General features: G+C 44.6%; 12 protein-coding genes across 13 annotated transcripts in view; 5 read left to right on the forward strand and 7 right to left on the reverse strand.

Moving 5' to 3' along the window:
• The first annotated feature begins 5,935 nt into the window (after positions 1–5,935).
• LOC130485882 (T-box-containing protein TBX6L-like) lies at positions 5,936–18,010 on the forward strand. The gene is made up of 9 exons (XM_056859030.1): positions 5,936–5,966; positions 7,039–7,150; positions 9,169–9,271; positions 10,845–11,009; positions 11,954–12,100; positions 14,592–14,662; positions 15,082–15,167; positions 16,743–16,941; positions 17,580–18,010. The coding sequence occupies exons 1-9, from the start codon at positions 5,936–5,938 to the stop codon at positions 18,004–18,006; spliced, it is 1,341 nt and encodes a 446-aa protein (XP_056715008.1). The 3' UTR covers positions 18,007–18,010.
• A 4,927-nt stretch (positions 18,011–22,937) lies between these two features.
• CRKL (CRK like proto-oncogene, adaptor protein) lies at positions 22,938–33,811 on the reverse strand. Its single transcript, XM_056859838.1, has 3 exons — positions 33,455–33,811; positions 29,512–29,968; positions 22,938–23,336 (listed from the first exon to the last, which is right to left on the reverse strand). The coding sequence occupies exons 1-3, from the start codon at positions 33,766–33,768 to the stop codon at positions 23,202–23,204; spliced, it is 906 nt and encodes a 301-aa protein (XP_056715816.1). The 5' UTR covers positions 33,769–33,811; the 3' UTR covers positions 22,938–23,201.
• A 6,777-nt stretch (positions 33,812–40,588) lies between these two features.
• Positions 40,589–48,942, reverse strand: KLHL22 (kelch like family member 22). Its single transcript, XM_056859837.1, has 6 exons — positions 48,716–48,942; positions 47,126–47,291; positions 44,707–45,425; positions 43,683–43,875; positions 41,813–42,046; positions 40,589–41,019 (listed from the first exon to the last, which is right to left on the reverse strand). The coding sequence occupies exons 1-6, from the start codon at positions 48,940–48,942 to the stop codon at positions 40,642–40,644; spliced, it is 1,917 nt and encodes a 638-aa protein (XP_056715815.1). The 3' UTR covers positions 40,589–40,641.
• Positions 48,943–54,427: 5,485 nt separating this feature from the next.
• Positions 54,428–92,003, forward strand: MED15 (mediator complex subunit 15). Its single transcript, XM_056859839.1, has 18 exons — positions 54,428–54,575; positions 56,218–56,305; positions 63,005–63,056; positions 64,095–64,118; positions 64,941–65,159; positions 66,569–66,825; positions 74,369–74,737; positions 76,928–77,026; positions 81,467–81,577; positions 86,007–86,149; positions 86,261–86,382; positions 86,901–87,035; positions 87,428–87,491; positions 88,163–88,229; positions 88,799–88,959; positions 90,118–90,284; positions 90,545–90,643; positions 91,686–92,003. Exons 1-18 carry the CDS (start codon positions 54,520–54,522, stop codon positions 91,820–91,822), a joined length of 2,370 nt encoding a protein of 789 aa, XP_056715817.1. The 5' UTR covers positions 54,428–54,519; the 3' UTR covers positions 91,823–92,003.
• A 1,027-nt stretch (positions 92,004–93,030) lies between these two features.
• Positions 93,031–99,801, reverse strand: LOC130486370 (coiled-coil domain-containing protein 74B-like). The gene is made up of 8 exons (XM_056859633.1): positions 99,627–99,801; positions 99,481–99,525; positions 98,190–98,273; positions 97,937–98,087; positions 95,895–96,105; positions 95,727–95,809; positions 93,997–94,047; positions 93,031–93,215 (listed from the first exon to the last, which is right to left on the reverse strand). Exons 1-8 carry the CDS (start codon positions 99,778–99,780, stop codon positions 93,077–93,079), a joined length of 918 nt encoding a protein of 305 aa, XP_056715611.1. The 5' UTR covers positions 99,781–99,801; the 3' UTR covers positions 93,031–93,076.
• A 4,989-nt stretch (positions 99,802–104,790) lies between these two features.
• Positions 104,791–128,368, reverse strand: SMPD4 (sphingomyelin phosphodiesterase 4). 2 transcript variants are annotated; one of them, XM_056859554.1, is made up of 19 exons: positions 128,247–128,368; positions 128,010–128,096; positions 127,322–127,464; positions 127,151–127,226; positions 125,063–125,171; positions 124,083–124,135; positions 122,587–122,735; positions 121,635–121,767; positions 120,636–120,707; positions 117,406–117,495; positions 114,422–114,567; positions 113,564–113,654; positions 110,940–111,040; positions 110,196–110,359; positions 109,486–109,691; positions 108,330–108,563; positions 107,612–107,743; positions 107,056–107,184; positions 104,791–105,117 (listed from the first exon to the last, which is right to left on the reverse strand). In XM_056859554.1, exons 1-19 carry the CDS (start codon positions 128,319–128,321, stop codon positions 104,791–104,793), a joined length of 2,517 nt encoding a protein of 838 aa, XP_056715532.1. In that variant the 5' UTR covers positions 128,322–128,368. The 2 variants fall into 2 exon arrangements, with proteins under 2 accessions (XP_056715532.1, XP_056715534.1); XM_056859556.1 differs by lacking the exon at positions 117,406–117,495 and having other exon boundaries at positions 128,247–128,356.
• A 29,179-nt stretch (positions 128,369–157,547) lies between these two features.
• On the forward strand, positions 157,548–193,569 carry GGT5 (gamma-glutamyltransferase 5). Its single transcript, XM_056859528.1, has 12 exons — positions 157,548–157,717; positions 177,957–178,087; positions 179,285–179,374; positions 180,741–180,936; positions 182,269–182,426; positions 184,740–184,886; positions 188,341–188,477; positions 188,561–188,751; positions 190,381–190,478; positions 190,890–191,002; positions 191,618–191,728; positions 193,414–193,569. Exons 1-12 carry the CDS (start codon positions 157,548–157,550, stop codon positions 193,558–193,560), a joined length of 1,689 nt encoding a protein of 562 aa, XP_056715506.1. The 3' UTR covers positions 193,561–193,569.
• Positions 193,570–198,260: 4,691 nt separating this feature from the next.
• GGT1 (gamma-glutamyltransferase 1) lies at positions 198,261–221,369 on the reverse strand. Its single transcript, XM_056859464.1, has 14 exons — positions 221,194–221,369; positions 220,236–220,363; positions 217,313–217,402; positions 216,005–216,197; positions 213,931–214,088; positions 211,124–211,273; positions 209,119–209,255; positions 207,812–207,999; positions 205,038–205,165; positions 202,943–202,998; positions 201,409–201,424; positions 200,009–200,028; positions 199,710–199,823; positions 198,261–198,404 (listed from the first exon to the last, which is right to left on the reverse strand). Exons 1-14 carry the CDS (start codon positions 221,367–221,369, stop codon positions 198,261–198,263), a joined length of 1,698 nt encoding a protein of 565 aa, XP_056715442.1.
• A 30,426-nt stretch (positions 221,370–251,795) lies between these two features.
• Positions 251,796–258,211, forward strand: LRRC75B (leucine rich repeat containing 75B). Its single transcript, XM_056859031.1, has 4 exons — positions 251,796–252,452; positions 253,877–254,005; positions 255,750–255,862; positions 257,650–258,211. The coding sequence occupies exons 1-4, from the start codon at positions 251,796–251,798 to the stop codon at positions 258,209–258,211; spliced, it is 1,461 nt and encodes a 486-aa protein (XP_056715009.1).
• Positions 258,212–260,939: 2,728 nt separating this feature from the next.
• Positions 260,940–263,390, reverse strand: SNRPD3 (small nuclear ribonucleoprotein D3 polypeptide). Its single transcript, XM_056859601.1, has 4 exons — positions 263,334–263,390; positions 262,309–262,461; positions 261,444–261,636; positions 260,940–261,085 (listed from the first exon to the last, which is right to left on the reverse strand). The coding sequence occupies exons 2-4, from the start codon at positions 262,432–262,434 to the stop codon at positions 261,024–261,026; spliced, it is 381 nt and encodes a 126-aa protein (XP_056715579.1). The 5' UTR covers positions 262,435–262,461; positions 263,334–263,390; the 3' UTR covers positions 260,940–261,023.
• A 1,268-nt stretch (positions 263,391–264,658) lies between these two features.
• GUCD1 (guanylyl cyclase domain containing 1) lies at positions 264,659–276,489 on the forward strand. The gene is made up of 6 exons (XM_056859400.1): positions 264,659–264,761; positions 268,324–268,408; positions 270,025–270,190; positions 271,184–271,275; positions 274,756–274,997; positions 275,892–276,489. The coding sequence occupies exons 1-6, from the start codon at positions 264,725–264,727 to the stop codon at positions 275,981–275,983; spliced, it is 714 nt and encodes a 237-aa protein (XP_056715378.1). The 5' UTR covers positions 264,659–264,724; the 3' UTR covers positions 275,984–276,489.
• Positions 276,490–279,819: 3,330 nt separating this feature from the next.
• UPB1 (beta-ureidopropionase 1) overlaps positions 279,820–285,998 on the reverse strand; it is a 25,181-nt gene continuing 19,002 nt past the window's right edge. Inside the window, exons 7-10 of the mRNA XM_056859607.1 lie at positions 285,316–285,397; positions 284,015–284,057; positions 283,277–283,431; positions 279,820–280,032 (exon numbers count right to left, since the gene is read on the reverse strand). Coding sequence (XP_056715585.1) covers positions 279,949–280,032; positions 283,277–283,431; positions 284,015–284,057; positions 285,316–285,397 — 364 coding nt within the window. The 3' untranslated portion in view covers positions 279,820–279,948. The remainder of the gene's footprint in view (positions 280,033–283,276; positions 283,432–284,014; positions 284,058–285,315; positions 285,398–285,998) is intronic.

Below are 285,998 nucleotides of genomic sequence, written 5' to 3' on the forward strand. Positions count from 1 at the left end.
ACTCAGTCCTGGGTCATATGAAGGCAGGGATGCTGGGAGCCCCCCAAATATTCCCTCTAGGGTAGGCCCCTCTCATACCACCAGGACCCAGGCCAAACATCATATGGAACGAAATCACATTACTCCAAGCCCCTCCCATTATTGTTCCCCAATAAGGTTGCCAACCTCCAGGTGGTGGCTGGAGATCTCCCACTATTACAACTGATCTGCAGGTGACAGATCAGTTCACCTGGAGAAGAAGAAGAGTTGGTTTTTATATGCCGACTCTACCACTTAAGGGAGACTCAAACTGGCTTACAATCTCCTTCCCCTCCCCACAACAGACACCCTGTGAGGTAGGTGGGGCTGAGAGAATGTGACTTGCCCAAGCTCACACAGCTGGCTTCATGGGTAGGAGTGGGGAAACAAACCCAGTTCACCAGATTAGCCTCCGCCGCTCATGAGGAGGAGTGGGGAATCAAACCCGGTTCTCCAGATCAGACCCCATGGCTCCAAACCACCGCTCTTAACCACTACACCACACTGGCCACATTGAAAGGTGAACTCTATGGCATTATACCCCACTGAAGTCCCTCCCTTCCCCAAACCCTGCCCTCTTCAGGCTCCGCTCCCCCCCCAAAAAATCCAAGTATTTGCCAACCTAGAGCTGGCAACCCTATCCCTCAAGTCTTCCCTCTCAAAAAACGGATAAGGCCACAGAGCATAACCTCCTCTCACCACTGAATGAGAAAGAAAAGGCAAAGCACCTGGAGCAGGTCCTTAACCACTGGCTTTTATATTGATAAGAGAGACTGTTTTGGCTCTCACCTTTTTCCCCAGAAGGCCATGGGTGCCTGAAACAAATGCAGCCCAGCATCCCTACACAGCAGGACTCTCCAACCAGGAGCAGACAAGGGGCCTCTCAAGAGTGTTGGTCTGAAGCTTGCACACACCCCTTTTAAATGTCCTGCCTAATGAAGAGTTTTACAGAACTCGAAAGCTCACACACTATTTTCTGTCATTTCTCTGGTCTTAATGAAAGGCATCACATGGGGGGTTTTAGAGCTGAGGGACAGCCAGCCCCTGGCGTCAGAGTCAGGGGGTCCCTTGACAGAAGGGGGAGGGAGAGTTCTGTAGTTTGCATTTACCTTCACTAGACCTTCCCAGGGGTGTCAAGCGGCTGTTAAGTGTTTCCTGTCTTGTCTCAATACTGCTAACTAGCCAGGAAGGGAGGGCAGCAAACCCTCCTTCCCTTCATTTGCAAGGGCCCCTCAGACTGTCCCACAGCTAAAGCAGAGACAGGCTTTCCTGGAGGCTGACAACCCCCATCCCCCATGACCCCAGGTACTGCCACTGGCACCAGGGATGACTTCCAGTTTCTTCCTCTGATCTGTTCCTGGTCTCTGAGCTACTACCTACTTGACAAGGCCCCCAAAGGCTACCTCAGACAGTGTGCCTTGCTGTCTTGCCTCAAAAGGCCACTTAGGGTTGCCAACCTTCAGGTACTAGCTGGAGATCTCTTGCTATTACAACTGATCTCCAGCCAATAGAGATCTGTTCACTTGGAGAAAAGGGCCGTTTTGGCATTTGGAGTCTATGGTATTGAAGTCCCTCCCCTCCCCAAACGCCACCCTCCTCAGGCTCCACCCCAAAAATCTTCAGGTATTCCCCAACCTGGAGCTGGCAACCCTAAAGGCCACTTGAGCCGAGCTAGGCCAGCAGCAGCTGGCAGTGGTTGCGTTTGTCTGGGTCAGATAAAAGTTTTACTCTACACCCAACAGAAAGGCAGGCAACACTTTGGGCAACTTCATTTTTCTTCTTTAAAGTATTTCTATATTGTTGCTACACACACACACACACACACACACACACACTTACACTTCAAAGTGGTTCACCAAACCCACCTCCAGTACTGGAGAGCTGAAAATGCTAGATCCCAGCTCAGTTTGAGTGGGGAGGGATTTGTATAAATCCCTGCACTGAACCAGGATTTTTGATTTTTAAATCACTATAACTGTGATTGTTGTAACAAAACCAGGGACTCCTCTATCGGCTGGAGATCAGTTGTAATAGTGGGAGATGTCCAGCTAGTACCTGGAGGTTATGCAACCGAAACTAGGACTAGTGCCCCAAAAGTGGCTATTGGAATTCTTAGGCACTTATGGCAAAGAATGCAAACATAAGAAATTTTTGCTGCTACCAAAATATATTGTACTAGGAGCACAACACAAACCAACAAACTCAGACAACAACTCTATACAATAGATGCACTACCATGCTCATACATGTATAAACTTCATCTGAAGAGGCATCAAATGTCCGTATAACTTTTAGTCCTTGATGGTAAGCAGTGGAAAAAATGCTGAAAGTCCTTGAAGCCGTGTAGTGGAAGCCAAAATAAGTCTCCGGCAAGGTCCTTATTTCGCAACTGCTTCTTCTTACCATCAAGGACTAAAAGTTATACGGACATTTGATGCCTCTTCAGATGAAGTTTATACACGTATGAGCATGGTAGTGCATCTATTGTATAGAGTTGTTGTCTGAGTTTGTTGGTTTGTATTGTGCTCCTAGTACAATATATTTTGGTAGCAGCAAAAGTTTCTTATGTTTGCATTCTTTGCCATAAGTGCCTGAGAATTCCAATAGTACCTGGAGGTTGGCAACCCTATGGGTTACCCAGAGGAAATTGCTCAGTCTCCCATAGATACAAGGAAGTTGGAGATGAGGACAAAACCCCATAAGGTGGGGAGGGTGGTGTTACCCTGCTAACCTGCAGAGCTGACAACTGTTTGTTGTTCTGTGGACCCTAACAATGTATTTGACCATGGGCAGTTATGTGGAGCAGTGGAAGCTATTTTGTCGTTATAGGAAACTGTCTTTAGAAAACACCACCTTCCAAAGTATGGCAGAGTCTCTAAGGGTAGAAAAAACATTCACAACAAGGAGATACAAGTTGCAGGAAAGATGGCATCCCTATTAACAAAATCCAAAAGTGAAAGGTGGTGGGAGGAGAGAGGAGACCTTTTTTTGTCTCCCTGGTCACAATATTGCCTTTGAGGTCCCCCTTCATCTAGCAACAGTGTTGGTCTTTTATTTGTTTAAAAGTGCATTAGCAGTAAATCAAGGTACATTTATTTCCCCTCTGGGGTTTCCTGTATGTCAAAGCCATGTTAATTCTTTTTGAGCCCCCCCACCCCTCAGCATTGCTGGCTGCAGATCCTTCCTCTCTTTGTCCCTTTTGGACATCAAAAGACTGCAAGGGGGGCAGGCTTGGCTGGGGAGAAGCTCCTCCCTGCTTGTGAGCCTTCATAAACCAGAAACTCACCTTGGGTCTAAGCTGAGTTGTGTTGAGACCCATCCCAAAGCTCCGGATGTCTGTGGGAAACCAGCAAGATTCCTTCTGCCCTTGTGTGTGGTGTGGGATGGTTGTTCCTCCCTTGTACTGAGGGTTGTGGTGGATCTCTCATTGTGGGAAAATGCAAGCTGTACCTGGTAGGTAGCTTTTCTTCTTCTTAACTCCCTGATGATGCAAAAGGATGCTGTGTCTCCCCTTTCTGGAGGATGGGCAGTTGGTTTACAGAGGGCTCAATTCCAGTGGGAAGTTCTGTGCAAGAACCCCCACTACAATGTATGGAAATCAATGTGGATTGGCTGTGGGTTCAAATGTACTTTCTGCCATTAAATTTGCCGGGTGCCCTGTTGGTCGAGTTACAGTTTCTCAGTTTTGAGGATGAAAATGGGAAGAGAGAGATCCATGTGTGCCGCCCTGGCCTTCTTGAAGGAAAGGATGATAAAAATGTAATAAATAGATGGATCCCTGTAAGAACATTCCTGTTTCAGTAAGGGACCTTTCACTGGTTGGGGGGGGGGGGCTTCCTGCTGGAGTAGAAGAGCAGGAGGGCGATGTGCGGATATCCGTGTCTGCAGGCAGTTTGCATAGTACTGACCGGGAGATGCTTTACAAGGCCAGCAGGCAGGTGATGGGCTCGCATGCCAAAAGGGCCCAGCTATAGCTCAGCAGTCATCAACGTTTTCAGCTAGAAGTAAAACAAGGTGGCCGTGGGGAAGCTTCCTAAAGGCCATGTCCTTTGTCTCACATTCCACAATTGCACATACCGGAGGGTGCAGGAAAGTGAGAGCCTTTTTCCTGAAACAACTAGCAGATGTATTTTTAATATATTGTGTTAAATTTCATATCAAAGAAAACTGAGCATATGGAAAGAGCCTTTGAATGCCATCCTTCCATCCTCCGTACCCATAACTCATTTGTTGGAGACCCTCGTGGCTTCTTTGCTCACAGTTATACAAGCCCAGTGTAGGATGTTTCTTCCATCTTTTTTTATACAGGGAACTATTAGTCTCCCCCACCCCACTGCGTGATTGAACAAGTGTCCCAAACATATATTGCTAAGTGTCCGGGAGGTCATTTGTGAAGAGCGACTCCATCTGACACTCTCTCGCACACACACACCCATATCAGTAACTTTTAAACTGTGGATTGTCCCCTTGGTGGTAGGGTGCTCCCCTTCTGCACTCCACTTTCCATAACTTCTGCAGGATTCCCTTTTAAAAATATTTCCTACAAGGCCTTGTGCTCCTCCACTGTGCAAGAGTTCCGCAGGGCTTGCAAAATGGAGCTATACCGTCAGGCCTACGAGGGCAGCTGCTAGCTATTCTAAGTTATCCATCATACTGGCCTCCTCATCCCTTTCCCCCCACTTGTCATCTGTAGGGGAGATTCTGCTGTCCGGTTTACTGCAGTTAGTATTATTTTAATGCCATCTTGTTTTAAATTGCTATGCTTGCTGTGTTTTAATTATTGATTTTAATGTGTTCTGGTTTTGTTGATTTTAAAGGTTGTAACCCGCCCTGAGCCGGGTTGGACTGGGAATGAGGGTGGGCTATAAATGCAAAAATAAATAAATAAATAAAGCGGCAACTTTTTTTTTTAAAGGCAGGAACAGCAGGATTGCTTTTCTCCCCCTGTACACACAGAAAGGCTGTATCCTCCCAGCGAGCCTCATTCCCCACCCCACCACATATCCAGACCACTGGGACTTGGGAGTTTCATACATGGGATTCTCTGGAAAGGCCAGTGGCTCACCCAACCCCTTCTGGCCACTTACGAAGAATGTGGGATTAGAAGGATGCGAGGGTGATCTGGCCAGGAAATATATTCCCGAGGTTCTTATGCAAGGGCAAAACTCAGGATCATGTGGTCCAGAGTGGTAAGGCATTAACTGTTCTGCGATCTAGAGCTGGCATTGTGAATCCACAAAAGCCAACCAAATAGGGACCAAATATATATATATATATCAAAAAAAGACAAAGGTAGGCAAGCAAGGCTGATGTTAGCTTATCCAGACCACCCCCATGATCAAAGTGAAAAAATTACACCCCCTCCATTTAAGAGCCCCCCTTGTTTTGCTGTCTGAACAAGCCTCCTGATTTTCCTTCCAATGTCAGAATAATGTAAGAACACTTTGGGTCCCCACTGGAGATAAAAGCAGAGTATCAATGAAGTAAATAAAAATGTTAAAAGATAATTTTCTGAACCACATTGGCTCCTGTCCCAAGGCAGTAACTGCTCTAAAAACTAAGAAGTCAAGAGGTGCTTCAACATTTGGTTCCAACTGCTTTCCAAATAATCCAGATGGGTAGCCAGCCATATTTGTCTATAGCAGCAAAATAAAACACCTGTCCAATGGCACCTTAAAGACCAGAATATGTTTTGTTAGTTGTTAACTTGCCACTCGACTGCTGTTATTTTGCTTTAAAGATATGTTTAAATTCAGTTAAACATATGAATTGATAGGAACTAAAGTTTTGTGTTGCATTAACAAAAGGCTGATACATACTGGGCTGGTTAGTGCCCCCCCCCCCCCCCGCCGCCCTTTTGTTCCTTTTTTTTTTTCAAAGGCCCACATTCTTTTAAAATGTTGCATCTACTTTTACCATGGTGAACTTCACCAAAGTGTCACCCCAACGTATGACTGCTCTGTGCTTTCAAGTCCTTGCTAGAGGTTATGAAGCCAGGTCTAGTAAGGAGATGTTAATATAGCCTTATCTAGCACACTTGGGTGTCACTTCTGACGTAGTTCATGTATACTGACTCAAAGCAGATCTTAGTGCAAAGTCACAGAATGACCTATGTCTCCTAATCCTGTGGAAACAGACTTCTTAGTGTATGTTGAATCAGTGAGCATCCCACAGGAGACTTTTTTTTGGGGGGAGGGGGATGGCTTTTGCTATTTATAATTCACAAGAGAAACTTGCAAATTCTCTTCTGTTATTAGTAACATTAATCTGATAAGGTAAGCAAAAAAACAAAACAAAACCCTATTGTTAAATGTATGGTCACAGAGGACCCCAACAATTTTGCTTTCTGTGAAGCGGAACGATTATTGTTCTGCTGCTCTAAATGGTTGCTGCAGTCTTCCTTGCTGGCCATGCATCTTTTTAAATTTCAGTTTGCACCCCTGACTTTAAACAAGAGTGGCTTCTCTTGATTGCTTATCTGAACAGAATCTGAAACAGAAACACGGGGCAAAATGTAAGGCGCAGGAACCACTGCTGTTAAGGAATCAGAATGCATCTCCCTCCAGGGCTCTAAGACCTGTTAAGGAGAGCTGTCCTCAACAGGAACCAGATCTCAGAGGGTGCTTTCAGACCTGCCAAATAATGCACTTTCAGTCAATTTCAATGCCCTTTAATGATTATTAGCAAGTGGATGTTGCCATTTTACACAGTAAAATACAGCTGCAAAGTGCATTGAAAGTGGATTGAAATTGCATTATTTGGCAGGTCTGAAAGCGCCCAGAGTGGTTGAAGTGTGACCCCCAAAAAAGATTTATTCTGCTTTAAAGACTTTCACAACTGTGCTGGAGGAGGGGGAGGGAACATGTAGGGGGGACTTGCTTCTGCTTCTGCTTGGCCCCATCTCCGTTGCCAGACCATTTGGCAAGTTTTGCAATAATAGATTCTCAATGCCTACTAGTATCCTTCGTTTTCTTCCATTAGAAACAAAAGCGGCCCCTCACCTGGGGGTTCCTCCTTCAGCTGTGGACACGTCCCCTCATCACAGCTCTGTTGTGGTCACTCTTGAGGATCGGGACCTCTGGAACAAGTTTCACAAAGTGGGAACTGAGATGATTATCACAAAGTCTGGACGGTGAGTCAACTCTTGACAAGGTTAGAAAGCTGTAAAACCGAGATGACAATGCTCTTCTCGGTCCATCCTAAGCCAAATGGTCCTTGTTGGGGAGCAGCATTATCCTCTGGTCATTTCTTAATATTAATTGCCTTCTATTATATACACTCGATTATGAATTGAGAATGTCAGGTTCTACTTAATGTCATTTTTACATTGTATTTTGTTTATATGCATAAAGATACAAAGCCTAACCAAATGCCAGAAAAAATGTAATGTATTTTAAAAGTATTATTAAAATCCAGACATAAGTCCCTCTGAGTGGAAAAGCACAATTAAAACAATAAAGAAAATCCCAGTACAATAACAAACAACAAACAATCCAAAGAAAGGAAAAACTAAATCATCCCCAAATAGCACTGATTAAGGAGAGTCCTCAACCCTGTAATCATTGTAATAAAAGTAAATGTTTATACTATTAAAAAATGGTGGGAAATCCTCAGGAGTCTGAAAACAAAAATCTTTCGTTAGGACCAATTAAAACAACTCAACACAGGGTGCATACTTTTGAGTTTTGCAGAATTCTTCATTATGCTGGGCGTTAAGAAACAAAACGAGGGGAGGGAGCAGAAAAAAGATCTCTTGGTGGCCGTGATCTCAATGTGTCCTTTTCAAACTCTATAGAATGCTATGCTAGCATCAGTGAACGCAGGGTATCAGGGTGAACCATGCGCATACTGGGAACAAGAGGCAAAAATTGGAACCCCTCTAATCAAAAATATAACAACTAATAGTTGATCAAACATGCTTCTAAGGCCAAATGGAACATACAGGCTGAGAGGAAAGCTAGTAGTACTTATATTAGTAGGATGCTGGCAAGGAGGCCGTTTAGTTTTTAGCAGTTTAAGCCTGAGAGATCTCTCCTCTTTCATTGTTTAAACATCCAGTCTGATGAAGAGTTCTGGAGAAATCAAAAGCTTGCTCACTATGTTGTATTATTTTGGTTGATCTTATCTTAATAAAAGGTATTACATGGCTTCTGGTTTTGGATTAGAGTAAAAGGGAATCCACTGTGTGGTACTTCTTTCTCTGCTAAAACTGAAGTAAAAACAAACAAAACAGAATCTTCATTTTCCTATGATAAGCGATTTTGATGATAAGTCCAAACAAGACTGAGCAGGAAACGAGCATTTTAATCTCAGACCCTGGGGATAAATTGTGCGTCTCTACTCTCACGTTATTGAGGCTAGACTGCTTTCTCTTTACAGTTTTGAAAGGGAAGCTTGCCATGGTTCTTAGACTGCAAGTGTGTGTGTGTGTTAAGTGCCATCAACTTGCTTCCGACTCATGGCGACCCTATGAATCAATGTCCTCCAAAATGTTCTATCTTTGACAGCCTTGCTCAGGTCTTGCAAATTGAGAGCTGTGGCTTCCTTTATTGAGTCCATCCATCTCTTGTTGGGTCTTCCTCTTTTCCTGCTGCCCTCAACTTTTCCTAGCAAGATTGTCTTTTCTAGACTGCAAGTAGCAGGACCCTTTTTTCTTCAAGTTCTCATCAGGCATTTTTTAACAGTCATGAGGACTACCGGTATGTGTGTGTGTAAAGTGCCGTCAAGTCGCAGCCGACTTATGGCGACCCCTTATGGGGTTTTCAAGGCAAGAGACTCACAGAGGTGGTTTGCCAGTGCCTTCCTCTGTATAGCAACCCTGGACTTCCTTGGTGGTCTCCCATCCAAATACTAACCAGGGCTGACCCTGCTTAGCTTCTGAGATCTGATGAGATCAGGCTAGCCTGGGCCATCCAGGTCAGGGCTCGTGAGGACTAGAACCCTTTTATAAAGAACATGGAAACCATATTCTAAGAGCCTGAAACCTGTGTGCAACAGCCATCTACTCTTCTTTTAAATACAGTTACATCAGTCCAAAAGTAAGGTGGATAACAAGAAAAGTCTTGGTTGGTATGTCTATTAGAGAAAGTTCCCAACAGGACTAAAGCATAACACTGATAATTATATCACTGTCTTTGTTCCTTTCTGCAGACGAATGTTTCCACAATGCAAGATCAGAGTCTCTGGCTTGATCCCTTATGCCAAATATCTGATGCTTGTAGATTTTGTGCCAGTAGACAACTTCAGGTACAAGGTAAATAATTTTCCCACTTGGGCGAACAAGATCCCATAAGCCACCAGCTGGCTACAAAAACAGAGAGTCTGACTGTCCTTCATTCAGTGGAGGGCTCAGTTTATTGGAGCTTATTTCAAGCTTTTTGGTCTAGCAGCTGGAATTAGTAATCAGTTGCTATCAGGGGAGGCTTGTATGCAAATTCTAACTGGGTTAACAAATAAAGCCCGCATGTTTTGCAGTACCCAAGTGAAGGGGGTGGGCATGGACCCTCAGGCCTTGTTTGGTCACCAAAGTACTGTATTTTCCAAGCGCTCTAATCTCTCCCAGGAGGCCACTGGGAGAAGTGAAGCATGAGTCAGTGTTATTTGGGACACAGTTCTTAATGCCAATGAATTCTATTCAGCTACCATGAGGCCAGTGCTTCCTCATTATCTAAAGGGAAATGCTTCCCAAATCAGTGCTACTGAAGATCTGATTTTTCTGCATATAAATTGGAGAGACACAGCTCTGTTACACTGCAGAAGGTTGAAGAAGAGTTGGTTTATTATATGCCGACTTTCTCTCCCACTTAAGGGAGACTCAAACCGGTTTACAATCACCTTCCCTTCCCCTCCCCACAACAGACACCCTGTGAGATAGGTGGGGCTAAGAGAGTGTGATTTGCCAAAGGTCACCCAGTTGACTTCGTGTGTAGGAGTGGGGAAACAAATCCAGTTCGCCAGATTAGCCTCCGCCGCTCATGTGGAGGAGTGGGGAATCAAACCCGGTTCTCCAGATTAGAGGCCACCGCTCCAAACCACCGCTCTTAACCACTACACCATGCTGGCTCTTGAATGTTAATGTGTAAGAGAGAGACCTGTCTCTTGAGTAAGGATGAATTGGGGTGACGGTTCCCAACCCTGCACTTCTCTGAAAAATCTGCTGATCAACTGGGTGGCAGAGTCGGTGTGAGGCTCACTGCCCAGGTGACCAGCAGAAACTTGGGAGCCCGAGTTACCATCCTCAAGCCTGGAGTTCTCCTGGAATTACAACTGATCTCCAGCTTTAAAGGGCAGACTCGATGGCCCTACTGAGCTCCCTGCCATCCCGAAGCACCCTTCATACATCCAGGAATTTCTCAAGCTGAAGTTGGCAATCCTAGGAGCAGAAGTCTTGGGAGATTGGGTGGAGGCAGGAGGGATTTATCCTGGGCCCAACAGGGACAGCCGGGTGAAAGGCAATTACCTGCTCTATAAGGCGCAGCCCCCCCCCCCCTGAGTTTCTGCATGAGTCGCTGGGTGTGAATCATGTGAGGACACAGCCAACAACCGCTTCAAGAATGGGTAGGTAATTTTGCTGCATCTCTGTTTCAGCAATGATAGAATGACCCAGCTGCATATGATACAGAGATGCTAAAGCTGCAACTCATGAAGAGATGCAGTGGGCGGCCTTTTTTATAGGTGGCCATTTTGGCCTCAGTGATGTAATCTATTTATTTCTCAGTCTGGCAATAAATGCTGCCCTAGAATTCACTTAGCAAGCTATTCAATCTGCACCCCTATCCCTTATTAGCTGCGTGTCTCGCAACACATCTTGGTGCTTTCCCCCCTAGTGGAACAAGGACCAGTGGGAAGTGGCCGGCAAAGCAGAGCCTCAGCTCCCCCGCCGGACGTACGTGCACCCCGACTCGCCTGCCCTGGGCAGTCACTGGATGAAGGAGCCCATCTCCTTTCAGAAGCTCAAGCTGACCAACAACACCTTGGACCAGCAGGGCCACGTAAGCTGAGGTCTGGAGTGAGGTGTTAGGTCAAATGGTGGGGGACGGGGCCCGGGCAGAAAGCCAACAGCCCTCCTCCTTACTGCCACGGAGGAATGGGGGCACAAGACTCAGGGAAATGGGCAGGAGAGGGTGACTGCCTGCTCACTCCACAGCATAATGTGACGCCCAGGTCCTGCACCTAAGGCCGCCTTTTCTGTCCGATGGCAGTTACGTTTTCTTTCCAAGAGCAACGTCTTTGGGGCTGTGCCATGCTAACTGGAGAATGTTCTTCCTGAGAATGGCTGAGAGTTCTCTTAAGCAAGCCCTCCTGACCTCCTCTCCAGAACGTCTCTAGAAAATGCCCCTCTCCTGCCAGTTCCACAGCAAATTCCCCCGGAAGGACCTTCAGACTCTCACCTTCCTTGATGCATGACTTTTACTTTCTCCACTTTGCACATATTGGCTCCTCAGCCCTCCTTTTCCTCCTTCAGTTTTTTGCATTGTCTGGACCAGCCCTGTCTCCTTCCCAGGCCCCCCTTTAAAGCAAAGCTTTGCCCAAATCACTGTAACCTGCTTTCCCTTTTTGTGCTCAGGCTTCCTTTGTATCAAAGCTCTGTCCTGGACCACTTACACCTGTCCTTTCTTCAAAAGTATTTGAAGAAGACTTGCCCAGCAGATATTTCTTCTGTCCTTTGGCTATCAGTAGGCCTACCCCTCACCCATCCAACTGCCCAGGTCTCTGCCCGCTCCCATACTGCAAATGCTAAGCAAAGGTGAATTGTGAGTTCCTCTCTGCTTCCAAAAATGGGAGAGCTGGCGTCCTCTGGTAACTCTTCCTAGGGGGAATAGGCCCCATTTGCCTCCTTGGGCACTTTCCCCACCAGCGAGCTGTTGTGCAGGCCTGAAAGGCGATCCTGAGGCGAGATCCTCTATGTTCAGTGCCTTCTCTCTTCCACTTCCAGACAGTCCTTCACTCGATGCACCGCTACAAGCCTCGCTTCCATGTCATGCAGGCCGACGACCCCTTCAGCGCCCGCTGGAGCCCCTTCCAGACATTCAGCTTCCCAGAGACAGTCTTCACCTCTGTCACTGCATACCAAAATGAGAAGGTGTGTATGCATGTGAATAGAGCCCCCATGCTGGGCTTCTGCTTGAGCTCCCACCATATATACAATATTGACAGAGGAGGGAGGGTGGTCAGTTTCCCTGCTAACAGGCTGATGCGGTGGGGTGGGCTGTGGCTTAGTGGTAGAGCATGGGTTTGGCATGCAGAAAGTCCTGGGTTCTATCCCTGGCATCTCCAGTCATCAGGTAGTTGATGATGTGAAAGACCTCCACCTGAGACCCTGGAGAGCTGCTGCCAGTTTGAATACTGACCTTGATGGACCGATGGTTTGATTCAGTGAAGCTGCACCTTGGCTTGCCCTCCCAGTTTTGTTCTAGCACAGTCCATCTGGTTTATATTTATTTGGGTATTTAAATATTTATAGCCTGCCTTTCCTTGATGGCTCAAGGCAGCTTACAACTCCAAATTTAAAACATACAAAATACAATACTTCCAATTTTGTGTGTGTGCGTGTGCTGTCAAATCACAGCTGACTTATGGTGACCTGTAGAGTTTTAAAGGCAAGAGACATTCAGAGGTGGTTTGCCATTGCCTGCCTCTGTGTCACGACCCTGGTATTCCTTGGTGGTCTCCCTTCCAAATGCTAACCAGGGCTGACCCTGCTTAGCTTCTGAGATCTGATGAGATCAGGCTAGCTTGGGGTATTCCAATACCCCTCCCTTTTAAAAATACCTGTACCCTGCACTCTGTTAAAAGCCCTAGCAAATAAAATGGCCATGCAATGCTTTCTAAAAACCTTTGGAGATATTCTCCCCCTCCCTTACTTCTTAGGGAGCTCGTCCCATATGAGGACAACCATAGAAAAACCACAGAACACCATAAGAACTCAGAACACCAAAACACAGAAAAACCCATAAGATGAGAACAACCACAGAAAAAGCACAGGCTCTTGCTGATGCCAGGCAGGCTACCTTAAGCAGGGGCACAGGCAGTAAGTGTCAATCTGTCAACTAAAGTTGGTGCACAGGGATATAGGGGGAGAGATGGTCTTTTAGGCTGCTTCTGGTAGTGTTTTTTTTTTTTCATTTTAAGTCCTGTGTTTCCAAAGGGCAGTGGGCATTCTGTACTGGAAACCCATGCTCAAAGCTTCAGCAATATGAAGCCGTGTGGATAGAGATATCATTGTGCTCAAACCATTGCTGATGTGGCTGTCATTTTAATCTCTGTGCATGGAACTTGAATCCTGTGCCAGCAGAAAACTGACACCCCCCCTCCCCACTGCATGCAGGTAGACATGGCCTTTTCCAGTTGTCTTATGACAAAATGATACCTTCACCCCTTTCTTCCAGAAACTGGTAGCTCAGAGCATCACTTAACCAAAGCTGCACAAGGCTAGGCCAGACTTCCATACAGGTGGGCAGAAAAATTAAGAAGAACCAAGCATGTTTGCTAGGAACCGGAGCACGCAAAATGTACAAAAGTAAAACAGTGTGGGTAGAAGCTATAGACAGCATGAATTAGTAGTGAATGATAGCTCTGCCTGCTTTTGCTGGTGCATGCAGACTGGCAAGCTACAGCAGACAGCTCTGATCTTAAACCATTGCACATATAGTATGAGTGGGGGAGGATACCAGCTCCATGGGGACTGAATCTTAGAGGTACAATACCTGTAGACCAGGGGTAGGGAACCTTTTTTCCTCCAAGGGCCATTTGGGTATTTATAACATCATTTGCGGGCCATACAAAATTATCAATTTAAAAATTAGCTGGCCAAGTCCCAAGCAGGCAGCTGCCCCAGATGACCCCCCCACATGGGCAAGCAGGCAGGCATCCAACCGGTGGCGCACTTGCCTGCCTGGTGGCACAGGATGGTCTGTTGCACCAGCTGGGCGTAGCCATCCAGCCACACACAGGAGTTGCTCCTGCTCCACATGGTCAGGGCCGGATTCTACAGCTGGCTCCTGCTACCTCCGCCTGCAGGGATGAAATGAGGACATGCTGGCTAAGAACTCCCCCCCCCGCATTCTGGCCCTGCCCCCTTTGACCCCTCCATTGTCACCACTTCCATCCCCAGCCCTCTTGTAGTACAGAGGGAATACATTTCTCCATGGCCCGGGTGGGAAAGGGTTAACACAGTTTCTTGGAACGTCCTAGCACCTCCATATCTAATGATTCTTCTGCAAGGGGAATAAAAGGTTCCTTTTCTCTGCAAAACAAACTCACATCCGCCTTGAATAGAGGCTATTCCTGTCCGCAGGGGGGTGGGGGGGATCACCAGTCTTCCATCCTTCTGAGCTAGAGATCTGCCAGGACCCACGAAGGGCCAGACCAAATGACTTCGCGGGCCTTAAACGGCCCCCAGGCCTGACGTTCCCCACCCCTGCTGTAGACGGTCTCAGAGTTCAATCCCTTTAAAAGACCTCCGCTTGAGCCCCTGGAGAGCTGTTGTCAATCCAAGCAGACAACACTGCATTAGGAGGACCAATCAGAGAGGTGAGTGTGGGTTCTGACTCTGTCTTGTCCTTTTTTTCAAGATTACAAAACTCAAGATCTACAACAATCCATTTGCAAAAGGCTTCAGAGAACATGGGAGGAACACACGCAGGTAACAGGTTCCTCCGGGTGCCTTCCAGACCACGCAGCCATGCCGTTGCACAGTTCCTGTTTGTTCCCTTGGGGAATTCTCCAGAGGGATCTGCCAACATCCTTCATGGTGGCAAAATCTTCCCTTCCATTTGCCTCTTGCTGGGGCCCTTTTTGGGGAGCCCTGCCTGCTGTGTCTCAGGATCTAGTCTGCCCATTCACTGGTTGCAAAGGGGTAGATTTTCCCACCTACTTCCCTGCATAACAATATTGTGGTCAGTGTTGTGGAAAATGAACTCCTGGGGGAGAGGTGCCCTATGGTAGATTTGCCTGTCTCCTGGATTGCTTCCCACTGACCTTATGCTATCAGGGCCTTGGAGGTCCACAACCCAGGCCTAAGTCCTGCCAAACTTCTAGCATGTGGTGTTTTTTGCCCCTCAGGGAGGGTCGAGGCCAGAAGAACAGTCCTGCCAAAGGTCAGAAGAGAACACTGATGGAAGAACCCAAACCTGATGTGGACGAACTGGGTAATATTATAAAGGCAACAAACCAGAGAGGCATTGGGTAGATGTGGGTAGATTAAGGGAGGGGCCATGGCTCAGTGGTAGAGCATCTGCTTGGCATGCAGAAGGTCCCAGGTTCAATCCCCTGGCATCTCCAGTTAAAAGGGACTAGGCAAGTAGGTGAGGTGAAAGACCTCAGCCTGAAACCCTGGAGAGCCGCTGCCAGTCTGAGTAGACAATACTGACTTTGATGGATCAAGGGTCTGATTCAGTATAAGGCAGCTTCATGTGTTCATGTGTACCACATGTCCTAAGATAAACCTGCCCCCACCCACCTGCCATGGCTTCTGGCTCCAATCATCAGACATAATGGAACCTGGCTTATAATCGATTTATTGGTGCTATTTATTTTGTCCCATCCTGCATTGGCCTGGCCCCATTGAGGGCTGGACACGTGAAGAGAGTGTGGAGAAAATGGATGTGATATTTTTCTTACTCAAATACCATCACATTTCTGCATTAGTCAAGCAATCTAAATACTGTCAATTCTTATTCCATGGTCAGTTCCTGCAAATAAATTATTTAACTTGCAAATGAATTTGAGTTTGCAAAATGTAACCTGTTAACACAGATAAAAACTGTAATATTTCTAGTCAGGTTTTTTGTTTTTTTAAAGGCTCATAAGTCATGCTTTTGCACCCATTCTGTATCTGTAGACCTAACCGAGAACAGGGCGGGGATCAGACTCCAAAGGCCTGCACTGTGAAATCATCACCAGCAGCAAAAATGAGAGCAAGAGATGCTTTAGGGGTGGGAGAAGTCAAGAAGGCTAGTCTAAGGGCCACTGAACCATGAGGGCCCAAGATGAGCAGCCAGACCCTGCCAACTGCTGAATTAATTTCCTTGGCTACATTAATCATATTTTCTCTCTACAACCTATGCTTCGTAATGGGAGTCATTCCAAGTTTATTTCTGTTACCAAAGCAATTCCACACTGTTTCTATTTGCCAAGGTAATCCAAGTCCAACTCTAAACAAACAAACAAAAAAACCCGATTAGGAATCCTCTGTTCCTTATTTTGTTCACTATTTTGCATAATTAATTCTGGGTTTGTTGTTCAGTGTTCATGCGCCCACCAGGATCTGCGCAGACCGTCTAAGATACACTCCCAACCACTGGCAATTTACTCAACCCCTCCCTCCCTCAGTTTTTGAGATTTCAACAGGCACAACCTGCATACTTCCAAATAGATCTTTGCAGCCATAAGAGCTAGGAAATCATTGTGGGGCACGGGTGGGAAAGCAGGGTGGACGTTGTGGAGGCTCAAGCCGCTGCCATCATTGCCCCAGGTGATTCTGCTGTTCTATGGAATCATAGCACCCTGGCAGGGTCAGTCCCGTAGGAGGTTTCTGAGGGAAAGCAGCAGAAGCAGGTTCGCCAGGCTCTTTAGTAGCTGAAACCCACTGCCTGGAACTATGGGAAAGGCAGGGTATACGTTATTAATAAATAGTGTAGGACTCTGTGATTGTTGCTGCAAGCAGACTGGTTTCCTTCCTCTCCTATTGTCCTCATTCATTTTTTGGTCATCTTCTCTTCCAGACTTGGAGAGGAGTGAAAACATGGCTGTGAAGGAAGAGAGCCACATCATGCCAGTCAGTAGCAGCTGCCCCTTCTGGGTCTCAGAGCAAAACAGCACCCACACCATCCCCACACAATCTCCAGCTCCAGGGGAGCACGCAGAACCACCTGCCCAAGAACAGCACATGCCAACACCACCGTCCTCCTCCCAGGCATACAGGCAAGAATCAGCATGGCACTGCTGGGTGGGGGGAGGGGAGGGGAGATGTGGATGGAATTACCACAGTGGTTGACTTACAAGGATTTGGTCAGCCTACTTTGCAGATATTAAATTTCATTAAAACTTCTCATAGCATGTTGGGAGAAATATTGAGCAGAAGCCCACAAACTGCCCTTCTGTTTCCCTGTGTCGCCTCCCAACCTCAGTCTTGTCTTCTCAGCATGCATGTTGATGGCACTGTATATACAAAACGTTCTACTAATAATCCTGGCAGACCTTTCCTACTAGGAGCCAACAACTGGCCTGGAGCTGAAAGTGGAGGAGTGTAGGGGACTGAGGGATGGTAGGAGGCATCAGTGAATGGTTGACAAGAGCCATTGGAGACAGAATGAGGGGTAGAGAGAGAAAGGAATGGTCCTATTGGGAAACCTTGCTGGGATATCATTGGCCTGGAGATCCTGACCAGGTGTGGTATTTTGAAGGACATAGGAAGTTACCAATGTCTGATTGGAAACAGAGGCAACTTGGCCCTTAAGGACGCCTCAAGGGCATTTCAGTTTCATTATTCATCCTGAGATAAAAGAAATAAACTCTTAACTTCTATCTTTCTCCCATCTCCCTTCCCCTTTTCCATTTAGGTCCCATGAGATGGGTCATAGTCCACTGCCAGCCTCTCTCCAGGACATCACTCCTCTAAACGAATTTCGGGCCAGACCTCATACACTGGACGTAGCCGTGGTTCCTGAGCAAGATGCCAAACAGCTTTCAGAAGGTTTCACCAATCTGACACCGCTTTCCATCCCTTTTCCACCTCCGCAAGATTATTCTGGGATGGTTGGTACAGCAGATCCTGCTGGGAAACCAGGACTCCGAAGGCCTGTGTACAGCCCCTATGCCCCTGATCAAAATCTCAACCAGTGGATGGTTCCTCCACCTGCTCAATATAGGGCTGTAACCTATTCTGCATTTTCCACAGACTACAGTACCCAGGCAGCCTCAGGAGCCGCCCATGGCAGCATGGCAGACTGGGGCCAATACTCTTTGTTCCCCTATGCCTGCTGGTGAAGGGAAAGGAACAAGTCCACAGTAGGAGAAATGCAAAGGACCCCAAAATGGGAGCCACCTGAAACCTGCTGTAGACCAGCTGCAAAAGTGTTGCAGTTCACTTAAACGGTCTGTATTGGTTCCATCCCACATACTGGCAGGTGTTAATTTGGAATTTATGCTAGTACAAGTTGTACTAGGAAACCCAATATGTCACTTTTACCAGTTCTCAATAAAATGACAAGAGCGTTGCAGGGCTCTTTCTTGGCTTTTGCAATGTAACAAAGCAGGAAACAGTAGGTAAATTCCTTTTGCTTCCTTATTAGAACAAAGGAGCTTTTGCACCATGCTTTTCTTCCTCATTGTATTTTCTGTTTTTCTGCTGTCCTTATATAGGACCCAATCAAGACAGTGTAAATTTGGGTATTCTGCATGACAACTAGAGCTGCTATTCAGCAGAAATAAGATCGCATTCATTGTTTGTCTGTCCCATGTTTTTTGCTGCATATTTCAGTGATTTGTAAGTAACCTGGTGTGAGAGAGACTTTCATGAGAAAATACTAGGACAGGAGCAGAACTCTGAGTCACCTGCTACTTCCCATGAAATTAAGTGGGGGTAGTCATAGGATGGCCCAGGCTAGTCTGATCTGGTCAGATCTCAGAAGCTAAGCAGGGTCAGCCCTGGTTAGTATTTGGAGGGGAGACCACCAAGGAAGTCCAGGGTTGCTGTGCAGAGGAAGGCACTGGCAAACCACCTCTGTTAGTCTCTTGCCATGAAAACCCCAAAAGGGGTTGCCATATGTCTGCTGCGACTTGACGACACTTTACACACACACAGTCATAGGTTCTCACACTTACCTGCTTTCTTCTCACACAAACATACAAATCCCCAGCAATGGATGAACACTGGGGATGGTCTGGATTAGAAAATCTTGAGAATCAGTGTAGTGTATCAACCTAGGATCTAGGAGACCCAGGTTCAAATCCCCATTCTGCCATGGAAACTTGCAGGGTGACCTTGAGCCAGCCACATACTCAGCCCAGCCTACCTCAGAGTTGTTGTGAGGATAAAATGGAAGAGAGGGGAATTATATAAGCCCCTTTGGGACCCATTAGGGACAAAGGCAGGATATAAATGAAGTAAAATAGGAAATTCTGTAATTTATGTGAAATGTTCAGACCCAATCCAAAGGGAGAAGGGAAGAATGGCCATGACCTGGAGGAAACTAGAACATAAGAAAGGCCCTGCTGGATCAGACCAAGGCCCATCAAGTCCAGCAGTCTGTTCACACACTGGCCAACCAGGTGCCTCTAGGAAGCCACAAACAAGACGAGTGCAGCAGCATCATCCTGCCTGGGTTCCACCACACCCAATATAATAGGCATGCTACTCTGATACTAGAGAGAATAGGTATGCAGCATGACTAGTATCCATTCTAACTAGTAGCCATGAATACCCCTTTCCTCCATGAACATGTCCACTCCCCTCTTAAAGCCTTCCAAGTTGGCAGCCATCACCACATTTTGGGGCAGGGAGTTCCACAATTTGACTATGCGTTGTGTGAAAAAATACTTCCTTTTATCTGTTTCAAATCTCTCACCCTCCAGCTTCAGCAGATGACCCCGCATTCTAGTATTATGGGAGAGGGACAAAAACGTCTCCCTATCCACTCTCTCCAAACCATGCATAATTTTATAGGTTGAAATTAAATCAAAAGAGTTTCCATCTAGACATTAGGAAGTATTTGCTAACAGAGTGGTTCCTCAGTGGAACAGGCTTCCTCGGGAGGTGGTAAGCTCTCCTTTAAGAAGAGGTTAGATGGCCATCTGTCAGCAATGCTGATTCTATGACCTTAAGCAGATGATGAGAGGGAGGACATCTTGGACATCTTCTGGGCATGGAGTAGGGGTCACTGGGGGTGTGGGGGGGGAGGTAGTTATGAAATTCCTGCTTTGTGCAGGGGGTTGGACTAGATGACCCTGGTGGTCCCTTCCAACTCTATGATTCTATGAGTACCTATGCTTTACTAGATTTTTATCCCACCCTTTCTCTGAAAACCTGAGGTGATGGTATGTTACACCTCCCCACCCCCACCTGGCAAGTGGGACTGAAAGATGACTTGCTCTAAGTCATGCAGCAAGTTTCATGGCAGTGTGGTGATTCACAATGGTTCTAGTGGACGGACTTCAATTAAGGCCGGGATCCTGGCTGCTACAGCACATCTTCAACACACAAGAAAATGAGCACTAAAGATGACAAATGCTGCTGCAAGGTGATGTATGTTTTATTGAGAATATACAAACTGGGCACTGAACACTGGCTTGATGACAGGACCAACAGCAAAGTAAATTAAGTAAGACAATGAAAAGGCACTAATCTTAAGAAAGACACTTCATGTGTTCTAAGAATATAGTTAATACTGTTAAATTTTGTAGCACAAAGAAAAAACAAAAACAAAACAAGCTATAATGATCCTCCAAATAAGACAAAGCATAATACGTTATTGCCTGAAATTCAGATGATACCTCAATTACATACAACTGTTCGCGCTGTAAAGACTGTTTTAAGTACAAGGCCACCTTTCCCTCTGTAAAAATGAACACAATTCCCAGTTCTGGACATGCTTGCATTTTAGGAACACAAAGTAGGAAAACAAGACAGTTTTAACAGCTAGGCAGAACCTTCTACAGGTCCCATAAAGGAGGCCTGCAGTCTTGTGTCCTGTTTCATTGGAGATGCTGGAGAACCCTACTACAAACAAACAGAAAGGACAGCCTACTCAGTCCCAGGATGTTAATTACACAATACACAAAAAATTATTGCAGGCACATGAAATGGCACAGAGAATGCTTTCTATCCCTTTACAAAAATAGGGGCTGACCCCCCCCCAAAAGACCCCCAACCAAAACAGGATATTCCCTTTTATGTATTCCTGCCTGATTTGTAAACAATCATGATTTCTTTTAGCGCTTTAGCCAACGGCAGCAGTTCCCACTCCCCTCTTGCTTAGAGGCACCAACTGGTACAATAGGAGTGGCAAACTTTCCAAAGGTTCTTTCTTTGACAGCAGAAATTTAAGCCAGTTACCAATTTGAAACCAATCCTACATACACTTACTAGGGAGCAAGTCCCAATGAGCTCAATGGGACCTGATTCTGAGTAAACATGCTGAGGACTGCACTACAAGGCTTTTAACACCCATGTAATAATGCATAGACTGAAGAGCTCTCAGGATTACCTCTGAGACACAGCACGGGTATATGCAAAGAGCAAGGATAGCCTTAATCCCATCCTCGGTAACCCTACAAACCAGAGCAAATGCAGCATTTTTTTTAATAGTAAAATAGTGACGGAAACAGTGATGTAGGTTTTGCCAGTGATCAACTTAGTGTGCTACTCTTAAGCAGCACTAATTAGCCCCAAAGCAAGCCACTCCTGTATAGGCTTCAGAGGGATATGAAGCTCAACCTCTGAAAACCGTTGGGAGCACTTGACAACTCTGGTTTGTGATCTTGGGAATGGCTCAATACTCACTTGCATAGATGCCTCTCTTTTTTGCAATCCTAAAATGTGTTTAAGTAGAGGGTTCTGGATCAAGTATCTATACGGCAGACCTAAGGAAGCATGTTCGAAAAGCACCAGGAGCAAGTGAGCAAGATAAAAACATCCACAGGAGGGTCACACACAGTATCACCAGAGTGAGCACTAGGGCCAGCTGTGTAGCAGGATTACCTTATGGCAGACTGATTTTTAGTGCAGCTTAAATATTCATAATGCAAAGCTCAGTAGTACTATTCTGCAATAACAAGACAAATCAACAGGAACAGCTGGGAGTTCTAGTGAATAGCTGCAGAACTTTCCATTACAGAAGGCAGAGGGTCTCTACCCCTAAGGCGGGAACACTTCCTGGAGCATTGAGGCTAGTCTAATTCACAGTACGTTTGTTTGGCAGTAAAACGGCTCTCTCCTCTTTTGCTGAGAGAGCTTTCTCCAGACCAGTAGCCACAGTTTTAAGTCAATATACTAAAACATGTTTGAGACTGAATATGCTCAGTCCTGACTTCTTTGCTGAAACTGCACGCCATCAGCGCCTTTCGTCCTCAAATTAAGGCACTTTAACACTGAGTTGAACCTGGGGCTCCTCAAGTCCAAAATCCTTAGAAAATTTAAAAATGAGCATTTAGGGAGTCAGTTCCTCAACTGCCAATTCAACATTCTGCATGTTCCATTCCTGGTTACAATTGTTTAAAACCTAAAGCAGAGAAGCTAGAGTTTGGTTAACACAGCAGGGCATAGAAGAGTTAAAATGTCTAAATGATACCTTTTGATTTACATCTGTATTTGCTATTAGTGATTATCAATGCTTGGTAAGGAGTTTTGTTTTTGTTTTTAAAGAGGCAGAAAGTGCCATTTCACCCAAGCTTGTGTGTACGGTGTAAGAACTAATGTGTTCTAAAATTTTGTTTAAAAGTCTAGGGACCATTTGAAAAGTTATTAAAAAAATTATCCTCAATGATTTTGCAAACAATCCCTAGATGCAGGTCTAAATGCTGGATTTTACGCAGGGATGTGACAAACTGACATGTCTGTTGTCACATTTATAAATAAAAGCCTCTACTGTGATGCAATACTTTTAAAAGATGCTTTGCTGTCATCCCAAAGTTGTTTCTAGGTCAATGACAAACTCACAAAAAAGTGTCTTGCTAACACAAACTCCAATTGTTATAGCCTAGAGATTATTATTCCAAACGCACTGCTGCTTTGACAATTCATTCTCTCTCAAATCAAGTCTTTCTTCCTCCAGAGGGGAAAATAAAATTGCATTCTTGTCGTCGTTGCTCCGTGTTGGTAGAGATGCTCAGAATTCTCCTTCAGAGCAGAATGCTGTCTGTGAATGCCTCAGCCGCAAATGCTGATGTTTTTCCCCAGCTGCTCCGCTGGGGGTGGGGGCACCATCTATCTTCTGCAGCTTAAGGTCCAAAATCCTTTTAGGAGTGACTAAATTTTGAATGATGCAACTGTCCATGTGAGCACCAACAAGCAACTTCAGTTGTATGCATCCCAAACAAACGACAGGGCCGTCAAATCATTACAACCGGGAAATAAGCAACTGGCTATGCTTACCACACACCATTAACAGTCATCATCCCACTTCAAACGATGCTCGTGATAGCCAGGAAAATGAAGCAGCAATACAGAAACAGGCCAATGCAAATCACTCATTTTCATCTGGATTCTGAGGGTCAATTATTTTGACATGTGTGAAAGGGAAGAGACCTTTCCGACCGTTGACTTCACCTTCCCACTGACCATTTATATTCATCCTTGTGACCTTCACAATATCACCTACCTGCAAAATTAAAGAAAAAAAATCTGAAAAGAAATTATTTCAAAAACATTATTATTTCAACTGAAGGAAAAGGCTTGGGATTATTGAATTAATATAGAAAAGAAATTTAGTTAGCAAGGACCTTTAGATTTTCCCATGGACCTGTATGTAGAGATGTGAAGGCCTGGAAAAGTTAGGGGGAGAAAGTTGTGTCTTATCCCGCCCCCCCCCCCACCTTTACCATTTTGCCAGTGGAAAAACTGCAATATTTTAGGGAACACTGAAAAAACTCCTATGAAATATTTTCTGTTTTGGAATGAGTGATATGAATCTGAAGACAATGTTTTTCTCACTGAAAATACACAGCATGAAAAAGTCTGAGAATTTCCCCCCGTTTTTCTAAAGGAATCTTTTGTTTTGGAATGAGTGAAATACCTTGTTAAGACGAGGTTTTTTACTCAAAATGTATAGTAAGGAATATTTCACGTAAGATGGTCTACAGCATTAGATAATGATAATACCTATGTATACCAGAGTCACATCCAACATATTTTTGTTTAAATGTAAATAATGTCAGCAACAATTAATATCCCATTAGGTATTTATTAGCAATGCACTACTAAGAGTCTAGTGTTTTCAATGCATAGATCAGGGGTACCCAACTTTTCCAAGCCTGCAGGCCCCTTTGAAAGTCTGAGAGTGGTGGGCGCCACCCCAAAAGGGATGCCACGGGAGGCAGAGCCAAACCTCTAGTGCCTCTCTCCCCACACTGCAAAAAAATCCCATGGCAACCATGCCTAACACAGGAAGATGTCTTATTCAGACTGAAAGGCACTGATCTGCCAAACCTGGTTATTATAGGTACTTTGATTGGCAGCATGGTCCAGCCTGAGGGTCCCCAACCTTTTTGAGCCTGCAGCCACCTTTGGAATTCCAACATAGGATGGTGAGTACAACCACAAAATGACTGCCAAAGGAGGCAAAGCCAACCACAAAATGTCAGGAAGTGAGGCTGTGCAATAAGTCTTCCACACTTCAGGCAGAAGCTCCGTTTAACAAGATGCCTTTTAAAATGAACATGATATTTAAAGTATTTTCTTGCTTACATACAAAATAAGTACACATCTCAAGCTAGTTAAGAAACCCTCACCTGGCAGTATATGTCTTTGTTTTGCAGGCATCTAACCTGGCAATCTGATTTACATGAGCTGGTCAAAAGAGCCATCTGGCACCTCCTATATTCTAAAACACTTGGCGGGCACCAGGAAAGATGCTGTGTAAAAGAAGCTCATGGCAACAGTCAGTAGGGTCACAAATTCCCCTCCATCATTCTTCTCTGCCTCATTTCATTCTACAAGGAACACATGAAACAACCTTAAGCTGAGTAAGACCACTGGTCTACCTAGGTCAGAACTGTCTCTGCTCTGACTGATGAATGTTCTTGGTGACAATTCTATTGAGTGACATTCATGTTATTTAAATTTCTCTCAGGCTTCCCATATTAGTAAGCCCTTTGATGGGGGTAGACTGTTTTAAAAAACCTTTTCCTGTAAAAAATTTTTTTATAAAAGGTTGTTTCTTAAAGAAAAGGGGAATAAACAAGATTAAGGCAAGCCCAGGTAAGATTACCAGTCCTCTTTAACCTTCAATGGCTATTATTAAATCTGTTGAAAATCTGTTGTAATGAATGAGGGAAGCTAGCAACAAGTCTTGCCTTACAATGGCTCCATCCACTTTTTGAAAAGGTTGGAAAACACTAGGAGAAGCCTCCTACTTAGAAAAAAAATGGTTCCACAGCCATGTCATTTATGAGGACATCTGGCTAATAATGGAAAACTAGAAAAGCACATTTTCCCCCTGGAGGAAGTCTAACCCAAAGAACAATCAAGACTATCCCTTTAAGAATATACACAATGCTTCCATTTTTGAGGTCATATTTAGAATGGACTATGCTCTGTTGTAAGTCTTGGAACTATACACATTTAGAGCATGAAAGTAATGCGACTAGAAGACCTGGCAGTTGTTGCATCACATGGCATTGTTGAGAAGCATGTTCTGCAGACCATCAAGTTTCCCAACAATAACCACCATCTATCCAAGGAGCCCTGTGGTGCAGAGTGGTAAGCTGCAGAACTGCATTCCAAGCCCTCTCACAACCTGAGTTCGATCCCGACGGAAGTTGGTTTCAGGTAGCCGGCTCAAGGTTGACTCAGCCTTCCATCCTTCCGAGGTCAGTAAAATTACCCAGCTTACTGGGGGTAAAGGGAAGATGACTGGGGAAGGCATTGGCAAACCACCCCATAAATAAAGCCTGCCTAGGAAACGTCGGGATGTGACGTCACCCCATGGGTCAGGAATGACCCGGTGCTTGCACAGGGGACCTTTACCTTTCCAATTCACAGAATGGCACAACTATGCTTAGAGAGCTGCCTGAGTACTTACTGCCTGCAGCCATTATTTCAGGATTTCCCCCCCTCCAGTGGCCATGATCCTGAGGTAAGAACTCCAGATGTACAATAATCTAGACATTAAACACATTGATGTTTTCAGCCAGCCCTGTGCAGAATGTCTGCCTAAAAACTGGCTGCTGCTAGTCATTGGCCTACACAAACAGTAGAATGAGATGGCAGGGTGATGAGGAGGTAGAAGGGATTGCAATTGGAATATATGTGGGGGAATGACATCTTTACTTCTCCTGCATGCAAAAAAGAATTCCCTGCAAGTAGAAAACTAGCATGGCAGGGACGAGTGGGCTGGGACAGTGTGCTCTCCACAATGTGCTATTTTACTCCCAAACACTTTTTTAACGTGGAGAAGATTTTAAAAAGTAGTGCAGTCCACTACTAGACCAGACTTCGGTAAAAAGCAACATGACGTGGCAACAGATTAACTTGGATCTTTGCACTAACAACTAGCAATGGCAATCTTGAGAAACTGCCCTCAAAGAGTAGCCTTGCGATGCATCTCCATATCTGTGGAATATCTACAGAAGTTTCTTCAACAATTTCCTCTAAAAGGAGCACAAAGGAGAGTGGAAAGCTCAGAAGTCAAAGTACAACAGCCTTCTTATCAGGACCTACTGCCATTCTGCCCAAGCCAATAAACCAGTCTTGCTAAAATGGTAAAGTTGCCTCTTTGATGTGTAACACTTTGACAAAGTACTCTGTTTTGGAAGAACAGCTTACTTTTAATTGGAAATGGTTCAATGACCTTTCAGATACTCAACTTATTAAAGTAAGCTAGATCCCATGTGAGTGTTTTAGGAAGAGATTTGTAATGAGTTATTTCAATGTCAAGGCAAATTAAGAAAATTTAAACCAGGTGTGGGGGAAGGGAGAAGAGAAAATCCAACTTTGGTGTATTTGAGATGACAAGACATCAATGAAAGAGACTGAATACCTTTGCTAGCATTTATGATGTAGAGAGGACAATGCAGAATCTTGGTGTTCACTCAGCAAGTCCCCACCCTAATGATAAAAGATTTGGCACATGTGGGGCAATCTGCCCTTTTCATCATGTGCCACAAAGATGGGAGAGTCCTGGAAGGCAGAACTCCTGGGAAAGGCCAGCCACTAGGCTACATGCACACATCATGCCATTCTCCTGGAAGAGTGCTTAGTGCACGCACCATTTTCTCTTAAGCAGAGCTTGCTTGTTCACTGACAAGCCTCGACCGCTCAGTCCAAGCTGCCCATGCTACAATTCTCAGCTACAGCCATAAACCAACAAGCCCTACTTAAACTAACAGAAGCTGTACAAGAAAATGATTGCTCTCCATAACAGTTCCTATTTATTTTAATGTGGCTTGTGAAGGAGAACATCACGAGGGATTGTGGCCCAAAGAACCAGTTTGTTTTCAGAACTCCATTGAGGCTTTGCAGTTCATAGTAATAGGAAACAGAACATGTGACAAAAACATTCTTGACACAACTGAGCCCAAGGGTAGCAAAATATTACTGACTGCAGCTCTTCAAGCTATCTATTTAAATACTTTGCTCTTAATGGTCTATAGATCATAGTTAAACAGGAACAAAGTTGCTTTAGATGGCATTAAATATAAATAAGCGAAAAGGAACCACTTAAAGGGTACCAGCCTCATTTGTCTTTAAGCCTGAGGTTTCTGGCAGCAGAATATGGGAGAAAAGCACTAGAAAAACAGTTGCATATCTAGCATACTAGAAAAATAAACCTAAAATTACATTAATTTTGAATTCATAATTTGGAAAAACAATTATCCAAAAGAATCCACAAAAGGAGCTACAGATGAGCAAAAATGACATCAGGCAAATAGTTACTTAGCATGACCTAGCCACCTCTCTGGTATCCTCCAAAATACACTTCTGCAATGCATTTTACATGGGCTGCCTTTGAAAAGTCATCAGAAACTTCAACTAGTCCATATTGTTTAGCATTAACCACTAGGATCTAGTTGCACTGGTATTCAATTTATTTCTGGAAACAATTCAAAGTGCTGGCTTTAAACTTTAATGCCTTAATAAATGGTTTTGAACTAGGATACTTAAGGACAGCCCTTTCTAAAAGTAATGTAACTGGACACAGATTGTGTGGAGAGGTCCTGCTTCGTGTGCCTTGTTGGCTGGAGGCTTGACAGCACCAGGATGTGACGGGGTCTTTTTGGTGGTAGCACCAATTACACAGAATAGCTTCTGTCATGAAATCTTACTGGTACCTTCCTGTACAGATTTCAGGAAAGGCTGCTAAAACCAATTTGTCATGTTAAGCTTTGGTCTTAATTTAAAGTTGTACTTTTAAAAATGCTTTTTAAAATTCCTAGTGTTAAAATTATTTTTTCAATTTTATTTTGGACAGTATTATATACTGTATGACAGTTTTATGTTGTTGCAAGTAGCCTTGATGTTGCTGTTCACTGAAAGGATACTCTGTTTTAACAAAACAAAGTAACCAACAGTACAGGAATCTCTAACTACTTGGCTTCTTCCCTAAAGAAAGCAATTACAAGACAATCTGATGTTTGACAGAAGTAACCTAGCCCTCTTTTGTACAACTGTGTCAAGAAGTGCTACGTATGGGCACATTCTGCTCTACTTACAAGCTTACACTTAATTGTTTTCCTTGCAATCTAATTGCTCTAAGCCCCGGAGAAATTTTGACGTCTTTCATATAATTAAGGTAAAAGGTTTACTGCTTCATCAAAAATAAAATTAAAAAAATTGCAATTTACACTCTCTTCCAAAAAAAGTGTTTCTTTGACCATGCATACAAGGTCCAGGCATAGTAAAAACTGTCAACTATGTTCTCATAATGCGAACAAAGGAACTTCTGAAGATCTGCAGGTTACATTTCTACTTCCACGTTAAGAAATTCCTGAACATGGATAATTAATTCACCAATTTTCAACTATTAACTTCATTTATATTGTATTTATTCAAAAACAAGATGGTATTTTTTAACTTTTCAGCAGCTTTTAAAGAAAGGGGAGTCATGTTAAATTCAGACACACATTTACACAAATACTATCCGCGTGCAGAGAGAGGCAAGAGGGCGTGCAGCTTGACTGAACAGACATGATGTGTGCTGCCGGTGCACTCTTTTCCTTAATGCCTTCTGGCCAAGCATCTAGCTTGCCCTATGAGAATATTTTTTAAAAACATGCAATAAATTTCTGAAGAAATTTAACCAATCCAACTGTCACCTTACCCATCACCCTAAACATGTGGCCACAACGTGAGCTTCTTAACTGTATTCCCACTCCCATTTAAGTATCAAACTCAATCACAATACAGGCAGCACAGAAATGTTACTGTGTAGCCCAATGCAAATGGAAGAGACAGATATATGAAGACTGCTGGCCTACTGGGTTTAAGGTTGATATAAGACACCTAGCCCTCAGTACCTTGTCAAGAAATATACATTTAGAGGCAACTGCTGTAGAGAAAACACAGCCTTTGGACAGCTGTGAGAACTGGCTGTATTTAGCATGATAATTTATTTGGACTGTGTGTTTACAGAATGCTATTTTAATTTCATTTGGCCTCGTTCCCCCATACTAGGGGATATGTGAATAAAATTAAATTATGTTCAGGTTGGTATTTACAGGCCCACTAAAATCAGAGAATAAACAGAGAAATTGTTGGGGGGAGATAAATGAATTGTCGCCATTTACAGCTGCATTAAACAGCCTCAATAAAAAGCCAGCTCAATAAAAAAAACTTACCTCTAATGCCAAGGCAGTCTTGTCATAAGCACATGGAACTCTCTTCTGAATCGCTTTGGCATAGACTGGTCCATTCTGTGTCGATGGAAGTGGGTTGATCACTGCCCCAGGAGCGCTAGATACATTGGGAAGAGGATTTGTGGTCTGAGGCTGAGCATAAGCATGGGCAGGTTCAGGAATCCCATAGCTGTTGGAATTCCTGTTCCCATGCGGGGAGGATCTCACAAACTTCTCAACATAAGGAACAGGGATCATCCCAGCACGGCCATCTTTGTTTCGAGCACTCCACCACTGTTCTTCAGGCTTGTCTACAATGACCAGTATCTCCCCCTTTTTAAATGGCAAATCCTCTGCATCATTACCAGGGAAGTCATAAAGAGTCCGAACATATTCCATATTCTCCTCTGCAGAAGGCACAGTGGGGGCTGATCCAGATCCCATTAGTGGAGCTGGATACCTGAAGAAGACATAGAGTGTTAGCACAACATATTTAATCTTTCAAATGAACTTTGAAAAATGTTTTGGAAATTTCTTGGTGTCATCTCCTCCTCTTGTATCTAAGTCAATTTGTTTGTTGCCAATATTACAATAACTTCCTAGGAATCACATTTAATACACAACACTTTAAAATGCCACAGTACCCAGAACACAAAAGAACTTTGGATATTACAATATTTTGGGGTCAGCTGTTTAAAGATTTTTTAGATCTTTCAGAAGATTACCTGATGAGTTGAAATATACAAACTCTGAAATGCAGAGTAGTCCTTATCCCTTTCACCCCTTGTAAGTTTGCACCAAATACAAAGTCCAGTTTTGCCCTTGAAGTCTATAAAACATTTTCCATGGAAAAGACACAGAGTGAATCTGAGTAGCATCCTGATTCACAGCAGACATTCCAGAGCTGAAGGACTCAGTTCAGAATGCATTTTAATCCACTAGGTTGATCTTCCACTCTTATGTTATATTCTCCAGTTACCTGAGCTCTGCGTTGCTTTCAGTTGTCATATTAGGAATATTTATGACTCCACCAAACAGCAGGGATGTTAATGTTCCATCTTGGAAAGAAACATCTGGCCTTATAACTACCAGCCCTCACTTTTGGAAAGTCTGGGGCACTTGTTTCTCAGAAACAAGTTTCACTTTGGTCAATGGCTTTTGCTTCCAAATAACCATTCACAGTACACAATCTTCAGTAGTCCCAGGACATACTGTGGCTGATCTAAAAGTCACCAGTCTTCAGCAAAGAGAACTTCAAAAGGAGATCCAAGCATGAAGCTGCTGAATTAAAATGCACTGTTTTGACATTTTCACAAGTCTCAACAAGGACCTGAAATTAATCAGCCATGACAAGTGTTAACCTGCTCAGCAAAACTAGGAATATTATGTTATCACCAATTACTGTAAATGTTCTCTGTACTTCTCTTGATTACACTGGAATTTTCCAAATTATGTCTGCGCTGTACAGCCTGCATTTCATGACCCTTAGACCTTGCTGTTTACAACTTTTCCCCTTCACTGCCTCATTATGTCAGTCATGTGAGCATCTACCACCTACATCTGATGAAGTAGGCTGTAGTGAATGAAAGTTTATGTTAGGACAAAAAATTGCTAGTCTTTAGGGTGCCACAAGAATTCTCCTTATTAAGCCTTTCAAGTAAATGATCTCGCCTAGGTCCTTGCATGTGCAGAAAGCTAAACACAGATACATCACCCGTACCTGCTACATCTCTGCCATATCCCTTGTTCACCTCCCTGCCTGTAAATATCCTAACAGACAGATGTTTATGAGCAGGTGGCACCTGTGATCAGACAGATGTCATTGCCTTCAATTATGTATTGCTGATTACAACTAAAAATAATGCCATGGTATGCCATTTTGGAGGAATTAAGCACATTTGAGAGGCATAGGTGACATGTGGTTTCTGAAAACATTATGAAAACAAAACTAGACTGCCTTTCTACTTAAGTGCCCACAAGCAGTTTATAAGGCTAGTGTGCAACAAAGACACACTGGAGACCCTGTACACTGACTAACTAGTACCCAAGACATAAAAGCATGCAAGGATTTTATCTGATAACAGGAAAAAGGGTATACAAACATCTGGATTTCTGAGATAGGCATAAGGCTGCACATACTGAAGACATGCTTTCCATGATGGTGTGTGCAGAAAAAAGAAAGGCTGTGTAGGAACACTAATGTTATGCACACAGTGCAGATAAACTGAAGCCTTAAAGATGCAGGCATCCTGCTTTAGGAAGTTTGAAAAGTTTCTAAATAGGTTTTATCAGTCTTATGCCCGGAAGTAATATTAAATATGTGGGTATATGCAACTCCAGACACAGGACTGATAAAACTTATTTACCGCACTGACTTGTATAGTGGTATCAGCTATAAACGCAAGAGCCTTTCAGGTGAGTACACAGCTACATGTATGTCCATGGACACGTTTTCACACACCTAGAGTGAGATTTTTAGAATTGTATATGTGATTTTGGGGAAGGGGAAACAAACTCTCCTAACCCATGAACATCAACAAGGACTGTCAGTTACAAAAATAATTTGGATATTTAAAATACCTGTACCCCTATAGACTTATCAGCAAGGTGGAATAACAGTAAGTGCACAATGCAATAACTACAAGGGGTCATGCATTTGCATTCCAAATGCATGCTTCTTAAGAGCGCACAAAGGCGAGAAAGGTGATAATGCTCTAGCTAGCTCTTTACTTCCATTTAGATAATTCACTGTGGGTAGCCGTGTTAGTCTGTCTGCAGTAGTAGAAAAGGGCAGGAGTCCATACCCTACCAGAAAATATTTTTGTTAGTCTTTAAGGTGCTACTTCCATTTATACACACCATTTTTTCAGTGACCCAGGGGGTGGGTTGTGCATTCTTCAATTAGTACATTTAACAATAGCTTGTCATACACAATTGCTGATTCTATGATTTTAGGCAGATTGTGAGGGGGGCACCTTGGCCATCTTCTGGGCATGGAGTATGGGTCACTGGGGGTGTGGGGGAGGTGTGGGGGGAGGTAATTGTGAATTTCCTGCATTGTGCAGGGGGTTGGACTCGATGACCCTGGTGGTCCCTTCCAACTCTGTGATTCGAAGGTCCACCAACAGCTGTAGTGCAGTCCTGGCCGTGCTAACCTGATCTAAGGCAGCACAGAGAGGAGGTTTGAGGGTCACCGGGGACTTCCCGCTGATGTTGCCACAGTTGACCAGGAAGGCAAACGCCACAGGCTAAAAAGGGGGCGGGCAGCCATGCCCAGGCTAGCCTGATCTCGTCAGGTCTCAGAAGCTAAGCAGGGTCAGCCCTGGTTAGTATTTGGAGGGGAGACCACCAAGGAAGTCCAGGGTTGCTGTGCAGAGGAAGGCACTGGCAAACCACCTCTGTTAGTCTCTTGCCATGAAAACCCCAAAAAGGGGTCGCCATAAGTCGGCTGCGACTTGACGGCACTTTACACACACACAGCCATGCTCTGGGCCAACAGTCACCGGGGAGTTCCCGCTTAGTTGCCACAGGTGACCAGGAAGGCAGACTCCACAGGCTAAGTAGAAAAGGGCAAGAGTCCAGGAGCACCTTAAAGACTAACAAAAATATTTTCTGGTAGGGTATGAGCTTTCGTGAGCCACAGCCCACTTCTTCAGGAGCTGTGGCTCACGAAAGCTCCTACCCTACCAGAAAATATTCTTGTTAGTCTTTAAGGTGCTCCTGGACTCTTGCCCTTTTCTACTACTGCAGACAGACTAACACGGCGACCCACTGTGAATTATCCACAGGCTAAAAAAGGGGTGGGCAGCCATGCTCTGGGCCAAGGGTCTAAGAGGTGACGCCGGCCCAAGGAGGAAGCGAAGAAGGAGCAACCCTCCAAGGGGAAGCGGAAGTGCCTGGCGGCCATGGCGGGGGGGGGGGAGAGAGGGAGGACGGCGAGCCTGACCTGGGCGCGGGCTCGATGAGGGTGGTGGTGTCCAGGTAGTGGATCTTGTAGAACTCGAGGAGCGCCGGCAGGTGCTCGAACTCCTGGTCGCCGATCTTGAAGCGCCGCCCGGGCAGCGAGTTGATGATGTAGTGCGAGACGCGCGAGTTCTCCGACACCGACAGCACGTAGTCGCCCGGGCAGGTGGACGAGTCGCGCACCAGGAAGGTGCCGTGGCGCTGGCCCTGCAGCCGCGACTGCGCCTCCGCCCTCGACAGCGGGCCCGCGTACCAGGCCGAGCGGTCCGACGCGTCGAAGCGGGCGGCCGACGACATGGCGGGGCGCGGGCCTCGGGACGGGTGGCGGGCGGCCTGGGGGCTTCCCCTCAGCGGCGGCGCATCTCCTCACGCTCCCCTCCTCGGACGACGGCTACAGGCCCGCTCTGGCCCGCCTCGGGGTTCAAGGGACGCCGACTGCTCCCGCCGCCCCGCTTGCCGAACCCCCAGCGCCAAAATGGCGGCCTGGGCGAGCTCGGAGGGAAGGAAGGGACCGCCGAAGCCACGCCCGCCGCGCAGGCGCACAGCGAAAACAGCTTCAGCGCCCGCCGTGCGCGGGTGACTAGTAGGCGGGGCGACGCTGGGAACCTTCGAGCTAGGCGTGCTAGAGCGGTGGACGCTGGGCCAGTTTCCGCTTTGCGTGTCTATTTTTTTTAAATTTTCTTATTAAGTCACAATATTGTCACCTTCAGAGTTACATAAAATAAAACAATTTCAAACTATTCAACCTAATCGGTATTGATTTTTTTTCTGACTTCTCTCCCCTCAAATTAATATCTATAGAATCCCCTCTGTATTTGTTCTCTAATTCATTATGTCATTCATCGTATCACTTCTATAAACTACATATCATCCTATATGCTATAATTATTGAGTACTTCATCCTGTCAACATTAATCAATTGAATTAGATTAAGTCATAGCCTTTAATATTTCCCATATTTAATTCATTTTAACAATATGTTATCCATGCCTCCCATTCTCTCAATTCTTCATTGTCTTTTCGATTTACTAAAGCCGTAAGTTAAGCGTCCGCCGAGCGCGGGTGACTAGTAGGCGGGGCGGCGCTGGGAATCTTCGAGCTGGGTGTGCTAGAGCGGTGGAAGCCGGGCCAGTTTCCGCTTTGCGTGTCTCGAGGGAGGGGTGTCGCCAGTGAGCGCCGCCTCGAGTAACCCGGGCTGCCCTGTGGGCAACAGCTTCGAACCCGCAGCGCTCTGGAAGTCCCGCCTCCGCTCCCAGGGAAATGCGGGCCTGAGGGGTGGGAGCAAGCGCTGCGCCTGGCGAACCGGAACCGGAGGCGGAAACGCTCCCCTTCTCTGCTCGTTCCCAACCTTTTTTTGACCAGGGACCACTAGGACTTGTTTGTTCGGTGCAGGGACCCCAAGGTTCAAAATAAAAATTCCGATAATTTGAAAATAAACTTTAATCATAACTGTTAGTCAAACATTAAGCTTAGAATAATATTTGAATATATTTATAATAGAGAACTTTTAATTGAAAATATTAATTTGTTATGGGTTTATAACTTTGTTTCGCGGACCTTAATTTAGTTATCGCGGACCCCTGGGGGTCCACGGACCCCTGGGAACGGGATGGAGCTTAAAGCTGCCTTATACTGAATCAGACCCCTGGTCCATCAAAGTCAGTATTGTCTACTCAGACCGGCAGCGGCTCTCCAGGGTCTCAGGCAGAGGCCTTTCACATCACCTGCTTGCCTAGTCCCTTTAACTGGAGATGTGGGGGATTGAACCTGGGACCTTTTGCATGCCAAGAGGCTCTACCACTGAGCCACGCCCCCTCCCCATAGCTCTCCAGGGTCTCAGGCAGAGGTCTTTCACATCACCTGCTTGCCTGGTCCCTTTAACTGGAGATGCCAGGGATTGAACCTGGGACCTTCTGCATGCCAAACAGGCTCTTCCACTGAGCCACAGCCAAGGAGGGAGGGCTGTTGGTAACTTTGTGTGCTTCCTTCTCTCAGATTTCTGCTGTATTTGAATAGTCTCAAATGTGTCCTCAGCCGAGGCCTGGCTTGTCCATTAGCAGCTCAGACCCCAAGAGAGAATAGGACTGATGGGCGAATGTGTCAGCGAGAAGTACGACGGTTGGGCCAGGAGACAGCGACCCCCTCCCCATGTGATTGGTTATAACTGGGAAATGCAGCGGTAGATCGGGCAGCTGGAGGTTTCGGATCAGCTGCTTGGTCCTCTCAGGCAGGCATCATGCGGAGGGAGATTTGGTAGATTCTTTTGAAAACCTCATCCGAATAGTATTGTTTGTATATCTAAGTTGTTTCCTGTGTAAGGAATGTTCAAATGATATTCCCTAAATCTCTGCTTGGGATAGCAACTAAGCCTGTGCTGGAATAACATAGGGATAATGCGAGTGGCAGCATCGCTGCTCTGGAATCAGGGTAGTCAATATCATTAAGACCCTCTCAGCCAACATTATTAGCTGTACAAGAGTGAGAAAGGTCTGTTCTCACCCATCTCTTTGAGCTGGTAATGGGGGGAAGGCATCCTGCTGTAGAGCAGAAACATTTCTAGCACAATTTCTGAGGGCTCATTTTTTCATAAAATTAGGCAGTGAATTGATACAACTACCATATTAAGCAAGCTTGGCTGTTTAAAAGTTGTAATTGTGTGAGAGTACATGTATGTTTTATTGATTTATAAAAGGGAAGGGGAAATAAAACCAAATACATACAATGCAATTTTTAAAAATCTTGTTCTAAATTCAGCTGGTTAGGTTTGGTTTCAATTTGATATGCTCAGCCAAGTGTCTTAATGTGTTCCCTCTCACATGAATGCAAGGTTAGTCTAATCACCAACTAATATGGAACTAAGAGCAACCGTGAAACTGAGGTGCCTCAAAGACCTCTGTTAAAGTTGATGATTGGACAGTCATGTCAAAGCTAGTATGGTGGACTGGTTGGAGCATCATACTAGGATCTGGGAGACCCAGGTTTGAACCCCCATTCTGCCATGGAAGCTTGCTGGGTGACCTTGAGTTAGTCATACCCTCTCAGACTAACTTTCTCACAAGGCTGTTGTGAGGATAGAATGGAAAGGAGAATGATATAAGCTGACTTGGGTCACTGCTAGGAATAAGGTAGGGTATAAATAAAGTTAATGTTTTATGTGTGTTAGTCTTTCAACTTTCAGTTACCTTTCCCCCCATAAATATAAACAGTATAAAGTACATTTTATAATGCCTTTAAATGTTTATTAATCTTATTCCAATAAAATTTTCAACAAACCTTGGAATTTATTTGAACATTTAAACCACACTGCATCCCCCTTAAATCAAATATTTGTTCAAGTATGTGTTTCTATTGGGGCATAAAATTAACAAAGGATACTGTAAGTTTTATTTATTAAGTTAAAACAAACATGTTAAATCAGATCACATTCAGTTTAGGGCATCGAAGTTTTCTGGGTTTTCTTTCCGATCAATGCTGGTATACAGTTGACTCTTCTGCTCAAGCATCCCTCTTTTGAGTATTGCTGTTTGTTTTCTTTCACTTTCTTCTTTCTCTTTAATGGATCTCAAGAGAGTTTTCTTTCTCTTTAATGGATCTCTTATCAACTCTGCCTCCCTGTACCTAGGCACAGACACAAATGGGTCTTAACTCCTGTTAAGAGTTTCTTTGCCCTCCCTGGTGTCCCAGGTGGTGGGACTTAAATCCATTCAGAATGAACTCTTGTCCATAAGAGGAAGACAATGTAGCCAATGCAGTCCCACTTTCTGATCCTGCTGAGATAGAGCAAGCTCACCAGTTATTATATGAAGTTCCTTCCATTTTACCATAGCTCGTTGGCACTGAGAAATTGCACCCTTAGAATCAGCCAAGGATGGATGCTGGTGAGAAGACAACAGTTTGGGAAAGACACGCATGGTTTATACTGACTCACCACCTCATTGCACTGTTGCACAGAACAGTGTGCCACTACTGTCTGTACTAACTCACCAGGTACTAAATTCAACTGGCTTCTCAGAGGGATGTAATTGACATTTTAAGTAACCACACATTAGAAAAGATACAAGTGATTTAAGAAAAACATTCCTCATTGACACACTCTTGCTTTACATGACCTATTTGCAACACCTTCCTTTAAAAACCAACCTGGTATATTTCTCAGTGGGACTTTGCTGTTACTTTATCATGATCAATTTTTCTGGTGTCTAGAAGTCTCTGAAACAAGGCTAGCCAAGACACTTTGGAGGGTGAAGTGGAAAAACTAAAAGCACCTCTTTCCACCCTAGCTACTAACATCTCCCCAACGCCCATTAAAATGAACAGGAGCTGTTCTGGAACAGTACCACACCCTTCCGCAGCTCGTGCTCATTTCAATGGGGCTTGTATAAAACAGCTCCCTGCTGAATTATGCCTTCTGCTGCAAAGCTGCCAACTCCTATTCTACTGCCCTCCACGGTACCTAAAATGTAACACTGGATGTGGCTGCCTTGCTGTCAGGTCACCTACCTAACATCCCAACAAGGTTGTGATCCATGGGTCCAGTCTGGTGCTTGGGCCAGCCACCCCAGCTCGTTCACGTCGAATAAAACCTTGTTGCAAAACAGGTGTGTTACTCTGGGAATTTTAATAGAACACAATGGAAGAAACCCAAGCAGTAAAAGGCTGTAGGTTTGTTAGAAACTAATGGGTGCTCAGCTGTTATAGTTGAAGTTTTTTTCAGAACTGGTTCCTGGTAGGAAGTTGCTCAGCTCAACCACAGATATTTTAAAGCTGATATACTTCATGGATATCAGCCATCTTGTGTTTATGTTCAGCAAACATTTACCCTGTCAGCTATTAGGGCATTCTGCCCAGGAACCTCTCTTCAGATGCAAGTGGATTAATGTTGTTGATATTTGTCAATTCTCTGTACTACTCTTTGATCCTTTGCATTAAATATGCACTGAGCCCAGAGGAGTAATTCCACACTTTTCTTAATCAGCATACCTACCTATGATGGGCAGATATGAAGTTTTTTGAGATGTCTGTCCATACAAGATATATTGTGGGAAGGTCATCTTTTTAACATGGTGTTGATATTCTTCGAATGAAACCATGAAGAGCTCTAACAAGGTGAGGGCAACAGCTGCTGCATTCTGGGGTACAGTAGAGCTTCAGCAGGCCTCTGGAGGGTAGCATACACACTTTCTAAATAAGGAAGATTTGCTGGTGGTGACATACCCAAAGCAGTATTTGTCAAGTTTAAAAAAATCAACAACTTTGGCATCCTGTATTTATTTTGACTGAACTGAAGAGAAGAAAACCAAAAGGGAGCTTCAAAACCACTGTTTGGCTTGAGAAAGGATGGGGGAGGAGCAGATTATTAGGGCCTTCAACTTCTTTCCGCGTTTCTCTTTGGGATATGCCCCTCTATATTCAGGTGCATTCTATCTGTTCTCACCGCCATTGCCATAATCTATATTATGTCAGCATGGTGTAGTGGTTAAGAGCGGTGGTTTGGGGCAGTGGACTCTGAACTGGAGAACCGGGTTTGATTCCCCACTCCTCCACATGAGCGGTGGCTGCTAATCTGGTGAACCGGGTTGGTTTCCCCACTCCACATGAAGCCAGCTGGATGACCTTGGGCTAGTCACAGCTCTCTGAGCTCTCTCAGCCCCAACTACCTCACAGGGTGTCTGTTGAGGGGAGGGGAAGGGAAGATGATTGTAAGCCGTTTTGATTCCTCCTTCAGTGGTAGAGAAAGTTGGCATATAAAAACAATCTTCTACTATATACTAGTAGCAAAGTTGGCCAAATCTGAGGATACTTAAATTGGTGATTAGAGCTGTAAATAGGCAAAGACAAACCTGAAAAGGGTTCCAGGCTTACAGAAAAATCTTTTAAAAATACATTGCATATAAATGCCATAAACCCACCCTCCAAAGCAGCCATTTCCTACAGAAGGGCTAGGGTTGCCAGCCCCGCATGGGGGCTGGAGAGCACTCAGAATTATATCTATTTTCAAAATGACAGAGATCAGCTCCTCAGGAGAGTCTATGGCATTATACCCTGCTGAGGTCACTTTCCTCCCAAAACCTCGCCTCCCAAGTTTCCATCCTCAAATCTCCAGGAATTTCCCAACCTAGAGCCGACAACCCTAACTGGGGGAACTGGCCGCTGTAGCTGGGAGATCCATTGTGACTCTCCAGGAGCTCTCCAGGCCCCACATCGAATTTAGCAACCCTAGAAGGAGAGAAGGATGCAGGAAAAAGGGAGAGGCTATGGGGGCTTTCAGGAAAAGGAAAGAGGAAATAGTGGGGGTGGGGAAAATGAGATTGCTCCTGCAAGTCCTTGCGCATTGCCCACTTTTTGAGTCTATTAGACACAACTTGTTTTTTTTTCTGGCTTTGGCTTATCTGTCTGACATCTACAGGAAGAAATGTTATAAACATCCTCTTTAAGTAGTACAGAATAATACTGAACAACAAGTATCTCTCTCCCAAGGCAAGCTGGTAATTTTCTGCTCACCTGCACAGCAGCCAGTAGTGGGGTGTTGGCTGCTACCATGAGCAGCTAAGAAAAGTGCAGAGGTGCTGGCAGCACAGAGGGGCTCAGGAGACTGGAAGAAAACGGTTCTTCCTGGGCTAAGCTGCTTACCAAGGATTCTGTTTTAGGAGTAACGAGGAAGCAATTTCATGCTGGACATCGGATGCTCAGAAGTGGCTGAGCCAAGTCTTTTGTGCTGCAAATCAAGCAGCTTGTAAGCTTTTGGTGGACAGAACTACAGTTTTTTGACAGGAAAAAGCTCCTTGGCTTGTCTCATGTGGCAGACCAATGGTCAAAGCCATCTTCATATCAAATGCTCTTGCAAGTCAGCAAATAATGTAATCTGTATTCACAATTCATTGATAAAGACACATCATTCCTAAAAGCCTTCCCTTAGTGAAGGGGTGGGCTTCTTGCCATCCCTTCGTGTAAAGTGCCCTCGCATTGAAGGGCCATTCTTAGCCTTCTTTTCAGTCTGCTCTGGCCAGCTCTTGGTGCAAGTCCAGTCAAGGTCACCAGACTGCCTCCCTTCATTGGGTGTGCAGGCAGCAAAAGTTGGTGGCAAGAGCGTGGGGCTCAGCAAAGTGAGGGTGGCTCAGTTACAGCAGGGGGGAAAGCCAAAAATTCAGGGGAAGAGGCCTGTCCCTTGGGCTAATCATCGCCCAGATTATCGAATTCTTCCCAGTCAGATACGCTCATGACCTCAGAAGAAACATCCAGTGGATTCTGCAGTCTTTCCCGATGCCACTCAGGGTCCCATCTCTCCACATCCATTAGGATGGCCCTTGGCAATGTGAGTACACAGGCAGCCATCCCAGAAATATCCTCTTCTAAAGGTGGCCCTTCTTCCCAGTCATCTCTTTCAGCTTCATAAATGTGGACATAGTCCATGCGGATGCCCCGGTTATGGGACCTGCCCCCTAAGACATAGATCTTGTGACCCAGGACGGCAATGCCAGGTTCTCCATGTCCTGCAGGCAGAGGGCGGACGCAAGTCCACTGACCGGTGCTTGGAGTATAGCAGGCAACCTGGAAGAAAGTAACATCAAAAACAAAAGTTGCTGATCATGAAAGAAAGTTCCCCAAAACTAGTGGTAACTTGTGGGGTGCTGGATTTATCTCTTTACCACATAGGGAACCACTATTTCTGCTGAAACCATTAGCGCTAGAAAGTTGCTTTATTATAACTAGAAAACACACTGAATACCGTATAGACTTGCGTATAGGCCAAGTTTTTCAGCCCCCCAAAAGGGCTGAAAAATCCCAACTCGGCCTATATGCGGGTCAATACGGTAGGTGGAGGAAGGGGGGGAACTTACTGTTGCGGCCGCCTCCAGTGTGCCTTCCCCCGGGCCAGGAGCGGCCTGCTGGGCCTCCTGCACGCCGGGGGGGGGGGGGGCGCCGCCTCCAGCGCGTCTTCCTCCAGGCTAGGAGCGGCCTGCGCAGCCTCTTGCGCGCCGGGGCCCCCGCTGCCTCCAGCGCACCTTCCCCCGGGCCAGGAGCGACCTGCTGGGCCTCCTGCGCGCCGGGGGCCCCCCCCCACTGCCGCCAGCTAATCGCTGCCTCTCCCAGTAAGTAGGGGGTTCAGGGGCTCTTCCCCCTCCTCCCCTAGGGTGGCGCTGGGGTCGGAGTGGGTCTGGAGGGCAATCCGGGGGTTGTATAAGCCGACCCTCGGCTTATACGCGGGTGCCTAATTTTCCCCCATTTTTGGGGTGAAATTAGGCACCTCGGCTTATACGCGAGTATATACGGTAAACATGGATAGAGAGCACTGTTATACCAAAAAGTAAGTACCAGTCACACAGACCGATCATTGACTCACCAGGTGAACGTCTCTTCTATAGCCAGAATCATTGTTACTGCCTCCAATCACATACAGTCTGCCCAGCACTGCAGCCATCCCATGCCAAGCCCGCCGGACAGGCCCATCAGCCAGACTCTCCCAGCGATCGCCCACTGGATCATAACAATGCAGCTCTTTCAGGTAGTCCTCACCTCGTCTCCCACAGGTAATATACATCTTCCCTTCCAAAGTAGCTCCTGCATGTGCGTATATCTGCATCAAAACGCACAAAAAAGGGAGATGGAGTCGCTATCTGGAATCCTGAGCATTTCACTCAGCTGCCCTCCCTCCTGTAATACATCAGTTATTTGTCTATTAAAAGAGAGAATAAATCTATCTGACTTTGTAAGGCAACCAAAGAAATCACCCCAGGATGGTGGAGTTTTATTCCCTATGATGCATGTGCTGCCAGAAAAGATTTTAATATTTTGGCAGAGAACACACCTTTTGCAATCAGAATTCTTCCTGTTAAAGCACAAGTCTAGCAAAATATTTATGAACAACCGCTTCCAAGATTCAGGCAGTATTTGTTTTGGCGATGTAATGGCAAGAGGTTGGGCGCAGAGACTGGGAAAGAGGACACAAACATGTACCATGCTCTGGAGCCCTCTTGCCCTGGAATTATTTCCTAACCTCATCCTAGTTCTCACCTTCCACTTATTTCCAATTTTTGCAGCCATAAGTAGTATTTCCCCACCCCCCCAAAAAAACTTTACAACTTAAAACGGCACACTTAGGAAGCTGACTGTCCAAGCTCTGCTCACGACCTGAGTTCGATCCCAACAGAAGTTGGTTTCAGGTAGCCAGCTCAAGGTTGACTCAGCCTTCCATCCTTCCGAGGTGGGTAAAATGAGTATCCAGCTTGCTGGGGGTAAAGGGAAGATGACTGGGGAAGGCACTGGCAAACCGCCCCGTAAACAAAGTCTGCCTAATAAACGTCGGGATGTGATGTCACCCCATGGGTCAGGAATGACCCGGTGCTTGCGCAGGGGACCTTTATCTTTTTTTACCTAGCTGTTTGGCTTGCAGCTATCTAATAGGATACAATACACTAGTTGCCTCTAGTTGAAGAAACTAGAGAAGGACTGTGTAGAGCACCTGGCTTCGCGTGCAAAAAATTCCAGGTTCAATTCATAAGATCTCCAGTTAAAGATCTCAGGTAGCAGGTCTTGGGAAAGGCCTTTCTCTGTCTGAGACCTTGGAGAGCCGCTGCCAGAGAGACTACATTGAGCTCAGTGGAGCAATGGCTGGCTGAAAGGTGAGCTTTATCATGGGTCAAACTGGAGATCCAAGGTCCAGGAAGGGCACCTTCATTAGTACAGATCTAGAAAAGATCCTGGCAAAAAGTTGGCTGAAGAACATACTATGGTGCCTAGGAAAGGTTTTCCAACCACTCCTCAGTAGCTGGGCATCTCTGGCACTGTAATCTCTTGTGTTTCCAGCAGCCAGTGTGGGAAGCAAGAACAACATGGTAGGGAAGGAGCCCAGTACCCATGGGGCCTGCTGTGGTATGAGCTCCACCTACACCGTAGCCAAGTACAGAGTGATGGTAAGCACATCTATGCCTCTGATCGCAACCCAGCCTCCAAGTGTGGCCTTAACTAAGAACAGTCCTTGTACACAAGGCTTGGCTTGTACCCAAAATCCACTTTACACCACTCTTCTCTCCCAGACTGGAAGACAGATGTACCTGGGAAGCTTGCCAGCAGGACAGGATGAAGGCAGCCTTCTATAAATATTCTGTGCCCCATCATATGACCAAGCAAGAGGGCACTTGAGGCTGCGGAGCCAGAACACACTTTTGACCGAGCCCAGCGGCATTTGTCCTCATGTCGACTACCTTCCTTACCTCCTTCTTGAGAGGGGCCACATATTCCCAGGTGTTGGTTTTGGGGTCGTATCTTTCCACCTCCCGCAAGTCTTCATGGTAGTCCCTTCCTGCCACAGCATAGATGTACTCGCCCACAACGCAGACACAGAGGTCTGCGTGCTCTTGCTGAAGGGACTGGATCTGGAACCACTTGTTGTGTCGTGGGTCATACCTTGCAAAGGAAGATGAGGCGCTATTGCCAGAGGTATCTGGCTGCTCTCAGCAAACCTAACAGCCCCTCCCCATCTGCACAGGCTGTGTCCTGCAGCAGTAAGAAAGCCTTTTCTGACTGTTTCTTTAGCAGCTATCTCCAAATGAGCAGCCAAGAGGCACACTGGGCCTCTACCCATCCTTCCGCCTGCTGCTACATTCATTGCTGTCAGTTTCTTTTTAATGCTGGGTCTAGCAGCTTCCATAGCACAATCTCCCTTTCAAAGAGCCAATGACAGAGTACTATGAGTGGCAGCCATCTTAGTACTGCTAAGAGGAATAATTGCAGTCAGAGTGTGAATGCCCAGCTTTAGCTGGCAGGCTGGGAGCCCTTTTCTTCCACAGCCACATTCATTCAAGAGGAAGTCTGCTAAAAAAACAACGATGAGGCAGAACCCATGTATTTGCTGGCTTTTCCCCTCTCATGTAAACATGGCAAAATTTTGTCTTCCCCAGTTTTATAAACTACAGAGATATTTCTGTCTTTACTTCACTTGATAAATCGCAATCTACTTGCACCTTTGGTTTACTAAGTCCTACATGCACAGTCAGAATTACAGACAAAAACACAACAGCAGAGCAAAGGAGAGTGCAAAAGACTTCTCCACGGCAGCAGACAGATTTCAAAACAGCAAAGAAAATTCACCAAAACAACAGAGGTTACTACAGCCAAGGGTGGCACAATGGCCACAGTGTTGGATTTAATTATGAGAAAACCCGAATTCCAATCCCTGTTCAGCCTAAAACAGTAAAACACACTGGCAATTTAAAATCAAGAAGCAGCCCCTCTTACCTCCAACACCTGAACTCTGCTCGAAAACCTCGTACATTGTTATCTCCCCCAATTAAGTAGACAAAGTTATTGAGAACCGCAATTCCCTGGTTGGACATTTTGCGGGACTGAGCTGCAGCAAAGTGCCTCCATTCACCCGACAGTGGGTTTAAGTACTTGGCTTGGTTGCTGAGAACTGTGGATGGAGTCGAATGCATCCCCCCAAAGCCCACGACACACTGAAACTGTGACCTCAGTTGTGTGTGCATGTTCTGAAGCATTGGTTGAAGGCACTCATTCTTGTGGTACATCAACGCACTGGCCACTGTCTCCTTTAATGGACATGGGCTTAGTTTGTCATGGAGCCTCTGCAGAATTTGGAACTCCATCAAGGGAAAACGGACTGTCTCCAGCAGTTTAGGAGGTTCCATCAAGGAGACCTGATCTGTCTCCACCTGCTCTGGTGTGTAATGGTAAAGGAGGGCTCCTTCATAGACCTCATTCTCAGAGGTGACCTCCAATAAGTTGCTGCTGAGAAGGGCATAGACCTTTTCAAGGGGGAGCTGGCGGTACATTTGTGTCTTGGAGAATGTAACAAAATTTTTCAAAATGTAGGAGTCTAGCTGCTCACTCAGATGGCTCAGGTCAAAAAGGTCAGCTAGTCGATACACATCCAAGATGTTCTCATCATCCACCCAAGACATGAGGAAGTCACAGCAGAATTTGATAACCTCAGGGATCTGGAAGAAGGAAAAGCACAAGAACGTTTTTGACCTATGAAGGGATCCAATGTTAATCTTGCAACAGGATTGTCAACCACTCCAAACCTTCAGAATGTTTAACAATAACAAATAAACCCAAATCCCATAACCAAATCTGATGAAGATGTGGAGGCTTACTTAGTTTGCAAGCTTCAGTGTAGTTCCAAAACTTGCAGATTTTTTTTCCAGGATGGGGGAGGGACAAGAGGGGGCAGGGACAGAAAACTAGCAGCCATAGGACTTTGGTGCAGATGTTGTTTCAGGGTGGGGAGGAAGAGTGTGTGCCTTGAGAATAAAATATTCCCCAGCTCACATAGCAATTTAACTAACAAGGTATAGTAAGCAACTTGTCTGGAGCACAGTTGATTGCAAAAGTGGAATAATGGTACAGGACAATGACACAAAGTTTCCTCAGTAAATATATACTGTTGACTGGTTTTTATATTATAAACTACAAGATATTTTTAATAAAGATAGTCAACTTGGATTCAGTAAAAATAAATCCGAGTTAGAAAAGATATTAGATAAAGGAAATAAAGGATTGATTGGTAGGATGTATAAATTATTGATGACTATTAATTTAGAACAAGAAAGAATTAAACCAGTCATGATCAAATGGATGCAGGATTTAGGATTCAATATAGACCTGGATAAATGGGAAAATTTATGGAAGAGGGAGTTTAAATCTACAATAACTAATGAAATTAGAGAAAATCTCTATAAAATGTTTTATAGATGGCATATAACGCCAATTATGATATCTAAAATGAACAGTCAAGATAAAGGAATCTGTTGGAAATGTGGAAAAGAGGAATTTATATGCATGTCTGGTGGACTTGTAAAAAAATTAAAAAATTTTGGGGAAAAATAGTAAAAGAAACAAATAATTTGATTAATAGTAAAGTGAAAAGAAAACCATTATTTTGTTTACTGGGAATACCCACAAACTATATTCATGATTGGGATAGGATTATCTGCCAATATAGTTTTGCTGCTGCAAGGATTGTGATAGCTAGAGTATGGAAACAAACAAGTAAACCCTCAATTATAGAATAGAGAAAGTGTGGTTATATATGAGGATGGCCAGATTAACGGAAATTCTGCATGGAAATGATTTGGAAGAATTTAAGTTAACATGGTTTAAGGCCACCTCATATTGGGATAAGTTGGCAAAAATGGATTTTACTTTGTTATTTAGTGAGCTATAGAAAATTATTTTTTAAGCAATATTAGAATTTAGATAATAAATAAAGCTACCGGACACTTCTATGGAAGTCATGGTGATGGGTCACTTTTGGTGGATGGGGGGAAAGGGTATTTTCTTTTGATGAATGTATTAAAAAATGAAATGTATTCAATATGTTATGTGAATACCCTTTTATATCTATATATTTTTTTTCTTTTTTTTCTTTTTTCTTTTTTTTCTTTTCTTTTTTGTATTGTAAAATTCAATAAAAATTATATATATATAAAAAAGTAAATATATACTGTTCTGAAATGCGTGTTCTCTGTAAGTGCACATCCCCAGACCACCACCTGGATATTGCTAAGTGGGTGATCCAAAAGACAGGTTGCTAAATCTGCCCAATGCCAAGTAGACAGGAAGTCACACATCAGCCCTTAGGAGGTATTTCTTGTGTTCCTTTCCCAATGCATCTTTTGGAACCACCAACTCTCACCTGAAGTTGACAAGCTGCAGTGAGTATTTCCTGCACGTTGTTTAGACTGAGCTCCAGCTCAGAAGTGTATATGAAGTTTAGGATTTTGCACATAGCATTATAAGACACACCCTGGATCTGGACCTCCTCTTGTTCCATTTCTTTTAGTCCACCAGCAAACATTCCCCTACAAAAGGAGAGAGATGCTCTAATCATTCTTTTCAAAAAGAATGTTTGTGGTGCCACATCATGTGTCAGTTCCAATATATGAATATTAATGTAGTGTCCTCATATTCCCCCCCAACAAGGATCTAAACATTTCCCTAGTTTCCCACCACCTTCCTCCATGTTGCTCAAGGAAGCTGATGCTGATAGATCATGTTTTATTTTCAGACAAACAACTCTGAGAGGTAGGTCAAGCTGAGACACAGTGACTTCCCAAAGATCATTAGCGAGTTCCATGACTGAACTTTTAGAAGAGACTCTTTTGGATGCATGCTGCTGTTTAGGATTTGGCCAAGTAACCTGGCATGCTTCAGACTTATTCACCCCATAGGTAAGTAATTCATAAAGGACTCCTGTACATATGTGCTTGCTACTATGAATGACTACAGGGGTGGGTGGGTGTTGAATGGGGGTAATGGTGGATTGGGATGTCACCATGCCCCCACCCCACTATAGACCACTTTGGGACAAGAATTCTCAGAAACTACAATGGTGGGAGAACTGACCATCTCCTGAGACTCAATGAACATTCAGATCATAGAATCATAGAGTTGGAAGGGACCACCAGGGTCATCTAGTCCAACCCTCTGCACACTGCAGGAAATTCACAACTACACCCCCAGTGACCCCTACTCCATGCCCAGAAGATAGCCAAGATGCCCTCCCTCACATGAACTGCCCAAGGTCATAGAATCAGCCTTGCTGACAGATGGCCATCTAGCCTCTGCTTAAAAACCTCCAGGGAAGGAGCACTTACCACCTCCCGAGAAAGCCTGTTCCACTGAGGAATCGCTGTAACTGTTAGAAAATTCTTCCTAATGTCTAGAAGGAAACTCTTGATTTAATTTCAACCTGTTGGTTCTGGTCCGACTTTCTGGGGCCACAGAAAACAACTCAGCACTATCCTCTATGTGACAGCCCTTCAAGTACTTGAAGATGGTTATCATATCCCCTCTCAGTCTTGTCCTCTTCAGGCTAAACATACCCAACTCCTTCAACCTTTCCTCATGATGTACTGCAAAGATGTATGCACATTTTATAGGGCATCACGCAACCCAAACACACATTTTACCACAGGAAAAGGAAAGAATGCAAGAAACGGGACACTGGCCTAGATGGACCATTGGGCCGATTCTGCACGACTCTTATTTTTTATAAAATAAAAGGGCTGGGATCCCAGAAGCTACTTCTGCTATAACCAAGGCATTGGGCACGGCTGCCATATATCACAAAGACCTTGTTTGAGCCTATCCCTGAGTTACAGCTAACAGGCAGAAACAGGCTACTAAACTCCACTGGCAAAGCCCAAAGATACCCTAACTGAATAAGGATAGCAGTGTGTTCAAGTCTGGGCACAATATTGCTGCAGCTCTGTGGTGAGCAGACCTGAAGTAGTCACACGATGCAGCCAGGAGGATGCGGTGAGCTTCAATAGCCTTCCCTTCCACAAGTAAAATGACATCGAAGAGGACGCCGCTGTCTCGGAGCGCCACCAAGCCACTCAGCAAAGCCTGCGAGTGTTGAGCGCTGCGGTATGTGTTGCTGGTACACTCCTTCATCGAAGGCTCAAGAGGAGTCTTGCATGGCCGTGCTGGCTCCTGATCCTCCGCCATCCCAGGTGAATACGCTCAGTACTTCAAAGGACACCTGGATTTTTCCTAGGGAGAAACTGATATAGGTGAGGTTGGATTTTCTGACCCAGAACCTTTGTTGCAACGGGCCATATTTGCAAACTGTCACTCTTCAACACAGAGGATGTGAAGAACACCAGGGGCGTCAAGGAACTTTCATTACTGCAAAGGAAGCTCACCTGATGCTGACAACTGGAACTGTTCACCTTCTGAGAGTCCTTTAACAAAGTCCCTCACCAAGGACTTCCAAGGAAGACTCAGCAACTGTGAGGTACAATGGCAGAACTTTCTATGGCTTAGAAATTAGAGTCAGGAATTGTAAAGAACAAGCCTATATATTTAGCTTCCCACCACTCGGCAAACAAGCAGCTCCATTATTGAATCAGAAGTAAATTGTTACATAAGCCAAATTCACAAATGATTCAGAATTATGCAACCACAAGCAGACTGCGAAAAGCAAAGCAAAATGAAATGCACCACAGGACAAAAGAAGTAACCGTTGTATCCTGATATACGATCAGGATATTTACGATGAAAACTGCCCCATCGAAAATGAACGTTTTCATACAAAAACTGAAAGTAATGGATCTTCGGCTCAGCTCTTTAAAGAACAGATATCCACAGCGTAATAAAACAATTAAAGCATCAACCAAGAGGGGGAGCCTAAACGGAGCCCCCTCCCTTGACTTGCTTATGGACAAACAGGGCAATATCCCCAAGGAAACACATGCTGTCATTTTAAAATTAAATTAGGATAGTTTCAGAGGGTAGCTGTGTTGGTCTGCAATAGAACAGTTAGAGTCCATAGTACCTTCGAGACTAACAAGAGTTTCAGGGTATAAGCTTTTGAGAGTCAACCCTCCCTTCATCACACACAAGTAGCCAGACTGTGAAACTCTGATACCCTGAAGCTCTTGTTGGTTTTTAAGGTGCTACTGGACTGGAATCTAACCATTCTAAGTTAAGCTATAGTAAGAACTGGGTAAACATCCACAAGGAGAAGAAAACCAGCACTGATGGAAGAAGCATAATTTACCCCTTAAAAACAACCCTAATAAAGATGTTTCTAATCTGTAGCTGGAAGTCCAGCTCTCCGACACCAGCCTGTAGGCAGGAAGAAGAAGAGTTGGTTTTTATATGCTGACTTTCTCTACCACTTAAGGGAGAATCAAACCGGATTAGCGTGCGCTGCTCATGTTATGTAATAATAATAATAATAATTCAGGGTAATAAGATGCAACCGGCTGGCTGGAGTCTGGCAAAGGGCCAGCTAGGTAATTTGCTAAAGGGAAGGGGCCAGCTTATGCACAGAGCTCTCTATTGCCCAGAGATCTTTGCATAAGGAGAACGAACTGAGCACAGGAAGGGGGGGTAACTCACTGGGTCTACGGTACTCTGATTAAAGGAAGGCCAAAAGAGCAATTGTTGGCTGAGGAGGAACCCAGGAGGGCGATCCCTGCTGGTGAAACCATAGGGCTCCCCTGGTCTGAGGCCACTAATTATTTGACAGTACCAAATAGCAGACTAAGGAAAAGAGAGAAAATGTGTTTAATATGTTGCAGATGGAACAGAACTCCAGTCTCCATAAACAACTTCATCTATAAGCAAAATCTGAAACTATATACATAAACACACACACACATGATTATGTGTATCTTTCCCCCAATTACCATGACATGCCATTCCATAGCAAATTTTTCTGAAGAACCTTTTCACCATGTATATTACAGGCATCTTGCACTACATGCTGCCATCAGTAATTTTAGTGGAGTAACCATATTAGTTTGTTGCCAGAATAATAAAATAACAATTTTTATTCCAGCATAAACCCTAGCAATTACTTATACTTTGACTTACAAGCAACAGACAGGCGGAGGAGGGGAGAGGCCAGTTGGAAAGAATATCAAAGGGAAAAAAATCCACGGTGGTGGTGCGATTGTTCTCCGTGCGGTGGGTCTTAACTATATAAAATGGCAGAGTTCAGGAAACAAAACAAAAAATCACGGAAGGCACAGCTTGAAACACAATATGTGGAACTAGTTAACATGTTCAAAAGGGTGGGTTGTGCTGAGCTGTTACAGTAAGTGAAAATAAAACCTTTCAAGGGCCAATCCAAAGTGAAAGTCTTTAATAACGATTCAGCAAGAGTTTCAATATCATCTCTCCCTCAGGCTTGAACACAGACTTGGCTTTCTTCATTCGCTAGAGGGGAATACCTCAGCATGACCCACCCTTTACTGATGTTAATTAAATTTTATGTTTATCCTACTATACCTGTCTTCTACATCTACTCAGAATGGATTTCTCTCCCTTTGACTGGATGTTGTTTCAAACTGGTCTCTCCTTGTAGAAGTCCCCAAATCTGCCCATCTGTTGCTTGTAACTTTAAGTACAAACAATTGCTATAGATACACAATTCATTCATCAGATGATGTGTGGTACTAATAAATTTTATCAGTCTTCAAGGTACCACTTGATTTTTGTTTTATTGTGTGTGTGTTAAGTGCCATCAAGTCGCTTCCGACTCATGGCGACCCTATGAATGAAAGTCCTCCAAAATGTCCTATCTTTGACAGCCTTGCTCAGATCTTGCAAATTGAAGGCTGTGGCTTCCTTTGAGTCAATACATCTCTTCTTGAGTCTTCCTCTTTTTCTGCTGCCCTCAACTTTTCCTAGCATGACTGACTTTTCCAGTGACTCTTGTCGTCTCATGACGTGACCAAAATACGATAGCCTCAGTTTAGTCATTTTAGCTTCTAGGGTCAGTTCAGGCTTGATTTGAACTATAACCCATTGATTTGTTTTTTTGGCAGTCCACGGAATCCGTAACACTCTCCTCCAACACCACATTTCAAAGGAATCTATTTTCTTCCTTTCAGCTTTCTTCACTGTCCAGCTTTCACACCCATACATAGTAATAGGGAATACGATGGCATGAATTACTCTAGTCTTGGTGGCCAGTGACACATCCTTACACTTCAAAATATTTTCTAGCTCCTTCATGGCTGCCCTTCTCAGTCTCAATCTCCTTCTGATTTCTTGGCTGCAGTCTCCCTTTTGGTTGATGGTGGAGCCAAGGAATAGAAAGTCTTCAACTATTTCAATTTCCTCATTGTCAACCTTAAAGTTGTGTAATTCTCCTGTAGTCATTACTTTTGTTTTCTTGATGTTCAGCTGTAGTCCTGCTTTGGCACTTTCTCTTTTAACTTTCAGCAGTAGTCGTTTCAGATCTTTACTATTTTCTGCCACTAATGTATTGTCATCAGCATATCTCAAATTGTTAACGTTCCTCCCTCCAATTTTCACTCCACCTTCATCTAAATCTAATCCAGCTTTCCTAATTATAGGTTCTGCATATAGATTGAAGAGATAGAGAGATAAAATACATCGTTGTCTGACATCTTTGGAAATTGGAATTGCCAATCTGTTTTATTACACTCTATTAATTTTTACATTACACTCTGAATTTTTTAAATGTTACCTAAGTCTTTACTGACCCAAATTAGGCAAAAGTATAAAAGATATAGCCAAACAATTCAACAAGGTGAAAACCTTTGTGTTTGTAGCTTTAAATAAATCCCAACAAATAGCACACAACGTTTCAGGTGACCCTTTAGCCCAACAGTGCCAACAGCAGTTCATATACTTTCTTACGCTTATAGCCCTGTCACTCACTGTTAGTCAAGGCTACCATGCAGGGTTGTTGTAAGAAGAGCCATGGGCCTTTTTCCCCCCAGCAAAAGGCGGAAGAAGCGTCATACGGGAAGGTAAGGAGAAGACTTGGTGGCACGGGAGGGAACTTAGATAGTGGGGGGAAAGACATAGCGCAGCAACGTGTCTCGCATCTTGTCCACATAGAATCATAGAGTTGGAAGGGACCACCAGGGCCATCAAGTCCAACCCCCTGCACAATGCAGGAAACTCACAACTACCTCCCCCCCCCCACACCCCTAGTGACCAGAAGATGGCCAAGATACCCTCCCTCTCATCATCTGCCTAAGGTCACAGAATCAGCATTGCTGACAGATGGCCATCTATCCTCGACTTTAAAAACCTCCAGGGAAGGAGAGCTCACCACCTCCCGAGGAAGCCTGTTCCACTGAGGAACCGCTCTAACTGTTGGAAAATTCTTCCTAATGTCTAGACAGAAACTCTTTTGGTTTAATTTCAACCCGTTGGTTCTGGTCCAATCTTCTGGGGCAACAGAAAACAACTCGGCACCCTCCTCTATAGGACATCCCTTCAAGTACTTGAAGATGGTGATCATGTCCCCTCTCAGTCTTCTCCTCTCCAGGCTAAACATACCCAGCTCCTTCAACCTTTCCTCATAGGACTTGGTCTCCAGACCCCCTCCTCATCTTTGTTGCCCTCCTCTGGACAGGTTCCAGCTTGTCTACATCCTTCTTAAACTGCGGTCCCCAAAACTGAACGCAGTACTCTAATACTCTAGCACAGACAAGCTTCTACTAGCGCGTCTCTCGAGGAAGCCGGGAGAGGAGCGGCACTCTGCACATGTTCAGAGGCACAGAGGTAAGGGCGGTTGCAACAGCGAAGCCCTAAGGGCAGCTTACGGTGCTGCTCAGCCGCTCACCTGCACTCCCCGGACAGCGACACCACAGCCACCCTCCTTCGGTTCCGGAATCGCAGAAAGGCACAAACACCGAAAGCCTTATAAAAACTTGACTGGCACTTGGGGGGGGGGCTGTAGGCAGGACTTCCGGGGCGCCTGCGTCTCTTTCTGAGCGGCGTCGCCTTCCGTACCACATTTGACGCCGCTGCCCTCTCAAACCCCCCTCCGGAGGCTTCCGAGTGATGGGCGTGGCCTCCCGAGAAGCGCCTCCCTTTTATGGGTTGGCCCAACTAATGAGGCCCCTCCATGCGGCGCGCAGACGCAGAGGGAATTCCCCCACCCCCGTTTATCTCCCAGCCCTTAACCGGAAGCTCGGCCTCTCTAGCGCCCCTGCCGTCTTAAAGGCACAGTCGCCCCTTTCTACACCCACCGGTGACATCTGTGCACGCGAGCAGCCGCGGGGTCCTCCGAGCGCTCGCGAGCCAAACCCTAGAGGCTGGGGCTGGAGGGAGCGGCGCTGCCACCTCGCGGCATTTCAGTGCTCTGGGCCGCAGCCGCGGAGAGCTGTGGGCAGCGCAGGACAGGGAGGGGGAATTAGTGCAGTCGGCCTGGCAAGTACGACGGAGGGAGTCGGAGCGGCAGCTGCCCCCCCCCCTTTTGGTCGTGATCCGCTTGTGCCTGATCAATGAAGGAGCGCTCCATTGAAACCGCCTCTTCCCTTCCTCGCAGGGAAGGTGAGCCTGTCACTGGCCCGGGGCCCCGCCGCCTTACCGCTCGGACACCTAAAGCTCTCTGGGCAGGATACGCTCAGCGGTTACCGACCCGGAACTACATTTCCCAGCATGCCCTGGTTTCTCTGAGGGGAACGGCTCGACGGGTCGCGTTTCGCCGCTACATCCGCTTGCCGGAAGAGGCGTCTGTTCTCATTCAGGCTGAGAAGTCCGAGCGGTAGCGGCAGCCCCAGGAGAGGCCAGGCCGAAGCCGCCGGGATGGAGGACAGCGAGTGGCGCAGCAACAACTTCAGGCAGAAGCTGGTCAGCCAGATGTGAGTATGGGTGCCGAGTGGGGCCAAAAAGGTTTGACGGCGCGCTAGGCCGCACGCGCCTCTTCACGGATGGGCGGCCCGGAAGGGCGGGCGAGGCGCCGGTGGGTAAACTTTGCGGCTGGCGGAGCTGACCGGGCGGGCCTTTGTCAGGCTGGGTCTGGAAAGGATGAGGGGGCGGAGTCCGGGGGTGGTAAGCGTGGCCTGGACGTCGCAGGCTGTTTGTCGAGGTCGCGGCTTGGCTGAGGAGAAAAAAAAATCTACGTCGATGACTAATCCGGCTGGCAGGGTCGTTCTCCAAAGTGTGCTAGTTTTCTGCTTGCAGGCCTTCAACTGGAGGGAGTGTTTAAAAATGGTCTACCCCACCTGTGGTGTGAAGCGGTTGCTGTTGGTGGCCTAAAAGCCAGTCGATGGGCGCAGAACGGTGTGGCTTCGTATGGACTGTTTCCTCGCATCAAAAGCGCCTCATTTTATTATTCATTTAGAATGTTTTTATCCCTTTTTCTGCAAGGAGCTCAGCGTGGTGCCCGTTTTCCCCCATTTTTGGCTTGCAACAGCTTTGTGAGTTAGGTCAAGGCCTAAGGATACCCAGCGAATTTAATGACACAGTGAGATTTTGAACCTGGTTCTCCCAGATCCTAGTTAAGGAAGACAAAAAGAAACGCATTCAAGGGACGTAAAAGCAAAGTATATGCATCTTAACTCCTTTTGCTCACTTTTTTTGATGATTCATATATTTATATTGTGAATTCTTTAACTATTTTTTTATTCATTTGTCATTGGTACATTGAATATGCTTTAAATTTGTCCTCTTGCTATATTTTTCTCATGTTATGGCTTCAGTTGGTGTTTCCTACTTGTACTTCTCTACTTGGTTTTTGCTCTCCAACCTTTAAACTGTGTTGGCCTGTGTTCAACTAGCGGGTAAGGATGAGAGTTTCCTTTGAAGGGAGTGTTCCCCAAGCATCCTCACCTGCAAGATGAACTGGAACAGCACAGCAGACTGCTCATTGTAGTCCTCTGCATGGACGGTGGCCAAGCCAGTGCCACTGGGCTGAGTTCTGCCAGTGGGAGGGTGGCAACAGCAGAGGAGCTTGGTCTTATGCCCCGAAGATGCAACTTCTTTGCCGGGCTTAACTTTTCAAGAGGCTTCCGGAACATGCTGACCCTGCTGACTCAGACCATTTAGTCCAACATCCTGTTTTCCTAGCCAGGAGCCTCTAGGAAGCCCATAAGTTTGGCATGGAGCAACAGCTCTTCTCCCCAGTTCTCCTACTATCTTCCTAGCTCTCCCACTGTCTCTGAGTGTGAAGGTTCCACCTGATAATCATGGTTAATATCTATTGATCAGTCAGTTCCAAGGAACTTGTGTAATGCTTTTTAAAAACAAGAAATCACTGCGCTTTCAGTACTGAGTTCAGTAAATAAAAACAATGTGTTGTTTTCTTTAATCTAAAACTAGTTTTTGTGAATGATCTGGTGTTTAAGAGAGAAAAACATTTCTATTTGCACCTGTGCATAGAAAGTGGATCTGTTGTACATTTTTTCAAAAAAAGAAAAGTTACTAGAAAAGACAAGAATTGACTCTTTTCTTGCATTCACAAGGCCTGTTCTGACCGAAGTTCTTTGTGTTTGCTCCTTGCAGTGAAGAAGCAATGAGGAAAGCTGGAGTTGCTCATAATAAAACCAGTAAAGAAATGGAGAACCATGTTTACATGAAGGCCAAATCACGGGTAAGATGTTGCTTCTCTGGTGGTAAGGGGCAGTGGGAGAGAAGTGGGAATTGACCTGTCAGCAGCAAAAGAGGGAAGAAGAAGAAAATCTCCATATCCTGCTTTGTTTTTGTTTTGTTTTTATTATTTTTGTATTTCATAAATGTGAAAAAACAAAACATAACATAAATAACCATCACCCCCCTCCAACCCCCTTTATATACCCCCAGTGCATGACTTCCGTTAGAGTATCACCCAAATCCAAATTCTACATTACTTCCCCCATTACAGTACTCAAATATTATAACCTTTTCACAACAGTTCTAAAATCCACCTTCGCATATTTAGCTAAATACACAAATGCCAAGCTCCATTTCTTCCCAAATTCTTCCATAGCCTTCCGTGTAGTCCATTTGTTAGCTTATCCATCTGTATATACTCTATTAATTTTTATCTCCAATCTTTCTTCGACAGTTTTTTATCTGCTTTCCAGGTTTTTGCAATAATTATTCTTGCCGCTGCAAAACAATATTGACAGATTGTTTTATCTTCCACATCCATTCCCTCTTTAAATAAACCCAGTAAACACGCTTCTGGGGATTTTTTTACACTCCCCTTTATCATCTTATTAGATTCTACTATTATAGCTCTCCAAAACTTTTTCAACTTCTTACAGGACCACCAAACATGGAAAAACGTACCTCTGCATTCTTTACATCTGCAACATTTATCACTGGCATCCTTATCCATTTTTGCTACCATTACCGGCGTTGTATACCACCTATAAAACATTTTGTACATACCGGTATTTTCTCTAATACTCCTGCTATTGAAAACTAAATTCCTTCTGCCATAGTCTTTCCCATCTTTCTAAATGTATGGTGTGTCCCAGATCTTTCGCCCATGAAATCATTGTTGGTTTAATCCTATTTCCCTCTAAGTTATATTCCAATATATATTTATACACTCTAGATATTAAACCTTTACTATCCTTATTTTAAATTCTCTCCAATTCTGAATCTTGGCTTGCAAACCCAATTTTTATATCTTTCTTAAACATATCATTTAACTGATAATATTTAAACCAATCCTTTATTCCTAGGTTTTCTCTATCTCTTAATTTCCATGGGTCATTCTCTTTTATTATATGTTCCCTATATGTTTTGATGTCTGGATCTCTATTTTGAGATCTTCTCAATACAGCTTCCAAGGGCTTTAGCCAAAACGGAGTCTTTGATTCAAAGACTTGTTTATATTTTTTCCATATTCCTAATAAACTTGCTCTCAAAATATGTTGATTAAAATCTCTATGTACTTTTTCTTTTCCATACCATAGATATGCGTGCCATCCAAACCTAAGTCCCATACCCTCTAACGCTAATAATCTTGTATTGTCCAATTTAAACCACTCTTTAAACCAATTAAAACTTACTGCCTCATAATAATATTGTAAATCTGGTAAGGATAAGCCCCCTCTCTCTTTAGCGTCTATTAGATTAATATAGGCTATTCTATGTCTATTCCTCCCCCAGATAAATTTCTTTATTTCCTTCCTCCACTCTACAAATATTTTATTACCTTTTATTATTGGTAAGTTTTGAAGCAAGAACAGCATCTGAGGCAGGACCATCATTTTTATTACTGATACTTCACCTAACTAGGACAGTTGAATTCTTTCCCATTTCGCCAAATTAGCTTTTATAGCTTCCCAAGTTCTCACATAATTATTTTGAAAGAGATTCAAATTATTGTTGGTAAGCCAAATCCCTAAGTATTTGACCTTATTTTCTATCTTACAGCCGGTAATGTTTCCCAGCTCTTTCTTTTGTTCTTCTGACATATTTTTAGTTATGATTTTAGTTTTCTCTCTATTTATTATAAATCCTGACAGATTTCCAAACTGATATATCGTTTCCATCCATCTTTTAGCATTCTCTGTTGGGTTCTCTAAAATACAGACCATATCTTCTGCATAAGCCCTAATCTTATACTCATATATCCCTACTTTTATACCCCTGACTCTATCATCTTCTCTAATTCTTACATTTAAAACTTCTAAAACTAATATAAACAATAAGGGTGATAAGGGGCAACCTTGCCTTGTCCCTTTTTGAATCTCAATCATAGAAGTAGTTTCTCCATTTATAATTAATCTTGCTTTTTGATCCTTATATATTCCCTCAATAGCATTTCTAAATTTTGGGCCAAAATTCATAAATTGTAATCCTTTTTTCATAAAAATCCAGTGCACGTTATCAAAGGCTTTTTCAGCGTCTAAAAACATCAAAGCCATCTGCAAACCTGGATTTTGTTGTGCTAATTCCAATAAATTTAAAACCATCCTCACATTTTGGCTAATTTGTCTTCCCGGCAAAAAGCCAGCCTGATCTTCGTGTATTACCTTCTTTAAGACCTGTTTCAATCTATTTGCCAATATATCTGCGAACAACTTATAATCATTGTTCAGCAGTGATATTGGCCTGTAATTTTTTGCTTCTTCCATGTCCTGTTCCTGTTTGGGGATCACAATTATATTTGCTTCTTTCCGTGAATTTGGTACCTCTCTCTTATCTAGGACATTATTCATTACTTTTAATAACAGTGAGCCCAGCTCCTTTTTAAAGGTTTCATAATATAAAGCAGTATATCCATCTGGTCCAGGAGCCTTATTTACTCTAGCTCTGTCTATTGCTTGATATAATTCCTTCTCAGTTATTTCCATCTCTAGTCCCTCTTTCATATCCTCTTCTATCCCTTTCAGTCTAGAATCCGTCAGGTATCCCTCTATCTTCTCTTTTGCTTCTTTAAATGTATATTAATTGCCATAAAACACTAGAAAGGTTTTTTGAATCTTTTTGGTATCTGATGTTAACTCCCCCTCTCTCCTTATTCTCAGTATTGGTTTTTTCTTTGGGGTACCCTTCAGTTGCCAGGCCAGCAACTTGCCGGGTTTATTTTCATGTTCAAAGAAACTCTGTCTATTGTATATATATTTTTCTCTATCTCTTCTGAAATTACAGCTGAATATTGATGTTTCAATTCTTTTAATTCTAACTCTAATATTTTCCTATCCCCGTTTTCCGCTCAAATCTTTTTCCTTCTTTCGTATATTTTCCAACAGATCATTTTGTAGTTTCAATCTCTTTCTGTACCATATGGTGTTTTGTTGGGTCAAGACCCCCCTAATCATTGCCTTTCCCGCTTCCTACACTGTTACATCAGTAATTTCCTTATCCACATTATCTGTCAAATAATCCTGAATGGACTTTGTAATTCTATCTCTTATTTCTTTATTCCTTAGTAAACTTTCATTTAGTCTCCAAGGTTTTCTTATTTGAGCTCTCTCTATTAAAGTGACCTTTGCCAAACAAAAAACGCCACCCCATTTGTGTTCTTAATGTTACAGGCGGTAAACAGGAGACCTAAACAGTCACATTGTAACAAATGTCTATCCTTCTCTATCAGATGGGTCTCCTGCAAACATATAACATCAAAGTTTAATTTTTTCAGAAAGTACACAATTTTTTTCCTCTTATTTGGGCTATTCAAACCATTAGAATTCCACGTAGAAATTTTCATATTTTAGAACTAATTACCAACAAGTTCCAATCCTCGCCCCTCCCTCCTCCCCCCAAAACCCTTCTTCCTCTCTTTTTTTCTTCTTCTTCTCCCACGACCTTGACCTGACATCCAGATTAGTCAGATCCTGAGGCACCACCTCCTCCTTCTAGATCACTGGTTCCCAACCAGGGGTCCGTGGACCCCCAGGGGTCCGCGAGAACTAAATTAAGGTCCACGAAACAAAGTTATAAACCCATAATACATTAATATTTTCAATTAAAAGTTCTCTATTATAAAAATATATATTCAAACTTTATTCTAAGTTTAATGTTTAACTAACAGTTATGATTAAAGTTTATTTTCAAATTCTCAGAACTTTTATTTTGAACCTTGGGGTTCCTGCACCGAACAAAAAAGTCCTAGTGGTCCCTGGTCAAAAAAAGGTTGGGAACCACTGTTCTAGATCATCATTAGTTTGGATATCAGGTTGTTTTCCAAGAGGTAGTTCTTTATCGTATCTTCTCAGGAAACCCTTCTTCCTCTCTTTTTTTTCTTTTTCTTCTCCCACGACCTTGACCTGACATCCAGATTAGTCAGATTCTGAGGCACCACCTCCTCCTTCTAGATCATCATTAGTTTGGATATCAGGTTGTTTTCCAAGAGGTAGTTCTTTATCATATCTTCTCAGGAATTCCTGTATTTTCAGAGTATCCACCATTCTCGGTTTCTTTCCTTTAAAGGTGAAAATCATACCCTGGGGGACTTCCCAGCGAAACGAGATATGATTTGCTTTCAGTCTATTAGCTAAATGTTGGAAGTCTTTTCTTCAAAATTCTCATAGGAATTCCTTTCATTATCCTCAAGGTGATTCCTTCCACCACGAGTGGGTTCTTGTAATGTGATTGCAGGATTAAATCTCTGTAGGCTTTATCTGTAAGTTGTACACCACAGTCTTTAGGAACATTATTTTTCTTCACATATAAAGAGTTAACTCTGTATGCTGAAGATATCATTGCTCACACCACTTCCTATTGTTCATTTAGGAACTCTGAAAGTATTTCTGCCAAGTAGCCACACAAAACCTTTTGACTTGCTCCCTCTTTTAAACCACGGATTCTGATGGTAAACTCTTTTGTTTTTAGTTCCAACATTGCAATTTTATCTTGCAGATCTTCCTTGTCATTATCCCATTTTTCATTTGTCTGCTCCACCTTATCTAATCTCTTTCTGGTCTTTAAAGTCTGTTTCCATTTTTTAAATTTTTGTCTCCACTTTAACTTGCCTTTCCGTCATGGTTTTAAGGTCTGCACTTATATCATCAATTGCTTTGGCATGTTGATCTAACTTAACTGTATGTTGATTCTGTGTTCCCAAAACTTTATCCAAAGAATCTTGATTTTTTTGGAGTATGCTTTGAATATTTAATAGGGATTGCTCTATTGAGGGCCCCCCTTATTCTTGCCTGTTTTCGACTGATCAGATTTAAACGCAGCCATTTGTACCTGAGGAGATAATCTAGGCAGTGAGAGTTTCCTAGTTGTCAAACCAGCTTCCAATCTAGGTGATATCCTTGAAACCTCCATATACCCCCTCTCTCCAGAGGGATTTTTAGAGTTTTTAGTTTCTTAGCTTTTCTTAGTTTCTTTGCTGTCAAGGTAATTTAACTGTGGGGGTGGGGAGGAGCTGGGAGTCTTGTAGTGATTCAATCCATAAATCTCCCATTCAAAGTTTTCTTTGAAATTAAACCCTTAGTTTATCATCTCCAGACCTGGATGTTTTTCTGCTAAACTAAGACAATCATTCCATCTGTCGTATATTTTTCCTTTTGTGACACTATTTTACTGTGCTCCCTTCAACTCAAAAGTGAAAGTAGAAGTAGCAGCGTCTCTATGCAAAGGTAAAGTTTCCTCTTCTTTTTTCCGTTGTGTATCAGGAACTATAACCCTTCTAAAAACTCAAGGGGTTTGTTTACTCCGTTTGGGTGACACTGCAATTTCTTTTTATTTTAAAAAGGAACGTTTTACTTGCTGTTGTTATGTTGGCATCTAAACAAGGCTTTCCAGTCCGGAGGGGGAGAGGTGTAAAAATGGCTTCGACTGCCGATTCTGTGATGTGAAGACTGAAATACTCCACTCTCAGCTTCTTCGGTTTTCACCCCTTGTGCGCTAACCCTCCCTCTCCCTCCATTCACAGGAGGGAGAGTCTCACTGCCCGGGAGATTGCTATTTCTCCCATTACAGCTCCCCTCCATTCACACGGAGCCCGGAGCCCCTCCGTGCAACCACTCCCGTTGCTGCCAACCCGGAAGTCCATATCCTGCTTTGCAGGAGTCTTTTCCCTGGTATCTTCTGCTCGACTCAAAAAACTTGTTGATTCTGCTTCTCACTTTGCTCCTTCCTCTGCTCTCCTGTTTGGTTTGCAGCAGTCTGTAAATGGGCAGTCTCGGAATACCCTGTCTTTGCCCTAGGCAGAGTGGCAATAGGAAACGATCTATTTCTGAATGTTGTGTTAGGTGTGTGTGGGGGGAGGGGACGGTCACTTGAAAACACAGTTAAGCAATAAAACACAAAGAGAAAGCATTCCCAAGGCGCTTCCACCCTAAGGAAGCTTGGAGCCTTTCAAAGGTACCCTATGGCTTTTTGCCACTATGTAGTGGAAGAATTGTTCACTTCTCCCTCCTGCCCTTCCCAAATGTACTGGTTGTGTGATTCAGTTATTGTAATGTGCTTTCAAGGTATAGTCCAGGCTGCCAAGTATCAGACCAGCCATGGAATATTTTATTGACATGACACTTCTGTGATGAAGTTTGAGGGGGGAAATAGAGATTGTATGGATCCACTGTAAAGGGTTCATTTCCTTGTTCTATATGTTAAAAGCTGAGCAGATTCCTTTCTGGATTGCAAAGGAATTCTTCTGTCCTGCAAGTTCCTTGCAAATGCCACCTCTTTTGCACTTCCCTTGTAACACACCTTCAATACAATGGCTGCTTAATCAGAAACAGCTCCGCCTTGCCAATTGTGCAGAAAGCTATGCCAAAAAGCCCTGCAGGGAAGTTCTCTGTTCTGTGGCAAGAGTAGGGAGGGGGAGGGGGAAATGAGTCACAGAGGACACTGCCCTTCTTTCTGACTTCTGAAGTGTATTTTGATTTTCTAACTCCAGGAGGAATATCTTTCCCTCGTTGCAAGGCTCATTATCCATTTTCGGGATATTCGTAAGTAAATCTGTATTCCATGAGTTTTGAGAGAATGTAATTTTATTAGTGCTTGCAAAGGCTGCCTACGAATCTGTATGGGTAGGAGTGTGACCCACATGGTTAATCATGTGATCTAACACAGCCTGCCAACTTCTACAAAAGTCTAGGAATCTTGAATCTTTAAAAGCAACTTCTGTCTCCAAGCTTCTGGTTTATGCTTGAAAAATAATGTTTTGGTAAAATGGGTCTGGGCGAGGACTTGGAATGGGACCCAGGTCTCCCAGTTCCTTGCTCTTGTGTCGACTCAGCCCCTTGCCCGCTTAGGTCTGTTTACAGCCCCTGTTAAAAAGTGGACCAGTTGTGTACCAGTGACTGGCATGTGAAAATGTCTGCTATGTCCTGGAGTTTGGACTGTGGACTCCTTGACTGGTGTTTAGGCATGGCCTTCTAATGACTCAGTCTACATGTGCATTTAAAAGTGACATGGCTACATGGCTACAGTTACTTTGACAGTAGCTGCAAGTTACTCCCTCATGACCAAAGGTCTTTCCAGCAGGGATTTGTGGCTCTAAATAGGCTTTCTATGCAGGTAGTAGGGTAGTATTGTACAAAATGATTCACAAAGTTGCTTGGATAAATTATTAGGGACAGTGGTCTCTACTACTGTGTATAGTTTGCTAGAAGTTGGATCCTACTATATAATTTTGCATCATTTAATGTGTCATGTTAACAATTTGATTTGCTTTAGTTCTGTTTTTTTTTTATTCTGGTTGGTTCTACAACCCAAATCCTGTTTCATTGTTTGTTGAATGTTGATTGTATTGACTCAATTTGTGTAATCCGCCTTGAGTCCCAGTGAGAAAGGCAGATTATAAACAATGCACATAAATATATAATAAATACATTCCTGTCCAATGGTAAATACGTATTTTTTACTTGCACTTCTGCCTTGTGTACAATTTACCTAGTTATATTTCCCAAACCTTCTGCTCTGTTGTCCCAAGCCAGCACAGTTCTTCATTCACCAAAATATTTTTTGTTTTTTAATTTCCCTAGATAACAAGAAGTCCCAGGCCTCTGGTAAGAATGACTCCATCTCTCTCAATCTTTGTTGTTCATTTGTTTAATGAGAACTTGTTAGTGAATATGTGTGAGAGTTCTTATCATGCACAGCCTCAAGAGATGGAGAGCTTTTGGCTCCTCAGCAGCACAGTTGGGTTCAGCTAGCCCCATCTCCCCTGCCCCAGCTTTCCAGTGGATGGTTCCTTTTGTGGCTTGTATTAGATTGCTTTTGGTGTTGGGCAAATGTTCACACCCTCACCTTGTGGAGCAGATGGGAATTCTTAGGCCCCCCAAGAAACAGCTGTCTCTTTAAAAAGAAGCATTTCTGCTCCTACCCTTGTGGATTTTGTCGCAAGGTGCTGGTCGGTCCAGGCTTTGCTCTCTCAGTTGCCCCTGTTTTGGTTCTCTTGAATCAGGCTCAGGATACTTTCCTTGGAAATACTTGATAGCTGTTGGCAGTCCTGATAGAGACTGAGGGGGTCACAAAACAATGGAACTTGTCAAGTTGCCAGTAGCAAGAAAGAATTGTTTATAGGGACCCTGGCAGTGAAACTTTTGATAAATGAATAAATATTGTTTCTTTTAAGCTGTTGGTGCCACAAGTGGTTTTAAGATAGCAGTGGACAAATGAAACTTGCACTCGTATTGTGGTTGCCTGGTAATTTATTTGCAGTGGTAGCTGAAGGGTGATCAGCATCCTTGGTCTCCTGAGCTCATGTTGTACTCGTATTCAGCTGAGCAAGAATGCAATGGATTCAGAAAGGCCAGATTTCCTTGGAGCGTCACAGCAGGCAAATGCATACTGTTTCTTTTTCTGAGAGGTCTTGCTGTTCTTCACAGATCCTATGCACGCACTACAGAATCTAACAGGTGGGCCACCTGCAGGAACAGCCGCCATGGGGATGACTTCACGCCCTCAGGGAGCACCTATGGGTGGCATGAGTGGACTTGGCCCAATGGGACAACAAATAAGCCTCCCAGGACAGCAGCAGCCACCTCCTGGAACAGCTGGGATAGCCACGCATGGCATTCCAGGCATGCCTACAGCTAACCAACAAAGTAAGTCCTTAGAATGCTTTCTTGGGGTGGGGTGACATGACATCAGTCCTGTGACAGGGAGATGAGGCAGCTAGTGTCTGTGAACTTGCCTTCACGGCCACATAGCGACCTCGTTTCACCATCCTGCTGCTTCTGTCTGCATGCATGTAAAGGGAGCACCCTGGTTCTCTACCCATGTGCACTGCCAGCAGGTCCATCCATAAAACTGCAAAAAACGACAGGGGCCCTTGACCCAACAGGTCAGGCTGCATGAGGGTCCTGACCTATGGGTTGAAGACCACTGTTCTAAAGCATGATGCAGTGCTCGGCCTCTCAGAATGTTCTGAATGAGTTTTGTTGAATGGGTGGTTTTAGGACCTGTTGTTTAAGCACTGGAGTTACAGGCAACGGTATGTGTCCTAAGAACATAAGAAAAGCCATGCTGGATCAGACCAAGGTCCATCAAGTCCAGCAGTCTGTTCACACAGTGGCCAACCAGGTGCTTCTAGGAAGCCTCCAAACAAGACAGCTGCACCAGCAGCAGCCTGCCTGTGTTCCACAGCACCCAATATATTCGGCATGCTCCTCTGATCCTGCATCATGACTACCTCTTCTGAAAGAGGAAGCTGGCTACTAATTTTACTTCTCTTATGGTTGTAAGTTGTGCATTATGGTTGGGATTCAAGAAAATGAATGGAAGGGTGGTGGTGGTTAGTGCTTTTCTGCAAGTGTTTACTCTAGTAGAGAAGATGGTGCACTGCCACAGAACCTTAAACTTAGGTTATGAGGTATAGCATTGTGTGGGCTCCTCAGTCTGGCTCCATTTCATCTTTTCTTGGTAGTTTTCTGTGTTCAGGTACCCCCTGGGAAGACCTGTGTGTTAAGCGTGTGTATAGAGCTTTTTTCCTTTATGATAAGAAAAAAAATAAAGCATGTGATGTGGCAAATCTGTCACTCCACTCAACGTGCAAACTGCATGGTGGTGTTACAGTAGAAAGGGGGAAATTATGCATTTCTTTGCTGGGAAACTCCCTTAGACCAAGGGATCCCTGGACTTTACCCTGGTAAAGAGCCATATACAATATAGTTCCATCTCTATCAGGCACCTGGTAATGGCTCTAAACTAACATGAAAAATAGATGGTCTGGTCCAAACTGGATTGCCCTGTGTCCAAAAGAGATTGTCTGCAAGGATTCCAATGTGGAATGGCCCTTCCAGAAGGCGTTTTTGCTCTTGTTCTCACCCTTGCCCTCCCTAAATATTTGATAATTTAAAGTTGTGTCTAGAGTAGGAAAGCAAAGCAGGCTAGCACATGGCTGGCTTGAGAGTTGCACGCTTTTAAATGTAAGCGGAAGACATCTCTGCTAGCTGCTCTGCAGTGGAGTCCTCTGATCTTGCCACTCAAGTCTTTCTACCCTTTGTATCTTCAGCTCAGCTTCAGCTCCAGCAGATGGCACAGCAGCAGTTCCAGGGCCAGCAGCAGCAACAGCAGCAGGCTTTGCAGCAGCAGCAGTTCCAGGCCCAGCAGACGGCGCTGCAACAGCAGTTCCAGGCTCAGCAGCAGCAGGCTGCAGCAGTGGCACAGCAGCAGCAAATGCAAGCAGTCCAGCAGCAGCAGCAGCAACAGCAGCACTTGCTGAAAATACAGTTGCAGCAGCAAAGCCTGCAGCAGCAAAGCCAGCAGCAGGTAACGAAGAGATCTGTAAGCAGGGGAGGCAATTCCAGGGGTCTGGGCTGCTGGTCAGTTGCGGCTCAGCCTCCAAATCTGCAGTGCAGTCTCCCAGGTATTTGTGCTGCTCCTATTCTCCAGGGATAGGTAGACATATAGAGCTAAATAAGTGCATGGATCAAGCCATGATGGTCCACCTTCTCCAGTTTCCCATAGTGACCAGCCAGATGCCTCCAAATAGACCACAAACAGAGCCAGAAGGCACTTAATCCTCTCCTTTATTTTCTGAATTGGTATTGTATGGTATGTTTCTTGTAAACATTGGAGATTCCATGTAATCTTCCTTGTTAATAGCCATTGACAAGACCACATCCTTAAACTTACCTAATTAAAACTGTGCACATTAGTGTGTGTTGCTGCATATTGAGTCCCATGAACTAATTCTGTATTGTGTGAATAGGTACTGTTCTACTGCTCATCAGCTTCATCAGGTGGCTCTGTTACAGGAGAAGGGGAAAAATTTGTCTAGCCATCTTTGCCACTCTGTGCATAATTTTATAAATCTCATATTCCCCACTTGTCATCTTTTCTAAACTGAAAAGGTCCAAAGCCTTTCCCTGTAAGGAAAGACACTCCAACTGCTTGTCCTTTTCTGCATCTACTCCGGAGCTCCATTTTGAAGCATACCAACCAGAACTGTGCATAGAATCGCAAATGAGTCTTCACCATAGATCTGTGCAATATTATGATCCTGGCTGGCGTGTTTTCAGTCCCTTTTCTAGTAATCCTTAACAGTTTGCCTTTTTCACCTTTGTCAGACAGTAGGGTGATACTGTCATTGAGCACTCCACTATTGTGAGCATTTCTGTTTAGTTAAAGCCAATTTAGAACCCATCATGGTATATATGAAGGTAGGATTTTTTGCTCCGAAGTAGGTCACCTCACACTCGAGTTGAACCTCATTTGCTTGTTGCACATTGACCCAGTTTGGAAATGTCCCCTTAGAATCTTTGCAGTCTCTCTGAATGTTGCCCAAATAGTACTGGTTCCATAAAGATCCTCAGAGGACCTCGGCTCATTTCATTCTGTAGCAAAAGCTGTCTATTTAAATATATCCTTTGTTTTTTTTAACCAAATATTAATTAAAGGACATGTCATCTTATCTTATTACTGCTAAGTCTACTAAGGAGCCTTTACTGAGGGATTTTGGAAATCTCAAGTTCATTTGCAGTCTTCTGTGCAGCCCCACATATGGGACTGCACGTGTGCAGGCCTGCCTTTTGGTAGAAGATTTTTGTAGCCTCCTGGATACAGAGAGATACCCCCTCCCCTTCAGAACGATCATGACAATTCCTTCCCGCCAAAACTGTCAGTTCCTTTTCTGCTGCCATTGTGTGTAGAAAGGTTTTTCTGTCTTCCAGATTTTTTTCTAAGGGCATTTAACCTAGCAACTAGTTCTTCAATTGAGTCCTTCCTCAGTTTTTTTTAGGACTCTTATCATCGGATTGACCCGGAGAGGCAGTTTGAGGTAGCTTTGGCTGACCTAAACCCGCCTATCGATTCCCAAGAATACCGGCAACCGCTATGGGTTTGAAAGCCTTATTCAAGAAGTGCAAGAAATGTAGCACAAAAATTCTTCACTCGGATCAGCGTGAGGAGTGCTTATTATGTCTGGGGGAAGAGCATAACATCCAAGTGTTTGCTATCTGTATGAAACTCACCCCAAAGGCCCGAAATAACAGAGCATCCTGTCTAAAGGCTGTTCTGTCGGGGAGAACGCTAAAGTCAGTATCAGCCAGAATTGGGACACCACAGAGATGGACTTCTGTCCAATCAACCCCAGTGTGCTCCCCGGCTGAACTCCTAGTGAAGACCGTATCCATGAGACTGATGCCTTTCCCGTCCTCTAAGTTGGTGAGCTTCCCTCCTTCAGCCCCAGAGACATTTTTGGTTCTGGTGTGCTCCGGAACTGATCTATTGGTTCCGTCATCTGACGATGGCTGCCCCTACTGCGGATCCATCAGCCGTGGTTCTGACGACATAGGCGGCAAAGAGACAGAGTTCTTCTTCCCACAAGTTGATTGAACCTTCGATCAAGAAACAAAAACAAAAATTAAAACGCAAGGAGAAGGAGAAAACATCTAAGAAGAAGAGGGATTCCTCCAAGATGGGACATAGACCCGTGCTGGAGCCGGAGATCATCCCTCCCAAAACTCATTCTTTCAATTTGAATTCCCCAGCCCATTCCATCTCGGATCCGGAGGCAGAGGGCTCCCTTGAGGAAGTCTATGAAGGCCTCCCAAGCCCGCCACTTCTACCACCACAGCAACGGCAACAACAGACCCCACTGCAAGAGGTCATGATTGCTCCTTCGAATATACCCAGCTGGCTAGACTTTTGCCAGCAGAGAGGCTTGGAGTTTACAGGACAGCCATTACAAGTAGTCCTGGCACCACCAGGATTCCAGCAATCCTTCCAGCAGTTGTCCTTGTATGAGGAACCGGAACTGGGTGCTGAGGATATCACAGGATCGGCTTACAGTTCCAAAGCGGCATCAGAAACCTCGGCAGATGAGAAAGTGGGGGACCAGGAACCCTCCTCCCCTACTGAGAACACCCTCCTTTGTACAGAAGAAATATTAAGAATTGCTAAGGCGCTGGACCTGGATGTTTCTTTGGTGGACAATAAGCCTAGAGACAAGATACTTAGTAGGCTCTATGTGGATTCACCAGACACAATCCTCTTTCCTGTGCTTGAGGGACTCCAGGACATTGAAGCACCACTATTCAAAAAGCCAGCATCCACTCTTGCAACTACATGTGAAGTGGAAAATCTGTACCAGGTCAAACCAGATACATGTTCCTTTCTGTCCACACATCCCCCTCCTTCATCCATAGTCACAGAGGAGATGCAGACTAAGCAGAAAGCAGGCCAAAACTCTACTCCTTCCGACAAGGAGAGTAGAAGGCTGGATGCAATTAGGAGAAAAATTTATTCCTCCGCAGTGCTGAATTTCCGTGTGGCAAATTACCAATCCGTCTTAGGAGGATATCAACTGTTTATGTGGGAGAAACTCTCACTTCACCTAGAGAATCTGGAAGAGGCAAGAGCTGCCATTCAGTTATTGCAGTCAAAGGCAATAAAGGTCTCACTGCAAGAGATGGCTGCAGGAAAACATGCAGAGGATGTGACTACCAGGACTCTGGTCTCTGCTATTAGACACTCCTGGCTGAGGAACACAGCCTTGCGTATAGAAACCAGGGCAAGGGTGGAGGATCTCCCATTTGAGGGCACAACACTGTTCTCTGAACCGTCACCGCACAGGAGCCGGAAAGCAATGTTGCCAGCTGAAACACCACCCGAGTGGTCACTGAGAGCCGGCCAAACCATGCGGCCCTTGGCTTCCGCTTAGAAAGCTGGACAGGAAGAGCTGGAGCGGGAGGAGGCCATGCCTCCTCAGAGAAGGGAAGCGTGGCGGCTGGGGAAAGCAAGGCCAGGTGAAGGGCCTCCAGCTGAGAGGCTACTCATGAGCCTTTCTAACCTTGGGAGGGGGCAGAGCCAAGAAGGGCAGGATGGGACAAGGGTGCAGGACATCCCCCTAGATAAGAGTGGGCAAGGCTCCAGCCAGGGAGGAAGGTAGTAGGGACCATCCTCACTAGAGAGAGGGACGGATGGATCCTGGGCTGCAGGGAGAGAGGTCAGAGTGGCTTGAACTCACCTTGCCCTATTGCTGAGGCATACCTGTGCACACCTTTGCAAGAGGGGATCTCCCGTCGCCTCACCCCTGTGGAGCAAGCTGGAGAAAGGGGGAACAAGCACTACAGGGAAGGTGGTCTCCTTAAAGGCAGGGTCAGGACTGACAGCCATCCCAGCTGGGCAAGCAAGAGTGCCACAAGTATCCTTGCCAATATCAACAATTTCAGCCCTGGGGGTGCAAGAGGAGGCCTAATAATAAGCCATGGCCTGGTTCTGCACACCCTCCGCCTAAGGAGCAGCATCAACAAGGCCACAAATTTTGATTGGCGGAATATGTCTGAGAAGAATGTTCCTTTTTCCTGGACAGATTGAACCGTTTACTACCACAATGGGAAATTATCTGAAACGATGGTTGGGTTTTACGTATTGTTAGTTCTGGCTATTTGTTCGAATTTAAAGAGTTACCCCCTTGTTTTCCCCGCTCGAGAGCCATCGATAACCCTATGGAAGAGATCAGTTCAACTGAGGGAACTTTTGCAAAAAGGGGCAGTTCAAAGAGCCCCCCCTGAGTCCCAGGAATGGAGATTTTACTCTTCCTTATAGTTAAGAGGGATGGAGGCTTTAGGCCCATCCTGGATCTACACAATTTCAATAAATACCTGCTTGTTCCAAAATTTAGAATGGTGTCTCTCCTTGCGGTAATGGAATTATTGACAAGGGACACTTGGATTGTGGTCATGGACCTGAAAGATGCCTACTTTCATATTTTGATCCACAGTCACAGGAGGTTTCTTAGGTTCAGACAGGGGTCTGAAATTTATCAGTATGCCTCTTTACCATTTGGCCTCGCTACCGCTCCAAAAGTCTTCACGAAGACTATGGCTGTAGTTATTGCCCATCTCAGAACGTTGGGGTGCTCCATCTTCGTTTATTTAGATGACTGGCTCATCACGGCCAGCTCAGCAGGGGTGTTGGAGACACAGGTTAGGTTGGTGTTATCAGCTTGCATACAGTTAGGGTTAGCAATCAACTGGGAGAAGTTGCACTTCATACAAGCCCAAAAGGTCTCTTTCGTAAGGGCTCTATTAGATTCAATGAGTGGCAGGGTCTATCTCCACCCCCCCACCCCCCGAGAGAGTAGTGGCTATTAAGGGTGTCATAAAATTGTTCCAGGGAATGAGGTGGTAACCTAGAACTATCCAGAGACTTCTAGGCCTCATGGCTTCCATCATGGCGGTGGTATCGAATGCAAGACTACACATGTGTGTCTTGCAATTATGGTTCATGATTTGTTTTAAACCGCTTCACCATTTCTCAATTCCCAGGGCTGTGATTCTCTCCCTGGACTGGTGGTTAATTGATAATAATCTCTTTTTGGGTATTCCATTTAAGAACATAAGAAAGGTCTGCTGGATCAGACCAAGGCCCATCAAGTCCAGCAGTCTGTTCACACAGTGGCCAATCAGGTGCCTCTAGGAAGCCACAAACAAGACGAGTGCAGCAGCACCATCCTGCCTGTGTTCCACCGCACCCAAAATAATAGGCATGCTCCTCTGATACTAGAGAGAATAGGTATGCAGCATGACTAGTATCCATTCTAACTAATAGCCATGAATACCTCTCTCCTCCATGAATATGTCCACTCCCCTCTTAAAGCCCTCCAAGCTGGCAGCCATCACCACATCCTGGGTCAGGGAGTTCCACAATTTAACTATGTGTTGTGTGAAAAAATACTTTTATCTGTTTTGAATCTCTCTCTTTGGTTACTGGTCCCATGATCAAGTACTTTCCACAGATGCTTCCCTGATGGGGTGGGGTGCACATTGGGGGATATGTCAGTGCAGGTCTTATGGACCCAGGAACAGGCAATTTTGAATATTACATCTTGGAACTCCTTGCAGTCAGATTCGCCCTTGCCTCTTTTACAGATATTGTTCATAGATCCCACGTGCTCATCCCCTCGGACAACATGAACACTGTCTACTATATCAACAAGTAGGGAGGGACGGGTTCAAGGTCCCTATGCACAGAGGCCATAAGGATCTGGGACTTGGCTATCCAAAACAATATGTCTCTCAGAGCAATACTTATTGCAGGGGTTATGAACAGTTTGAGCATGGAATACACAACGAACCACGAGTGGTCCCTCCAGTACAAGTAGCTATGGGCGATCTTCAGAAGATGGGGGTTCCCACTAATAGACCTGTTCACAACCAGAGAGTTCAGAAAGGCGCCACAGTTTTGCTCCCTAGCAGAAATGACAGGGAGTCATTGGAAGATGACTTTTAGATCACGTGGTCACGCCACCTTCTATATGCCTTCCCGCTCCTCTCCAGGGTGTTGGGCAAGATAGTGGCAGACCAAGCTTGTTGTATTCTAATAGCACCATTTTGGCCCAAACAGATATGGTTCCCAGAGCTCCTCAGGTTGGCAGAGTGGAACCATTTACCTCTTCCACAAGGACCACTCACATGGGGAAAGTTATTACATCACAATATACCCAGACTGCACCTGACAGTGTGGTTCATTCAGCATCAGGAATGAGGATCCCTAGAGAGCTCCGGGACATTTTAACACAAGCTGGGAAGCCTTCCACCAGACTCTCCTATTCCAGGAAATGGAATCAGTTTGAGGAATGGGCTTCCAGTTGAGGGGGGGCGGTCCCCATTTAATTCCCCCCTACCACTTGTGTTGGAGTTTTTGCTTTCCCTGGCCCAAAAGGATTTATCAGTGTCCTCAATTAAGGTGTTTTACCAGTGATTTCTGCTCACCATGACCCTATTGAAGTGATCAGTCTTTTCACACTCCTTGTCTAAGAGATTCATGAAAGAGTTGTTAAATGTTTCCCCCCCCCAGTACCAACTTTGATCCCTCAGTGGTCTCTTCAGCTGGTACTGTTTAAGTTTATGGGGCCTTCTTTCGAACCCTTAAGGGGCTGTTCTCTGGCTATGCTTCCTAGGAAGGTGTCACTGTTGGTGGCTGTCATGTCAGCAAGGAGGGTGAGTGAGTTGGTTGCCCTCAGGTCAAATCCCCCTTTCCTGAAAATTTTCCCTGAGAGGACAGTCCTGCATCCCAGCTTGGGCTTCCTCCCCAAGGTCGTTTCCAAGTTTCATTTGGCTCAATGTATCACTTTACCTGTTTTTTCCCCAAGCCCCTCTACAGAGGCAGAATTCTGCACACCCTTGTTGTGCAACGTGCCATTATTTATTTTTTAGGCAGGACTAGGGAGTTTACAATTGATAACACTTTATTTATCTATTGCATTTATAACCCGCCCTCATTCACTTCTTCCTTCCCTAGATGCTTAAACTGTCAAAGAACTCGAAAAGGTTGTTGAGACATGAATTCTTTTTCTAGAAGCCGTGCCAATTCTTGTTCAACAAACCTTGTTCTTCTGTGTCTATCTTTAATAATGTGCTTTTCACTATTTTACCTGGAACAAGTTTTCTGTAAGGTTAGGTAGGGCTGAGAGAGCTCTAGATGTGACTAGCCCAAGGTCACCCAGCTGGCTTCATGTGGAGGAGTGGGGAATCAAACCCAGTTTACTAGATTAGAGGCCACTGCTCCAAACCACCACTACACCATGCTGGAGATGCTGGGTTGTTGGAGTTCTTTGAAACTGACCTTTGAGGGGGGAAGTAGAAGTTAAAGAATGGGTATAGGGCAAAGACAGAGATGGCTAAAGAAGTGGTCTCCTCAGTAAGTCCTCCAAGAGGTGTCTCCCCCACCCCAGCCCCTTTGTTCAAATGAACTTCCCTCAAAATGCTCTTTCCTGCTCTAGGACCCCTAGAACAGGTTAGAGAGATGGTTGTGACTCTTTAAACATTTGTGTGCTTCAAACATTTCCGGTTTCTAGATGCAGCAGCAACATCAACTACAGCGAATTGCTCAAATGCAGCAGATACACCAGCAGGCAGCTCAGGCTATCCAGGCCCAGCAGCAGCAGCAGCAGCAGCAGCAGCAGCAGCAGCAGCAACAACAACAGCAGCAGCAACAACAGCAGCAGCAGCAGCAGCAGCAGCCTCCCTTGACACAGCAGGTACTGCAGCAGCAGATGCAACAGATGCAGCAGCAGCAGCAGCAGCAGCAGCCTCAACAGCAGCAAGTGTCACAAGCTCAGCTGTCTCAGCTTCCACCGCAGCCAATGGTGTCTCAGGCACAGACAGTTCCAGGACAGATTCCTGGTCAGGTCATGCCTCTAACATTAACACCCCAGCAGTTAAAAGTCATACAGGTAAGTGCCATAGCCAACAGAGGGCCAGCTGTAGAGAGAGCAAGCAGATAGCGTGTTTCCAGGTCCTATATTCCATCCTCAGTAGGACTGCAGAAGACCATGTTTTGCCAGAAACCTTGGAGAAGCAGCTATCAATCCGAATAGACCATTCTGGGCTAGAGGGATTAGGCAATTCCATCTACAGCCAATAACTATGAGCTTTTCAGTTCAGCTGCTTTGTGTGCAGAGTCGCTTACTGCTTGCTACTGTGTCACTTTGTAGCTTGGCACTCTGTCTATTCTTCCATCCAAAGCCTGTGGCAGGTCACATCACACATTAGGTCTGTGCTGCGCAGGTGTCCTTGTGAGATGCCTGGCACAGCTTGCAAAGAAGCCCTGCTTTCTTGTACTAAAATTTTCTTAACCCACATGGTTGGAAAGATTCTTTAAAATGTTCTCTCCAAAGTGACCCCTGATTAGAAGGGGGGGGCAAAGGAGTCAAAATCCAGAAGGGGTTTCAGTCCCTGACCACTACATGAATTGCTTTTTATATGTCTTCTTATGATAGTTGTCAGACAGGCAATAGACAGTTGCTGAAGGGAAGATAATATCTGAAGGCTTTTTCTTATGTCAGATGAAGCCTCCCCAAATCACTATCATCCCTCTGCCTTCTTCCACAGTGGTTGTAGGCGGGGGTTTTCCAAGCTGGACTAAGAATAGTCCCACCCACATTGTCTTGTGATGTCACTACCTAAGGCAACATAGGTAGGACTTCCTGCTGAACAGGAAGTTGTACCTTTCAGCAGAAAAGCATATCAAACAGGATTCCCTTCTTTCAGTTTTTCATCTTTCATAACCTCCAAACCTATACAACAAGCTCAGGGTTTCCATGTTTATGAGCCACAATTTCAGAATTCAAATGTAGCAAAATAAGTGCAACTTCCTTGTCTTTGCTATTTGTGATATTCGTAAATGTGACAAAATAGGCTAATTATGAGTTGTTAATATGCCAGTGAGATGGGGCCATCTGGCCTAGGATACATTCCGAAGTGGCCCCTGTGCCCAGTCATGTGACCACATCTGATTTCCTCCTCTCTCTGGATGTCAGGACTTCGCCATTACGTCTGGCTGCTATTCTATATATAGACCATAGCTTTGGTAGATATGACTGAATTCCTCTTGTTTTAATAATTTTTTTGTTCTCACACACATCAATCCTCACTATCTCTGTTGAGACATAACTTGTTATGACACCTTTGTCACTAATTATGACAGATCCCTTATTTTCTATAAAAGGTCAGGAATATATGGCACTTGTGATGCTTTTTGAAGTACATCTTAAAAATAATTTTGTCTCTTTTGGGGGAATTTAAAAGTCAGGTTAGCAAAGCTTCATAACAGAAATGTGGTTTGTAACAGAATAACAGAATTGAGGAATTTGAGATGATTATGTTCAAGTGATTATATTGTCATTCCAAATGTATCAAGGTGGTTCACATGCAAGTGTTTAAACTTTTATTTTCTACTGAGTGATTTCTCTTGGCAGGTCACTGGTTTATTTCTTAAACTTAAGCTTCTTTTACACCGTGGTTCTTTAGTTGGAGGATTTAGGAACATTAACACACTTCCCCAGTTTCATCTTTAAACTGACCTGGGATCACTCCTTTCACCAGAGCTATCTCCCGTTAAACACTTAGGGATCACTTTATCAACCTTAGAACTATTTCCCTAGATAACCGGATTCTTATCAATCAAGGGGTTCTGTAACCAGGACACCTTTTTGAAGGCAGCTGCCCATCACAGCTTCTATCAGGCAAGCAATTAGTTTTAATATTTCCATTCCTTATTCCATTGATCTAAATCATAATTGTACATGAATAGTTCATTATAGTCTAGGCTTAAAACAACTGCACACTAAATTGCATGCTATTGATAAGCTTTTCCAGTTCAAAAGATCCCAGGTAGCAAGGCTAGACAATCTCTTCTCTACCTGAGACGCTGGAGAGCCACTTCCAGTTGGAGCAAGCAGTGCAGGGCTAGCTGGGCCAGTTACCTGTCCCTCATATTAGGCACTTCATAGGTTCAAGAGTCACAGGTGGCTGGGGCCAGTGCAGCTTCCAGGAAGCCAGGCGGATGCATGGAAGCCTCAGGTGGCTAAATTCCTTTTCATGCACAGTTCTGCAGAACTTGGTACTTTGTTTTGTTACTAAAGGTAAGAACTATGCAGCAGCAGCACCACCAACAGCAGCAGCAACAGCAACAACAGGCAGCCGCACAGGCGCAGGCTGCTCAGATGGGAGCATCAGGACAGGTAAGTCACACACCCCTGAGCGCAAAGGCCCAGGACGGTGGCAAGCTGCATGCCAAGGTAGCATGAAGGAGGTTCCTGGTGGTTTTCAGATGAAGGCTCTGAGCCTCCTTTCTTCTGCAATCCCTTTTGCCTTGAGATGGAGGCAGGATTTTCTGAGGCTCTCTGTGCATGTCTGGGGTGATGATGTCGGCCAAAGTGATGTGGCCATACACCTGTCAGTGGCTGCCTGCTGGAGCCAGGCTGCTGATGGAACTCCTGGGGATTTCTGGTTGCTTCTGGAGCATTTGAAGGCTAACTGTTTTACTTCCTTTTCCTCTTATGCAAATACAGTGCATTTTCCCTGCAGGAACCTTGGGCTTGATGTCCCTTTATGGACTGTCTGTCCGTTGTTCTAAATGCTGTGATCTCTAAGAAGCTGCCTTGTTTGGATGAGAAGGAAGTTTCTTGCTTCTGGAAAAGTTTGCAGTTCCAGGACCACATGAAGAATGGCCTGAGATCTGATTCTACATGGGGATACCAGGATGGGAGGGGCAGAGGCCTTGGGTTTAAATCTCCAGCTGTTCTTTGCTATTCCCAACAACCTGGTTGACATAGTGATTTTTCCCTCCGTGGATTGTGCAACTGGTGGCAAGATTAGTAATGGCTGTGAAGCAGTGCAAAGCCGTGGCAACCATTTTGGTGGCACAGCTTGGCCCGAAGTGGCCTATACTGCAGGCAGCAATTCTTTTCTCTCTCGAAACATCTGTGAGCCAACCAAAACCTTGTCATTTGTTTTAGTTTGCTGCTGGTGGCAGGCTTCACCTGTTGGTGTGACATGAACGTAGAAAGGGAGCAAGTTTCCCAACTGTTGTACCAGAAATGCTTGTGAGTGACAGACATTTTCCCACTCACCTGCACACTTCAGTGCAAGTGTTTTAAAGGCAACTTATTCCCACAAGATTCCAAAATGCCACAAAACCAGCAGCTGGGCAGACCCTTTGCTGCTGGCAGTGCTCTGGAAGTCTGCCAGCAGTGGTGTAAAAAAGGATGTGTCTGGGTAGCAACAAAAGGGAGACAGTGTGTCATGTGAGGAGTGGTGAGGAAGGTGAGCACAGCGAGGATGGAACTCATGAACTCTCAGCTGTGATGGCAGGAAAAGGAGGATGCAGGGCACCACTTGAAATGCCTTCTGCTCTCTGCTTAGTTTCTGGGCCTTTTCAGCCTGAGACAGGATGTGTCGGCTCTAGCCCTCTTCCCCTCTGTAGACCTGAAAGCCTCCCTTTTCCATTCCACAACTCTAGATAGCTGCTGAAAAGCAGCACAGAGAACCAACTATCTACTTATGGAGCTTCCATTTGGAGGAGGAGATGAGCTAGTCTGGGGTGAGAAGAGCCTAGCAAGTCTTACCAGCAGATTTGGTGGCTCCCTCTTGCTTGCACAGAGTGTGAGTGGCCAGAGAGACAAAATAACTGGCTTGCAGAAATGGGATGGTACAGAACACTGGACAGGGTGGTGGGAAGCTTTAGTTTCTTGCCTACAAGTATATAAGGCAGATGTAGTTGAAACTCCCCCACCCCCCCCCATGCACACACACATGGTGGCAAGGCCTACTCTGTTACTTTCTGGGTTTCTGTTCCTTTGTTCCAAAAACTACAAGATCACCATTTTCTATTTGAACAGCTGTTGCATGGCACCTGGTATTATGGAAGACACAACTATTGGAATTCACTGGTGCATTGGCAGTCTCCTTTTCCTTCTGTAGAAAAGCTCGATTTGAGTACGGTAGCGCCTTAGAGACCAGCAAGTTTTTCGGGGTATGAGCTTTCAAGAATCAGGGCTCCTGTCACCAGACACCTTTTCCTTCTTTAGATTCAGCTCGAGTTCTAGGTTTTGCTCTGTAAATATTTAAGCCCAATCTGTTGTTTGGAGGTCAGGCAAGTGGAGGGGCTGATGTGGCCCAGAGTGGGCAATTAATTTCTGGCAATTAAGAAGGGCCCCTCCTTGGCTGGCACTTATAATTTTATTGGGACAGGCTCCAACCACTCAAAAGGGACAGTCAAGCCCTCGTTAGAAAAGTTAGATGAGTTACTTGTGGAAGGTGTTGCTTGGCTAATGTAGGGGACTGGGCTTTCAAGCCAGCATACGAGATGCAATCTATCTCAAAAAGGGAATCCCTAGAGAGACAATAGTTGCCAGCTAAACCTCTGGAATCTGGGTTGGTTACTTGCATATTCTTTTTACAAGATATGTAGGTGGTAACATTTTTATAAATGGACCAGTTTTTAGCAACTTAGTGGGAGTAAAAACACACATGTTCTTTGAACTGTGCATTTTTACGTTTTTGTCCTGGGGAAGAAGCCTTTGTGTGTTTTCTATCCCTCATTCCAAACAAATAGTAGTTCCCTATGAAACATCTTGTAGCTTCTTCAGAAGCTACCTTGATTATTCATGCTCTGCGAAACCAGGATGTGGCTGCTCCTTTCTGGGGTGACTCCTTTCTCCTGAATAACTAGCATTACTTTTTGCTTTCCAAAAAAAAAAGCACCCCCTGCCTCACCTTACAGCAGTTCAGGGGGTCTTCCTGGCAATGCCGTGGTGGGCCTTTGAAAGGCAGCCAAGGCATCGTTGGCATGCCGGCTGGCTGACCTTCCGCTTGGACTCTTGGCTGCCCTGCTCCCCAGTTTGGAGGTTGCTGGGGCAGATGGAGGGGAGGTACGAACCACCAAACTTTATCAAAGCTGCTGTTGTAACAATGTTGTTGTTGATCACTCACTTCTGTGGTGCTTTTACTAGGCAATGGGCTGTACAGTCCACTGAGGTCTCTAGTGACTCCGGCTGCTGCCCTGGTGGTGCGGGGGAGATCCAGGCTGTCCCTTATATCTTTCTCTGCTTGAACAGATGTTCCCAGGGCCTTCCATTCTCAGTGTCTGCCAAGCAGTCTCCCTCAAACCCCTTTCCCCTAAACCTCCCCACAGTAATGGAGCAGGCGATGGTTCTGTTTGGAGGGGATTCTTGGCAGACCTGAACCAGTGTTGGAAGCAACACTGCCTCCTGCTGCCTTCAGGGCGCCTGTTGCTTCCCTGCTGAGACACGGCTTCAGAACACGAAAGCGCTGAGCCGCAGTTACTCCGTCGAGAGCCCTTCCAAGGAGTTGAATGTGCTTCTGGTTCACTTGCCGTTGGAGGAAGGGGCTCCAGCAGGCTGGCTTCCCTTTGGTGTGGTGTGGCAAGAGGCACAGGCCCAAGGTGGTCCGCTTGCATTCTTGAAGTTCTGTGCACATGCTGGCATCCATGTGGCTTTGTCTGGAGGGGCACATGTCCTGCCAGTGGTGCCCCCTCCCCATTTCCCTTCAAGGCTGTGTTGCTGCTGCACCACATTTTGCTTCTGATGGCACCTCTCGTCCCTACACGCCCTGTAACATTATCCATATCCGCTTGGAACCCGAAGCTGTGTATGCATATTGTGCATTTTGTGGTGGCTCTCGCATGTTGAGTGCGTGCTATAGTTAACATGCATGCTGTTTGTTTCTGAAATCCAGTCATTCATTTTTCCCTTTTGAAATCCTGTCTTGGACCATCCCTCACTGCCCCAGGCCAGGAGGGGAAGCATCATTGTGCTCTCATGAACTAACAGCTGCGCTTATTTTGATGCTCTTTCTTTAAGTTGTGGCTTTCCTTTTCTCTGTCTCAATGCGTGTTCTAACTTTTTTTGTTGTTGTTAGCAACTTCGAACTCTTTGACTCTCCCCTGAGACATGTTGCTATGGCTGACTCAATCCATTGACATGGAACACTAAATAAGGGCATCTGTCGTCATTCCCACAAATGGCTGGGCTAGTCTAAGGATTTTAAGGGTCAGAAAGAGACGGGAGGATGGGAGTGGCTCTCAGAAATGTCAGGCTGCTTAGCTGGTGGCTCAGCCACTCTGGTGTCCATGTGCCGCACTGGGGCCTACACTTAACATCAGACCGCAGTGTGTGTGAGTCTGGGTGCAGGGGTGGTGGTGGTGTTTGTGACACATGGCCTTTGGAGAAAAATGGACCCAGCCTGTGCCTTCGATAGGACCCAACACAGGCTAGGACCATGTGGTTGGGTAGGGGAAGGTGCCCCCTGAGTAAAAGCCATACATCCCAAGTTGGCATCCAGTATAGCTCCTTGGCAGCCAACACTCAAATCACACCAAATGTTTGAGCCAGTTGGTGGTCCCAACACTCAGCCACTTCAAAACCGGGTCCCTTTTCTTCCATTGGATTCTAGCTATCAGCCCATTGGGTAGGTAGATGGCCTTGCCTTGCAAAGCCAGAGAAGGAGTCTCTCCAGAGCAGGTTTATGCCAGGGTTGGCGTCCTGAGACTAGTTTGCCTGGCTTTCACCTCCTCGGAGGCTGCATGTGCTTCTCATCCTGCCAGTGTGCTGCATTTCTCGTTTTGCGATTACTTTTGTCTGTCCCTCTGTCCTCCCAAGATGATCACCGCCCGAGGTGGGATGCAAATAAGACCACGGTTCCCGCCTACCACCGCTGTATCTGCCACGCCTCCAAGCACCATTCCTTTGGGTGGACAGCAAATGCCTCAGGTATTTACTGAAGCCGACAAACATTGCAGTTGGGGATTGCGCGAGGGTTTACTGAGGTTGTGCCAGCCATCTGCACTATCCAAGGGTTGAATCGTAGGTTAAAATCAACTGCTGATGTGCGCATTTTAGCAGCTTGTAATAGCAGCCCAGTCATGCAGCTTTGTAATATATGACAGGGAACTCTTGCAATACCCTCAGATCAGCTTCTGGAAACATGGAACTTCAGGCACAACCCCCTTCTTAGCAGAAGAGGTACTGAACAAGTTCTCAGCTCACATGAATGGACTCCATGTAAGCTGCTGATTTGGCCACTGATGTGTGCCTTACATGGAAGTAACCTCTGAGGGGTGGGGTGGCTACAGAGTCTCTTGAAAGGTGTGTATTCAGTGCCAACAGCTGTTGACACTGCCATTAGAAGATGGATTCCTGGCCCTCCCATGACGTTTAAGTTGGTATCCCTGTTGCTGTCTGTCTCCCACATGCTATGCCCAACTGTACATTACAACTACTTCTCTTTCTCCTCCCTCACCTCCAGTCTTTTACCTGAGAAGTTCAGTGATGCATCTACCTGCTTGCTAAGCCCAGCTGCAGCCAAGTCTGTTCTAGTCTAGTCTGTTCCAACGTGCAGAGATTCCCGTCCATGTTATCCTTCTGTACCCCTAAAGCAAGTCTTTCCAGGTCTGGATCAAGTAGAGTACCCTTGTTTCATTTTAAGGGTCTTCTGGTGGACTCAGGAGGTCAAAAGAGGACCTCAACAATTACATCTATGGAACAGTCACATACTTCAAATTGCTGATTCTAAAGACAGTTGGAACTAACTACAGGCTACTTCAGCTCAAGATTTCCTCTTGTCATACCTTTGTGGTTACAATAAAGAACTAACTTTTGTTCATTTTTAGTTCTTTTGCTGCACAGTCAATCAGAACCAGTTATTCTTGCATGACAGAGTATTTGTTATGGATTTGAATATGAGCATTAGGTTGTGAGAGGACTGACTGCCTAAGATCAATAGTCAAAAGGGTTCATGGATTTTCACCCAGGTCTCCAGCATCTATCTACATTTAGCATTGGCGACATCATATAACCAGTGTAAGAAATCCTGGGAGGAGCAAGTATTATGTGACACATTGTTCAGAATGCCCTAACATCCTCACGCTTGAAGCTGCTAAACCTCTTGCCTTTAGTGGAGACCAATCTGTTGGTTCCTACCTTTGTTCTGGAGATGGAGTTTCCTTAAGCCTGTTGTGCTTCTTTTGTTCCAAAATGGTCTGGTTACACACTGTTAGGAATTGCCTGATGTACATTATGGGACTTGGTTAGCATCAGCCTAAGAAAAGCCAGGACAAACCCTGCACTGGTCACATGCCTTGCAGTGAACCAAGCTGCATCATCAGGGGCTCACAAGCTTAGCTAATGTCATCGAGTAGTTTCTCTCCTCTTGAGGATGAGCTTTTTACAGTCTTTACTGCTTTGACCTTGCTGGGCACATATGAGGTAGGTGGCTGTTTCAGTTTTTACAGTGGGAGAACTGAGGCTAAAGTTGGTAGTTTGACAAAGGTCAGCAAGTGAATGTGTGGTTTAACTGGCATTGGGAATCTAGGTCTTTGCTAATGAAACGGGATGCAGTCACAACTGCAATCATTAGCCCCAAAGAAGGAGATGCAAAACCATCTCATTAGATCTTTTTGGTTTGGTAAAAAGGATCTGCAAAGGAAATGCTTCATGGAACAGAGTGAAAAGGTAGCAAAATCTCTTTATGTTAACCTGAGAAAGATAGCTATAGATGTTAGAAGCAGCTCTCAGGCCATAGCTGAGCTGAGATTTCCCCCCAAATACAGCTTGCCTACCATGGCATCTACTGGATCAAACCGGAAACATTGGAAGTAGATGAGCATCATCTAAGAACAGTCTTGCTATATCAGTGCAGTTGCTGATGTTGCCTTGCCAACTGCAACCAGTTCTGGATGTTTGAAAGAATTCATACACACACCCAGGTCATTCATGAACACTTGTGGTCCCAGGTTGCACTCCATCATCTGGACCTAAAAAGAGAACAACCACTCCCTTGTTCGTGATAATTGTACTACAATAGCAAAGCCCAGTCCTGGCACCCTTGAATTAACAGAGTTCTAAATATTGTCGAAGGCTTTCACGGTCAGAGTTCATTGGTTCTTGTAGGTTATCTGGGCTGTGTAACCGTGGTCTTGGTATTTTCTTTCCTGACGTTTCGCCCGCAGCTGTGGCAGGCATCTTCAGAGGAGTAACACTGAAGGACACTGGAGAGACACTGTCCTTCAGTGTTACTCCTCTGAAGATGCCTGCCACAGCTGCAGGCAAAACATCAGGAAAGAAAATACCAAGACCACAGTTACACAGCCCGGATAACCTACAAGAACTAACAGAGTTCTGTTCCGCAAAAGGTCCAGCCTGGGTTGGACAAGTGGCCTTCCATCCCGCAAGACAGTTTGACTTGGGAAGTGTGGCAACAGCTCAGTAGTTGTGTAACTGGTGGGCCCTTGCAGTGTATTTAATTAGAAGGTTGCCAGCTTTTGGGCTTTCTATAAGTTGGGAAGGACTATGTTCCTCAGCTCCTGTAGACTGGAACAGAGGAATGCCTTAAACACGTTCAAAAGGTCTTCTCATTTGTGGAGATAGACAATATGGATATTACTTCATGTAAATGTTCTTTTCTCCTTTTACCAATTAAAACTTCTGCTTTCATGTAAACATAGTTGGGGGACACATCCCTTACTGCTAAAGATAGCTTATATTAAAAGGAGAGTTTTAAAATCAGGTGAAACAGACAAAAGAAAGCTTGGTTAACTTGCAATAGTTAAGAGTCTTGTAACACTTTAAAGACATTTTTTTATTCTAGCATAAATTTCATCTACTGGAGCCCACCTTGTTAGATGCATGTAGGGGGACATCAGTCACTAGGTAGAAGATGAAGATTTCTTCTTAAACAGCAGAGTTAAAGGGCCATGAAATACAGGGTGAGATGCTATTACATGACCTACACCAGCTAGATCATCAAGGGCTCACCTATTTATTCATCCTCCTAAGTGATATACACCATCATCAGCAATGTCCTTTTGCTTTTTACATATGACAGACAGCTCAGTCCCTATGCAAAGAAAGGACATAACCCTCACATTAAAAATGGCAGTATTCAGGAAGGAGTGGGAGAATATTTTGGTCTCCAGGGAAACGCCGACACTGATCTAAACGCCACCATTGTTCATCAAAAGAACTTGGAAGTAGTACACCAGTGGAAAAAAATAATTCAATATTAAATAATTAGAACACATTAAGAAATGTTATATCATCTCCCAAGCACCTAAAGATTTGTGATTCCTCAGCCGTTGCACATATTAACTAGCTTAGCAAAAACAGGAAGATTGCCAATTACTGCTATTGTTGATGGTCTCTGTACTTCCCTTGATTGTACTTGAATCTTACATAATTACATCTCACCCTATATTAGCTCCATTTTATGGCTGTTTGACAGACAAAAGTTTATGCTAAAATAAAAGCTTGTTTTTAAAGTGCTACTCCAGTTTGTTTTGCTGAAACAAACACAGCTATCCCTCTTGAAATATTGCCACAGTCAATTATCTTGAGAGTGAACAAAGAAGAAAGAGCCCCTGATTATTCTTGAACAGTATTTCAGACTCCAAATTTGTCAGTTTTGTAAATCCAAGGCAGAAGCAACTTAAAGGTACTTCTCAAAGTAAGCAAGTCTCTTCGATTTCAACATGTCTTGCGACAGTTTGTCATAACCCCCTTACTGGACACACAGATGGCCTGATTTAAGGGTGGGAAGATCAGGATTTACTGGGCTTCTTCAGCTGAGTTTTAGAGTGCTTCTCTGTGGTATGGGAAGGGACTCCCACTAAAGACTTGGAGGCTTAGTGTGGTTTGATCGTCTAATGCTAATCTTGTTAGACCTGGTGAACAGCGAACATTGAGGGCAAAGTTGTAAACTGTGGTGGTACTTATTGTCTACTACAGTCAGGAGCATGTTATTTCTGCACACTGGTTGCTGAATATAACTGGAGGAGCTGGGGATCAAATCTGAGATCTTTACATATGCAAAAGATATGTTCTACCTCCCAGATGATCATCTCAGCCATTTGGTTCAGCATGTGCTATGAGCATGCCCCATTGAGGAATGTGGTTTTGTTGCATCAGATGAAGAGATCTGGAGGCTAAAAGGGTTATTCTTGCTTTGACGCTCTGACTGGTAGTTTTAGAGGTGTTTGCTCTAGTACAGGCTGGTGCTTTTAAGGGATTTGCCAGTATATCCACTGTTAGAGAGACAGCCTCTGCAACCAATTCTGAGCAATTAGCTGAAGGTCTGTTGTTACCCTAACTGCAGCCTGCTTGGGAAAGGCTCTCTTGCCGACAGTTATGAGTCCTTTTGTTCCAGGTCAGCCAAAGTAGCATCACCATGATGTCCTCTCCTTCACCAGTCCAGCAAGCCCAGACATCCCAGCCAATGCTTCCACCACCTCAGCCACAGCCCTCTCCCCAGCCAGGGCAGCTGACTTCCCAGCCCAACTCCAATGTCAGGTGAGACGGGGAGTGAGAGGATGCTGACTCTAGGTGGTCAGGTTTTTCTCTTCTTCAAGGGTAAATTGCTGCCTCTGCTCACTCCAGTGCAACGTCTTCCTCCTCTTTCAGCTCCGGTCCAGCCCCATCTCCCAGCAGCTTTCTTCCCAGTCCATCTCCACAGCCTTCCCAGAGTCCAGCAGCTGCACGAACGCCACAAAACTTCAGTGTCCCTTCTCCACTCAATACACCAGGTAATTTGTGTAGAATTGGAATGAGCAGTCCAAGAGGGGGCTCTCCTCTCCCTCCTTAATTAGGTCTTTGTCCATAATGAACTTTTCCATTAACATGGCTCAATGAAAGGAGCCTTTTTAATTCCAGGTTTGATGGAATGGGTAAACATTATGCTTGTACCTAGTAGGTAGATGGTGATGCTCACTTTCCCTGATCCCTTCTACCATGTGGAAACATATATCCCAGGATAGGCCTACCGAGCTGGGGGGAGAGGCCTTTTCCCTTATAGTGAAACGGTTAGGAATGTAAGAAATCTCCCCTGGGCTCTTCCAGCAGCCTCCCCCCTCCCCTCTTTGGCCAGCCAGATTTGTAAGATTGAAACTTCAGGGGTGGCAGCAGGAAAGATGGGGAGAACGTGTGAATGCAGGAGATTAGATTAGGCCAGACCATGTATGAGGGGCGGGGGAGGCTTGGGGCAGGCCTTTCCCATTTTCTTGACAACCTTGGACTCAGCTTGTCATCGCTTTCTGCTTTGAAGGCAACCCCAACTCGGTCATGAGCCCAGCCAGCTCCAGCCAGTCAGAGGAGCAGCAGTACCTGGAGAAACTCAAGCAGCTCTCCAAGTTCATTGAGCCTCTCCGGAGGATGATCAACAAAATAGATAAGAATGAAGGTATGTGTTGCCCTTCCGGTTGTCTATCTTTCTAAACCTGGCAGGCTTGCAGTTTCACATCAGTAATCTTTTTTTTCCTCCTGTCCTAAACGCTCTCTATATTTCTTGGTACGTATATGGAATTATAAAAAAAGTTGTGCACATTTTTAAAAATAAGATATTTAAGAAACGCAAAACAAACAAAACCAAGCCTGCAGCTCAGCAGGAGGAAAAGGGAATGTGCGCAAACTGGAAATTTGCAAAGTTTTAGTCCTGGCCTGTGGAGGACAAAATCAAAACAAAAAGGAAGCGGAAGGACTTACCTGGCTGCCCCTTTTGAGCCGTGTGTCGCTCTTGCTCACAGGACAGTTTAGCATGGCTGCATTTCTGAGGTGTCTCTTGCTTTAAGTTAGACAGGAAGAAGGACCTGAGTAAGATGAAAAGCCTCCTGGATATTCTAACTGATCCTTCCAAACGGTAAGCATTTTTTCCTACTTTTCCCTTCCACCCTACCCAAAAGCTTGATCCCTTCCTTCCAGATTTATCCCTTTCAGAATCCTCATTGTAATAAGCAGAATGTGAAGAGTCCTGAGTTAGCCCCATTCATCTGCTGGAATTCCCATCAGCAGAATCCATTTCCTGCTTGGCAGGAAAAGGTATGAGATGCACCTGGCTCAAGCATGCCTTATGCTTGCTGTTCTGGGGTTCCAGTTTCACTGGTCGTGTGACAAAGTTAAGCATAACTGGCTCCCTAGATAAGTTCCTGTCATTTATCTGAGTAGCTGGACTGTTTCTCTGGGCTCTTTGTTCGGTGCTTTCATATTAAAGTGTGCCACAAGTTAGCGGTGTGCAAGTTAACAGGATGTGTGGTGTCCACAGCTTCAAGAAAAATTAATTCTTCCTGGCCTCTTCTGCCTTCCAGGAGCAGCTCCAAGGGGGTGGGAGGGAGTGTGCTGGACAGCTGCTATAGAAGTGTTTCTCCCAAGAACTGTCACAGGCAGCCAATTGATCCATTTATTAGTAGATTGCACACGTGCTTTAGTCACTTTCTGTGAATGAGGGGCATGGCTTTCCCTTTTGAATTTGCACACCTAACCAGACCAATAATGTCCACCGGCTGTAAGAATGTCTTCCTCCTTTCTTCACAGCTGTCCTCTGAAGACTTTGCAAAAATGTGAAATTGCTCTGGAGAAGCTCAAGAATGACATGGCTGTGGTAAGCATTGTGGGCGGGAGACAGGGCTAAAGAGTCAGACTGATGCTGTTGTTTCTCCTGCCATGCAGTTTACTTCCTGTTATATTGCAGAAGCCAAGAGTAGCACTGGCCTTGGGCTTTGGCAGCATGTTCATGGGGCTGCCTTTTCCTAGGGTTTTATCTGAGCCCATAGTTATGTGGATGTGTTTGGGGGGTGGGTGAGCAGGAGTTGTCCATCATTAAAACCTAAAGAACCTAGAAAGCAGAAGCCTATTTACACAAGGCCAAGCAGAAAAGGTGAACTGGTGCAGCTAGGGATAAGAGGGGATAACAGAGCAGGAAGCCAGTCCAGCTACGACAATGCACTTTTTACCATCTTGATTCAGTCTGAACCAAATTTGACATGGGTGAAGTGGGAGGAGTCCCTTACTGATGCTGTGGGAAGTTGCCTGAGCTTAGTGAGCTGAAATTGATGGATTCCATGTGCCGGCACTCTGAAATATACACAATTTAAAAAACACAGCAACACAATGTGGCATTGATAGGATTGCATCCTCCTAAATAAAGTGTTCAAAGTGTCTTTCTCTCAGCCTACCCCCCCACCCCCTACAGTGCCTCCCACCAAACAGCAGTACCTGTGCCAACCCCTGCTCGATGCAGTGCTGGCAAATATTCGTTCCCCTGTATTCAATCATTCCCTCTACCGGACCTTCATGCCAGCTATGACAGCTATCCATGGCCCACCTATCACGTATGTATCATGACTTTCTGTCCTGTTAGGGGTTTTTTATATCATTGTTTAGGATAACACAGTAGGCCTGAGAGTTTGCTTTTATGTTCTTGTGTACACCTGCAAACGTACATTTGTTCACTGTTCTAGTTAACTTAGTTTTCATCCTTGAAAGATAGCTTAAAAATAAATGGTTTTATGCCCAGAATAAATCCAAAAACAAATGGAACAGAGTTTGCAACAGTTGTTATTTGGGATGCTCAGCGGTGTCTTACATCATGCCTTTAGAGAGCATGAATCAAAAGGTTTAGAAAAGTCACATGTTGGCCAGTATAATAGCCTCTGTATAAGATGGCCACTCCCTGTAACCTCTTTTTTTTTTTTTTTTTTGCAAAGCTCTGGGTAAGAAGCTTTTGAAACATAACATTTTCTTCCTAAAAGTCAACTTAGGTAGAATAGAATGGCATGTAACCTTATATAGGATTGATTTATATGGGGTATGCCAGTGTTCTGTGTATCAATTTAATGTTGTGTTTAATCAGATCTAGAGCAATCAGATTATTTTTAAGTAAAAGTTTCAGTTAATAGATTGATTATTGGCTGGGAAATACAGGGTATCACTTTGAACCTGGAATAACCAAACAAACCTCAGTATCTTTCTTAGAGTGTGCGGGGCTGTTCCCTGCAAACATTGAATGTTGTATGGGAACATTCAGTTATCAAGCAGTACTGTGATTTAGTGGTTACTACATTGCTTTAATTCAATCAGAGGTTTTAATCTCCATGTGGCTGTTTAAAGGAATGCCCCACGGGTGGGTTCTAGTGAGTACTATAGCCCTCTCTAAAGTTGTTGACATAGTCCAGTCTGAAGATAGATCTTTTGAATTGGGTGATATAATTGCTTGTGTGGTGGCATAAGCTTCCTGGTCTTCATTAGATGTGGGCATCAGATGTAGTGTACAAAAAGTGATGTAATCATAAATCTGCTAATGTCTGTCTGAAGGGCCACAAGGTACTTTATTGCGCCAGACCAACATAGCTACCCTCTATTGTATTTTGGCTGGTCCTGAGATGTTATATAGCACTTGTTTTGCTGTTCTTGTTAGACCTTTGTCAATAGATGCCTTGTATCTTTTTTTTTGCAGATAAAACTAATTAGCCTCCATTTATGCTCCACAGGGCTCCAATAACTTCCCCTCGGAAGCGAAAGTACGAAGAAGATGAAAGACAAACCATACCAAATGTATTACAAGGAGAGGTTGCTAGGCTGAACCCCAAGTTCTTGGTAAACCTGGATCCGTCCCACTGCAGCAATAATGGCACAGTCCACCTCATATGCAAGCTAGGTAAGCAACAAGGAAGGACTGTTCTGGGCTCACAGGTGTGCACCGTCAGAAATCCCACACCACCTGCAACTGAAGCAGAGATTGTTTGGTACAGGCTAGAAGCCTGTGCTTAGTTAAAGCTGAGAGGTTATAACAGGTTGTATGATAGTTCAGTCAGCTGTTGTGCCCCACATCCAGAGGTTAAATTACATTGCTTGACAAGTAGCTTTCAGATGTTTGAAAAGTTCTTTTAAGAAATGCCAAAATGTCTTTGATTCCAGATGACAAGAACCTTCCGAATGTTCCACCGCTGCAGCTCAGTGTCCCAGCCGATTATCCGGATCAGAGCCCCCTGTGGATTGATAACCGTCAACAATATGGTATGAAAAGAGGGAAGAGATGGCATGTGGGGTAGATGCAGCATCTATATTAATCAGCGCAACCTCTTAGTTCTTTTGGTGGAATATATTGGTGGCTGGCCCACTATTTTCTGAGCACAAAATTTGGTCTTGACATAAGAAATAAGGACGGCAATTTGTGCTGTGGAAAGATGAGAGACGAAGGAGTGAGTGGAGTGTTTAGGGTATCCTCTCTTAACAGATTTCAAAGCTGTAAAAAAGAAACTGGCAATGTATGTTTAGGCCTTTGAAGCTGAGACTGCCCAAATCCTGAGGGAGTTGCTTCTTCCTAAATTGCAGGCTGTGCATTCACTTGTTTTATAAGATAGTGGTGGCCACGCAGAGTCCTAGACTGTGGCAATAAATCTGTGGAGAAAGACCAGTCAGCTCAAATCCTACCCCATCCATGCTTTGAGCAGGGCACTGCCTTTTCATAGAATCGGAAGGGACCACCAGGGTCATCTAGTCCAACCCCCTGCACAATGCAGGAAATTCACAACTACTACCCTCCCGAAACACCCATTGACCCCTACTACGTGCCTAGAAGATGGCCAAGATGCCCTCCCTCTCATCATCTGCCTAAGGTTATAGAATCCGCATTGCTGACAGATGGCCATCTAACCTCTTCTTAAAAACCTCCAGGGAAGGAGAGCTTACCACCTCTCGAAGAAGCCTGTTCCATTGAGGAACCACTCTGTTAGAAAACTCTTCCTAATGTCTAGACGGAAACTCTTTTGATTTAATTTCAACCCGTTGTTTCTGGTACGACCTCCTGGGGCAACAGAAAACAACTCGGCAACAATATGACAACCCTTCAAGTACTTGAAGATGGTTATCATATCCCCTCTCAGTCTTCTCTTCAGGCTAAACTAGGAGTGGGCTGCTTCCACATCTTCTAGTTTCATGGCCTTTCCCCCAACACAACCCTTAGTATCCAGAATCTTAACAGACATGCATGCTATTCAACCACATTATTGCATTCTTTTCCAAGCCTGGGCCCATTTTACTTTCTTTTGCCTCCCAGAAGCAAACCCCTTCTTGCAGTCAGTGTATCGCTACATGATGTCCAAATTGCTGCAGCTTCCTGACAAGCATTCGGTCACAGCGCTTCTCAACACCTGGGCACAGAGTATCCGCCAGGCCTGCCTGTCTGCTGCCTAATGTCATCTCCCCTTGCTGGGCCACAGCTGGAAGAACCACAGAAGCGGAAGCCTTAACTCATATTTGTTTGCTAGGAGCCAGGCTTCATAAAGAGGGTCTGGCAGTAGGTTTAGCTCTTGTGCTCCTTGCCAGTGGCTGGATGCATATGATGGATTTGACAAGAGTCTCGAGATGGACATGTCAGGAAAAAAAATTTTTTTTTAAACATCTTCTTAGAGAAGAATATGTGTAGACTTCTGTCATGGAGTCTTACTGCTATAGGAAAAGGGACAGTGTCCTTCAGCCTTCATCCAGTGCCAGATGTTATGTTACATGTATTTGAATGCCATCCTCACCTGAGGTTGCCTGCAGCAGCAGGAAAAGACCTTTGAGCTGTTGCTGTTCAGGCAGTGATTGAGGAAGCAGGTAAGCATTCCCTGTTCTTCCACATGGCTCAGGTTGTGGCTGAAAGTGTTACTTGGGTCACCTTGGGATTCTGCATGGCACCTAACTGACTTGCCTGTGGGTGCTTAAGGTGAACCAGAGGCAGCTTCACTAAGCACTGGGTTTGCTTTCTCCTGCCTGTTGCTAGTCTTTGTGGAATTTCAGTCTTAGAAGTATTCCTGTTTTCATGTGCTTCTGCCATTACCGTTGCAGAAGTCTCTGCAGACTGACTGATTCTCTTTGAAACAGGAGCAGCTTGCTGTGTCAGTTTGAGATGTTTTTTAAAATGTATTTAGTAAGCACTGATTACAGTACAAATGTCAATATTGCATACCTTGAACTACAGCCTTTGTTTTACTGTAATAAATGTATTATTCCCATGTTGATCAGCCTGTCATTGTCTCTTGCTAATACACCACTGCTAGTTTTACAACAGCCCAAGATGTTAATAATTGCCTTTACCAAAACCATTTCCCACCCTAGTGGTCTGATGTAGGTAAAGCTTGTTTGTACTTTGCATGTAAAGACCCCCAAATTCTGTACCAAAGAGAAGCAAGTTTGGCTAGTATAGAAAGACCACCTGTGAAGAGTTGGTAAGAGGGGAGGGGCATTACAGCTTTCTGTAGCTTAAAACAGGTCTTACAACTCAGTGGACAAAAACAGGCAGTTATTTATTAACTTTAAAACAAAAAGTTACACAAGAGAGAACATCAGGCGAAGACCCTGTTGGAAGAATAGTGCAAACTCTTCCAGCACACAGTGTGGGCAACAATCATGGCTGGGGGTGGCTTCTGAACCATTTATAGAAGGGGATTGATTGAACTCTACTTGCTAAAGCACAGTCCGATGAAGCCTGCTCCTCTGAGCAGCTTGTGCTCTCTTCTGTCTCTCAGCAAAAGCATTTCCTAAGGTTTGCTTCAGTGCTGGTAGCACGGCTCTTTCAGCAGCAGGCAGTGGTGTTAGAATCCTACTGGAGAACAAAGTAGGCATGTCAGACTGTGCAGCTAAAGCGTGTTTGTGTTAACTTCACTCTCAGCAGTATCTATTAGAATTTTACAGGCAGTTGCAGAGTCTGAATTGCACATACACCCCAATAATGCCAGTTTTAGAGCAAGGCTGGCAGCATTAAAACTATCAGGCAAAGAACTCTGAATTAAGAAATCAGTTGTGGAGGGTAAGAATAGTCTAAATATAGATTAAAGATTATCTGATCCTGTTTTCATGGCCCTAAGTCATCTTTTCCCTCAAGCTCCATTATGGCAATTAACAGATTTTAGAATGTTTTGATTTCACACGGAAAACAGGCAAAATAGGGTAAAAGTCATAGAGCCAGCAAGGGCACAAAAGTCTCTCTCTTCCAGCAGCAGCCATACTGCATGTTTTCAGCTTGCCTATGAAGTCATGAGGTCTTTTCCATTCTCTATTCATTTGGGGGGGGGGGGAAGGACTGGAATTAAAAAATGTCACACTGATGGACCAGAGTACAGTGCACCCCCTTCCCTCCTATAGGAAAATACGTTGTGGTGCCGAGGCTTGCACTATCTTATTGGTCACTGTAAGCACAGATTGAGGGAAAGTGACACTGGGGAAAAATTGGAAGCAGCAACTAGAATAGGGCTTGTTCACCCTTCCTAGACGTATTCCATACTAAGGGAGTTCTAACTGGAGAAATACTTAAGCTTAAATATGAAACTGACTCAAATACTTTCTTTTCGCTTAGAATTACTATGTACCAGTGCAAAACTGCTTACCATTTCTTAGGAGCATTCTTCATTCTAGGCAAACGTGTGATATCCTGGTTCCTAAAGGGAAAAGTTACTAATGAAAAGATAATGCTAGTGCCCACTTCTGCATATTTCATGTGTCAAGATAGAATCACTATGGATTGCTCTTCAGAAATTTCAGCAGCAGTTTCCCACAGCTGCAATAGTGCAGCCAGGGAATCTTTTGGAAAACTTCTAGGTGTGCTTGTCCTTCCCTTTAATAATCTAGTTAACCAGAGGACCATTTTTAAATAGAGAGCATAGTGGCCAATAAGTATGTGAGAAATCTGTGACTTTAATAGTTTCCTCCAGAGAGCCAGTTGGTATAGTGGTTTAGAGCTGCAGACTCTAATCTGGAGAACTGGGTTTGATTCCCCACTATCCACATGAAGCCTGGTGGGTGACCTTGGGCTAGTCACAGTGTTCTCAGAATTCTCTCAGCCCTGTCTACCTCACAAGGTACCTGTTGGGTGGGCGGGTGGGGAGAAGGTGATTGTAAGCCACTTTGAGACTCCTTATGGTAGAGAAAAGCCGTGTATAAAAACCAACTCTTCTTCGAAATGAAAAACAAAACTGAACAAGTGGGAGCATTATTTTTTCAAACAGTATCCTTGACAGGCTCCGAGGCTAGAGAGAGGATGGGCTCACAGCCCTTGACCCAGTACATCCACTGTCTTAGTGGTCATCTCAGGATACTGTTGAAGTATGACATGTTATACATACACACAACGGAAATCAGGATTATTCCAACTGTTAGAGCTGGAATTTATGGGCAGAATTCTAACCTTCCTCTTCCCTTTCACAATGCACTTACCTCATTCTTGATAAGGTGCTAAAGAAAATTGTAGGAAGGTCACAGAAAAAATGCAGCCATTGCATGCTTTCAGGACAATGGCTGAAGTAAAGATTGCAAACAAGATGTACTTGCATAGCATGTAGGGGGGCAGTTTGTCAGATATTCTGAAAGTCTTAAAAGAATATACCGTCTATGCCGGCTACTCCTAGCATCAGCTGGTTACATTTCCTGTCTCCATTGAACGGCTGAGAAGAAATGTGGCTCATTCAACTGCGAAGAGGACCAAAATTAACATACTAACTGACAAAGCTTAAATAATCAGCCCTTGACTTGAAAGGGTTCAAGGAGACAAGAAAGATTATGTAATAAAACTTGAGAAAGAGAAAGGACAATAACTTAATGAGTAGTTGTTATAACAGTGGAGGATCAGGTCAGCTGCTATCTACTTACTGATGAGCAGTGTAATAGGTAATTGAAGCAACCAAGGAGAACACTGAAGATACAAGAACATTAACTAGTTCAGGTCTCTGTGATGTAATGGTTAAGAGTACTGGAGACATGCGTTAAAATCCATGCTTCTATAAAGCTGGGTGACCTTGGGCCAGTTTATATACAATCATCCTCCCAGGGCTGTTGTGAGGATAAAACAGGAAGGGGCCATGTATGCTACCCTTTGTTCCTTGAAGAAAGGGTAGAATAAAAAAAATAAGTAGGCTACTTTTAGTTACTTTCTTCATTCATAAAAGTAATGTATCTTATGTCTGAGCCACTAATGTGAAAAAATGCAAGTAAGTATCACCTTGGAGAATCATACCATGTAATCAGTATATATGATTAATATGGCACTTTAGATACCCATCCTTTCTAGGCTATGACATTTAGAGTTCTGTTATATCATCTTTCAACTAAGAAACCAGCTTACCCAAGCTGTCCAGCTAGCATGTAGTCTTCAGGAATTCTTTTGGTCTTGTGGATGTCTTCTATACATGCTCTCAAATACATCAGCTGTGGGACAGAGAGGAAAAGTGACTTTTTCGCTTGACCTCAAGCTCTGTTTCACCACCATTCAGTTCAGGAGAGGGAACCTCACCTCTTGCATCTGCATGTGGTTGATATTCCACAGCTGGCGAATGACCACCTCACACTCCTCCAGTGTCGGTGGCTTCCGCATATGGGACGGAAGCACGTTCACCAAGAAAGGGTTGGAAGAAGCTGTAGGGATTTTCACTTCCCCAATTTTTGTTTGACTTTGGGATGGAAAAGGTATGGGGGATGTCATTCTGTCACAGACTTCTGTCTCTCTGTAATAAGGATGGAGCACAACCAGGAAATGCTCATTGCAGTGAATCTTGGATAAGCCCTAGTTAGTAAGGTTTCAAAACCTTTTTAGTGCAATGCTTCTTACGCTGCAGGTATATTTCAGTAGCGGAACCTTCATTTGCCAAAAAATGCCACAGAATAAATTAAATGTTTAATGCTGATTAACAGCATCAGACCTTCTTTGGATACCCCTTCCTAGCTGAGAGTCCAAGAATACATTCTAACAAATAAATACACATCACCTGACAATTATCACTACATGATTTTCTGGTAATCCTATACAGCAGTGTGTCCCAACCCAAAAATGGGTCCCAAGCTTTTGCAGTTTTATTAATTTGTGCATGCTGTTTTTTAAGGGTTACCATATCAAACATATCAAGCTGGAGACCACTGATTTACAGTCACCTACTTGAATCCCAATGCTGGCTGCCCCTTATTCAATTTTACTTATTTAAAATATATGCCCACTTTACTCCTGAGAATCTCCAGACTCAAGGGGGGGGGTCACAACAGTATAAAAACAATTTGATAAAACCATAGATTTTAAAACCAATCTAAAAACACCAGCAAGGTATTCACCCTGCGCCCAGGCTCAGACTACCCCAAAACCACTTGTTAATATGACAGCTCCAATTGAAAGCCAGCTCCAACTGAACCAACCTGACCTGTTCTGGCAAGAGGTATGGAATGTTCAAGAGGTATGGAATGGCTGGTGAAAAGGCTCAACCCTGGACTGTTGTTAAACATGCCTTAGACAAGGGATGGGGGTACAGATTCTAGACTTAGCTGGTAAGAATGAAGCTGCTCCACGGGAACATGGAGGAAGAGTCAGTCTTTTAAGTATGTGGGCCATGAAGTGTTGTAAAGGTAAGCACCAACGCCTTGAACTGGACCTGATAACTAATCAGCAGCCAGTGAAGGGACTTTCCTTTAGGAATTACATGGTCCCACTAGCTAGCCCCAGATAACAAACGGACTGCCACATTCTATACCAGCTGCAGTCCCCTGTAGAGCATGTTGCAGTAATTTAGCCTCAGTTAATGAAGCATGGCTCAAATATGGTTGATCAGGCATCTGCAAACAGGGAGCCAGCTTTCTAACTAGATTTTTTTTTTGCTGTCATGACCACCCATTACTCCAACACGAGACCAGGATCCAACAAGGTTCCCAAGCTTGTGGCAATCTTTCAGTGAAAGTGGCACATCATAAATGGTAGGAACAATCCTATTTAAAGCAACAACTCTTCCATCCAGCATTTCCTCAGTCTTATCTGGATTCAGCTTCAGTTTGTTCTCCCTCAGCCACTTGACCACTGGGTCATACCCTTCCTTCACTCTCTTCAAGTGTGACCTCAATTCTTCTTCAACCAAACGTGTCTGAATCCTCCATTTCCCTTATTGCCCCTATTATGCAACTCAGGTGGATAGAAAGCTGATCCAGAAAAGTGCCAGCATAATAGAGAGGGGAGGAAAAAGCCATCTTCTGATCTGCACCCATCTCATCTAGTTAAGGCACATCGGTGCTCTCTAGCTAAGGGCACAGACCTGTCTCTAGGGATTGACAATCCCATTGATATTAGCTGTCCTCCATACACAGCAAAAACTAGAGAGCTGTTGAGCACCTGGTTGGTGAGCTGCTTTTGGCTTGGGAGGGTCAGAAATTATACAGGCCTGCTTTATTCTCAAAAAGATAATAAATTAGCCTCTTGGTTAAGTCAGTTGGATAAAAACATTTTAAATAGTGACAACCCTCCTACTTTCTGTGCACTCCTTTTCCTATTACTGGCTGCTGCTGCTTGCAGTGCTCTTGTACCTGGAGGAAGCCATCTGTGCTGGAATATCAAGCTCTGAAATGAGGGCCTCAGCGTCCTTCTGCATCACTCTAGTTGCTACCTCTTCTGTACTCTCCATTTTGTCTCTGAGTTCTTCACTCACGTGCTTCTTTCCTGCTTGTTTTGTAGAACCTAAAAGATGTTTAGGAAAAGGCCAGGTTGCTAAAACATAACTCATGCTTGACAGCAGGAACAGAAGGGCAAAATTAACATTCTTCAGAGCAAATTATGTACCTTCTCTTTCTGCTGCCTTCTGGCTCAGAGCTGCCTTTTCCACAGGACTGCTCCTTTCACAAGGCTTGGTGCTGGGATGAGAATCTGAAAAAGGAGAAACCTAATATGGTGCCAAGAGACAGAGCTAAATGTTGGTCTGGGGAGTACTGGAAACCATATTGTTATGAAGTAGGCCAAGCAAGACAGCCGTGGACATGATGGGCATCAAACCACCACCTGGCATTCTGCCCCTTACTATGACCCCTCCCTTGTGCCATCTTCCCCAATCCATTTCCTTTTAGGTGCTCTTTTCCTACTGCTAGGCTCCCATGGAATTGCAGCCCTTCCTTCTGCCCCAGCCTACCATGCTTTGCTGTTTTGAAGCATCTGCACTAATGCGATGGTTGTAGGGGGCTTCTCAATGGCTCAGAAAGGACTCTGAAAGGGGAGGGACAGGAGCAGTAGACTAAGGATAGAGGAGAGGCGGCATTGTGAGCAGGAAGAACAGATTATCAATTCACCAAAATGATGGAGCCTATTAGGGAAAGGATTTGTAAGTGCTAGGGGGGAGCTGATAGGAAAAAGAGGATAGGAAGAAAGTAGATTCCTTTGAAATGCAGGGTTGGAAAAGAGTGTTACAGATACCGTGGACTGCCAAAATCAGTAGATTATAGATCAAATCAAGCCTGAACTGACCCTAGAAGCAAAAATGACTAGACTGAGGCTGTCATATTTTGGTCACATTATGAGAAGACAAGAGTCACTGCTAGGACAATCGTGCTAGGAAAAGTTGAAGGCAGCAGGAAAAGAGGAAGACCCAACAAGAGATGGATTGACTCTATAAAGGAAGCCCTGGCCCTGTTTGCAAGACCTGAGCAAGGCTGTTAAAGGTAGGACATTTTGGCATTGATTCATGGCATTGATTCATAGGGTTGCCATGAGCTGGAAGTGACTTGACGGCACTTAACACACACACCGGGGGAGAAGGGGTGTTTCTGTGGGCAAAAACACATGGGAGGTTTTGGATTTGCCGCTCTCTAGATGCACATTTCCCCTATCTGGGTTTTCAAAACTCTGCCTAGGGGCTTATTTCTGAGTTGTGAGAATTTGGCTGGGGTCAACGTGCATCTATTCTAGACAGCGGCGGATCCAAGGCGAAACCTCCCCAGCGTTTTCGCCCAGCCAATCCTATTTCAGTCGGCTCTAGCCTGGCTTCTAGGCAGAGGGTCGTTGCCATTTCGCCAAGGCCGCAGGAGCCACTCGCCCTGGGAAACGCAGCCTCCGGCGGCGGGGTGGGTGGGGTGGAGCGTACCAGGCGTGTGCGAGGCAGACTGCATGATGAGCTTGTACTGAAGATCTGTAAGAGAAGAGAGGCGCGGCGTGACTGGGGCGCCGGGCGGTTCCGGCTTCCGGCTGGGGACCGCCCCCCTCCTCCCCTCCCCTCCCCCCCCCACGCACCCTTGTTCTGGCGCTTCAGCCGCTCCACCTCATGGTGCAGCTGGGCCAGCGTCTCGGAGTGCTGTTGCTGCAGGAAGGCGACGCTGCGCTCCAGGCTCTCGGCGCGGGGCCGGCGGGCCAGCAGGCCGAGGCCGGGCAGGCCGCCGCTCTGCATCCCGAGGCCGAGTCAGGCGGAGGCCGTCGGCGGGACACCGAGCATAGTGAGCGGCTTCCCTCCGCTCTAGGCGGGCCCGGCCATGGCGCGGCGGCTCCTGCGGGAGGGAGGAAGGAGGGGCGTTAAGGCCGGGTGGGCCACATCCGCCGCCGGCCGCTCTGCGAGGCCGCCTTTCTTCCCCTGACGCGCCTGCGCCTCGCGGCTCCCTGCAGGCCTCGCTCGCCGGTTGCCAGGGCGACGGGCGCGCACCACAAGGGGCCTGGGGCGGGCGCGGCCTCCGCTCCCTCCCGGGGGGAACCGAGAGCTTGGCGGGAGGGAGGGAGGCGGCGGTCTCCTAATGTCAATCCTGAAATTATTATATGCTAGGGGAAATGTATTGGAAATGTATTCTTTGATTTGAAATATATTCTTAATACTCAATAAAGTATATCTGCACTCATGAACATGCCACACTCAGCATAGTAGAGGTGGCTTGTATCGTTACATCAAGCACTTGCATATGTTACAGGCCTCAAGTATAAGAGGCCCATTGTTGCTCCTTAGTTAGAAGCTAATTAAAGAATCCATAGAAGGCCTTAGTATGCTTGCATAAGCTGGTTTTCTAGAGATAAGAACCAGCTAGGAACCCTCTTAGTTAGCCTTGGCAGCTGCCAGGGTCCAAGATAAGAAGAACTGCAGTAATTTAGGATCAAATAGAAAAGCACCTGACGGTGAGGGTCTTCACTGCTCATTAGTGAGAATGAGATCACCATTTCTATGTAACGCCTCCGAATCTCTAATAGGGTATTCAAATCCTTAAATATCTATTATTGGTTCTATGTATTGACGCCATGTATTTCATCTTTTGTACCTCCCATTACCAAAGATTATATCCGTGTTTGCACTCCTTTGATGTTTGTGTGAATTGTCCTGTGCATTTGGGCAGTTTTCACCCGCTGTGTATATTGGGCCTAATAAACAAACTGCTTTGAACTATCAACCTCCTACTGTGTGATTGTCATTGGGAATTGATACAATAATACAGGCATATCACTAACGGACCCTCTGCACGTGCTCCGTGCACCGTCTGCCCAAAGGCGAGCTTGGGGGCCAAGTGCAGTCCAAGGCGTTGCGAGAGACCAGCTGCCCTCCAGCATCTTTCCCTGTTGCGGACACGGGTCTAATGCCACGCCCGCTGCCAGCTCCTCAAGCCTGTTGCGCCAGGCGATGCTGGAAGGAATGAGAGAGAAGGACTCTTGGGGATGCTTTGTTTTCTTCCGAACGGCTATAATAATATGTTGAGTTGCTGAAGGACCATTAGAACGCACGAAAGCAAAGGAGATGGCTTATTTGCAGGAAAAAAAGGGGAGGGGCTGTGGCTCAGCGGTAGAACATCTGCTTGACATGCAGAAGGTCCCATGTTCAGTCCCCGGCATCTCCAGAAGGTGATATGAAAGACCCCTGCCTGAGACCCTGGAGAGCCGCTGCCGGTCTGAGTAGACAATATTGACTTTGATTCAGTAAAAGGCAGCTTCATGTGTTAACTCAGGAAATGATCTTGAGATTATATCGAAATGGCCATATTTTAAGAATACTTTCCAGCCCATCACCTCCTTCCCATGCACAAGGAAACAGGCTGTGTTGGGAAGTGGGGTGTGGGTGTGTGCACATGGCTGTGCAGTTGCCTCCAGGCCATGTTCTGCTTCCTGGATGAACCATCCTTAGCAGCATAAGTCCCAGAAGGGCAAGTCTCAAGAAAGTACATTGTAGTATATATGGCCAGAAGAGGAAGGGCATCTACTTCACAGGCAGGGATTAGTCAGCTGCAAAACTCATTTTACATGGGACCAATTCATCCAAAAGAGGCACTGACCCACTGGAAGACTAAGGCGACTGTAACTGAAATACCTTCCACAAGGGTAAATACTATGATTACCTTTAGGCCTGAGGAGCACCATTTTTCCTCCATTTTCATACCTTGGATGTAATTGTCATTAGAATGAGACTTAGAAACTTGTTTCTATACAGCAACCTGTATCTTTCTTGCTAAACTGGGCGCATATGGAAATCTCTTTCTTATTGATATGTGCCTTTTAAATATCAGGTATGGTGCAGTAGCATCAAAGCTTTGTTTAGACTGTGGCTACTGAAGTTAGTTAAGCCTCTAGATTGCATCCATTGTGTGACATAAAGCCCCATGAAATGCCTGAGTGAAGGGAGAACAAAGCTTGGCAAGTCTTGGGTCAAGGAGTTAATTTTCTTTGCTACAAGAAATGAGCAAAAACTGTTTTCCTCTTTTAACTTCTGGCAGGCTTAAAGTAAATTCCATAACTTTTTTAAAGGAGTTGGGTATTGAGTTAAATTGTTTCCTGCAGGCTTTACAAGTAATTTCCACTGCAGCTGCTGTGTGACTGAGGTGAAAGCCACTTGGGTGGAAGGAGCCCAAATGCAACCTGTTACAGAAAGTATCATAGTTTGGCCTTTATAGTGTGGTTCTGTGCTGTTGCCTTATGAGGTTGATGCAGGGTGAAAACTGACATCAGAAAATGGAGCCATTCAAAATAAAACAAACTTTTCATGGTCTTGCAGATCCTGGGTGCCAGTTGGACACATCCTCTTTTATTGAATTGAAGGCAAACCTTTCTTTTTGCCTTTTGTTTTGACAAGAAATTCCTTAAAGGAATTCACAAGTATTTTGTCACCCAGGAAGAGTGTAGCTGCCACATTATCTTTGGATACAGTGTCAACATGCCAGTGCTTTATACAGGTTATATCTGACGAAAAGCTATAGCCCAGGTTAAAAATTGTAAGATTGGTGTTTGCCCTGCTGTGAAAGCCATTAGCTCCTCCTCAAGTATTTATGAGGTGGGGAGCTTTAGCAGTTGGGTTTGACCAATATTTCTTGCTCAGACAGGGGGAAAGGGGGATACATTTTTACTGCCCCCTTGAGGAGAATCCTCTAGGGTTCCTTAGAGGTTGACAGGGTGAGCCACACACATTATTTTAGTCAGGGCTGTGAATAACTTTGTGAAGCTTTCAGGAGGGCTGTTTCATACATCCTTCCTCACTGGGGGAGGGAGGGAACCTCTGAGTCTCCCACAGGGTCTAGGGTAGGGGTTCCCAAACTTTTTGAATCTGCAGGCACCTTTGGGGTTCTGGCACAACGTGGTGGGTGCAATCACAAAATGACTGCCATACAATGGCTGCCTTCCTTACATTATGTGGCTTGCTACTACCTCTATGACATACTAGCCCCTCTACTCATTTTCTGTACATTGGAATCATGCAGATATTCACAGTGATAAACAGTCCAAACCCTGCACAAACCCTTTTTCAGCCCACATTTCAATATGCCAGCTTGTGCATGTCCGCTGGCCCCAAAATTGCAGGAAACAGCCGATTTGTTCACACAAGTTACAAGTCCAGAATACTGTGCATATTTACATTTAATTCTATGAGGTGGAATTCTTATTTTTTAATACAAGTGCAGGCTTGCAACGAAGGAGCCAACTCCACTGAAAATATTTCCTCCACAAACTACCGTATTTTCCGGCGTACAAGACGACTGGGCGTATAAGACGACCCCTCATTTTTAGTTAAAATATAGAGTTTGGGATTGTCCCGAGTCCGCGGCCTAGGGCTGGCCCTTCGGGACTGCGCCCCAACCCCGCGGCCGCCCCCAGACCTCCTGGAGCGGCCCAACCCGAGTCCGCGGCCTGGGGCCGGCCCTCGGGACTGCGCCCCAACCCCGCGGCCACCCCTGGTCCTCCTGGGGCGGCTCAACCCCCGGGGAAACAACACCACTTACCAGGGTGGGAGAAAGAGGGGGCGGGGGCGGCCGGACGAGCTGGCAGCGCGCCAGGAGGCGGGGCTGGTGGGAGAAACAGGAGGAGGCCGGGGGCCGACCTCCCGTCATGGAAGAGTGTGTGCCGACCCGGCCCAGCCGGAGCAAATCCTGGAGGCGAGGCGGGGAGGGAGCCTCCCGGGGCAGCGGGAGCCCCACAGCCAGAGACACCGGCTGTAGCCAAGGCTCAGCCCCGGGCTCCAGCGGGAGGGTGGGAGCCCGAAGCGGCGGGACGTGGCTCTCGGGGGAGTCGGCGAGGGGAGAAGGGAGCAGGGAAGAAGAGGGGGACGGGGGCGAGAGTAAGGGCCCTCGAGAAGGGCGAGGCTAAAGGCGAGGGGAGGACTGAGCCGACGGCCCGCGGAGGACGGGGCTAAAGGATGGTTTGGAGGGGAGGGAAGCCCATAAAGACAGAAGCTGAAGCAGAGGCCGGGGAGGAAAGGGGGCATGTTGGGTGTGCTAGGCGGCAGCCAAAACACCCTGTGCCAGGAGAAGAGAGTGGCCACCCCAGCCCCGGCCAGCCAGCCAGCCTCCTGCCTGCCTTGCGCTGCCGCTGGAGCACAGCCGAGCACTTCCCTCTGTGCACCCCGGCGCGCCTGGCTCCGACTCCAAGCCGGGCAGTGAGCACCCTTGCCGGGCTCGCCTCCCCTCCCTCCTCCGGTGGACATGGACAGAGCGGAGGCAGCTCCCCAGGCAGATTCTCCAGTCTGGCTCGGAATTCAGCATCCGGCGTATAAGACGACACCCGGCGTATAAGACGACCCCCGACTTTTGAGAAGATTTTCCTGGGTTAAAAAGTAGTCTTATACACCAGAAAATACAGTAGTTAAGTTACTGAGAACTGTGCCAAAGCACCCCTTGATTGTCGTGGATGGAAAGCTACCATTTATCCTGCTCCAAAGAATTTCTCTCATTACTTTACTGAACTAGTGGTAGTTTTACAGAAATGAAGGTAAAACACTTCCATCTCCCCCCCTGCTAAAAAACATACACAATGGCCTGTATTTTTATTTAAAAGTTTATCAAAACAAATTGTACAGCTTTGTAAGTCACGAACAGCCTTCTGATTTCAAGTATTTTACTTGATTAAAAATATTTTAGGTTCTATAAGTTGGTAAAGCCATTCATCCACCGAGTCCACTCTTCTTGATTTATCAATGGGTGCAAGGGAAAATAAATTCTGCAAAACATCAAGATTGACGAGGCCTCCGCTTTTCAGTGAAGAAAGCCATCACTACTGCATAAAAAAGATATCCAATGAAAAGTAGAAAAGTACTGGTCACTGGACCAATGCAGAACCACGAAGCAATGAAGTATGTCAGAAGCAAGGAAAGGAGAGTCCTGTAGCTCGCCAGAAATCTCAGACTGACTCTTGGTTGTTGAATCTGTCCTAGCTTCTGTTTGCTCAGGGGGCTGCGTCTGGCCATCTCTACTAGGGAGGGAGTGCAAAGATGATAGCGGCAGAAGCTGCCAAGAAAGCCTTCCTTAGCACAGAGAGTATCCATTGAGCCTGCAAACTAGAGACACAAATAAGAAAAATGGAAAGTTAAGGGATGTTACTAAGAGCAATAATTAACATTACATTAAATTAGGAAGTGATGCTCCAATGTAGTGAGTAGTGACTTATCCAGTTCCAGTGCAAAAAGAGCTCATCTGTATGCAGATGAGCATTTAGGCGTAACTTGGTTATAACTTTGGCATATCTTCAAGGCAGCTGTTAAGTAATAAACTACAGATAGAGTAACAGCCTTATCTTTACCAGACAGCAGATAAATTAAATGATAATCGTGAGAACAAACAGGAAAGTGTGAAATCAATGGAGTGATAAAAGATAATTAAAGAATATAAATCACCTGAAACAACCAACTGAAAGTGACTTATCCAAGGCACATTAAATGATGAGCAAGGATTTGACCTTGTCCAAGTGAAATGGTATTACATTTATAACCAACAGCTGCTTTAGTTTTCCATATGAGGAAGTTAAGTTGATGAGGCAGCTCTAACCAGCCTGTAACAAATTTATCATCATTTGTGTGCAATGATGTTGTACCACATGGTGTTGTGTTGCCTTTGCAGCTTCCAGGAGCTGAGAAATGAACTGCATTGATTACTGAAAAATGAAAATGATTCTGGTGCCCATTTATTTGTTGACTTTAATACTGTTTGCCTATAAGCAACAACCTGGAGAAATTTAATGCATTCAGTGATTCCTGGGGGGGGGGGCGGGGGCTCAGACCCGAATCCTGTCACTGAATGTCAGTTTTCCAAATTAAGGTGAAATTATGGTAAAGAAAACAGATTGTGGATAGAGTTGTTTTCCAACACAAAATCCTTTTATTGACCAGGCATTCAAAGACATTTATCATCATAGATAAATCAAATTAAATCTAAAAGTCCAGTTTGAAACCCACTCCAGAGATCACTAGAATTTCTCATGTGCCCTGCAATAATAATTGGATAGACAATTCTTTTAAAATTAATTTTTAGCTAATGAAGCAGACTTGTTTTGTAGGTACTAGATATTCTGATAAGTATGAAGTGCTCATTAATTGTTTGATCTATTATTTTATAGGCCCTTTTAAACCACTTTGAATTTGAGGTACATGGTACATATATTTTAAAATATTTTTTAATAAAATAAAATGAAGTAGGAGAGTGAACTTAACCCCACCTGAAGCGGCCAAACTGTTGGAAGCCATCACCAGAATTCCTCTGGCGTAAAATTTTCTTGGAGCATCTGCTACACAGGTAGAAGGGCCCAGGGTTCAACTCCAAGTACCTCCAGTTACAGGGTCAGGTACCTAAGAATATTAGTACAGCCCTGCTGGATCAGACCACCGGTCCATCTAGTCCAGCATACTGTTTCACACAGCAGCCAACCAGTTGCCCTGGAGGGCCAAACAGGCCATAGAAGCGAAAGGTTTACGCTGGTGCTGTCTCCTAGTACTGGTATTCAGGTTTACTGCCTCTGTACATGAAGAGTCCCTTTAGTCACCATGGCTAGAAGCCATTTATAGAACTCTCCTCCATGAATCTGTCTAACGTTTAGACAGTCAATGGCAAACCACCCCCAAATGTCTCTTGCCTGAAAACCCTTATGGGGTCGCCACAAGTCAGCTGTGATTCGATGGGGGGAAAAAGAAAAAGAGCTCAGGTAGTAGTAGGTAATGTGAAAGAACTCTACCTAAGATACTGGAAACCCACAACCAGTGACAGTAGACATTATTGGCCTTTATAGACCAATGGTCTGATTAAGTATCAGACCACTTTATATGATGTTAAAACACTTTTGAGTGTAAAGCATGACCATTCTCAAAACATCACAAGTTAGATAAACAAGGCAGAAACGGCACACAATGTACATTTCTGCATATATACGTTAGGGAGCAAGAGAAGCAGCAGTAAGCTGAGCCAACAGGGAAAAACGAAGACAGGAGGCTTTATGCAGCACTTACTCGTCTGTTGATTGCGGAGGACAGCTGAAACAGCAGTCGCACAAGAGTGGGATTTTCATAACTTCTGATGGGCTGGAGCTCAGGATCTCCTTGATATTCCACTGGAAACCTGCGAAGTCCATTGATGATCTAGAAGAAGACACAGTTTTGAATACTTTTGGATTAGGCAGTTCTTAGAAGCACTTAAATATTAGTGCTACAAGAGACTAGGCCACAATGGGTTTTGTTAACCCTTAAGATGCCACAAGATTCTTTGACTCTGTTACTGGAGCAGACTAATATACTGAATGAATATTAGAGTCGATTCATATTTTCAGTGGATTTTGAACCTTTTTCCAAAGTTAGTCTTATGAGGTTTAAACAATTCTGTTATAGAATAAAAATGTTCACCACATGTTAGTTTCCCCAAAAATCTCCCGATAGCAACTCCCTAACCCATAAGCACTTTTGAAGAAAGGGAGGAAGATGTTTCTGCTCTGGTCATATCACACTGCTCACAAGGCTGCTGAAAAATAAACTCTTAGCTGCAAGATTAGCTAATGTGCCACCTCCTTACCTGATACCTGCCAAGTGGTGTCAGAATTAACCCATCTTCACTCTCAATGCAGTCTGGAAGCTGTTTCTTTCCATTCTCATCTTGAGCCGCTCCCCAATTCAGCATCAGTTGGCTTAGCTGAGCTTCATTCAACTGGGAAGAGTAAAACAAGAATTCTATGTAAGTACTAATGCACAAAGAGGCACAGGATCTATCATGTCATCTATAAGAAATTAACCAGTCTCCAGCCTATCACAACCACCATATTCCTTCCTGTCAGTATTTCTTAACACTATGACAGACTCTAGTAGGCTCCAAAAATAAGGTTCTACAGATAGGAACAAAGGTATCAATGGCCACTGGAATCCTGGAGATAAAGGGCAGGTTCGTGTTTCCAAGCACAACCCTTTACCTTTTCTTCCTTGTCAGTTTGAAACTTCTCACAATTCTTTTTAAGAAACAGCCAACTTTTAACCATTTCAGAAGAGCCAAAGGGGCTTCAGATGTTGGTCAATCGAGATTCAAAGCATATCTACTTGAAACCAGTTTCTTTTTAAGAGGAAGGTTCTTCTAAATGAGCAGCTACTTTCTAAAGTTATGCTTCCAATTAGTTTGCAATGGTTATGGAATGGGGGGAAAACAATGTGTTCAAAACTGTCTTCAGCATATATCTATGTACTTTATGCATTACATACTTTATTCCAAATAAAGACTCTTGTGAACAAATTCGTAATCATACCCGAAATATCTGGCATAAGTATTCCAGGGCCTTTTCCAAGTATTCATCTGTTTTCTTGATGCTGTCTTGCCCAATTTCATCCATGTCATTGCCTGTGTAGGACCCATTCAAATCAGATGGGCCAAACCAGAACCAAGAAAGGAAGGACTGGCTAGTTGTGACCTCAGTGGAGTGGTCCGATATGGATTTGGCTGTCTGCTGGGCCTGACCGATCAGCTGGGCTAGTCTTAACACCTGAAAAAAATATAGCAGAGAACGTAACTTGACAGAGCCTGAAAAATGAGGGCATTGTGGGAAGCAAGAATGCACGTTGTATGAGGGAAATGGCACTAAAAAATAAGGAGATACCCAATTCTAGATTTCTCATTTACAAATTATGTGGACTATCCAAAAAAATCCTAGAACTTTTCCACTTAGGTTATTTGCCCCAGGTTCAATGCTGTGTTACCCTGTGGTACTACCCAGGGTTTCCCCAGTTTTTCTTTACTTTGTCCCAAACCCAATTTGCTCCAATGTTTTGGGAAAGATCACAGCAAAGCCAGGATAGCTGTTGTGTAGGTCAGAAAATTTGGATTTTCCCAGTCCCTCCCCCACAGCAACCATTTTCTGTCTTCATCATTGGAGGTCTTTCTCAAAAAACTGGGGACTGACTATCATTATAGCCATCTATGTATCAGGTTCTCTCAGTCCCCAATCTTCATTTTAAGTATGTCTCTATCGCCTTTCATTGCTGACATATAAGAGGAAAAGCATACTTTTGCAATGAAAGGGGCCAGAGATCGACTTTAAAAACAATTAAACCTGGGAATTCAGTGAACCTGATACACAGATTGCTGTAACGATATAACAATATTCAATTTTTTAAAAGAACCAAAAAGGCCCTAGTGGTGCGGGGGGCAGGGGGGCCTCTGTCAAGGGACTGGGATAGGGTAACAATACAGAAACCTACCATGTAGAAGCCCCATTGCAACAAGGAATCTACACAAGCCTGTCCTTGTGTGGAAAACATCCTAGTGGCAAGATGTCTTTAGGGATTAGTATGCCAAGACTCCCAAGTTAAGCATCACATTTAATTTGACATCAGCTGCTTTGCTAAGGGACACTGCTATGTTTCTGTTCAGCTCTACAATTTCATAACAAACAGGGAGCCGCTTACGAGATTCCTGACTTCTGGTCCAAACATCTGCTTGTACTGGAAGTCTTGCCCTTCCAGGCTATAAACATGACTCTTCACTTTAAATGAAATGTCTGTGGTGGTTGGAGTTCGGGATGACAAAAAGCTCCCTCCAAAAGAGGGGCTTACAAAGAGACGGTGCTGGCGTGGAGGAACAACAAGGTCTGTTTCCAGAAACAGCTGCTCTCCTGCAAAGCAAGAAGTGAAACAGCAACATGATCACCCTCACGTTGTGGAGGGCTGTGACTATTGCAAACAAAGTTCAGACCCACACCCCAAAAAGAAAGGGCCTTTCAGGCCACTTATTGCAGCTGCAAGAAAAAAGCCATCATAATGCAGTGGATTGACTGCAGTTGATTGACTACAGTGGATTGACTACATAATGTAGATGACTACAGCCATCATAATGCAGTGGATACAGTACTGGGTTTTAAGATGGGAGCCTGTGCTTCAAATTTTTGCTTAGCTGTTCAGCATACTAGAAAATCTTGAAGAAGTGGCTCTCTCACTATGAGCCCTTGAGATACAGCAAGAAAGAAATTTAGACCAGTAACCAAACTAGTTTTCTGAACTTCCCATAGCCCTGCTAGTGGCTTCTCTGATTTCTCTGCTGCCAACACAAAAGCAATATCACACTAATGGAGAATACATGCAAAAGAGATCACGAGGAAGATTTCTGGCATATTTTTTACCTTTCTGGATCATTTCAGCAAGGTTGGGCTGAGCAAAGACCTTGGCTACTCTGAACACCATGAGGGCATTCTTAGGACTGACCAAATCTGTGCGAAGAGCTCGATTCAAGAAGCCAACGAAGAGCTTGGTATACATCAGCAGGTTCTCCTGAACAAAGGGAGCCCTTGAAAATAGAAGAAGAGAGCCATTTAGAAAGCACAATAGCAATATCACGCACTCAGTAAGAAAAACCACTTCCCTCCCCATGACAGGCTGATCTGTGGGATTCATCCCAGAACCTCTGCTAAAGATGTGCTGGAGCCTCTCCAATGATAAATTGAGATAAAACTCAGTAAGAAATCTTAACTGCTGTCCCAACTCCAGGAACAGGCAGTTCAAAGCAGGAAGAGATTCGAAGAGTCTGGAAGAACAGTGTTGAGATTCCAATCACTGATAAGTGGAACCGCTTCACTAATCCCCCTCCGCCTGCATTTTCAAGCCTGTTTGTCTGGTACAATCTTTATCAACTCGGCACCAGGCACTTTTGGTGTTTGATTTTTCTTTCCTTGTTGGCTTGGTCACAATAGTAGTACAGTTTCCAAGGCTTTTGTTCTGTGGACGCTATCTTAAAATGCAGTTTGTTATGCTATTTTAATTGTGGCTGCCGTTTTATCCATTTATTTTTTAATTATTTTATTTGGAACCAACTCTAATTTCCACTGACAAAAAGGTAGCACGTAATTTTTTTTAAAAAGAGACTATACCATTTCTCTGACACTCTGCGAGGCTGAGACTCTGCACTCAGAAGTGGTTTCTCAGGGGCATATCTCCAAGGCTGCAAATAGCTTAACCACATCTCCAGAACCTGAATAAAAAGAACAGTTAAATACTTCAATCAGTTTTTGGTTTTCTTACACTTAGACAACATAGCAACTGGATTTCCTGAAGAGTCACTTTGTAAAGATCTGTGTGAAAGAGCTGGCTTCCACTGCCCAGAGCCTTGTTGCTACAGAAGTACTCCCTTTTGCAAACCTCTCACATTGAGTTAGCTACTCAGAGAGGGTCGCCATGAGTCAGAAGCGACTTGATGGCACTTAACACACACACACACACACACACACACACACACTAAGAGAGGAGACCAGCATTATACCTCAAGAGGCCAGATTTAGTCCCAGGTGCCTCCAGTTGCTGATCCTTCCCATAAAACATATGGGAGTAATTCTCAAGCTATAGAAACTCATTTTATTTTAATTTTTTGCTGAAGCCATGCCCTCCCTCTCCTCTCTCACCAGATAGCCCCTTTCAAAATGCATGGCAGCCTGTGTACGCCCCAACCAGGCTTCAGTGGTCAAAATAATACAGAAAGGGTTTCAGCCAGTTTTAAAAAACTAGTTTAAGTAAAATGTTTGAATATCAACTGTAAAATCAGGTGTCAGAGGGTTTGACAATTCTATAGGACACAATTCATTGTTGGAAACAATCTTGCCTGCTGATGGAAGGGATGTGCTGGAGGTGGTGGAATAGGGTGAGACCTGATGTCACAATTCATAACATGTAGAGTAGGTTGGTGGGAGAAGAGCTGGCCAGGTGAGGGGAGAGGACAACAGACATTAGCCCTTTCTGGCCCTTCTTCCAGCAGAGGCAATGCTGATATCCATTATCAACAACCTGCCAGGCTGTACAATCCTACTGCTAAATGCCATGTCAGTCACAGGAAAAACAACAGCCATCCAGGATTTAATCCATGATGAGAGGACTGACCTGGCACGTATTACTAAAACTTGGCTGGGGGAGGGATTAACTTCACTTGGTGAGATATCAGCATAGGTCTGGCAGGTGGGGAGGTGAAGTCACTGTCGTCTATAATGACTGCATCCCCTTAGCACTGTGCCCCATCCAGACTTTGAGGCTATGCAATGCTGGGATTCAGAGACTGGACTGAGATGCTGTTGGTGTACCACCCATCATACTACCTTTAAAGCCTTATATAGCTTGGAACCAGCATATCTGAAGGAGTGCCTATTCCCTTATGAACCTACCTGACCGCTACTGGGAAACAGGTGGAAAGGACATTTTCCAAGCCCTGCTTTGGGTCCCCCACACCTTCTGAGATTAGGTGGGTGGCAACCCAGAAGAGCCCCGTGGCGCAGAGTGGTAAGCTGCAGTATTGCAGTCCAAGCTCTGCTCACGACCTGAGTTCGATCCCAACGGAAGTTGGTTTCAGGTAGCCGGCTCAAGGTTGACTCAGCCTTCCATCCTTCTGAGGTCGGTTAAATGAGGACCCAGCTTGCTGGGGGTAAAGGGAAGATGACTGGGGAAGGCACTGGCAAACCATCCCGCAAACAAAGTCTGCCTAGTAAACGTCGGGATGTGACGCCACCCCATGGGTCAGGAATGACCCAGTGCTTGCACAGGGGACCTTTACCTTTTGAACCCAGAAGAGGGGCTTCTTGGTCATGGCACTAAAACTCTGGAACTTTCTCCCCAGAGAGACTCATCTGTCCCCTTCTGTTGCCATCTTCCACTAGTGGGTAAAGACTTATTTTATTTAGTCTGGCATTCCCTTAGTGATCCCTCCTTCCTGCCCTAGGTTTTAAATACTGTTTTAATGTTTTTATATGAACATTTTATCTCTGATTTTAATTGTGTCTTTTTTGGCTTCAATGGTTTTTCAATGTATTTTTACTGTGTATGCTTTTAATCTCTTAGCCACCTTGGTGGCCCTGATTAGGGGAGAAAGGCAGCATATAAATTTTGTGAGTAAGTAATCAATTGGAAGGGGCTATGCACTGAAGACAAAAAGAACCTTCCTTATTGTTTAATAACTTCTAGCCAGAGGCCAACTGAAAAGGGGTGGAAAGGGGCCTGGGGAAACTTTCAGAACTACATACAAAACCTGAACTTCTGGTATTAAACTCAGAACTGCCCTTAGCTATTATTATCTATGGATCCAGTGAGGCATCTCTCTCTCATGAAATTCTTTGTATTAGAAAAAACAATTTTAAGCCTGAAGTAACTATGATGACTATTAGGATTGCATCCTGCTTGGTACCACTTTGCCAATTCCTAGTGCTGAGCTATGGTTCCTGGCAGCCAGTCAGCATATTTTCTGACTAGTGTGCTGTGGTGATCAGGAATCTAATAGCCAGGAGGCAGCACCAGCTCTATGAGAGCTCTTGTACATTTTTAGGGGGGGGAGGGGGGCACACACAGATTCCATCCTCTTCCCAAGGTGGACAGGCCCTGCCCTGCAGTTCAAATTGCCTCTGCAACAATATCTTCTCACACTGCCTGGAAAAATTTACAAGCTAGAAATCATCAGCCATAATTCTCTCCTAGGTCAAGTGTTGTGAACTTGCAACACAACATCAAACAGAGTACATACAGCTCTAAAAGAGGCATCCAGAGGCCAGTGGCCAAAGCAGTGCTGCAGAAAGACGTAGAGCTTCTGCTGAACGAACCGGGGAATCACAATCCTGTAAAGTCAACAAACATACAGAAGCCCCATAAGATAAATAATTGACAGGGAAAGAAAAAGATCTATACTTTTAATGAGGACAGGATTTGCTGCTTTTCAGAGTCAGTGAATCAGGCAACTGCGCCAGCCAGCGTTCAGAATGTGCAGTCAACAAACAGAAACTCTGTAATACAAGGGGGTTAACACAGTCCCTAGCTGTCAAACCCAATACACAAACATGGTGAATTACAACATTCACAGTGGGCAAGATCTTACCACTCCATGTGCAGAAGGTGTCTTTTCCTGGATTTCTGATCCTCAAGAAAGATCATTCCTGGGGCTTGCAGGATCTGCACAGAGGAACAGCCATACTGGGTGGGAGGCTGACGTGAAGAAAGGACAAGGAATTGAAATCACTCCTCCTTCCTCTTCTACAAGTGCAGATTCATTAAGCGGAGGGGGTAATTTCACCCCCTTGTCCCTCCTCACTTCAGAATGTTGATCCTTATAGCTGTTCCTCTACACGGATCCTGTTACTCCACAACTGATGCTTCTATCAGTTGGAAAGAGTTGCAGCAATTAAAAAAAACACCATGGGAAATGTGCCTTCCACACCCAAACTGTAGGATACTGCCCAGTATATTCAATAAAATTTCCAGTGGCTTTCAAGCACATAAAAAATTCACCAAGCTTTAGTATTAATTCAAAACTTTCTTGCCCGTTGGGGTTTTAACTCACAAACACTGCACATGGAATCATTTCTGTTCTAAGTAAGAAACAACCTACCTCTTGAATTCTGCCAAAGGGCTGGCTGTGTGCGAATGGGCTGAAGGAGAAACTGGCTCTGGCTTCAGGCTGTTGCTGAAAGCATGTAGGTGCTTCACAAGCAACCGAATCACCAACACGTGCTCCTCAGTGGGTTTAAACGACTCCTAGGTTGAAAGCACGAGGAGGAGAATGAAAGAAGTCATCTCCCTATCATGAAGGGAGAACAGTACAGAGACAGCTACAGGGCAAAGACTTAAGCAAAGAGACTCTTCAGGTTAATTCCTGACTGGCCAGTGTCAGCCAAAAGCAGAATGTGTTCATTCTCAACCTGAGAACAGGAAGATACAGAACAGCTTCCTTACAGGGGTGGTAAGGAGAGGAAGAACTCATTCTAGTAGAGCTTTGACAAGTGGCCATCATGGGCTGTCAAAAGAATTGGCCATCTACATTTTCTCAACTCAGGTCATAGTGGCCAGATGTGCCCAAAGGACCCAGTGAGCAAGGCGACTGCAGAATGTGTAAGTGGATAACGATCTTTGTGAAGCGATCCTTCTGTCAGGCATAAACATCCAGGACCAACAGGGCTTGGTCTGCAGCTTTCTGAGCAATGGAGATCACAACAGCTTGTATTAGGAGACTGCTCTGGCCTCCATTGTTTCAAGCAACAAACCCAGCCAGGGAGCTATCAGCCAAGACAGACCAAAATAAATGCCGCAACATGTTCTGTGCAGTGTACCCACATTCTATCTTCTGCAGTTACGCAATTATGAAAAACTTGCAGAATTTCCTATTTTGGATCATTTATTGTGGATTCGACCATTGGGGTTTTCAGAATTGAAATATTTTTTGTGGGGGGATGGGGGTTGAAACAAGGGGATGAAAGAGGAGTGGATTCACATGATACTCGTAAATAGCATTTGCAAGTGGGACATCTGTAAATTGAGAGGAATACAATTTAGACTAAAAGAACTGCCACAGTACAGCAGCTGTCAAGCACACAAGTAGTTTTATAAGCAGATGGATATTTTTAATAACTAGCAAAGATGTAAACTTCTAGAATGACCTCCCTGGAACAGTAGTGGGGGGGAATGCCTTACTGATCTTTACAATACAGAAAAGGGTCAACTAGTTTTAACCAGCTGGGGCTTGTGAACTTCAACAAGTTTTTTTCCAGTTTTCTAAAACCAGAGCAGCAGAGATTCCTACAGTTCATCACAGCACACTGAGGTTGTGCATGTGGAGCGGGGTGAATACTTCAAGGAAGCTGTTACAGACCTTTGGGAGGGATGGTAGACAGGTATGCCTTGTGCTCTTCTTGTGGCTGGGATTCTTGGCCTCCCTTGTAACCTACTGCATAACTCACTTGCTTGAGCCATATGTTCTGCTTTACTAAATTCTTCCTTAAGGCATGCAGGAACCTAATTTATTTCTCTTCTCTGCTTGGGACCAACAAGCCCCCTTCACAGAAGGCTCTCTTTTGCATCCTAAAGACCGAGCTTTTTCAGTGGTGGTGTTTTACTTTTGAAATGCTTTCCCCCTTAAGGCTCACATAGCCCCTTACCATGCTTTCCTGTAGATGCCAGACCAAAACATCTCTATTTACCCAGGCATTTAAGTGAAGGGTACATCTTTTTAAAGTGTTTCTATGGTCTGCTAGTATGAAGATTGTTTCATGAATTTTATTTCAGGCTGTTCAATATTTGTTTCATGCTTTTTTATGCACTGGCTTATTTTGTTGTACACTTTTAATTGTGAGTTGCCAGCAGATCTCCAGAGAGGAGGCATATAAATTTTCAAATTGAATAAATTAATGCAGAGGATCCTGTTTTGGGGCAATGGTTGAGGCTACAGTGGCTCAACCTCTAGGTAAATAATATCTTCACATATTAAAGCTCTGTCAGCAGAAAGCTGCTGTTTTCTTTTTCAAGACAGCCAAGGTATCATGAATGAACTGAACACAAGCAATCATTATGAAATGAAGACTCAAGGAGGAAGAGCTGCAGGGATACAGCAAACCCAAAAGGAATGATCGGGCAGGCACGTTTTTTGCACAATCTGCAAATGTGCAACCACACAGGAATCACTTCAAGCTCCTCACAGATTACCGTTCCCTGGGAGTGATTATTAGCAATCTCTTTAATTGAGACAGGAGATGTGCCACCGTCAATTCCCTATTTCAAGCAAAAAAATTTAAACAGCAGCACAAATACATAAACTTGCTAGGGAACACCTGAGGTAATGGGGCATTGTAAGCCCCTTACAAAGAAGTGTAAAGTAGGCCCACTGTTCTTTATAACCAACACTAATTCTCTCTTAGCACCCCAAATTCTGGGCAGTTGTCAATGGATACATTTTAGGGGTTTCGGTGCTTGATCTGTCAGGATTCTATGTATAAACAAGGTCGCATTTGATTGTATTCGACTCTTCAGCTAGGAACAGGAGCATCACCCAGTCACCCCCAGCACTGGAGAAGGCTCAGAGGCACTGGCACAGGCTGAAGGGTCTTATGGAGTTTTGATTTGGGGAGAGGGAGAAGCAGGAGTATTAGTGGTTGCCTAGCAACTACATTATATATTCTTCCACCTCTACCCCAGTTTCTGGGTTTAGGAGCATAACAGATCATTGCTCCATCTGTGGGGGAGGTGAGTGGCCCTGAGCAAGCCATGTATAACCATGAGGACGGAGACAGGAGAGAGCACCAACTTAAATCTCACCCCCAAGGGAAGTACCACAATCAGAGGTATCTGAAGGTCCAGAGTTGGCTTCTGCTCTCCAGCTTCTTTTGTTCCTTTAGCAGCAAGATGGGTAAATTCAGGTGACTAAATCAACTCGCTGGCACAAACTGGCCTCACCCAGTGGCAGAGACACTAATTGTCCAGCGCAGCTTGGCACCTATACCTACTGGGTTGTACTTTTTCTCACTTGTGCCTACACCACACTTTGCAGACTGTATGAAGGAACGAGGGGGTTAAAAATGAAAAGAAAAGAAAAGATGGAAATACTTGATATGTATGGAGGGCCTGGTAGCTGGATTGGGCAGGACTACTGTGGTGAATACTGGACATACTGAGCCGGTAGTGCAGAACCTCCAGCTGAGAGACAACAAGAGGGAAAGAGAGGGGGAAGAGGAGAAAACGAAAAACAGAAAGAAAAAGGAAAACAGCAGTGAGAATGAGCCCAGGAAGAAGGGATGGAGAGAAAAACAAAACAAACAGAAGAGTCACAAATACAACTGATGACAACATTTCACAACAGCAGCAGCTGTGGCCAAGTACCCTCTTCTCCACAATCAGAAAACCCCGTCTCTGGGCTCAAAGCAGCACAAATCAAACTGTCCATTCCGTATGCAAATTCTTAAAACATTCTTAAAAGCCTTCGACAATATTCTTAAAAGCCTTCAGTGTTTTGTGGAATTTGGATAACTTTCAGGGAACCAGCAGAGCAAGCTAATAAAGGCAGGCTTGGGAAAGTGATGGGACAGAGAAAACAACTTGGGACTGTTTATACTATGGTCCAAGAGATGCTCCCCAGCATCCATTGCAAGACATCCTGGGTGTGCATCTCCAATTGCACTGAAACAGCTTGGGCCGGCTCAAATCTTGGAAAGGGTAATACAAGCAAATGCAAGGAAGTTCTCCACTCCACCCACCAATGGGGAATGCAAAAGATAAAGTACAGCACTGACACATATGCAGCAACCTCACTAGTGCTGCTGTAACAAAGTCTTATCAAAGTGAAGTCTGTGTGTTTTATCCACAGGAATTGCAGAACATAGCCTGTACAACTTGCGAGTTTGATTTTTACAATTTTTATGAAAATCATCATGGAAAACTAATCTAAACTCACAAACTAACAGAGGCCCTCAGAGCTGAACAAGTTACTCAACACTGGTCAAGGATAAAGAGAGTACTGCTGCCACTGCAACACAAAGAAAGCCTGCACATAAAAGGGTACATCTCCAAGAACCCCTACTTTCATTTAGTAAAGCCAAACCTAGAAGGCTGAACTACAGGCCTGTTTTTCTTCCTGGACCTCTAGTTGTGGACTTTTCACTTGAGAACACAGAACAAGTGAATGTGGATGTAAAATCCCTTACAAAGTAAAGATGTGTGATCCAAACAATATACAAGACAGCAGATTCTACACACCTAACCAGCCCCTTCACACAGACGCACCACAAGAACAGCTGGGAACAAGAACAGGATGGCAGGCAAGCACAATGAATGGGGAGAGAGGTTGTCAGTTTTGTTGTAACCAATCACTACAAACTAAGCACACACACCATAAATGTACGTATTAGAGACATTATGAAGAATAAAATAATTGTAAGTGCAAGTGCAAGATGATCACCAGGACAGGAAGTAGGTTTTTAAAAGCCTCTTCTCTGTACCCATAACATGCAAAACAGTCATTTAAGTAACATGTTTAACAGAGTAAGATAATAGGAAACCAGTCTGAGCATTTGTGTGCCAGGAACAGCCAGACAGCAATCCACTAATAGTGTTCTTTGGAGCTATCATGAAATGGTCAATATCTTCAATTGTACTGGAGCTAAGCATTAGGTGAATTCCAATTTGTGATCATCTATCTAACATGTCAAACTGCAGTGTTTAAATGTTTGGTCTTAGTAAGGAAAGTGTAAGTTCATGAAAATATATATTTGAGATATTGTGGGGAGAAATAGGTGGTTTTAATTACTTCCATACATAAGGATCTTTGACTTAGAACTCTCTTGAGTATTGACTTTGCAGCCTGACTAAACAGAAAAAGTTTCCATGGAGAGGCCGTAATCTGTAAAATAGTTCTCACATTTTTTGAGTCAACCACTCAATCCAATGTCCATTATGACCATGGTACAGAAACCACTTTCTACTTGTTGGTTCTCCTGGCCCTCTCAATGGTTGATACTATGGAATCCTCCTGGGCCACCTGGATGATATGGGCCTATACTATGGTGGTTTCCATTTTTTTGGAAGGCATCCCCCAGAAGGTGTTGCTCGGGGATTTCTCTTGGGTCCTTTGATCTATGGAGTCTCCTCAAGGTTTCATCATATTCCTCATGCTTAAAAGTGACATGAAAGCTCTGGGAAAAACTGTCTGGAGATTTGGAGCACTGTGTAATCAACAGGCAGAAGATAAAACTCTCTCTCACCTTTCCATCTGGATCTAGGGAAGCAGTGGAAATACTGAACCAGTCCTTGGAAGCCATGAAAGACTGTATGTGAGTAAACTGACATCCAGACAAGATGGAAGCGCTGTGGACTGGTAACAGGGCTGATGCATAAATAGGTGTAAGCCTATTCCACCCCTGAAGGGGTGGGTACACATAGGTTAGGAGTGCCCCTTGCTACTCATGGAGAGGCAGATGGCAGGTTACTAGGAACACCTTTTTCCAGCCTAGGCTGGTTCACCAACCACAACTGTTCCTGAAGAAGGCTAATTTAGCCAGTCACACATTCCTTAGCAGCACACAGATTACACTAGTGCAGCATGTTCTATGTGGGGCTGCCCATGAAAATGGTTTGGAAGCATCAGCTAGTACAAAATTCAAAAGCCAGAGTCCTCAATGGAGCTACCTGATTCCTCCACACACACACTGTTGCAGTGCCTCATACTCTGTTCTTAACGCCCCAAGAGCAGATTACTTAGGGAACGGGGAGATATGAAAAAATCACTCCACTACCTTTTCCCATAAACTTTTTGATGGATCCAGCCCATTGTATGATGCAGAGCTGTGAGGTATGCAAGATTTTTCCTCTTTACATGTAATTCAAATAAGTTCCTAAGACCTTTCCAGGTGTTGCACCATTCACAATGCTGAGGGCAGAATCAGGACTCCTTGTGTTAAGTCCTCTTCGCTAACTTAAAAGCAAAACTCTAACTCTGAAAAAGCTCAGAGCTATTTGAACTAAGAAATTTATCATGTGATAAAGTTACCAACCAATATATGATAAACTTACCAACCAACAGATCACTATATAGGAAACACTTTCAAACAGTTGCAATAAGACAAATCAGCTTGTGCCACTGGTAAATGATCCAGATAATAGGACACTACAGAGACTATGAGACACTTGTGTGTTTCAGGTAGTCATCAAGGTGCAGAAGTTCTGACATTCAATGAAACTAGTTCTGTACTGTTCATCCCACTCAAAAAGCAGAATTCTTTGCCACCCCGAAGTATGAGGCCAGCAAGCAGAAGAAACTCAAAAATGAAGAACATCCCCATTACCTTGATGTGAGGAGACTGCATTTTCTGGTACATGTCCAGGGAGTAATGATGAAGCCACATTTCAACAAAGATCTGGGAAGAGAAATACTTTCGTCAGCTGGCAGAAGTGATGGGAAAGACCCAGACCCAGGCAGTCACAGGTGCCTTTGGGGCAATCACTGTTCTTTGGCTGGACTAAACTTTGTGGGTGCTTTGCTGAATCACAGTCATGTTCTAGAAATTAGATTACTGAACTAAAACTACGAAGACCAGGTATGGAGCTAGAGATCATACAGCTCAGGGACATTTGTAATATAAGAAATATTTATATATTATCACAAAACATTCATAAATTATTATATTAATGTGTTTTCTAACGTAAAAATCAGAAACAAAATGTGAAAAAGCTAGGCCTTGCCTTTTACAGGATTTACAAGTTTTAGAGTAGTGCCTGACATGGTAGAGAAAGGTGCACAAGAACAGTTTTGGTAGGGGAGGCACAGAGGACAGGGTGTTAAACCATATGCTGAAATTCCACAAACCCTTTTTATTTCAGGGAGGGGACATGCAGTGGTACACCATCCGTTTTGCATGCAGAAATTTTTATGTTCAATTCCTGGCATCTCCAGTTAAAAGTATGAGGTTGTAAATTACATGAAAGTCCTCTACTCAAGATCCCAGAGAGCTGCTGCCACTCAGAGTGAACCACACTGACATTGACAGACCAGTAATCTGATTCAGTATAAGGCAGCTTCCTGTGTTTATATGTATGTTCTTCAGCCACTTGAAAACATATGCAAATTATTTTGTTACAAGTTTTGCTCTGTATCTGTGAATACTGGATTTTTAAAAGACATGTTTTTTCTAGCTGTCTATGTCCATAACTGCCTGGGCACAATGCCATTATGAAACACTCAGTGTTGCAAAGATAGCTGTTTCCTATTCTGCTAACCCTGCTCAACATCCTAGGACAATTAATTGTTCAAGTTACAAGATGCAACATTGCAATAGCAGACATACCTGAAGCAAGGTTTCTGATCTCCAGATCTCTTGGGAAGCAGGGTCTGCATTCACTGAAGGCTGATGAGCAACATGCCTTTTCAGAAGGCTTGTGGGATGCATCCCATAGGAGGTGAAAGGCATCGCAGGAGATCTTGAAGGAGAGACGGAAATTAAGTATGAAGGGATCTCTGAAAGATTAATCCTAGTGAGATGACCATCATAGTTTGGAGTTCAAAGCATTGCATGAACAAACGAACAGGATCTTACACCTAGTTCACCATTGTGAACCCAAAGCCCGAAGACCCAGAGCAAGTAGAAGCAGGCCCATAAATTGTACAATAACCCAGAAACTTATTTCGTAAATCAAAATTTGTATCGCTTATACAAATGCTTTAATTATTCTTGAATAAGCAACCAATGGTAAAAAGCTAGGGAGTGCCATTTGTATAGTACAGCTCATTTTGACCTCTCATGATCCTATCTCAGGGGAAACAGCTGGGGCCATATTTACATCATCTTGTTGGCACATGCTATTTTACCACCCACCATCCCATCTATAGTAGTTAGGAAAGGAGAAGTCATTAAAAGCATTCCCATCATAAGACTGCTCACAAAGACACAAAACCCAATTGTCGACATCTGGCAGATATTAGAACAGGGAACTCCTTAAACATCTGGCTAGAGGACTGCTGAGCAAAATCTAAAGAGCTCAGCAGTTCACTTTCAAAAGATTTCTCAGATTGCATTGTTTTTCAGAAAACAAGACTTTATTACATATAAATTTTAACAGCCGTTAGCCAAGGCTAACTTTGCACAGCAAGCCAGCAAATTCCAACAAATTGCTTTCCCTTTTATTTCTTAGTCTATCCCTCGTGGAACAACTGCATTTACTATATGATCCACATAGTGAAGACAAGGAAGTCAACCATGGACATCATTTTCCTGCAGTTTGTAGCTGCAATATACTCACCTTGGAGCAGGTGATGGGACACCCCCAGGATCAGTGGAAGGAGGTGGAAGGACACTTCCTTCTGTGGGCAGGAACCACTTCAAGTACCTGTCCACTAGAATAAAGTAAGCACTGTTTGAAGTGCTTACATGACAGGTAGTGGGGATGTTCTAGAACATACACAGAATATCCAGAGCTGAATTATGTCAACTCCGTTCCACAACCAGTTCTCTTGCGGCGATTCATTAAATGCTACAAGTTGATCTTGAAACCTGAGACATGCAGTTTGCTTTCTACTACTGAGTTAGTAAAATAACATCTGCTGGTAAGCAGAGGATCAAAAGCCATGTGCTCACTAATAGCAAATGAGCAAATGACCGCAGATGGGGGCTCACATAATTCCTCTATACTAAAACATTTGCTGCATATAGAAAACAGATTACCAGGCAGAGAGCTCAGCAGCAACCCTTTCCCCTACTTTGCTACTTTTCTATGTGCAAAGTTGTTTTTTTAATTAGACAGCATTTTCTGACACCCCCCTCCTGGAGCCTAAAACAGTATAGCCCAGACACTCTTTTTCTACCTCATCAGATATTTTGGAGAACAGGAATTATTGGGAAGGCTTGTTCTCTTTGGTAGATGAAAGGTATCCTAGCTGGGTTACTCCTCCCACTTGTTCTACAACTGACATGCCCTTCAGTAGGCAGAGGGCCTTTCCAGTTATAGGAAGCAATACAGCACCAAGTATGGAAAGTGCTGTTATTCTGGTATGAACAGATAGGTGTGGGACAAGCAAGGGAGATGCAGACCTGTATCCACTTGCCTATGGTGGATTATTTGTTTTGTTTTTTTGCCCAATGAGGCTGGATGGAAAGAGACAGACTGTCCATTCTGAAGAAATCAGTCGTGTGCTTGATGTAAAGTAGAATGCTGAAAGAGGTCTAATAGAGATATATAACAATCGAATCAAGAAACTGCAGTGTAGGACTGGAGTTATTTTATTAAAAAACCCTGACACAGCAGACCACACAGGACTAGAATTTGGGAGGGTTCTTCTACCAGTATGAATGAACTTTCAGCTTCATTTGTATGGTTTTACCCATGAAGCAAGTAGGTGTAATAAGCTGGCTAGGATACCTCATTCACCAATGAACCAGCCTTTAGACCCCCCAAAACCTTCCTTCTTAAGACAGGATCAGTCTCTCACTTGGTGATACCTCCCACCTCACCCCATTGGAAGAACTACCCCCACGTGGGTGCCAGAAGCAGTGCAACGATTTTAAGCAAAATGCTAAAACATTAACACACTTTAGTGCCAAAAACAAGTGGACCAAATTATTCTAAGCGTTTCAATACAGTATTTACACAACAGCTTTTCACTACCATTTATCATAGCAGAATGGGAGCTGCAAGCAAGGTGCCATCGGCAAGAGCCACAAGACTGCAGCTCCTTCTCTTTTCATTTCCAGTGTGAACAGGAGGTGGGGTACTGAAGAAAGAAGATGTACAATATTTACCCTCTGTGTGATAAGGCTTATTGCAAAATAGAACATACAGTATTCAAATGGATCTGGTGGCACAGGGTCAAGGATAAAGAGCAACTGAAAATATGGAGGACTACAAACAAACAAACCATGCTGTACACAGTAGTGTCAATACAAGTGGATATTTTGTTCAGTTCTCAGGCATTTTTGCAGTCTGACTTTTTTCATTAGCATGGCCAAGTACTCAGTGCTGCCATAAAGGAAAATCCAGTTGTCACTTTGAAGTCTAACTCAGGGTGGCTCTAACCACAAATGGGATTTATTGTCTGAAACTAACTGGCTAGAACAGGAGAGTGAAACTTTTGCCAGAGCTCGTTATTTAGAGCTAGCATGTGATGGCCTACAAGTCCTCTTCCCTAACCCTAGGTTTCTATTTATTATTATTATTTTATTAGATTTATACCCCGCTCTCTTTCCCAGCCAAGGCTGGGCTCATGCATGTGGGTTGTTGCTACAAGCTCCCCACACATGCAGTGGAATATACGGCACAACAACATTCAGCTTGCTCCCCACTTATCTGTATCCTGCAAGCCATAGATTTTCTATGCCATTTGGCCCAACTCATTAACATGTGGGCAGCCGCTGGAGGTGCAACCTGTGCATTTTTATCACTCCCCACATAGATGCTATCACAGCACTCACATAACTAGCAGCACTAATCTCAACTACAACTAGCTTGATAATACATCCAAGAACATGCCCAGATAATGTAGCAATTTGTTATGGTAAGCACTTCAAGTGGAAACCTACTTCCACCCCTCACACACCAGCATGTCTTTGCTGAACCCAGGTCCTCACCAAAGGGACCCAGAAGCACAGGAATGAACAGGTGAGTCAGATCTTCATCATTCCACTGTCTGCCTTGCATGCATCGCCAAATGTTCTCCCTCCCGTCATATTACCAATGTAGAAATTTTACAAACAGCCCGTCTTATACATTGTCCAAAGGATACTAAGGGCCAAGTTTAAACCCAGGCCTCCAGATGAAGGAAACCGAACTTTGTTATGGTACAGAGAACATTCAGGTAAAATCCGCTCTTGTATTGAAACTTTCACTGGGCCCTGAAAAGACAGGTGAGACACCACTTCCCATAAACTATATTATTAAAACCTTTACACGCACACAAAAAAGGATTTAAGTTGCATATTTGTGTTTAAATTCTAGACAGCACAAAATCAGTAAAAGAACTACAAGTTGAGGATTTTTAAGGCCTTATGTGAGGAGGAGGATAAACAGTGAGGGGAGACTCCTCTACCAAAAAGGCTGTCATCTTCTCCTTCCACTGTATAGTACAACGGCTTGAGTTTGAACTGCCCTTCCCCATAATTGCACTGGAGGTTTGGGATAAGCTGCACTACAAGCTACGCAAACAAGCATGTGACCCCCTCCCAGTTCAATTTCCTCCCAAATTGTCCCAAGAAACACGGACAGGAAAGGAGGGGTTAACCTGTCCCCATGCTGGACTGCTCTTCTATAGTGCGCATGTTCAGGACCAAATGAATAACTTGCTGTGAAACCAACCTAAACCCTCCAATACCACACAAGAAGGGAGATTTTAAAACCCAGACTCGGCTATTGTAGCATAGAGCACCCCCAATTCCCCTCCCTGTTAGGTCCCACTTCCTTTTCTATAGCCCAAGGATGGGGAACGTCTGGCCCGGGGGCCGTATGTGGCCCCCGAGGACATTTTCAGTGGCCCTCAGGAGCTCCAGGGCCCAGTTGCACAGTGCGGCCCTCCCCGAGGGTGTTCCTGGGGCCGCGGCGCCCTTTGGACCTCCTCTCGTCGACAATTGATTGGCGAGAGGGGGGAGGGACGCTTCCCCCAAGGCTGCCCCCTACAGTTGCGGCATGCAAGAACGCCGCAGCACACTGTAAGCCCCTCTCGCCGCCTGTCAAGCGGCGAGGGGGGGGGGAGAGGCTGGTGGCTCGCGGCAGCGGAACATGCAAGTGGCAGCCGATCGGGCTTGGAGGGCCTTTTGTGGACTCTGGGTAGGGGGGTGGGAGGAGGTGGAGGCTGGGGCCCGGTTGCGTGGGGCCAGCGTGTGCGGGTGTGTGTGTGTGTGGGAAAGGCTTTTCTCTCCTCTTTTTCTGTCACTCTTTCTCCCCCTCGTCTCTTTGCCTGTCTCCTTCCGTCCTTTTCTCCCCCTCTGTTTCTCTGTTTTCCTCCCTTCCTCCCCTTAGGATCGGCTGCGGGCTGTGCCCCCCCCCCCGGAGCCTTGTTTGCTCGGGGATCACCGTTGGCTGCCCTTCCACCTGGGAGGGGGAGGGAGGGGGACCAGGGGTGCCCTCCAGGCCTTCTCTGCGTGGCCTCCCCTGTGGTTGCCAACCTCCAGGTGGTGTCTGGAGACCTGGCAACCCTAGCCTCTCCCCCCCACACGCTGGGAGATCTACACCTGGTTATGGCCCCCGAATGATGTTATAAATGAGCAAATGGCCCTTGGCAGGAAAAAGGTTCCCCACCCCTGCTATAGCCTAATGGCTTGCCCAGCATACAGTGCTATCACATTTATGCCTTCATACTATCTTAATTCTTTGAAACCTCAATGCAAATATAAGCCCTTAGTTGTCTAATTTGAGGTACCAGATAATATTTTTTGATTGGGGGCTCTCCATGAGTAGGTTGAACCCCTTAATCCATGTGTGACTGTTTTGCTAACCTACTAATCGGCAGTTGGCAGCATTGGTGGTAGAAAGTGCTGTCTAGTCACAGCCGACTTATGGCGACCCAGTAGAGTTTTCAAGGCAAGAACTGTTCAGAGGTGATTTGCCATTCCTTGCCTCTGTGGGCTGGGAGAATTCTGAGAGAACTATGACTGGCCCAAAGCCACCCAGCAGGCTTCAGGTAGAGAAGCGGGGAATCAAACTCGGTTCTCCATATTAGAGTCCTCCACTCTCACATACTACACCATGCTGACAGCATTACCTTAGCAAATTCATCTGTCAACTGTCTACACTAACTGTAAAAGATCAGAAGATTTAGAACTGTATTTTTATCCTCCGTTGTCAATACTTGAGTGATCACTCTTTGCCCAATAGTTACCGGAAGATAAGACACAGGGAAATCATATCTGTACTCTTCAGCCTGGAGCTTGTAAACCAGCTTCATCATTGGGCCACTGCAGAAAAAAAGCAGTAAAAGAGAAAACAAGAAACATCACACTGGGAAAAAGGAGCATTTGAAAGCAACCTCATCTATAATGATGAAACTCACCCAGGATCAAGAAACTCAAGGGCAACGTCATACTCAGTAGGGTTTGTTCTTCCTTGTAAAAAACGAAGGTTCCAACCTAGAATTACGCCATCCAAGCTGCCAAAGATGTTCTCCACCAACCAGGGGAAGATGGCATGCAGTTCCTTTAAAAAGAGGGGTAAATTAGGGGGAAAGGATCAATGAAGAAATCAGTGCTGCTTCTGACGATTGCCAGAGAGTTCCAAACAGTATACTGCCCCTTGGAAACTCAGCTGTCCCCACTATTATCTTCTTCCTGAAGGCACAGCACCAGCCGCCAACGGAGGACCCAGAAAGCCGCAGCATTGTGCACTGGAAGGCGGGGCAGCTCTAAGGGGCCAAAATTGCAGTGGGGCGATCACGGGGGAGGAGTCTGTGAAGCTGGTCAAGTCACGTGATTTGCTTCTGAGCGATGTTTGGCTTGGAACTTGAAACGTGAAGTGGAGGCAAGAGTGGGTCTTGTCCAGGGGGCACGGGGGTGCCCCTCACCACCTGTGCCCGGCAGCCCACCCGTGCATAGGGGGAGCTCGCGTGCCCGGGTTCCCACGAGAGTTTGCGAAGCCCATCCCGAGCCCCGCCTCGGCCCTGGCGCAACGAAGGCTGAAGCCCCTCCCCCGAGGGGAGGCCCACGGACGGTGGCCGCAAAGGCCGCCCACCCAGGACAGCTCACCTTCGCGGGGAACTCTTCGATGACGGCGGCCAGATCGTCGCATCGCTGCTCAAAGGGCTTGTTCAAGCAATCCGCCTTCAAGCTGGCCTGTTGCGAAAGCGGCGAAACCAACGTCAACTAGGCCAGCCCAAAGCGCCGGGGGCCCTGCCAGCGACCCCAGGGGGAAACCCCGCCCCCGGTCTGTGCCCCTTCCTCGGTCGCAGCGGGAGCTGTGGCGCGTCCCCGTCTCAGGCTTACCAGGAGGTAACTGGGAGGCGGCAGGTGGGCAGAGGCCGCCTCAACGTTCCGGCAACGGCCAAACGGCGACGTCATGGCAGCGGAGAGCGCGGGGCCTCGCGCCGGACCCCGCGGCGTAGGGAAGTGGGCGTGGCTTGGAGGCTGTGGGTGGGGCTTCGCGTCTCGTTTTTGAGCGGGCGAAACGCGCCCCTTGGTTCTCCGCCCCCTCTCTCCCGAGAGTTCGGTACGCGAGGTAGCGTCACGACGAGGGGCGTGGTCTAAAGGCACGTGACGCAGCTGCCCGGTTAAGGCGTCTCGTCAGGACGGCCGTTGGGGTTGAAAGCACACAGCTCTTGGTTGTGGAAAGCGCGGCGCTCTAGTTCGGAGCCGCTGCGCATGCGTCGTAGTGCTGAGCAGCAGGGGTTTGTAAAGATCTGAGGTGCGATTTTAAGTCAGTTAAAGTAGCGGCGGTTGTGAAAGGTCTCTTTTAATCATGCAGGCATTAGACTTTCCCTAACCTGGCCAATGCATTTTGGCTAGGCTTCAGTTAACGTGGTGTTAAACAGCTTCCCAAAATCCTCTAGGGATTTGACTCTCTCATGTTTCCCTTGTAGCTGCCTTCTAACGATTCCTCTCATTTTGGTAAAGCCGCCTCTTTTGAAGTCAAATGGTACTGTTTTGGAATTTAGGAATGATTTTCCATTGGCATTCGTCCTGAACTTAATAACATTTCCTTGATCAGCTCTCATGCCCTATTCAGAGCCAAGTCTGATCACTATTCTTCTGGCTGACTCTGTAACCAACCGTTACAGTTCACTGTCATTTATGATGAAACTCATTTCTACAGCATGACTCTTCTGGAAGGTCACACATGCAAAGGTACTTCAAAATTGTTAGAAGAATAGTTTTCATGTAATATGCAAAAATGGACTTTTCAAGCTGTTGAATGCAGAGGTTTTATTTGACTTTCTCCTCTAGAGGGTGGTAAAAGACCATTTCTGCAGCTGCATTTTCAAAGTTGCAGCCAGATCGTGTACAGAGCTACTTCTATGGAGACATTGACTGTTTAAGGACTGGGCATCCTTTCTAGCCATCAGGGTTGCTAAGAGTTGGGGATGAGAGGGCCAAAATTCTAGGGGCACAGGCCATCTAAGTGGCCCTATGGAGACGGGCAGGGTAATTGTTATATTTCTCCAAGGCTTTTATTTAATTCAATTTATACTCCACCCTCCCCCAGCTATGCCTTGCTCAGAGTATTTATCCCAAATACCTTTTAAAAATATATTTGGGGGGAGGGTTTGGAGGTGACTGTCTTGGCTTCATTGGGAAGGGAGTCAGGTCCCAATATTTACCATTGTGTATGTGGTATTCGCCCTGACCTGGATGGCCCAGGCTAGCCTGATCTCATCAGATCTCAGAAGCTAAGCAGGGTCAGCCCTGGTTAGTATTTGGATGGGAGACCACCAAGGAATACCAGGGTTGCTGTACAGAGGAAGGTACTGGCAAACCACCTGTTAGTCTCTTGCCATGAAAACCCCCAAAAGGGGTCTCCATAAGTCAGTTGCGACTTGATGGCACTTTACACACACATGTGATATTCCCTTTTGCTTGTAAATGAGGAACACGGTACTCACTCAGGTTCCTGTTCTTAGGCTCTCTCAGCAGAAACAGTGTTTAAAACAACATCCATTTATTAAGAAGATAGAGGGGTAGGGGCAACTGGTTTCAAGACAAGGGTAGCTCATGCAGACTACAGTTCCAACTAACAAAACTAATTAAAGGGACTCCATGCAGGTAGGCTAAACCAATGCACACAAATATTGTGTGTGTGTGTGGGGGGCAGACTGTTCCATTGTAATGCATACTATCAATATACCACAGAGCAAGTCTTCAAGATCCCAGGCAGCTACTGTGTGGTGGGAGGAGGTTGGCAGAACTGCCTATGTGCAGTTCTCTGAATAAGCCATACTAGTAGCTGCTTTGGTTGCTGGATGAAGTGGAGCAGCCAGGAGGTGAGCTCAGTTCCCATTTCCATGTTACTGGGCACACTTGCCAGCAGTGTGACATGAGCTTCTTCTTCCCTAGCAGCTTCCAGATACTTTCTTGAATGGTAATAATCCCATTTGGCATTTATATAATAAAGTCCAAGTGAGCTTGTTTTTGCTCAGTCATCCATACTGCAGCCCCGCACGATAAGTCAGTATCACTATCTGCAGAGTTGGGGGAAACAGGCTGGAAAAAATAGTAACTTTTCAAAAGCAGGAATGGGCAGAAGGTAGAACACAGTCGAGATATGGCTATGTGGTGCTTCCTCGTGCCTGTTACTTGCTAAGATACTTGCTAAATAATGTTGTGCTTGGTCTGATCATGCTAGGCACTTCTTATGAGCCAGTTAGCCAAGATGTGCCTTAACTGTGAAAAGCTCATCTTGAGCATGCCCTCTTCCTCGTAAAATCACTTTATGAGTTTCTGGCTGATGTGAAATTTGAACCAGGCAGATTCTGACACTTAGCACTCATTCTGAAACTAGACCTTATGCTCTGCCACATGTAATATGTCCATGATGTTTTCTTTTTATTCAAAAGCAGCTTTAGGAGGCTACACTAACTTTCACCTTCCTGCTGCTTTCCCCAACCCCAGTCAAAATCACCCCACTGCAAATGGAGAACCAGTAGCTGTGTATGCGTGAGATTTTGAGCAGAATAGAGCTGGTTATAAAGCCATTTCCTTCCACCTTGCAAGGATAAAATCTGATGATTTCAAGTCTACTGAAAGTAGACTACAGATAAGATGGGTGGATAGACAGATGCTGATATCCTTGACTAGCTTCACAATAATTTTTTCTACAGCATCTTAAGCTTTTGGCCACTGTAATCAGATGGCTAAAGATGAACAAGCTGAATTTAAATCCTGGCGGGATGGAGGTGATGCTGATTGAGAAGGCTGAGGTCTTGGAGACGATTGTGCTTCCCGCATTTGGTGGGGTTCAGCTGACCCTCACTGACTCAGTTAAGAGTCTAGGATTTATATGTTCTCAGATTTTGAGGAATGTAAGGATTTGGTTACCAGAAGGTAATTTTGCAACATGGTGGGAGAACAAGGCAGGGGAAATGGAGCTAGTGTGGTGGCTTGTTTTGAAGCGCAGTATACCTGCTGCACAGAAGGCAAAAACACAGTTACATACCAGTAGAAATTATCAGATCAAAGATGGTTTGAGAAAGCAGGGGGAAACCATAGAAAGACAATGAATGGGTATTGAAGCCGTATGGAGTAATATGCTGCAGTTGGGAGCCCAAACCAGAGCAAAAAGTCCATGTGGAAGTCATCAGTGCAATCACTGACCCTTACTACAGCCATCACCCCATTGCCTACATAGCTTTTTTACCCTTGAGCTCATTTGTATATAGTAAATTGTTGACTTCTTGCAGTTTGATTAATCTTTTTGGCTTTGAGATTTATTAGTATCAAGAATATGGGATTAGAGCCCTAGTGTGGGGATCTGTAACCAATGACTCAGTATGGAACCAAATATGGCTCTTTTAAAAAAGAAAATGGAAGTTAAGATATATTGGAAGGGTAGGTAGGGCACTCCAAAAGCCAGTATGTAAAGGGAATGAAAGGCAACAAATGTTATGGGACTAAAAAGGCTTCTTAGAGATGCTTTGCATAAAGTGAAATGTTAAGAGATGAAAGTTCTGTTATCCAAGTGCAAACCATGCACAGATTTATGCCAGAGCACTGAAACGTTTACACAAGGTGTTCCCATTGTATATTTATTACTGTGAGACCTTGAGTGTGCAACATCCCTCACAAGGGTAGGAAAAATGTGTTTGGTGAGAGCCTTGCAAATCTGATAAGGAGGGCTTTAAACTAAATCCTATGGGGGAGCAAGGCAAAAAACTTAAAGCTTAGTATGATGACAATAACTGGAGATGAGAACAATAAAGATTTGCGGGGAATGGCACGTATGTGAGGAAACATTAACTCACGGGTAAGTACAGAAATGAAAACCTCAGGGCACATAAACCATGGATACCGATGTCCCTACATTAATGCACAGGAGGAAATCAAAGTCCTATTAGAGGAAGGGGATTTTGACTTAATAGGCATTACTGAAACTTGGTGAAATGACACTCATGATTGGAATATTAGGATTAAGGGGTACAACTTGCTTAAAAGGGATAGACAGTTAAGGAAGGGGGGAGGAATAGCATATGTCAAGGATGTGTATGAAGCGGGTCGTGCTGTTCAGATGACAGGCTCTTAGAATGTATCACTTACTGAGAAGTGAAGTTATCTTATTCAGCCAGTCATTGAGTAAGCAGGACAGATGCTAAACACAACAAAAAAGGATTCAGTGTAAGAATAAGAACAAGGACATGATTAACCCACTGCAGGGACGGGAAAGTGAAATTGTAATAAGAGATGAAGAGAGGGCAGAACTGCTAAGTACCTACTTTTCCTCAGTCTCCTCTTGTGAGGGAAACGGTGCTTAGCATGGCAAAAACAGAACACATGATGAGGAGTTACAGCCTAGGATTGGCATAGGGGTATTATATAAACGCCTACTTTCTTTAAATTAAACAAAGTCAGATGAATTGCATCCAAGGGTACTAAAAGAACTAGTGGATGTAATCTCTTATCCTCTGTCCATTATTTTTGAGAATTCTTGGAGAACAGGTGAAGTGCCAGAATACTGGAGGTGGGCAAATGTTGTCCCATCTTTAAGAAGGGAAAAGGAGGATCCAGGTAACTACTGACCCATCAGCTTGATGTCTATACCTGGAAAAGTCTTAGAACAAATCATCACAGTCAGTCCTTGAGTATTTAGACAGGATGGATCTGATTACTAAGAGCCTGCATGGGCTTTTCAAGAACAAGTCATGTCAGACTAATCTTATCTCTCTTTTTTTAGAAAGTTACTACTTTGCTGGGTCAGGGGAATGCTGTAGACATAGTTTATCTTTATTTCAGTAAGTCTTTTGATAAGGTTCCACATAATATTCTTGTTGACAAGTTGGTAAAATGTGGTTTAGATCCTACTAAGTAGATCTGTAATTGATTGACAGATCGCACCCAAAGAGTACTTGTTAATGGTTCCTCATCCACTTGGAGAGGAGTGACTAGTAGAGCGCCTCGGATCTGTCCTGGGCCCTGTGTTGTTCAGCGTCTTTATAAATGATTTGGATGAAGGAATAAAGGGATGCTTATTAAATTTGCAGACAATACTACATTGAGAGGGGTAGCAAATGCAGTAGAAGACAGAGCCAGGATACGGGTTGATCTTGACAGGCTAGAGAATTGGGCTAAAACAAAATGCATTTCAACAGAGATAAAGTTCTGCATTTAGGTAGAAAAAATCGAATGCATAATTCTAGGGTGGGGGATACTTGTCTTAGCAGTAGTGTGTGCAAAAATGATCTAGGGGTCTTAGTAGACCAAACACTGAACATGAGTCAGCAGTGTGATGCGGTAGCTAAAAAGGCAAATGCGATCTTGGGCTGTATCAACAAAAGTATAGTGTCCAGATCATGTGAAGTGATGGTATCACTTTACTCTGCTCTAATTAGACCTCACTGAGAGTATTGTGTTCAGTTTTGGGCACCACAATTTAAGAAGGATGTAGACAAGCTGGAACATGTCCAGAGGAGAGGAACAGATGGTGAGGGGTCTGGAGACCAAGTCATATGAGGAAAGGTTGAAGGAGCTGGGTATGTTTAGCCTGGAGAGGAGACAACTGAGAGATGATATGATAACCATCTTCAAGTATTTGAAGGGCTGTCATATAGAGGACGGTACTGAGCTGTTTTCTGTTGCCCCAGAAGGTCGGACCAGAACCAACAGGTTGAAATTAAATCAAAAGAGTTTCCGGCTAAACATTAGGAAAAGCTTTCTAACCGTTAGAACGACTCCTCAGTGGAACAGGCTTCCTCGGGAGGTGGTGGGCTCTCCTTCCCTGGAGGTTTTTAAGCAGAGGCTAGATGGTCATATGTCAGCAATGCTGATTTTATCTTAGGCAGATCATGAGGGAGGGCAGGAAGGTTTGCATCAGTGTTTGGCTCTCATGGCCCTTTCTTGCATGCCCAGGGTAGTGCTGATCGCCACTTTAGGGTCAAGAAGCAATTTTCGTTCAGGCCAGATTGGCCAGAGATCCTGGAGGGTTTTTTTTTTTTTGCCATCTTCTGGGCATGGAGTAGGGGTTGCTGGGGTGTGTGGGGTGGAGGTAATTGTGAATTTCCTGCACTGTGCAGGGCGTTGCACTAGATGACCCTGGTGGTCCCTCCCAACTCTATGATTCTATTAAAGAACTCACAACAACCAGTGTTTGGACTGCAGGAACTATGGATTATTATTCTATGTGTCATTTATCAGTTATATTAAAATGTATATTTTCAATTATGCAAATAGGCTTTTTTGTACTCTTTGTTGACCTCTTGCTCTGAATTTTGAGGCTCTTTAATTAAAAAGTTTCTGACCCTGTTCTAGTGCATGGAAGGAGTATTTGATTTGGTCAAACCCAGTCTAATGTTCCTCAGGTAAACACCCTCTTTCTGTTTCTCTAAAGAGAAAGGTGTGGTAATTCCCAGGAGAGCACAGACTTGTGACTGACTTTTCCAGTAAGTAAAATTGATTCAAGTCAGCTGCGACTTGAAGGCACTTCACACACACAATGTTGATTTGCAAATGAAGCGGAACGCTTGTACTAAATTTGACTTTGTATTCTTACTTGCTGAAGTCTGGGAGATGAAAAGTGAAATGGAGACATTAATTTTTCCAGAGCTGCAAACACAAGTTTGGATTGGTAGTTACCTGTAATGACTATAAGGTGCTTCTTGCTCGGCAAAAATCAGGGGGATTTCCTTTGAAAGGATAGGAGTAAACATGGGAGTTTGTACCTTCTTTTTGAAGTTTGTATATTTAGTCCTGACCTGGAATGGCCCAGGCTAGTCCAGTCTCGTCAGATCTTGGAAGCTAAGCAGGGTCAGCCCTGGTTAATACTTGGAAAGAAGAGCACCTAGAAACTCCAGGGTTTCTTCACAGAGGCAGGCAATGCTAAGCTAGCTCTGTTCATCTTTTGCCTTGAAAACCCTATGGGGTTGTCATAAATCAGCTAAGACTCGATGACACTTTCCACTTCCATCACCAACACCATCCATGTTTATGATGCAGAAACTAGTTTTGTTATCTGTATGCAAATATAGGTAATGTTAGTAAAAACCAAGGGCTGAGAAAGCTGTGACGTTATGTTGATACAGCATATAGCTAATTAACTAGCTTGTGCCCCAGTAAACTGCAACCTAAGTTTACACACGAAGTTTACCAAGCAAGCAACGTGCTTGCTGTCCCCGGAGAAAAGTCATCGTTGCCAGAAGGGAAAATTCGGTACAAAACGTTTTATAGATGGTATCTTATTCCAAATAAAATTCAGAAGATGAACAACCCTAAAGGAAAACGAGCATGCTGGAAGTGTCAGGAGACAGACGGCTCTTACTTCCATGTCTGGTGGACTTGTTCGAAGCTGCAATCATATTGGCATAAGATTCATGGCGAATTACAAAACATGTTCCAGAAAAAATTCAACTTGAATCCTAAATGTTTTCTACTTGGCATAATGCCACCGGAACTGTCTCCGCAATTAAAAGACTTATTCAAATATGCCACAACAGCGGCAAGAGAAGTTCTTGCGAAGAGATGGAGACAACCAAACTTGCCAGACATAGATGACTGGAAATATAAAATGTTGGAATATGCCATAATGGCTAAAATGACCCACATGATGAACATGACTGATGAAGAAACTCTTGAACAGTTGAGTTTGTTTTATAGGTATATAGAAATTAGTAGCTGAAACTTTACAAAACAGTAAAAATATTGGTTGAAGCAAAAGTTATTTTTTAGTAGGACAAGAATAAAGGTATAATTATTATAGCAAGGTGAATATTTTCCTATCGGAACAAGTTATTCTATTTAATCAATTAGAGAAACAGTTGTAATCATGATGTAATTCCTTTTTATGTTAAAACGCTATTATTATTTTCTACAAATGTACTTTATTTGCAGACGGTCCCTTATCCTTTCCCTTTCTTGCTTCTGTATCCCCCCTTTTGAAATAAATAAAATGTTGTTTTTTTTAAGAAAAAAAGGTTAAATTCAAGCACAGCCATTAAGGGCAACTGCAGGCAAAGTTAAAAAGTTATTAATAAAATGAGGTTAAAATTGCTAAACTGTATCCCTGCTATGTCAAAATGAGCTCCTTTTCCAGCCTGTTATACAAAGTTACATTGCAAGCATACAGTGTGATATTATTCTCCTTGAAATGGGTTAAAATCGGTTCTAAGTGTCTGAACCAATTACAGAGCAACTTTTAGTGACTGAACCAGATAGTGAAGAAAAAAAAAACTGCTGACCCCGAACAGAAACTGAACCCAAAGTTTTAACGAGACCCACCTGTGAGCAAGGGACAGGGATCAAGACCACCTTGAGCAGATACTAGGAAAATACAGTGTGGGAGCAACTGAAGAAATGCAAGGAAGGGTCATTTGCCACAGGGGAAATGTGCCAAGAGTGCCTCTGGAGCCATCATTTGCAATAACTCCCTTCACCCCTAGTCTTTTTGAAGCTGAGAGGTGCTATAGGATTGGAGCCCATATGAGATAAAGGAGGGAATGTGGGGATGTTTGGGGCAGCTTTGACAGTCAGTTTCCTTTAGAGAAGACAGCACTAGAGACAGAAGGTGTCTTTACAAACACAGTTTGAGCAAGTGTTGGAGTGAAGAATGAAGCATGCAGGTCCCAAAGCAATCCTAGCACTTCCCAAATCAAGCAGCCCCTTCTCTTTGCCCATACAACTGTTTTTCAACACACACGCTCCCCAGCTTGTGGATGTGACTTGCATTCCAGATATTTGGAAGAACAGACTGCTTGGTAGTCCCCCACCAACAACCACACCAAACCACTGACCACCTTAAGAGCAACACATGGGGGTCAGCAGTAAAGAAGGTCTTGTTGCCAGTAATCATTACCTCTTTTTAGGTCATTGCTATTAGGACATCATTTTAGAGAGCAAAAGGACAGTTTAAGACACTTTAAAAAGTACCTGGCACAAACTAGCACAGATCTGTAACTTTAATACGCAGGTTTGATATGCTTGTTCCACAAATACAAAAATAAATCCAAGGTTTAGATGACTTTGTGACTATTATACAATGGTTTATCTGTTAATAGGAGCCCTGTGGCGCAGAGTGTTAAGCTGCAGTATTGCAGTCAAAAGCTCTGCTCACGACCTGAGTTCGATCCCAACAGAAGTTGGTTTCAGGTAGCCTGCTCAAGGTTGACTCAGCCTTTCATCCTTCCGAGGTCGGTGAAATGAGTACCCAGCTTGCTGGGGGTAAAGGGAAGATGACTGGGGAAGGCACTGGCAAACCACCCCGCAAACAAAGTCTGCCTTGGAAACATCGGGATGTGACGTCACCCCATGGGTCAGGAATGACCCGGTGCTTGCACAGGGGACCTTTACCTTTACATCTGTTAATAACATCATAACTTATAACAATAAACAGTCCTACACCACTTTTTTCCCAAAAGAGAAATATTCTTGGACCAACTCTTGTGAAAAAAGGGAAGATCTTTTGGTGGAGGAGGTATTTCCAGAGGCTGGATCAACACCAAGAAAAGTTGTTAGAACAAGAAATGTAAGTAAATAAATGTTATATGGGCTAAGATAGCTCTGATGTAATGCAGTTGTCCCAAGGCCATGCAGCCTGCTAAGAAATGAAGCAGAATGTCCACTGGCTTGAGACAGGGCCACAACCCACCCAAGTAAATATGCCTAAATGTCTTTGTTCTTTCTGCTCATTTAGGTGTCAGTGAATGAAGGATCCTCTAGCAGACTCATGCCATTATTTTTCTTTGGCCATGCAGTGCCTTTGGAATTCCTCAACATCAGATATTTTATACATGAAAGTTATGTGATAGGGAGCTTTAAATATGCAGCCCCAGTGCAGCATGCAGCAACCAAAGGTATTTCCAAGCATGTGTAATGTTGCAAGACTTGCAACATCTTGTTTGGAACATAAGCCCCAAAAATCCAGGCTTGCAAAAATGAAGCTCCATTTAGGGGATTGTGCAAGAAACCAGAAACAAAGACCCTTTCTCCCCCCGCGCCAGCATAGCAGGGAATTTCCAATGTCCAGCACAAGACAGATCACATAAGCCAAGAAAACAAGACCCCCCTTTCTCTTGGATTTCTGAGCAGAGGCCAATATCCTTGCATAAGATTAAAGTGTCTTATGTTTCTCAGGGTTCATTGTAGGCTCAATAAGGCTAGAAGGCCACCAGTTCAAGGAATGGCAAGAGTTAGAAGCCAGATGGCTGCAGCCACTGTCCTCAAGTGACATGGGAATGGTACCAAAGCAAAGGTATCCATGGATGTTCCCCCCCTCCCCCATCTGAAACACAGAACAGAACTGAACAGCAGATAGCAATGAAAACCTATCAAATCTGGCATGAGGCAGGGTCAGCCATTTGTGTACTCCTCACTATGCTGTCATAGGCATGCTGCAGGTAGGTGCTTACAAGACAAATTACAGAAGATTATTTCTAAAGAGCCATATGCTGTGGAGGAAATATGGACCAGTTTAATCAAAGGTGGAGGGGGATTCCTTCATAACCCCAAATGTGGTGCTTATTCACACCCTGGATTTCTGAGAAAAACCATGCACAAAGTGACCCTGAGACAAGACACAAATGGTGACAAACCCATCTGGCTTTTTGATTTCTCTCTGGAAAAAAAGATCTAACAGTCTGTTCTAGTTTGCCACAGCACAGACCTCTAGGCAATGCTTAAAGTTTCAGCCTCAGTCTTGCCTAGCTACCTCCCTGTGGGCCCAATCCAATCAAACAATGTTTGGGGAGAGAGGATGGGACCTTTAAAATGCAATCACTGGCCCTAAACAAACATCCTCAGCCAGAAGCTAGGGATTTCTGCCCCTTCTGAACAGCAGCTCAGGTGTGCCCAACATTACCATTTATGCTTGGTAATTAGCAGTGCATTCCAGGCTGAACTGCCCCGCATATTTTTTTGAATTTTTCATGCTAGATGCTGCAAAGAAAGCTCTTTTGTGGACTCAACCTGTTGGTATTCCTTTCTTGATAAATGGTTCTGTCTCTAATGGGGAAAGGGCTGTGGCAGTATCTGTGGCAAGTCTGCTGCTTTCCTAAATAGCCAGATTCCACTTTCGCAGACGTGCATGCCTTCCCCGTGGATTAGTCTGTTCCCACCAGCTGGGGAACCCAAACATGTCAAGCATAACCCAGCCTCCCAAGTATGTTTATTTGAAAACAGAGTCTTCTCCTATGGGAAGTATCGGTGGGAGAGGATTGCCCAAGGTCTTTGTAAACTTGATTTAGAACAGAGTATTTTAGACTGGGCAGAGTCCTAGTGGATTTATGTACCACTGCAGTTCAGATCTTTTTGCAGAGATTGCATTGTAATAATGCTCCATAGCTAGTTCTATTATTCTTTTTCCTATGTAGTTTGCACAAAGCAATTTCTGGGTAATTTCCCACAAGCGTTACAAGTCTCCCTGGACACTGATTGAGGCATTGACTGGTCTCCAGTTCTGGTAAAGTATATAATGCATGTGTGTTCATAATGCATATTTCAGCTGCAAGTTCACAAGGCACTCAGCATTTCACCCCAGACTGCCAATCCCGTAAACTGAAATGATCAAGGTAGAGAGATGCAGGATTACATGTTGTTATCCTTCAATCATAATAAGCACAGTAAAAACAGTACATTGATAGCCACTTGCCGGGTACTTTCCTTTAAATGGTCTGGAACCCCAGTCAGACATACAATGATGGCTATCTCCAGGGGTGTTCCACCACAATATCCTTTCCCAGCTGCTGTAATTATGTCAGCCTCACATTACTTTATCTAATTTCTCTAAAGGCATTGGCTAGACACCTGTGAGCATTCCAAAGAATAATTGTTGTACACTCTGTTCTGTGTGTTCTGGGATTTATTCTGGACATGAAGCCATGGATTCACATCTTCTCAAGGCTGAAAAGTTTTAAGTTAGCGAAAACAGTGGAAAATGCACGTTTGCAGATTTACACAAAAACCTAAAAGCAAACTCTCAGGCTGACTATCAAATCATCCTAAACTATGGTTTTAAGTTAAAATCCGCAATAGAACCATTTATAATTTTTTTTAAAAGTTTAGATTACATGATTGGAATGAAGGAAGCAGCCTGATAGCACTCTCACCTAATGCCCAGAATATTTATTTACTTTATTTATACCCCATCTTTCTCCCCAATGGGGACCAGAGCAGCTTACTTTGTTCTCCTCAGCTCCCTTTTATCCTTACAGCACCCCTGTGCGGTAGCTTAGGCTGAAAATGAGGACTGGCCCAAAGTTACACAGCGAGCTTCCATGGCAGACTTGAACCTGGGTCTTCCAGATCCTAGTCTGACACCCACTGGGAGTCAGGGCAGGGGGAGCTGGGCTTATGGTCCTCTGACCATCACAAGCAGTGAACTTTAGTCAAATGTTCTTGCTTTCTTCTACATTGCTTTCTTTAATTGCCGTTCGAAGTGTAATCAAGCTGGTTCAAAATCATATTTTGAAGCAAGGCACTGAAAGCTTTTCCTGGGTTTGTAAGCTTGTGTATGTGTGTTAAATGCCCTTAGTCACTTTTAACTTATGGCGACCCTATAAATTAATGGCCTCCCAAACATCCTATCGTTAACAGCCTTGCTCAGGTCTTGCAAACTGAGGGCCATGGCTTCCTTGATTAAATCCATTTCATGTTGGGACTCCTTTTTTCCTGTTGCCTTCAACTTTTCCTAGCATTATTGCCTCTTCCAGTGAGTTTTGTCTTCTCATAATGTGACAAAAGTACGATAACCTCAATTTAGTCACTTTAGCTTCTAGGGAGAGTTTAAGCTTTATTTGATCTAGAACCCACTGATTTGTCTTTTTGGCAGTCCATAGTATCCCTAAAATTCTCCTCCAACATCACATTTCAAAGGAATCAACTTCCTGTCACTTTTCTTCATTGTCCAACTTTCACACCCATACATAGTACTGGGGAATACTATGGAATGGATTGTCTTGGTCGCCAGTAACACATCCTTACGCTTAAGAATCTTTTCTAGCTCCTTAATGGCTGCTCTTCCCAGTCTCAATCTCCTTCTGATTTCTTGGTTCCAGTTTCCCTTTTGGTTGATGATGGAGCCAAGGAATAGAAAGTCTTCAACTATTTCAATTTCTTCATCATCAACTTTAAAGTCACGTAATTCACCAGTAGTCATTACTTTTGTCTTCTTCATGTTCAGCTGTAATCCCGCTTTAGCATTCTTTGCTTTAACCATTAGTAGTCATTTCAAGTCTGTCACGCCTCCCTGGCGCCGCCGTCGCCCCCGGGGTCTCTGCCTTGGAGGAGGACCTGGCCGGAGGAGCCTCCTCGGCCTCAGACCAGTCCGAGGGGGAATCAGAGCTTGCCTCCCCCTCGGATGCAGCCAGGTTGCTCTGAGCCAGCACGGCTCCTACCACCTAGTGCTGCTGCTACTCCTCCCCGGCCAAGGCTCCTCTCTGGCCTTATATCCCCTCCAGGCCAGAGAGGTCCCGCCCCTTCCTCCCTTAGCCCCGCCCCCGACCTTCTCAAATAAGGGCTCCAGCCGGGTCACCTGGCTGCCTCTGAGGTAGCTGGCCGGCCCGCCCTCATTTGCCCCGCCCGCGCTCGTCCGCGGCTCAGCTGTTGAGCGGGGCGGGGTGCAGGAGCGCGCGCAGTCTCTGCCGCGGCCAGCGCCGCGGCTGGGTGCTTGCTGGCGTCATCCCCTGGAGGCCCTGAAGGAAAAAAACAGGGCTGAAGCGCGGTCGCCCCGCCGGCTGCCGGCGGGGCTGGCCACCCCACTCTCGTCTTCCCTCCCTCCGACGGTGAGTGGCACCCCCCCTGCATGGTCTGGTGGGGTGGTTTACGTCCCGGGCTGCGCGGGGAGGGGCTCATCCCGGGACAAAGTCTTCACTATTTTCTACCAGTAATGTGGTGTCATCCTAATATCTCAAATTGTTAGTGTTCCTTCTGCCAATTTTCACTCCACCTTCATCTCAATCTAATCCAGTTTTTTGGTTCTTGTAGGTTATCCGGGCTGTGTGACAGTGGTCTTGGTATTTTCTTTCCTGACGTTTCGCCAGCAGCTGTCGCAGGCATCTTCAGAGGAGTAACACTGAAGGACAATATCTCTCAGTGTCAAGTGCGTAAGAAGAGTAATATATAGTCAGAAAGGGGTTGGGTTTGAGCTGAATCATTGTCCTGCAAAAAGTATCAAAGGTAATGTGCTAATCATTGTCCTGTAAGTATCAAGATAATGTGCTAATGAGGGTGTGGTATGTTAATATGGAACCATTGTATCCAGAAGTGATCTGTTAATGTGTGAAATCCAAAGTTAATCCGCATGGCTATTGTGGACTGTAGTCTTTGTTAGTCTGGAGGTTTTCAGGACAGGAAGCCAAGCCTTATTCATTCTTAAACTCTCTTCTTTTCTGTTAAAGTTGTGCTGATGTTTATGAATTTCAATGGTTTCTCTGTGCAATCTGACAAAATAGTTGGTAGAATTGTCCAGTCTTTCAGTGTCTTGGAATAAGACCCTGTGTCCTGTTTGTGTCAGTCCATGTTCAGCCACTGCTGATTTCTCAGGTTGGCCAAGTCTGCAGTATCTTTCATGTTCTTTTATCCTTGTTTGTATGCTGCGTTTTGTGGTCCCGACTTAAACTTGTCCACAACTGCAAGGTATACGATATACTCCTGCAGAGGTGAGGGGGTCTCTTTTGTCTTTTGCTGATAGTAGCATCTGTTGTATTTTCTTGGTGGGTTTAAACACCCAGTTTTCCTTATATGTTCTGCATATAGATTGAAGAAATAGGGAGATAAAATACATCCTTGTCTGACCCCATTGCCAATTGGAAACCATTAGGTTTCTCCATATTCTGTCCTAACAGTAGCCTCCAGAGTACAGTTTGCACATCAAAACAATCAGATGCTGTGGCACACCCATTTCTTTTAAAACCAATCATAACGTTTCGTGATCCACACAGTCAAAAGCTTTGCTGAAACCTATGAAACACAAACTGATTTTCTTCTGAAATTTTCTTCTGTGCTTCAGTAACCAACGTAAATTTGCAGTATGATCGCTAGTGCCTCTTGCTTTTCTGAATCCAGCTTGGGCACCTGGTATTTCTCGTTCCATTCCATGTATGGTAACAGTCTTTGCTGTAAGAGTTTGAGCATCGCTTTACTTGAATGATAAATTAATGCAGTGGTCTGATAGTTGCTGCAGTCTTTGATGTCTCCTTTTTCAGAACTGGAATGTAGATTGAACGTTTCCAGGATGTGGGCCATTGTTTTGTTTTCCATGTTTGTTGGCATATTCTTATTAAGATTTTTATGGACTCTTTCTGTGGCTTGGAATAGCTCTGTTGATATCCCATCTACTCCCAATGATTTTGTCTCTCCCAATAGCTATCAGTGCAGTTTTCACTTGACTTTCTAAAACTGTAGGTTCTTCTTCAAAAGATTCTTCTTGGAACGAACCTGTCATCCTTTCATCTCTTCTGCATAGTTCTTCAGCATACTGTTCCCATCTGTTCTTTATTTTGTCCTGGTCAGTTAATGTTTTTAAAATCGTTTAGCGATAATTCCCTTTTGTCTAACCCCCTCAGCAATAACCTAGATTGTTCCCCAGTTTAATTGACAAACCATTGAATATATGTTAAGTTTTGATGGAAAACACGTTCTTCCGTTTCTGGCCCATCAGACTGACACTCCCAACATTCTGATGTTTATTCAGCCTTATTCCCCATGATTGGCTTAACTCTTGCTCCCATTGGCTTACCAGCAAATCCAAATGGTAAGATTTCAAGCCACCTAACTCATATAAATTTGACTTTATTGATAGTGCTGGGAGAGTTATCAGGCTGCTAGCAACAATATTAGAACTATTGATTATAATAGAGCTGCCTGATGCTCTCCAGGGAAGCAGCAAACATGCCTGAATCCCTACTGATGTTCCAAGTTGAAGAAAAATGTGGCTTAATTAATCACCCACAAACAAATTATTATTTGACTTCTACCCCGCCTTTTCCCAACCAAGGTTGGGCTCAAAGAACTATTTGTAAGTAACCTTTGGGCCCTGCTTTTGAGTATCGTGTCATTAGGCAGTGCAGAAAATTTTGTATCATTCTCCTTTTTCACATTTTAAAGTTTTCTGCTTTCTACATTTTTGATTCAACACAAATGCCTGGTTTGCCTTTTATAATATCTGTAACTTTTTAACCAGATGAATAAGAGAAATAGAAGTTGGGTGCCATTATCAGACTGGTGGCCCTTCAACTCTAGTCTTTGGACCGATTTTCCCAAATGGTCAATAGCATAGAGAAAGGGACACTCAAGGGAACATATACTACAGCTGGAATCTATCTGACTGATAACACAGCAGTAATCTGCTTGGGTCAAAAGGGGAGGTTCATAACTGATCAAGAGTTGTTAGATCAACCAGATCCAGAGGCTTCCTCTAGAGTGGCCTTCCCTCAGCTGAAACATTAACAACCTTCTGGACTTGGCCAGTCACCCTCTTGTTATAAAAAGGGTCAAGTAAACAGGTGAGAGGTTGCAAAAACTGAAATTCATCCCCCAAAAAGTTAAAAACATATGGTATTTTGTTAAAGGCACATTCATAAAAAGGTGGACTTTCTTTTTGTGGTGCTCTTAAAACTTGAGTTGGGTTCTGTAATATCAGTATTACTATTAGGAAATTGTTCCAATAATTCAGCTGGATTCGAGTCCAGTAGGACCTTAAAGACCAACAAGATTTTGGGGGTATGGGCTTTCAAGAGTCAAATCACCCTTCATCAGATACCTGACAAAGGGAGCTTTGATTCTCGAAAACTCATGCCCTGAAAATCCTGTTGGTCTCTGAGGTGCTACTGGATTCGAATCTAGCTTTTCTACTGTAGACCAACATGGCTACCCTCTGAAACAATCCAATAATTGTTTCCAGTGCTGTAAATGGGGGAGAGCATTTGCATTCTACAGGCAGTTAAAATGCCCACTTGCACAGTTACAAGTCAAAAGGCATGGGAGGGGCTTTCTCCACCTCTCTGGGGATCCTCAAAGGAGGGAGGTGTCAGTCTTTTATTTTCTTTTATTTTATTTTCTACAAAAGTAGAAACCTTGCATTACAGTGGTGGAGGTTTTTGTTTTTATTACTTCTTTTTTTATTTGTATTATTTATAGTCCGCATTTCTCACTTGCACACAAGGCAGATTACACAGAGTGAGTCAATACAATCAGCAGGATGGGACATTCAATAAACAGTGCAATAAGATTAGGGTTGTAGAACCAACCAGAAATCTAAAAACAGAACTGAAACAAAACATGAGTATTAACAAGACACATTAAATGATGCAAAATTACATAGTAGAATGCTACTTACAGCAAGCTATACACAGTAGTGTAGGCTACATTCCCTAATAATAAATCCAAGTGACTGTGTATCATTTTGTGCAGTGTAACCCTATTGCCTGCATAGAAAAGCTTTCCTGGAATATTAAGTTTTGCAATAGTTTGCGGAAAGCCAGGAGAGTGGAAGCCTTCCTAACCTTCTCAGGCAGGCTGTTCCATAGGGCCACAACAGGGAAGGCACATGTATAAGCAGTTGTTTATTTTGTCCACTTGCAGGGTGGCACCTGCACAAGGCCACTTTAAGAAGAAGAGCTGGTTTTTATACCCTGCTTTTCTCTACCTTTAAGGAGTCTCAAAGCGGTTTACAATCCCCTTCCCCTTCCCACAACAGACACCTTGTAAGGTAGGTGGGACTGAGATAGTTCTGAGAGAACTGTGACTAGTCCAAGGTCACCCAGCAGGCTTCATGTGGAGGAGTGGGAATCAAACCCGCCACTCACCATGCTGACTGAAGCTGTCATGGCGAAGGATGGGGGAAGAGACAGTTTTGCAGATATGAGGGTCCAAGGCCATGAATGGCTTTGTGTGTAATAGCAAATGCCTTAAATTGAGCCCAGTAACTGATGGTCTGCCAATGGAATGACAGCCGTATGGGAATAATATGCATGTTCCATCTAGCTCCCAAGAATAGCCAAGCTGTGGCATTCTGCACCAACTGGAGTTTCCAAATTGATTTTGAGGAGAGAGCAATGTATAGTGCATTACAGTGGTCTAGTCTCGATGTTACTGTGGTGTGGATCCAGGTATCTAGATCAGCTGTATCAAGGTAAGAGGGCATGTTACGGACTAGGCTGAGTCGGAGAAAAGCCTTTTTTTACAGCTACATTAACGTGCTTCTCCAATAGTAATGTTGGGTTCAGTATATCCCCTAGGCTCTTAACTGAGTCAGCAAGGGCCAGCTGAACTCCATCAACAATGGGGAGCACATTGTCCATCAAGCCCTCCACTTTCCCAACCAGCATTATCTCTGTCTTTTCAGGGTTTAGTTTCAATTTGTTCACTCTTAGGCGATTTACCACACCAGCCAGGCAGTTATTCAGGACCTCTACCATATCACTAGGAGATCTGGATAATATATTCAAAGAGAATAATGCAATTGGGTGATGGGTCTGTCCGATGGGGGTTGACCAGCAGGAGATAATTGTTAAGAGGGTTGACCAGCAGGAAATAATCACTCCTCCCCTGACTGCTGTGTTGAAACACCCACTGGAACCTGAAGGGGGAAGTTAGAGAAGATAGGCTTGCATGTGAAGAAACAGCAGTTTGAGTTTTGGGACAGACAGAAGCAGACAGGGGTTTCTGTGAGTTGGCACACTGGGGGCACAGGATCTCTCTCTCGTTCTCTCTGAAGAGCTAGTGGAGCTCCTGCCCAGTAGGAGTGCCTCTTTGCCTCCACCTGTACTCTGCTTGTATATTTGTAAATAAAGAATGTATTACATAAATACCACCAGTGTACTTACCTCCCTGAGGCATCAAACCTGGTGGCTCTAGGCCTCTCCAGCTAATGCAACCCCAGACAAGCACAAAAGCAGGTCACAGAGAGTCTAAAAAACGCTGTATGTTTTTGAAAAAAATCCAGTGTCTATTCATGGGCTTCGGTCACAATAAATCTCTGTGCCTTTAAGGTGCTCCTTTTACTTAACTTTAATGACACCGCTCATTTAGCCTACAAGCCTTGAGCTGTGTCATGCTAGATAAAACAACAACAACAAAATTTAAATAATCAACCAGTTACCACGCTTGAAGTCCTTTGAATTTAATTACAAGAGCAAAAAATAAATTAAAAAAAATGGCTACAGCCAATGTACGGTAACTCCTAAATCCACACCTGCCAAGAGTTTCTTAACCTTATCTGGTATTGACAGCCCCTCATTATCGCAGAGAAGAGGAGTAATCCACAAACCCCTAATACTGCAAAAGGTTTCCCCTTTGCAACCTGACGGTTATTAGTAGTGTACAGGAGAGTCTGGTGGAAGCCCACTTACAGTCTTTGGCTGGTTGCACCTCTTAGGACTGAGATTCCACCCAACCTTATAGTTTCCCTCTTGGCTTCTGAGTTACTTTATCTGTGACTTTCCCACCTCCTCAGGGCACCTAAAGCAAATAACAATTAAAAACCATTAAGATTGAGACACTGCCATTTATGCCCTCCTTGAAACCAAGTGAGGGGCTGTCTCAGCAGCAGGCAACATTGGAGTAGCCCCCGTTCTGCTTCACAGAACAAAGACAGCACAGCTCTGCAGTATTCCTCATTAAAACGAAGAGGCAGTCCAGCTTGCTTACTTTTAACTAAGTTTAGGACATGTTAAAGAGACAGGAAATAGCTAAGGGGAGGCAGCATGTCAGTGGGAGAATGTTTCGGCTGGAAGCTTGGCAAAAGTCCTGGACATTCTTGGACCGATTAACACTGTTTGTTTTATTTCAAGGCAAAGGAACAGGAATAGACAAGCAAGGGGGCTTTAAGAACCTGTCTCTGAAACAGGGGGCCTTTCACGGGAGGAAGGGGGAGGATAAGCACCGATAACATCCACTGCTTCAGACTGGAAACCAGAGGTGCTGGGGCTGCAAGCCTCCAGGGACCCAGTTAATGTAAAAATGAGAGGACCCTCTTGTCACTTTGACTGGCCGGAGTCCAAGGCTTCTGTGAAATTTCTCACTCCCCTTGCTCCCTTAAAAGAAGATCGGTTTGGACTTGTTTAGGTGCATAATTGTTCTGAAGTCACTAGACTGATCTCCCTCCTCTCTCCTCTCCTTTGGGTCTTTCTCCCTGTCTGCATTTAGATCAAAATGTACAAAAGAGAAATGTTCGGGAGGACATTTTTATAAAGGGATTAGAACTGTAGTATAATGGTAACATTTAGGAGGTTGCTTTGATAATGGAACAGGATTGTAGTCTATTGCAATGCTTATTCGATGTGTCACTTTCCTTTTCTGCATTGTCTTCTGCCTCTGTAAACCTCTTGTTGCATAATGGCACTGTCATGCCTTCAACACGGTTTTGTTTGTGTTTTGGGGTTTTTCCCTTTTGTTTTGAGTCCTGTTGCAATGTTTGTTGAAGATCCTTGCTGTCTGATTAAATTGCTTTAAAAAAAATTAGTAATCTGCCCGGAGTTTCAGGGAGAAGGGCGGACAATACACCAAGTAAATTTTTTAAAAAGTATGCCCTGCCGTTCTCCTGAGATGCAAGGTGGTCAACAAGATGTTAGCGTAACAAAGATATGCAGCAAAACTGTGAAACAAGACAGTAAACATCATAATAAATACATCCAGTGATCAACAGAGTTCCTGAAAAGTCTCTGTGTGCGCCCCCAACATTTATTTATTTGGTACATTTTTTTCTGCTTTTCCTCCAAGGAGCTCACGGTAGCATTTGTGCGTGCCCCTCCTCCATTTCATCCTCACAACAACCATGTGAGGTAGGTTAGGCTGAGAGAGACAGACTGGCCCAAGGTTACCCAGTGAAGAAGGCCTATGTACTTGCATCCTCCTCCTCAGACCACCTTGGATCAAGTCCTAGAAGTGTGGGGGCTGATTCTGAGGAGTTAATCAATGGTGGGGCGCCACTGTTTAGAGCAAGGGTCCCCAACCTTTCCCAGCCTGCGGACACTTTTAGAATGGTGCAGAGGGTGGTGGGCGCAACCACAAAATGGCTATCATGGGAGGTGGAGCCAACCACAAAATGACAGGGAGTGATGTTATGCATGACTCTGAAAATAGCTCTTCAGCATTTCAGACCGATGCTGTTTAATGGGATGCCTTTTAAAATTAACATAATGTTCACAAAAAAATTTTTTGCATACACACAGAATAAGTATACAGCTAGCTAAGAAACCCTCATCTGGTTGTATCTGTCTTCATTTTACAGGCATCTAACACACTTATGCAAAAGGGGGGAAATGCTTCTTCTGGCTGCTTTTTAGCTTTAGATGAACACTTCTCTCATGAGCCAAGAATTTTCAGCCTGCGCTGTTTCTTTTAACAATGACAGTTGATGCTGAAGGGCCGGTCAGAGGTAGCTGCATATGAGATGTGTACTGAAAGAGAGAGATTCTGCTCAGACTTTGATAGGAACTGCCAAAAAAACAAACCAGTGGGTTATAGATCAAATCAAGCCTGAACTGACCCTAGAAACTAAAATGACTAAATTGAGGCTGTCGTACTTTGGACACATTATGAGACGACAAGAGTCACTGGAAAAGACAATCATGCTAGGAAAAGTTGAGGACAGCAGGAAAATAGGAAGACCCAACAAGAGATGGATCAACTCTGTAAAGGAAGCCACAGCCCTCAATTTGCAAGATCTGAGCAAGGCTGTTATAGGACACTTTGGAGGACATTGATTCCTAGGGTCGCCATGAGTCGGAAGCGACTTGACGGCACTTAACACACACACAATACTCAATATATATTGCTTAAAATAAACATGAACAAAATATTAAAGCACCACAATAAAGACCCACATAGTCTTTAACAACAAAAGGCCCATCAATAAGGAATGTTGGGTAAAATAAGAATAGTTTTAATTTGCATGTAAATCAAAGGAGGATTGCAAGTAGATCTCCTTTTTTAGACTCTGCCCCCTTTTCTCCCTCCGTTATAATATGACGTCAACAGTATGGGCTCCCCCTGCACACGCATACATACACATCCCTTATACATAAAAAGCCACAAAGCTTTCAGCCCCGTTGTGGTGCTCAGGATGAGGGAGAAGAACTTGACACACACCCCGTTCAGTACAACCAGCCAGCTTTCCTCCAAGAAGCTGGAGAAAAGGGCTTTACACACACACACACCTTCAAGTCAGCCAGCACTGCTTGGGATGGAAAGTAGTTGGCTAGCTGGGGTAGAAGGGCTTTACTCCTCCCCTGCTTCAGACCAGCCAGCCTTCTTTTGTTTCAGGAGCTGCTGGGGATGGAAAGTAGCCAGTTGGCTGGGGGAGGGCGCTTTGGGGGGAGGCTTCACGCATTCAAGCCAGCCAGCTTGCTTTGCTCCCCAGGTAGCAGCAGCAGCGTAGGAACAAGACAATGCCAGCAGGTTTGAGCGGGAATGACTTTTCCCACACATGCTGGGGATCTTGTTCTCCCCATCTGCAGCAGTGCCACTCGCAGAGGGGGGCAGGCTTAAGGTGGGAAGAGGGGCTTTTTTCTGCCTTTCCATTCATGCTAGCCAGATTACTTTTGTCCTGGGCTGCATCAGCAGTGCTGGGGACAAGAACCAGACTCCCCCCCACCTTCTGCAGGCTGGCTGGCTGTTTCTGGTGCTGCCCCCCCCCCCCATCCCAGTCTGAACAGATGGGAAGAAAGGATAATGGTCAAGACCTGGGGCATACATTCAAAACTGAAGATCCATGTGCTATGGCTGTTGCAGTCACTGAAACAATGTATTTTTTTCATCTGCAAAGCCAATCAGAACTCTCCTGGCCAATCCGAAGATCTGCTGGGCACCAGCCGCTCCCGACCCCACCCACTTTCCAAAAATGCTTGGTGGGCGCCAGAAAACATGTCCACTGATGCCCTGGCACTTGTGGGCTACATACTGGGGACCCCTGGTTTACAGCATATGTTTGTAATCTATCTTTAGTCTTGGCGAGAAAGGTGGACTACAAGAAAGGTAAATATGTATGCCAACTGCTGATACACTTCAAGCAACTGATGAAGCGGACTCTTGTTTACAAAACTTATAAATCTGACTACAATGAAGTTCATAATGAAGACCAAGGTGCCTCTCTGGTTTGCTGTAATAACTACCACAGCTACCCCTTTACAATTTGTGAGATCCAAATTATATTTTCGCCTTTCTCCCTTTCAGTCAGCAGATGTGGGGAATACAAAAACACAACTTAAGTCTTACTTACAAAGTTTTGCCAATTACCCAGAACAATTTCCCATCAAACAGCTAACATTTTAGCACTGCTCTGTGCCGAGAATACAGTGACACCCGTGGGTCATACAGCATCAGTCCCAGTTTTAAAGCTGCCTCTGTGCCAGAATCCCACTAATGCAAAACTTCAGTGCTGAAATAAGATATTTTTCAAACCGGATTGAAACAGGATGTGGTGAATTATGATCCACATTTACATAATGAAGCAGTCACAAAACTAATTCCTGATCTTCCAGGGAAAATAATGAACCACAGCTGTAAATGAAATAAATAAAAAATAAACATGTAGGGATCCACACAGCTCCTCTCCCCTTTCAGTCTTTGTTCACTTTTAAAAACTTGATATGGCTTTGTTAACTATGTTTTACATGGTGCCGTCTAAGCACAGTTACACCTCCTCGATTATAGTCAATGGACTGGCAAGGGTGTCACTAGGTTTAGGATTGCACTGCAAATAATTCAGCCCTGCCTTTGTTTATATGGGTTTCAATGTGAAACACGTTTTCCACCTGCATCTTATTTTCTTTCATCCAGTTAGGATGAACTTTTCATATATCACTCATGTATTTCTGTTTGTGGGTCCTCTGCTTGTGTAAATCTGTCAAATAAAGCTGTTATGCCGACCTATTCTGCTGCAATGCATTATGCAATCTGGGGGGTTAAACTGCATGTTAAAAAGGACACGCGCACACACACACAATATATTGCAAAAGGTAAAATTTTAATCTCTTTCACATTGCACTTGCAACAGTGAAACTTCTACTGCCAATTTGATGGATTTAGTGCAAACAATCCACAGTCTGTTTCAGGTGGGTGCTGTATTACAGCACAATCCTAAGGGAGGGTGAAGGGGCTCAGGGAGTGGACTGACCCTTATGCCAGCATATCTCCGAGTTACACGGGCGTAAGGGCCCGATCCTCCGGCACAGGCCCATAGCACAGCTGCGCTGCTCTTGGGCACTGGCGTAGCCCCACAGTGGCTGATGAGATTGCGCTAGCCTGGGCCATCCTCCAGGTCAGGACCTAAAGCATATAGAGGTTCATAAAATTATGCATCGGGTGGAGAAAGTGAACTCTCCCATAATACTTCACCAAGGGAAACTGATGGGAGGTAGATTCAAGATGAACAAAACGAAGTGATTCTTTACTCAGCAAATAATTAAATTGTGGAATTCGCTGCCAGCAAATGTAGTGATGGCCTTTGAAAGCTTAAAAAAAGGTAAAGGTAAAGGTCCCCTGTGCAAACACTGGATCATTCCTGACCCATGGGGTGACATCACATCCCGACGTTTACTAGGTAGACTTTGTTTATGGGGTGGTTTGCCAGCGCCTTCCCCAGTCATCTTCCCTTTACCCCCAGCAAGCTGGGTACTCATTTTATCGACCTCAGAAGGATGGAAGGCTGAGTCAACCTTGAGCCGGCTACCTGAAACCGACTTCAGAGTATGTGTTGCTTTAATGGCTTTAAATGGCGATTAAACAGATTCTTGGAGAATATGTTTATGAATGGCTACTAGCCATGGCAACTAAGGGGAACCTCCACATTCAGAGACAGTAAACCTCTGAATACAGGTGCCAGGAGGCAACATCAGAAGAAAGCCTTGACCTATAGTTCCTGATTGCTAGCCCTCCAGGGCAACTGGTCCAGCACTGTGTGAAACAGGTTGCTGGACCAGATGGACTACTGGTTAGAGCCAGCAGGGCTGCTGTTTATGTTCTCAGTATGTAAACGTGAGCTTGAATACTGCTGCTGCTTTTCAAGATTTTCTAATGCTTCCTCATATTTTTATGTTTTCAGTACAAGCCTCACTCAGGCATAAACTATGGGAGGGGGCTCAATGCTCCGCCCCAGGATTTCCCAGCAGAGGGAATGCCCCTTCTGGGCTGTCAGCCCTTCCAGGATTTCCCAGCAAGGGTCCTAGCATCATGAAACTGCTCAGTCAGTCTTGTCTTTGTAGCAACTTAACAAATTCCTAGCAGGCATGGGGCTGTTTTTGTTTGTTTTTTGTAAAGATAAGAGGGGCAGGGAACCTTCAGTTGATAATGCTGTCTGGGTGAAGAAACAACACAGAAAGACCATGGAAGAGGGAAGGGAAAGATCAATTCATCTAGCAATCAGGAGGCCTCAGTGGTTGGACTGAAAAATGTGTGTCCTGTAGCCTGCAACACATACTATGATGTAAGTACAGCTAGATTTGAGTCCAGAAGCATCTTAGAGACCAAGATTTTGGGGGTATAAGCTTCCGAGAGTCAAAGCTCCCTTTGCTGGACTCGAACCTAGCTGTCCTACTGGAGGACAACACAGCTACCCTCTGAAAACTGTCTGATGTAAGTAATGGATCGAGAGAATTATGGTTTGCCTTCACTGATGGGATACTAGTAATTGCATTATTATTGCGTCCTGGTGCACCTGTAGAAGAAGAGTTGGTTTTTATACCCCCATTTTCTCTACCTGTAAGAAGTCTCAAACCAGTTTACGATCGCCTTCCCTTCCTCACCCCGCAACAGACACCTTGTGAGGTAGGTGGGGCAGAGAGAGTTCAGGGAGAACTGTGACTAGCCCAAGGTCACCCAGCAGGCATCATGTGTAGGAGTGGGGAATCAAACCCGGTTCTCCAGATTAGAGTCCACCACTCTTAACCACTACACCACACTGGCTCTCTAATTGGGGGTGGGGGATAAAGCTGGTTCACCAAACATGGAAAGCGAAGTGATTCTGCTGTCCTGGACCCTACTTCAGCCAAACAAATGCTCCCATATTTTCAGGTCAGGGTATTTGAGAAGCCGGTATTTACTGTGTTGGAACAAGATTGGGGAGACTAGAGACCAGTCCCCACACAGCCACAAAGCACGCTATGTGACCTTGGGCCAGTCACGCATTCAGCCTAAGTTGTGAGGAAAAAAGAGAGGGGAAGTATTTCCTTTCATACACAAATGAAATATTTACTCAAATTGTCTCCGTGAAGGAGTTCATGACATCTTTCCTCTAACAAGAGCTTTCTTTCTTTGACTGAGATTTGGGTTATTTCAAGTGAAAATGTTATATTTTAAAACCACATGATTAATTATTGATGGCATATGTTTTTTGGAAATATAATTTCACAAGGGGCCCCCATGAAACTCTTGAGGGAAATCCCATCCTCCCCCATTGCTGAGCCGGTGAAAGTCATCTTGGAGCCCGGCAGTGCCTGGCAGCCGCTCCAAGCCCGGGGTAGCTTCTGGTGTCCACTGCCGGTAGGCCCGGAGCAGCTCAAGCGTCTGCGTAAACAACACTTTTAAACATTTTTATTTTAATTGAGGGGAAATTTAAACATTTCAGATTTTTCTACAAACCTAGGAAGTTTCCTTAGTTTGCAGGAAAGTCTGTTTAGCGTCTGTGTGGCCTCGATCTGCAGATTTAGGTATCCACAGATGGGGGGGTCACATGTCGCTATTAGATATATAGATACTGAAATTATTTAATATAGATTACTAAGTATGTATGGACCTTGACCAGGTTGAACACTGCCCCCACCTCCCGAAACTCAGAAGGCTATGCCCCTGGCATAGAAAAAGTAGCAGAACTCTTGTGGCGTTTTAAAGAATACAAAATTTTATCCCAGCACAATTACTATACTTTTAAGATGTCATACTGTAAGACCCCTCTTTATTTTTGCTGCCAAAACACAACTACCACAGTGGAATTATGTGAAGCAGAAGATACTCAAAATGCATCAAAATGGGCACTGTTGTTCTCTTCATAGCAAAGTCTCTGGGTGATCTGGCTACATGAGTCACGTGAACACATGAAGCTGCCTTATACTGAATCGGACCTTTGGTCCATCAAAGTCAGTATTGTCTACTCAGGCTGGCAGCGGCTCTCCAGGGTCTCAGGCAGGGGTCTTTCACATCACCTACTTGCCTAGTCCCTTTAACTGGAGGTGCCAGGGATTGAAACTGGGATCTTCTTAACTGGGATCTTCTGCATGCCAAGCAGATGCTCTATCACTGAGCCACAGCAAACTTGTCTCACTTTCTCATCCCTTTCCTTTTTCTGTTGCACCTAAAAGAATGGGATCCATATGAGGACATTTCCACACCTGCCCTGCCCAGCAGTCAGTGGATCACCTCTGGCAGGGCAGCAGGAGACCATCCCCCAGATTCAGTCCCGTAGCAGGATAGCATTGCCACTTCAAAGGGGTAGCAGTGTTGGTCTCTAGTAGCAAGGAAAATGTTTTTCTTTGCATCTTAGGAAGTGAGCTCTGTCAAGACTGACCCGGCCTTGGTGCAGTAAGGTAACCAAGCTTTACCTGGGTTTGGTCTCAGTGACTCCCCAAGTAACACACGCCATAATGCAAAAGATGGTCTTATTGAAGAGATTAAACAAGGCATATAGTTCAGTGGCAGTGAAATGCACAAAAATAACAAAGCCGACTAGCTATAATACTTACAGGAGTCCTAACAGATCACACTTGGTTCTTGGCGCTCCCGGGCATGCCTCCCCCACTCCAGCGCCCATTTGCAGCCGAGTGCAGCAAGGGCCGGGGCCCTGTCTCGCCATGGCCATGAGCCCAACGGGGAAAGCCAGTGGCCGGCGGCCCCAAGGAGCTGATCTGGGGCAGCCGCTGGACAGGCTCCCCATGGCCATTTCCGCAGGGGAGTTTGGGCCTTGGCTTTGCCGCTCTCTGGAGGCGCATCTCTCCCCTCGGAATTCTCCAAACTCTGCACAGGGGCTGATTGTTGAGTTCTGAGAATTTGTTTGTTTTTTAATAATATTTTTTTTCATTTAATATATCAACAAAAACGATATAATAGTAATAATAAAAAGAAAAACAAGTAACATCTCTAATTGAACAATGAAATGACTTCCCCCTCTCCCTCTTCCATCTAAAAATGAATTGTATAAACTTTTGCTAATGGAGCTAATCCCAATATTATTTTAATTAACCCGTTCTTATCCAATCCAACATTATTAAATCAATACCTAACATAAAAATTAATACAAAGTATAAATAAGGGATTAGATCAAAGAGTATCCTTTAAATGGTCCCGTTAAAAAATGATTTTCACAGCAAGTTCTCCAAGCCTCCCATTCCCCCCCCCAAAAAAAAATTGTACACTATCATTCTGGTTTATCAAAGCTGTAAGCTTCGCCATCTCGGTCAATTCCAGCATCTTTTTTATCCAGTCTTTTTTGTCTGGTATCTCGACTGCCTTCCATTGAGCTGCATATGTCAATCGTGCAGCCGTGGTGGCATAAACCAAAACGGCTCTGTGGGTAAAAATGGTATCTGGTATTATACTTCGTGCCCTGACCTGGATGGCCCAGGCTAGCCTGATCTCTTCAGATCTCAGAAGCTAAGCAGGGTCAGCCCTGGTTAGTATTTGGATAGGAGACCACCAAGGAAGTCCAGGGTCTCTATGCAGAGGAAGGCACTGGCAGACCACCTCTATTAGTCTCTTGCAATGAAAACCCCCAAAAGGGGTCACCATAAGTCGGCGGCGACTCGATGGCACTTTACACACACACACACACACACATTATACTTCGTAGCATCATTTCAGGTGTTGTAGGGCTATTTTGCTGTACAATCAACCTTATTTCATTATATATCCCCTCCCAAAACGTCTTAGCTTTTTCGCAAGTCCCAGTTCTGAGAATGTGGATGGGGGGAACTGTGCAGCCAGAGAGCGGCGAAGCCTCCCGTGCAGAAACGGCCCGCCTGGCCTCGGCCCTTCTCCCTGGGCGCTCCTGCCCGCTGGCCAGCAGGGGAAGGCGGAGCCGCCTCTCGGGCCAAGCGATGCCCGGCGCGTCCCCACGTGGCGGAGGCGATGCTGCTGCTGCTGCTGCTGCTGCTGCGGCGGGTGGGCGGGGCGCAGAGTGGCGCGCGCCCCTTAAAAGCGGCCGGGGCGGCGGCGGCGGCGGCCAGAGGGGCGATGGCTTCGGCGAAGCGGCGCGGCTGCTGCTGCTGCCTGGCGGCGGGGCTGGCCCTGGCGGCCGCCGCCGTGCTGCTGGGGGCGCTCCTGACCCGGCCCCGCTGCTCCCCTCCCCGCTCTCCGCGCGCCGCCGTGGCCGCCGACACCAGGACTTGCTCCGACGTGGGCAGGTAGGCATCCCGCCTCTCGGGGTCGGGGCCGGTCGGGGGTCGCCTTCGCCCTAGGCAAGGCGCGCTGCTTTGTGCCCCCCAACCCGAACCCATTTTCCAAAACAGATGTCTGGGAGAAGGAAAAAAAATATTCTGATTTTCTTGGCCGCCAAGCCATAAAGGGCCATTTGGGGGAGATATGGGGATCCGTCATGATAGGAAAAGTGGAGGGCAGCAGGAGAAGAGGAAGACCCAGCAAGAGATGGACGGACTCAATAAAGGAAGCCACAGCCTTCCATTTGCAAGATCTGAGCAAGGCTGTCAAAGATAGGACGTTTTGGAGGACTTTCATTCATAGGGTCGCCATGAGTCGGAAGCGACTTGACGGCACTTAACACGCAAACAGGGATCCATATCTGATATCAAATTAATTAATTGATCAGCATCAGATAACGATTGTAATGCAGGCAGAATATTTCAAGGCTCCTTTGTATCCGACCAAGGGAGCTTTGACTCCCGAAAGCTTATACCCTGGAATTCCTACAAAACTTTTTTTAAAGACTCCTTTGTATCCGACCAAGGGAGCTTTGATTCCCGAAAGCTTATACCTTGGAATTCCTACAAAACTTTTTTTTTAAAGACGTTATAATTAATTATCTCCTATAGCACTGTTGTGGTACTTACCTTGAAATACAATAAAAATAGAAATGGTCAGTTTCATTTTTCAAGGCACTCACCTGTTTCAAACTGTGCCCCTTGGGCCAGTTCTGCACCCCTCTGAGGTCTGCGCCCTAGGCGACCGCCTAGTTTGCCGAATGGTAGCACCGGCCCTAACTGCAAGGAAGGAGCTAGGAGAAACCGCCCTGTTGGGATAGGAAGTTACCCCTGAAGTGCTAACCCTGGTTAGTACACCCACTGGCCCTGTTCTCACGTTACAGTAAACACACTGCATGAAAAAGCCAACAAGTCTATGCTTTACAAATGAATCCAGGGATCGGTACCTGAATGAATGTGGGTTTTCAATCACAGGTTCAGCTGTACTTGTGTTGAGTGTGGCATGAGAATGATTCAAGGTATATTTAAAGTTACATCATGTGTCCGATCTACGCAGATTGTACTTGCATTCGCTGTAGCTTGTGAAAAAGACTCTGATGTTTCTGGGGATTTGCCCCATCTGTGCCCAATGTAGTTCATGTCACAAATACATATTTACAACATGTAAAGAGAATCGCCAACGTATTCCTCCCCATATCCACATAATGCTCTACTTCAGTTAATCTGGTTTTCACCACCACCCCAGTTCATACTTGACAATCATTCCTCAATGTGCCTTGAAAATGAGCTGTCTTTGGGGAAGGTCCTCACCTGGCTCTTTTGATACACAGGAAGGGGAGGGGCCGTGGCTCAGTGGTAGAGCATCTGCTTGGCATGCAGAAGGTCCCAGGTTCAATCCCCGGCATCCCCAGTTAAAGGGACTAGGCAAGTAGGGGGTGTGAAACACCTCTGCCTGAGACCCTGAAGAGCCGCTGCTGGTCTGAATAGACAATACTGATTTTGATGGACCGAGGGTCTGATTCAGTATAAGGCAGCTGCATGTGTTCATGTGAAGAAGGTCCTTTTCATTTGGGGCATCTTCAAACTTGGCTCTTTGACAAACCGTGTTGGGCTGCCTCTATTTATTTTTATTGAGATATTTATTACCCTCCTTTTCTCCCCGGGGGAGACCTGAAGCAGCTTCCGACATTGTTTCTCCATTTTATCATCACAGCAGCCCTGTGAGGTAGGTTAGTCTGGGAGAAAGCAACTGGCCCAAGGTCACCCAGCAAACTTCAGTGGCAGAGTGGGGATTTCAGCCAGGGTCTCCCAGAGCCATGCTGACAAGCTTCTAACCACTGCACCTCAAGCGGAGTTGTTTGCACTGGAAAAGCGTCTTGCATGATTCTTGGCAAGGAAGGAGCAAAAGTACTCTGTGCCTTCAGAAGACTTCCCATTTAAAAAGTGTTCATAAAAGTCTTCAGCTGCTCATAAACATGAATGGGGAGCTGCTATTAGGAAAAGGTGTTCTTACATCAGATGTGCCAGCTTGGGATGACGCGTTTCATCAAATCCCTCCAAGTACGCAATAAAGCCCTGTAAATTGGCAAGTGAGTTCGGCGCGGGGCCAAAGAGAAGTGGAAGGCTCTGGAAGCGTCTTACAAAGCCAGATCCCTCACAGGGAAAGCAGCTCGAATTGTGTTTAGCTAGCAGAACAGCAGGGCGTCTGTGAGAGAAGGAAGGCTGGTCCCTGCAGGGAGGAACCAAGTAGAGCTGGTAATTAGCTGGTAAGGGCTATGAATGAAGATAAGCCCAAGACCCAGGCAATTTAATATCTCCTGTCTTCAGGCTGTCACAACCAGATCTGCAGGTTGAAAACAGGGCTGGAAAAATTGGTACTGAGCACTTTCTAGTAGGGGTGCCAGCCTCCAGGTGGCACCTGGGGATCTCCTGCTATTACAGCTGATCTCCAGCCAACAGAGATCAGTTCCTCTGGAGAAAATGGATGCTTTGGAGGGTGGGCACTATGACACTGTACCCCACTGAGGCCCCTGTCCTCTCCAGGCTCCATCCCCCAACTTTTAGGAGTTTCCTAACCTGGATCTGGCAACCCTTACCCCCTATCTCCTGCCAGTGGCCAGGGGGACCCGGCAACCATACTTACTAGGCATTCAAGAGGCTTTAAAGGAGAGGAGGAGAGGTTTGTCGATTACTGTTAGCCATGGTAGTGAAGTAGAACCTGCATGTTCAGATGTAGTGTACCTTGTATCCCAGCTGCTGGAGACAGACAGTGCAGGAGGATGGCTGTAAATTTTCCTGCTTATGGCTACAGTTGGAAGCAGGATGCAAGTTAGATAGACTCTTGGTCTGATCCTGCAAGGCGCCTCTTAAGTTCTTGTGTTTCCTATCTTCATACAGAAGCTCCTCAAGGGCCAATTCATATATTAAGGAGGACATGGGTTGGGTCCAGGATCCTCACACTGTTACAGTCGCAAATGAGTTGTGGGCTCTCCTTATGCGTGGTGCATAGTTCAGATTGCAGTTGTGGCAGAAGAAGCTTCAGCCTCCCCCCGCCCCATGCTGTTTTCATGACCTGCAACAGTCCCGGGGCATCCTATTTGTCCTGTTGCGAAAACCCACATGTACGCTTGTGGGTTAAACAACATACCAAATAGCACCCCCCCCCAAACCGTATAGGACGGGTCATGAAAATGATGTGAGGAGAGGCAGAAGTCCCTTCACACACACCGCATTTGTGATCCAAATGGTCCACCTGGCATGCAGGAACTTGACCCCTGCTTATTCTGCGGGTTGCTTTGCACTGACCTCTTCCCATTGGAACAACTTGTTCTGGTTCTAGAGGGGCATGAGTATTAGTGCTTTACAGTAAAAACAGCACAGAGTCCTGGGGGCACCTTTCAACAAATGTATTATGTGTGTCTCGTTCAATATCAGTTTATTGTCCTAGAGCCAAAGACTCCCCTCCGGAGGCGGGGGGAAACGCCTTTCTGGACCATTTACCTGTTACAGTAGTCCTTCCAAAAATTCCTACTGTTCTCCAATTCTCACAGAGCCAACTCTGTTCATTTAGTTACGCACCAGTTCTAACCTGTATTTTTTTTTAAAAAAGAGTTTTTTCAGGTTAATTGTTATGGTGTACTGTTAAATCTTCCTGTCTAGTTCTATTTGTTTCAGCTTTAAAATTACTGACTCTTTGAGAAGGGAGGGGTCATTCCCCCCCCCCGGGAGACAGGAAGTCTTGATATTTTTTAGTTCCTGCCTCCCAGATATGGATTGGTAAATAACAAGGGGCACTGTCTTGGGTGGGAGGCATGTATAAGGGCATAACTCTGCCGGACTCTCATTGTTTTCAGTGAGTTCTGCATAGCAAACCTCCCTCCCGCACCTGTATCACAGTTATTTCTCCAGTCATACAGTGGATTTAATGCCCCTGCAGATAGTTCTCCTGGACTAAATTGGAACTTTTGTTATCAGTGATAAGAATGGAAGGATAGGGAGTTGTGCTAATGGCTCGATTGGATCTCCCATTCTGGAGAGGGGACCTGGCTTCCTTCGTGAGCTACCGCAGTTCTGATGCTACCACAACCCATCCCACACACAGCTGTTTTGGCACTTGAAAAGGTGCCCGGCCAGTGGGGGGGGGGGAGATAAGATTTCCTCATCCCACCACACTTTAGGCTGGATCAGGCCCTCACTGCATTTTACAATCGCTTTAAATTGGCGGCGTCACCCACAGGTCACCATTACGCCTAGTTTTGGACTTCAGCATTTCCCATAGCACCCTTTGGACACAGCGGCCAGCTGTGGATGCTGCTGCTGAAGATTTTTAAAGGATGGCTGCACCATTGCCCTTGTGACTCACTTCATCAGCTGCGGCTTATCTGTGTTTTCTCAAAGGCAAGCCCCATCAAGTTCAATGGAACTTACTCATGGATGAGCGTGCATATAATTGCAGCCCTAGGTTGCTTTCTCTTTTTTTACCATCAGTTCTTGACACGGTTATCATGAACAATCCAGGTAACCATGCCAAAACCCTGCAGTCCATTGATTTTTCTGTTGTCCTCCCATCTTGGGTGACATTTTTTGGTTTAGAATGGAATTCTATCGGTAGCCTATCTACTCTGGGCTGGCAAAGCACTATGGATCCATGTGGATTCACCAAGAGAAATGGTCAGGTTGGGGGTGTCGTTGCTAATATTGTGCTTTTTTTCCTTTTAAAAAAACAACATGCTTTCCTCATAACTGAACAGCGTAGGATTAGGAGGGAAATGCTTTCAGTGTAGAACTTCTGACTTTTGAGTATTCAAGCACTTCTCATTTTAGACATTAAGCATTACAGAAGCTGCCTTTGAAACTGAGTAGCTTGGAATTATTTCTGACTCACACACACACAAAAATGTTTTCTTTGCTTTGTTCTATGTGGACTTCTTTTTTATTTTAAAGTTCCACTATAATGCAGTGACAGATCACAGAGTTAGGAGATTGTCAGTTTTGTTGCAATACAGAATAATTCAGTTCAATTACACTGAATGAAATCTGTGTATGTGTGTGTAAAGTGCCTTCAGGTTGCAGCCGACTTACGGCGACCCCTTTTGGGGTTTTCATGGCAAGAGACTAACAAAGGTGGTTTGCCAGTGCCTTCCTCTGCACAGCAACCCTGGTATTCCTTGGTGGTCTCCCATCCAAATACTAACCAGGGCTGATACTGCTTAGCTTCTGAGATCTGACAAGATCAGGCTAGCCTGGGCCATCCAGGTCAGGACTGAATAAAATCTACTCCTGAGTAAACATGCTTAGGATCCTGTTGTGTGGGAATGGGAATATAGCCCTACACAGTCCACTTGTTGAAGACCAGAGTGTACGCTCCAAGAGAATTCTTCCCTCTTGAATTCTTCCCTCTTTGGCTACAATAGGAGTCCATTATATCTTAGTGCCATCTACTGGATCTTGGAGGAAGCAGCAAACTAAAATTTTGGCTGAGAGGGGCAAGGCCTGCCCCAAATCTTAAAAGGAGGATTAAAAAGTCCCTCTCTCATATGGGAAATTGGTGCATGTACATCCATCAAGGATGCTGTGTAACTTTGGAGACCTGTAATGAAGCCATGTGCAGGGCAAAAGCCCTTTATTAGGGTTGTGTGTGTGTGTGTGTGTGTTAAGTACCGTCAAGTCGCTTCCGACTCATGGCGCCCTATGAATGAAAGTCCTCCAAAATGTATTAGGGTTACAGGAGCTTCAATCTTAGACACAGATCTTTCTTAATCTGTGTTCATCTATTGACTTGCTTCAGTTAATCAAACATAAGATGGTTTTTTATCTTCTAAATAGTCCTTAATTTACCCTTTTTATCAGTTCAGCAAGCAGGCTTGAGGGAAGTTAATATCTTTCAAACAGCTGCTTCTAGTACCTGAATCTGTGTCTGTCTGAATACTTTGTGGTCTGTGCTTAATATTTTAATCATATTTGTATTATTTTGATTTTCGGCACAAGATCAGTCAGCATATCCATAACATAAAATTCTTAAGCAGAAACAGCAAGTAGACATTAAGAACCTCTGAGCATATACAGAATGCTCAGAGCCAATGGGCAGTGTCTAGGACATGGGAGAAAGTTGGACCTGATGTTCTATACGTAAGAATTTTCTGGCATGGATATACTCAGTGGCCTTCAGCTAGTCACAGCTGCACTTCAGGCTTCCTTGGCTATGAATATAAACAAATATCTTCTAAGTCGCATAACAGAAACAAACAGGAGTCTTGTGACACCATAAAGACTAACAACGTGTTGTTCTAGCTTTAAGTTTTTTTTGTAGATTAGAGTCTGCTTTGTGAGATGAAAGATAATTTCTTAATGGTTGGGATGCACAATACACATAGCCTGTCTTGCAATGTGGTTTTACACTGCTGTCATCTGGAGCCATGTATTCTGCATGTCCTTCAGTAACTCTCTTCCTTTTTGTTTGTAGTATGCATGTAATTGGGCTTGTGTTGGTCCCATCTCCTGACCTCCAATTTTCTGTCAATTCACATCACTCACCCAGTCCCTTGGCTCCCATGGGGTACCGTACTAGTGCACAGAAGTTACCCCTGTTTTCAAATATGGGCAGATATTGCACCCAGGAGTAATGGAGTGTTACTTCCCCAGGGACCAACAGGATTTCTTGGGATAAATAACTAATGCTGTTGTGCTTTTAGACACAGCAAGGGTAAATCAGTTGTTTGTTGAAGAGGTCAGACACTCCTGTCATTGCCAACTATACCAGCTCCTGTCTGATGGCTTCTGGATCTACAGACATCAGCACTGTAGTTCACTTGCTAATCTCTGTGCCATGGTAAACTCGACTTCATTTCTGCACAGAGCAAGCTTCTGTTAAAGGTACAAAGAGGAGGCCAGGGTGTCGCTTTTTTCTGGTCATTGGCAATCCCAGAGTCTCTTAGCACATGCGCACAACTTGAATCAAGTTGCACACAGACAAATTGCACACGGACATTCTGTTCATGATGACATGCTTTGTTTTACATCACTCTGAATCTGTTTCCAGAAACTCTAACACCACCACCCCCATCTCTTGGCAAAGTTCTGTTAGAGAGCTCATCAAGCTGAGTGATTAAAACAATGGGTTTGAAAAACTGCCACATTCTGTGGCATAGCCAAGATCTGTTTTTCTTTTTCTTTTTTAGCTGTTCAGGGAATTCACTGGAATTTCAACTACTTGCTCCTATTACGAACCTTTCATTGCCTGGAAATGCTGTTGGTGTGGGTTCGCATGTGGGCGGTCTCTAGCATCGCTTGCAGATGGAAATGGGATTTCTGGAAATTAATGTGGTTGAATCTGTACCGTTATGCCTTTAATTTGCATTTGTCAGTTCAGCCTTGTAACATTGATAGTAGGAGGAAACAAAATATTCTGTGAGTGGCTGCGTGGAAGGAGGTAGTTCTGTAGCACCAGCAGCTAATTGAGATCAGTTGCAGCAAGAGTAGCACAGTGTTAAGTAAAGTTTATTCATTCCACACTTCAGTTACCTGTGGCACTATTCCATATTATTTGCAGCAGCAAATATTACAGGGTGTCAGAAGAGAAATCAAAGGTAAATCATTTAGTAAATTGATGAAACAAAAATGAACCAGCTAAAGCATCTGCTACAGAGACCATATCAGAACACAGGAAAGGTACAGATTTTTCATTAGAACTCACATGTGACCAATGTAAGGTAATTAACACAAAATGTGAGTTAGGCTAGAGTAAGGATCATAGAATCATAGAATTGGAAGGGATCACCAGGGTCATCTAGTCCACCAGGGCCATCTAGTCCAACCCCCTGCACAATGCAGGAAATTCACAACTACCTCCCCCCCCACACCCCCAGTGACCCCTAGTCCAGGCCCAGAAGATGGCCAAGATGCCCTCCCTCTCATCATCTGCACTGCTGACAGATGGCCATCTAACCTCTTCTTAAAAACCTCCAGGGAAGGAGAGCTTACCACCTCCTGAAGAAGCCTGTTCCACCGAGGAACCACTCTAACTGTTAGAAAAGCCTTCCTAGATGGAAGCTCTTGATTGAATTTCAACCCGTTGGTTCTGGTCCAACCTTCTGGGCAACAGAAAGCAACTCGGTACCCTCCTCTATATGACAGCCCTTCAAGTGCTTGAAGATGGTTATCATATCCCCTCTCAGTCTTCTCTTCTTCAGGCTAAACATACTCCTTCAGCCTTTCCTCATAGGGCTTGGTCTCCAGACCCCTCACCATCTTTGTTGCACTCCTCTGGACACATTCCAGCTTGTCTACATCTTTCTTAAATTGCGGTGCCCAAAACTGGACACAGTACTCTAGGTGAGGTCTAACCAGAGCAGAGTAAAGCGATACCATTACTTCGTGTGATCTGGACACTATACTTCTGTTGATACAGCCCAAGATTGCATTTGCCTTTTTAGTTACGGCAACACACTGCTGACTCGTTCAGTGTTTGGTCTTCTAAGATGGGGAAGCATAAAATCAGTCAGGCTGAAAGCCAAATTACTGTTAGGCCTGAAAGACTTGAGGTGGTTTTGTGAATTGGGTCGTTGTTCCCCTGAACTGACCCACATTCCCCAAAGCCACACGACAGCTGCAGGAAACTTATTTCCCAAAACACCAGAGGGCCCAATTCAAATTGGGACCATAGTATGGAGTGAGAAGGATCTTTAGTGCCCCCCATGGATATATGAGGGCAGAGGAAATACTTTCAAACCCACTGTGAGGTCTGGGAGCAGGAGAAAAAAACAACAGATGGTTGCTTTACAAAGCAAAGGTGCCAGCCTCAGCACGAAAGCATGAAGGTATGGGTGTTGGTCTTTAAAGCTTCATATGGCTTTAGACCAGCATACCTGAAGGACCACCTCAATCCTTCATGAACCTACCTGACCACCATGGTCATCTTCTGAGGCCCTGCTTTGGGTGCCCCACAGCACCAAAACGTGGAACTCTCTTCCCCAGGGAGTCTCATCTTTTCTGTTTCCCCCTCCTGCCAGCAAATGAAGACTTTTTTTGTTTCATTGGGTGCTCCCTCCGCGATACCTCCTTTGTGCACTATGTTTTGATTGTTGCTTTTATATGTGTGTTTTAGCTTTGATTTCAATTGTTTTAATGATATGTGTGTGTTTCTGTTGGTTTTAATGGTTTTTAAGATGTGTTTTTTATTATGTATTTTTTTGTAACCTGTTTGCCACCTTGGTGGCCTGATGAGGGCAGAAAAGTAGAGTATAAAATTTGTAAATAAATAAAGGCCCTAATGCTAACTAAAGTCTCAAAGTGAAACGTGCCACAGAGATGTGCAGAGACAGCAAACACATGGTAGGCGCTCCTGCTGAGCATATAGTGAACAATGAAGAAAATGTGGCCAAGTTAATCATTTTGCTAAAATGTGGTGGTGGTGGGGACACTGGAGAAGAGAGAGCATCTGAATGCAGAAATAAATGAAAATTCTCACGACCTCTCAGTTAGTACCCTGAACTTTTCAGCTCTGGAAGAGGAGTGGCTTTTGGCTGTTCCCATGACTATCCCCAGAACAGCATGTACTCCCAACATTTCACAGATGACACCAGATGAACATAAGTGGGTGTTGTCGAAGGCTTTCACGGTCAGAGTTCATTGGTTCTTGTAGGTTATCCTGGCTGTGTAACTGTGGTCTTGGAATTTTCTTTCCTGACAGTTGCTGGCAAAACGTCAGGAAAGAAAATTCCAAGACCACGGTTACACAGCCCGGATAACCTACAAGAACCAATAAGTGGGTGTGATTATGGGCAGAATCTGGCAGCATGGGTAGATAACCAGACCGATAGGGATGTCGATAATCTGATTTATCCAAGAATGCCTGATGCTGTACGGTCATCACATGCTTACATCACCTTGAAATGGGATGTTGGATATAGGTCTGAAGACATGCAAATTGGAGTGGTATCAAAGGTCAGCTTCTTCAAAAGTGGTTGCACCAAGGCTTTGTTAAACTTTGTGGGACATATCCCTCCTTCCAAGAAGTATTGAAATCTTCAGTCATTCTAGTAGTCAGCCAAAGGACAAGGGTGAAATATGCTCGTGGTTGTCCTAGCATCCCCATGGATCTTGGCCACATCCTCATGTTGCACAAGCTGAAAAGTTCCAACTAAAGTGGGACAAAGTTTTATCTCTGGAAGCACTCAGCAAAGACATTGTTATTAAAATTGTATCCAAGGTGGAGTGGATACAAGTGATTTTATCCTCAAAATGTTTTGTAAATAGGCCACATAGTTCACTCTCTCCACCTCCTGAGGAACATTTGGTTTACAGATCAAAATTGACACAAAACCTCTAAAAATATGCATATCAAGTTGTAATAGTAACTTTATGTCAGATGTTTTCTTTTGTGATAAACGATGATACACTGTATGCATAATTTGGATTTTCCCAGCTGCTAAAGCAAAAAACTTCCTGTTTTCAGGTAATATCAAACAGCAGATAATAAAACATTTTTCAGAATCCATGAGTCCTTGTGAATAAGCTTTGTGTGCCAAGTTTAATTTGATTCTTTGTCAGTGGACAGATAACACTGGCACGTATCTGACTGAGAATGGAATGAGCCATGTATCCCATCTGTCATAATCTTCTACCTCACAGGGCTAGCACAGAGGTGGGAGGAGGCTCTGATTTGATAAACAAGTTCCATGTGCACTAGATAGTCCCTGGATCAGGATTCCTCCTCTGCTAAAACTACCATTTGCACAAGGGCCCACTGAAAATCATTGATCGCGTACAAACAAATTTTAGTGGAAGCAGCAGCATGCTCCATGCAGGGAACTTATTCATAGGATCCAGCCCTAAAAGTTGCTGCAAACAGCCTCAAAATGTTAATGTTTCAATACTAGACGCAGCATTAACTCTGAATGGAAACCTCAGGGAGATATCACAGTAAGTTCATTTCTAGACATGAGGGAGGCATGAACACTTCTTATTTTCCTTGATGTTCTGGAGCTTGACCCCTGCAGTCATCAAGAAGGAATGTTAGGACTCTTCTGCTGTCAGTTGGCATTTTAGCTCTCTGTGCTTCTTTTTGAACTCAAAGTTGATAACCTCAAGATCTTTAATGTTAAATGTACCACTGTCCCCATTGTGTCCGGCAAATCACAATAGCAACACATGTTGTTCATGGTTCAAAACAGCAGCATCACTAATGACAGCACAAAGAATGCCCCCCTCTCTGTGTGTGAGGATAGCTTTCTGTTTCCCATTACCACATAGGTCAATAATCTTAATTCTGACTCTCCCATGAGAGACAATGTCTTTGCACTGTTCTGCCCTCAGTTTCCTTCTGTTTGCCTTTAATCAAATGGTCATAAGTGATGTTGTCATAATCTCAAGAATTCTGAGAAAGCTGCCGTTGGGGGAGTAGCCTGTTGGATTATTATCTCTATGGAATCCTAGCCCTTCTTGAAGTGAGATACATCCTACAATCTTCCCAACAGTTCTATCCATCTTGTAGCTTCTGGATATAATTGATTTGGAATCTCTCCGTTCACTCCATGTCTACCTGACAACGACCATTGTAATTCCTTTCAATGATAGTCTTACAGACTATGCTCTTTCATGTTCAGTAGTTGAGTATATCATTTACGCTGTTTCTCTCAAAACTGGTAAATATTCTTCATCCCCCCACCTCCCCACAAAAACCTGTGTTGGTTATTATAAGGATCATCAGTCATCCACCTCTCGCCCTTTCTCTCTAGCGTCTTCACTATATTTCTGTATTTTTAAAACTTTTAAACAAAATAGATCTTTTTACAGTCCTTACTCATAAACCTCTTTTACTTCTTGCCACTTCAACACACAACCTATTTTTTTCTTAGAAATAAAATTAAGGGGTTGGAAGAAATTCAAGGTTATGGCTGACACACATACTCTCTCCTGGGATTAAAAAAAGGATTTCAAGGGGGAACTTTTCTCGTTGAGGAGGGTATGGCAGGATGTAGGGATTTGGGCTTTTGTGAGGAAAAAATTGTATTGTGCATGTTGGCAAACTGAACAAAAGTATATGATTAAGACAGATCTTTTGTCCTTAACTGTCTCCCTGGGGAAGCTGGAGTCCTACAGTTCTGCTTGGTGAGTCATCACTGGGGGAGGGGGGAGGCAGAGAGAAAGCAGAAGCGGGAGGAAGGGTTGGTTTGCCCTGAGAAAGCACATTGATAGCTGAATGTGCTACAGTGCAGAGTTGTGCCCTTCTAAGCCAATTTACTTCAGTCGACTTAGAAGGGAGTAACTATGGTCCCTGTTACGTGTTTGCCTGGTACTCCCATTAAAAATTATTGGGGTCCCCCCAAAACGTTTCTTGCAGCATCGGGGCTGAACTAGATTCGGGTAAAGTATTTCATAATTCGCTTCTCCAGTAGTAATGCTGGATCCAGGCTCTTAACCAAGTCAGCAAGGGTCAGCTGAACCCCACTGAAGGTGAGAAGCACAATGTCCTTCAAGATCTCCACGTTCCCAACCAGCATTACTTCTGTCCCATAGCCCAGCCTGAAGCTAGCCTGAAAAGGGTCCAGAGCAGATGAATTCTCCAAGAATACCTCGAGTTGTCCATGACTGCTCTCTCAATCACTTTGCCCAGAAAGGGCAGATTAGAGACTGGGCAATAATTGGCCATATAATTTTTCTGCAGGGATTTTTTAAAAGTTCTAGATAGATGACCACCTCTTTCAGTTGTCAAAGAAAGGTACCTTAATTAGTGATTATGATAGACACAAAGGACTCATTGATGTGGTCCTTACATGATTTTAGCAGCCGGGATGGGAAGGATTCAGAGCAAGGCTAATAGCCTTCACAGGTTCCAGGATCCTGTCAACATCCATCACAAAAACTGGGTCAGAATGGTCCATAAATACACCAGGTGACTCATTAGGCATTTCTTCTGACAGACCTGTGTTACAACTAGCATCCAGATCTTTGCAATATTTTATCAGCAAAAAACTGTAAAAGTATCACAACTAATTGTCTGTTCCTAAGACAATAAAGGCTCAGATTTAGGAGAAAGCAGAGTCTGATACCTTAAACAATTGGGATGGTCATGAACCAGCTGATGCAGTGGTAGCAGAGATGTAATATTTCTTCGCTGCTGTTGCCACAGTTTCATAGGTCTTCTAATGGGCTCTATAGCACAATCTATCAGACAGACTCAATTTGAGTTTGCCACCTGCTTCATTCTAGACGTCTCCCAGTTCTCTTCATGTCCCCCAGCTCCATGGTAAACTAAAGGGCCAGGTTCTGCCCCAAGGGCAGGAGAGGTTAACAAGGTGTCGACAATGTCAAGGAGATCTACATTCCATGCTCCCACCACAGCCTTAGCAGAGCACATGTTTGGAATCCTAAAATCCCCCAGAGCATTCTGGAATCCAGTGGGCTCTATGAGTCTCTGTGGACGGACCATTTTAACCGAGGGCCCTTTCTTGTAGAGTGTTGGGGCACATTCACCTTTGCCTTGTAGATAGTAGTCAGACTGGTTAAGATTGAATCTCCAACCCTGAAATGAGACCTTTCCTCAAAGACTCAGTGGATACTAAGTCCAAGGTGTGGTAATCTTGCCAATATAGATCTGAATTGTGGAAACCCATAAGTTTCTTTCTGCTACCCCCCAGAAAAGTTCAGAACAGCCTGCACTGATGGGGAGGTAACAAATTTCATTGTTCACTAATGTCCTTCCAGCTCTGATGTTCACGTAAATGAATCTATCTGATGACATGGAACTCTTTTTCAAAAACTGTCCATGGCTCATTTATGCTTCTTTGTTCTTCTGCACATTCTTGTCAAAGCTGTCATCAGTTCTGTACCATCAAAGCAGAGCAGAATCTGGGGCTGGATCCCTCTAGCTTTTTCTGCTCCGTTTTTCCCAATTCCCCTTTTTGCTGTAGCATTCTTCCCATTTGGCTTTGTTTTCCATGTACAAATCCCACAATCCCTGACATAGCCTTTTTGGTGGTTATAAGGGATCCCCTCCTTGCTCTTCTATCAGTGGAAAAGCTGGTAGGTTGAAAGTAGACAATGGGATTGAAGTAGGCAGAGGAAAGGCTGGTATGATTCAACCCACTATGTTATAAAAATTCTAGCAAGAACATTTTAGGGTCCCATAATAGTTCATAACCAGTAATCAGTGCCTGTTTCCAAAAGGTATAATTGTTGGGCAACTCCAGAACATATATATTATACTTGCATTTGGAGTCTGCCAGTACCAATGATCTGCATTGCCCAAATTGCAAGTACGTTGAAGGCATTAAGTACTATCTCCACTGAAGTGTATGAAAAAAAACCTTCATAGGCACTTTTATTACATGTCCTGAGCTATTACCCCAAATCTACTCCCATTCTTGCTGTAAAATTGAACCTCCAATATCCTTTCCTATTTACACTTACACACTTCTTCCTTAGTCTTGAAACTGACCAGCATTTGATACATTTCTCCAGTCTGTCCTTTACACCTTAAACGAACTTCAAATGCAGCCTTCCCTTCCCAATTCCACAAACTTTTATTCAGAATAGCTTGCACAATAACATAACTTTGATTTTTATTATCATTTACTTCCAGACATTCTTGCTGACCAAATGCCCTAAGTCTTTTTTGTAGATGTGCACTGGATGCATACAGTAACACAGTTCTCAACGGATGGTGAGGAAAAAATGAGGACCGATGAGTTCCTCTAAATGATGTTGCAATTTCAGAGCACTTCATTTTCTAGATCTGGCACATGATGGGAAAGCAAGCATTTTTGGAGCATGCAGGGCCTCCGATTCTTCAGAAGTTGCTATCACATTAAAAACGCTTTTCCAAAGAACTGTTTCCTTATGTACGTATTGTTCATCTCCAAGTACGTAAGCATATGCTTAATTGGTACTTTTTGCTGGTGCTCTGAGTTTGAAGTACAAGATAGGCGTCACAGTAGCCAGCAATTGTTAAAAATATTTATTCTGTTCTTTAAAAATCTCCTCTCTGTGAGTAAATGGTTTTATAGATTTTCCTCTCCTCAGTGAAACTGCAAAAACAGCAAATCTGGGACCATACTTGACTTACACATTCTATTTTCCATGAAGTCAGAGCCAACAGCAGGATTTAAGAACGTAAGAATGTCCTGCTGGATCAGACCAGTGGCCCATAAAGTCCAGAACCTGGCTTCTTACAGTGGTCATCTAGATTCCCTGAAAGGCAGAGGCCAAAGCCACCTCCTGTTACTGCCCTCCCTCCGCAAGTGGTGATCAGAAGTATGCGACCTCTCATTTAGCCATCATGGCTAGTAGCCATGGATGAATGTATCATCAGTTAATTTACCCAGTTCCTTTTAAGAAACAGTGTACACTCATGGCCATCACTACATCCTGTCGCAGTGAGTTCCACATGCTTCTGCATCACAGATTATTGTGACCTCAAGATCTCTTTTTCTTTGAGAGCCAGCGTGGTGTAGTGGTTAGGAGCGGTGGTTAGGAGCAGTGGTCTTTAATCTGGAGAGCCGGGTTTGATTCCCTACTCCTACACATGAGCGGCGGACTCTAATCTGGTGAACCGGGTTGGTTTCCCCACTCCCACACATGAAGCCAGCAGGATAACCCTGGGCTAGTCACAGCTTTCTTAGAGCTCTCTCAGCCCCACCTACCTCACAGAGTGTCTGTTGTGGGGAGGGGAGGGGAAGGTGATTGTAAGCTGTTTGATTCTTAAGTGGGAGAGAAAGTCGGCATATAAAAACCAACTCTTCTACTTCTTCTTTCTGGTTGGTCAGCAGCAGTTCAGACCCTGCCATGTAAATAACCGTACAAGTGAATTTAGGATTTTGCCCCATTGTGCATCACTTTTCACTCACATTAAACCTCATTTTCCATGTAGTTACCTACTCAGCAGTTTGGAGAGCATTTACTGGAACTTTCACAATCCTCTCCGATTTTCATAATCCTGAATAATTAGGTATCATCTGCAAACTTGACTGCTTCACGACTCATTTCTGATTCCAGATGAACAACTGTGTACTTACAGAGCTAAAACAGATCCCTGAGAGACTGCATTGCTTATTTCCTTCAATTGTGAGAACTATAATTTTTATTCTACCTTCTTCCTGTTGTTTAACCAGTTACTAATCTACGACAGTGTTCATCTTCTTATCCCATGGTTGCTAAATTTACACAGAAGTTTTTAATGAAAGGCTTTAACAAAAGCTTTTTGAAATTCCAAGTATATGATGTCTTCCCCTATTTAATAAATAAGCCTGTTTTAACAACCATTTCCGCCACTTGTCTGGCAGAGCCTGTGTTTTTTGTTGTTATCTTCATTTGTGCAGGACTTTTGCTTTTGAAATGAAGAATTCTTACTTTTTATGGTTTTCTTGACTGTGCTTGTTAACCATTTTGGCATCTTCATAGATTTGGTTGTATCTTTACTAACATTTACTAGAATGCGAGTCCATCTATCCTTAAGTAGAGAAGAGTGAATTGGACAACAGCATGTACATGTCAAAAGCAAGTAAATGACAATAGCATGTACATGTCAAAAGCAAGTAAATGACATTAGCAGGCATGATTGGATTAGGTGTGATACGCAGGGGGATAGTAGGCATGGAGAAATCAGCATCGGTAATGAGACAGGAATCCCAGATTTCTATTCAATCCAGGAGAATGCATCGTCTTGAGCTTCCTTACTAGTTATAATTCAGCAGTCTCTCTTTCTAATCTCCCTTTGAAATCCCTTTGCTATTGCCATTGGGTGTCTAATTCACTCTTCTCTACTTAAGGATAGATGGACTCATATTCTAGCTGTATCTGAAGAAGTGAGCTGTGCCTCACGAAAGCTCATACCCTTCCAGAATTGTTGTTAGTCTTTAAGGTGCTACTAGACTCTTGCTCTTTTCTACTGCATAGGACTTCTGTGTAACTGTCCATTTACATAGTAAGTAAATTTAATAACTCTGTAGTCACTGTTCCGTACAAGTTCAAGGATGCTTACATTTCTCAGACTAGGTCCTGAGTACCACTCTTGACCAACCCCAAGGTGGCATCTTGTCTAATCTTGTCAATGATTAACAGTGCCAGGAGGCAAATTTGGTAGTTAGAAATGTACCAGTCCAGTTTTTTGTACCAAGCAGCCAGAGACTCCAGATGTTGTACAGGCACAACCCTTCCCCCACTACAATGATAATGCTTGTTATGTATGGAAGGTTGACACTTAATCATTTTCCTTTACAAAATGTTAGTAGACTGCAGAGGAGCAGTAATATTTTTGTCCTTCTCAGCGTCATTGGTTGATTTCATTCTATGCTTCTCCTACTCAGGGGTAAACTCAAAGGAAATGTTATTTCCTCATCTAATTGTCAGGTTGTCAGGATGTTTTCAATGTTTTGGCTTTTTTTGGCCATCTTCTGGGCATGGAGTAGGGGGCCACTGTTGGTGAGGGGTGGCAGTTGTGAATTTCCTGCATTATTTGAACTAGATGGCCCTGGTGGTCCCTTCCAACTCTATGATTCTATGATTCTCCAGGCTGTTTAAATAAAGTGACATCATCATACTGGTTAAAAGTCTGTAAACACCAGGCAAAGAAATGACAGCTCCAGGAGCTGGTTTGCAAAAATGAGACAGGATTCCACGGTTAAGCCGGAGAAATCAAAACAGCTGTTCTTAATCTGGGGTGGCCATGTGCCCTGCAGGACCAGTTTGGCCACTGTGATATAGCAAGAGAAGACAATCTCTTGAAAATGACAGAGCTGCTTGCTTATGATCCACATTATGACGATCTGTCAGTTCTTCAAGACATGCACTGCCTTTTCCAGATGGGAGCAGTTAAACTCTTCATATAACCAGCAGTGCCTTTTCAGCCTTGACAAAGGCTTCCTTGCCCTTTGCCTCCTTGATGAGAAGGAAGGATTACTGCTGCTAAAGGAGGTGGGATAGCATGGCATTGGCAGGGCAAGAGCAGAGGGGATGATCCTGTGGGCAGCAAAAAGCAACTATTGCTGCCTGACTCCTTCCTCTCAGTAGTGGCAGTTCCGAACCCTTTTGGAGGCCTTCCCCATTGTTGGATGAGTGGTGGCAGAAAGCTATAGCATGATTTTTTTGCCCAAACCTGGCATAAGGTGCCAGCTGTTGACCTCTAGGTGTGGTGACATCTGAAACTGCCTCTCCTTTTGAATGTGAGAGCTAGTTAAGAGCAGTAGTTTGGAGTGGTGGACTCTAATCTGTGAAACCAGATTTGATCCCCCACTCCTCCACATGAGCGGCGGACTCTAATCTGGTGAACTGGGTTGGTTTCCCCACTCCTACACATAAGGCCAGCTGGGTGACCTTGGGCTAGTCACAGCTCTCTTAGAGCTCTCTCAGCCCCACCTACCTCACAGGGTGTCTGTTGTGGGGAGGGGAAGGGAAGCTGAGTGTAAGCCAGTTTGATTCTGCCTTAAGTGGTAGAGAAAGTTGGCATATAAAAACCAGCTCCTCCTCTTCCTCTTCTCCTCCTCTTCTGAAAGTAGATGAGAATCCTCTCACCAGAAGCTGATTAACACGGCAGGCTGTGTATCCCCCAACTTAGATCCAAACCTTTCCTCACAGCAAAACAACCTACAAAATCACACCACTGCTGTATTCAAGTTGGCTGAACTTTGTGCCTTAGCCCTCCTGGGATATTTGTGTGAGAAGCTCTTGCTAACAAAGGAAAGTCCCCCAGACTCTGTTGTTGTTTCCAGAAAAATATTACCATCCTTTTTGTCATGTCAAGTGGACTGTGCCACAGTGATCAGAGGCCAAGCATATGGGGCAGACCCACTTGCCCATGCCAGGCTCATTACAGTTCTGATAGGTTAGTTAGATAGGATCTATCAGATGGGTTTTTCTAAAAGGAAACCGAACACACGGTCCAATGAGTCGGCACGAGTCTATACGAAATACTTATGCTGGCAGCAATTGTAACACTTGGAGAGCATTAGTAAATAAATTCTCTGTTTTAAAACATTTTGTCCTTTTGGGCCATTTCTCATTTCCTCCAATTGTTCTCCTGCTGTTTCCACCAAGGAGCTGCCTCCGAGAAAATGCCTTGCGTATCAGGTGACTCCATTGTATGTCATTTTATAAGAACATCAGAAGAGCCCTGCTGGATGAGATGAAAGGTCTGTCTAGGCCAGCATCCTGTTTGCCACAGTGGCTGGCCAGGTGCTTCAGGAACCATGCAAGCAGCGCAAGAAGGCGATAGCTCTCCCCTGTTGTTACCTCTAAACTAATGATATTCCCTATGAATTGGGTTAGTTCCCTTGATCTCGTTTCACCTTTCTGCACCTCTTCCAGTGCTACATTATCCTTTTTGAGATGCAGCAGCTAGAACCAATATGCCGTGTGTGGCCAAACTATAGATGTATGCAAGAGTATTAACAGCATCGGCTGCTTTTATGTTTTAGTCTCTTTCCTTATGCTCCCTAGTACAGGATTTGCCCTTTTAAAAATCACTGCTGCACACCAAATTCTCAGAATAGCTCTTTGTGCTGCTGGAAATTTTCTGGTGGCTGATGCCAAAGATGCTGTTCCCTTGGGTGGGTCCAAGACTACATCTGGTGGCTCAAGGTGGGAACATGGCCACTGATGAGAAAGATCCAGATTTATTTCCACTTTGAATCTGTGGAAACAGCCTCCCCATCAATGGCCTACTCCAGGGGTGGAGAACGTCAGGCCCCGAGACCGTTTAAGGCCCGCGAAATCATTTGGTCTGGCCCTTCGTGGGTCCTGGCAGATCTCTAGCTCAGAAGGATCTAAGACTGGTGATCCACCCCCTCCCGCAGACAGAAATAGCCTCTACTCAAGACAGATGTGAGTTTGTTTTGCTGAGAAAAGGAACCTTTCCCCCCCCCTTGCAGAAGAGTTGTTAGCTATGGAGCTGCTAGGACCGCCCAAGAAACTGTGTTAACCCTTTCCCACCCAGGCCATGAAGAAACGTATTCCCGGTTGGATGCCTGCCTGCTTGCCCACACCAGGAGGGGGATCATCTGGGGCAGCTGCCTGCTTGAGGCTTGGTTGGCTAATTTATAAGTTGGTAATTTTGTACGGCCCGCGAATGATGTTATAAATATCCAAATGGCCCCTAGAGGGAAAAAAGTTCCTCACCCCTGGCCTACTCAATGGTTTTCATTTGAATGAAAACATGTCCGCTTCCTATTCTTCGGCATGTTGCCTTTTAAATTCTCCTCTTTGTGTCCGACAGGGATCTCTTGCAACGCGGAGGCTCAGCTGTAGATGCCGCCATTGCTGCCTTGATCTGCACCTCTGTCCTGAACCCCCAGAGCATGGGCTTAGGGGGAGGTGTCATCTTTACCATCTATAATGCATCCACAGGTAAGGTCAGTCCAGTCTCTTCTCAACTGATCTCCAGCCGATAGAGATCAGTTCACCTGGAGAAAATGGCCGCTTTGGCAATTGGACTCTATGGCATTGAAGTCCCTCCCCTCCCCAAACCCCGCCCTCTTCAGGCTCCACCCCCAAAATCTCCCACTAGTTGCAAAGAGGGACCTGGCAACCCTAATGGTAAAGGGTGCTGTTGGGAAACCAAGATATTTTTAGTTTGTGTTGTTTGTGTCGCTATCTGTAGCACCTCTTGCATCTGTTTCAAGAAAGCTATACACTGCAGACTCTGCCAGCAAGCCCAGAAACTTGATTTCTATCTGTCTCCCCATTTTCTCTCTCTGTGTGTACCTTTTTGTACTTTTGTACAACCAGGGGAGCTTGAAAACTTGCTTTTGCAGTTCTGCAGTTTTGAGCTGGTCCTAATTAAAAGGTATTAAAAGGTATTGCATAATTGTTGCTTCCCACAGTAAATCAATGTGATATTTGTAATTCTGATATCTGTAGTCTATACAAATGCAACGCATGAGGAGAAAGGTAAACTGTAGCATGTCTAGCTAAAACTCAGGGAAATCTGTCTGGCCACCAACACTGTCTGTCTCCTCCTTCTGCAGGGGCATTGCATGCAGTTTCCAAAGATCTCTGAGCAAACCTGCTCTGAGAGTCAAATTGCCCATTGTGTAGGAATCTGTAATCAGATCAGATGTTTTCTTTAAGATTAAAGAAGTAGCAATGTGGATTGAAGCCACTGTGCTACAGGGAGGGGGGGTGTCAATCCCCCCCAGCACAATTTCCCTAATGGAAATGGTTATGTATGCAGCGGAAAGCAGCATCTATACTGAGCTTGGAGTTTCTCCAGGCTCCTGAGCTGCGTGTTCGTATTGGCTGTAAGACTGTAAATGTCCAATCACAGACTCGAGGGCCTCCCAATAGAGTACTGGGGGTGTGTGGCCTGTGGGGATGAGTGAGCATATAAGCCCGATGCGCACTGAGTTGGCTAGCTGTAATCACAATAAAGCAATGTTGTATTATCTCTGCCTCCTGCCTTGTGTATCGCCCATGCTACATTACAGAAGTCACTACCGCCACCCCTGGAGCTGCTTGAAGTGGGGGACAAGATCATGCCATATTGAGTAAAAGACGAGAGTCTGGGCTGAGTCTTCCTGACATTGCCCCCTTTTTTATTTCCAGGAAAGGTTGAGGTGATTAATGCTCGTGAGAAAGCCCCACAAGCAATATCTACAGGCTTGCTGGATCAATGTCAACCCACTTTCCTCCCAGGTAACAATGGGGTCTAGGGCACAATCCTTTATATAAACAGGGGGGAGTAGGAGGCCTCACTGCTCACTAGGCAAGATTCTGCTGTCTCTCTGAAAACTAATTACTGGCAGACAGTAAACTGAGCAGAAGTCCATCAACACCTTAAAGCCTAACAAGATTTATTCAAAAAGTGTGAACTTTTGTGAGTCAGAGCTTACTTCCTCACAGTGGAAAGAAAAAGAATACGTTTCCTCATTGTTACATAGTAGATTACAGAAGGAGAAGGGAAAGAGGGAGGAGATGAGTAAAGAGAGGCCTGGTGTCATTAATCGGGTGTGCATCTCTGTTTTGGGGACCTGAACCTCTTGGGTAGGGATGATGAGAGAGGTTAGAGGTTCTAGCCTCTCTCACATATTGGTGAACCAAAAGTGTATAGTCGAGTGGACTAAATAAACGAATTGAGGAAGAGGCAGTTTGAAGCAAGAAGCAGTAAAGGGTTATGGTATGATACAACATTTATTTTATGTATTGATTTAGAAGATTTATATCCCACCTTCCAGCACAATCAGGGCCACATGTTAAGAACCATCTATTAAAGTTTCTAAAAAGAGGTCCTGTTTTTAATACGTGGTATCGTACCATAACCCTTTACGGATGTTGCTGAATTCTCTCATGCTTCAAACTGCATCCTCCTTAATTGGTCTTAAATGTTGTTAATCTTTAAGGTACCACTGGACTTCCATTTTGTTTTGCTACAATGGGAGAACACAAGTTAATTCCAATGGAATTAAGACATTATACTGTACAGGTTAATGTGCTCAGATAGGAATGTTCTTTGTGCCACATATTACATTAACACAAGTTAATTCCAATGGAATTAAGACATTATACTGTACAGGTTAATGTGCTCAGATAGGAATGTTCTTTGTGCCACATATTACATTAACACAAGTTAATTCCAATGGAATTAAGACATTATACTGTACAGGTTAATGTGCTCAGATAGGAATGTTCTTTGTGCCACATATTACATGCCCCAAACAGGCTATAATTTTCCATATATTGGTAGACGTTCAGCCACAGAGCAATGCTCCCCCCTTTTTTTTAACTGAAAGAGGCACAACCAGAAATGTCTTGACGGCGACTACAAGATCTGGTCCTAAACTTCCAGTCACAAAGATTAGGTCTAGATCGTCACTACTTTTGAATGACAACTAGGATTATCAGATTTCTTTAAATGCTGGCATAGAGTTAGGGGATCATCTGTAAGAACCAGAGAATTGTCTGAATGTATTGAACATTATATGGGCATGTTATCTCTAAGTTTAGTCTGTGGGAAGCTACTGCAATGTGGGTGATGATATAATATTAAACATGCATGTGGTAGGAGCACAATGGATTGCAGTTCCCGGGGAACTTCGTGGGTATGAAGAAGCCCACAAGCGCTATGGCAAATTGCCGTGGAAGACACTGTTTAAACCCACTATCAAGCTCCTTGAGTCCGGAATCAAGATACCAAGGATTTTGAGCTTATTTCTCAACGAGCCGATGTTACTGAGACCTTTGAAAAGCTCTTCTTTAGGGTAAGAGAATCCCATTAAAAATATCAACACAGATGGTGCCCACAGGATAGAAATGTCCCATTTGGATCTTTCATTACCAGAGCCTTGGGGATGGCAAGAATTCAGACATCTTATTCCTTTATGGCAACTGCCTGTGCTTGATGTCCATCAACAAGGAGATTTCTTATAATAAGCCATTGTCAGTCCAGGGATTCAACATGGCCTGTAGCATGGCTCTTGAACCCAGTTCACAGTCCCTTGATACACACGTGTGATGCTGGAGATCCATGATCACATCCCAGCTGTGCATTTTAACTGCAAAAAAGCAGTCATGGGAGTGAGAAATCTAGACTGACACTGCAACACTAGGAAAGATTGTGGGGGCATAATCCTTTGTTGCTTTTCCCCAGTTGGAAATGTTCCTCCCTAGACTGCTTTAAGCCCAGGAAGGAAAAAAAGACAGTAACAGAAAAAAAGAACGCAGAGTGCAGATTTCTTTTCCCTTTTGTGACTTAAAAGCAGCCAAGAGATGATGAGGGTAATAGTACACGGAAGGTGAAAATTGGATCAAAACTTTCTTCTCCCTGCAGCACAGCCCCAATCTATATTGCCTCCTTCCAGATCTGTGGATAGGTTCGTGGATACCCAGCTCTGCATGTTTTTTGGCCTTAAAAGTCTTTGCTTGTGTCTTCAGAGCATACGGCTCTTATCATACTGATGCTTGGTCCCAGTCCTCATTCAATCCAAGATATGAACCCTGTTAAAAAATTAGCTGTGGCCAAGAACCTAGTGCCATGGACACATTTGCCCATCTGAAGAGAGAACACAAATGCCTGCCGGGCACAATTGGGGTAGTGCAGTGACTCACTGGTAGACTCCTGTTTTGCATGCAAAAGGTCCCATGTTCACTCCCTACCTCTCTCTTAAAGAGGGCTTCGAGTATTGGAAAAGGACCCTTTTGTGCCTGAAACACCACTGAATATGGGCCGGTGCTTTGATTTGGCATAAGGCATTTTTATATGTACACAATTCAGTGAAAGTTGATCACTCCTGGTGCCACTGAACCAAACTGTAAGCTGTTGGCTTTGAAGGGGCTTTTAGCTGCAATTACATTACACTGCATTTCCCCCACACCAGAGAGATGTGAAACTTGAAGGGGAGGCATGCAGATTGTCACATCAGAGCAGAAGTGGTAATTTTTCTCTGGATTCAGGCTTTGGGAGGACCCCATTTTCTCTGCCCATGTACAGCTGCAAATATGCAAGTCTGCTGAACCATCCTTGTTGCAGGTTCTGCTGCTCTTAGGATCCGGAATGGGAAGCTGATGAGCAATGAGCATCCTCTCTCTTTCAGCAAGCTGTTTTTTAATGAAGGTAATATCCTGCAAGAAGGACAGATCCTTCATTGGCCAGCCCTATTAGAAACCCTGAAGGCAGTGGCAGAAAATGGAGCCGGCGAATTTTACACAGGGAAGACAGCAGAGCTGTTGGTGGAGGACGTGAGAAAGGAAGGTAGGCAACCGAGATGTCTCCTAACAAGCCGTGTTGCTCTTCTTAAGATTCTGCTCCCAGCTCTTCCTTCCTCTTTGTATCAGTGTCTAGCTCCTCACCCTAAGGTTCAAATCAGTGGAGTTTTCCACAATGAGTGTGGGAATGCACATTCCTCCACCTCATTGCTATTTGGCACACAGGAATAACTGAGTCATGTCTCCCTAGAGTCTTCAAGAGAAAGGCTTCTTGACGAAGCTAATTAAGTTATGAATTAATGCCAACTGATGTTAAAGCTATACTGTCTTAATTTAGTAGGTGGGAAGAGCAAGGCCTTTCCAGTAGAGGTCCCAGCAGTCTGGAACAACTTCCAGAGAAAATGGAAATCTGCTCCTCTTTTTTTAAAAAAAGGGAAGCCCAGAAATTACACTAACTTGTATTCTAATTGGCAGAGAGCATTATTAAACATAGAATTATGAAACCCATAGAAAAAAAAGCCTTGCTGAAGAAGAATCAGCATGGCTTCTTCAAAATTCTCTCTAAATATATAGGTGGGGCAAACCAGCAGACATTATATAAATATAAATAAGTTATATATAAAGTTTTGTCAGAGTTGCCCACCAGAGCTGCCTGAGCAAACTTAGAAGTCAAGGGATAAGAGAATGAGTTGTGTAACTGGGTAAACAATAGGGAGTAAAGGATAAGATTAAATGGGAAATGTTTACAATAAAGGGACATAAGCAGTGGGATCCTGCAGAATTTGTGCTATTTATACATTATCTAGATATGAGCAATGAAGAAGCCATGTTCATGGATGGCACCCATTTCTTCGGGATGAGCTGTAAAAGGATCTCTCCAAACTTGGAGAAAGGACATCAACATGGAAAATCAGGTTCTCACTAGGGTTGCCAGCTCATGGCCAGGATCCAGCAGGAGTCTTGGGGGACAGGGGCATAGGTGTGAGGGTCTGTATGCTTTTGCCTGGTGTGTTCCCCCCCCCCTGGACTCGTAAAAGCAGTCCAGGCCTTTTGCCTTTCCTTGGTTCAGGCGCTGAGTCTGACAGGCCCCAGGTTGGAATGTCTCTTCCCACGTCCACCTCCCTTGCTCTCTCTGACTCCTTCCCGCCAGCTGTGGCCTTGGTGGGTAGATAGCAATAACGAGCTCCCTGAGGTCTTTGATGTTCTTGTACCATGCACAATTATCTCGTAGATTCCCATAACATACGTTTGACATCTGCTTCCCTGTAGGGGTTATAATTCTGTCTTTGTGAAACCGTGAGCACTTGCAACTTTACCAGTGTAAGGCCTGTACTACCTGAAGTTTCCAATAAAGTTCCTTGTTTCTGCATGACCGTCTGAGCAAGTGATTTTATGGAGTTTGCACAGGGAGGTTGGGAACCCTCACAATAGGGCTTTCTTGTTTGAAAAAGTGATAGATGTCCTAGGTGTTCCAAACACCGCAACCGCACTTAAAAGTCTTTTGTTTAGCCTCTTTACACAGGAAGGTAATATCTTTTTGTGGCCTTAAGTGAACTTTTTGATGTGGATATTTCAGTATGTTCATTTTTTCAGCTTTCATTTTTAACACTGATCAAAGGGTACATGTTTATTCTGAATTATTGAAGCCCCCTCCCCGACTTGTTTAGAATCCTACTATTCAGAAGAATATAGTGAAAGCAGAGGCAAGTCAGGATATACAGTAGCCCTAGAACGACCGGAGAACATGGCAACAATGAGAATGAGTGTAGGCTCTCCCATTGTTGTCATTGCTGTGGTCCAGATCCAAGCCACGTGGCCACGATGGCACTGCCAGCAGCACAGTAGCCCTCTAGCTGCTGACCATCAATGGCCCTCTGGGGCAGTGGCCCATTGGGAACTTTATTAGTAAGTTAAAGGGACAGTCCATCCATGAGTGAGAGAGTTCTCTTTAACCTCCAGAGCTGATGGAGCGTTACAGCGCAATCCTATGCAGAGTTATTCCAGTCTGAATCCATTAAAAAGAATGGGATTAGACTGAACTAACTTTCCTTAGGATTGTGCTGTTAATCTGTAGTAAATGCTTTTGATCGAAAATAAATTTGTATGAGAGCCAAACTCCACACAGCAGGGAGATGAGATCGGGGGACAGACCTCTCCATCTTTTAAAACATTAAAATAACAGTGGGGAAGAGGGTGCTATTCAGATAGAGGCTGCAATTTAGGGGGATGTTTAACCCTTGCCTCCATAGGGTAAATAGCCAGAGGTGTGTGACTGAGATAGTAGTAGGGACAAGGGTTCCAAAGTTAACATGCTTGCTGTAAGATTTTCACAACTTTGTTCTCTCATCTCATCTTTCAGGTGGCACTTTGACATTGGATGACCTCAGGAGTTATCAGGCGGAAATTGTGAAACCCTTGAATATTTCACTGGGTGAATACACTGTGTATTCTGCCCCCTCACCAGCAGCGGGGCCCATTCTCTTCTTCATCCTTAACGTCCTGAAAGGTAAATGGGTGAAACCAGAGCTGTCTGGCCCCTTCTGTGCTGCTGTGTGGCTAGAAATAGATGCTCTGCCCAGTCTGTGATGGTGCTCAGGCATTCTACATCTCTGGACTGGGGAACTGACTAGAGATTATACAAATTACAGCCTGTTCATTGGCGGGCTGTATTGTTAGAGGACCCTGACCTGGATGGCCCAGGCTAGTCTGATCTCGTCAGATCTCAGAAGCTAAGCAGGGTCGGCCCTGGCTAGTACTTGGATGAGAGACCACCAAGGAATACCAGGGTCGCTATGCAGAGGAAGGCAATGGCAAACCACCTCTGTTAGTGTCTTGCCTTGACAACCCTACTGGGTTGCCATAAGTCGGCTGCGACTTGACGGCACTTTACACACACACACACACATTGTTAGAGAAACCACTTGTGGATTAGAATTTGATGCTTAGTGAGAATTGCCTCCTGGACTTTTCTTTTTCAAACTCATCTTCCACTTATTACTAATTGGTGAATTTGAATTGTATACAGTTAATTTAGTTTTGCAGCATGGGCCAATTTACTATTCATCTTTGCTTCCTGTGGCCAGGATGTGCACAGAGGTGTATAGCAAGCATCATATCAGTAAACAGTAAATATATGTTTTGGGCATATGAAAATGAATGGGGGGGGGGTACATGAAGTCCCAAAAGGAAGCCAGTGGCTGCTTTCCACCTAAACAACACAGGAGGAGTATGGCCCAAAGACAAGCAGGCATAAGGTTTGTATTGCATCTTCCAAACACCTCTTAAACACAAATTATTAAGTACAGAGGTATTTGCAAGTCCCACAGCATTATATTTTGCTGGCCAGACTGGACCTGCGAGAATAGCTTTCTACAGCTAGGCTCTGTGTTTGTCAGTTTGTTTACTGGAAGGAAAGGATTTTGTTTGGTTGCTGCGGCTGCTGTATTTACAAATCACTGCTTGGACCATGAAGAATTAGATGAGCTGTTTCTTTAGAAGTGTGTCCTAACATGTGTTGAAGTGCTGTTGGAAAATTTACACGCTCAACTTGTTTTATACTAGGCTGCAGATGTATTTATTTCATTCCTATGTAACAACCGCTGCTACATCCAAAGAGGCCCAAGGCAGCATATAAATTACAATCAGATAAAACAATTTGGAGGGGGGGATCCTAAAGCCATTTAAACACACACAGGAATAAAACCAGTCAACACCATCCCTCTCCAGTCCAATTCAAGAGACTTCTGGAAGAACAAAGGGCCTGACAACCTGAGATGGTGCCAACTTCATCTCCTGGAGGAGAGAGATCAGCAGTGTGGGGGTTAGTGGAAGAACAAGCTCTCCCACAGGTCCCAGACAACCTAACCTCAGCGCCAGGGGACATAATTTCACTCCCAGGGAGCATCATCCCAGTCCTGGGGCCGTCTTCCCACTCCAAAGAAATATGATTCTACACGCAGGGACTGTCATGCCAAATCTAGAGCATTCATTCCACTCCCAGGGCCATCATTCAAATCACAGGGACCATCATTCACCACTAGGGGGCCCTCCACCTCCAGGAACAACCAGCTCAGATCTGAGAGCACATTCACTTCCCAGGGAACCTCATCCCAAATCTGGGGCACTCATGCCATTCCTTGGGAACATCATTCTACAGCCAGCGATAGATCTCCCACTCCTGGGGCTGCCATTCCACTTTGATCCATTCTGCCATGTTTCATGATCCATTCCTTGTTTTATTTGCACCTTTACAGTACTTCGCTGTGGTTCAGTCAAACCCACTGAAGTCTACTGGCATTCGTGGCTCCCATTATATCCTATCAGCCTTCAGATAGCCCACCATTGTTTCCAAAAGACATTGTTTTAGCACATCTCTTTTATGGCAGCTTTGCTGCGCTGAGCATCAACAAGGTACATGTGGCTTTTCATCTGGAAGACATGGGGGGAAACTATTGTTATGGGGATAAGTGTTTTTTTGGATGGTTGTAACAAACTAAGTTTTGGGGTTTTTTTGCCCTGGATCTTCCGGATGGTTCTCATAAATAGTTCCTAATTAAGCACAGCAGTGCTCAGGGCATGCCCATTGCTTCTACAAGACAATAACTGAAACTCTGCAGCCTTTTTTACAAGCGAAACACCATCACCCCCTCCCACCATAACAGGCAAGGAATTTCTGCCCACCAAGTCTGCTTAGTGGATTAATACTTGCAGGAAGAGTCTGTGAGCTGTTGGCATGGAGTAAGGGGGCTACATATGTGTGTACATTCAGTAGTACATGCCTGACTCTGGTAGAAGATCTTTTAGTCTGAGTAACACTAGTGCATTTGGAAGAGATATTGAGGGAATTAAGTGGAGGCACTTCTGAATATAGCAAGTTAATTTTTATTAGCTACAGAGGATAGGAAACCGGTAGAAACAGAAAACCATTCAAATGGTAAGGCAAGTAATGAAATTATTCACTGTAGAAACAACAAAATTAGCCACTGAGGATGAATTTTCTGTTGGGGAAACTTATGTTATAGCCATCAGTACGTAAACATTTCCTCAGTGTGGCAAAGAGTGACTCCCTGTGGCCATTTTGGGTTGGGAAATCTGCAGCAGGGAGGCTTAAGCCTACTCTTGATGTACTGTGGTCCTGATCTGAATCATGTACTTGGGAATTAAGTTCCAAGCATGGAACCCTCAGCACATGTCTGTCAATAGGACCTGTGGCAGACATGTGAGGGACGCAAGGACTTTGCATTGTGTGATTTGACTGTCAAGTTCTCCCTGAGGCCCAAACGAGAAGTTACATCTTACATGGGTCGGGACACGGGTGCCCATCCTGACTTCCACACAGAAAAACAGGCTGATTGCCTGAGGAAGGGACAAACGGGCCCTCTGAGACCATTTCTGCTGGCTAAAATGTTGCACGAAGGAAGCTGGAATGCCCCTCCTCCCCCATAACAGTGCTTCAGAGTCCAACAGAGCCCTGTTAAGGTTAAGATACCCCATTTTTCTATGTGACAGCAAGTCAGGATGGGTACACTTGTCCCAACTCATGAAGAGATAATGTTTAGTTTGAGCCTCAATTTCTTGATATCCTATTAGGCTGGTCTTGGGTGGTTCCTCCCCACCCCCACCGGCCTTATTGAAATTGGAGTGCACTTCTTACTTGATGCTGAATACATTCCTTACCACTTTTGATCTTTTCTCTAACCTCCCCTGTAGAGAGCTTCCTACTTTTCTCTGCACCTAAACATCTCGATTGTGCTGCTGCCAGTCCCTGTCATCCATCAGGCGACAGTCAGTTCTTTTAGAAGCTGACTCCACTTTTTATTGTTCTCTCCTGTATTGTCCTGCATGGCTAGTTCACCTGGCTTTGATTTTTAGCATTTCGGAATGGTTCCGTTTTGGTTCAGAGGTCTTGGAGCATCTTCTGGCCACTCGACGCTCACCACCAGTTGTTGCTGCTTTTTCAGGGTTCAACTTCACCAAGGCGACCATGGACACACCCAGTGAGAAGGCTGAGGCTTACCACTATATTGCAGAGACTCTGAAGTTTGCTAATGGCCAGAAAGCAAAAGTGGAAGATCCTGCATTTTCCCATATAAAGGAGGTGGGCAGAGCTTGCTTACAACTATACGGCTGTGAGCTGACCATTTTGGAGGTTGCTTGATTAAGAACCCACTCTGTTTTTAGGACGTTATTAGTGAGCTGGTATCGGATTCCTTTGCTAACCATGTCAGGGCGCAAATCGACGAGAGAGGGGACCATGCTGCCACCCATTACAACCTCACCCAGCGGGGAGCGGTGGGTTTTGGCACCTCTCATGTTTCTGTCCTTGCTGAAGATGGCAGCGCCGTCTCGGTCACCAGCACCATCAACCACCCGTAAGTGGGGAGCAGCTAAGGGCCAGACAAGACAAGATGCTGGAGATTTCTAGTCAGATTTTCGGTCTCTTCAGGCTTCTTTTAATTATAGCCATGGAGCTGGGGACAGGGAGCAAGATAGATGGCGCTGCAGTGCTAGGAGAAAGGGTACTGGCCTTTTCCCTTGAGACCACTTTTTTTTAGGTATCCCTTCCCTCAGTTTCTATTTGACTCAATTGATTTCTCCTACTGGGGCAAGTAGCAGCTTTTGGGTGGGAAATTTACATCAAGGGAAATGGTGCTGGAGAGACAAGGGACTATTCCACATTCTCATTTTCCTTGCTTGTAAGTTCCTGGTTCTTGGGGTGGGGGGTGGGGGTTCAGTTCTGCATGTGTTTTGTGCCCTCTATTGGTTGATTTGATATCAAACAGCTTTAAATCCGGCATAATAACCTGCAGTTTAAATCTGTTGGGAGATAAGCTGGACTTAATGCTACTCGATACCAAATTAGCCACTGGAGGGAGCAAAACACATGCAGAACTGAACCCTTCATTTCCCCCCCCCAAACAAACAGGAACTTATAAGCAAGGAAAATGAGAATGTGGAAAAGCCTATGGTAACCCTCCATGAGTGCTGCTGCCTCAGTGTCTCCCCCCACACACACATATATTAGCTGCTATCAAAAGATATTTTAAAGAGCCGAGAGATCTGGTCAAGAATCTCCAACCTCTCTGCTTGTTTGCTGCTGTAACACAACAGCATAAACCAAGATATGAAACAGCTTCTGCACAGATTGTTAAATAATGCCAAAAAAAAGGGTTCAGAAAATTCTATTGTGCTGGGAAGGCAGCGATCTGTTTCTGACAAAAACCCTTCCAGGGAACTAACCCCATCCAGGGTACCCAGGCAACTGTTGTCTCACTGACTGAGGGCTCTGGCTGGCTAGCACTTACAAGACATTGATTCCTGCCCCTCTTCAGCTCCGAATTCATGGCTCTGTGGTTGTTAGCAACAACACCCAAGAGCCAGATGCTTGGCTTCAGAGGTGAACAGAGGTAGCCTGCAGGGGGAAAGGAATCGCAAGGTAAAGAGTGGGGTACAGTTGCAGAGTGGGAAGACGGGAAAGCACTGTGGGGAGTAGTCCGGTCATGGAGTTGAAGTAGGAGGTAGACAATTGCCCCATCTTGACCAAGCCTCACAATTCCTAAGTTATCTTGGGATTCCCAGAGCATGTCTGTTTGACAGGACCGGAGCAGACATGTGGGGGATATATGAGGACTTTGTAATGTGTGGTTAGGCCCTCTTGAGAAGAGCACTTTGAGCAGACAATTGGCAGAAAAAGAAGGGGTTAAGTTGCTCCATCTCCTCCCCCTTTGCATCTACTCCTAGTTTGAGCATCACCTAGCTACTTTTCTTTCTTTTTTTTAATGTTGGGAAGAAGAATTCTGGGACCGCCTATCATGTGCCCCCCCTTTAAAACCAAACTCGTTTGGATGTTAGTGTGCTGTTTGCCTCCCGTTGGCCAGTGCTGGTGTGCAGTCCTGGAGAGCCCAGAGGCTATCCTGTTGGTTGTTCTGTTGTAGTATAACAGTACCTCCTGCTGATGCCCTTGGATCAGTGCTCATTCTCTCTCTCACATACACTCTTAGGTTTGGGTCGATGGTGTATTCCCAGAGCACCGGGATCATCTTAAATAATGAGCTTGCTGACTTCTGCATGAAACAGTTGAACAAAGAGATCTCTCCAGGTGAGCGCCATCTCCTTCTCTCGCAAGGAATTCCCACTCTGAGTGAACCATCAGCCGTCCTCGTAAATTTGAACTTCTGTGTTAAAACATGGAACACTCTGGAAATCTCCTTCTGGTAGACTAGCCTGGAGCTGCACAAGTGAGGGATCATTTTGTAATCTTTCTCCCCAAGAAGGAAGATTCAAAAACATACTTTAAAAGATTGGCAGATGGCAAAAAGGGAACAGTTCTTAGCAGAGGAATGTATTTTCTCTGTGCCTTCTGTTCCTTATCTAAGTACCCTTCTGTTCTCCAGAATTGTACAGACAAAATGCTACATACAGTTCATTGCTCTTTAAGGTGTTTTGAAAATCAATGCCAAAAGCCTCTGATCAAGCAAGTAGATAATGCCATTGCATCCTCCTTTTGCAGGAGAGATACCTCCCTCTTCCATGTCGCCAGCCATCCTCATTTCCAGCAACGGGGAGTCCAAGCTGGTGATTGGAGGCTCCGGTGGGACCCTCATCACTCCTGCTGTAGCCCAGGTGAGTGTGCCTTTCTTCTCCTTGCTGTTACCACTGTCTTTGGATGATCTTCCCCATCCCCAAAGGGTGCATGGAATCAAGATTTGTGTTTCTAGTTGTGTCCCACCAGATAACCTCCAGAACACCTACATATAAGGTAAAGGTCCCCTGTGCAAGCACCGGGTCATTCCTGACCCATGGGGTGACGTCACATCCCGACATTTCCTAGGCAGACTGTGCTTACGGGGTGGTTTGCCATTGCCTTCCCCAGTCATTTTCCCTGTACCCCCAGCAAGCTGGATACTCATTTTACCGACCTCAGAAGGATGGAAGGCTGAGTCAACCTTGAGTGGTCTACCTGAAACCAACTTCTGTCGGGATCGAACTCAGGTCGTGAGCAGAGCTTGGACTGCAGTACTGCAGCTTACCACTCTGCGCCACGGGGCAGCCTACATATAAGACATGAAGTAAAACAGCCCTTCCTGGTTGTTTATCTCCCCACCACCAGCGTCTGCTATTCAGAGATATCCCAGCTCTGACTGTAGAGGTTTTTTTCAGCTGTCGTGACTCATATCTGCTGACAAGACGGGCCTCCCTTCACGAACGCCTCTAATAGCCAGGCTTGTTTGATTGCAGGTGATCGTGAACAAGCTGTGGTTTGGGTACGAGCTGGATGCTGCCATCCAGGCGTCAGTTCTCTTTGCTGGCGAGAACAACTCAATCAAGGTTGAGCCACACTTTGATAAGGTGAGACGTTTGACCGGCTTCCACTGCTTCTCTGGAACTGGAGTGCAGGGCCAGGATGGGGAGTGGGTGGTGGTGGAGGGCAACACCGAGGTAATTGATTGCCTGATTTGTTGGAGGAAGCAGGAATGCTGGGCTTCATTCCCTCCTCCCACCTTTCACTCCCCAAACCAGAGTTTTGCCAACTCCACTCTGCTGTTTGCTCAACTCGGCAGCCCAGACCAAGCAATGCTGGTCAGTGAGTGGCATTTCCACAGGTGTGCTCCAGACATGTTACGGCCTTCATGTAGGCCTCAGCTCTCAAGGAGATGAGTGTACCAGCCTCTGAAGAGTTAAAGTAAGGTTTAATCCTCCCCCTTGAAGGCTCACCACATTGCAAGGCGAGGGAGGGGGAGCTGATAGTTTTGTTGCTCCTAGCCTTAGCCCCTAGGGTTGCCGGGTCCCTCTTTGTCACTGGTGGGAGTTTTTTGGGGCGGAACCCGAGGAGGGGTTTTTTTTTTTTTACAAATTTTATTGGTTTTTTCTCTTTTTATAATATGATTTTCCCTTATTTTAACAACAATTTAAAAATACTTTCAAATTCACAATCATAATTAATGTTGTCTTAATTATAAGTTACTACAAGAAATTTCTTGACTTCCCCATCACCTCCGTCTACCCCTTAATAAAGTATTTACTTCCATCGTTAATATTTTCTGATCCTAATAGTATTCTCATATCAAAATTTTCATTTCTTTTACAATATCACATTCTGGATCAGAGTAAAGTGTAACCTTTCATTTTTCCCAGACCTAATTCATGTTCACAGTAATTCATCCAAGCCTCCCATTCTCCCATGAATTGTTCATTATCTTTCTGATTCAAAGTAGCTGTTAATTTCGCCATCTCCACCAGTTCTAACATTTTAATAATCCAGTCCTTTTTTCCTGGAATGTCTGCCCCTTTCCATTTGGCTGCGTAAAGCAGTCTTGCAGCTGTTGTATCATATATTAAAAATGTCCTTTGTGTTAATATATCAGCAGGAATCATACTTAGTAGCATCATTTCCGGTGTTTTAGGGATTTTTTTTGTACAATCAGTCTTATTTCATTGTAAATCATATCCCAGGAACCTGAGGAGGGTTGCCCCCCCCCCCGACATCTGTATTCATTTTCTCTCAGCCTAGCTCTCCAGGTACTAACTGCAGATCTCTTACTATTACAACTGATCCCCAGCCGATAGAGATTAATTCACCTGGAGAAAATGGCTGCTTTGGCAATTGGACTCTATGGCATTGAAGTCCCTCCCCTCCCCAAACCCCGCCCTCCTCAGGCTCTGCCCCCCAAAACTCCCACCAGTGACGAAGAGGGACTCGGCAACCCTAGGGGCTAAGGATTATTATGACCTCTTGAGGACAGGATAAAAAGGCTCTAAATAAATAAATAAATCTGTGCTCTCACACTCCAATTTACTTTAGCGCAGGGTCTGTGCAGGAGAACTGCCGAGCTGTGCCCTGTGACTCATCTCGGTCTGACCCTCTTTCTGCTTCTGCCATGAAGGTTCCCTCAGATCTACCTCCTGTGATGACTGTCCTGCCTTGCCTGAAGCCATGGCTGATTTTGTAACAATTGTTCCCAAACAGCTGCCTCTGAATCCATATCTGTGGCTGGACCAGGTTTAACTCCGGCCTCCTGCTTCTTCTCTTCCAGGACGTTCTAAAGAGGCTGCAAGAAAAGGGACACAGAATCTCTGTTGCAAACAGGACACTGAATGTGGTGCAAGGGATTTCAAAGGAAGGCCACTGCATCTTTGCTTACTCTGATCTGAGGAAGCTAGGGGAGGCATCAGGCTATTAGGCCTGCCAGGGCAAAGAGACCGTGAAGTGTCAAGAGCCTTGGAGGCACCAGGGCTGCTGGATGCTTTGCAAAGTGTTCAGGGAGAGGCTGCGGCTGTGAAACGGCAAGGCCCTTCCGTCCGCATCCATCACAAAGCCAAAATGGACAACCTAACAGGAGCTCCTGCTTTTTACGCACCTTTCTTTCTGCGAGCTGAAACAATGCAAAAATGGTTATAGGCACAAAGGTGTATATTTTTGTAAATGAGAGCAGCTGTTTAGAAATGAAGGACAGAGCTTCATGCAAACCTCCTGCCACCGTCTGCTGGGAGGAGAGAGAACAAGAGTTGGATTCTTTCCCCCTTCTTTATTTTGTCCATCCTTTCTTGCATACTTTGGATGTTCTTCTCTGCCAGTGTAGTCGGACTGTGTGAATGTAGCATTCTCTGCTGTATTGTGTGTGTGTGGGGGAGAGAGAAGTTCTGAGCAAGTTCTGAGCCAATTAATTTGTTTTTCTTATTGAATGCTCACGTGCCAAATGGGAGGACAGACCCTTATATAAGAATTGCCACCCTGCACAGAAAGACACCTGTGGAAGGGGAGGGTGCAGCAGTTACCAAGCTGAGCCATACCTTACTCTGCACCTCAGCATTGCCAGTACTCCAGGATCAGCCCTAAAGTTGCTTTTTCAAGGCTGTTGAGGCTTTTTCCAGTGGAGGCTGCATTTCCTGTAATAATGTGATTTTACTCCCATAAGAACATAGGAAAGGCCCTGCTGGATCAGACCAAGGCCCATCAAGTCCAGCAGTCTGTTCACAGTGTGGCCAACCAGGTGCCTCTAGGAAGCCACAACAAGACGACTGCAGCAGCACCATCCTGCCTATGTTCCACCGCACCTAATATAATAGGCATGCTCCTCTGATACTAGAGAGAATACGTATGCAGCTTCCTTACAGAAGAGATAGTAAGGCTTTTGCTGCCAAATACGTTTCTAGGCTAAATACACCTTCCACTCCCTCTGCTTTTCTTACCAGTTTATGCTCAGAAAACCTACAAACTGTTGAAAGCAAAAGCTCAAAGGACTTTTTGCCCCCAAAGCAATGAATGAGTAGACTGGTTCCAGTGATCAATGAATGAGTGTTTTGGAGTTAAAGGTGGCACACTCATGTCCTCAGGCAGCCTTGAGGTCCGTGAATGCAACCACCAGCATGCCCTTATTAACGTTAGTATACTTGTCTTTCAAGAACTGGAGGGTATAGCACTGATCAGCAGCACTAGTGCCCTTCCAGAATCCGGCCTGTTATCAATCCAGAATTGCCTCTTCTTCGAACCAGCTTGATAACTTCTTATAACAAATGGAAGCATGCAGCGCTCCTATTACGGAAGCATGCAGCGTTCCTATTACAGATAACAAACTAATAGGACAGTAATTATGCAGAACCAAAGAATCTCCCTTTTTATAGATTGACACAATTATCACATGGCGCCATATCCTAGGTATTATCCCAGTGTCATTAATCTGGGTTAAAATAGGTGCCAGAATTTTTTTAATTCATGCTTAAGCAAGACTCTGTGTGTCTTTACTGTAGTGTGACCTAAATTGCCTGTGTTTATAATGAATTGCCCTCTTAATCACCTTACAATCCGCCTCAAACCACTCCTCTCACTTCATCTGGCCATAGGTATCTCCGGTCTGCAAATGAGATGTATACAGTGGTTGAAATAGTTTCATTCATCTACCCAGAGTCAAAAGATTATCCTCAGGGGTCAAATAAGTGGAGACTAATATATTATATTGTCTGGCCTCATAGCCTATCATTAATGTCACAATTTCTTTCTCAATATCTTTGTTCCATCTTACAGGTCTGAGATAATCACAATTTTGACTTAGTTGATAATAAAAAACAGATGAGGAAAATGTATTTCCTTGCAAATTTAACACAAGTTGTAAGATTAGATGGTCACTCCCTCCGTAGTCATTAACACATAAAGGTGCAATTACATTCAACAACCAGAGTTGCAAGTAGATCAGTACACACTGCTTAGGAAACTCTGATAACAAGCAACGAAGTCTGTGTGTCTATGCTGTTTGGCCTTTGAGGCCCTGGCCTTAATTCTGATTTTGGAATGCAGCTTTACACAGGTGCTAACTCAGATTCTGACATCCCAAGTAAAATGCTAACTAACTGGAGCTTAAGACAGAGGAAACTGAGCCATGCAGGCATAAGTTATATTAGGTGGCTCTATTACAAAAGCAGTAGAAGCAGCATAATTGTGAGATTTTCTCGGGGGGTGGGGGGATGGACTGCACAATGAAAGGATATCCATTCAGAAATTCTGAACATTCTTAGTGTTTTTTCATGTGCATCTTCTACAAAATTATATTTTTAATAAAATTGGTTTTACAGGCTCTCGTTTAGGTTTCTGTCTTAGAAGAAGAAGAAGAGTTGGTTTTTATATGCCGACTTTCTCTACCACTTAAGGGAGACTCAAACCGGCTTACAATCACCTTCCCTTTCCCTCCCACAACAGACACCCTGTGAGGTAGGTGAGGCTGAGAGAGCTGTGACTAGCCCAGGGTCACCCAGCTGGCTTCGTGTGTAGGAGTGGGGAAACAAACCCAGTCCACCAGATTAGCCTCTGCCGCTCAAGTGGAGGAGTGGGGAGTCAAACCCGGTTCTCCAGATCAGAGTCCACCACTCCAAACCACCACTCTTAACCACTACACCACTCTGGCTCTTAGTCATCAGGGAGGGGCTAAGTACATCTGTTTGAGGCTTATCATAGGCTGAAAATTTTTGCCCTAACACCCTCCTGTCCTGTTGGTCCCTTTTCTACTGACAGTTACGATGACACGTTCTGCCAACACAGGTGCTGGCACACGGTTACCAACACATGGTTACCAACAACCCTGGGGAGATGTGGGAGGGTGTTTTGCAGGCATAGCTCCCAAGAATGGGGAAGGTTAATTGAGAGGATGTGGAATAGTCCAGAAGAGAAGACCGGAAAGCACAGCAAAGTAGGAGGAACCAAAGACTCATACCGCTTCCCTGATATAAATCCCCTTCATGACTGAAGCCCTAGTCTCATGGCTTTTTTACACGCAGGTCCAAATGATCCCCATTACAGCCTTTGCTGATCAAAGGAGGGAGATCCTTCCTTCCTTTTTCACCAGCAGGAATAGCTGGTTGGATCCAACCCAAAAACTAGGTGAGGGGATGATATTTCCTGAAATCATTTTGCTCCCCCACAACCCGACCTTTTAAAGTTGGATATAATCATTTTCATCTGACACCATAAACAATTTTTAAAATATATTTATTATGGATTTTTTAAAAAAGCCATTCAAGTATATTTAGGGTATACATTGCTCTTCCATAGTTCTTACAGTTCTGATAAACTGAAAATAATTTGTTGAACTGTAGGAGCTCTAATTACTTAAATCCTTCATTACTGGCTGTTTTAAGCTGGTCTTTAAAATACAAACCAGGGAATTGGGATATTCTGGTCTAATCCTCATATAAAAACCCATCTTCTTATACTTCCTGAAGACTCCTAGAGACTGAACAATTTCCTCACTTTCCTTTCAATGTATTACATCTCTATTGCTTTGGAAACTAAACTCTCCCCTGTTAATTGTGGGGTGGGGGGACTCCTGGAAAGTTTATCCTTCTAGAAATTCCACACCTCATGCTGGGGAGATCAATGAGCTAAGCACAAGGTTCTTATTTGGTCACCTCCAATGGAATTATTATTAAAATATAACCTGGACAATTATTTAAAAGACCTTCTTATTTGACCAGATACAGGCCTCAACTGTGTAGAAAACAATATACTGGTATCACCTGTTCACTGTTTTACCTTCCTTGTACAAAATTATCAGTATTTTATAGGGGAAAATTATTTTATAGGAGACATAAAAGATTCACTTTTGCCCTGCAATTTCACCAGAAAAGTTTCCTGCATAATTGTGGTTCTTGTTTAATTTCAGACTGCCACCCTGTACAATTAAGTTTCATTATTTCTTTACGCGAAGTGGTAATCAAAATTCCAGAGGTAGAAATCCATTTATAAGGGGCTGAACACAACTCCTGCTACATTTTGGTGACGGCTTTCTTGCCCATAAATCAAATGGCTTTTAGCATCCACAAATGCTCTCACCCCATTCTAGTTACTTTTGATTTGTGCCTAACTGTTGCTAACTCAACCAGAGCTGTTTTTGACATTCCAGTTTATTTTTTCAGTAAATGTTGTGTAATCTATTTTGACTTACTTTCATAGTTACACAGGGGATTTGGGACAATGTTCTCTCCATTCATCATCAAACCTATCCAATTTTCCTTCTCGTATTCAATGGTATTATTTTATTGGTCCTTATAGGTCCAAAACTTTAAAATGATACAGGAGATAATCTGCTGTGTATAACAAGTCAATTTCAGGTCTAGTGGGCAGCCATCCCTTTTTAGCTATTTTCCTCAGCATCAATATAAGGAATTAGACTTTCCCTCAAGGCCTTGATGTTACAAAACAGTGTACATCAATTATTTTGTGCTGGTGGTCGTTTTCAGGTTTATATGTAACATTTTGAAACATGGAGGATACAGATCTTGACCACCACCCTAAGAAGCGGGAATTGAGGTATATTTGTCTCAGTGGAGTGCAGTGGTTTGATACTAGCTATACAATTCAGGACATGATGCATTGAAGCAACTCAATACAAGCTCAATAGCCGGCTGGGTATCCCCCTTTCCGAGAATCTGATGCTGCAGCCCAGCCCCCATCCGTCCTGAGAATGGCCTGCACGACAGCTCCCCCATTGACCCGTTCAGTCACGTGCAGTCTTTTCTTTAACTCTTCTTCCACTCCCTGGACACAGAAAAGAAGGAGAAAAAGACACCCTGAGAAGGCGGTGAAAGATTATGCGCAAATCAGACTAGAAAGTGCTGGCATTAATCCACCAGTCTTCTGAACTGGGACAAGGTAGCTTTAGATGTCCCTATGCAGTAGCCTTCCCATGTTTGTTCTCCACAGGAAGTATATACAAGCTGACTCCAAATATGGAGGCTCCATTGATGTTAATGAACCCATCTTCTTCCATGGACTTAGTCTTATCCTTTTAAAAAGCTGTCTAGGCCAGCAGCCACCACCATATCTCGAGGTACATTAATCACACACTTAGTGAAGTATCATCTATCAAGAGCATTTGAGCAAGTCCCTTAAGGCAAGTTAGCAATCTAATGCTGAATTCTAGCTCTGGCTCTTGTAGGTTATCCGGGCTGTGTAACCGTGGTCTTGGAATTTTCTTTCCTGACGTTTCGCCAGCAACTGTGGCAGGCATCTTCAGAGTAGTAACACTGAAGGACAGTGTCTCTCAGTGTCAAGGGTGTAGGAAGAGTAATATATAGTCAGAAAGGGTTGGGTTTGAGCTGAGTATTGTCCTGCAAAAGTATTGTCCTGTAAGTATCAAGATAATGTGCTAATGAGGGTATGGTATGTTAATATGGAACCATTGTATCCTGAAGTGATCTGTTAATGTGTGTAATCCAAAGCTAATCTGTATGGCTATTGTTGAATGTTGTCTTTGTCTGGAGGTTTTTCAGGGCAGGAAGCCAAGCCTTGAAAAACCTCCAGACAAAGACAACATTCAACAATAGCCATACAGATTAGCTTTGGATTACACACATTAACAGATCACTTCAGGATACAATGGTTCCATATTAACATACCATACCCTCATTAGCACATTATCTTGATACTTACAGGACAATACTTTTGCAGGACAATACTCAGCTCAAACCCAACCCTTTCTGACTATATATTACTCTTCCTACACCCTTGACACTGAGAGACACTGTCCTTCAGTGTTACTACTCTGAAGATGCCTGCCACAGTTGCTGGCGAAACGTCAGGAAAGAAAATTCCAAGACCACGGTTACACAGCCCGGATAACCTACAAGAACCAATGAACTCTGACCGTGAAAGCCTTCGACAATATCTAGCTCTGGCCTCTGTTTTAGAAGTTTATCTGTACTGTGGAGATGCATATTACCTTAAAAGTGGACAATAGTCTAGTCAACCATCAAATAGCTCATGACCACAGATGATGCTTCCACAAGGGCTGTGTAGTTATCTAATGACTACCCACATTGTCACTTGATCTGGCCAACTCACCTTTTCCAGAGCATCCTCCAGTTGGGTAACATTAGGGAACAACTGATTGTGGACTCGAGGTGCTTCCACAGCCTTTTTAACATCGTAGCCAAACCAAAGGGAATGGATGATTGCCTAAACAAAGACAAAAGCCCAAATATCAGCAACATGTTTAAATTTTCCAGAGAAGTTTACCGGTAATCAACTGATTTCGTTGTTGTTTAACAAAACAGTACAAACATGGCAGGGTGTTCCAAACATATGAAGCAAGCTCGAACAAAACAAAAGAATAAGAAATTACAAGCATTACCATGACCAACCTGGCTTTGTTCTGTATTATCTCTTTTATCTCCTTATTCAGTTCCTGGCTATTTGTTTAGCCACATGGATCGGAAAAATTAAGTATAAATGTAAACAAAGTATTAACATTCTAGTATCCTGCATCCTTGAACTTCAGTTGTAAAGTAAATTTATAAATGTTTTTGAGCTCCAAGAGTTATATAAGAAATTCTGCCATTGGGTTGGATCCAGCACAAAAGCTCATGAACAGAATTGGCAGAGGGGGTCTCCCCCTCCCCCTCCCCAAACAGCCTGCCCTTTACTCTGAAAATCCTCTCAAAGGTTCCAGGGAGCCTCACAAAATACACAATGGCCCAGGGCCCTGCAGGAAAGAGAGGGGAATCAGGTAAAATCACCCACCTCCCCCATTAGAAGCCACTAGCACTCTAAGCCTGACCCTGGCTGGGGAGGGCGGGATAGAAATTTAAAATAAATAAATAAATAAATAAATAAATAAATAGCAGAAGGGGGAAGAAGGAAGTGATTTTATCTGAGCTCCGCTCCCCTCATATTGAAGAAGAGTTGGTTTTTATATGCTGACTTTCTCTACCCTCTTTAAGGAGAATCCAACCAGCTTACAATCTCTTCTCTTCCTCTCCTCACAACAGACACTTTGTGAGGTAGATGGGGCTGAGAGAGTTTGGTGAGAACTGTGACTAGCCCAAGGTCACCCATCTGGCTTCATATTGCTATTAAGTCCTGGACTTTCATGCATCCCCTGAAAGGATTTTCAGAGCAAATCACAAGCTGCTTGGCCAAAGCAGGTGGAGATCTACTATATCAACTCCTTTTCTGAACTTTCTGCTGTATCCAGACTGTAACAATAAGAAACGTTAAAATTAAAAATAATAATCTATTAATGAAGTAATTAAAGCAACCCACCCTGCTGGTGATGACTGAACAGGATCTCAGGGTCTTAGTGGATAGCTCAATGAAAATGTCAACTCAGTGAATTACAGCAGTAAAAAAGGCAAATTCTATACTAGGGGTTACTAGGAAAGTTATTGAAATCAAGACTGATAGTAATGTTATTATATAGATCTATCAGGCAACAGCATATGGAAAACTTTGCACAGTTCTGGTCACCGTATCTCAAAAAGGATGTTTTAGAGTACAGGGAGAAATGCCCAAAAGGACAAGCAAAAAAAATTTTTTTTTAAAGAATGGGAGTATCCTTCCTACAAAGAAAGGCTAAGGAGTTGGGGACTTTTTAGTTCAGAGAAAGGATTGTTAAGGGGGGAACACGATAGAGGTTCACACAATCATGCATGGGGTGGAGAAAGGAGATCAACTTCTTGTCCTTCCCCTAATACTGGATGATTCAGGACAGACAAAAGGAAACTCTTCTGTTCTCAACATGTAGATAACCGATGGAATTCACTGCCATGAGACTTCGGCTGTTACCGCACTAGGTATTCCCAGTGATGTATCAAGAGTTTGGAAATGTTATAAAAAACATCGGCTGTTACCGCACTTGTATTCCCAGTGATGCATTAAGAGTTTGAAAATGTTATAAAAAATACTGTTCGCACTTTCTATGTATTCCCACCGATGTATTAAGAGTTTGAAAACGTTATAAAAAATACTGTTCGCACTTTGTTTGGCCCCTTAAGCTGTGAAGACGTCTTCCAACTATTTATAAGCCGTGGTATCCAAAAACCCTTTTAAAGCGATGTTTTTATAACATTTTCAAACTCTTAATACATCGCTGGGAATACAAGTGGCAGTAACAGCCATAGTGATGGCCAGTTTAGTTGGTTTCAAAAGAGGATTAGACAAATTCATAGAGGTCAGGTTCATCAATAGCTATTTGGTCACAATGGCTAAATGGAAGCTCAGCATTCAGACACAGTAATGAAGTGCCTATGAAATCCCCCCCTCTTGTAAGATGCATGTGTAGATAAACACGCATCAGCACTCTGCACACTCTCTAAGTACCTCAAAGCAGCACACAAACCCTTGCCCATACTAACTGCTTCTCCCTCCCTCCTCCTGTTCCCTCCCGGAATGTCATTGGCAAGATAGCTAACTTTCTCTCTGTTCTTCCACTTTTCCTCTGTAACCTCGAAAGTACTGCTTGTTCCCTGATAATAGGGAACCTTTGGCTAGAGTTAGCGCACGCGTATTAAAGAACAGCTTACATGTCAATTTCAATAGAACAATGCAACTCTATGTGGTAATGCTGGGATGATCAGAATTGTATCTTTATTTGCAAACGTCGTTACTGAAAAGTCTTTAAAAGTTCTTCCTGCCTGTTTATGTGGGTTCGCAATTCTTCGGCTTGACAGTCAGTGATTGTGCACCCAGTTCTGTTTATTCTCAAAACCAATAAACAAACTGTGAGTTTCACCGCATCTCAGCTCAGTTGTCTTGATTGGTAACTTAAGGTAAACTGAGGCACAACAGTAATCTTCCAAAATACCAGTACTGGAGGGCAATGTTGGGCAGAAGCTTTAGTCTTCTTGCCCTGCTCGTCCGCCTCCTGGGGCATCTGGCTGGGCACTGCGTGATACAGGATGCTGGACTAGATGGGCCATTGATCGGATACAGCACAGCTATTCCTAGGAAGTTGGTTCAGAACTTCTTGAAGGCACTTCCACTCAATTGCTAGAAGAGGTGCAGACACCAAGATCTTATGACCAGAGACAAATAGCTCTCTTCCATTTGCTCCCCTCCCTTGCAACAAGAGAGAAATAACTCTCTTCCTTTTGCTCCCCGTTGTCTCCCAGTTTCTCAATAGCCTGCATTTGTGTGACACATCTATCCTATATTACCACATCAAATTAGATAAGCCCCAACATTAATTCTGATCTCAATCAGCCTGTTTAGCAGCTGTTGGCCCATGCAGCACAACCTACCAATGCTGTTGCTGTAGTAATTTTTGTCCCTCCAGAGGCACCAACCACCATCTTGACTTTGTTATTCTTATCCACCAGAATGGCTGGACACATGGAAGACAAAGGTCGCTTACCTGTTTGGGAAGCAAGAAAGGGCATTACATGGAAATGCAGTTCTACTGTTCAAATTCACAGGCATAATTAAGTAACTCCAATTTATTTATTTAAACAATTTCTAACCTGCAACTCTGAACCCAAAAAGGTTCTTGAGGTAGCTCCATTATAAGCATAAAAACCTAATAAAACCATAGGTAAACAGCAAAACAGTCACAAAACCAATAAAACGCTAGCTTAAAACAGCACTAAAAAGTCTGAAGGAAAATCAGAACAATAATTATAATATAAACAAAGACATAACATTAAAATAAACTTGCCTGCAAGGAGGGGTGGGCCATTTTCTGCAGGAAGTAAACAGACCAACTACCAGGAAAAATGAATACTGCCTCCAATGCTCCTCTTTCTATCCCTTTCCTTATGAGGCAATATTCCCAGGACATGAGAACTCCCTCCTCCCACCCATCAGGGACCACACCAATTACTTTATCTGCAATCTCTCCCACTTTCTCCCAGCCTGAGAAAAAAATCTTTTGCATTGTGTTCAAGCTTCTAGCCCTGTAACTGAAACTAATATCTTTCCCAACATCAAAATTCCTGTGCATTTCTGCTTGCATCACACTTGCTCCTTCTCATTCCTGGCACGTGTAAAATGCCACACAGCTTCCCTGGAGCTTTACTTGGGTTATTGTCTGAGCCTTGCCAATGTGCTGGGTCCGGCCATATACAACCTTACTGCCCTTTATTTATTACTTATTGTCTGTCTACTGTACATGTTAAAGACCCTGGGCCTGATGATCTGGATTTCTGCTTGGAGAAAGAGCTATAATAGCTGCCTTCTTCTTTTGCTCTCTTTTTAGCATCTTTCATCTCCTTTCCTGATACACATACTGTGTGTGTGGTTATTTGGAATACATGCATCTGAATGTGTGTATTCTAATTTGTAGTACTATTTTGGCATGCCTGACACTGTTGCGACTGTTTAATGTAGTAATGATTCACCTAACAAATTTCTCAGACAAAAAAATACGGGATAGAGCTGTGGCTCTTTGTCACCTCTAGATTCCCTCACTTACTGTCCTATGTTGGAAGCACCTTCTATATGAGTTTTTGTTTGTTTGTTTGTTTGTTTGTTTAAGACAACTAAAGGAGAACACAGCGGCAGCCTATGAATGCTGTGGAAAGAGTGAAGAGAGAAATCGTATACAATTAGAACATCAGGTCATTCGATTAAATTAAAGGCCAATTGGAAAATGAAGCACTTTTGCAAACCGTAATTAACATGGAATTCACTAACAGGTGGTTATGACCATTAGCTTAGACAGCTTACAAAAAATAATCAAATGCACAAAAAACTCACTTTATCAACAGTTATTCGCCACAACAGCTAAAGGGAACTTGCATGTTCAGAAGCAGAACACCTTTGATTGCCTGTTAATGGGGACAATCAATAAAGGAAGGCTACCTGCATCTCAAAAGAGCCCCGTGGTGCAGAGTGGTAAGCTGCAGTGCTGCAGTCCAAGCTCTGCTCAAGACCTGAGTTCGATCCCAACTGAAGTTGGTTTCAGGTAGCTGGCTCAAGGTTGACTCAGCCTTCCATCCTTCTGAGTTCGGTAAAATGAGTACCCAGCTTGCTGGGGGTACAGGGAAGATGACTGGGGAAGGCACTAGCAAACCACCCCATAAACAAAGTCTGCCTAGTAAATGTCAGGATGTGACGTCACCCCATGGGTCAGGAATGACCCGGTGCTTGCACAGGGGACCTTTACCTTTACCTCCATCTCACTCTGGACTAGACTGACCATTGGTTTGTTCCAACACAGATATTCTAACATCCATCTGACAGCAGGGCCAGCAACTTGATTAGCCAAAGGGTCAGGAGATCATCAAAGCCACTCCCAGTTACTACGATCCCATGTACTGTAGGCACCCAGCAGGTGATATAACCAGATTACTACCCATCATAGGGACCTGTGAGTACCTACGCAGAAGGACAAAGAGATGCACAGAAAGTTGACAGCTTCATAGGAGCAAAGAAGCCAGCCTGAGGGAGTGTTACCTGGGGAAATGAAGTTGGCGGGCGAAGGTCGAACCCCAAAGCCATTAATAATTAGAGGGGAGCTGAAGTCGTCCATTTCATCATTGAATATAATTCCAGACACAGTGGAACGAACATCTGACCCAAAGCTAAAACGGCAAAAAAAAAGTCAAACCCATAAAAGGAGCAGACGATGGTGGATTCATCCACACATCACTGGATATTATAGCAAATATTTCCAACTGTATGTTCCTGCATGGACCAACCAAATCAATGGCCAGTGATTGCTACAGTGCAACAGTATTGCAATATCCAATGTGTGGATGCAACATGTGGCAGCAGAAGCTTCAGGAGAGCTGCCTTGCACAGAAAGCCTGATGTTAAAAATCCATGTGAGAATTTGAGCGGGCAGATATATTTGTTCAGCATTGAGCAAAGTGTAACAGTGTGGCCTCCCAGCACTGTAGCCAGCTGTCTTCCAGAGTTCTTATTTCAACATGTACCCATAACTAGACAAACCATACATGTGACAAATGTGCATCTTATGCAAGTGCATGCACCAGGCAGCTGTGATTAATTACCACTCCCTATCATGGCAAACACATGTTTGCTGCTATATTACACATTATGTAGTTCTGACCCCAAATACTATGGGAACACACAAACCAAACTAATTTGAGAGACTCAGGTCCTTTATGCATGAGTTTTCCGTCCATTAGAGATGACCTCGTGCCCAGCCCTCACAAACCTGGGGTCTTCCCATTCCTGTTATAACCTGATTCTTCGATCTCCCGAGATCAGCCCGGGCAAAATCTCCAGTGTTATTACTGAGGGTCCGCCAAGAGCCGCATGTCAGGGAGGTCAGTGGGCTGCAGCAGTAGGTAGGAGGGAAGGAAAGTTCTGTTCCACTGACAAAGGTTCCTTCCATTGGCAGGACGTATCTGGACCCAGTCCAAGATGTGGAAGCAAATTACCCCTAAAGACTTGCCACCATCACCCCGTACCTTTAGTACCTGCACGAAAAGAAGCAATTCTGTAGAGGAAGCTTTTTTCCTCCAGCATGGAGCTACAATTATAGAATCTCTTCAATTGCTTTTTGTGCAGTGGTTAAAGACACAGGCGCTTTGCAAAAAAAAACAAAAAACGGCTACCCTTGAATAAATGAACACTAAATGTAGACCACCTGATCTGCCCTTCCTGAACACAAGTTTTGCTCTGAACACAAGTTTTCCATAACCACTGAGTTTCCCCCAATACTTGATCTTAGCAAGAAGCACTGCACACCCTTCAAGGGCAGGGTCAATGGTTTGCCCAATTCAAGAATGTGATGTAGTCACCACTTTCACTTGGAAATCAGCCATGAGAGCCTGACCTCCAACTCACTCTTTGCTACCAAGGCATTTCTACAGCCCATGAGAAGTAAGGAAAATGTTGCACTTACCATGAAAGTTCGTTCTCCACAACAGGTGGCTGATATCCAGAAGTGATTGGTCCTCCCACTTGGCTTCAGAAGCAGGGCTATGCCAATAACCTTGTGCTTGATCCTTTCCAGTGGGAGAAGCTGCCCTACCCAGTCCACTCCCAGTTTCAGGGTCCCATACAACTTGGAATCCAAGAAATCCTTAACAGCAAATCACGAAGGTGCTTGGGTATATTATTCTTAAACAGAAGGTCATCCTCAGGAATCCTATTTGAACTATTGGACCTGGGCCTTCCAAGTGAGGCGATCATTGAGTGAGTCTGGATAACCTCGCAGCCAACTTATGGCGACCCCTTCTGGGGTTTTCATGGCAAGAGACTAACAGAGGTGTTTTGCCAGTGCCTTCCTCTGCACAATGACCCTGGTATTCCTTGGTGGTCTCCCATCCAAATACTAACCAGGGCTGACCTTGCTTAGCTTCTGAGATCTGATGAGATCAGGCTAGCCTGGGCCATCCAGGTCAGGGCCTACGAGTCTATAGCATCATAGAAATCACAAAGTTGGATCACAGTGCCATAATAAATTGAGAGCACTCGCCCACCTTTGGCTCTGGACAAGCACTTACATAACCTGAAATTCCACAAAGTAGGTTTACAGTTGTGCTTCCTCAGGTGCTCCTTCTGCTTTCCTTTCTTCGGAAAGGTCATATTCACTTCTTATGGGGCACAGAGAGGGCATGTAGCAGGAGCTTCCCCATGGAGCTCAGAGGGAGCCCTTAAAGTAATGTAAAAGAAATCCGCATTCCAGATGAGCTGCTAATACAAGAGCCAGCATGGTGCATTGGTTAGAGTGATGGACTGGGATCTGAGAGACCCAGGTTCAAATCCCCAATCTGCCATGGAAACTGCTGGGTGACCTTGGGCCAGTCATTGTCTCAGCCTAACCTACTTCATGCAGAAGTTGTTGTGAGGATGAAATGGAGGAGGAGGGGAATTATATTGTAAGTCCTTTGGGTCCCTACTGGGGAAAAATTCAGGATATAAATACTTTAATGAACAACAACAAAAGAAATGAGTTTCCCAGAATTGGAGCTCTTAAATTCGTGTTTCTTTAAAGCTGACAGGACTGGAGAGGTGTGTATATGTCTGTGCAAGCACCTTCATCCCATCGGCAAGGACCAAGCCACAAGTCTTTAGCTTCCAAAGCCAAGCAAGAGAAATAACCCACTCTTGGATCACTTCCACCGAAGGAGAACATGCCGGTCTAAATCAAGTCTCTCCCTCAACCCACTTGGGTGACACCAAGCTGGCAAGGATTATACTAACCAACTGAAGTCAGTAGAGTCCCTACATGGAAGTAATGTTTGAGCTCATACTATTGGTTGTTGGTGCTGGTGGCGGACACAGCACTGCCATCATCAGCCACAATGGAGATGTGGGATGTACCGGCATTATCTGGAGTGTAGTATTCCGGCTCATAGTATCCAACCGTATGGGTAGAGTTGTCAGTGAGTTTGGCCCGCAGGTTAGCTGCAAAGGACTCTGATGTCATGTTGCTGATAACCTGGAAGAAAAGAAAAAACAAACAGGATATTTTGGAGCTGAAAGAAGTACAGAAAAGAGGAACTAATGCAGTCAAAGAGATGGAGGACGTCATCTGTGAATAAAGGCTGTTTAACTTAGGGGGAAAGATGATCACGGATAAGAAAGAGAGCTCAGCTGGATCCGATCAAAGGTTAATTAAGTCCAGCCCACAGTGGGCGGCCAGACAACTCTGGAAAGCTCACAGGAAGGGCATACTATAACAGGCATCCTCTGTTGTCTGTCCCCAGCATCCAGGGATCAGAGGGAGGAGCTTATAATAGATTACAAAGGTATTCATCGTGCAGAGAAAGTAGACATAAAGTAGTTCTTAGGATGCTTCCACACAGAGGTTTTCTCAGCTTCAGCTTGCAAACGAGAGCACTTTTTTTTAGCATTCACACAATGTCATGCTCTAATTGTGTTCCCCACCCTTTCCCCGTCCTCAATACAGTCCTTCCCAAATGTGCTTTCTTCCAATCTTTTTGGAAAGAGCACAGTCCCAAGTGTATTATCACACCGTCTGGTCCTGCCCACATCTAGGATTGCCAGCTGCCAGGCACTAGCTGGAGATCTATTGCTATTACAACTGATCTCCAGCCAATAGATATCAGTTCCCTTGGAGAAAAATGGCTGCTTTGGCGATTGGACTCTATGGCATTGAAGTCCCGCCCCTCCTCCCCAAACCCTACCCTCATCAGGCTCTGCCCAAAAAGTCTCCCGCCAGTGTCAAAGAAGGACCTGGCAACCCTACCCACATCTGTGGATCTTTTCCTGCTGGCAGCTCCTTATGGCTGCCATTTTTCACACCACACCACTGGAAGGCTTTTAAAGAGCTTTAAAAAACACACGCTGTAATTGCTATAGTGGTATAATACTATAGCAATTACTGCATTAATAAAATCAGTCAAAAAGCCCTCTGTTGGTGTGATGGGGGAAAACACTGAGCATGCCTACGGGGCTGCAGGAAGAAAGTATACAGAAAACACGCGGATGGAAGCTCTGTTGCAAGTGTGCACGCCTCTGCATTCACAGTGCAACATGGAGGATTCTTGCCGTGTGGAAGCAGCCTCACTGCATTATAGACTTGTCTGCTATATACCCCAGTGATGTTGACAAACGCTGGGTCCCCCAACAAAGTCCTCTTCGCATAGGCAAAACGGAAAGCCTCCACAATGCGGTGGTAAGTCAAGCCCTTTTCTTCCAAAGTCTCGACACTGTGGCTGGAGAAATTGAATCCTGACAGAGAAACAAAGACTGGACATTAGACAAAAGCAGACGTTTACATAGCCTAAACTGGCCAGACTGGCACTTGAGCCAAACTGGACATTTAACATAGCACTGCAGTTAGCAGGTCAAGCTTCCCCCATCAGTAACAGGTCATCGGCTGTTACCGCACTTGTATTCCCAGTGATGTATTAAGAGTTTGAAAACGTTATAAAAAATACTGTTCGCACTTTCTATGTATTCCCACAGATGTATTAAGAGTTTGAAAACGTTATAAAAAATACTGTTCGCACTTTGTTTGGCCCCTTAAGCTGTGAAGACGTCTTCCAACTATTTATAAGCCGTGGTATCCAAAAACCCTTTTAAAGCGATGTTTTTTACAACATTTTCAAACTCTTAATACATCGCTGGGAATACAAAGTGCGGTAACCCCCATCGTTTCAAAGGTCAACTTAGAGGGTGAAAGCCAGCATAGCATATAACATAAGTTTTAAGAAGGGAAACAGGAAGAATCCGAGATGTCTCAGCTTGCTACCTGCCCCCAGGGATGTGGTGGAAAATATGATCAAAGCTAGATTTTATTAAGCATCAAAGAAGGAAAGGGGAACAATCAGGCTAGGTTTTTCAAAGGAATATTTTGCCTCGCTAACTTCCCAAAACTCCTTGAGTGAGTCAGTCCTCAAGAGGGATATGGGTGTGGGAGACCTGGGTTCAAATTCCTGGCCAGCTATCAAGCTCTCAGAGAAGTTCCAGGAAAAATTTCCCAACCTTTCTCAACCTTGAAGTGTTGTCAAGAAAGCAGCAAAGGAGGCAGGGACTCTTATATCCCACCCCGTATTGTTGCAATGGTGTGGAATGCAAATCCTGCCAGTTTATGCTTGTTTTTGAAACAGATTTAAGTGTGCTGACTCTGTGCTGCACCATGCTCTACCAAAGCTACTTTCTTTTGATCACAGGGATTTAAATTATCCTCCTCCTGAAAGCTCTTTGGTGCAAACTTTTGATCCTCCCAAAAACTGCTGGTATCCTTAGCTAAGCTCCTGCCAGTTCCCTCACTGTCTGACTGCACAGGTGGCAGGGACAGAAACCCAACCAGAACCACTGTTTGCAAGAACGAAGCAAGGATAACTTAAAGTGAGCCCTGCTGGATCAGAGCAAAAATCCATCTAGACAGTGCGGAGTTTCCATCAGCGGCCTCTGAGCTCACCACCCACCCATTTGTCATCAGCATCTGTTATTCAGAGGTATATTGCTTCTAAACATGGAGGTTGTATTTAGCAATAATAGATCAAAACAGAGTCTTCCTATGCCCCATTAAACTTCCTTTGTGTGGTAAAAGAGTTCTTCACATTTTGAGCCAGTATAATAAAACCGATGTGCTGGGATAATTTGGCTTAAAGTCCGTCCCCTACCAACCTGTCACACTTTAGGATGAAATCAAAAGTAATCCTTAACCCCTCTATTTTATTGTACTGGTATAGAGGGGCTCCACTTGCTCTTTTCACGACTGTATATTACCACTGTTATTACTATGATCATTACTTCTATTTATTGAACAGGAAGTTGGTTTCAGGTAGCCGGGTCAAGGTTGACTCAGCCTTCCATCCTTCCGAGGTCAGTGAAATGAGTACCCAGCTTGCTGGGGGTAAAGGGAAGACGACTGGGGAAGGCACTGGCAAACCACCCTGTAAACAAAGTCTGCCTAGTAAACGTCGGGATGTGAAGTCACCCCATGGGTCAGGAATGACCCGGTGCTTGCACAGGGGACCTTTACCTTTTAACAAAGTGTCAAGAGCTGTTTAGAAAACCAACACCGGAAAGTCCTTTATGAGTTAAAAATGCTCTGGATATGCCAAGGAGGAGAAAGGGGGCAGTCTTACCTTTCAGAATATTGAGGATGAGCACTAGCACAGGACCACTCAGTGGGGCGCTGGGCACGTACATTGTGAACTCACCAAGGGTTACATTTAATGGATTTTCATCTAGAATTGGCTTATAATCCTGCAGGTCTTCAAGGGTAACGATCCCCCCTACAACAAAAATGCTTTACCTTCTGCACAGGTACACAAATGTTTAAGGGCATACATCTTTTTGCTGCAGGAAACGTCTGGGGACCCATGGCAAAAGCCACCAGTGTATCGTTTGAGCCTGCACAATGGCCTCATGTCCACTCCTTTCTTCCTTCATACATTGAATGTACAAGAATAGTCAGTCCTGGCTGTACACTTAAGCAATGAGACGTCACGCTCTGATCTTGAGCTGGCATAGAATGGTATATCCTCCCTAGTCCCCTATGTGCACATCTAGAAGCTTCCCTTCTTCTTTCAAAAGTTTCTAGTAAACAGTCTGTTTAAAACCTACCTACATACTAAATTTTGGCCCTCTGGGGGCCTGAATAGAAAAGAAAAGATGCATAGGAACACAATTCAGGCACCCATCTTTTTTCCTTTCCAAGCTAATAATAGCAGAGGGGCTGATTTGGACTAGCAAAACTTCTTATGTTATTTCTGAAAATATGGGTACAGGTTCCTCTCCTAGTTTCCCACACATTAGTACTGGTCAAACCCACAGAAAATATTTAATGGCCAGTGGATATTAAGGAGATTACAGTTAACGCCTTCTTGCTCTGAGCCCCGTGGCACAGTGTGGTAAGCTGCAGTACTGCAGTCCAAGCTCTGCTCACGACCTGAGTTCGATCCCAATGGAGGTTGGTTTCAGGTAGCCGGCTCAAGGTTGACTCAGCCTTCCATCCTTCCGAGGTTGGTCAAATGAGTACCCAGCTTGCTGGGGGTAAAGGGAAGATGACTGGGGAAGGCACTGGCAAACCACCCCGTAAACAAATGTCTGCCTAGTAAACGTCAGGATGTGACGTCACCCCATGGGTCAGGAATGACCCGGTGCTTGCACAGGGGACCTTTACCTTTTTAAATCGTTCTCTACCAAAATGACATGAAACAAAAACAATTACACTTCAGTACATAAAAGAAACATGACTCATCCATAATAACACCATTTATCAATGTTAGTATTCAACAACATCTCAGAGTCCACTCACTGCTCGAGAAGAAACGATGGTCAGGATAAATTTAAGAGCTGATCTACTTGTGTGCGTGATCTATACCAGGAAGGGCAGTCCCTTAGGCATGTAGACCCCAGATTGTGAAAGGATTTAAAGATAACAATCAATATCTTGAACTGAATCCAGAAACAAGCTGGATGCCAGTGCAAAAGCTTTAGAATTGGCGCTATTCTCAAATCTACCTGCTCTGGCAAGCAGACGAGCAACGATGGCGTGCACCAGCTCAGATTTCAAGGTTGTCTTCAAAGGCATGTTAATTAATTTTGCTTCTCAATTAAAGATCATTGAAAGACGAGGATTGAGTTCCCAAGTTAGAGCTTGAAGCTGAGGGCCATGATCAGGTTAACTGGTAACAAATGGATCGAATATGCTGTTCCTGACTTCCTGTGGGTAGGTGGCAAAAAGATCTCCAACAGCCATTATTTATTGGCTTCCCAAGTATTGTGCAATGTTTTAATTTAACTGCAAATTCCAGACAGGAGACATTGTGCCTTGTAACAGAGAGCTTGTGCTTACTTGATACCCAATCAATTGTGTTCTCACTTTACAGCATCAATTATTTCTGGATTGCTAACTAAAGCAACTAATTTCCTTTCCTTGTAATTGGAATCCTGATGTTATGTTCTTAAGACAAAATCCACTGGAATTATTTGAAACACTGTACGATTAATCATTTGTATCAATTCCAGTTTGAAGTATTTCTGGGACGTGTTTACTAAATACTGAACATTATGACAAACCAAATGGAGGAAGGGACTCACAGCATTAGAAAGAGATATTCCAAAAGAGATATTGGAAAGGTTGGGTTGGACTAGGGTTGCCAACCTCCATGTGGTGGCTGGAGATCTCCTGCAATTACAACTGATCTCCAGCTGATAGAGATCAGTTCACCTGGAGAAAATGGCTGCTTTGGCAACTGGGCTGTATGGCATTGAAGTCCCTCCCCTCTCCTAACCGGCCCTCCTCAGGCTCCGCCCCAAAAACCTCTCGACGGTGGCAAAGAGGGACCTAAAACTCTAGTCCCTCCCCTTCCTGAACCCTGCCCTTCCCAGGCTCTACCTCCAACATCTCCAGGTATTTCCTCACCCAGAACTGGCAGCCCTACTTTCCAACCTGGAGTTGGGAACCCAACCTAATGGAGGAAGCAATAGTGCTGAGTGGGGGGGGTGAAGAAAAAGAGCTGGGAAGAGAGAGTACGGAAAATGCAGAAGCGTGGATAGGGTTGCCAGGTTGCTGGAGCCGGCAGGCAACTGCCCGCCAATCAAGCAGTCTGCGTAGAGCAGCGGCCGCGCACAACGTGCTTATTTCATTTCCAGGTTTAGTCCTGGAAGAGCTGCATCGCAAAGGGGCCCTTTACCACTCAGACCCCCAGACCACCCACCCCCAAAAACCTCCCGCCAGTGGAGAGGGAGGACCTGGCAACCCAAGGTGTGGAAGAGTAAAGACTAGAAAGAGACAAGGGAGCCAGTGTGTGTGGGGTGTGGGATGTCCCTTCCCTGTGAGTTTCAGAGGTCCCTGGCTTGTTTCTTTATATTAAACATATATATATATATATATAAAAAGATCCTTCTTCCACTGAAAATACTCCACCAGACATTGGTTTCTCACCTGCATTCTTGATGTCTGTGACAATTTGCTGAGCTAAGCTCCCGTTATAAAAGGCATCTGGTCCCTCGTTGGCTAGTGCCTCATAGGTGTTTGCTAGTTTAGGCAGTCTGAGTATCTCCCCCTCTCTGAGGACTTTTCCTCCTCTGCAGAAGACCTCACTGAAGACAGAACGAGGAGAGTCAGGCTTCTTCCACAGAGAGGCCTTTAGGCCTAGAACAGAATTTCTCAAACTGTAGCAGCTTAGGAACCCCCGTTTTAATTTTAAAATTTTCTAGATCCCCCATCCTCCCTGGCACCTGCCCTATACCAAACATCTCCCTTTCAAAGCACACAACAAGCCATGTATGCCCCAACTAGGTGTATTCTAGGGTCCTCAGTTTCTCCAGAGCAGGGGATTGGGGTCAGCTACAGATGGGTTGGGGCTAGGCTTGCCATTTGCCCAAGTTTTGCTCAGTTTCAACCCTTGATTGGAAGGGACTTTATGCCAGAGGCAATAAGGAACTTCCCAGTTGGCTAATAACTTCTAGCTAGAGGCCAAAAAGGATGGAAGCTACCTGGAAAAACTTGCAAAGCCACTCACAGAAACAGAAAGACTAGCATCACACAAAATCTCATCTTTTGGTATTCAGCTGACAATTGCCATTGACTACGTCAGTTGAGTACCAGAAGTTTAGGTTCTGGCTATGTCTATGGGCACAGACAGGCAACTCTCTCTAGGGACCATTTTGCAATTTGCATTGCAAATTGAGCAACAACCAGTTCATCTTTATACCGGAAGGAACTATTCTGTCTATTGTTAGGACTGTATCTTCTCAGTGCCAGCCTGAGCCAACCAACCAGAGTCTCTAAGGCTGAGGTATTTGTTCCAGGCAACCAACCAGCATTTTTTCTACCTGGTGTTCTGATGTGATTGGTAATTGAGGGCCACAGAAGCTCTATGAGCTCCTGCCCTTCAAAAGAAGAGGGACACCAGTTCCTATCACCTTCCCCCAAGGTAGAAAGTCCCTGCCCTCTTTCCTTTAAAAATTGGCTCAATTTTTATCTTAGCTGGATGGTTGTGACAGGGCCTCTCCCTTTCTGAAGCACCCAAGGACCTCCTGAAATACCCCCATGGACCCCAGGATCACTGGACCCCAGTCTGAGAAATGCTGGCCTAGAATGTAGCAAGTCCCATGCCTAATATGGAATAAAATTTCTACATGAGATAGCTTCCAGTACAGACAAATTAAACCAAAGGAAGTCATTGTGATGGTATAAACCAGAAGTGGCCAGCTGGTGGCCCCCAAAGCAATTTTATCTGGCCCCAGTAACTCTTTTAATCAAGGTATGGCAAAAACTGTTACATTTAAAGTTTTTGCTCTAAAATATCTTTTAGATTTTGTATATATCACTCTGCCTTTCTTCCCAGCAGGAACCCAAAGTGAATTACATTGTTCTCCTTTCCTCCATTTTATCCTTACAACAGCCCTGTGAAGTAGGTTAGTCTGTGAGTGTTAACTGGCCCAAGGTCACCCAGATAGCTTCCATGGCAGAGTGGGAATTTGAAACAGGGTCTCCTAGATCCTAGTCTGACTCACTAACCATTACATCAATGCCATACTTGAGCATATGGGCTCCGTAACAGCATAGCTCTTACTACTGGATGATACTACCTTCATTACAGAGCCTCATCACTACCAAGTAGGTCAGTCTCTAGGGCAAAATACACTTCTAGCCCCAGATCTAGGGTTGCCAACCTACAGGTACTAGCTGGAGATCTCCTGCTATTACAGCTGATTTCCAGCCGATAGAGATCAGTTCACCTGGAGAAAATGGTAGCTTTGGCAATTGGACTCTATGGCATTGAAGTCCCCTCCCCAAACCCTGCCCTCCTCAGGCTCCGCCCCCAAAACCTCCCACCAGTTGCTAAGAGGGACCTGGCAACCCTACCCAGATCGCTGTCCAGAGGGTAGATTACCCTGCCAACTCCAAGAATACTAAAGCTGGCCATTCCTAGTTTAAGCACCCCTGTAATGTAAACGAGTTCTCTTTTCGCCTCCCTTGAACTCTTCATATCAGAAACTGCACTACCTACCACAAAGATGGATTCCTTTCAATCGCCTTCTGCTTGCTGCTGAGAGCTCCGGCCAGGCCTTTCCCAACAGGGAAACCTTCTCTTGCCAATTTGATGCTGGGCTGAAACAGTTCCTTCCATGGCAACTTGCCATGGCGCTCGTGCGCCATTTGATAACCACGGATTTCTCCAGGAACAGCAATGGACAGTCCTCCTGAAGCAAGAAGAGGACAAAGATTAGGCAACTGCATTCCTAAACTATGTCATCCAACAGCACAACAGGAACAGAAGCTTTGGGAAGTCCCCTGTAGGGAATTCAGCGAACTGGCACAGCCTCTGTCTGCCGCAGCTTCCTTGCTGCAGAAGGTGCTAAATGGAGGGAGAATGCTGTGGAGGATCGCCTTGGACCGGGGCTGGTTTGAGGAAGAAAAAAACCAAAGTTTTAGATCTGATTCACAGTCTCCTTGTGGCTCCACAGGGGCGGCAATGACCATTCTTGCCAGGAGGACATTTGGGGAATGATCCTGGCAGCTCACCATATTTTTATTTGGTTTTATTGCCAATATATATTGAGCTGTTTGGGTACAGCTGTGTTTGTATTGTTCTGAGTCGTGCCATTGAAGGGAACAAATATTTGCAAGAATTACCAAATGAACAAACTTGGTGACAAGTAATCCCTTCCTCATTGTCATCTAAGATGACAAGTAATCCCTTCCTCATTCTCATCGAAGGCTGAAGAAGGGGTATCCCCACTCGATCCTCCACTTTGACATAATGAGTTGGATCTTATGGAACATTTCTGCTCACGCAAGTGTACTTGCACAGACAGAAGTACAAGACAGGCATTGTAGCCCTTGTTCTAAGTCAACTTGACATTATCCTGTCTTGCATTTCCATTGGTAAGACATAGCACAAGGTATATTTCTACAACCCCACCCTGAAAATGACCTTCCTTGATCACACCTCCCAACTGAACTGCAGTGACTGTATTAAACAACATTTTGGTTTTTGTACACAGCAATACTGATTGGAAATGAAAGAAACCAGTGCCTGATCTTATAGCAGCTCTTGCGCAGTGGTCTCAAGCAAATGGAACTTAGTTAACCTTTCTGTTATCGTATGTTGGGATCCAACCCATTACCAACACATCCTGAACATGACTATTCCTAATTTCAAGAGATTGTGAGTGAGTTACATGTGAATGTGGAATACTAGGGAATCTTCAGCATCACCATGTAGAAGAGAAGTCAAAGAGCAGCCAGGACTTAAATGAATGCCTACCCAAATCCGTATGTAGCAAACACATCTGAGAAACATTACGTACATTACCTTTCTGGGACAGGCTTGTGTTGTTGCCGAACATGTCCTTAGATGCGTTCTTGGGTGCCACCTCTCTGGCATTAATGACTTCCACTTTCCCTTTAAGAATGAGTAGGAATGAGATCATCTCAGTCGGTGGGGCTGTGGCTCAGCGGCAGAGCATCTACTTTGCATGCAGAAGGTCCCAGGGTCATAGAATCATAGAATCATAGAGTTGGAAGGGACCACCAGGGCCATCAAGTCCAACCCCCTGCACAATGCAGGAAATTCACAACTACCTCCCCCCTCCACACCCCTAGTGACCAGAAGATGGCCAAGATGCCCTCCCTCTCAACATCTGCCTAAGGTCACAGAATCAGCATTGCTGACAGATGGCCATCTATCCTCTTCTTAAAAACCTCCAGGGAAGGAGAGCTTACCACCTTCCGAGGAAGCCTGTTCCACTGAGGAACCGCTCTAACTATTAGAAAATTCTTCCTAATGTCTAAACGGAAACTCTTTTGATTCAATTTCAACCCGTTGGTTCTGGTCCGACCTTCTTGAGCAACAGAAAACAACTTGGCACCCTCCTCTATATGATAGCCCTTCAAGTACTTGAACATGGTTATCATATCCCCTCTCAGTCTTCTCCTCTTCAGGCTAAACATACCCAGCTCCTTCAACCTTTCCTCATAGGACTTGGTCTCCAGACCCCTCACCATCTTTGTTGCCCTTCTCTGGACACATTCCAGCTTGTCTACATCTTTCTTAAGTTGTGGTGCCCAAAACTGAACTCAATACTCTAGGTGAGGTCTAACCAGAGCAGAGTAAAGCGATACCATCACTTCGTGTGATCTGGACACTATACTTCTGTTGATGCAGCCCAAAACTGCATTTGCCTTTTTAGTTACAGCATCACACTGCTGACTCATGTTCAGTGTTTGGTCTACTAAGACCCCAAGATCCTTTTCACACACACTACTGCTCAAACAAGTCTCCCCCATCCTATAATTATGCATTTGATTTTTCCTACCTAAATGCAGAACTTTACATTTGTCTTTGTTGAAGTGCATTTGATTAGTTCTAGCCCATTTCTCCAGCCTGTCAAGATCATCCTGCATCTTGGCTCTGTCTTCTACCATATTTGCTACCCCTCCCAATTTAGTATCATCTGCAAATTTAATAAGCACCCCCTCTATTCCTTCATCCAAATCATTTATAAAGATGTTGAACAACTCAGGGCCCAGCACAGATCCCTGAGGAACTCCACTAGTCACTTCTCTCCAAGTGGATGAGGAACCATTAACTAGCACTCTTTGGGTACGATCTGTCAACCAGTTGCAGATCCATCTAACAATAATAGGATCTGCATTTCCCCAATTTGTCAACTAGAATACTATGTGGAACCTTATCAAAAGCCTTACTGAAATCTAGATAAACTATGTCTACAGCATTCCCCTGATCCAGCAAGGTAGTAACTTACTCAAAAAAGGAGATAAGATTAGTCTGACATGACTTATTCTTGAGAAACCCATGCTGGCTCTTAGTGATCAGATCCATCCTTTCTAAATGCTCAAGGACGGACTGTTTCATGATTTGTTCGAACACTTTTCCTGGTATAGAAGTCAAGCTGATGGGTCGGTAGTTACCCGGATCCTCCTTTTTCCCCTTCTTGAAGATGGGGACAACATTTGCCCGCCTCCAATCTTCTAGCACCTCACCTGTTTGCCAAGACTTTTCAAAAATAATGGACAGAGGTTCCGAAATTACATCTGCAAGTTCTTTGAGTACCCTTGGGTGCAATTCATCTGGCCCAGAGGATTTTGTTTCGTTTAAAGAAACCAGGTGTTTGTGCACTACCCCAATGCCAATTCTAGGCTGCAAATCCCTTCCCTTATTACATGTTCTGTTTATGACATGTTGAGCACCACTTCCCTCACGAGAAGTCAATCCCCAGCATCTCCAGTTAAAAGGATCAGGCAGTAGGTGATGTGAAAAACCTCTGCCTGAGACTCTGGAGAGCTGCTGCCAGTCTGAGTAGAAAATACTGACTTTGATGGACCAATCGTCTCATTCAGTATAAAGACAGCTTCTTGTGTTTATGTATGTGTTCAGTCTCTTGACATTGCCAAGATGGATTCAGGACAACTGATGTGGTGAAGTCACTTTAGAAGGACTTCAGCATGTTCAGACAAGTCATACACATACGGGAAGTTGTCTTATTCCACATTTCAAAGAAATGACAAACTGCGGTGATATGTCAGCATTCCATACAAATGTCAAAAAAGCCTACTATCACCCCGAAGGTTGAATCACCTCATCAACTGTGCCCATTCAGTCCATCCTCTTCTATGTTTCTGGAATCAGAGGTAGCTTTTAAATGGAAAAAGGGACCACTGTCCCTGCCCTTGCACAACCCAGCTCACTCTTCCCAAGAAGAGCTAGGTCATGCACATGGTTGCTCATCCCACACCTCATAGCTAGGAGCAACTGACTCACACAATTATTTTTAACGTGTTGAAGCCAATGCACCAACTCTTTTGCTTGTTAAAGCTTTCACTTCTCTTTTTTTATTAACCTATTTTTCAGGACCCTGACCTGGATAGCCCAGGCTAGCCTGATCTCGTCAGATCTCAGAAGCTAAGCAGGTCAGTCCTGGTTAGTATTTGGATGGCAGACCACCAAGGAATACCAGGGTTGCTGTGCAGAGGAAGGCACTGGTAAACCACCTCTGTTAGTCTCTTGCCATGAAAACCCCAAAAAGGGGTCGCCATAAGTCGGCTGTGACTTGAAGGCACTTTACACATACACACATTTTTCAGGATCTGGCAAACCGGGATCATAGCAGACAATGCTAAGCTGTAGTCACTGAGCCATGGTCCTGCCATGCTCATTTCTGGCAGTCCCTATAAGGCTTCTGCTATGCCACGACTGTGAGCAGACACATCCTTACCATCAGTGGTATATATAGTAAAGAAGAGGCCCCCTCCGATACCCATGCTGTGAGGATTCATCAGGCCCCCACAGAGCAGAGCTGCAATGGCAGAATCCACAGCTGATCCCCCTTTCTGAAGGATATCCCTACAGAGAAGAAAACAGTTGTGTAAGCCATTGTTCTTTCTCACAGTTTTCAGACACCCACAGAACTGGGATTTTTGTTTGAGACAGGGCTCAGCCCTGAAGCCCAGTAGCAGTAAGACAGCAATGAGCAGGGTTGCTAACTCTAGGTTGGGAAAATCCTGGAGATTTTGGAGCAGAGCCTGAGGAAGGTAGAGTTTGGGGAAGGAGCTCAGCAGGGCTGTGGTGCCGTAGAGTTCACCCTCCAAATGGCAACCCATTTCCTCCAGGAGAACTGATCTCTGTACTCTGGAGATCAGTTGGAATTCTGGGAGGTCCCCAGGCCCTATTTGGAGGTTGGCAAAACCCTAGCAATGAGAATGTATGATAATCCAGGCTCTGAATAAGGTCAGCTCTGGGCTGGGAAATTCCTTAGAGACCAATAAGATTTTCAGGGTATAAGCTTTCAAATTTTATACCCCGAAAATCTTTTTGGTCTCTAAGGTGCTACTGGATTCAAATCTAACTGCTCCATTGCAGACCAACATGGCTACCCTCTGAAACTATCTTCAAAGGTTGCTGGGTTTTTGCATGTTTTGAGAACACTGTTCTCTTACCAATAGGCTCAAATGTTCCTCAACTGAGAAAAGAACTAGAGCCAAGCCAGTATGTTGCCTTACCACACAGAGGATATGGAAAATGGCCTCAAGCATTGGCTTTGATATGCCAAGGTGATACTGACCTCAAGGGCATGATTCCGTGCCCAGAACACTATCAACGCTGATCCATTGCTACAGAATACAAGACATTCCTTGACTGGATGTTTTGCTAGGAAAAGGAAGTGACCTGCTTACCTCCCCACAATGGAACACGGACCTGCATCTGTGGCCACGGCTGCACTCCTATAGACATGCAGATCTTGTTGCGCAAAAGAGGACTTAGAGCGCAGCCCAAAGAAAAAGCCAAGGAATACAATGAGAACCAAGAGCACTGCTGTCAGGATCCCAATCCACAGTTGCTTCCTCTTCATATTTCTGAAGAAAAACACAGAAAAGGGTTAGCCAAGCCACTGGGTAAGTAAAGGCAAAAAGCAAACAGCCCAGATAACCTACAAGAACCAACAAACTGGAATGGTTTCAGCCTTAGAAATGGAGGGAGAACGTACAAGCCCTCACAGAACTAAACAACAACAACAACCGCAGAGAAGAGTTAAAAGAGTCACGTGCTGGCAGGATATTGTTGAAGGAGACAAGGAAGAGGGTTAAGTGGCTAGGGTTTATCAGAGGGTTAGATGGGCTGTCAGCCTCTGCAATACATCTATAGAATGTCAGCAGGTAGGGTTGCCAGATCCCTCTTCACCACTGGCGAGAGGTTTTTGGGGGGAGCCTGAGGAGGGTGGGGTTTGGGGAGGGACTTCAAATGCCATAGAGTCCAATTGCCAAAGCTCCCATCTTCTCCGGGTGAACTGATCTCAGTCAGCTGGGGATAAGTTGTAATAGCAGGAGATCTCCAGTTAGTAACTAGAGGTTGGCAGCCCAACCAGCAGGGCATAACAGGGGACCTGTTTTGTTCATCATTGTCCAGGAATCTTAAAGCCAAGATCCCTTGTAAGGGCAGGTCAAGCAAGACAGCACCAAATCTGAGCACAAAGCGAAATTAGAACGAAAGATCTAACAGGTGGTCTTTATTAAGGGGAATAAAGGGGGTACACACACAGAGAAAGCAAGAAAACAAAGCAAACACACAGAGATTCCTAATAGGGATAGGACAACTGGAAATCATATTTACCATCCGATGTGCAGGAAGATGTTCTAAGGAGAATGGCTGCAGTCCGCAAAGGAAAAGATAGACGGCACCAACAGCACGGGGCAAAACGCTTGGATCAAGTAAAACGCTTAGCAAATGGCCACTGTGAGGGTGGCAAATACTTATAGTAAAAATCTGCCCTGGGGCAGGCTGACTCACCAGGCAGGTGGGCTTGGGGCACAAAGGTAAAATTTCTCCTCAAGTGGAGGGGAGTTCAGGGAGAAAGGCAGGGCACTGAGTTGATGAGATTATTGATAGCTGTTAAGTATCAGGTGATTGTGATATTGAGCAGCTATCTGGAACTAGAGTGGGGTGAGGGAGGATGAGGAGGATTTGGGTGACAGGATTAGCCTGGTCCCAGACTTTCCCAGGGAAGGAATGCAAGGAGTGACAGGGGAGCGCCATTGTCTTCATGCTTGGGTTGTCAAGTAGATCTTGATAGGACAGCCACATTGATGGCTCAGGGTGGGGTAGCAGGCGAGTCCGGACTCCAGAGGTCAGTGTTGTCCTCTTGCTGTGCAACCACATCCAAAATGGATTCCAGTTCACTTCCTTTTCAGGATCCATGTTACTGCTTCCCATGTGTGCAAAGTCCTGCTGGCTACATACAGGTTGGTCCGGGGTAGTGTCTGGGTTGCTTCCATCTTTGGTCACCTATGGTGTGGAAGCTCTGCATTGTCCCTCAGGTCTACATAGTCCATGTGTGCAGGAATAGGAAAAGTCCATATATGGGAGGATAGGGTCACAACCTGGGCCTGTTAACAGCAGTTTACACTGATGTGCTCTCAGCTGCTGCTTACCTATTTGTTTTTTTAAGCTGGGTTTAGGGTTGCCAACCTCCAGATACTAGAGGTAAACAAAGCCCACAAAATATGCGAGTGAGCTGTAAGAGCAAGTATAACAAAAAGAAACAGCATTATGACCCAATAATACATGAAATAGGAATCACACAATGGACATTGAACTAAACTGTCTTCATAAATATGCCAAGTACTGTCTCATCTTCGAGTTCCAGTCTTATGCACAAGAGAATGTACTTTTATATGCATGTTCTGTAATAGTTTCATAGTTGTGATAGACTATAGATAGATTGTTGATAAGTTTTGTATTCATTTTAGTGTGTTAAATAGCTTCACAATATATAGGTTTAGCATCCAGCACCTTGTGTGATTCCTATTTCATGTATTATTGGGTCATAGTGCTGTTTCTTTTTGTTAAACCTCTAGGTACTAGCTGGAGATCTCCTGCTATTACAACTGATCTCCAGCCGATAGTGTGCCAATGGGCACATTAATGGCATTCTCAGGTGGGGTGACACACAACTTCAGAAAGTTGTATATTTCTCAGTTAGCTGCCAAGGGTTGATAGGCAGCTGTAACTATCGTCTATTTCCAAAGGTTTGCAGAGATTCCAAAATACTATTTATAAGCATAAAGGAGAAAAAGAATTGTGCCTGCTGCTGGACAGATGCTCCAAACCTTTGCATTCAGCCGAACATATTATGTGTGTCCATGTGCCATGGTCACAGCCTTTTTAGGTGCAATCAGGGCCCTGCTCAGCAGGCTGAAGATGTGGGTGTTGAGAATGGGGCCATGCCAGTCCCAGTGTATCTGCACACATTTTTTAAGTCTGCATAATCTCCCACCAGTCGTGTTGCTTTTAAAAATGTTGGCTTTTATTGTACAATTTGCATTGGAAGCTCCTCTGATTTGATCACCAGGGCAAAATTTTGCAGATGAGCGCCTTCCCCATCATGATAGGTCTCTGTGCAAGAAGCCATCTCATCTGCTCTACCCCCTTCTTTGCAAAGCCTTCATTCATTTCATTGTACAGAAAACAACAGAGGGACACTTGAAATTAAAAATCCACTCTTTATCTTCAGTCAATTCATAAGGAGATCAAACGCGTGGATAACCCAAGTAGGGGTTCCTCCTGCTTCATTGGCAGTTGGGCTTCCGGATGGCATATTTAGCCACATTTGATAAGAGCTCCACCCACATTTGACAAAGCCCCACCCTTGTTGACCCCATAGCCTTTGCCAAAACAATGAGGTAGAGAAACCTCTGATAAGAGATAATTTCAAGGTTACAGTCTGAAGAAAGATATCGAAATGGGATACTAGCTGGCAAACCTGTCAACGTGTTATGTTATATTATCAACACTTTTGCTTTTTGTGTTCGCTCATTATTTGTATGCTGTAATACATGTTTGCAATTTAAGTGAACCTTTGATGTTACTATTATTTGGTAATACTTTGGAGTAGCTACAAGTGATTAGATAAATGCCTTGTAAACTCTGATGCTTTGCACATTTTTTTCCTTTGCTAAAACAATCACACAACCTTCCTGCAGTATTAGAAATAGCCAGTTCCCCATTATCTTGTTTGAAGAGCAGTGGTGACACAATTTACATGTGCTTATTAGCGTACATTTGGTGAATTTTAGGGTCAGGATCCTTGATAGTAGATAGCATTAGCAACAAGATGATGGTTTTACTTTCCCCTTGATTAATTTGCTGGGACAGCTCTTTATTGATCAGCGTATATCCCATGCTCACTTAGGTGTTCAGCACCGTTTATATATAAGATCTACCAGATAACAACGGCTAAACAGTTAAATCAGCCCACGCAACTACAGGGCACAGCAACAAGACAATAAATCAATAACTGAAACCCTTTTGACAAAAAAGGGAGTTATACATCATCTGTGCAGAACAACAGTCCCCTAGAAGATTCTTCCTCTTCCGGGAGGGTGGATACTGCAACTAAAAAATCCTCACCCTGGTGTAGAATAGACCTGTTGGATTAAAGGGGATTTTCAAAAGAGCTTGCTGGGTGGGGTGAGCTAAACAGGAGTATGGGAAATGACCTTCAGGTATGCTACTTCTGGGTTCATGTGGGCTACTATGTTTTGCACTAGCTGAAGCTTCTGTCCAGTTGCAATAGACCAGGTGAGAGGTTACAGAAATAAGGCAGTCCGGGGGCACTTTATAGACTAACAGCATTCATTCCAGAATGGAATAAAAATAACTTCCTGCAACCTTCTGCACAGAAGATAAGGAAGATTATTTTATTTTTTCAATGCATCTGAGGAAGTGACCTCTGACTCACAAAAACTCATGCTGGAATAAATATTATTGGTCAATAAGTAGAGTTGCCAACCTCCAGGTGGTGGCTGGAGATTTCCTGCTATTACAACTGATCTCCAGGTGACAGAGATCAGTTCCCCTGGAGAAAATGGCTGCTTTGGCCATTGGACTCTATGGCATTGGACTCTATGGTCCCTCTCCTCCCCAAACCCTGCCCTCCTCAGGTTCCACCCCCAAAATCTCCAGGTATTTCCTAACCAGGAGCAGGGAACCCTATTAATAAGGTGCCCTTAGACTTGTTTTGTTTTGCTACAAAGGAACAAGATGACTACCCCTCTGGAACTGTTACAAAAGTAAAGATCAGTTTGGTCAGATAAACCAAGACAATAAGGGTGGAAAATTTACAAACGGAGTGCAGAGGCTAGAAGGTGCTCCTAGCAACAGGGTCAACCTGTCCCTCCAAGAGAATCTTTGAGCACTTGATCTGATTCGAATACACATGAACACATGTCCATCAAAGTCAGTATTGTCTACTCAGACCAGCAGCAGCTCTCCAGGGTCTCAGGCAGAGGTCTTTCACATCACCTACTTGCCTAGTCCCTTTAACTCACTGGTTCCCAACCAGGGGTCCATGGACCCCCAGGGGTCCGCGAGAACTAAATTAAGGTCCGCGAAACAAAGTTATAAACCCATAATAAATTAATATTTTCAATTAAAAGTTCTCTATTATAAAAATATATTCAAATATTATTCTACGTTTAATGTTTAACTAACAGTTATGATTAAAGTTTATTTTCAAATTCTCGGAATTTTTATTTTGAGCCTTGGGGTCCCTGCACTGAACAAAAAAGTCCTAGTGGTCCCTGGTCAAAAAAAGGTTGGGAACCACTGCTTTAACTGAAGATGCTGGGGATTGAACCTGGGACCTTCTGCATGCCAAGCAGATGCGCTACCGCTGAGCCACAGCCCCCCCTTCCCAGATTTGACAGTGACAACCTTAGTCCATCCAAAACAAGCAACTCAGTCCACTCCAAACCATCAGCATTTCCACTAACATTGTGTCCATCTTCCCTGGATTCAGCTCCAGCCTGTTCCTCCCTCATCCATTTGACCACCACCACAATTCTCCCCAGAACTGGGCTTAAGTTCATGTTTAATTCAGTTTGCCAAAACAATTGTGAACACAATTATACACAAATATATAGAAAACAAAATAGGGAAACTAGGGCATAAAACTTCATGATCCCTGTGTTTTCTGCAGTGAATGGCTGTTGCAACTGTTCTCATACATCACTGACCCAAAGGCTTGCCTCAGCCTGCTGTACACCATGGCTGTTTATCTGTCTAGACTGCACCGGCTTCCAAACCACTAAGAACATTTCTTCTCACAACAGAACTAATTGTATTTATATCTACCAATGAGAAACATTCAGCAACATGTCTGAATGGGTCCTTACATGGGTGGAGAAGGAAGGAGGAAGGGATGCAGAGTACATGGTGTATCTATGTGCATACATTTCCATACATGTGTGCTCGCGCAATAATTTCTTCAGATATTCCATTTTAGGGGTGGGGGCTGAATCCTGAAGAAATCTAGATTCACATTAACTCAAATTTGAAAAGGCAACAGCAAATGACAAAATGGGACAGTATTAGAAAATCAGTACAGTGTACAAAAGGCAATTCATACCATCTGTTTTCTCTGGAACATTTCTCAAGTTTTATTGCAGGCCTGCAGGCATATAGCAAAAGCACTTCTCCAGCTACACAGGATGAGAAGAATTTCCGAATTTGCAACCTGCTCTTGCCAGGATTTTTAGACGTTAAGAAGGCATTTGAGTGGACATTTGCTTATAAGTGATTTCATATTTGAGTGGTTGAGTAGTCTAGCATTCATAACTGATCTCTGTTCATTTTACAGCCTGTTCCTGTGCATTTTTACTCAGAAGCAAATCCCACTATATTCAGTCCAGTTGACACTCAAATAATTACATAGCTCTTTGTAGATACATGCCATAGAAGAACAGTGGGCACCCCCTGGGAGATCTCTCAGTGAGCTGCTTTCAGCTTCTTGAAGACAGACATTTTCCACAGCTACCTCAAGGAAAGAGGGCTACGAAGAGAGAACACCCATATCTCTCATACCTACCAACTGCCTAGCTACACACACACTGTTAGAATCTATACACCAAAGTCCTTTTCCCCATCCCCGTGCCCACTACCTTCTTTGATGTCAGAAGTGAGTCAATTTTACCATCAACTCATTCTGTTGCTCTGAGGCACCTGATCCACCAAGGTAAACAAGGTCTTTCTAGTTGTTTTGAATTGTCAGCCTCTTGGAAGAATGCACTTACCGACAGACAGACAACATTTATTAAGCTCCACAGTAACCCTTGCAGCCAGTAGATGATTTACCAACAGGGCAGTCTACGCACTCCACCGAGCTGGATTGTTCCCAAAGACAACACAGACTAGGAGATCTTCAGGCCACCGCTCTAGATGGTGTAGAACCAAAGCAGCCCCTCTGGAGTCTCAGGCTCCCACTTGCTGTTCCTGTTGAGCCTCTTGCTTTTCCTTATCAAGCCCTCCAGCTAATGGCAGGCAACTTGTTCTTGCGTGCCACCCTCTTGTGGCAAGACTTCCACCTACGAGCACCAAAAAAGCAGACCACAGAAGATGCACTCTCATCCTGCTCATTGGCCGAGAGCTGAAGAAGCAACCAGACTGGTTCCTCAGGTATCCACGCAGCCAAATGTGACCCTGCCCACTACCTGCTTCTGGAGGTGGACTTTGCAGCAAAGAGGGAGACAGTGACCTGGCTTATGAAGATGGGGAATAATCCACCACAAAGGTCCCAGGCACAAAACCCAAAGGGGACTTCATGAGAGTATTAAGGCAACAAGCATCCTTCGCTCTGGACAGGCCACACATCTTCAGTCTTTCTATTGCATGACAAGAGGCAGCTGGGTAAATGCTTTTTTTTTTTTTTACCACCAAGCAGCATTTCTTCAAGAGACCAGATGCAAACCTTTTGTCCTGTCGTAGAGAAAGCGTTTACCCAGCTGCCACTTGTCATGCAGTAGAAAGACTGAAGATGTACCTTTTTCCTTCTTGGCATCATGTTTGCATGGCATTCTAGCTACTCTAGTGGAATTCTAATGAGCACAAACACAATAAAGTTTATTATTGTTTGTGGCCAAAGGCCATTACAACCTGTCTTATAAAACATAGTCATAAATTACATTAAAACAATCCGACCAAAAAATGCTAGTCATTAAATTCATTTAATGCACTGATCAAGTACAGCTTTACCCTGAATTTTCTTGGCTTCTAAGGCAAACAACTCTATAGGAAACAACTGGATTGATATTTGAGAGGAGAAAAAAATAGGTCTCTGAATCTGAAAACAGATTTAGTTCTTTTAGAAGAGCTGTAAGATATTGAGTTCTGGGCTCTGTATAAAGAGAACAGAATAAAATATAATGCATTAGGTCTTCTGGAACTACGGCTCCACAAATGCATAGACAAGAGGAGTAATGTCCAGCTAGCAAATCTGGGAGTAATGTCCAGCTAGGCCTATACGTGTAAGGGAGACCAGAGCCATATCACCATTGTATCCTGAAGTGATCTGTTAACATGTGGAATCCAAAGCTAATCCGCATAACATACCACACCCTCATTAGCACATTATCTTGATACTTACAGGACAATGATTAGCACATTACCTTTGATACTTTTTGCAGGACAATGACTCAGCTCAAACCCAACCCTTTTCTGACTATATATTACTCTTCCTACACACATGACACTGAGAGACACTGTCCTTCAGTGTTACTCCTCTGAAGATGCCTGCCACAGCTGCTGGCGAAACGTCAGGAAAGAAAATACCAAGACCACGGTCACACAGCCCGATAACCTACAAGAACCAATGAACTCTGACCGTGAAAGCCTTCGACAATATTACTCTGCTGTTTGGGTCCCATTCCTTGCAATGGGACTCTTGTGTGGGAGAGTTTCCCAGTGGATTTACCAACATCAAAAAAATGTAGAGGATCTTCTTTGCAGAGGTTAATATTTCTTAGATTCAAGGGAACTGGTGTTCCCCCCCCCCTGCAGATTCTGCCAAAGAAGTAAGAGAAGCTGCCCTTTGCCCTGTTCTTCTAGAGCATGAACAAGTCACGAGGAAATTTATGCTGGCCTTTCTCCTGTAAGAACAGGAAGAGGGAGTCAAACAACATTTCTTCATCAAACTAGAGAAGCACCTTTGTTTCAAGCAACGTGTACACTTGTAGGGATTTGTTCCCTCTGCCCCCCCCCCCCCCGGTCATGCCATCTTGAACATCTCTGTGGTGAACTCATCTGTAGGATGTGCTACATATTTCGTGATGTTTACCCCAGCCAAGCTGCAGAGGCCCATCCACTAGGCGCCCTAGGCAATTGCCTAGGTGGAGGGATGCCAACAAGCCCTGTCACCCTCTGCTCCCCCCACCCCCCTGGCTGCATCATCTGGGGCTGCCACCAGTCCCATTTGGTGACCAGCAGGGAGCCTGCTCCTTCATTCCCTCCCTCTATGGGTGGGGCAGGCCTGGCCCTTCCACCTCTTTCCTGATTGTGTGTGTGTGAGGAGGGCAGGCAGCTTTTTGCAACAGTGTGTGGTGGGGAGGGCAAGCTATGGCCATTAATGCATGGCTAGAGAGTCGTTTGTTTGTCCCTCTCATGTTCAGAAAACTGAACGCATGAGAGGGACAAAAAGAGAAGCTCTGCCCTTTAATGAACCACCCACAGTCAGGAGTTGGATGGTCGGTAGTGGGCCTGGCTGCCAGGGGAGGCCAGCTGGCAGCTGCCAGCCGGGCTGTTTCCCCCAAGGTGTCTGCTCTCACCACCTCTCTCAGCTCTCCACCTTGCCTCTCCCCTTCCCATGGTTGCAAAGGAGGAGTGGGAGGGGAAAGGGGTGACAAAAGGAGAGGGGGTCAACCCGCGGGCTGAAACGCACCAGTGAACACTGTGAGTTGAAGTGAATATTTATTCAAAATCACCACAAAGCAGGGATTGGATAACATAGGTAAGTTTCGGAGGGAGGTGTGTTGATCCCACGTGTGAGAGGAGGCCATGCATTTAAAAAATGGAAATTCGCTACATTCGTGGGATACTTGCACGATAAAATGGCCATGCGTTAACGGCCAACGTCTCCCTGCAGCACGAAGGGTAGGGCTGCTTGGGTGCTCGAGCCGTGGGTGCCCAAAACCTTTAGGCCAGCCCTGCAGCTATATCAATCTATAGCAGCAAAATAAAACAGGACTCCAGTGGCACCTTAAAGGGTAACAAAATTTATTACAGCATAAATGCTTGTGTCAGGGTTTTCTTCACCAGATGCATAGGAATGTTCATCCATTAAGCATAATTCATTCGTACTAAAAGTTACAAACAACAGAAAGGTGTGGGGGGTTATAACAAGATCCAGTTAAAGGAGGAATTAATCCACTTGTGAGTAGGTGAGGACCATTTCCAGCTGTTGTTAGATAGGCAAATATGATTAATATAAAATCAGATCTAATTCAAGGAACTGTAGGATGAAAAATGATCTGTAGATCCAGATCCACACCTCCTCTATCACCAGCTATTAGACTTACAGGCATCATGTCACCCTGTTCCTCATCCCTAAATGTGCAAGCTAGAAACAGAAAAGAGGGATTGTGATGCTGTCTGGAAAAAGCCTGTTAAACTTTCTAAAATTAAAAACACTGATCTGGTTAGTATTGTATTACTGGAAACATAACAGCATACAATTTGTAAATGATACTGGTGGTGGAAAGTACCATCAAGTTGCAGCTGACTTGTGGTGATCCATAGGGTTTTCAAGGGAAGAGATCAACCAGCCTCTGCATAGTAACCCTGGACTTTCTTGCTGATCTATCCAAGTACTAACCAGGGCCAACCCTGCTTAGCTTCCATGATCTGACAAGATTACTGGCCCAGGCTAGCCCAAAATCAGGTCAAACAATTCAAAAAACGATTCATTGGAAAACCACACATTACTCATTCCCTAGGTTAATGCTACATGCCAAACCACTATTTTCAAAATAATGTCTCTATTTTCAATAGAAAGCTGAGGTCACTGGGTTTTTTGTTACTGGAAAAAAAATGGCACCCGAAAAATAGTTTCAGAGGACCACCATGTTGGTGTGCAGTAGAACAGATTCAAAAGCTTAAACCCCCAAAATCTTGTTGGTTTCTAAGGAGCTACTGGGCTTGAATCTAACTGGGGGGGAAACAGAAAACTTAACTTTTTATCACTAGTAGTATGCTTCCTCCTGCAAAGACCTACTTGTTACTGGGGGGAAAATGGCGCCCAAAAAAAATAGTTTCAGAGGACAACTGTGTTGGTCTGCAGTAGAACAGTTAGATTCAAAAGCGTAAACCCCCAAAATCATGTTGGTTTCTAAGGAGCTACTGGACTTGAATCTAACTGGAAAAAAATAGAAAACTTAACTTTTTATCACTAGTAGTATGCTCCTTCCCTCAAAGACCTACACATGTCTAGGAACAAAATGCACATGATCCTTTTTATAAAAAAAAAAAATTAAGAGCAATTAAATAAACAAAACATTGTTTTGCCTTTCCAGTTCTACCTTTCCAGTTCTCCAGAACTCTTCATCAGGTTTAATGTTTTTTTAAAAAAGAATTGAAGGATGTGGTGGGTCACCCTTCAAGCCATGATATTTGTCTCCAGGCTGTGACTCAGCCCCCACCCTACAAATATAGCACAGAAAACAAACATATTGAGGCAAATGGTTGTAGCACATCCATGACATACCACGTTTCTTTGTGTATGAATTCATCTTCCATATTAATGAAGCAGTAAACTGAGAAGGTAACTGAAGGAAATAGGGAAGAGTGGTAGGGGCATTATAAACTTGTTATATCACTGCATCTGCAAATTGTATTAGCGCTGTGCTATACAGTATCCTGCCCTCCAAATTATTGCAGAAAAGATATGTGGACAAGGCTAACAAAAAAGTTGCAAAGGACTACCAATGAGGCTTCTTCTGTTAATAAGGTTCTGGTAGTCCAGAGGACAATGGGTACGGAGGGGAGTGTCCTTCATGCCATACCAGTGGCAACTGCCTCTTCTGTCTGCATCACATCAGCCACCTCATCTGTGAAGTAGGTGTTGCATCAACCGCAGCGTCAGTTTCTGGAAAGGGAAATGGCCAATGGTTATTAACTGAAAAGAAGCAGAGGAACAAGCAGGCACTGAACTCGAGTGTGAAAATGAAGAATACCTGTAGGTTGAGGGGTGAAGCAACATATGTCCTCTGGGTCAATGGTAGCTAAAGCATGGCTGAAGAATTCCATCCTTCTTGCAGTGCGAAGGATGGCCTTCTGGGCAAAGCGGGCTGGCACAGGAAGTCCTTGCCACTCACGTTGGCTTAACGTTGACATCCCCCTGAAGAATCTTACGGCACTCCTCAAAGTAAAGGCGAAGGGCACCTGACTGGTTATTGTAAGTAACCACCTGCTTATATTTCAGCTATACGGCTTTTTTTCCTGGTCCTACACACCCACCATTGAACAGTTATTTCCCTGGAAATGTGCTTGAAACAGTGAAAAAGCTGTAACCAGCCATATTTCCGCATTTGACTTTGGAGAGTCTTCTGTACTTTCTGCTCACCCCAAAGGGCAAACAGATCCAGGATCTCCTTCCACTTTCCAGAAACCCCCTAGATACCTGTGTGCATGGACCACAAAACAGGGAAATAAAACATAAGGAAAATAGGGGAATAAGGGCCTATTGAAAAAAATAAAAGAGGAGGGGGAACAAAGGAAAGAGGATGTATCAAATAGAAGAAGAAAAGTTGGTTTTTATATGCCGACTTTCTCTGCCATTTAAGGAAGAATCAAACCTACTTACAATCACCTTCCCTTCCCCATAATAGGCACCCTGTGAGGGAGGTGAGGCTGAGAGTGTGTGACTGGCCCAAGGTCACCCAGCTGGCCTCATGTGTAGGAGTGGAGAAACAAATCCAGTTCACCAGATTAGAGTCCGCTACTCACATAGAGGACTGGGGAATCAAACCCGGTTCTCCAGATCAGAGTCCACCGCTCCAAACCACCCCTCTTAACCACTACACCACTCTGGCTCTACGCTGACACCAGTGTTGTTTTTTTCAAAGAAGGCAATTGAATTCACTGGATGGTGATCCTCAGTGATCCTGATCCTATAATACTGGTGCAGTAGAAAAGGACAGCGAGGTGCCAGGTGCAGAAAGGGACCCAAGGCAGACCACCTGCAGAGGACTACTTTACAAGTGGATCAGTGCTGTCATCCTAGTTTCCTCCACTCCCAGCTTGTCCTTCTGGGACCTTTTGGACTATTTGGACTTTTTGACCTCCTGTGCATACACAACAGTGACAAAATAAAAGTGACAAAATTAAAAAAAAAACAGTTTGAATGTTTTTAATAAATGATAATAAATGCTTATTTATTAACATTTATTAAAACAGTTCAAACTGGTATTTTGTTCCACTTGGTGACATTTAATAGTCCAGTTATGAAGCAAACATAGTCACAGTTTAAGGGGAGAAATCCACCCCCCACCCCCGGTTCCATTGTGGGGGGGGGAGTTTGAAAATTGGGGGGAAATAACACCCACTAAGGGCAGGATGTTTACAGGACAGGGAGACACTCAGTATCACTTCCATACACCGTGCCAGACTATACTCTCCCCTCTTCCCGTAGCAAAACAGGTTTAGGAAAGTGTGGGGAAAGCAACAGATGATGAGAAACGATGACATTGTGTGGACACTCCAAAAGAACATCATAGCAGTAAGGATGCCAAAACACAGAAAAACCTCTATGTAGAAGCCCCCCCGCGACATCTTTATATAGCAAGAAATCTTTCTTGGAAAAGGAATCATGCAGGGCTACAATTATTACAACAAAATTGACACAATAATCTGCATGGCATCAACGAAGCAAGAGAAGACTTTTCAGTTACTTAGAACAGAAAAAAAAATCTTGATCTTCTCAAGAGAGGGACACAATCCTCCCCTCGATGTGAAGCAAATAAATGTGCACTATTACGTACCTTGTGGAGTATTAGCTGGGCATCGCCTAGAAATCCACAGAAGTTTATTTTCCTTTTAAATATATCAAAACTCTCTCCTCTTCTCTACCCCCCCCCCCCTGTTCTTGTCTGTTAGGTTAGGAATTTCAATCTGTTAGTAAAGGCTGAGTGGCAGGCGAACTTTATAAATGGGAGGGGCTGGAGAAAGCCAATTACAGGGAGGAAGTGATCTTGATTACGAGAACCTGAAGCCTCAGGTGGTGACAGAAATGGCTTGATTCACTCTCTGGTCTGTACACCGTTCTTTCTATTTCCCCACTTCCGTGTCCTTTATTTTCTTAACTGCTAATTACTGTTTTTCAAGAGAAAGGCGAGTCCAGTCAGGCTTTGTCTTGCACCTTCTCTCATTACAAAACAGAAGAAATGGACGGGCAGTCTGGCTTCGTTCACACCTTTGCAAATATGTCAAGTGGCCTTGCTGAGAAAGGTGTTTGCCATGGCCCTGGGAATGAAAGCTCCGCAGTCCGCACCTGGGGCACTAATCTAAGAAGGTGTCGGAGGGCGACCTTTCCCCTCACCGCATGCCTGGGTAACTTTGTGGAGATGGATGCTGTTATCGTCTTTGGGGCAGGAGATCTAGTGGTGGGGCAGGGACAACCCAGGTCAGGAAAAGAGTTGTCAGACATGTCGCACCTCTGCACTCCCTCTTTCAGTGTCAAGCAGGGTGCTATAATGTCAAGCAGGGTGCTAATTTCAAGTGTGTGCAGGACAGATTAGGAATTCTGTTGGTGTACCAACTACACCATTGCCTGAGTTGCTTTATTTTAGGATTTTAGCTCTTGCGGATTCCAATATCTATGCGAACATCTCTGGAGCTACTACAAGAAAAACTCAAACCCACTGTTAATATGAAGTGGTAAGAACCAAACAGGGTAGGCTCAAAGTATCAATATAACAACAATTATATTCAAAGTTCAACAATGCAATTACATACAAATGCAACAAATAATATACAAATTTGCAACTATACAACAAAGTTCAATAAATGCAACAAAAGCCCAATGGCTATCTCCAAGGGTGGACGCGGAGCAAATCCAAAAATTGGAAGATGATCAGGTGTACGTCATAATTATAAGTTTTATGCTCCCAAACGAGTGGGCTGCAGATTCGTGTTATCTTAGAAATAAATAAAAAAAGCAAAAAAGAACTGAAGACGTTCAGTCTAATATAACTGTTGATTCTCCCAGGCTAATTTGTGAACTCCTCTTTTGGAGGCTGATGAAGCTTTATTTTGGTGAAAGCGCCTCAACTACCCGGGAAAGTGTTTCCTCCTTGTGGTGCCGTTTTGCTTGGCTCCCGGTACCTTCGTACCATCTTCCAGCAGCGGCATGATTATAACATTCACCTTTGGACTTTACACCTGATCCTCTTCCAATTGTTGGATTTGCTCCGTGTCCACCCTTGGAGATAGCCATTGGGCTTTTGTTGCATTTATTGAACTTTGTTGTATAGTTGCACATTTGTATATTATTTGTTGCATTTGTATGTAATTGCATTGTTGAACTTTGAATATAATTGTTGTTATATTGATACTTCGAGCCTACCCTGTTTGGTTCTTACCACAACATCTCTGGAGCAGCTTAGGACAACCATTGAGTGTCCAAACCATCTTGGTTCCCATGGGTCTCATGCCTAACTTGGGTCTTCTGCAGTGGGCAAATCACTTGAACACATGAAGCTGCCTTATACTGCCTTTTGGCCCATAAAAATCAGTATTGTCTACTCAGACTGGCAGCAGCTCTTTGTGGTTTTAGGTGGCAGTCTTTCACATCACCTACTACCAGATCCTTCACTAGAGATGCCAGGGATTGAACCTGAGACCTTGTGCCTGAGAAGCAGATTCTCTAACACTGAGCCACAGCTCTTTTCCCTTTGATGTTGTGTCATGGACACTGTTACCAGGTGAAGTTTCGACTCACCAGAACTCAGAACTTCTAAACGGGGGCACTGATTAAAATTTGCCCTGGTTGGTTTCCTGATGGCTGTCAAAGAAGTCTGTTGTTGACAGAGCTGGTGCACTTGCAGGAATCCTAACTGAATTCTGGAACTTTTAAGTAACCTGGGTGGTAAGTATAATGGCTCCCAGACACACACACTCTCACCTTGTTGAGCCAGTTTGACTTCTTGTTTTACTAAGGAAACGGGGGCAGATCAATCAAGTTGGTAGTGAAAGAATACTTGGAGTGGGCACAACTGGGACACATCATCATTCTTACCCCCATTTATTATCTTTATGCCACCACTGCATCTATGCAAAGTCATCCACACAAAATTTTCCAAGTTGTAAGGGACCTTCTCCATACAAACCCTCAAGATGATAATGCAGATCAGTTTCAAGCCCACTGTGATTTGTCTGCAAGAATTTTGCAGATAACATTTGCTTGTATTCACTCTGATTCAGACTCTACTCACAAAATATTATCAGAGAGCAGTTTGGTCACAATTACTTGGCTGAGTTTCAGTTGTTACAGCCTAAGAAAGTTGATAAGCTGATTGGAGAGATGCAGACTTCCACCCCTCAGCTTGACCTTTGCCCATCGAGGCAGTAACTAGTTATGTCTGAAAGTCTGTTAATGCTTTAAGAGAAGTTATCCCAACCACCTTGTGAAACAAACCCTTGTCCACCCCTCCCACACACACAAAGAAGCTATTGGACTCAAATGATCTTAATTACTGGCCAGCTGCAAATTTCCACTTCTTAGGCAAGGTTCTCAAAGCAGGAGGGTGGAGGAGGGGTTGGCTATATAGAGCCAGACTTCATTGGATCAGACAGATTATCCAGACACATGTCAATCCAGCTGCCAATCTGATTTTCAGACCAGAAAAGGCCCAGATCACCCTAAGTACTGACTTTCAGATGAGAGGCATGGAAAGTGTAACACTGTTGATTACTCTGAACTTTCGCTCAAGCTTTCAGGACAATCTGCCATAATATACTTCTGGTTGGGTTTCCTGGAGACGGCACTGGAAAATCACCGTCCTGTGGTTCCATTTGTATCTGCCAAAGCTATACCAGGACGTGATGCTGGAGTCAGCTCCTTGGCTCCTTTGGTATTTACACTATAGGGTCTTGCAGGGTTCCTTCTTACCTGTCATGGTATTTAACATTTACATAAAACCACTGGAAGAGGTCATCCAGTTATTTCTAAGGAAGTGTCACCAGCATATGGATGGTACTCAATTTTTACGGTAGCAAATTACATATTAACTTAGGCCATCCTAAACAGAGTTACACCCTCCTACATCCATTGAAGCCAGTGGGCTTAGATGGGTGTAACTCTTCTTAGGGTTGCACTGACAATCAACTGTAGTTGGTTTGGCACTTGCAACAGTTTCTGGAAAAGCAATATTTGATCATAATTATCCACACTCTAATCATACCCAGATTAGAGTACTGCAGCATGCTTTATGGTGGCTGCTTTCCTGATACTTCAGTTGGTTCAGTGAGGCTGGTGATCGTAAAAGGCTATTAGGAACATGCGTGGCTAGTTTTGAAAACTTGTGCTGGGAGAAAAATGTACCCATCCATTTTCCCCAGCAGGAAAAAGCAGCTTTTTTGGTGGTGGGGTTTGAGTGGGGAAACGTGGCAAAGAGTTAAGAGTCTCCTTTCCCCCTCTGCCGGACTGCACCTTGTTGGAGGAAAGAACAGGTCACACATGATATGCAATTCCACCCTCAGTCCTCTTATTTTTGCCTCCAAGAACCAAGAAATCAGAGTGGTTTCCTTGAATGAGCCACACACCACACCATAAATATGCACAGGCACTTAAAACAGGATCATTCCTTTTATGTTTTTTAATGGGCAATTGCCTGTCACACAGCCACTGCCTTCCCAGTCTTGATCCAAATTCAAAACAATTTCTACCCATACTGTGAGCATGTACTAGTCCAACACAATAAGAGAGATTTTCACAATGCTCTCTAACCACACTGACTGAAAAGAACTTGCTTATATTTTCCATTTTGACGGTAATGACCTCAGATCTAATGATGGGAAAAGCAAGAATCTTTTGGGTAAAAATTGACTAATCAAAATGAAAAAATGAAAATGGGGTGGGGAAACCTGAAATGAAGCAACTCCTTAAAATACTTTACCTCTCAATGAGGTCCTTAATGGTTCTAGTTCAGAGTCACAGCATATTTGAGGCAAGAAACCTGCTTTAAAACAGAGCACTAATGTAACAGAGTGCCTCTAGGGATGTGCAGAGTGCCATACCCACAGCACTATAAGCTACCAGAGTCCACACACAGCTCTGTCTCTTTTTCAGGACTGTGGTACAGCTTGCTGTTTTCCTCTTGCAGTATTAGTTGGCTCAAAACCCAGGAATGGTAGAGAAGAGAGGCTCAGAAGAGAGTTGTACAGATAAATGGTAGGATTTTATAAATTACTGGAATTAAAGCAATAGAAGTAAACACACTGACAATAAATTTTTATTTAGTAAAACAGAAAGGGTGTCTTGAACCAGCATTTAGTGCCTCTTGATCTGTACAACCATTAAAGCAAGAGACCAACATCTCGCAAAAGTTAACGAGGACATGAATCATCATTTTATCAGCTTAAGATGCTTTTGCTCATTGGTGGCTTCCGGCCAGAACAGCTCATGATCAAAGAGGCAAGTGATGACCTGCACCACCACAGCAAATCTACCTGTGCCACTAAACGAGCACAGACTCACTGCAGCATTTACATAACAGCCTCCAGGGCTAAAACACATCACCTAAAGCACCAAAATAACTCTCCTCTGAGAAATGCAACCTAATTTACCAGCATTGCAAAGCAAGGGAAAACGACCTTCCACCCAGGATTTCCAAATTCCCCACCCAGCCGTCATTCCCTGGGAATGATGTCTGTTTCCTAAGGAATTTACCCAGCGTTTGGTCCATCCATGCTGGCTCAATCCACCAGTTTCTGTGCAAGGCATCCTCAAAGCAACCGGCAACAAAACCTCTGATTTCATCATCCCACAGGGCACTCTGCGAATTCTAGCTCTAGTGGCAAATTACAGCTTTCCTTCTCAAAAAGACTCTTACATAAGAAAACCCAATTAGGTGACTCTGTGCTTATTAATGTTTTCTCAGCTGCTAATTACAACCACACAATAGCAACATTATAATTAAGGCTGGAGTGTCACATTGCTTTGAATCAGTGGGAGTCTTGGTGGGACATAATGACCCGTGAGGTTAGTCTGTGCTGGACGAGGCTCAGTGATCAAGTCCAACAGTTGTTTACAATTGATGATGGATGTCAAGTTACTCTTTTCTGGGGTCTGATGGGCACTAATGGAGGTGACAAGGAATGCTTGTACCTTTCAAGCCCCTCTGAAAGATTACCATGTTTCAGCATTTACTATATTCATGTCTATTTACATTATTTATTGGCCGCCTTTCTCACTGAGACTCAAGGAGGATTATACCATACAAATTCCCAGCCAATGCAACTGAATTTTGGGGAGGGGCTGTGGCTCAGTTTGTAGAGCATCTGCTTGGCATGCAGAAGGTCCCAGGTTCAATCCCTGGCATCTCCAGTTAAAGGGACTAAGCAAGTAGGTGATGTGAAAGACCTCTACCCAAGACCCTAGAGAGCCATTGCCGGTCTGAGTAGACAATGCTGTCTTTGATGGACCAAGGCTTCAGTTAGTATACGGCAGCTTCATGTATTCAAATCAAAGTAATCTGTAGGATGATACATTTAATAAGCAATGTAATAGGACTATGGCAATTTATGTAGGGGAAGTTTGTTGCGCGTACTCACCCTGCATACTCACCTCCTTGGAGTTATTCATGATTTTTCAGCTTCAGAAGTGAATTTGCACCCGCCGTGCACATGTCCCGCATTTTTGGGGACCTGTTTTATCACGAATTTAATTTTAGCCCCGATTCCAAAGCAGGGATAAACGAGGCAATTTCCATGAATAGTATTTGCTTCGTGTTCATCTAACATGCCCCCTGATTCTTGCTTCCCCTCCCAGGCCACCTCTAGTCCACTTTGCTCCACCCCCTCTTGAATCTTCCATTGTGATTTCCCCCCACCTTGTTTGTATAGTCACCTTTGAGATCACCACATCACCCCCCACCCTTCCTTCTTTTAATTTTTGTTTTCATAGTGGATGTATTGTTATGGCAATATTATACAATATTCTTATCTTCACTCATATTTTTTGTTATATCGATAAAATTGCACCATCATTAAAAAAAATGGTGGGGGGAAATCGTGTGTGTGTACTGGTGTGACTGTCTTCTGGTGATGCTGGAACAAAGTGAATGATCCATCGTTCATTCTTTTTTATATGGTATAGTGGTTGGTCATTTGGTCAGCTTCACAGCTAGGGGTGGCCAAGAAGACCATTCCCCCCCCCGGGAGGGGGAATGAGTTGTTGTTCTCATGGAAGAGAGCTGGGTTTGGGCGGGGATTGGCCTCAAAATGGCCATTGGGATCACAAGAAATGTGAATAAATGAAATAATCCTGTAGCAAGGCTGATTGGGGGTGGCAGCGTGGTTTATTTTTAAAGCCCAATCACAACGTGGCATTTTTGGGCGGGGAGTAGACTCAGATGGTCCACATTACCGCTGATGGTTTATTCATGGCACAATTTTACTCCACGAAACCTGGCATTTCTTTGGGGCAAAAAGCCACCATGAATAGCTTTTTGAGAATTTGAAACAGAAAACTGTCGGCAAGAGAGCAGCAAACCAAAGGCAAACTTCCGCTGCATAAATGGCCTAAGATTGCAGAAATTTGAAACAGAGCTGTCATCTGTATAAAAACTCAAAATAGGTAATAAAGATAAAATAGTTTGTATTACGTGTAAGTTTACAACAGTTACAATTTCCATAATCTTACGGTTCCTCTGACTTCATATTTTGGGCTGTGCAGAAATTAACCTGTAAAAATGAAAGACTGCTATTGAAAAAAGAAGCAGATGGGATTATTACAGCTCGTTCCTGAAACCTGCAGCAGCCAGGGACGGTGTGGCCGTAACGCCACCACCACACCTCCACAGAGGTTTCGCAGCCGCTGAATGGGGGAAAAGGACATTTCCTCAACAACAACAACAACAAAAATTAAAACGGGGGGAAGCCTCATAAAGAAAAGCAATGTTGCACCAACAAAAAGCTGGCGCAGCCCCACTGTTACAAAAGGGGGCCTTCCTCAGCTAAAAGGGATTAGGAAGCTGCCTACTGGCAGCTCCGTCCCCCGGAATGCCCCCGGAATGCCTCCCAGGATGCCGGCATGAGGACCTGCACCAGCAGGACACGGGGGGAGGCTCAGCCAGCATCCAAGGCTGCGCTGCTGCGGCCATCCGGGGGGGCCGGCGGCGCAAGTGGCACTATGTCAACATCCATGCCAGTTTGCATGGCGCAAGTGGCTTGTACGCCAGCATTGGGGTCATGTCGCCTCCTAAGGTGATTCGGCCCCCTACCTCAGGAATGCACTCTTAAGACTCCAGACATTGACACCTGAAGGGTTAAACTTGTCTCTGGAATTGCATCAACTTCTGTAAAAGAGATATATTGCATCACCAAATGCTAGTATATAGAAGGGTTCTTCCAGTGGCAATTTGCTAGTGATCTTGTACTCTTTTTGGAAAATCACTGAGAGACTAACAGGTTGGTAACATTCATTTAGGCACAAAAAAAGATTATTTAAATTTGAGCCCAAACCTGTGGAGTGCTGGGCAGCTTTATCTTATTTCTCTTACTTACAGTGACTTCTTTCTCCCTCCTCCATTTTCCATCATGCAATCTCAAGGACAGAATAAGCGCTAGCGGTTTTGTATGTGGTGGATAATTTATTGTACTACCTGTATTTTGACTTTTAATATGTTTTATTTACCCTGACACTTGGAAAGAAGCATATATAACACTTATTCCAAAAGAAGGGGCTGACCCAATGCTACCTGCGTCGTATAGGCCAATATCTCTTCTTAACACAGACTATAAAATATTTACAACAATAATAGCACAGAGACTGCTAACCTATGCGGATATCTTGATCAGTCCGGATCAGACTGGATTTATACCTAAACGTCATATGGTAGATAATATTAGGTTTCTGATCAATGCGAGAGAGTTGGTAAAACGCAGAAAAGAAAAACTGGCATTTATATTTGTGGACGCAGAAAAAGCTTTTGACAATGTGTCATGGAAATTTATAGTAATTTATAGTATCAGTAATGATGGCAACCTACTCCATTGGATTTCCAGTATTTATACAGATCAACAGGCTAAGTTGTTAATAAACGGAGCACTAACAAAAGACATAAAAATAGAGAAAGGAACCAGACAAGGATGCCCTCTATCACCACTACTATTTAACTTAACACTGGAAATATTAGCGAATAAAATTAGAACAAATCAGAAAATAACCGGCTTACAAATACAAGGAGAAGAATTTAAAATAAAGGCATACGCAGATGATGTTCTATTTACAATTGCGCGACCAGAAATAAGTATCAAAGAGCTTATGACTGACATTCAAAAATATGGAGAGCTGTCAGGTTACAAACTGAATAAAGTTAAAACAAAAGTTTTTCTGGAACATACAACCAAAGAAGAGGAAGCAAATATAATTACTCTCTCAGGATGTACGATATCAACTAAACCAATAAAGTATTTAGGGATAACATTTCCAAAAGATGATCAAGACCTGTTTACGCATAACTATCAAACGGTATGGAATAAGATTGAGGTCGATCTTCAAACCTGGACTAGGCTAAAAACTTCCTGGCTAGGTAGAATAGCTATAGTTAAAATGAATATTCTGCCAAGATTAAACTTTCTATTCCAGACGTTACCCATCAAAATTGCAGATAAAATACTAACATCCTGGCAACGAAAAATCAATAGATTTGTTTGGGACAAGAAACACCCCCTAATAAAATTTAAAATCATGACGGACGAAAAGAAAAGAGGGGGAATGGCACTTCCAAATCTAATTATGTATCACCGAGCGGCAACATTGGTATGGACCAAAGACTGGATCATGCAGATTAATGAAAGAAATACTAAACTGGAACTTGCAGGACTGCAATGTGGAGTACACTATCTGCTTTGGGGAAAAAACTGGAAGAAAAACCTAGAAGAAATTAAGGGTCATCCAACTGTAGAAAACATGGTGACTACCTGGCAGAAACTTAAACCAAGATTGAGTTCTAACGGATCATTGTTGATAGCACCCCTTAATGTATTCGGTACGATAATGGACAGAAAACAATACGGGACAATACAATATCAAGACCTGGTGAAAACAAATGGTACAATTAAAACGTTGTTGGAGATACAAGAGGAATATCACCAGATGCCATGGCTAACCTATCACCAACTAATCTCAAGATTCAAGGAAAATTGTATAACCAGGGGAGCACTGAAGCCAAAAACAGAGTTTGAACAGATGATAAGTAAAACCTCTCAACATCTACTAGGTAAAATCTATAAGCTCTTGGTGACATACGATACGGAAGATGAACAAGTGAAGTCATGCCAGATTAAATGGATGGAAAATCTGAATGAAATTATAACAATCGATGAATGGGAACAACTATTTCGCAGAAATCTCAAGTTCACTCTATGCCAAGAGATTCATGAAAACTGGTTGAAAATGTTACATAGATGGTACCTGACGCCGAGTGATATTCAAAACATGAATAGCTCGACATCTGGTCTATGTTGGAAATGTTGCAAAGCCAGGGGCACTTTTTATCATTGCTGGTGGACTTGTAAATCAGTCCAGAAATTCTGGAAGAAAATACACAAGAACATAGAAGGCATTCTCGGTTACAAAATTATATATGACCCTAAACTATACCTACTGAATAAAACTCCAGACAGCATCGACAAGGACCAACAAGACATGTTAAAATACTTAGTTACAGCTGCAAGGATAGTTCTAGCATCGCTATGGAAAACTAATAGAATTCCACAAATCGAGACTTGGATTGATAAAGCATACGAATATATCACAATGGCACAATTAACTGAAACACTACAGAAAGAAACTCAAAAACAAAATAGAGATAAATGGAAATCCTTCTACGAATATATTAAAACCAAAAAATGATAACAAAACTTTATAAGACACAGCAGATTCATAATGGAGATCGAATATAACCTATCAAAAAGTTAATGTATTATTACAACCTATCAGGGGGCGGTATTAGATATGTCAACGTTGTATAACATTAATACACGTATTTATCTCTCTTTCTATATATATATCTTTTCTTTTCTTTTAATTTTATTCCCCTGCCCCTTTTTCCTTCTGTATCCCATTTTCTATTAAAAACCAATAAAAATATTTATTAAAAAAATATGTTTTATTTACTTATATAATTTTAACTAAGAAACTATTTGGGTAAACTCATTAATGCAATTACATATTATATATAACAGTCTCCCCTGAAGAAGGCTCTTGGTGAAACGCGTGGGGAATTTTGGATATTTTAGCTGAGTAATAAAATATATTTTTACCTTATTTTGCACCATCAGCCTTGGCCTTGTTTTTTATCTCCTTTGCTCTCACCACACCATCATCATAATCATTACGTTTTGCCGACAACGTGGTTGTTTTTCTACTTGGAGGCAGCTGACCCCTGCCTCCCAATATTCATAGGTGTCGCCATTTGTGGCGTTGCTAGGAGCATCTTCCCTGGACATAGAAAGGGTCTTCTTCTGTACTCCGCAGCACAGCCTTGTCTGCTGAGTGAAGGTAGCCCCGGAGGCTGATTTGGCATGTGGACCAGAAAAAGCATGGCAGCCCCCCTTAAGACTGTACCGCTATAGAGGTCTCTTTAAAGGAAGAATTTGAAATAGATCCCCATCCTGAAACTGAAATGGGTGTGCAGCTCAAGATGGGCTCTGCTAAGGCTGTTCTGTGTTAAGACTCCAGACCTGTGATTACACTGCAGTTGCACTAAGTCCCTCCCTACTTGTTTTGCCCAACTGACCCAGTGACTGAGTCGGTCATTTGTCTAAGATAAAAAGACAGGCTCCCTGCCGCACCTCAGCACTAATAGTGCTAAAGGCTGCCTCTGATGCCAAGACAATGGCCACAGAAAGTAGCACAGGAAGTGGGGCAGCCAAATGTCTTGAACCACTCCTGAGTGCTGCAAAGACTCCCTTGAGGGAGAGTAGGAAGGAGTCATGCAAAATGGTTTGATGGCTTTTAACATCGTCCACTGGCTGTTCCATTGTGGTGGAAAGGAGTTTGTCAGCTGCCTTTGCTGAACTCCCCTCCCTTCCTGTAAGGAAACTGCATTTCTTTGGCCCAGGCTATCCTGTAACCTTCCCAGGAAAAGGAGAAAGAGAGCCAGCGTGGGGTAGTGGTTAAGAGCGATGGTTTGGAGTGGAGGACTCTGATCTGGAGAACCGGGTTTGATTCCCCACTCCCCCACATGAGCAGCGGAGGCTAATCTGCTGATCTGGATTTGTTTCCTTTCTCCTCCACATGAAGCCAGCTGGGTGACCTTGGGCTAGTTGCAGCTCTTAGAACTCTCTCAGGCCCACCTCCCTCACAGGGTGTCTGTCGTTGGGAGGGGAAGGTGATTGTAGGCCAGTTTGATTCTTCCTTAAGTGGTAGAGAAAATTGGCATATAAAAACTTTCTTCTTTTTGGCTTCAGACCTTGGGGGAATGAATGAAAGAAGGAAAAGAGTTGCTCCTAACGTGATTTTTGTGTATGTAAACTGCCATCAAGTTGGAGTTGACTCATGGCCACCCCCACATAAAGTTTTTGAGGCAAGAGATGAACCAAGGTAGTTGGCCACTGCATGCCTCTGTGTTGTGACCCAGGCCTTCCAAGATCTGACAAGATCAGGCTAGCCTGAGCTAGCCAGGTCAGGGGTCAGTGACTCTAAGGGACTGACAAAAATGGCAGCCGTTAATCAACATTCCAGAGGGATTACACATGCATACCTCATTCAGCACAATCACAGTTATGGGGCTTGAAAACGACAATAAATAAGCACATCCATAGAATATTCAACACTTAAGTGTTCTCATGTATTAAATTACTGGTCTCCCCAAAAGATCCACATTTGGTTGTGCAAGCAAGGCATTTTGGAAGACTGTTCATTCCACCAATGTTGTAAGGTCCTCTCCAGAACACTGCTTCAGTGCAGGGCCATCTTAACGCATGGGCCCGATGGGCACTTGCCCAGGGACCCCACGAGCATAGGGGCCCTTATGCTAATCTGTGTATGTTAAGTGACTTGCCATAAATAAATACTACTACACAGTAGTCTAGACTATAAAATAATATTAGCTGCAATGTTATTGTGTTACAAATGGACATTGTGATTTCTTTCTGATTTAGTATCCCTGGGTTAGTATTGCAGTCACCTCTGCCACAGTGCCATCTCACTTGCATGTAGGCCTATGTGTATGGATCTCGTGCTGTATAACATAATTTAGTGTATATGTTACTTAAACGTCACTTAAACTTAGTTGACATTACTAACATTAGACCTACTGTAGTACTATTAATAGCAATGACATGATTATTGGATATATTTATACATTGTATATGAACCCAGGTATAGGGCTATGTATAGATTATTAGTGATTGAACCTGAGATTCAATCACAACATTGAACACTTGTACGGTAATCATGTAGTGGTTATTTAAGATTATGAATTTATGATGCAGTACTAATAACCAGGTATTGATAGTTTGTGAATATATGAATGGATAAGCTTTTTAATTGTGCAAGTTGAGAAAATTGTTGAATGTAGTCTGGTAGACCTATACATAGATGAGGCTAGATCAGTGCCAGACACCCTAGCTATGCCAGTAAGCTAGATCTAGGTCTTGTCCAGCAGTTTTGTGAATCAGCACACAGTAGAGAGTTTGTATTAAGAAGAAAGACTGTTCGTACAATTAAAGGAATGACACGTTCATTATGGAAGCAGAATGTTTACATATTTAGGTCTTGTTGCAACTTGCAAGCACACTTATATAATATAACCCTACATCGGACTGGTGTGGGACTAAATACTAAATATTTAAGATATATATTTCCAGGGGAATAACCCTTTCAGCAGAAATGAAAAGTAATGTTTTGAGTGGAGCACAGAAGAGGAAAAGAGCTGCAGAGGAGAAGGAGAAAATAGGAAAACTTCCAAAATTAACATCGTGGCTCAACACTGGTGCAATGACAGCCACTCATACCATTCCTTCAGATATAGCATCCACATCTACATCCATTCCTGCTACCAATCATCCAGTTTCAGCAGACATACCATCATTGCCTGTTGCTGCTGCTGGTGACATTTTACAAGAGGAAATACCCAAATCTGTAACAGTAAAGGAGTTTGCAATCCAAGACACAGATCCGGGGCTATGGAACATTAATGATACTAACACAATAGATTACTGGATTCGTAGTGGGCCCTCATCATGTCAGAATCATGATAGCAACCTTTCAAACTCACGCAGAGTGTATAAAACAGCTGGAGTAGAGAATATGAAGGCAAGGTATTTATCAAACGATGTGTTCAAACGTGAATTGTGGAATGGTGAGTATGTAAAACGTGAATGGCTACTCTAGTCACCATCCCAAGGTCGTTTTTACTGCTTTGTATGTCGCCTATTGTCCAAGAAAGAGTCTCCCTTTGCTACATCGGGGTTCAATGACTGGAAGCACAGCAATGTTATTGTAGAACATGAAAATGGAGAAGAACATCGAAAGTACATGACAGCATATTTGATAAGGCATAAAGAAACTGGAAGTGTAGATTCTTTATTACTTGAGCAACATCGCTCAGAGCAGGAATATTGGCATAAAGTGTTGACACATGTGGTTTCTGTAATTTGTTTTCTTGACTCCAGAGGTTTGCCATTTCGTGGAGAAAATCAGATTACTGGGTCAGCAAAAAATGGCAACTATTTAGGTATACTAGAGCTGCTGAGTGATTTTGACCTTTTCTTGGAAGAACATTTCAAAATATATGGAAATCCTGGAAAGGGGAATCCGTCATATTTATCTGCAAATATTTGTGTGGAATTTATTGAATTAATGGGACAACAGGTTCTTTTAACTATTCTTGAAGAAGTAAAAGAGTCAAAGTATTATTCAATAAGTGTAGATTCCACTCCAGGCATCTCACATACAGATCAACTGACATTTACTGTCCGATACATTAAAGGCTGTGAGCCTGTGGAACATTTCTTGACGTTCATCCCCATCTTTTCTCTCTCTCTTTTTTTTTTTATAAATATTTTTTATTAATTTCTAGTATTGAATGGGAATACAGGAAAGGAAAAAGGGTCAGGGAAAACATAAACAAAAGAGTCATATTTTTACCCCCTTAACAAGGTTACAATTGTCATCAGTTTTTAACATGTTATGTTACTTCATCAACTTTAGTTTCATTACAATTATCAAATTTATTGTTGCTTTTTAGTTTTAATAAATTCATAGAAGGTGTGCCATTTGTCTTTTTTTGAATTTTGAGTGTCTGTTTGTAATAGTTCTGTTAGGTGTGCCATTGATATGAATTCATATGCTTTATCAATCCAGAGTTCAATTTTAGGTATTTTTTCTGTTTTCCACAGTGAAGCTAGGACTATTCTTGCTGCTGTTATTAGATATTAGATCTTCCGTATCGTATGTCAACAGCAGCCGATAAATTTTACCTAAAAGATGATCTGTTGGCTTGCTTATCAACTGTTCAAAATCCGTTTTACCTTTTAGAACTCCCCGAATCCAGCAGTCCTCTTTAAATCTTGAAATTAATTGATGATATATCAGCCAAGACATCTGTGGATAGTGTCTTGATTAGTGTCGGCATATGCTCTGATTTTAAATTCTTCTCCTTGTACACTTAGGCCCATTATTCTCTGGTTTGATCTAATTTTATTTGCCAATACTTCTAGTGTCATGGAGCAAAGGATCTAACAGATACTGTTGTGGATTTTCTTAATGAGAACAACATTCTGCTATCAAACTGCCGTGGTCAGTCATACAATAATGCCTCAAATATGTCTGGACGATATACTGATTTGCAAACACGGACTCATCAACTCAATGAGTTTGCCATCTATGTCGCCTGTGCTGGACACAGCCTGAACTTGGTGGGAGTAAAAGCAGCAGAGTGTTGTCTACAACTGTAAAATTCTTTGACTTTGTTCAGGATCTGTATTTATTTTTTGCTGGTTCTACTCATCGCTGGAATGTATTTTGTGGTCAAGCATCTGTCTGACACACGATGGTCAGCACATTTTGATGCTATTCATGCTCTGTATGGGGGTTTCGAGAAAATAAAACATGCACTGGATTCTCTATCAACTGACAATGAACAGCAAGTGAATACAAGGTGAGAGGCAGAAGGATTGAGCAAAAAAAAAGAGGAAAACCTGGAAACAATTTTTCTCACAATTCTTTGGAATGACATGCTAGAAAGAATGAACAAAACAAGCAAGGTCCTGCAATCAAACTAGAGACAAATTTAGTGAATATGAATTCAAAGCCAGGAGTATGTGTCCAGATAAAGATTACAGTAATGGGAAAAAACGGGAACGAAAATGAAGTGTGCGTCTTAGTAGATATGATGGATCAGAAGAGGTACTTCTCAGTAAAACCGAAAAGTTCAGGGTGGCAACTTTCCTCCCTATTCTGGACACTCTCTTTGAACTGACAAAACGTGCACAGGCTTATTCACAGATTGGAAATCTGTTTTCTTTCTTCAGTGAATTGAAAACCATTGCTTCTGATGCACTAAAGAAAAAGTGTGAACATCTGGCTAATATGGATCACAAAGACCTGAATTATGATGATCTTTTAAATGAATGTGGGCATCTCAAGCACTACATGGCTCTTGATGAAAATTGCACTGTACAGAAAAATAATTTTGGACAATTTGAAATCTGTATTCCAAAATGTTGAAATTGCACTCAGAGTGTTCATGTGCATGATGGTGACCAACTGTACAGGAGAACGTTCTTTTTCAAGACTGAAACTTATAAAAAATCTGCTTTGTAGCACAATGGGGCAGCATCGTTTGAACTGGCTTTCATTCATGTGCATGGAAAACGACATTCTGAAGACCATTGACTTCAAGCCACTAGTAAAGCAATTCTCTGAAAAAAAATGCCGCAAATGCTTGTTATAAGAAGAAATTCGTAGTAATTTCATACTCTAATCTGTGTGGCTTACTGAGTATTATTGCGTTTTTCAAGCCTTGTGTATTGTTCAAATGTTTATCATGTTGATTAGTTGCTGCTGTACAGCATGTTTTTAATGTTTTAACACCATTTTGTTGAAGTGCCAATAAAATAAATATGTTTAATATTATTGACCATTTACTTTTTATTCCTTTGAGTGGTTGTCGTAGGGGCCCCAGCACACTGGTTTGCCCAGGGGCCCATAATGCTGTTAAGACGGCCCTGCTTCAGTGGGTTGGAGATACCAACTTTTCTGCTGCTGAAAAAGACAGGACTGTGGCCAGGAAAATGGCAATCCTGAGATCAGGGGACTCATGTGGACAAAAGCCATGTGAGACTCAGATGGCAGAAAGAAGAACTGAGCAAAAAAACCTGGCCAGCTCCAACCGAATGCTTGACAATGTCCATTCTGCTCACTGGCAGAATTTCAGTAGGTCTTCAGAAACTTGATGTTATGTTAGGGCTGGAGCTGCCTTAGAGGAGAGGGGCTGTGGCTCAGTGGCATTTACTTGGCATGCAGGAGGTCCCAGGTATCTCCAGTTAAAGGGACTAGGCAAGTAGGTGAACTGAAAGACAATGATGAGCACATTACCTTTGATACTTTTTGCAGGACAATGATTCAGCTCAACCCAACCCCTTTCTGACTATATACCACTCTTCCTACACACTTGACACTGAGAGACACTGTCCTTCAGTGTTACCCCTCCGAAGATGCCGGCCACAGCTGCTGGCGAAACGTCGGTTAAGAAAATACCAAGATCACGGTTACACAGCCCGGATAACCTACAAGAACCAATGAAAGACCTGTGCTTGAGACCCTGGAGAGCTGCTGCCGGTCAGAGTAGACAATACTGACTTTGATGGATCAAGGGTCTGATCCGGTATAAGGCAGCTTCACGTGTTCAGAGCCCTCCCTGCTCCTAGTGGGGTCAGCAAACCAGGCCCCAAGTGGGTTGAGTCATCCCACCGGGTCCTTGGCAGCAAGTCAGGTCCTACAGTTGTTCTATTCAAAGCTACCGAGAGAGTAAAGAATTACTTGGCGAAGCCCCGTGGAATTGCTGGCGTTTGCGACGGCTATGCGCAAAAGCGCCATCACTGTGCCTGCAAGACCCCTGGCCAAGAGGCGGCGCCGGGGGTGGGCTTACAGGGCGGGTTCATCCCGGGCGGGAGCGAAGCCTGGCATGTGGGGCTGGGTCAGCAAGGGGGGGAAGTGGTCGGTAAAAGACTTGGGGCGAAAACGCACGGGAGGTTCCGCCCTGGCTGGGCCGCTCTCGAAATGCACATTCCCCCCAGCCAAACTCTCCGATCCGACAAAGAAGCCCCCGCGCAGAGTCCCGAGCATCCAGACGGGGAGGGGGGGAACGCGCCTTTGGAGAGCGGCCAAGCCAAGGCGAAACCCGCCCTGCGTTTCCGCCCGTGGTTTCGCAGACGGACCGTTCCCGGCTGGCCAAAGCTGGAGAGAGGTAGTACAATAAATTATCCCCCCTTCCCTTCCCCGCCGCTCCCCGCCAGCCGGACTCCGGGGGCCAGCCGCGGCCCCGCCCCGCGCACGTGCCTGGCGCAGAGAGCCGCAGCCGGCCCGGGAGAGGCAGCGCCGAGGGGGGGATGCGGGGGGCGGCCCCGCGCCAGCCAGCCCTCCCGCACCGCCGCCCCTCTCCGGCTCCGGACGCGGAGCCCCAGCAGCAGCAGCAGCGCCGCCGCCGCCGCCGCCATGGGCTCCCGGCTGAGCAGGCCCCCCAGCCCGCAGGAGGGGCGGCCGGGCCGCTCCCCGCTCGCCTCCTTGCTGCGCGGCTCCCCGCAGCTGCCCGCCGCGCTGCGGACGGCCAAGGCGGCGCCCTACGAGAGGCGGCTGCGCTGGATCCGCGGCATCCAGGCGGCCCTCGGCGCGCGCCAGCGGGACCAGGCGCTCCGCCTCCTCCGCCTGCTCCGCCAGGTGAGCGCCGCGCCCAGGTAGGGAGCCCTGGCGGGAAGGACGCCCGCCCGAGAGGCCCGCCCGCCTCGCTGGAGAGCGCGAGGGGGGCTGCGGGAGCGGGGCGCGCTCCGCCCCAGGACCCGGCCCTGGCCCTCAAGCCGGGCTGGGGGTCCCGGGCGTGGCCGGCGGGCCTTCTCCCGCCCCTTGCACTGGCGCCGCGGCGGGGGCCGTCCAGCACGGCCGGCTTTTGTTCGCGGCGCTCCTTGGGTGGGAGGGAGGGAGGGAGGGCAGGGCGTGCGGCCCGCCTGGCCTCATGGGATCCTCAAACCGTCGAGTTGGAAGGGATCACCGGGGTCATCTAGCCCAACCCCTGCCCAAGGCAGGACATTCCAAACTACCTGCCCGCCGCGCGCCCCCCCCCAGTGGCCCCCTGCTCCATGCCCAGAAGAGGGCCCTCCCAAGGTTGCCTCCCTCCCGCCTCGAGGTGGTGGCCCCGAGCGTGGCTGTGAAGAAGCTCTTGGCTGGCTCTGCCTGCCCCTTCCCCCTCCGCCTCCTTGTTCCAGCCCCCTTCGCCTTTACAATGGACATCCCTGCTCAGCCCCAGCCGGGAAGGGTCTCTGCCTCCATCCAGATCGCCCGGGGCTCCGGGGCTCCATCCATTGCCAGTACTATTCACCCCGGGGACTTGATGCATTGCTGGGACTTGATGCGCTTGATGCATTACTTCTAGTCAGCCGCCTGTGACATCATCATTTTAGCTGCTGTTTACGCGCCAGTTCTCACCGACTTTGAAACTTGTAGGTGTGGAAGTAGCTTGTGGGGAACCAGAAAAAATGGTCTACATACCCTGCATAGCATTTTTCTGGAATGCTCATGTTGTTCCACAGTGAAATCACCGGACTGCTGTAGAGCAAGAAATATTAATTTAATGCAATAAAATTAAACCTCTCAGGCAATACTCTGGTTCCCCCCACACACACTCTGGTTTGGGGGGCGTGTGGCAGGACCTGGGGAAACAAGGGTAGCTTGGGGTGGGGGGGAGATGGAATGACACCTGGGTGCTTAGTGGAGCGCCGAACCGAAACCAGGGTCAAAAATGCCAGGACGGTTATTCCGAAAGACTGGGGCAAATGCCCCGTAATTCTGGTCTGAGCTGTTGATTCCTGGCAGGATGTCCACAGTGAAGAAGCCAACTGTTGTCAGCTTCTGCATTTCTTTTTCAGAAAACCTAGCCAAGTGTACATGCCATGCAGTTCATTCTGCTGGAAGGCTGCTTGGAGAAACGAGTGGAAAGTGTTCAGTCACGATGCCCGTCCCTTAAAGTGGCTTAGTGGCATGTCCCACTACTGCAGTAACCACTCCTGGTTTGGGGCATAGCATCACACCCTCCCCATGGTGCCAGACAGTGTTGCTGATCTCTCAATTGGTTTGCTTTCTTCCCGTAGGACCTTGGACTAGAAGGGACATTCCTCAGTGAAGTTCTCTATAAGAATGCTGCCTTTCTCAACCTCGTGGATCCCATCTCTCATGACCTCCTGATGAGCCTAGCCAGAGATTTGCAGTGCCCCAAGAAAGTGAGACTCATTGCTTACCACTTGGGTGGGAGAGAAATGTCTGCGTACACAGTACAAGTGGGATTTACACTGGCGCCAGAGTCATACTGCCTCCTCAGCGCTTTTGCCCCCCCCCTTGTGTATTGCATTGTAAAGCATTTATACTTTTAATTTTAATACATATGCCACGTAGTTTTCTATCCTAAGTACTAAATGCCATTGCTGGACATCGTGGTCTTAACTGCAGTTGTCTGTCCCAGGACAAGCCCAGCATATAAGGTGTGTGTTATAAGAGTACCGATAAGGCTTAAGCAAACAACGTCAACAGAGGTCAAGGCATGAGACAGTCTGCAGCTTCAGAATGAATGTGCACGCATGCGCAGAGGATTGCAGCACCTTAAAGCTTAGCAGATTTATTGTGCCACAAGTTTTAGTTGACTAGAACCCATTCATTGCAAGAAGCGTGTTCTCAGTTGACAGAAATAGGCATGGAGGAAGGAATGCAAACTGTGGAGTCAAAGCCTCTGAAATGTCTGTGCAAAGCTCAAATATGTACAAGATAAGCCCAGCTACCAATCACAACAGCACCAGTAGGTCATAAAATAATCTTGCTAGATTTGCTAAACTAAGTCTTGTGTATATGGGGGGGTGGTTGTGGCTCAATGGTAGAGCTCTGCTTGGCATGCAGAAGGTCCCAGGTTCAATCCCCGGCATCTCTATTTAAAGGGACTAGGCAAGTAGGTGGTGTGAAAGACCTCTGCCTGAGACCCTGGAGAGCCGTTGCCAGTCTGAGTAGACAATACTGACTTTGATGGACCAAGGGTCTGATTCAGTATAAGGCAGCTTCATGTGTTCAACCCAGAATCTCTGTAGACCTCTCATTGGATAATAGGAAACTTCCTGATAAATTTTACTTCAGCAGTTTTCACAGTGAAGTACCCCTTTGAAATTATTTTGCCAAGGAGTGGTCGTGAGGTCAAAACATTTCCCACTGGTTTCAGAACAGTATAATTTTGAATAGCAGATACGCGTCCATATATCGTTTTGAGTAGTGACCTGACCTGGATAGGTAGGTAGCTTGACTTGGATAACCCCAGGCTAGCCTCATCTTGTCAGATCTCAGAAGCTAAGCAGGGTCAGCCCTGCTTAGAATTTGGATGGGAGACCTCCAAGGACTACCAGAATCGTGATGCGGAGGCAGACAATGGCAAACCATCTCTGAACGTCTCTTGCCTTGAAAACCCCAAGGGGTCCACCATAAGTCAGCTGTGACTTGACAGCACAAAAACAACAAGGTAGTGACAGTTTTTGCCCTGTTAAGAGCAGAAGAGCATCGCTGACACTTAACATATCACATTAGAAGATGAACCTGAGATAATGTAACCAATGTTATTAGAATTTCTATTGTCTGAGAAGATATGGAGACAGAGTAGGTATATCTGGGTTTGTTGCAAGGTCTGGACCCTGAGATTGTGTCTCTGTTAGGAGTCCATTGTTACTGTTTTAGATTCAGGGGTTGTTTGTAAGTAAGGCGAGACAGAGAAGTATAATTGTCCATGAGGTACTATAGATCACTGTCGCCTACACCTCCAAGCTAAAACCGCTCCATCTTACCTACAGTGGTCCCTCCCTTTTTGTTTTGGGCTTGTCCTGTGTCAGGCTGTTCCTGGTTTCCATTCTGGCCTTGCCAATCTGTTTCATCATTATGCTATAGAAATTGAAACCACCAAGTCCCTGCCAATAGTTTAGAGCCTTTTGCTTTCAGGAATATGACCCTTGGAAGTCTGCAGATCGGATCTGCCGACAGCTGATTTATCACTTGACTCCTCATTCAAAATGGCACCAGCACAGCATGCCCCGGCGGAAGTCACAGGCAAGGTGAGAAATGCAGATTAGGGTGGGGGGTTGAATGTGGGGCAGGGCAGGGACAAGCATAAGCCTCTTGATCCTGGCTGGACATCAGCAAGAGTGGCAGGAGGCACACCAGTAAGGGGCTACCTGGTGGTCCTGGAAGAGCGTTTTGCCTAAGGAAAAAGCTCTTCTTCCCCAGCCATCCAGTCCTGTCTGTGAAAATGCCACATCATGTCGAGCATCCAAGGTAGGCACCTAACAGTACCCTCATACAATCAGCATGCCAGCAAACATTTCTTCCTTCCGCCTCAATTGTGCTACCATTTTTTTTCTAGTCTTCACACCATAAACTTAAGGGGGGCTTTTGCAAGAGGAAACCCAGACATGGAAAAGAATAAATGTGGCTGGGATTGAAATGTGATGGGTTTGGCTGAGGGAAGGGAGCAAGTGAGTGAGAGTGGGGAAAGGTGTTGAAGAAGGGATAGGACACAAGAACTCCAGAGTGAAGGTGAACGGGGTACATGTCTCTGCCCATGGGCTCAGTTATACCTAGGTGGCTTTGTTAGCTAGCCCCTGACAGCAGCTTTGCGCATAACAGGATTTAGTAACAGGTACACACACACATGGACACTGTGAATATGTCACAGGCACCAGAGGGAGCCACAGTTGACCCTAGATGTGCATAGGCGGCTAAAAAAGCAAGCTGTTAAAACTCTCCCCTCTTTCAGGGAATACCACAGGTATGTATTTGCTATATCCAAAATATTGGGGGGGGGGCAAATACCAACCTTAAGCATGGCACAATATGGCCAGTATTTCCAAGTCATGCCTAAATTGAATGAAAAAGCCTTCCTCCTGGCAATAGCCTGCTTCCCATGGCCTCTTAAGAGAGAATCATCTTATTGAACAAAAAGAGAAGTTTGCCTCTTCCAGCTGCCATTTCAGTTTGACTGTTCAATTAAAACATTTTCTACTGTTTAGATAAGCAGCAATTTTCTGAAACGTTCTCCCAAATATAGCCCAACAGGTTGAGCCTCCTCTGTACCAAACTGATTTGCTAGTTAAATTGCTGTTTCCTAGACCACTAGTAAACATAGTGATGTGACGTCACCCCATGGATCAGTAATGACCCAGTGCTTGCGCCTTTACCTTTAGAAGAATTTTTTATATGCAGATTTTCTCCACCTTTAAGGAATCTAAAACCAGTTTACAATCTCCTTCCCTTCCTCTTCCCATAACAGACACCTTATGAGGTAGGTGGGTCTAAGAGAATTCAGAGAACTGTGACTAGCCCAAGGTCACCCAACAGGCTTCATGTTGAGGAGTGGAGAAGCAAACCTGGTTCTCCAGATTAGAGTCTGCCGCTCATGTGTAGGAGTGGAGAATCAAACCCGGTTCTCCAGATAAGAGTCCACCACTCCAAACCACTATACCACGCTGGTTCTTTTACCTTAAGATCAGTTCTGGCAACCACTTTCCTTGACATACCTGTGTGTCCTAAATGCCTTGTAAGAGCATGCAAAACCACTACAGGTTGGAATGAGCGAGTGACACAAGTTTAGGTTTTGTGCAACAGGAGAATCTTAAGTTACAGATAGGCTTAAAAATGTAAAACTTGAGCCATCGCAGCTCTCTTCCACAGTGGCCTATCTGCACTAGCTTGGCTGCAGTTTTTTGGGGGGCGGGGTTATTAGAGAGGGGTGCCTCTCTAAGGAACCAAGACAGCATTACCAAGCTGTTTCTCCCTGCCCTGAAGGCCCTTAAATACCAAGGTCTTTGTTTCTAATCCTTCCCTATCTACGCTGTCTCTCTAGTCTGAAGAACAGCTTACAGAAGAAGCTGAGCCAAGATGCTATGGATCTGTCAGGGATGCCTCTTTCCACACAGGACATCCACCGCATGGCCTATTACCTGCAGAACCATGGCCACAACCTCAACACAGTGGACCTGAGCTTCACAGACTTGAATGATGACAAGCTGCACCTTCTGCTTCCTTTTCTGTGGTCACTGCCCAGGCTCACCCATCTCTCCCTCAACGGGAATCGTCTGACCAAAGCCACTGTAAAAGAACTGACAGATGCCATGAAGGACATGAACCAGTTCCCTTGCTTGGCCTGGATTGACCTTGGCAACAACGTAGATGTGTCTTCTATGCCTCAGCCTCTGCTGGTTGGCTTGCGGAAGCGCCTCAATTTGCAGACCACCCTGCCCACCATCTACGAGTCCCTTGACAGTGATTCTGAGCTCTCTACCAGCCCCAAGATTGGCCAGCTAGAAGACAGGGAGGCATCAGAAGCAGCATTGCAAGCAGAAGAGGTGCAGCAAAAGGCTGAAGAAGAGTCGTGCATCTTTCCCCAGCAGTCCTGTGAAAGGTGACTGGGCAATAAGACCTTCTGTACAAGAACGATACCATGGCAGTGGTACTTGACTGTAGCCAGTTTCATTTGGTACTTCACCAAGCCTCCAGCCAGTTTCATTTGGTACTTCTCTTGCCTTTAAGAGCCCTGACCAATTTTACATATTTCCAGTGAAAGGCCGCTGTACTTCACAGCCGGTCTTCGTCGCATATACTTCACAACAGGGGATCAGTCACTTACCGTGATAACAAGGATCCCATCAGTAGATAAACAATTTGCAGGAACTCAGAATAACCTCCAGACAGCAACTGGCTGGATAAAGTACAAGCTGTTGCCTTTTTTCTTCCCCTCAAATTTATAAGCGTCAGGGGGCTATGGCTTCTATTTGCAGTGAGGGTTCTGCATTTGAAGGCTGAGCCGCTCCTCGGGAGGGCCTCGACAAGAAGAGCAAGCACCAGCTACTCTCTTGCGCCAAGCGCCCTCCCCGCTACAGCAGTGTGTTTTGACTCTCCAGACAAAGGGCAATGGAATCCCACATTCAGCTCTGTGTGCAGACCAAGGGAACATGTGACTGGGTTGCAGTGTCAGGATATTTCAAGCCCAGGCATTAGGGATGGGTGTCTCTACTACATCTCTTAAGGGATAAGAAACAAGGATTGCAGATACTACTGATGTATAAGGGTGCGGGGAGGACAGACATGCTTGTGCTGCTTGGACCACTGGATAGAGAGGTGAATCTATTTGAAACACATCACAGCTCTCTGCCTAGCTAGCTACCCACTGGGGGTGGCTTGATTTTAAAGTAGCATTAAAACATGTCAAGGCCGTTATGGAAACATGTATTTGCAGTATTGCCAGTTTGCTGTATGTAATGAAGGACAATAAATGGTTTTTTTGCCTAAAGGTGGAATATTTTAATAGGTAATGACCTCCAGGATAGCTAACCTAGAAGTTCCTCTATTCAAGTCCCACTGCACTGAATGGAAGCTATGCAAAGAGCACCAGAGAGGGGAACCATTTTCTGCATTAAACAGAATGTCACTACAAATTAATGTAATTACAAGCGCTGTTCTAGCAAATATCATGGTTTTGTTTTGTTTTACTTATTTGGATGTTGAGAACTTGTATATCCCTTCTCCTCCAATACAGGAGCACTCTGGAAGCCAAAAAAGGAACACCCATCTGCAGAAGCAGCCACACTGTGTCACTTCTTTGAGCACTGGAATACATGTTTCACCTCCCTTCACTGGAAAAAGATAAATTTCACATTGCTCTTCAGCATTTACCTCCACCCCCATCATGTGGCTATCATTCTGAAGCTAGTGCAGTTTAGTGCTAAGGGACATTGTGTGTGTACATGTACTTGTAAGGTCATTGAAGGTAAAGAAGCCCTCTTGGTCTGGGCCAGGCTTATACCGATTTGTACTAGCCAGATCTTGAGCTGCAAAGATTTCTAGTTTATTTTATACATTTAAACAGCTAATGGATATAAGATTTTTCTTTATCAAGCTACTTTCTACATGCACTTTCTTTTCTAAATCAAGATTAGCCTTTGGACTAGGTGGAGGCTTGTAGAATTAAGGTTCATGTACTAACAATGGATAATAGACAGAAAAGTTATTGGTGTAGCCTTCTGTGGAGGACAAACGAATGGAAAAAGGTTCATCCTTTTCCTAAAGCTGCTACAGAACCATTACATAAAGTGAATTTCTCAAGCAGGAACACACACACAAAATGGGCATGCAACTTCAGTAAAAAGTAAATCATACCAAATTATAAATAAATCATAGTCAGGGTTAGACCATCAAAACAATGCTGCAGGTAACGATACTTACCTACTTGAGAAATCTGTTTTTAGCCAGGATTAATATTCTGCCTATCAAGGCGTATGGCCTGAACACCAACGCATATTACCAGTTAAGTGCATGGCATTCTCCTGTATATGGCAAGTCATGACTGATACCTCAGACTAAAGCAAAACATCCCTATGGTTCACCAAAAATAAAACCAATCTAGAACTACTTCACCCTGGCCTGGATGGCCCAGGCTAGCCTGATCTCAGAAGCTAAGCAGGGTCAGCCCTGGTTAGTATTTGGATGGGAGACCACCAAGGAATACCAGGGTTGCTGGGCAGAGGAAGGCACTGGCAAACCACCTCTGTTAGTCTCTTGCCATGAAACCCCCCCCCCCCAAAAACAAAGGGGTCACCATAAGTCGGCTTCAACTTGACGGCACTTTACACGCACACAGAACTACTTCAAGGAAACATCAGAATTCGTGATTATCCAAATTAATAAAGCATGTCTGCAGACTAACTGTGTATACCTCACATTGAATTTTGTAAAATCTGACACTTAAAAAAGTACCTCAAATACTATGTAACAATTTCACTGGAAGTTATATGAACGAAAGGTAATGTGACCATACCATTTTATTCTTAAGTTAAAAAATGCAACAAAATGGTTTTCAAGTACTGTAGTTGTTAAGTGGGGACCTGGGGCTGAAAATGTTAAAACCATCTTCTTCTGTTCATTAGTTTAACTGTAACCTTCCCATGGGCCATGAAATCTGCTTCTGTGTGCATGTAATGGTCACTGCTAAAATCAAGGATGGTGGGGAGGGGGCAACGGCAAAAGGGAGCTAAAACTATACAAGTTGTACCCTCCATAACTAATTTAACATTGTAGGCAAAGCAGCAGCCAATTTGTACATCAAAACAAACTTAATTCCACAGAACACAATTACCATTTTCTAAGAAACACATTTATTGGAACACGCAATACAATTAGTTTCTGACAGATTTTAGTTCACCAAGGAGAGACAGTCCAAAGTTATCTTCGCTTCTGGAAAATGTTGCCACGTCCCATTCCACGTCCTCTTCCTCTTGCAGCCACTGGACGGAAAAAAACACACAGATCTTGTAAATGCTCCAAAGCAAGCCAAGTTCTCTATCACAAAAGACACTCCCCCACACCTGAGCTCGTTTCTGTTTGCCACATTCACTTTGTTTCCAAGATTTAAGCCTATACTAGGCAAGGACCAGGGAAACAGAAAATGAAGGATATGGAACAGATGGGCAAACTATGGGCAAACTGTACACGCAGGGGAACTGTACCTTGATGCAAAGGGAGAGAAAGGGGTGAAGCACCAGTGCAGAATGCTGAAGCTCCCTCCCTCTACACTGAAAATCCTCCTTTCTAGATCCCAGCCCTTCTCCTGGTTCCTGGAATTACACATAGATAGGCACTCACCCTGGGCTTTGAGGATAGCTGCTTTGCCTCTTCCAGCTCCAGAACCTTGGTTTTTGTTCTTCATGCTTTTCAACATTGGAGCATTTTTCAACATATCTGGTAAGATGAGAAATCTAATTTTGCTTCCCCGAATGTACACTTGCTCTAACTGTGCTACGCGCCCATCTCTGTAAGTCACTGTGATGTTGGACATCTGGAAGAGAAAAATTAGAATTGCTGAGTGCACAGGCTCTGAAAAAAGAAGCACGAGAGCAGGATTTCTTGGCTGCCTCCCAAGGCAGAAAAAGCTGTCTTGCCAAGCATCAGCGTTATTGATGACTAAAAAGGAATTTCAATGTGTAGTTAATGTCACCAGTTTGCAGAATTGTTTTAGTGCTTTAAAACAAAATATAAGCACTTGTTTTAAGAGCTTAGCAATCTCCTGGAAAACAAGTTGTGTTGGAATACCAATATGATCATTATGTTTAGGTTTGTGTTTCTTGTGCTAAATATACCAAGTAGATACACTCCAATGGTAGCTGTGGAGTGCACTCAACAAGCATAGACATATTCATGTCCTGTATACTGATGGCCCTTCCCTGTACTCTTCAGATCACTCATGCCCCATTTATAAAGCACCAACAACATCTGAGGATGGATCAACTCTGGAGCCTAAAATAAAATAAAAAGGTGGGTAGGTGGGGGTGGTGAGATAGCACTTCTTCCAGGCCACTGTATGCATTATTTCTGCAGTAGGGAAAGGGTCCATCAAGGTTTCTTTTGGTTTAAAGGTTCACAAAACTGAACGAAGAACCAAAGTGGGACATTTTTATAAAGGCCATTTCCCCTCTCCCCAACCAACCGCTATTTCCTAGCGGAAACTTGCCTGGCAGTTCATATTGTCCTCTGCCTCAATGAGCTTCCCCCGGTAGACTTCACCTGTGTTGGTTTCACAGGTCACAATGTGGCCCTCTGCTTCATGCAGAACTTTAATTGGCACTCCAATAGACATGGCAGTAGCTGTTGTCTGTATTCAAACCTGAAGAGAAGTAAAAATGGAAAACAGTCACTCATCGCATTATTGCTCCCCAAACTTTGTAAACTTAGCTGACAGTGAGAAAACCCAAGAATACTAATTTGAGGGAGTGTTGAGAAGCAAGAGGAGGGAACCGACAGGGGGGATTCCCACACAGTACTTGCATGGGAGGGGACAACAAAAAAAGGCGCCGACACCAGACAAGTCTTCATGGGCAGGAAAGGGTAGTGTGGGACGCAGGAGTGACCACAACCTTCTCTTTCCCTGTATTAGGTACTGATTTCATAATGTTGGATATGACAAGAACAAATTAATTAAAATAATATTGGGATTAGTTTTGTTAGAAAAAGATAATACAATTTAATTTTAGACAGAAGAGGGAGAGGGGGAAGTCATTTGATTGTTAAATTAGAAATATTATTTTTCTCTTTATTATTATTATTATTATATTGTTTTTATAAATATATTAAATGAAGAAAAAATAAACATTATTTTTTTAAAAAAACCTTCTTTCCCACCACGCCTCCAGACCACGTGAATAACCAACGGCATGCTATTTCTAACTCCGCTTCCTGAATGGCGATGACCGCATCAAAACGCACGAAGAGCCGTAGAGAGTATCCCAAAACCCCACACGACACCGGAGATATTAAGCAGCCGGTACCGGAGAGAACGACAGATCCCAAGCTAAGAGGCCTCACGGGAGAACCGGGCCATTCACTTCATGCGCAGAGGAACCGGTCGGGGAATACACTAAAAGCACATCAACACCGCCCCAGGCCTGCCCCCCGCACCCTTCACCTCAACCCTTCCCCTCCACGGCACCCACCACGCTCCTCACCGTCCGGGATCCTTATTACCGCGACTACAACGACTGATGTCCGTTCTCCGGAACCCCACCATGCAGCGCGCCAATCACCCGGAAACTTTCGGCCGCTCTCTTCCGGCCCTTTACACTCTATGGTCGGAGGCGCCGCACGTTGAAAGGGCCGGCTGAGAAACCGAAGCCCCCGGACCACCGTTCCGTGCGCCAGACGAGCAAAAGGAGGCGCGGCCTCCCGCCTCCAAGGCCGCCCCGCTGAAAGAACAAGGTTGCCGTGCCGGGGGCCGGAGGCGCCGAGTGAGCCTCAGAGGCGGTCTCCGTTTCGCGCTCGACCCTCAGCGGCATGGAGAAGGGCGGCCTGCAAACAGCCCTCACGGAGCCTATCGTGTCGGGAACAGTAACGTGTGAAGACGCTTGTGGCCCTATCTCAAAGCGTTTCCTATACGGGGGAAGGGGGGGGGCACGCAATAGGCGCAGCGCGGCTTCCCTTGACAGGAGCCCACAGGGTACACCATCGAGGATGCTGTATGGAAGGGACCACCAGGCCCCAGGACAGGAACGGATTTGTCCCTGTGGTTCCAACTCCCTGGAGACAAAATATTGTCGAAGGCTTTCACGGTCAGAGTTCGTTGGTTCTTGTGGGTTATCCGGGCGGTGTGACCGTGGTCTTGGTATTTCCTTTCCTGACTTTTCGCCCGCAGCTGTGGCCGGCATCTGCGGAGGAGTCACACTGAAGGACAGGGTCTCTCAGTGTCAAAATGTGTTATATATATTACTCTTCCTACACACTTTGACACTGAGAGACCCTGTCCTTCAGTGTGACTCCTCCGCAGATGCCGGCCACAGCTGCTGGCGAAACGTCAGGAAAGGAAACACTAAGACCACGGTCACACAGTCCGGATAACCTACAAGAATCCCTGCATACAATTGAACACATCCTGTCTGACCGTTCTCTGTACAAAACATCCCGTGGGTTAAACGGTTAAAAACTTGGTTATATTCAAAACACCATCTGCCTAATAAAGTAAAGTGTCAATTTTTATTGAATGGTTTTCGATTGAACGGTTCAGTACCGGGGACTACTGAGGGCGTTGCCGGTTTTCTAGTGGATGTGATGGAGGTGCAAAAACGGGCAAGCTCTGATATTTGATTATATGGTTCCTTGGTTTTATTTCACTGATTTTATGTTTTGCGATCCCTTTTCGTAACTACTGTAATATTTTTAATGCCATTAAAGGTTGATGATGATGATGATGATGATGGCAAGGGCCCGCCCAACCAGGCCGCCTCGCCTTCCGCCGCTGGGCGGCTCCGCCTCTGCCGGCCCGGGAGGGAGGGAGGAGGAGGAGGAGGCGGAAGAGCCGCCGCCGCCGCCGCCGGGGGAGCCGTGACCGGGCCCGCGGCCGCCCCCTAAGCGGCTCCACGGTCCTACGCCCGCCCGCCATGAAGAGTCCCAGAGAGGAGGCGGAGCAGCCCGCAGGTCGGTCAAGAGCCGGAGGGGGCGCGGCGAGAGGCCCCTCGGAGCATGTGCAGAGCGCCGGGCCCGCCGCCTGCACGCGGCACCGGGGCGGCGGCCCGGGCTTAGGGGAGGCAGCGAGCGGCCCCTGCCCTGAGCCGCCTTTGCTCCCCTGAAGCCCTCCGCCCTCCCGCCGTGGCGGGTGACTTTTTTGGGAGAAAAACACGCGTCGAGGAGAGGTTTGCAGACCCGCACGTAACGTGTGCATGGCCCAGGGGGCGCGGGTGGGGAAACCTGCCCCTGGCCAGGCGCTGCCTCCTCCTCCTCCCGCGGGGATGGAGGGGTGAGTGAGGCTGCCCCTCGTGCCGCAGCCCCCGGCTCTGTCCCTGGCTGTCCCTTCAGGAGGGGAGAAGGGCAAGAGTCCAGGAGCACCTTAAAGACTAACAAGAATATTTTCTGGTAGGGTATGAGCTTTCGTGAGCCACAGCTCACTTCTTCAGATAGGATCAGTAGTAGAAAAGGGCAGGAGCCCAGGAGCACCTTAAAGACTAACCAAAATATTTTCTGGTAGGGTAGGAGCTTTCTTGAGCCACAGCTCACTTCTTCAGAAAGCTCCTACCCTACCAGAAAATATTCTTGTTAGTCTTTAAGGTGCTACTGGGCTCCTGCCCTTTTCTACTACTGCAGACAGACTAACACGGCTACCCACGGTGAATTACTGCGCACTCCACCGCCAGCGGCTTGAGGCCATTTGTGCACGGGAGGCTTTGCCTTGGCTTTGCCGCTCTCTAGATGCGCGTTTTCCCCATCTCAGTTCTCAGAGCTCTGCCTGGGGGCTTATGGTTGAGCACTGAGAATCTATGGATGGGGGGGAGGAAATGTGCACCTAAAGAGTGGCCGATCCAAGGCAAAACCTCCCGTGCATCAATGGCCCAGTTGGCAGTCTGCAGAGTCGCTTCGAAGCCGCCGCTCTCTGCCGTCCTCGCGGGTGTTGGGCCCGGTTTGAACGCGACGCTGTTCCCTGCGGCAGAAGTTTCATGGACTCATCTCTCGCGTAAACAAGGGCAATGCACGCTTATCGGTTCTTGTAGGTTATCCGGGTTGTGTGACCGTGGTCTTGGTATTTTCTTTCCTGACGTTTCGCCAGCAGCTGTGGTAGGCATCTTCCGGATAACCTACAAGAACCGATGAACTCTGACCGTGAAAGCCTTCGACAATACACGCTTAGTTTGCATGCCACTAGCCCTTGCTGGTATTAAGCGGCGGGTGCTGATTAAACGTATGAGTGCTTTTCGCAGAGCCCATGCATAGTTCAGTGGGGTTCGTTACCTGGCCAGATTCGGCTTTAAACTGGTCCTAAACCCAGGCCTTATAATCCTTTAGAGGCCAAACAAGGCCAGTTCTCTCCCCTCCCCATTATTTTTCTTCAAGGGTGGTTCTTAAAAAGCAACAGCACCTGGGTTTTCGTGAGGCGGTTTTTTTAGGGCGTGCACACATTTTTCTGCACCTAGGAAATTATGTGGGTTGCCCCTATTCCACTGCCTTTCTGATACGGCGAAGTTCATTATTCAAGGGAGTAATTATTTTATTTGCTATTGTACACACATTCAAGTGATAAGAAGCCTATTTGGAAAGCCGTTTATTTTGACTTCTCTATCACGAGTTGTATTTGTATAGTTTTCTTTAAAACAGTGATGCCACTTTCTAGAGTTCATAATTTGAGATGTCCTGATAAAAGCAGGGGATTACTCCAGGTTGTATTGGGAGTTTGTATTTATTATGATCCCCATAATAACACTAAAAATGCTAGAAATCCCCCCTATAGCTGAACTCCTCAGGTACAGGTTCTAAATATTGCCCATCCTTACTTTGCACTCTGTTACAATTTGACACTCTGTTAATCCTGAGGTCAACATCATAGGCACACTGTATCTTAGACGTTCAGGTGGGTCTAGCTACAGGTGCAAAACACTGCAGTTAGTCCTTCAGTTGCCCTTGAATTAGCAGAGATCCAGCTTGAAGGGAATTGAGGTTGGCCATAATTGTTTCATCAAGTAAATCGTGGAAGAAATGCAGCCCTGCCCTGTACACACTACCTGACCTCCTACTCTGGGATCTAGATTTGAGTTCATTAGCAACTTAGAGACCATTTCAGGGTATAAGCTTTTGAGAGCCAAAGCTCCCTTCATCAGATACGTAGGGAGCTTTGAGTTTTGAAAGCTTATACCCTGAAAATCTTGTTGGTCTCTAAGACGCTACTGGACTGCAATCTAATTCTTCTACTGCAGACCAGCATGGCTGAAACTGCGTTGGGGTCTGTTGCTCCTGAGCTGCTGCTTTATAGTGGCTGTCCATCAGCACTCCAGACCTGGTTTCTGGGTTTACTACTTCTGTAGCACATGTATTGCAAGATTCCTGGCAGTGTGCTGGTCAGAACACTGCAGTGACAGCATTCATCTACAGATGATGTCAGAGACTTTGCTTTTTCTCTGCTCTGTTGGTCTGCATACTTCTGCTATAGCACAGAAGGGAGCAGAGGAGAGACCGAGGATTTGATATTGTTGGGGGAGGAGGCAAAGGAGGAGAGGGGCAGAACTGGTGATCTCAAACATCTGGCTGAAAGGATGGGAAGGAAGACCTGGAGGTCTCACTGCTGGACCAGGCTGACAAGCCCTCCAACTGAGCCTCCTGAGGCTAAATGATTATTCACTGAAAGAAATAACGGCAGTTACAGCTTCTTGTTGTTCTGGTTCAAGTACCTAATTGTTCTGTGTTACCTCACTGAAAGAAACCAATCTACAGTTCTTTCTGAGGCAGCAAAAGATGAATGAATTAGTCTTAATATCTCCATCCCATGCAACAAGGGAACTAAGGGTTCATTATGTGTGGAAGATTAGGCAGTGGTGGTGCTGAAATGCTGACTGCCCCCGCTTTGTTTCAGCTATCCCTTTTGAAGCAGCTGCTTTAGGCCTCTCACAGCTTCTTGCGTTTCTCACTGCAGTAGCGGATAGATTGATGCCCGCTATGCAGAGATGATAACCCAGTTGTTGTTTATAGAAAATACATATTATTGTTGCCAGTGGTATTAGTTAAAAGTAGTTGACCTGAAATATTTGATTAGAGAAAAAATTCAGCAGAACTCATATAGTGTTGCTTAAACGGTGCATATGAGAGAATTTTCTTCATATGAGTAGCCCTAGAAATCAAATTACAACTTTGAAACTGCCCAATTTGGCTGTTTTTTAATCCATTTGCTATGGTAATATGCATGCTAATAAACATTGCATTTTTGGTAATAATTTTTTTCTGTGAAAAAACAGTAATGATAAACGTTTTACCCTCTTCCATCTCCTGAACGCTTTAAATAATTCCCCCACCAGGTGGTTATTCTATGATACCTGTTTGCATAATCAGCTTAATAAATTTTATTTAAATTAGGTTCTCTAGTTTTTTTAAAAAAATTGTATGCTGATTTCTACACAAATGAAAGATTAGGCTTCCCTCAAAGGGGCAAATAAATGTTCAGGAAAATGTCTCTGCTTTTCTGCCCTGCCGTTCATTAACTGCTGTCTCCTTTTTGGTGCAGGGGACCATGTGCAGTTGAAAGTACCAGTTCTGCAGCAGTGGTACCATTGGGACTGCGGGCTGGCCTGCTCCAGGATGGTACTGCAGTAAGTAAATGTGGCTGGGGCCGATGAGAGCACTTACCAGCAAGATAGTTTCTGGATTTGAGAAAGAGTGAAGGTTGCTGGTCCTTTAATAAATGTACGACTAGCTGTAGTGCCAGCTTCTCAGCTGCGAGAGGGAGGAAACATGGAGGAAAAATAACTGAAGTCACAGCATAGATCTTTCTATCAGAGACTGATTTATTTGATGTAAAGATTCTGAAAAACCATTCTTTCCTCCAGTGGCATACACTTTGTATCATACCACAGATTTGCATTGCTCTTTAAGTAACTGTAATCAACAGATAGCTTTTGTCCTCTCCATGTGTTATGCATATCTTGCCCTTTTCCATTCCACAAAGTTGCTGCTGTTGGTGGCCCACAAATAACAATAGTTCTGATTTTCTGTGTGTTGTGTTGCCTGGGTTTCATTTTTCCAACCTCCTAGCTGTCCTGCTGAACTCGTCTTTCCTTCCACAGAGGAACATGAGCTTTAGGTGCAGGAGAATATTTAGATGCCTACTTAATAGATATGAAGCAGAAGATTTTCATTTCTCTCCATCCCTTCTGCCAAGACGTTAGTCCGTGCGCTGGTAATTTCCCATCTTGACTACTTGTAACCTGCCTCTCCTCATGCCCTACCCATTCCAAGCAGTTTCCAAAACCAAACTTCCTTTCCTGCAATTCCAAACCACTCTCTTTCCTCTTCATTTCTGAATTCTTCCAGTGGCTTTTCCTGCAAGTTTCTTCTCACTGCCAGGTCATCCCATAACCCTGATCCTGAATGAGCTACTCTCTCCCACTGTTCCTGAAGTTTCCCCTTCCACCAGTTTTTTTTCTTGTCCTTCTGTTTGCCACAGTGCAGGTCTGGTTCAGACACCATCGTGGTTTCCACACTGGGAATGTGCCGCAGGCTCATGCATTTCCCCTACCCGCCCCCACGGTTTGTGTTAATCATAGTTTAGGGTTATGGCCTTATTGGGGCTAAGGTTAGAGCTGACCAGGTTGTCCAAAATAGATGGCTTGCAAGCCCATTTCAAAATGTGATTTCAAGAGAGGGCTAGTTATTTCAAACCATAGTGGTGAGCCCTAATGTGGCTGTAACATTTAAACTGTAGTACAGAAAGCCATGGGAGTGGGGGATTACTGCACCTAGAGGGGAGAAGCAAACTCTGAACCATGGCTTGGGGATCATTTGAAATGTATCTCAGTCAGTGTCTGAGGAAACGTCCCATTGGATGTTTGCCAAGTTTTTTCTTTTATCCTCCACTCTCTCACTGGTTCAAAAAAACACCCCACCTGTAGCTATCAGACCCTTTTCTTTGGTCCCTATTGTATGTACATAAATCAGTGGATTATAAACTGCTCTAAAATACATTTTTGTAGACATGTATAAAAATACATTACCCTATAAACATATTAAGTTACAAAGTCCCAGAAGGAAGCAAGTATTTAACATCCCATTGCTTTGAATTTTGGGTCCTTTTGGTGGTGGTGGTGGTGGTGGGAGTATCTGTTTTAGACAGATTCTATAATGCTACGTTTCCCATGTGCCATATGAAATGTTCCGAAATGCTCTTTTTTACCTACTGTTGAATCCACCCATTTTTATTTAACCACAGATACCTGAATCTTCTGAATGATGACGAATTTCAGAAGGCCATTCAGGAACTCCGGCTGACAAAAAGCATCTGGACCATTGACTTGGCCTACTTAATGCGCCACTTTAGTGTGAAGCACAGATTCTGCACACAGACCCTGGGGGTAGACAAGGGTTATAAAACCCAGGTCAGTTTCCTGGTTCTAGCAGTGAAATGTTGATGTTACCCACCTTCTGGTCCTCCGACAAAGTGAAGACTGGGATTCCTTTTGAAGGCCATGTGAGGTTCAGTCCATGGTTTCCTTAGGAGCATGACACCAGTGGCAAAGAAGGCAAACAGAGACCTGCTGTAGCCTCAGTTGGAATACTGTGTATCGTTCTGGTTGCTGTGTCTCAAAAATCATATTGCAGAACTAGAAAAAGTTGTGAAGAGGGCAACCAGGATGATCAAGGGGTTGGCGTACCTTTCCTATGAGGAAAAGCTGAAGAGTCTTTTTAGTTTAGAAAAAGCAAGGCTGGGGAGGGCATGACAGAGGTCTATAAAATTATGCATGGGGTGAAGAAGGTGGATAGAGGGAGATAATAATAATAATAGAACTTGGGGGCCACCCAATGAAGTCGATTGGCAATAGGAACAGGATAGACAAAAGGAAGTACTTGTTAACTCAATGAGTAATTTAATTATAGAATTCACTGCCAGTGGGCATAGTGATGGCCACAAACACAGATGGCTTTAAAAGGGGTTAGACGGATTCATGGAGGATAGGTCCATCAATGGCTACTATCCGTGGTGAGTAAAGGGATCCTCCATATTCAGAGGCAGTAAACCTCTGAATATCAGTGCCAAGTGGGAAGGTCTTGGTCTCTGTGTCCTGTTCATTGGCTCTCCAGAGCAACTGATTGGCTGCTGTGTGAGATAGGATGGTGGACTACTGGTCTGACCCAGCGGGGCTCTTTTTATGTTCTTAAAAATACAGTTTGGTTTTTGTAATTCATAAACGTTCCAGTCTGTCTGATCTTTGCTACTGCTGTGTTGTTCTAGATCCCATAGTTGTGTATCCCTCAGCGGATAACTTCAGGCAGCGCTTTCTGCTATAGCTTGGTTCCTTCACAAGCCACCTGCTCCAGATTTGTTCATGCTGAGAGTCAGTTTGACCAGCCTCATTGTCTTCTTTGTTCAGTCATTCTACAGGAAACACTTTGACACAGAGGAGAACCGAGTCAACCAGCTATTTGCGCAAGCCAAAGCCTGCAAGGTGCTGGTGGAGAAGTGGTGAGCTGTCAGTGGTGTCTTTTTCTCTTTCTGCTTTAGCATGCAAATGGGACAACTCTTCTGGAATTGTAAGCCCCAAATGTGAAAGCTCTCGAGTCACCCTTCCTACAGATTTTCAGCAGGGCTTAGAGAATTGAGAGCCTACTAAATTAGTGTCAGACTGGGACTGGAGGACCCAGGGAAGGAGGGAAGAACTAGATCTACCACCTTGAGGGGAATTCACAGTGGGTAGCCGTGTTAGTCTGTTTGCAGTAGTCAAAAAGGGCAAGAGTCGAGTAGCACCTTAAAGACTAACAAAAATATTTTCTGGTAGGGTATGAGCTTTCGTGAGCCACAGCTCACTTCTTCAGATACAGCTAGAATGTGAATCCATCGGTCTTTAAGTAGAGGAACAGTATGTAAATGTGAATAGCAGGCTTGATTGGATTAGGTGTGATATGCAAAAGAGTCTGTGATGTCCAGGGGAGAGATGGGTGTGGAGAAATCAGCATTGGTGATTTCTCCACTGAAATGACCAATGCTGATTTCTCCACACCCATCTCTCCCCTGGACATCACAGACTCTTTTGCATATCACACCTAATCCAATCAAGCCTGCTATTCACATTTACATACTGTTCCTCTACTTAAAGACCGATGGATTCACATTCTAGCTGTATCTGAAGAAGTGAGCTGTGGCTCACGAAAGCTCATACCCTACCAGAAAATATTTTTGTTAGTCTTTAAGGTGCTACTCGACTCTTGCCCTTTTTGACCACCTTGAGGGAGAACAGGATAAAAATGCACCAGAATGAAGTTTAAGAAACAAGTCAGAACTCTTGCATTGTAATCCTGTGCATATTTATCTAGAAGCAAGGCCCGTGGAATTCTGTGAGATTTATTCCTCGGCAAGGCTGCAGTTGCCTTAGTTTTCCAACTTGTCTCTCCAGATGGGAGCACTTTTTTATCTATCTTTTAAATTAAAGTTGGGGTTCTGCTGAGCAAGGGTACCATCTACGTGTTCATTGGCAAAGATTTTCAGACTCCAAAGTAGCTCTGTGGAGGCATCACTGCCATCAAAAGGAATGTTGCAGATTTGAACATCCATGTGATGATAGCTGTGCTCTGACCACAAAGCAAGCAGAAAACAGCCATTTCTGTTTCCATTCCAATGAAAGGCGTATTGATGGTAAAAAAAACAACGGATCATTAGAGAAGAAGATCATGAAAATGGGCAAAGAAATTACTCTGGACAGGATTAACCCAGTCCTATGAAGTTGCAGCTGTTTCCAGGAGGTTTTATATTAGCTGTCAGTTGTAGTCACTCAACCAGATGGGCACTCATCCAGATGGGCAAACCCTTATTGGGGTTTTTTGCATGAAGGCAGGGTGTGCGTCCCGTTCTGTACCTGGTCCATCAGGGATGGAGGCACAGAGTCTCAAGAAGAGGCCAAAATCAGGCTGCGCTGAAGGTGACCCTCAGTGTTGGAGAAGAGCCTTGGTGCAATCTGTCCAGGACTTAGCATGGGTTAGGCTAAAGAGCTGTTTATCTAGCAAAGGCTAGTATTCCACTGAAGTTTTATCTAGGGTGCATATGACCCCACTCCTTCCAGTAACCAAAGCTGGAGCAGGATCCTGCAAAGATACAGAAAAAGGTGCTGTTCTCCTGCCTGAGACTAGACTGCAGGATGCTTTGAGCTGCCAGGTGCACGGTCCTTCATTTGGTCTGGGCTGCAACACCAGCTCTCTGCCTTCTTTATTCCTGGGGGAGACTCTAGGGGGTGTGAAAGTGCAGTTCCTGTTCTGTTTATTCCACTGGCTCTTGTACAGGAGCCTGCTGTCATAGAGAAAGGAGGCTCTGGAAGTGCACGGAGCCTCAGGTATAGTGCTGACCGTGGAGGGGGTTCCTCAGGCCTTGAGGAATCTTCTTCCCACATCAAGGCTGAGGCAGAGTGCAGGTGACACTACAAGTTCCTTTGGTGTTGAGATAAAAGAAGGGGAATGCCAAAAGTGCAAGAAGGCATGTGCATCTGGACTGGAAACGTAGAAGGGGAAGCTGAAGAGCCCATATGTTGTGGATCATATCTGAATAGATTGTTCAGATTGGTGTGGAACACATCATCTTCCATTGTCTTTTCAGTGGATGAGATTAGCAGCAGAGGGAAAGGTCTTATGTGGTTGTTTCACTAGCAGGAGCAGCCAATTGCATTTGGAACTTGGTGACTGGGAGCTCCTGTCCCATCTGACAAAGGCAACAGAGACAAAGGCCTGTGCAAAACATCCAGTTGTTTTGATTAGGAAAAATCTAGATGTGTTTTTCAGGCCTTGTGGCCACAGCTAAAGAATAATAGTGTTTCATCACAAGCAGTCAAGTTTTAAGAAAATATAATTTTTAAAAAAATCTTCTGTGCAAGGCTAACATGCCAATGGGTGCTGTCATGCAGATTTTAAAACCCTCCAGACACCCTTATTCCAGAATAAAATGTATCTCAAAATCAAAATACTTATTTGGATGCACGTGTGGTCGGAATTTTCTCATTCGCATGTACCCTTGGGGATTGTAGTCCCAGTCTCCTGTCCTTGGAGATTATAACATAAACTTTATACAAAGATGGAATAGAGTTCATATGTGCACGCATACATGGAATTTTTACAACTATAGTTATAACCTTAAATTTCTAACATGATTATCACTTGCACAGGCTCAATGCTAATTTATTATTATTTATTTAAAACATTTATATGCCACCTTTCCGCCCAAATGCGTACTCTAAGATGGATCCAGTTATGGAATTGATATTGCCTCGGCCAATTTAGCTCTTGGGAAAGGCAAGGAACAAGGAGCTCTTTTAAACTGCTTTATTTCTCCACTGGAAGAACTCCATGCTTAAAGTTTCCTGAGGAGTTATAGCCTTTACTTACAGCATTTAGATGAACAGCAAAAAATGCTTGATATCTATTCCGGCCCTCAAACAGCACTAGGGACATAGTGGGGGTTACTGCACTTTGTATTCCCAGCGATATATTAAGAGTTTGAAAATGTTATAAAAAACATCGCTTTAAAAGGGTTTTTGGATACCACGGCTTATAAATGGTTGGAAGACGTCTTCACAGCTGAAGGGGCCAAACAAAGTGCGAACAGTATTTTTTATAACGTTTTCAAACTCTTAATACATCGCTGGGAATATGTGTGTGTAAAGTGCCGTCAAGTCGCAGCCAACTTATGGCGACCCCTTTTTGGGGTTTTCATGGCAAGAGACTAACCGAGGTGGTTTGCCAGTGCCTTCCTCTGCACAGCAACCCTGGTATTCCTTGGTGGTCTCCCATCCAAATACTAACCAGGGCTGGCCCTGCTTAGCTTCTGAGATCTGACGAGATCAGGCTAGCCTGGGCCATCCAGGTCAGGGCAATACAAGTGCGGTAACAGCCTATGAATTTCAGAGGCCTTAGCTACCTGGCTAGCAGCCCTCCTAGCCTACTTTCTCTCAATCTTCTTCCACAGCACAGTGACAATTCAGGACATCCAAGACCATTTGGCCCAAGGCCATGTTGCCATTGTGCTGGTGAATGCAGTCTTGTTGCTGTGTGACCTGTGCTCCAGCCCTGTCAAATACTGCTGTTTTCTCCCGATTGGACAGAAGTGCTTCTGCAGGAGCCCCGACTACCAGGGCCATTTCATTGTCTTGTGTGGCTACAACGAAGCCTCAGGGAGTATTTATTACAACAACCCTGCCTACGCTGACCGTGAGTAACCACCCCCTGCTTCCAAGCTCTGGTTTCTCCTCCTCTCCAGTTCTGTGAGCTTTTATTCTTTTTAAAATTTCAAGTAGTGCTAGTCAGAGTTGCTCTGTCCTGTGTCTGTTGTGATTTCATCACCCATGTGGATTAATGGCTACAGACTGGAAACACCCCCCCACCCGCGCTCACATTCTCATCCTGCCACAAAGCTCACTAGGTGACTTTGGACCAGCAGCCCCTCTCTCTTGTCTTAGCCTACCCCACAAAGTTGTTGTGGGGGGAAAAAGGGGTGGGGAGGTCCTATGTATACTACACATAGCTTTTTTATTTATTAATTTTTTATATTCTGCCACATCCAGAATTGTGACTTACAACACAGTACAGAAGCACAGTCAGGTAAAATAATCAAGATATTAATGAATCCATCCATCCTTGGAAGGAAAGGCAGGATAAAAATGTGCTAGAACAATCATTTAAAAATATTCTACATTCGCCATTCTGTGTTGTTACTGCAAGATGCTCATAGCAATGCTCAGGGTTGGATCCAGACAAACATTTCTGCAGGCACAAGGATTTTCACCCATGGAATGTGATTTTTCTACTGCCCCCTCCCGTGGCAGCCCCAAATCCCCCCTGAAATTGTTCCAGGGTTCTCCTCTCTGCCAGAGCAGGATTTTGGTAGGTTTGGGGCTGCCACAGGAGGGGGTGGAAATTGCATTCCATGGAAACATCTAGTCTGGATCCAAGCCCTAGTTAGTCTCTGAAGCGTGGGTTGCTTGGTTTATCGTGCTGCTTGATTAGATAGCCCTGCTTTCCAACTGTGGATTTCCACTAGCTGGCCTTTTGGCCTCTGTCAGACCCCAGTTCCCCCACTGAATACATGTTGGTCCTGTCCCACAGGAACATGCAGCACCAGCATCAATAACTTTGAGGAAGCCAGGACAAGCTACGGCACAGATGAAGACATCCTGTTTATTTACACGGACAGCTGACACCCGGGGTCTGGTGCTTTCCGTTTGTCATTGGCCCAGCCTGCCCAGCACCTCTGTGGCAGCTGGCTTGTCTCAGGACTCCTGCTACAGAGACTTTGTTCCCAGACTGCAGCAGGATTGCAAACAAGGGATGCTTTAGAGATGCTGGTAGAGCTGCGTTGCTGTCCTCTCGCCATCTTTTTATTCTTGATGAAATAGCCTGTGTATATACACTATGCTATATTACATACATATGGATGTGTATGTATTTAATTTTAATTTTGCACATTTAAGTTTAAAATGCAAAACCAGACTTTCTTTTCCTGTTGGATGTCAGACCCTTTTCCTTCCCAGGAATAAAACTCTCAGAAACCAAGTCCACTAATGTTAGTCATCACTTGGGTGCATATGGAGAAAGGGTAGACACAGGAGGAAGCAACAGGTGAAGACTCATCCTTCACCCAGATCACAGTAAAATAAACTATTTTTGAGAGGAGGGCAGCAAGAGGAAGAAGTTACTCTTGTCTAAAAAGGATTCCACAGACAGAAGCAGGCTGATTCCCACAGCTTCTTTTGAAGCAGAAGGGATGTGCTTGTAGTAACCGTTTTTCTGAAAGAATCCCCACATTCAGCGATTCACTTAAAGTGTGAAAAATATTTAGCTGTGTTGGCAGCAGAGGCTGGAAGTGCTTTCAGAAGATGGTTTCATTAGGTGAATGGGGAAAGTTGTTGCTTAGTGACTGCACTGCCGCTTGGAAATGGTGGTATGAATCTGCTCACCCATTTATTTGCAGACACTCTGCTTGCTTCCTCAGAGTAGCCTTTGAGGAAGGGTTGCAGAATCCTGAATTTACCGAGCCTCTTCTCAAGAAGCTAAATGTTTTCAAGATAAATTTGAGAAGAGTCCTTTGCGAACTTGGCGATCGCAACCCTACATGATTAAACATCTTTAAACCTTTGGATTTTAAGCATGTTTAACAGTGGAAGTGGGGTTAGCATCGCTACCACTTGAATAGCCGTCACCCATAAGACTCTGAATACAGCTCCCTCCAGCAGCTGTCAAGTGACACTTACGGATGGCCACCCACAGGCCCAGCCTTACTGTCCTGTTTTTAAACGGACACTGTGCTGTCAACAAATCTGTAAGCCAATGGCATGGCCACAGAACGATGCTTTAGCATTCACTGACGCCTGTGCAGCTGGTAGTATCACCACAGGGCTAGCAGGTAGGGAGGGAAACTTCATTAGCTGCTGCAGGCCTGTAGTTGGAGACTAGAACTCTATTGCCAACATTTTTCAGGGACTTCCAAGGCAGAGACATCCAGATCCAGAACTGATGCAGGGAAACTTCTCTTAGCTGAGTTTTTGAACAGGTGCTAGCCAGAATCCACTTCCTACCTCATCAATACTACACTCATGCTCGGATGGGGCTTCCCTGATGGTTACAATAAAATAAAACAAAATAAAACTTTCATACAGTGTAGTCTACTGTGTACTTTATTTGAAAGTGTTGCGAATACAGAGCATCAGCAGTGATACACTTGACATTAGCCAGTGAAGCAGAAACAAAAATTCTGGCAATGATAGACAACTGAAATCAGGAGACACCAGTGGCAGGGCTTCACTTGTGGGTTTTTTAAGAAGTGCACCATTAAGTGCCATGTCGTTTGGGCTCAAAATCTTATCCACCCCATAAAACGAATGTGGTGGGACACGTGCTCTAAATAATCTGAAAGACAAAGAATCCCATTGCACTAGAAAAACAGGCCTTGAGAACAGGGTAAACATTTCTGTCCATCTCTTGTGGCCTTTTATGGCAGGATCCAAAATGTTCTGTGAGTCACTTGGGCTTTCTGAATTTCTTGTCTTATCTACAGTTCTTGCATTAGAGACTGCCTGCAAGGAGTAGGGGTGGGGAGAGCACAGGAGATTGCAGGGGGGGGGGCAGGTTATGCTCTGAAAGCCACACAATAGGGGCAAAAGGTAGACCTTCACAGATCTCGGTCCCAACTATAATCATTGATGCTATTTTTGTTTGTTTAAATGTTGTATGTTTTCAACAGTAAAGGGAAAAATAGTCCTTTCTGCTTCAGGCAATGCAGAATTATTTCAAGGCTAATAATACTAAAGGGCCATTTTATTATTTTAAAGGCCAGGAATCCTAGCACTGTAAAAGACGCAGGATTTAAATGCATCTGTAACTGTGCTGATTCTTACCCAAATCTTTCACATAAGCAGACAGATGTATAAACTGTTCCCACGTTACAATTTTAGATGAATAATTGATAGGCATGACCACCTCATCCTTTCACATGATGGAGAGAGTGACTCTGGGAGACTGTATAACTTATGAGCTGGGGCTTTACAGCGAGTTAATGAAAGGAAGAAGACAAAACAAACAAAAACCTCACTTCAGATAGTGGCTTAATAACAGCACAGAAGCTACTACTGGGGAGAGTACAGACAGTGACATCCTCATTTCTGCATTGTACAAAGAGAAATGGAAGCGCATTCCATCCATTAAGGTCTCTCAAGCATATACCAGGTACAAGCCTTTAAAAACAAGTAATGGATTCTCTGCAAAATTAAAGGCAATCCCAAGTTAACGGGTGTGGGGGGGAGATCATTCCTTTAGTGCCTAAAATCACAGGTCTGTTTAAGGAAACAGATCTAAGCCTCATTCTTGTTCATCAGGTTGCTGAATTCAAGCAAATTTGTCATAACAGGCCTTCATTCACTCTTGTCATAACAAAAGGAATATTTTACACAGAAAATTTATACCAAAAATATACAGTGTAATTGAGTCAGTAAAGTTTTAATCCCAAAACAAGATGCATACTGAATTCACTCTCTTCAGCACCCAGTACCTCAAAATATGGAGGGGAGAGGGGATTTATTGTAATTTACTCTGGTCATTTAAATGGTTTTTGTTAACACTTTTTAAAAACTAACAGAAACGTGTCTCTCTTCCACAAGACACCCAGATATGCACCCTTTTTCCAGCTGTTGCAAGTCAGCAGTATTCAATCTTCACTCTGATGCTGGCGGGTTTTTCTTTGGTGTGTGGGTGCCTCCCTATGCCTTCACTTTAGAAACCCTGCTGAGAGGGGATGGTGTGGGGACTATCCAAACGGACAAAACCCTGCCTGCATTAAAACTGGGGAGGAGTCATGGCTCCCATTTAGCACCTGCTTTGCATGCAAAAACTGAATGCCAATTAAAGAAGGCTCTCGGGGCACACGTTTTGAGAAAACGGCCAGAGAGCCACTGCCAACTAAAGAGAACAAAACAGCTATGTAGGCAAAGTGTCTGACTCTCATTGGGACCATTATGTGAAGCATTTGAAAACCTGCTCCCTCTTAAGCTTCCAGCCCTCCCATTAGGGTTGCCAACAATATGGAGAAAAATCTTCTGCCCTTTTATGAAATACGATGTACCAGGTAATGTCAGTTACCTCTGTGCCGTGAAAAGCTTCAACTGCCTATTTCCAAACACTGATCCTGTTAAAGGGGCAAGACATTTTTCCTCCTGGTTATTGGCAACCCTACATTCTTATCCAATCATAGGCTTAAAGGCAGCCCTAGAGCAAAACATTTATTTGAAGCTGCCCTAATCTATCATTGTGCTTTTAAAGCCACAATACATGTACCGGTATTTAAAAATCTATGGGGCTTGTACTGAAAAACATAACATGACTCTGAAGTTGTGTTTCTCAAAGAACAACCCCTCCCTGCCACACATTGAGCTCCTCTGGAAATTGAGAGAAGACTTTCAAAAACAGCTTCTAACAGTTGGCATGGAGGTATATTATGTTTGTGTGGGGACACACCTTCCATTCAAAGGGTGTGTCAAAATTGCTATTAGCCAACTGATTCATGCCTTTTGAGGCATTCTCCATGGAGGAATGTTACTAAGAGACACAGATCATGTCTGAAAGAGAAAAGGAAGTGTGCTTTCCCTACCCCATGTGAGTGGAGGGGGAAAAATCACTCGTGGATAATATTAGGCACAAAGTTCGGCTGTACTACTGCAGCAAGTTCCTTGGCATACATCTCGTACCTCCCAGTCATCTGGAAAGAGGGGGGGAAAACTTGAATGCTCTTCCATCATATATCGCTGTAAAAATTCAAACATACCACCCCTAATGCCCACAACAGCCTTACAAATGCAACTCAAAAATGTTTGGTACCTGCTTCTCATTGCCATCTTAACGAAGATATGGTACCATATCCACACAGGTGAAAAAGCACTCCTTCCCAGAGATGGAAAACATCTGGCTATTGATGCCTGCAGCCTTTTCCAGAAGAGGAGGTATTTTTTCTCACAGTGACTATTTAGGGCTGATGGAAACAGCCTGGAGTTGGCAGAAGAGATCCCTTTTAGCAGCAGTATGGAGTCCATTTCCTTGTGAGAGGTGGCTGTAGGAAAACGTCCGGTAAAAGGGAGTGGGGGTAAACCACTAATGGCAAGAGCAGTGCGGGCATGGTGAAGTGGCCAGGCTTTGAGCTACATGAGAAGGGATCAGGGTTCCCTTGGCACATCTACTGTGTTTGTTTTTAATCTCCCCTCTCTGGTTTTGCCACTGCGCATTGCCTCTGTTCAAGGCATCACACCTCTCCCTCATCTCCTTGTCACGTAGAAGAGAGAGCTGGCTATAGGCAGATCTCTAGGTAAGGAGAACAACAATTAAACACCATTAGGTTTTCTCCTCTTCTGGTTCTTCCCCAAGCCAAGGGTCCTCTAGTTATCGTGTTCAAGTGCCATCAAGTCTACAGCTGTAACTGCTACTGCCAAATGCCACAGGAAAATGACATGAAGACTTTTAATCCTGGACAAGGGAGCTGAGCTACCTTCTTTTACTGAAACCCAGCCGAACAGGACAAGTAATCTGAAACCTCTCAATTGTTGCCGTCAGAATACCGAACCAACATAAGCTTGATGGTAGGACAAGCCTTCTTAAACTTTTTCCACTCACATCCCCTTTTCGCCCGAGAAATTTTTATGCAACCCCAGGTATATAGGTATATAAAATAGGTATACAAACCAAACATTTACTGATAATAAATCATAAAGAAATTTATTTTAAAACAATTCTTTGGTTTTACTGTTGTCAATTTTTTTGTGACTCCCACATCCAGTTACACGACCCCCACTTCCTTTCACCGGAAAGGTTTTTCCCACAGCCACCTCTCACCAGGAAAAGGGACCCCACACTGCTGCTAAAAGGGAGCTCTTCTACCAACCCCAGGAGGCTGCTTCCATCAGACCTAAATAGCTGCTGTGAGAAAAAATACCACAGTTTTTGGTCTAGGAAGTGGAGAGGCCATGGTCTACACGAATCACATCTCCTCCAGATCATCTGCTTGCCTAAGTGCAAGTTGGTGGGAAGTTCTCTAGACCAAGGTTGTGCCATTCAGCCTGTTATGGTGGGATTGGCATCCTCACAAAGGATTATGTTCAAAGCAGCAGGTGGGGGGCCTTGTTTTATTAATGCCTTCTGTAACTCAAAACATCTTTAAGCAGTTTTTCTGGTATGCCATCTGCCTCTTCTTGGAAAGAAATGCCCTTGCCATGGTGTCCACACTTTGGTCATGTCAGAGTTAGAGTACTGTAACACTCTATGTGGGGCCATCTTTGAAGGTCTCTCAGACACAACTGGTTTAAAATGCTGCAGAAATGTTGTTAACAGGAACATGACATACCAGTCCAGTGCTGCAACTATCTACACTGGTTCTTGTAGGTTATCCGGGCTGTGTGACCGTGGTCTTGGTATTTTCTTTCCTGACGTTTCGCCAGCAGCTGTGGCAGGCATCTTCAGAGGAGTAACACTGAAGGACAGTGTCTCTCAGTGTCAAGTGTGTAGGAAGAGTAATATATAGTCAGAAAGGGGTTGGGTTTGAGCCGAGTCATTGTCCTGCAAAAAGTATCAAAGGTAATGTGCTAATCATTGTCCTGTAAGTATCAAGATAATGTGCTAATGAGGGTGTGGTATGTTATGCGGATTAGCTTTGGATTCCACATGTTAACAGATCACTTCAGGATACAATGGTTCCATATTAACATACCACACCCTCATTAGCACATTATCTTGATACTTACAGGACAATGATTAGCACATTACCTTTGATACTTTTTGCAAGACAATGACTCAGCTTAAACCCAACCCCTTTCTGACTATATATTACTCTTCCTACACACTTGACACGGAGAGACACTGTCCTTCAGTGTTACTCCTCTGAAGATGCCTGCCACAGCTGCTGGCGAAACGTCAGGAAAGAAAATACCAAGACCACGGTCACACAGCCCGGATAACCTACAAGAACCAATGAACTCTGACCGTGAAAGCCTTCGACAATATATCTGCACTGGCTTTCAATTTGTTTCTGGGCAGAATTCAAAGCACTGTTTTTTACCTAACAAATCTCCTAAATGGTCTTGATCCAGGATCTCTGAAAGAACATTTGTTCTCATCCCAAATTGCATGGAGGTCTGTCTCAGAAGCTCTGGGTTCTCCTGCCACTTGAAATGAGTTAGTTGGTGTCTTGGGATGCATACAGCCTTCTGAACTGCAGTACCACCACCCCTGCAATATTCTCCCCCATGAGAACCACCTGGCATCTGAGAAAGACCTTTCTATTTTGGCAGGTATCTGGTCTGTTGCTCAATTCCTTCTATTTTGTGCGAGACTTTGATCCACTGGATTCACCTGCTGCTGATTATGCCAATGCATTTTATTGTCATTTTAGCTTTCATTACGTATTGTTCTCATGTGTTTTAATGGCCGTCAGATTTTTTGTGGGGTGGGAGGGGAAATTGTCATTTGGAAAAGTGCAATAATTGTTTAAAGAAGTAAATAATTTCGTAAGTTTGCCCATTTCTGTCTTAAAAGGCAGGAAGATGAAGAAACTTACAGACTCTTGTGCACATTTTACAAGTGTGTGGCTATTAGATAATTAAATCCTGTCATATTAAACATATTTGTATCATTTACTTTAATATGTAGCATAAAATCTATCTCTTTGGCAGGACAAAGGCTGTGGAAAGTCCTCCCAACAGAGGTTCCTGGGACTTCCTCACTGCCAGAATTTACAAGGCAGGTGAATACCATTTTCTTTAAATAAGCTTTTGAGCTTATTTAAGAATGTATATTATTTAAATTATATTGGGACTATGGCAAATCAATGGATTTGATGAATTTTTGGAAGCTACTGTTATGAAATATTTCATTCATGTGTTGAAAACTGCCTTGAGAAATGAGTCAGTCAAATGTTTGTAGGAAAGAAAGAAAGCAAATCTGCATAAAGAAGGCCTTACCTTAAAATTCCATTTGTCACCAACTTGCCTGCAAAGATTTAAGTCCATCTCAGCCACCAAAAGGCCGTCTTGGGTGCGGGAGAGTTCAGGGGTTCGACTCCCATCTGGGGCAGCTACATAACTTGAGCCATAAAAATGACCCAAATCGTGATGAGCTTCAGAAACAGCAACAAATAAAAAGGTCACACACTGCTTGGGGGCTCTTCTAAAAGGAGTTTCAAGACACATTTTGTTATCAGTAAGTGTTTTTTTTAATAGACCAGCTTCCTGCCATTACATTCAAGGTGGTTCACAATTCTAAGTTGCTTCCATCCAAGAGTCCTTTTGCGCTACTATGGGACTGCTTTTCTACAAGCAGCTGAATTCAGAACCACAGCTCTCCAGATTATCAGAGAACCAGTGTGGAGTAGTAGCAAGTGTCCAGTTGGGAGATCCAGCCATGACCCTCAATGGGGTGACCCTCGTGTTAAGCACTCTCTGTTGCAAGAGTAAAACAGAACAAAGCGGAAAACCATATACGGTACATTGCCCTGAGCCTCTTAAAGGAATGGCAGGATAAAAATGTAAAGTGGGTAGATAAGCATCCCTTTGCCCCTCACTCGCTTCAGAGCCACCTTCAGTTGCTACCAGTGATATGCAACCGAGGGAAATAGCGGAGAACAAAGAGCTGTTGCTTCAGACTCCCAATTAGCACCAACCCCCAGAGGAAAGAAAGCCAAAGGTGACTGCAAAACGTACCATCCCCTCCGTCTCCTGATGTAAAGGGATTTGGATAGAATTCCTGCAATTAAACAAACGGAAGATGGCACTCTTGCTTCATTCTGCCTCTCCCAGGGCAACATGACGCTCACACCCTCCACAAAACTAGATTAGCAATGTTGCCTTTGTTATCGGACAGTCTTTGTAAATCTAATAAGATCCGTCTGGCTTTTGAATAAAGCATTGCCTTCTCCCTCCAGAGTGCTCTGTCTGTGAATTCAGTCTCCCAGTCTGCTTGCTGATCAGGAAAGGCAAAACCCTTTGGCGGATGCGTGCCCACTGGTTCATGCCAAATGGGCAAGGTGGAGTCTTTTACTGCACCTGATGTCACAGTAGCGTTCACTAGCCACCTGCCACTCAGTGAGGACTGAATAGGAAGGGGAGGTTGGGAAAAGACATGGTAGCTACACCACTGCATGAGAACAACAGTTCATATTCTCACAGGTACAAACTATTTGGTGGAGAAATGGCCAAAGGCCCCAAAAGGTAGGGGCTGGAGAATATGCTGCTATGGAAGACATGGCTACTGGTAACCTCTGGTCGCCTGAGGACCTTGGTTGTGCACATACCTCTCCCACACCCAGCTGCCCCAAACTTTCACTATCAAGAAGCATGAGAACACGCAGGACACTTTCCTATGCCATAGCATCCCGTACTTGCCTGTTCCTGCCAGAAATTAGAGGCAAAGAGGGGGAAATGGCAAACTAGAGATGGAATACTGATAGACCATTCTAAAGGGCAGACTGCTGATCAGAGAAGCACATTTTCCCCATATATCTATGATTAGGTATTTTCCTACTACTATATCATTCTGTTAAGTATCATATTTTGAAACGAGCATCCTTCCAGATACAACACATGAATGGAGCTATCTGAGTGTGGGGGGAGAGAACTGTACAAAATGACTTCTCATGGATCTGCTAACCCCAATGTACATAGAAGGGAAGAGGGACTAAGCATGCTCCGTTCACAACTTAGCATGCCCCCCATGTCTCCCTCAAAAATGGACACAGCAGCCTAAGTACAAACAAGGTACACATCTGGGTGCTGGAATGCCACTGGTATGCGCAGACAGGCATAGGAAGAGGCAGGATCAGCATGTATAGCCCTGTTCCCTCTCTGTATGGCTTGGCTTATACATGAATGGGTTAATCTTACTGTGTATCTTTTTGTGGCCCTAACAGTAGTGGGCCATGGAAAACTGCCCGTTTTGCCCACCGCATAAAGTAGTTCTGACCCAAGTTATACATCTAAAACTACAAAGAGCTGAAAAATCTTACCGTTCCTACTCGGTTGATGGCACAGGTGAAGCAGTGGTTAGCAATGGCGGCATTTCTTGCCTCAATGGGCCACAAAGATTCACTGCAAAAATTATTTTTAAACAGTATGCACAATGTAGAGCTATTACTGCAGAACATGAAAAACCCATTTTAGGGACCACCTTCCTCCCCATTTCATTTCACAGGTTTTATACACAACAGTGTTTTCCAGGGGTTTTCCAGCGTGGTGTAGTGCTTAGGAACAGTGGACTCTAAGCTGGAGAACCGGGTTTTATTTCCCGCTCCTCCACATAAGTGGTGGACTCTAAACTGCTGAGCCAGGTTGGTTTCCCCACTCCTACACATGCAGCCAGCTGGGTGACCTTGGGCTAGCTACAGTTCTCTCCGAACTCTCTCAGCCCCATCTACCTCACAAGGTGTCTGATGTGGGGAGAGGAAGTGAAGGCCATTATACGCCAATTTGCGACTCCTTAAAGGTAGAGAAAACTGGGGTATAAAACCCAACTCCTCTTCCCCCTCTTCCTTCTCTTCTACCTTCTGCTGCTGCTAATTCAATGCAGTGAAATGGGGCTTCCATGCGATGGGTTTCATTACATTTTCCCTGCCCCAGTTTCACCAGTGACCATTCTCTCTCCCTGTCACATGGCACTATTTTCCCCATTGGTAATTGACATGTCATCAAT

Source organism: Euleptes europaea, chromosome 13 (genome assembly GCF_029931775.1).
Source record: "Euleptes europaea isolate rEulEur1 chromosome 13, rEulEur1.hap1, whole genome shotgun sequence".
NCBI classification, from domain to species: Eukaryota; Metazoa; Chordata; class Lepidosauria; order Squamata; family Sphaerodactylidae; genus Euleptes; species Euleptes europaea.

Excerpts from the sequence above, each read along its gene's own strand:
- KLHL22 (XM_056859837.1), bottom strand. The coding sequence starts at position 48,942 with ATGGCGGAGGATCAGGAGCCAGCACGGCCATGCAAGACTCCTCTTGAG. Across the intron at positions 45,426-47,125 it reads CTGCAGCTTGTCAACTTCAG|ATCCCTGAGGTTATCAAATT; the intron begins GTGAGAGTTGGT and ends TCCTTCTTCCAG. Across the intron at positions 42,047-43,682 it reads TGGCCCCTCTCAAGAAGGAG|ATATACGCACATGCAGGAGC; the intron begins GTAAGGAAGGTA and ends GTTTTGATGCAG.
- MED15 (XM_056859839.1), top strand. The coding sequence starts at position 54,520 with ATGGAGGACAGCGAGTGGCGCAGCAACAACTTCAGGCAGAAGCTGGTC. Across the intron at positions 56,306-63,004 it reads ACATGAAGGCCAAATCACGG|GAGGAATATCTTTCCCTCGT; the intron begins GTAAGATGTTGC and ends TTCTAACTCCAG. Across the intron at positions 86,383-86,900 it reads TTCTCCACTCAATACACCAG|GCAACCCCAACTCGGTCATG; the intron begins GTAATTTGTGTA and ends TCTGCTTTGAAG.
- GUCD1 (XM_056859400.1), top strand. The coding sequence starts at position 264,725 with ATGAAGAGTCCCAGAGAGGAGGCGGAGCAGCCCGCAG. Across the intron at positions 271,276-274,755 it reads AAGGTGCTGGTGGAGAAGTG|CACAGTGACAATTCAGGACA; the intron begins GTGAGCTGTCAG and ends CTTCTTCCACAG. Across the intron at positions 274,998-275,891 it reads CAACCCTGCCTACGCTGACC|GAACATGCAGCACCAGCATC; the intron begins GTGAGTAACCAC and ends CCTGTCCCACAG.
- LOC130486370 (XM_056859633.1), bottom strand. The coding sequence starts at position 99,780 with ATGCAGAGCGGCGGCCTGCCCGGCCTCGGCCTGCTGGCCCGCCGGCCC. Across the intron at positions 94,048-95,726 it reads ATGCTAGCTGGACAGCTTGG|GAACCAGGATATCACACGTT; the intron begins GTAAGCTGGTTT and ends TTTTCCCTTTAG. Across the intron at positions 93,216-93,996 it reads AAGAATGCTCCTAAGAAATG|TAGGATTCTAACACCACTGC; the intron begins GTAAGCAGTTTT and ends TTTGTTCTCCAG.
- SMPD4 (XM_056859554.1), bottom strand. The coding sequence starts at position 128,321 with ATGACGTCGCCGTTTGGCCGTTGCCGGAACGTTGAGGCGGCCTCTGCC. Across the intron at positions 122,736-124,082 it reads TAAGCCTTATCACACAGAGG|AACATCCCCACTACCTGTCA; the intron begins GTAAATATTGTA and ends TGTATGTTCTAG. Across the intron at positions 105,118-107,055 it reads CCTCCGCAATCAACAGACGA|TTTGCAGGCTCAATGGATAC; the intron begins GTAAGTGCTGCA and ends TTGTGTCTCTAG.
- LOC130485882 (XM_056859030.1), top strand. The coding sequence starts at position 5,936 with ATGGTGAACTTCACCAAAGTGTCACCCCAAC. Across the intron at positions 5,967-7,038 it reads CACCAAAGTGTCACCCCAAC|CTGTGGACACGTCCCCTCAT; the intron begins GTATGACTGCTC and ends TTCCTCCTTCAG. Across the intron at positions 9,272-10,844 it reads TAGACAACTTCAGGTACAAG|TGGAACAAGGACCAGTGGGA; the intron begins GTAAATAATTTT and ends TTTCCCCCCTAG.
- CRKL (XM_056859838.1), bottom strand. The coding sequence starts at position 33,768 with ATGTCGTCGGCCGCCCGCTTCGACGCGTCGGACCGCTCGGCCTGGTAC. Across the intron at positions 29,969-33,454 it reads CTCATCGAGCCCGCGCCCAG|GTATCCAGCTCCACTAATGG; the intron begins GTCAGGCTCGCC and ends TGTCTTCTTCAG. Across the intron at positions 23,337-29,511 it reads AGACTGCCTTGGCATTAGAG|GTAGGTGATATTGTGAAGGT; the intron begins GTAAGTTTTTTT and ends TTAATTTTGCAG.
- SNRPD3 (XM_056859601.1), bottom strand. The coding sequence starts at position 262,434 with ATGTCTATTGGAGTGCCAATTAAAGTTCTGCATGAAGCAGAGGGCCAC. Across the intron at positions 261,637-262,308 it reads AGGACAATATGAACTGCCAG|ATGTCCAACATCACAGTGAC; the intron begins GCAAGTTTCCGC and ends TTTCTCTTCCAG. Across the intron at positions 261,086-261,443 it reads AGCTATCCTCAAAGCCCAGG|TGGCTGCAAGAGGAAGAGGA; the intron begins GTGAGTGCCTAT and ends TTTTCCGTCCAG.
- LRRC75B (XM_056859031.1), top strand. The coding sequence starts at position 251,796 with ATGCACATTCCCCCCAGCCAAACTCTCCGATCCGACAAAGAAGCCCCC. Across the intron at positions 252,453-253,876 it reads TCCTCCGCCTGCTCCGCCAG|GACCTTGGACTAGAAGGGAC; the intron begins GTGAGCGCCGCG and ends TTCTTCCCGTAG. Across the intron at positions 255,863-257,649 it reads CGGCGGAAGTCACAGGCAAG|TCTGAAGAACAGCTTACAGA; the intron begins GTGAGAAATGCA and ends CTGTCTCTCTAG.
- GGT5 (XM_056859528.1), top strand. The coding sequence starts at position 157,548 with ATGGCTTCGGCGAAGCGGCGCGGCTGCTGCTGCTGCCTGGCGGCGGGG. Across the intron at positions 157,718-177,956 it reads ACTTGCTCCGACGTGGGCAG|GGATCTCTTGCAACGCGGAG; the intron begins GTAGGCATCCCG and ends TGTGTCCGACAG. Across the intron at positions 191,003-191,617 it reads TCACTCCTGCTGTAGCCCAG|GTGATCGTGAACAAGCTGTG; the intron begins GTGAGTGTGCCT and ends GTTTGATTGCAG.
- GGT1 (XM_056859464.1), bottom strand. The coding sequence starts at position 221,369 with ATGAAGAGGAAGCAACTGTGGATTGGGATCCTGACAGCAGTGCTCTTG. Across the intron at positions 208,000-209,118 it reads CGTTTGTCAACATCACTGGG|GTTATCAGCAACATGACATC; the intron begins GTATATAGCAGA and ends CTTTTCTTCCAG. Across the intron at positions 205,166-207,811 it reads ACCAGCACCAACAACCAATA|CTTTGGGTCAGATGTTCGTT; the intron begins GTATGAGCTCAA and ends TTGCCGTTTTAG.